This window comes from Natator depressus, chromosome 2 (assembly GCF_965152275.1).
Source record: "Natator depressus isolate rNatDep1 chromosome 2, rNatDep2.hap1, whole genome shotgun sequence".
NCBI lineage: Eukaryota > Metazoa > Chordata > Testudines > Cheloniidae > Natator > Natator depressus.
Genome location: NC_134235.1, coordinates 174,887,466 through 175,127,638, shown reverse-complemented (window position 1 = coordinate 175,127,638; position 240,173 = coordinate 174,887,466). Strand labels below are relative to the sequence as shown.

Below are 240,173 nucleotides of genomic sequence, written 5' to 3'. Positions count from 1 at the left end.
AACAATCGTGCATCTGAGTTGAGAGTGCTGTCCAGAGCAGCCCAATGGAGCACTCTGATTGGGCTAAAACATTGTCGCGGGTGGTTCTGGGTACATATTGTCCGGCCCCCGTTCCCTCCCTCCCTCCGTGAAGGCAAGGGCAGACAATCGTTTCGCGCCTTTTTTCCTGAGTTACCTGTGCGGACGCCATGCCACCGCAAGCATGGAGCCCGCTCAGGTAACCATCACCGTATGTCTCCTGGGTGCTGGCAGACGCGGTACGGCATTGCTACACAGTAGCAGCAACCCATTGCCTTCTGGCAGCAGACGGTGCAGTATGACTGATAGCCGTCCTCGTCATGTCCGAGGTGCTCCTGGCCACGTCGGCTGGGAGCGCCTGGGCAGACATGGGCGCAGGGACTAAATTTTTGGTGACTTGACCAGGTCATTCTCTTTAGTCCTGCAGTCAGTCGTATTGAACCGTCTAATGGTGAGCAGGCAGGCAATACGGATTGCTAGCAGTCGTATTATACCATCTTCTGCCGGGCAGGCAAGAGATGACGATGGCTAGCAATCGTATTGTACCATCTTCTGCCGGGCAGGCAAGAGATGACGATGGCTAGCAATCGTACTGTGCCATCTTCTGCCGGGCAGGCAAGAGATGAGGATGGCTAGCAGTCGTACTGTACCATCTTCTGCCGAGCAGCCATGAGATGTGGATGGCTTGCAGTCCTTCTGCACCGTCTGCTGCCAGCCAAAGATGTAAAAGATAGATGGAGTGGATCAAAACAAGAAATAGACCAGATTTGTTTTGTACTCATTTGCCTCCTCCCCTGTCTAGGGGACTCATTCCTCTAGGTCACACTGCAGTCACTCACAGAGAAGGTGCTGCGAGGTAGATCTAGCCATGTATCAATCAGAGGCCAGGCTAACCTCCTTGTTCCAATAAGAACAATAACTTAGGTGCACCATTTCTTATTGGAACCCTCCGTGAAGTCCTGCCTGAACTACTCCTTGATGTAAAGCCACCCCCTTTGTGGATTTTAGCCTCCTGAAGCCAACCCTGTAAGCCGTGTCGTCAGTCGCCCCTCCCTCCGTCAGAGCAACGGCAGACAATCATTCCGTGCCTTTTTTCTGTGCGGATGCCATACCAAGGCAAGCATGGAGTCCGCTCAGCTCACTTTGGCAATTAGGAGCACATTAAACACCACACGCATTATCCAGCAGTATATGCAGCACCAGAACCTGGCAAAGCGCTACCGGGCGAGGAGGCGACGTCAGCGCGGTCACGTGAGTGATCAGGACATGGACACAGATTTCTCTGAAAGCATGGGCCCTGCCAATGCATGCATAATGGTGCTAATGGGGCAGGTTCATGCTGTGGAACGCCGATTCTGGGCTCGGGAAACAAGTACAGACTGGTGGGACCGCATAGTGTTGCAGGTCTGGGACAATTCCCAGTGGCTGCGAAACTTTCGCATGCGTAAGGGCACTTTCATGGAACTTTGTGACTTGCTTTCCCCTGCCCTGAAGCGCATGAATACCAAGATGAGAGCAGCCCTCACAGTTGAGAAGCGAGTGGCGATAGCCCTGTGGAAGCTTGCAACGCCAGACAGCTACCGGTCAGTTGGGAATCAATTTGGAGTGGGCAAATCTACTGTGGGGGCTGCTGTGATGCAAGTAGCCCACGCAATCAAAGATCTGCTGATATCAAGGGTAGTGACCCTGGGAAATGTGCAGGTCATAGTGGATGGCTTTGCTGCAATGGGATTCCCTAACTGTGGTGGGGCCATAGACGGAACCCATATCCCTATCTTGGCACCGGAGCACCAAGCCGGCGAGTACATAAACCGCAAGGGGTACTTTTCAATAGTGCTGCAAGCTCTGGTGGATCACAAGGGACGTTTCACCAACATCAACGTGGGATGGCCGGGAAAGGTACATGACGCTTGCATCTTCAGGAACTCTGGTCTGTTTCAAAAGCTTCAAGAAGGGACTTTATTCCCAGACCAGAAAATAACTGTTGGTGATGTTGAAATGCCTATATGTATCCTTGGGGACCCAGCCTACCCCTTAATGCCATGGCTCACGAAGCCGTACACAGGCAGCCTGGACAGCAGTCAGGAGCTGTTCAACTACAGGCTGAGCAAGTGCAGAATGGTGGTAGAATGTGCATTTGGATGTTTAAAGGTGCGCTGGCGCAGTTTACTGACTCGCTTAGACCTCAGCGAAACCAATATTCCCACTGTTATTACTGCTTGCTGTGTGCTCCACAATATCTGTGAGAGTAAGGGGGAGACGTTTATGGCGGGGTGGGAGGTTGAGGCAAAATCGCCTGGCTGCTGGTTATGCGCAGCCAGACACCAGGGCGGTTAGAAGAGCACAGGAGGGTGCGGTACGCATCAGAGAGGCTTTGAAAACCAGTTTCATGACTGGCCAGGCTACGGTGTGAAAGTTCTGTTTGTTTCTCCTTGATGAAACCCCCCGCCCCTTGGTTCACTCTACTTCCTTGTAAGCTAACCACCCTCCTCTCCTCCCTTTGATCACCTCTTGCAGAGGCAATAAAGTCATTGTTGCTTCACATTCATGCATTCTTTATTCATTCATCACACAAATAGGGGTATGACTACCAAGGTAGCCCAGGAGGGGTGGTGGAGGAGGGAAGGAAAATGCCACACAGCACTTTAAAAGTTTACAACTTTAAAATTTATTGAATGACAGCCTTCTTTTTTTTGGGCAATCCTCTGTGGTGGAGTGGCTGGTTGGCCGGTGGCCACCCCACAGCGTTCTTGGGCGTCTGGGTGTGGAGGCTATGGAATTTGGGGAGGAGGGCGGTTGGTTACACAGGGGCTGTAGTGGCAGTCTGTGCTCCAGCTGCCTTTGCTGCAGCTCAACCATACACTGGAGCATACTGGTTTGGTCCTCCAGCAGCCTCAGCATTGAATCCTGCCTCCTCTCATCACGCTGCCGCCACATTCGAGCTTCAGCCCTCTCTTCAGCCCTCCACTTACTCTCTTCAGCCCGCCACCTCTCCTCCTGGTCATTTTGTGCTTTCCTGCAGTCTGACATTATTTGCCTCCACGCATTCGTCTGTGCTCTGTCAGTGTGGGAGGACAGCATGAGCTCGGAGAACATTTCATCTCGAGTGCGTTTTTCTTTTCTTTCTAATCTTCACTAGCCTCTGGGAAGGAGAAGATCCTGTGATCATTGAAACACATGCAGCTGGTGGAGAAAAGAAAAGGGACAGCGGTATTTAAAAAGACACATTTTATAAAACACTGGCTACACTCTTTCAGGGTAAACCTTGCTGTTAACATTACATACATAGCACATGTGCTGTCGTTACAAGGTCGCATTTTGCCTCCCCCCACCGCGTGGCTACCCCCTCAACCCTCCCCCCTCCCTGTGGCTAACAGCGGGGAACATTTCTGTTCAGCCGCAGGCAAACAGCCCAGCAGGAATGGGCTCCTCTGAGTGTCCCCTGAAGAAAAGCACCCTATTTCAACCAGGTGACCATGGATTATATCACTCTCCTGAGGATAACACAGAGAGATAAAGAACGGATGTTGCTTGAACGCCAGCAAACATACACTGCAATGGTTTGTTGTACAATGATTCCCGAGTACGTGTTACTGGCCTGGAGTGGTAAAGTGTCCTACCATGAAGGACGCAATAAGTCTGCCCTCCCCAGAAACCTTTTGCAAAGGCTTTGGGAGTATATCCAGGAGAGCCGCGAATGCCAGGGCAAAGTAATCCTTTCACATGCTTGCTTTTAAACCATGTATAGTATTTTAAAAGGTACACTCACCGGAGGTCCCTTCTCTGCCTGCTGGGTCCAGGAGGCAGCCTTGGGTGGGTTCAGGGGGTACTGGCTCCAGGTCCAGGGTGAGAAACAGTTCCTGGCTGTCGGGAAAACCGGTTTCTCCGCTTGCTTGCTGTGAGCTATCTACAACCTCGTCGTCATCATCATCTTCTTCGTCCCCAAAACCTGCTTCCGTATTGCCTCCATCTCCATTGAAGGAGTCAAACAACACGGCTGGGGTAGTGGTGGCTGAACCCCCTAAAATGGCATGCAGCTCATCATAGAAGCGGCATGTTTGGGGCTCTGACCCGGAGCGGCCGTTCGCCTCTCTGGTTTTCTGGTAGGCTTGCCTCAGCTCCTTCAGTTTCACGCGGCACAGCTTCGGGTCCCTGTTATGGCCTCTGTCCTTCATGCCCTGGGAGATCTTGACAAAGGTTTTGGCATTTCGAAAACTGGAACGGAGTTCTGATAGCACGGATTCCTCTCCCCATACAGCGATCAGATCCCGTACCTCCCGTTCGGTCCATGCTGGAGCTCTTTTGCGATTCTGAGACTCCATCATGGTCACCTGCAGCTTGCCACGCTGGCCAAACAGGAAATGAGATTCAAAAGTTCGCGGTTCTTTTCCTGTCTACCTGGCCAGTGCATCTGAGTTGAGAGTGCTGTCCAGAGCGGTCAAAATGGAGCACTCTGGGATAGCTCCCGGAGACCAATACCGTCAAATTGTGTCCACAGTACCCCAAATTTGACCCGGCAAGGCCGATTTAAGCGCTAATCCACTTGTCAGGGGTGGAGTAAGGAAATCGATTTTAAGAGCCCTTTAAGTCGAAATAAAGGGCTTCATCGTGTGGACGGGTGCAGGTTTACATCGATTTAATGCTGCTAAATTCGACCTAAAGTCCTAGTGTAGACCAGGGCTCAGACTGTGTAAACTATCCTGAAATAACTCATGATAATTCATTTGAGTAATCCTCTCTCACCTTTGTCAGCTAGTGTTTATGAAGCCTTATTAAAAGTAAGCCCCACAGAAGATTTCACAGAATGATACTTTCAATTGCTTTCAGCTCATTAAAGTCTAGAAATCCTCATTCTATTTTGCGTGTTGAGTGTCTGAAATTTCTGCTGCAGGAGTCATCCCTTCCCCCCCGCCACTCTTTTCTATTAAATGCTGTTGATTTCATACCATGATGAAAAAAGCTCTGGGTTTAGGAGGTAGAAAAATTCTTGCTCATGCATTCCTAAAGCCCTAGAGCCAGAGGCAGAGAAGTGCTTCCTCTTTATTTTTTTATTAAATAACTGATTGAATTTTGACTGCTTAGGTCCTGGTACCCTTTCACTTTAAGTGTAATATCTCTTTTTTTAATCTATGGTGTTTTTTTTTGAAAAATAAAATCAATGATCTGAAGTAGAACAGAGGAGATTTCACTTGTAGTCAGAAATCTCTAATCATCCCTGCTTTGGTGCTAGAGCTGACAAAGGGACAGAGAGCTTGTGCCTCCTCTATTCAGTATAGCTGCTGGGAAATCAACTTTGACTCCTGATGCAGGCTACAGTACCCCTATAGTTGCCCTCACTTGTATCCTGACTGCAATGGCACCCAGGAACCTTCTCAGCCTCTCCCACTCCAACTTCCACCATACAAATCCAGCCCTTTTTAGATTGCCCCTGTGCTCTGATCTCATTTGGGGGGTCTTCTTGCACTGGGGATATGCCCTATGAGGGGGTGCTGATGGTCTCACTTAGCAGGCATAAAGGGATCCCAGGACAGAAGATTTCCTTTCTTAATGCCTTGATAGAGGATTGTGTCACCATCATTCTTAGCATCCATCTTGCCTTTGCTTAATGATGTGGCCTCCCCAATATATATGAAGCATCAATGCTATTCTCATGCAATGCGAGATTCCTTTATTCAAGATTCCTACACCAGCTTGCACCAGACATGAACACCTGAGACAGGCAGTGGCACCATTTCCCTCCTTTCTTACTAATATTCAATAACCTATATAAATTGTGAGCTCACATCAAGTCCCTACAATGAGGGAATGAAAGCTGGTGCAGCAGAGCTCCACTGAATCCAATGGAGCTTGAATTCAATAGAGCTATGCCAGTTTCCACAAGCTGAGGACCTGGCCCCTGCATTTTAAGTGTCTGTGGAGCTTGGGTCTGTCTGTGCAAAAACTGGCAGGGCTCCTATATGATTCTTCTGATCAGCCAGGGCAGTTAGTATCTGGATTTTGTCTCTAGCCTTGAGGCGCAGACAGTAGGCTTACTCTCCTCTTGTATTTACACTGATGTAAACTAGGAGTAACTCCACTCAGTCAATGAAGTTACATAGCTGTAAAACTCTGTGAGAAGAGAATCAGGGCCCATATCTTCCTGTGTATCCTTTTTTAAAAACAGTGCCAAGCAAACTGTAAGCACTCAAATAATAATGACTGATACTACATTTTTTAAAAAAGTGTGGCTAAATAAGAAATTATGATTACTGCTTTTTTCTTTATCATCCATCTTATCTTACACACAAGAATCTCTTAGGTGGGCTGTGATCAGATTGCTTCCAGGCTGTTTGCAAATTTATCACAAGAAGGGATACTAGATGAAGGATCATATCACTCCATGTATTACAAGAACTTGCTTTAACTAGATACAAACAAGGCCGCACCAAAATTGATGTAAGTTGTGCGCGCATACAGTGCCTAGCACAATGAGGCATGGCCTGCAAAGACCCTACAGCAATATAAGCATTAAATAATAATGGTTCCTGGCTGATTTTCAAAGCATAAGAACAGAAGTACTTTTATTTGTCACATCACTGAGGAAATGCTTAAGATTTAACCATTGGGTAAAAGTACTCTACAGAAAGTCAGTTCATTTACAGAGCTCCTTCCTTCCAAGGCAAATGTAATTGCTCACAACAGAATAAAAATAGTGGTCTAATGCACTTCCCATAAGCTTTCTGCAGAAACAACTTCTGCTGCTGATTCTGGTTTGCATTCTGCATTAGCATATCATGGCCACACCACTTTTGAATCTCCTTTGTATCACAATGTAAGTGGATCCTTGCTAATTCAAAGGTCTTACTTCTCTATATGTTAAGCACATTTAGATTTCATGTGGTAGGCCCAGGCCTGGGTGTTTCAAATCAATAACCAGAAGTTTAGTACTTTGCAGGATTGGGCCCTTAGAGAGCAGAGTCAGAAGACTGCAAGCAACTAACTTTTATATGTAAGGGAAAGCACATGCCATGCCTGTGGCTTGACAGATGTCAGCTTGCAGGACCCTGTTGGGGGAGGTTAGGATATATTGCTCATTCATGGTGGTTTATGCTGAAAGTCAGACCATGGGGGGCAGAGCTTGCTATTAGCTCCAATCAAGGGTGTGAAAAAGGTTAGCATGCTGTTCTGAGGGGGAATGATGGAACTGCAAGCAAGTGAAGCAGAGATGACCTATGCCTGGCAATAATGGGTGGGAGAGGGCAACAGAGGGCAGCCAGCTTTAGCAGTAGCTAGAGTATGTTCAGTAAATGTGAGCATGCTCAGTACAAGCCAAGCAGCAAATCTTGGGCAGGGGGCACGTGACCCTGCATGCCCCTCTCCACATGGTTTTGAAAGTTTAGGCCATAATACTAACTGTTAATTTCCAAATAACTCCAGGGAGAGGAACAGCCAAGTTCTGTTGTACCAGAGTAATTGCTGCCATAGTCAATCCAAGAAACTCCGAATGCCTTGCTGTCAGCTTTATTCCACTCAGTCCCTGATGGTGGGGATTACTGGGAACCTGCTACAGAAAAACAATCCACATTATTCAGCTCACTTTGATTTCTTAAACCACCTTGCTGCAGTGCTAGCTCAGCATTCTTTGTTGTAGACATGGAAAAATTGCAGTTGTGTCCAAATACATACCATACCAGGGCACATCTAATCTCACGTTAGTTTAAAGGAAGGGAGAGAGATTTCTAAGGTCTTGTTTATATCTGAAATAAAATTTTATTCCCAAGGTGATTTAGGCAGATTGGTGAGATTCCCATAATTTGTCTGATCAGTGCTGTAAAAATATAATGCGACATAATATAATGGGCCTGAGCCTGTCCATTTAAATCAAGGAGAATTTTGTCATTGACACCACTCAGTGTCAAAGTGGTCCAATGTACTCAATATTTACAAGCCCAATGCAATGTTGAACATGTAGTCCTGGCCTCACGTTGGCCACCGCACTCTGTTCTTAGGACGGAGAGAGAAATACTGAAATCAACAGGATATTGTATCCATGGCAACTCGCAGTTCTGTTATTGGCTTTTCAACATAAAAAAAGCCGTGGCCTAATTTGTGAATTTTTAAAAATATATATTTTTTCATTTATGACAAATGAGTTGGTGAGGGTGATATAAGCAAAAACTGACTAATGAGGGAACATCTACCATTTGCAACCCCGCTGCATAACACTGGACCTTTGTTATACCTGCGCTGCTCTTGGAGGCTAACATGCAATGTTAACCAAAGAGGCATTTTTCCATTTCCAGCTGGCAAGAAGAATGAGACTTTCTATCATCCATGCTTTTGCATATACCTACACTATGGAGAGTATACTGGCCTAACTACATTGTTGCAGCTATGCTGGCATAACCCTGTACTGTAGTGCAGCTTATTTTGATGGAAGCGGCTTTTCTATCAGTCTAGAATGCCTCCATGTGTGACTGTAGTTATGTTGACAGAAGCATTCTTTCATTAACTTAGCTGGGTCTACACTTGGAGTTAGGTTGGCATAACTATGTTGGTCAGGGGTGTGGATTTTTCACACCCCTGACCGACAGCTATATAAACTTAACTTTTAAGAGTAGGCCAAGTCATAATCCGCTGAAGATTGGATTACAGGCCTGTACTCAACATGGGGCTGCATTACCTCAACTGCACTCAGCATGGGGCTGGTTGAAAAAATTGGAGGAGTTAGGGGAAGGTTCTGTTGAAAGTTTTGACAAATTTTTAAAAAGTCTGTCAAAATTTTCCAATAAATATTTAGATTTTTAGGCAGCAATTTGAAAAGCAAATATTTTGACTTGGAAATGCCACTATGGTGTCTCATAGGAGTTGTAGTTCAGGTGCCTCATATTCCCATTCTCTATATGCAGAGCTCTAGACACTGGACTACATCTCCCATGATGCACTATGGTCTCTCCTCTTGGAGAAGGAAGATGGCACAACCAGAGATATAGTCTGGGCAGGGAACTTGGTCCATCGAAGAGAAGGGGGACATGAGGCAACCAAACGTCAGCTCTCATGAGGCCCCATGGCAGCATTTCCAAATTGAAATATTTTGGTTTTCAAACATTTTGTTCTTCAATTAAAAAAATTCAGACACTTTGTGGAAAAAAATCCAATTTTCAGTTGAAAAACAGTTTTAACAGGTTTCAGAGTAGCAGCCATGTTTTAACAGAAATTCTTTAAAAGCCCTAGGCTGCATGGGCACTTCTTATCCGACCTATTGTATTTATACTGGTGGTAGGGGAGAACACAGTGAGGAGAGCATGTAACATCAGGACTTTTTGCACCAGCCACAAGTCTGGGTGGAGTTCAGAGTGTCAGTTTTAACAGATAAATTTTAAAAAGTCACCTCCCAAACCAGAAAAGACTGCATCTAATATGGAGCTATATTTCTCTCACCCAGGCAGAAGTGCTTATTTTCTAATCCTTTATCTTAGTACTATAACACCAAAGAATAGGTTAAATTAAAAAATGCTACCATATGTTGATCTGTTTATTATTTTATTAAATGTTGCTGCATCTGGCTAATTCAGGTAAGAATAAACATTCCTTTATCAAGAATGTCCCAGTTATTGTTAAGAGCAACATTATATCTGCTTCCCTGCACATCAGATTTCTTTATAAGGGAAAAAATAGCAGGCTCCTTGAAGCAAAAACAATGTTTTAGTTTCTAGTATAGATTATTAAGACAAATAAGTCATTAATAAATGTTGTGTAACATAAGCAAACCCCTTATTGCCACAGATGGTTAATGCTTAAGGAAACAGATGTACAAACAAGGTTAATGGGTACACTCAGCTAGAGACGTGAAGTGTTGCAACTGGGACTGTGCAATTCCATGTGTGTAACTTAGTGCAGTGCCGCCTCATTCTGTTTTGGCTGCACTACTGCCTTGTATCTATACACAGCCCTCTCTGCAAGTGCTGCACTGGCAGGGTACTGTGGACCTCAAGCCTCCAGTTCCTAGTGCAGCTAACCACAGCCTGTGTGTAGCTGGTCACGCGATAATTACTATCTTGTAATTGAAATAAAGCCAAAAGGAACCATTCTGATCATCTAGTCTGATCTTGTACAGAACATAGGCCAAAGCCTTCCCTGAATTCATTCCTGTTTGAACGCTGGCATATCTTTCAGAACAGTTTCTCATCCATTCAAACTTCTGATGGGATCTGAACCCAAGCACTTTACTCCTAGGCCGCAAGCCACTTTTAATAGTAAGTCTCACCCTTGGGATGTGTATTTACATAGAATCATAGGACTGGAAGGGACCTTGAGAGGTCATCTAGTCCAGTACCCTGCACTCATGGCAGGATTAAGTATTATTTAGGCCAGACCTGACAGGTGGTTCTCTAACCTGCTCTGAAAAAATCTCCAATTGATGGAGATTCCACAACCTCCCCGGGCAATTTATTCTAGTGCTTAACCACCCTGACAGTTAGGAAGTTTTTCCTAATGTCCAACCTAAACCTCCCTTGCTGCAATTTAAGTCCATTGCTTCTTGTCCTGTCCTCAGAAGTTGAGGACAATTTTTCTCCCTCCTCCTGGTAACAACTTTTTATGTACTTGAAATCTGTTATATTCCCCCTTAGTCTTCTCTTCTCCAGAAGAAACAAACCCAATCTTTTCAATCTTCCCTAGGTCATGTTTTCTAACCCTTTAATCATTTTTGTTGTTCTCTGGATTTTCTCCAGTTTGTCCACATCTTTCCTGAAATGTAGTGCCCAGAACTGAACACAATATTCCAGTCGAGGCCTTGTCAGCATGGAGCTGAAGAATTATTTCTTGTCTTGCTTACAACACTCTTGGTAGTGCAGCCACAAATGATGTTTGGTTTTTTGCAACAGTGTTACACTGTTGATTCATATTTAGCTTGTGATCCACTATGAAACCACAGATCTCTTTCTGCAGTACTCCTTCCTAGGCAGACATTCCATTTTGTACGTGTGCAACAGATTGTTCCTTCCTAAGTGGAGTACTTTGCATTTGTCCGTATTGAATTTCATCCTATTTACTTCAGGACATTTCTCCAGTTTGTCTTGATCAATTTGAGTTATAATCCTATCCTCCAAAGCACTTGCAATCCCTCCCAACTTGGTATCATCTGCAAACTTTATAAGTTTACTCTCTATGCCATTATCTAAATCATTGATGAAGATATTGAACAGAACCAGACCCAGGAACTGATCCCTGCAGGACCCCATTTGATATGCCCTTCTAGCTTCATTGTGAACCGCTGATAACTACTCTGGGAATGGTTTTCCAACCAGTTATGCACCCACCTTATAGTAGCTCCTTCTAGGTTGTATTTCCCTAGTTTTTTTATGAGAATTCCATGCAAGACAGTATCAAAAGCCTCACTAAAGTCAAGTTATACTACATCTACCACTCGCCCCTCATATGCGCAAGGCTTGTTACTCTGTCAGAGAAAGCTATTAGGTTGGTTTGACATGATTTTTCTTGACAAGTCCATGATGACTGTTAATTATCGCTTTAAGCAATCAATTTGCAAACACCTAGAAGATAATTATTCACTCCATTATCTTTCTGGGTACTGAAAGTAAGCTGACTGGTCTGTAATTCCCTTGGTTGTCCTTATTTCCCTTTTTATATACAGGCACTATATTTGCTCTTTTCTGGTCCTCTGGAATCTCTTCTGTCTTCCATGACTTTTCAAAGATAATTGCTAACAGCTCAGCTATGTCCTCAGTCAGCTCCTTGAATATTCTAGGATTTATTTTGTCACATCCTGGTGACATGAAGACATCTAATTTGTCTAAATAATTTTTAACTTGTTCTTTCCCTATTTTAGCCTCTGATCCCACCTCATTTTCACTGGCATTCACTATGTAAGATGTCCAATCACTCCTAACCTTTTTAGTGAAAACTGGGGAAAAAAAGAGTTATTTAGCACTTCTGCCATTTCCACATTTTCTGATATTGTTTCCTCCCCCCAAAGTAACAGGCCTACCCTGTCCTTGGTCTTCCTCTTGCTTCTAATATATTTGTAGAATGTTTTCTTGTTATTGTGACAGGGCTTCACTCACCACACTGGTGTTTCCTACTGGCCACCTGTAGATGGCAGCCATGTGCTGCATCCCCTCCAACTTCCCAGTACATTTCCCTGGGCCATTTCCCTGCAACCCCAGCACCTTCTTCACCTTTACCTCAGATGCCAGTCCTAGCAGCCAGCCAGGATCTCCCTCTTGCTCCCCAGCACTTCTCTGTCCATGGTGCTAACTTCCATCCATCCATCCATCCATCCATCCATCCATCCATCCATCCATCCATCCATCCATCCATCCATCCATCCATCCATCCATCCATCCATCCATCCATCCATCCATCCATCCATCTACAAAGCACCCAGTCCTCCCTCCTTGAACTCCAGGGAGTAATTGACCCTGCTCTGTACCATGGCTCTTTTTATATGGACCTGCTGGGCCCTGATTGGCTGCTCCTCACAGCCCCTCGCCTATTGGCTGCTTCCTGCATAGCCTCCCTAGGGCCCTATTAACCCCTTGCATGCCAGTGTGGGGCAGACTTCTCTCACCATTACTCTTTATGTCTATAGCTACTTTAATCTTGGTTTGTGCCTTGGCCTTTCTAATTTTGTTCTTACATACTCGTGTTATTTGTTTATATTCATCCTTTGTAAATTGACCAAGATGTGGAAGCTGTGCAATGAGTCAGAGGAGAGGAGGCAGCTGGCCCCTCTGCTACTGAGGACTTTTGTAAAAAATAACCAGTACAATGAACTTTACATGGATTACACAGCATAGCTAGAACAGGTTCAGAAGCCTAACCCACTCACGAGGAAGAGAACTGATTTCTCCATGTTTCTTGCAGTTGTGGAGAAGGGACAATATTAACTTGAAACTGAGATTAAATATTATTGTAGGATAAGTGATAACTGAAGTTGAATGACAGGGTGTGTTGTGGGGCGAGGGCCAAAAAGAACTTAGGGTGCTGCATGAACAGAGGCTTGGACTCCTGGCTGGACACTGCACCCAGGCTGCCTGTTTGTAACTTTGGGGGGGTTGAATTTGTAGGATCGCTAGCTGGCTCCTGGAGACAGGGAGCGGGATGACAGAGCAGGTCAGGGAGCTAGACTGACCATCAAGGGAAGCACTGCGAGGCTCCGATAAGACTAGCTTTTCCCCAGCTGAGTAAGAAGTAGAAGGGTTACTGAAAACTATTGTTATGGTTAACATATGAGTGGTTTTTCAAACACAGAAGTCAGAGGTGTAGTCAATCAGTGAGTTTTGAAGAGGCCCCTTGATACAGAGTTAGGAAAAGCAGCCAGGATCACCTGAGGCAAGTGTCCTGAGATGAAGCTTAGAGTGGTAAAAAGGCTGTACTAGGGACCCAGAGGCACCAGTGTTGAATAACATGCATGCCAAGGAATGGCAGGTCATGACAGCAACCTTTGCAGATAGCCAAGGTAAAGTGGGCTACAACTGTTCAGCCTAGAAGCAATACCAGAATGGATAAGGCGATGTCTTCTTCAGAGGGAAAAGGGCAGTCTTTTGGCCAGTCAAAGGAGAAAAGCGGCATTTCAAGTCACTGTTGGGATCGAGGACCAAAGACACACATCTGGTAGGAAACCACATCTGAAGACCAGTGTGGCAGACATCAACTGATGAGCTCTTAGACATTTTCCAGTTTCTCAAGATGATTCCCTCTGTCATTCAGCATCACCTAGGTGTTATCTAGACTGAGCTTTAGCCAGCTGAAGGATCATGTGACAACAAGACAATTGTCCAAATCAGGGTTTTGGAAAAGCATTCACATAGGCAAATGATACCATTTTGTAGTCATATAATCTAGTACACTATGCTGCTGGCCTGCTAGGTGAGCTTGGCCAAGCCACTTCCCTCCCTGTCCCTCAGTTTCCCCATCTGTAAAAAGGATGTAATGATAATGACTTTCCTTGTAAAGCACTTTGAGATTCGTAAGAGCTGGGTTATCATCATTATGCAGATATACTATTGTAACTAATCATAGCAGTTTCTATCTCTGGAAAGCTAAGAGTGAGTTGTCATGGAAGTGGTTCAGGATGAGGGGAAGCAAGTAGTGTATTAGCACAATGATCATCCTTAGGACCAATTTAATTCACTCTATGTTATGATTTAGAAGAATGAATATGCACTAAGATGATGAGTTTTTCTGACAAGATGAAAAGTGGAGCTGCCAGTCCACTGATAGTCAGATTTATGCAGATAGATTAGGAGTGTAGGCAGATAAGTGGTTTATGCACATCAGTTCAGAGGAAGGAATTATTAGGTAATGAGGCTAGGTGAAAAAAATAGAAAGAAGTATGCTCTCAGTGGCCACATGTTTAAGGGTACCAAACAGGGAAAGCACCAGATTGTATGATTCAGAATTTAAAGTGAAATTGTTTGGGTTTATCTGCTTATGCTAACACAAGAAAGACAGAATAAAATACATTCAAGGAAAATTTCCTAATATATTTTATTAAAATGGCCAAGTTGTCTTCATTGCCTTCATTTTCTGCATCCTGGTTCTGGTTTCAATATTGGCCGTGTTTTGAAATAGATTATGGACCTCAACCAGGAGCCAGCCTTTTGCTTAACAATTATCAAAGCTTGCTTAAAGAGATTAAGCTATTGCTCTGTCTGATCTCTGGGAAAAAGAAAAAACAACAACACTGGAGAGAGATGTCTGTGCTGGTACTTAGTTTCTGAGCCCTTTGAAATGCCAATCGCTTGTATTAACTCCTGTAGTCTCAAATCTCTCTCAGGTAATTTGGATTATCTGCAAATGCTTGGACATGTAGTATAAATGTACCTCTCTAATCCCTTAAATTGTTAAAGAACAGATTTATTGTCCATCTTTCAGGCTTGTCACCTCAGCCTTGCCTTTGGCCATATTTGAATACCTCAGCTAGCCAATACAGCTACTGAAGTTATGTAGAATCTGGTAAATGGACAGTGTTCATCCATTCAGGAAAGACAGTCACACAGGCATTTACAGAAAAGACGATATTAATATCCAGAGAGAAGGCTATCAGAACCTCTGCCTAGCCATAACTGGAATGATCTGAAACAGTGTATCACCCCTAAGCTAACTGAGCTCACTAGGGTCCTGGGGTTACTAAGACATTTCAATGTTTCAGCCACAAGTGCACCAGCACAGCTACTGCCTACAATGTAAGCTCTAGTGTAAAAATGGTGCATTCTTGATAGTGGTAAAAATGCCTGTGCCCATTCACTTGAGCTTACACCACTGGAAGTGCAACTGCACCAGTGCTGAAAAATAGGTAAGAATTTTCCAAATATAGACATACCCTGTGACATCAGCTCCCAACCCTCCCTCTTTTAACAGTCAGTTAAAGAATCAATATTCACTGTATACTTAGGACTTCCATTAACAGTTAGAGATGGGTCTGAATCAAAACCCTGAATCCAAGCACCACCAGATCCTAATCTACTGTAGATTCTTTGGTGCAATCCTGTTTATTTACAAAGAATGGACCCAAAATTGTGTTTCCCTGAACACAGTAGGAACAAACATGAGGCAGTTTCCTTGCTCACAATTTCCAAGCCTGCCTTTCCAGCCAGTACTCTGCCCCCAATAATAATTTATTACAGTAGTGACCAAGAATGGGGCCCCATTGTGTGTGGCACTGAACAGACTAGTAGCAAATGGTCCCTGCCCTGAAGAGTTTACAATCTAAACAGACAAGACAGACACAAAATGGGGGAAGAAGTATAACACATAAGCAGAATAAACAATGGAATGACAGAAAATATCATGCTAGTTGCATGATTTTGTTTTTTGTTTTCAGGGGAGTTTTATTAGGAAGGGGATTGGCTAGACCAGGGTGGCCAACCTAAGCCTGAGAAGGAGCCAGAATTTACCAATGTACATTGCCAAAGAGCCACAGTAATACGTCAGCAGCCCCCCATCAGCTCCCTCCCCCCTGCACTCCCAGAGCCTCCTGCCCACCAGCAGCCCTGCCTAACAGCGCCTTTCCCTGCCTCCCTGCACCTCCTGATCAGCTGTTTCATTGTGTGCAGGAGGTTCGGAGGGGTAGGGGGAGGAGCGAGGGCATAGCAGGCTCAGGGGAGGGTGCAGGAAGGGGTGGAGTGGGGGCAGGACCTGTGGCAGAGCCAGAGGTTGAGCAGTGACACCCCCCAGCACATTGGAAAGTTGGCGCCTGTAGCTCCAGCCCCGGAGTCGGTGCCTATACAAGGAGCCGCATATTAACTTTTGAAGGGCCGCATGTAGCTCCGGAGCCACAGGTTGGCCTCCCTTGGGCTAGACAGAAAGAAAAGGGAACGGGGGTGATGAAGGCAGTGCAGGGAGAAGAGGGTAAAAGAGGCAGGTCTGAAGTGAAGAGACTTGAGTTGTACTATAAATTTCTCCTCCCAACACAAATAACCCACCAAGGACCCAAATAAGCAGTTGGATCAAGGGAGAACACTATTAAAAAGGAGACAGCTTCTGTATATCTGCAAATATTGTGCTGAGGGGATTATTGTCATTCAGACTTGATCTCCTCACAGTATGGGGGAAATAATGTTCATTGGCCCTCTCCCCACAAAGACCCCTGAACCCACAGACAGCCTCCCTGGTAGTGGGGGAAAGGGAAGGGAAATCCTGCCATGGAAATGACTGAGCCCCCCTCCAGGTGACCAGGTGTGTGATCCAATGGCAGAGGCTTCCCTTTGTTTTTACTGAGGCAAGTTCCAACTGAATGTCTGCTCATTGTGTATTGCAAATTTCATATGGTGCAGTTCATAGTCATACGCAAAAAACTATGTTAAAAGAACATTATTAAGATTGAGTAGGTGACCTTAATCCTGGCATTCCCTAAATTTTGAGGGGTTAACTTTTGCAATCTTAATGTTTTTTCAGCATAAGTGTGTTGGGAGGAGGGGAAGGTGTGCATCTGTGCGCGCGCATGCGTGTGTGATTTCTTACGTTTTTAAAAAGCAAACTGATAAAACAAAAATGCCATAATATCAAATGGCATCACATGAACACCCACATGGTTCAACAACAGAGCTGAAACCTTTAGCTCCACTCCACACACCTCTGCCACTTGAGCTAATGGAGTAACTCCTGTATTTTCAGTGAGTTTTAGGGAACCCCTTTTTATTCTCCCCGAGTTAGTACATGCGCAGGCCTTCCCATGCAGCCCAGTGCCTTGTGCAGTGGCGTCTATCATTTCAGCTGTGGAATGCCACAAACAAGCTCAAGTGCTTCTTCCATTTAGCCTGAATGAGAAGTGACTGTCACCCATCATGCTCACCAGTCTTAACCAAGTCTATGATTGCCTATAGATCAAAGACTCATCTACTGGCAACATCAACACTCCCCAGCACAGCATTTAACTTCTTCCTCCCTCCAGCCTCAGGGTTAGTCTACACTTGAAATGTCACAGTGGCACACCTGCAGCACTGCAGCATTACCCCTGTAGTGATTCAATGTAGACTACCTATGCCAACAAGGGGGGGTTCTTCCATCAGCATAAGTAATCCACCTCCTTGAGAGCTGGTAGCTAGGGAGACACTGTCTATACCCAGGGTTAGATCGGTTTAACTATGTCACTCAGGAGTGTGGATTTTTCACACCCCTGAGCTATGTAGCTGGGTTAACTTAACTTTCAGTCTAGGAATGATAGCACAATCCAGCATCTGTAACATTAACATTCATAACCACGGAAGGGGAGGTAATGTCATAAGCATGGATTGGGATGTCAATGAGTGGCTCAGGCAGGATGTGCCTGCAAGGCAATATAGAGATGCTTTAGCAATACGATAATTTAAGGATGAGATAGGACTTTGGTGATAAAAACCCTTATATCCAGTGACCTTTTTTCAAGATATTACCTTTGGGATGAAAGGTAGAGTTTGTTCTCCATTTACATGTTTAAACTGCACCAATTGCTATGACCTTGGATACATGTCTAATATTGCATATATGCGGTGTGATCAGTATACTGCATTTACACAAAAAGGGCACGTCTGACTTTGGTTGGATTAGCATATCAAAATGTAAAGCTATTTACTTCTCATTCATGACATAAATGTTTTTCTTCTTTGAGTTCAGTATTTTTTTTCCTGCAGCTTTTTTACATTAAAAATATCAGCAATGAGTTCTAGCCCTGACAAAAGCTGGTTGAAAAAGGGAAAATATTTTAACAAACCTTTTTGCAAAAATAAAGTCTCCCTCCTCACCTCAATCAAAATATGTCAAAATTATTGAAGCAGCTCCAGTTCTAACTTCTTTGGAGCACTTTAGCAGTCTGCAGAGCTCAATCACAGCAAGCTGAAACCAAGAACTGCAGCTCTCCCAATACTAACTAAGAAGATAAGGGGTGCTGCCTTTTATGTAGAGGTAATATTTCTAGGTAGTCTAGCTATATCTAATGTAAAAAAAAAAACCTAAAAAGCTTGCTAAAAGTCCTTTGATGCCTTCTGAAGAATTCATAAAGCAGTAAAGGGCAAGCACACAATTTTTTGTTTGTTTTCTTCTTTAATTAAAAGCATCAAGTGGCTGAAGATAGAAGGAAAAAAGTGGACCAAGAACAGAGCCCTAGACAATATGTACTAGAAAAATTATCATGAAGAGAAGATAGATTAGAGACATAAGCCACACAGAACAGTCTATTTTTTGAGATAAGAATCACATGAGAGCATGAAGAGTGGTATTTTCAAGTGTTCACAGTAAAACTTCCCATTGACTAGTGGGAGTAAAGTTAGGTGAATGCCAAGCACTTTTGAAAATCCCACTTCAGTGTAGCCGAGACAATAGACGAGATAACAGTACTTTTTGTTCTAGTCTATTGAACCCTGATGACAGATCCAGTAAAATCAAGACAGATGATAGGCAACTAGGCAGTAGCCACAGCAAGTCCATTGTGAGCCATCCGTAGAGTGCTTTCTATCAGGTGACCTGTTCTGACCCCTAACTGACAATGAATAAAACGGGGGGGGGGGGGGGGGAACTCGGTTCAGGACAATGCACTCCAACAGTTTGCAGACGAAAGGAGACAAAGAGACAGAAAAATATTAATTATAAAAGGGTCAAAACTGATTTTTTTTAAAGAACAAGAATAGTTAATGAACATTTGAATTCTGGTGGGTGGGGGGAAAGAACTTGATACAACCAGTTTGGATGTGTTGAGCAACGGGGTGGCCTAACAGAGGAAGCCAGTGTCACAATATCCCTAGAAGAAACTGAAGAAAAGGAAGGAGAGAGGGAGGTGTTAAAATTCCTTCTCGTCTCATTAAAAGACAGAACAAAGTGTACGCCTCAGGCATAGACACTCTCTAATCTGAAGAACAAAATTCAGGAGATTTGGAAAAAGGAAGAACATAAGTAACACTACGTTGCCTTCTTAGCTGGTTTACAAAAGCCAGTTGTAAGTGGGCAAGTAAGTTGGTTTAACAGGCTCTCTCACCTAGCAGCACTAGCAAACTCTTGCTCAGCATCAACACCAACCCCCTCCGGTATCCTGCATAGCAACCCCCACAACTTCCCTCTAGCACAGTGGTTAAAATAGGGTGAAACAAGAGGGAAACTCTCAGCACACTATCTGGGTAGGAGCTCTCCTTATGGTTTTAGCAGCACAGGCCATCCAGGAAGGGAAACGGTACCTCTATTTCTAGCAGAACTGCACTCTTGTGTGATTTCCCATACTTTTAACCTTTGATGCAAAACCAACACACTCTTCAGCTACACCCATCATCACCATATCCCCTACCAACAATTACAGTTACAGCATTTAAACATCACATTCATTTTCATTATATTTTATGTATGGTGGGAAACTCTTCAGTATAGTGGCCTATTCTTTAAGCTGATGGCTTAAACTATACGACTTATCTTCTACCTCGTGCTTAATTTTCATCTTTGCTTGGCTCTGCGATAATTACTACGTTAGTGTTCTCCTATTAAAAGATACTACAGTAGTTGCCCCAAGCACAGAAGGATCACGAATAAAGGCTGCAGTGTTCCAGAAATGGCTTTGAGTATGCTTTCTAACCATCGTAAACAACTTGTGTGTTTTCCTTCCAAATCTAATGTTTTGGAGCATTTCAGCTTCCTTTTCCCTCTCTCCTCATCCTCTTTGCACCAGGTACCTTAAAAAGATAGCTCTTGGGTCTAGCACAAGCCAACTATATGGGATGAAGAACTCATTAGAGAGCAGGTTTCACAGGATTTCCAATCTGTGAAGAAGGAGAAAGGGGGTTCGAGGAGGAGATACCATAACAAACTGGAAATGAGACTCATTTTAGGAGGCAAAGAAGCTGGACACCCCCTTTTTCAACTTCCTAAGCCTTAATTAATTGTTATGTTTTTCATAGGCAAAGAGCAAAACATGAACATTTAACCTGGATGACTTTTACTTCAGATTAGATAAAGCAAAAGCCAATGCAGTGTGAGTGTGAGAGTCAGTGAGAAAACAGTGGCATGAAACTTACACTGTAAGAGCAGCCATCTTGAGTTCCCCGATTCCTACTCCTCTGAGCCAGCAGACGGGAAGTGAGACTTTAGATTTAAGTATGCGTGTAGTGTGGTGTGGGACTCTGTGGCTGACTCATCTGGCTAGCAGGGGTAGGAGCTCTAAAGGGGGATGCTGATTGATTCCCGCTGAGTCCCTAAGGCAGGCCTGATTATTACTGTTTATTGCTGGTGACACCCATAGTTGTGCTACTAGCCTTCCAAACAAAGACAGCTAACAGGCATGATTAGCTATCTCGGAAGTCACATAATCTAACGGCAGACAACCAAATAATTTGAAAACAGGTAAGGAGAAGCTCAACCACAACAATATGTCATATTCACAAATATATGTAAATAGGAAATGTAAATTATACCCTCTGTACTACTCCGGCATGACATTGGCAGGTAGCAAGTTTCCCATTGGGATCACAGTAGAGATGGGGCTTCTGGAGAGACCAAAATGCATGGAGAGTCAGGAAGGTTGTTCCATACATAAGGGTCAGCACAGAGATGTTTGTGTGAAAAGCAGGTGTTGTTCATTACTCCAAATGTGATAGATGGGAGGTGAGGGTGGCTCTTAAGGGACAGGGAATGAGGACACAAGAAATCCTGGAGGAAAACCCTTGAAACACCAGCAAACAGGAAGATTGTACTGAGGTTTCTGTTGTATTAAAATGTGTAACTAAAGCCAAACACCAGGAAGGGTGCATCTCAATCAGTGACCCAAGGTCTGAGGACAGGGAGCAACCGTGCCTACCTATGGAGTGGAACTCAGAGAAATAGGATTGTGACATCTACCCTGCACTCAGAGCTACATGCACCACAAATTTGAAATCTGACAGCATGTATTCATTGGAGCAGATTCTCAGCTAGTGTAAATTGTCACATGTCCATTTATTTGGCACTATGAAAATGTACATCTGCTAAAGATCTGCCCCACTGATCCCTAATTTCATGGACATTTTAGAGAATGACCTGAACTCAAACGCCAGCAGGGATGAACACCTTAGTGCTTGCTGGGCATTCAGAATTTGGAGATGGACCTAATTTCTGCAGCTGAGGTCCATATATAATCATAGCAAAGAACTGGAGGAGTTCAAGGACACAAGCTCTTGTATAGATCTCACAGGAAAGCCCACATGTTAACGCACGCATGTTTATAGTGTTGGGGAAAAGGTTTATTTTATAAGTTAATTCTTTTGCTCTGTTCCAAAAGCAAGCAAAGGAAAACAGCAGTGTAGTAATCCAGTCCCAACCCTTTCAAATATTCTAGGGTCAGTGCGGCCGAAGGCAACTGGCATAGTGCCTGCGGCAGGTGCACTGCAGTAACTGGCATATCCAGGTAGTATGAAAGAAATAGGTATAAAATATAAACAATGCTAGGAGGATGATCAAGCACAGTAAAAGTTTGAAATCGAGCTCCTGAGGTTTCCTGCGGTGGGTGAGAGAGAGAGAGAGAGAGAGAGGGATAAAAATCATTCAGGTAAAGCAACACAGGATCCTAGAAATAAAGGTCTACTAAATTATCTAGTCTCTTCCTTCACTCTTACCCCACCTGGCTAATGAAGGATTCTTTCTTCCTATTATTATTTGTATTACAGTAGATCCTCTTGCTGAGATCAGGGCTGTACTGTGCTGGGTGTTGTCCAACACATAAGAGACAGTCCTTGTCCGCAAAGAGTTTGTAATCAAAATATATGAGACAGCGCAAGTGGGAGGAAGTAAGTGGTATACACATTTTACAGATGGGGAACTGAGGCATAGAGAGATTATGTGACTTGTCCAATGTGACACAGGAAGCCAGGAGACTAGTGCATCTTTCTGGGAAGAAGAGGATGCTCGCCTTTGTGCAAGGGTGATTGCAAAGGGGAGTACTGCATTGGCAGTGGCAGCATCTTAGGAGAATCTTGAAAGAACCTACCCAGCCTTGGCAAGGAAAGCATGTACAGTAAACATTTTATCAATGGGTAAACTGAGGCATAGCACTGTTACGTGATTTTTGCAAGGTTACACAGCAAACCCAGTGGAAGAACTGGGACAAGAACTCAGGCATCCCAAGTCCCAACCCCTTATTATCTCGGCCCCTCACTGCTCTAATTTTAGATACAATTTTATTTTCCCGGCTGTATGTATTATCCCACATTGGCTCTCCAAAGAGGTTCCAGTGTCAGTCAGGATAGCCTCAACCCCACGGCTCTCAAACAAAAGCTAAACGGAACTGGATATAATCAAAACATTTCACCCACCTGAGCAAAGAGAGCCTTTTGCTTAGGCAGCTATTCACTAACTTCTCAAGCTGCAAAGGAAGAAAACAGAATAAGGGAAAGAGGAGGTGTAAATTGCTTTGAAATCATGTTTTCTCCTTTTAAGGAGAACAAATAAATAACTAAACACTGCAGAGTTATAAATCTCAGCCATCCTAGAGCAATTAGCAATTGGGCAAGTTTAAATGCAGTAATTCCAACACTGGAGGATTAAAATAATAAATAAATCAAATTATATTTATTATCATATAAATTTGTCTCTGTGCTTAAAGGTATTTGAGCAAGAAAATAAGCAAGTGAGTGCTAACAGGCAACACTCAAGCCCTAGTTTTATTGAACTCACTGGACTTATTTTTGTGCTGCATGATGAGCAAAGGGTGGGTGGGGCACTAAGTCACAAGAGTTAAAAAAAAGAGTCACATGAAAGAGTTTGCTTTGCATTTTCTCCAGGCTAGGGCACAGGAGCAGCAAGAGGGACATTAGCATAGTCCAGCCTTACCAAGTTTGCTTTGGCCACCTCATGCACCGGTGATTCCGAGTGGACCTCCTTCTGCTCCATTGGCTGGCTGTGAAAAACAAAGACACCAAAAGAGAATCCAGCTGACTCTTCTGCAGCTGCATCAGCTCAGATCAGCAGTGCTAATGGGAACAAAAACTATGCCTCAGTAAAGAAAGAAGCTATGACCCAATGATGCACAGGCACAAATATATAGATTGTGAAGGGGGTGTTTTTACACAATCACTTTTGAACGTATCTGTGCCATTTTAGGCAAAACAAGAAAGCGGAGAGGAGGTATGGGTGGCTGAGTCTGTCGTGAGCCTCCTTATTACAGGATTTCATATTGGATATGTAATTTTATTTTATTCCCCTCCAGGGGCATGCATAGGAATTTAAATTTGACTGGTTTTGGAGTGGCACGGTACAGCAGCGGGCGGAGGTTGTTTCAGCAGCTGGGCACTGGAACAGCAGCCGTGGGTGGGGCTGGGGCAGAAATACATATTTTTAAATGAATGTGTGCACACTCCTGTTCCCCTCCCCCTCAATTTCTCTCCCTCTGGAATCTCAAGATATTGTTTTTATATTTACAAGCATTTGGCTTAGCAGCAGGGTGGGGAAAGAATCATCCATTGACCCACAGGCCTAGACATGAGTAGGGAAACCCTTATGGAAGACACTCCACCTCTCAAAGAGCACCAAGCCCCAAGTTCAAGCCCATCCCTCAGCCATGTAGACTGTGGGGAAGCAGACAGGAGCTCCCAGGTTGAAGCTAGCTTCCAAAAGCAGCAGTGGAGCAAGGAGAGGCCCATATACTGCACCTTCATGAACACCAATGATGTCAGCAGACCACACTGTACAAGTAGAACTCTGGACATTCTTTTCTGTCTGCTGATTGGTTGTCTAATGTACACAAGGTCCCAAGGACATCCCTGAGTTCATTCCATGTGTTCTTTTCATCCCTCCAAGTGACCTTGTCCCCTGGTGCTGGGAATCGCTGGCTTTCATGTGCTGCCTACCCAATGGTGCTGCACATACTCTAAACTTCCACTCACTGAAGCATGACAGGGCAACAGTGAACCAGGAAAACACTGTTTTACTGGGGAAAAAACACTTGAGAAGGGACCCTTCAAGAGGGGCTAACGTTCACTGCAGATACATACACAAATGTGTAAATTTCTCTGTGCTTAAAGGTATTTGAGCAAGAAAAGAAGCAAGTGCTAACAGGCAACACGCAAGCCCTGGTTTTATTGAACTCACGGGACTTATTTTTGTGCTGCATGATGAGCAAAGGGTGGGTGGGGCGATAAGTCCAATGCTTAGAATCACATGGCTAAGACTGTGTATTTAGAACCAAAGATGGCCATGAAATGATCGCTTGATGTCTTAGACCTTGGAGATTTTGAACGTGTATGTGTGTGAAAAATTACAGTATGAACGCGAGAACTGGGAGGCAGCTTATATGAGACACTGGTGGCTAAAAGAGACACAGCCGTTTTATGGGTGCTGTAAAAGTGACACTACCTGTCTGACAGCTTTGCTGCTGCTTTTTCTATTTTTATCCATCCTTCTTCAAAGTACTAATATGAATTAGGTGCACAGTGTAAATGAAAGAGACTAGAAAACTGTATCCTGAGTCTGTCCCACAGATTTCTCTCCTCAGAAGGAGACAGTCCACACTTGGAGTCCAAATCTTTCCTGACCACCCACATACTGAGAAAGTGTAAATTGAAACTTCTGTTCTGTTAGTGTTTAAGCTTTTTTTGGTTAGGGACCAAGTTTGTCTATGCTTTATAAATGCCAGGTACCTGCATGATGCTATGTAAATGCATAGTAATAATAATTAAAAACAACGAATGGCAGCTAATTCAGGAATGAACTACCTGAAAGTATTTTGGATACTATTTTTTTTAAGTAATCATAGAATCATATAAAAGTAGGGCTGGAAGGGGCCTTGAGATGGCATCAAGTCCAGCCCCCTGTGCTGAGGCAAGGCCAAATAAACCTAGACCATCCCTGACAGGTATTTGTCCAACCTGCTCTTAAAAACTTCCACTAATGAGGATTCCATAACCTCCTTTGGAAGCCTATTCCAGAGCTTAACTATCCTTATAGTTAGAAAGTTTTTCCTAATATCTAACCTAAATCTCCCTTGCTGCAGATTAAGCCTGTTATGTTTTGTCCCACCTCCAGTGGACATAAAGAACAATTGATCACTGTCTTCTTTATAACAACTCTTCAGTGACTTGAAGACTGTTACCAGGTCCCTCTCAGTCTTCCTTTCTCAAGACTAAAGATGCCCAGTTTTTTTAATCTTTCTTCATGGGTCAGGTTTTCTAAACCTTTTGTCATTATTGTTGCTCTCTTCTGGACTCTCTCAAATTTCTCCACATCTTTCCTAAACTGTGGTGCCCAGAAATGGACACAGTACTCCAGCTGAGGCCTCACCGGTGCAGGGTAGAGCAGGACAATTACCTCCTGTGTCTTACATACAACACTCCTGTTAACACACCCTAAAATATTAGTCTTTTTTCAACTGCATCCCATTGCTGACTCATATTCAATTTGTGATCCACTATAACCCCCAGATCTTTTTCTGCATTATGACTGCCGCCACAGTTATTCCCCATTTTGTACTTGTGCATTTGATTTTCCCATCCTAAGTGAAGTACTTTGCACTTATCTCTATTGAATTTCACCTTGTTGAACTCAGACCAGTTCTCCAATTTGTCAAGGTTGTTTTGAATTCTAATCCTGTCCTCCAAAGTGCTTGCAACCTCTCTAAGTATGGTATCTTCAAATTTTATAAGCACACTCTCCACTCCATTATCCCAATCATTAATGAAAATATTGAATAGTACCTTCCCAGGACTAACCCCTGCAGGACCCCACTAGATACACTCTCCTAATTTAACAGCAAACTGTTGATAACTACTTTTTGAATACGGTCTTTTAACCAGTTGTGCACCCACCCTATAGTAATTTCATCTAGACCACATTTCCCTCATTTGCTTATGAGACTGCCATATGTGACTGTGTTAAAAGCATTACTAAAATACAGCTATATCACATCTACTGCTTCCCCCCATCCACTAGGCTAGTAACCTTGTCAAAGGAGGAAATTAGGTAGGTTTGGCACAATTTGTTCTTGAAAAATCCATGTTGGCTATTCCTTATAATCTTATTGTCCTCCAGGCACTTACACATTGATTGCTTAATAATGGATTGCCAATACTTACAATGCAATCAGTTCAGAATTTTTGAGCTCCTCTTGCAGGTGGTTTATTTGTATCTGAAGATCCTTAAGAGTTAAAAAGAAACCAAACACACACAATTGTGCCTTTTTCGCATTTGGAAATTCACCAGTCTAGTGCTCAAGACAAGTCAAGTCTCCGTTCATTAGCAAAACACTGACAACAATATGATCCTTGTAAATATTCATGTCTCAAACAGACTATGATAAACAAACTTCTAGGAACTCCCATCCTTGATCCCCTGTGCTCACCACATCACCATGCATTTCCGGGGCCGCACACTTTAAAGGTAAAGTTACTGCTTTCTGCGTGATGGTGATGCATAAAAGTGCTCTCTATTGTATGCCTTTGGGGCCCTACAGAGGTTATTGTGATGCAAATTCCCTTACAATAAAATTTGCATTACGTTTTACCCTGTTGCTTCATCGTTTGTCATTCTTGTTACTCATTTTGGGAAGGGCTGAGATGCTATAGGGATAAGGGTCTTATAACTACCTAGACAGACAGAGAGAGATCTTATATTTTGACTGATAGTAGGATTTTACACCTCTATAATTTTGCCCTGTTCTGCCACTGTTCCTCTTGTTTCAGATATTTGGTGCTTTTCCTGAAAATAAACAAAAACAAATACATGTTGCTGGAGGAAAAACCTCAGTTGCTTCTTTTGATCTTAAAACATTTATTATTCTTAATTATACATTTCTTAAAAGGAATGGCTATTAGCACAGCTCAAGTGTAGTAGTTTTCTACCTATAGTTCTTTAATAATTACAATTTACACTGAAATAGTAACTATCACTCAAGGATCTCAAAGTATTTAAAGATTAATTAATCCTCACACTCCCACTGTGAGTATTACTAAACCCATTTCTCAGTTGGGTAAATGGAGACAGGTTAAGGTCACTAAGTCCCCCAAGGACTCCCTTGTCCAAAGTCATCCTAGTCAGTGCAGACCAGACAATAGAATGTAAGGTCCTGGTTCCTAGGGCCTACACTCACAAACACATGCATTCAGTGGCAGACAATGAAGAAATTGCATAAATCAGTCAGTCTTGTTCCTCCTCACTTTCTTGAAACACACAAGTAGGTTTGGGACTCTGAGGGTATGTCTACTCTCTACACATTTTGGTGGCTCAGCTGTAGCATGGCAACTATGCCACTGTAGCACTGCAGGGTAGACATTTACTACAGTGCTGGAAGGGGGGTTTTCTATCACTGTAGTAAATCCACCCCCTTAAGAGGCAGTAGTTAGGTAAGTGGAAGAATTCTTCCATTGACCTAGCTGTGTCTACAGTGGGGGGTAGGCTGACCTAGTTATGTTGCAGAGGGTGTGAAATTTTTCACAGACCTGACAGAAGTAGCTAGATTGACTTAAATTTTAGGTGGATCCAGGCCCAGTTAGCATTAAATCCTTCCTACAGTACTACCCTGCAGACTTCTGAGCTTGGTTCTTGGTGACCAGAAGAATCAGTGTTGCCCTTTCTTAATGTGAAGAATTGAAACCACAGCCTGACGTACAACTTCACAACCTTGACAGAGACCTTGCTTTGGCAAGTACATAATTTTACTGTTTTGATAAAAATAAATAAATAAATAAATAAGCACGCTTCCTTACCAAAAACGAACATTAAAACCGACAAACTAGCCAAAGAGAGAATCTCCATCAGACCAAAATGCTCCATCTTAACATCGTGGTCAGGGGTGCTGGAACAATTTGCATGGTGGGGGTGCCGAGAAACATTGACGCAAACTGTAAACCCTGTATATGATGGAAACCACGTCACGCCAGGGGGTGCTGCAGCACCCCCAGCACAGCTAGTTCCAGCACCTATGATTGTGTTTATTTAAAGTAAATTATGAGGTAACTCGATGGGTTATAGAATACAGAGATTTTCACATTACGTGACTCATTCAAATCCTGTGTCTAGAAAGTCAAGCCCAGATTTTCAAGGAGACCTCATTCTTTGTAAGAGGTACTAATATTTGTGCCTGCGATGAAATATGAGAGCAAAAACTGTGAGCTCAGTTTTTGCAGGTTCAAAGTATGACTGCAAAATGGGTGGCCAGGCAGAAGCCTGGCTGAAAATATGTTGAGACTGTACAGTTCCCAATGTGAAACTGGTGGTCCTAGTCCATTTCCAAATGGACAAGAGCACACGTCATAACAGCAAATTAATCTAATGATCCCTTGCTGATAGTATCAGAAAAAAGAATAAGGAATCAGTGGGTCATGGAAACTGAACTCCCCTCTCATCCTAATGTCTTGTCGACACTAGCTTTGTCCTTATAATTTCCCACCACTGCAGCACGGTCAGTGCAGCTCCTCTAGTAGCAGCATTGGTGGGGGAGCGAGTTGCAGTCAGGTCAGTAATAACCACTGGTGTTGTGATCTCTGGGTTGTCTAGATCTGCTCTAAGCAGAGGTAAATAACATTGTGATTAAAACTGGTGGCTGGTGCACGCTAGTGCTCCCACCGTGGCTACCACTGGTGGAGCTTTTCAGTGCTAGAGCAACAGTGGGTAATTTTGAGAAAACTGCTTGGTTGGAGGTGGTCCCTCCAGGGCAGGGGTAAGGTACATTGGCTGAGCAACAAGGAAGTTTATTGTGCTGCTGCTGTATGTGTTCTGTGGATAGAGGACTTCAGTCGCTAAAGCAGAGAGGCTGCCACTTTTACAAGCACTAACCTCACAATATAAGACTATTTTTAAGAGTCTTACTGCAAGTTATCACACTCAGAGATTTCTGCTACAAGAATTAATTTCCTCCTTCATAAGTAAAGACATGTCTTGTTACCTTTATAATGTCCTCCTTCTTTTCTTCCATCTCCCTCTCGCACTGCTGCAAATACATCTAACAAAAAAAGGGGGGGGGCATGTGAGGTTGAGTAGGGTCAAGGACAGAGAGAAATCATTGGTTTATCGTAATGGCTCAGTTGGGAAAACACAATCCTATCCTCAATCTGTTCCTATAAACACATACTGAGGAAAACTCTCTCCACAGGAATTCTTCATTGTAAGTATATCCTGTATTTTATTATTTTTTAAAAAATTATTAATTCCTTTCCATGTTAGTTGCTTGCCAAAGTCTTTTGTTCTGGAAGAAGGGAGATGCTCTGTATGTTTATAGTTCACAATAGCTCCTTTCACATTACAAGTATAGGTAGGAAATATATGTGACAGTCAGTGGGGTAGAAAACAGGGCTCCTCCTTGCATTTACAGGTAGCAGCAACTAAAGTCTACATGCCTGCCACAAACAGTCTTCATATGTGTAAAAGATTGTTCTATGATCAATTGTCCTCCAATTCCACCGAGGGTAGCACAAGAAGTCATAGTTTGCAGCAAAGGAGATTTAGGCTGGATATTAGGAAAAGGTTGTTAACTCTAAGGATAGTTAAGTAGGTTACCAGGGAGGCTGAGGAATCCCCATCACTGGAGGTTTTTAAGAACAGGTTGGACAAACACCTGTCAGGGATGGTTTTGTTTTACTTGGTTCTGCCTCAGTGCATGGGGCTGGCCGAGATGACCTCTTGAGATCCCTTCCGGCCCTTCATTTCTTTGATTCTATGCTTAGACTGTAAGCTCTTTGAGGAAGAAACCACCTTTTCATTATAGATGTGCAGGGTGCCTACCACAACAAGCCCCAATCCCGATTAGAGCTTCTAGCTGCTATCATAATACAAATAAATAAAGATGAATAATTAATTAGTAATCCTTTATCAATAGCAAATGCGTCCTTTCAACTTCATGTGTGATTTTGCTCAGTGAAAACCCTTCACTGATGCCTCTTTATAGGTTAACTAGTCCTTATATTATGGAAATATCATGTCCTGGAAATGTCTATGCAGCAAGTCAGAATGTTATAGTTACTAATATATTGTGCATGAAGTGGGACTTTCCATGCCACCTGTAACAGTTTTGTTTTTTCACTGAGTTCTCTGTTCAAGGTGGGCCTGCACATTAATCCTGACCACACTTCTCTTTTTGTTGCAGTATTTTGCTGCCTAAACATCTAATCAGTTGATACAACCTACTTCACAAAGTGGATGAGACTATTCTTCCTATTGGGGGTTCTTCTCTTTTTAATTCATATAAACTGTCTGATTTCTCCTTCTCTTGAGTGATTCACTTTTGGTACCTTTCCAGATTTAGGAGTATTTTCTTATTTCTACTTTTGTTTTAAAGGATTGTTCTGACCAAGTCCCCAAGCAGCAAATCATTCTCAGAACTGGAGAAAGGTTTAAAAAGACACAATTCTAGAATGTCTTAATGCATTTCCAAAAGCAACCTTCGATCTGAGTAATGTTATTCTTTTCTCTTTTTGTGTTTTAATTTGCTGAGCCAAATGTTACAACATTCAGCCATAATACCATTAAAACATCCCACTGTATGGTTAACAACATATTTCAGCAACTCATTTCTTCCCAAAGGATTCCAGAAACTTACAAACTATATATACAAGAATCGCTTCACCCACCAGTAAGTGCAGTCTCATCTGGTGTGGAACCTTGCAGCTGTTTAACACCATACAACTACTTAGGGCAAGAAGCGAAGGACATGTTGTCCCATCAAAATTCTAGGGAGAATTTAGGTAAGCAGCATATATTTACCCAAATCTGGAATTCTGCCAAGACACAGCGGCTAAACTAACACTTTATTCTTACTTAAATGGAAGACTTTACCCAAAGTGGCCAGAGCCCTGGGTTCGGGGCCGTCCTTAGGCATATGCAGTACACGTGGCTGCGCAGGGCACCTGAAAATTTGGGGCACCCCTGGGTCTTAGTGTCCACCCATCCGCCTCTTCCTATCCCTCTTCTGACCCTTCCTGCAGTCTCCCACAGCTAGCTGCTGCAGCCTGGTGAGTCTTATTCAAGAGGGGATCTAGTAACTGAAAAGTGAAAAAGCCTTCCAGCCTGCCTGACCTATTAGCACAACACTGAAACTGTTAAAGAGTCATTCAAGTGGTAATGAAGCCATTAACAAATGAAGGCATTTGCGAACCCCCAGGTATATACTGTCAGTTTCTGAATTTACTGACAAAAACAGTTATGCATTACTGTAATATTTATTCAGAACACGTGAGTCCACAGGACCTTAGTTTAAAATTTGCTTTAAAAATATTTCATTAGTGTGTTACTGAAGATGATAAAATCACATCTCTAAAAAATCCTTGCATAGATTTTTAGATGCACAATCTGAGTATTCATCTTTAGCCTTAAATGCTTGGATCTTCAGTTTTTTAAATAAATCCTTCAAAAGACCACCCTTATCTAAAATACGCATTTTAATTTTAATTACTACAGCACATAAAACTTGCTTCCAGAGTGTTCCTGTCCTTTCTTTTCATCTCTTTCTCCCCTCACCCCCGCCCCTTGCCAGTTGAAGAGAGCCCTTAAAGGGACAACACCCCTTTCCGGCCAGATAGCTGGACAAACAAGTTTCCCTTTCTTTTCTTCCGACTGTTTGATGAACTAGTTTTAAGAGAACCATCTAGCAAAATCAGTACCTTAGTAAGATATAAAATCCTTTGTTATGCCTAAAGTCTTTTGAAACATATTTTTTAAAGGTGGTGAAATTTCATAAACATGTCTATTGTTATGGAGATCACACAAAGTAAACTAGTGTTCCCTTTTTCTAAAAGTTATGAACACATTAAACCTCTGTGACTGATTAATTTAAAATAATGTCTTTGTTTCAGTGAGTTAAATATGTAGTAATCTGGAATGATTACTTTATGAAGGCTTAAGAGTACATTTAAAATATAAAATCAGCTTAGAAATACTGATTAAGAAAATGTAAAACCGAGAAGAGCTGTATCGTGTATTCCATAATATTTAATGTTGTATTCAGCAGGACAGTTGACTTGCCCTTACTACAAAGTTTTTGGAAATAAATCTCTGACAAACTTCAGGGTATATCAAAAAACCCGTGACTGACATTTTTTATTCCAAAATTTAGTGCTTTTAATTAGGTACCTTCTACATGTCCAGTCTTCACCTTCTGGCATGCAGTGGAAAACATGCTCCATTTTCTTTAGAAAGAAATTGCAGAAGAGCGGTTTTTTTCAGATGTCATTTGCTTCATTTGGGTTCAGGGATTTGGCTGGAAGGGGGTGATTAGGGAGTGGGAGGGAAGAGAGGAGGGAGACAGTGTGGAGAGGGTGGGACCTGGGCAGAGTGGGGGCAGGGCCTGGGGCACAGCAGGGGTGGAGTATGGGTGGGGCCACAGGCAGAAGAGGTGGGCTTGGGAGCTAGCCTCCCCAAGCGGCAGCTTCACCCACTGCCCATGACGTCAAGTAAGAGTGGGTCGGCTCCCGCACACCCAATGCACGCTGCAGTCTCCTTGAGCAGGGGCCGTATTCACAAAGCCAAATGTGTCAGCGCAGCACATTCTGCGTGAGGGAGAGGGTACAGGGGTCTCTGCAGGGAACTGAGACTCTCCACCGGGCCAGCTGGCTCAGTATCCTTTGCTGCCTCGTCCCTAGTCCCCTCTGGGCTGCAAGCCGAGGCTGCCGTCGGGCATAGGAGCACCAGTTTAATAATACTGCATAGGGCCCCATAAGTCCTAAGGATGGCCCTGCCTGGGTTTATGTTTCATCTCAAAAAAGTGCACCGCTAGAAGCAGAGTGTTCCTCGTCACCATGCTGGGGTTCTTATTCAGCACTGACTCAGAAGCCACCCAATGAATATCCAGTACTACTTTCTACGGTACCTTGGTGTTGGTCTGGAAGTCCGCATGCAAATACTGACCAGGCCTAATGTGGCTTAGGAGGTGAAATGCAATGTGATCATATCCCACAGTGATATTGCTTCAGGCCCATCCATGTACTGCACTGATACATTAACAATATATATTATGTATCGTGTATTATTTTCCCACTTGCCTTTAAGCGATTTATCCTCTCTGTACTTAGAAATCCTCCATGCTTATGAACCTTACATTCATGGAATTCAGAAATCTGCAATTTAAAACCAAATATTACCTTAAAGAACAAATAAGAAGAACCCTATTCTGGCCAGCAGAAACTTCCTGAGCCTCCAGGTCTGTGGCTCAAAATAAGAGAGGTTCCACATGAGGCCTGGAGATCTGAATATGTGTACCATGGAAATGTAAAAATGCCTTCAAGACCTTTCTCTATGGGGACACCCAATTTAAATATGCTCCTCAGCAAGGACATAATCTGATGGTGGAAAGCAGGACTGAAGGAATCAGTTTTGTCATTCTAGAGCACTGGAAAGTTGAGCATTTCCAGGTTGTTATGAGGTAAGTCTTAAAACAGCTAAAATTATTTTGGTCAATTTGCTGGTTCGGTTTAATTGCTGTGAAGTTAAAAGAAATTGCTATTAAAATATATTAAAAACTGGGATTTTTTTCCTGTTATCAGAGCACTCCAACTTTGCATCAACAAATTGTCAACATGGCAACTTCCTTTCCGATTATTCTTTATTCTTCATTACATTTTAGTTCTGTGTAATTAGCCACAGTGATTAGAACTTCTTCTAGATTACATTGGAATTCTCTTTAATTAAGCTGTCCAACACCTACAGAAATACTGTCGGTAAATATTAGTAAAACCTTTTTTCCCATGGACAAACAATCAGAGAGTGAAATCCTGTCCCCATTAATGGGGAAAACTCCCACTGACTTCAATGCATCCAGGATTTAAAGAAGAGAATTTAAATTACTCTTCCCTAGTTACACAATGAATCAGTGGCAGAGACTGGAAAACAGCCCCTCTTCCTTGACACCAGATACAGATATTGATGTCAGTGGAATTACACTAGAGTTAAAACAGTGGAAGTGAGGGAAGACTCTGGACATAACTTTGCTTTTCCTTATGCTAACTTTTCTCACTACAGCATTGAGGGAGTAGCTACACGTCAGTGTTTCCCTTGCCCAATATAGTAACTCTATTCAGACTTCATTCTCCAACCTCTTCCACCTTCTGCCGCTCTAAATCTTGCAACTTCTTGACCTTGGTAAAGGTTGACTTCACCTCCTCAATCTCTCCCACCACTCTTTTCCTAGGCACTGGAGAGCTCTGAAAACTGCAAGACACAATGACACAGCTAAGAGTACGTGACCAACTGCAGTTGGGAGATTGTGTCCTTGTTTCAGGAAAAATGTTAGGGCAAGAGAAAGAGGATTTAAAAAAATGTTTGACTATGTAAGATCATATTTCACACTAGAGTTTCCTCTCCCCACTTCCAAAAGTCATTTATAAAGCTGGTTAGATAAAATTAATATAAATTAAAAACTGAAATAAGGACTTAACCTCCAAAAAGAAAATTTGAGAAACTGTGGTTAACTTTCGGAAAAAATTTTTTTTCATAGTTGCCCATTTCTGCACTTTTCTATATTCTGACTTGGACCAAGAATTAGGCATAGCATAATACGACATGACTAGCCTTTCCCCACATTACTTCTAGCCCAACCACAACCAGGAAGTATTAGTAATCTCAAGGTAGAAACTGCTGCATTATTTCCCAACTCAGGAGTTTGAAGTAGTTTGGGAAGCATCTAAACTTTTTAGGTGCAGTTCATTAACACCACTCATTCCTCACCCCACAAAGTTGTTATACATGATATCTTTGAGAGTGTTTACACTCGTCAGATTAAAACCAAGCCAATTCTCACAGGTGAATGCATGAAGTGGGAGCTACATTAGAAATAACAATGAGAAAACCTATCTACACTGCTTTTACCTTGTGATCTTTTCTCGGAAATGCCTGTTTTCACCCAAGAGCTTCTGGTTTTCTTCAACAAGTTTGGTAACCATTTTACTGAGGTACTTCTTCTCAGTTTTTAGCCTCTCAGTGGCTAGTATCAGGTCTGAAATCATTGTGCTCCTACAAAAACATTTGCATGTCACAATCTGCTGATCTAAACTAAACGCTAGGTCATGAGCTGTCTCCTAGAGAGTTGGAACGAGACATTTGGATGAAACATATAACGGCCATTTGAAAGCTCTTCATGCCCGACAGTCCTCACAATGGGCACTTTCTTTTGTGCCTAGGAGCAGCTCCTTCTTGACCTTGGGAAAACCACTCCACATATCAAGTTCTAGCAAAGATGTAGCACATTAAATGTCATGACAATGACAGTAACATGTTTGCACAAAGTCCTTTTGTTGTTTTCTTTTAAATTATCACAAATAATTTATTTTTACCTTTAGTACCATAATCTCTGAGGGACGTCTCACACATTAATGAATTGATTTAATCTTCCCTAATGAAGTATTATTATCCTCATTTTCCAGATGGGGCACTAAGGCACAGAAAGGTCTAAGTGACTTGATACAGTCACACAGGAAGTCCATGACAGAGCCAGAAACAGAACCTAGAACTCCTGAGTCCAAGTCCTCTGCCTAACCCAAGAATATCCATCTTTTCAGTGGTTTATGGCTATCTAGAAGGAGCTGTGGTACTTAAGTTATCACCTACTGTTCATAGAGGACCTTGCTCAACTGAGCCTCACTAGTACTTCTTGGGGTCTTTCTTGATTCTTCCCTTCTGCTCTGAACTTGGACAAGCTTTCCAGGACAAAAGAATCTGTATTCAGGGAGAACTTGGAGTGGTTTCCTAGGGACATTTTTAAAACCCGTATGAGCTACAAAAATGTGTGGTCTCAACCTCCAATATTCATTGCAAGTACTGTCAGATATGAACTGATGAAAAGGATGAGTAAGGTGACAGAAGGTGGCCAATCAACCTTCTGAACTCCACTTCTGCCTGACCAAGCTAACTATACCTAAAGGGTGGATATCTTGGGCTGGGCTGGTGGTTGGTTGATACTAGGTTACACAATTCAAATAAACAAAGGGAAAACATACCCACTCCTCTCTCCATAGAATTAATATTAAACTTACAGTTAATTATCAGGCTTTACTAATAATGAAATCTATTTTAAAAAGACATTAAGATCACTGCTTGTGACACAAATTTGAAATGGACAGTGATTTTCACTCAAAGTTACAAAATCAGATTTAAAAAATGTTACTCATTCCTTAAGCTCTTTTTTGTACCATACCTTACCATAGTGGGCTATAAAATTAAAAGCATGTGGACTCATGATATACTCAGAGTACAAAGAATGGCTGAGGGAAAAATCATATGAAGAAGGGAATTGTAAAGCTGCTCAGAGTCCGTGGTTATTGCTTGACATATGTATTAAGTGAAATAAGGCTGTGACTGCGTGTAACTTGAGGTCTCTGGTTATTCTGTAGCTCTGAGACAAAAACAGCTGTCAAATACAAGGCTAGCTGCATCTCTAGCCTCCCTCTGCGTGTAGCTTGAGGTCTGCAGTTATTCTATAGCGCTGAGACAAAAACAGCTGTCAAATAGCTGCATCTCTAGCCCCACTCTGCATGTATCTCTGAGTGCTCCCTCTCCAGGCCTGTAGCCTTCACCCCCCCTAGGGTGCAACCTCATTATTTTCCCACTCTCAGACCAAGGTACTAGGTTACAGTCCCCTGCGTACCAACCATGACTGCTCAGTAGCCCCCACTGGATTGGTCTGCACTGCAAGTCTTCCCTTTGGGAGCGGTGACCAGTCTGAACTGCAACATAAATTAGCTTTTTCCAAACAAAATATCATTTAATCTCAACAGAAGGAACACAGCATAACAAGAGCAAAGAGGTATTAATACAATAAACATGCATAAGGACATGCATAAGTGCCTCACCCAAAACTTAGTAGGCCCAGCTTATGTAGACACTTCTGGGTCTGTGAGAGACAGTCTGTACCCCTATAGCCTGTGCTTCCCTCTCTCACCCCTGCTCTTCAAGGGTTGCTCTTTTTAACCTCTTTAAAGTTCCTATATCTGCCCTTGTGTCTCCTGAACCTAGCCAAACCAGTTTTGGTACCCCACCATGGGGAGTTGGGAAAAGACTTCACAACAGTTATTCTCAGAATTGTCTCTTATGTATTGGTAAATGGGAGGCTATCAGATGTGTTTGTCTGCTTTCCTGTTTATGATCATATATCAATAAATAAATAATATGTGCATCCTCCACACCATCACGCCTCTAAGGATCATTCACAGACATGTGCTCCAGCCTCACCCTGGCACCAAGCAAAAGGGAAAACAGTAAGATAATAAGGGAGGAATCATTGTGGTAAGAGAAATTTACCAACAGCAGTGCACTCCCTCACACACACAAGAGCAAAAGTCACAAGATCCTTTCTACACAAGGCTATAGTTAGGTTACATCTACCACAGATGCCATTTCCTTAGCTCCTGGTGCACTGACCTTGTTTGTGAGGTGACATGAGATCATAATTTCTTAACTAAGATCAGTAAGCAGGGGATAGCTCATATTTTGCCTTAATCTTCCTACTTTAAGGTTCAGCCTTGCTCCCACTGAAGACAATACTTTCCTGCTAACTTCAGTGGGAAAAGAGCAGCGAAGACAAGCTTTAGCTTTTTTGGGCGATGCTCAAACAGTGCTCTCAACAGTAATCACAGACAGGTCCATCACCATTGCAGTCAGCAGCCCACTCTACAATCAATATATGGGGACAGAGCAATAACCAGATGCTGCTCCTCTGTAGTGAGGGTGTAAGCCTGCTTCTCAGGTGAATAGAGATCTGGGGTTCTTTTGGATCCAGTGCTGCAGACGGACTCAATGGTATCACCCTTCACTAACTAGGGCTGGCTAGGAAGGAGGATGCAACTATCCCTCTCTACTGTGGCTCTTGCATTGTTCATTCATAACCTTTGTTGTCTCCAGGCTAGATTACCTGCCTACTTAAGACATCCTCCCTTTGAGAATCCCAAAAGCTAAAGATAATGCAGAATGCAGCTAGCAGTTGCCTGAGAAGGGTGCATAACTGGGAACCCACAATATCTGCACTGATTTCCTGTTTCCTTTTGGTTGTAGATGTGAGTGATTATCTTTAACGCTTTTGAATAGTCTGGCAACCAGCTATCTGAGAGGCCAGTTCTCACATTATCCTTCTACAAGGAAGGTTGAAATAAGTGCAGAGGATCAGACTTGGTTCTTTCAGGCTTTGTTTACACTAGCACTTTTGTCAGTAAAACTTTTGTCGGTCCGGGGGGTGAAAAAAACACCCCCATGACCGACATAAGTTTCACCAACAAAAGCACCAGTGTGGACAGCGCTGTGTCGGTGGGAGACGCTCTCTTGCCAACATAGCTACCGCTGCTCATTGAGTGTGGTTTAATTAGCCTGCAGGACAGCTTTCTCCCACCGGCATAAAGTTGCTACGTGGGAGACCTTACAGCGGCGCAGCTGCAGTGGTACAGCTGTGCCGCTCTAAGGTCCATAGTGTAGACAAAGCCTCAGGTGCAGGAACTTGCCTCTGGTGGGTCACCAGAAGCTGAATCTACCAGGCTCCAGAGCAAGGTGTAAAGCTCATTTATTTTGTTTGGTTCTCTGTGTTTTATTTTCAATTTCATTTGAATCTTTCAGTCCTAACAGATGTGCTTGAAGGCAATAGTCATGGCTGCAGTAGTTTTAATTCTATTTCTGCTTATCAATGTGAATGACTGTGACAGACTTCCCCGGGGTGCAACCTGGAACTGGGGTACTGCTGAGCCCTCTATCTGACCACCATGGGCTCCCTTACTCACTGTGATGCTGTGACAAGCTGCAGACCTCTGCTGGTCCGGCACTCACACAAATATTTACACAGGCAGGGACACACCAGCTACAGTTACACGAATGCCTTTGCCAGTCACTCAACAATAGAGAGCCTTCAGCCCCCAGCCTACAACCCCAGAACTGTATTGGTCTTGCCCTGGTCAAAACTCTGACCAGTGTAAGTTTATTATCCAGTCCACCCCTCCCTCAATGTGGAGAGGACAATGCACTAGTTTTTGTTCTTGAGCAGATTCCCTAAGCACTTCAAGCTAAACACACTGTTTTAGGTAAAAAAATATAAAACAGATTTATTAACTACAAAAAGATAGATTTTAAGTAATTATAAGTGATAAGTGTGCAGATCAAAGTACATTACCTAAGAAACAAAACAAAATGCCATCTAAATTCTATAAACTTGGATTTAAGTCAAGCAGTGTCTCACCCTGTTAGATATTACACACAGTTCACTAATCTTCCATACACAGGCTAGGATTCCTTCTTTCCTGCCTGGGACCACCTTCCCCAGTTCAGTCTTTGTTCTTAAGGTGTTTCCATGTATTGTGTTGTAGGGGGAGTGAGGCCCAGTGGTGATATCACTTCCACCTTTTATAGCTTCTTCCATGTGGAGGGAACTTCTTTGTTCCAAGCAAAGTCCCCAGCACAGTTTGTGGAAAAGTACAGGCAGAAGATGGAGTCCAGTATCACATGATCTAGTCACATGCCCTTGCATGCTTTGATGAGTCATAGCAGTCATTACTCATATACTGACTGAAGCATCCACAGAAAAGCCCATCAGGTGAGGATAAGCTTTTCCCATGGCCCATTGTGATCGCTGATGGGCCATTACCTTGAATAGTCCCTTCACAATGTGCTGGCTAGACTGGATGTAAATTAACTTGTGGGAGTTACCCAGAAGCAAGCACACATTTGAAATACAGATGCACAGTCAGTATTCATAACTCCAGATACAAAAATGATACATGCATACAAATAGGATAATCATATTCAGCAAACAATAACTTTTCCATTGACACCTCACATGACATATTTTGTACAAGATGCATCATAATCATATCACTATGGTGAATATGAGGTGCGGAGTGTCACTTTGGGGCACAGAGTGTCACAATGATGTATGGAATTTATCTGTATTTCAGTTTTTTTGTTAGCAAAGCATCTAAGTTTTGCAAAAGAAATTAATTTCATGAGATGGATGGGGCTGTTGCACTTCCAGGTCCCAGGTCAGCAAAGCATGTAAGCACGTGAATAATCACATTGACCTGTCTGGGATTTTTTGCTTAAATGCTTTCCTGGATTGGGGATTTATTTGAAAGCAAATCAGAAATCTACAAAATTACAAGCTCCAATAACGAATACATGCTACTATTTTATTTTATTGTGACTTTATTATTTGTGCTTATCTAACAGATGAAGTTTAGAGCCCTGGAAAATCCATAAAAGTCCAAAGGCCAGTGCAGCAAAGAGCAAAATTGTGTTGGCTCACCATGTACTACCTCCTTGTTACGTGACCATCCCTTTCGCTAAATTAAGCCAACACTGAATGGATAAATAACACATTTAGCAAAACCCAAAATTCTACAAAGCAGAGAAGCTTTTACTGATGCAGGGACAGTTAAAAATGTGTAGCTTGGGAAAGAAGAACATTTTTTTTATCCCAAAGTAGTTTTAAGATGTCTATAATGCATCAAAATAGAACCAACCACTAGAACTACATCTGGGTGGCAAACAGTGGAAGTGGCGGCAAACCCTGTTGCTATCAGACAGCCTGTCTAAGCCTCCAGCGAGAGAGAGGGGTGGGAATAGGAAGAACATAGCACATACATATGGGTGTTGTCTCACTTCCCAGCCTAGACTGTTACCCAGGGGCATTAAAAAAAATCAGGCTTGCTATTTAGCAGAAGGCATTTTACATTACAGCCATTTTACTGTGTATCTCTAGTTGGCAAAGATAAACACCCCTACCACGTTGAACAAATAGACCCAAAGATCTAATAGCCCAATTCTAAGAGAAAGAACTGTGACTTGGGAACTGTAAAATGGTTAAACACAAAAAAGGCCTTTGTCGTGAAGCGTAGACTTACCTATTGCTGTGGCTGAGATGCCTATCTTGGCAAACCTCTCTATCATGACTTTTTTGCCACACTAACGGAGGTGCAGAGCAGTGGAGTTGTCTAGGGGCAGTTTCTGAGGAGATGCAGATACTGCAGGTAGATGTGGTGTTGCACGTTGAGGTGTGGGGCAGATTTGGCTGAACCAGGTTGTTGCTGGAGTCTGTGACTGAACAGCTGGAGCTGACATTATTTCCACTGGTCCATGAATGCACTTATATATGCCTCGGGTTTATTTTAAACAGAAGAGTGTACACTTTTTTGAACTATCATGTAGTCTACCTTTGTGATTCGTTTCCTCTACATTTTTAGGGGTTCTGCTCCTTGCCAGACTCTGGTAACTCTGGGAGTAAGGTACCATGGTTTCCTCTTGAAGACACAAAACCTGATAGTAACAAGAGAACTAGGCAACTTATGCCTAAAATAATTAGCACATCTTTTATATATGTAAAGAAAAAGAATCTGTTCTTATAAAATCTAGGCTTTAATGACACTCCAAAACACTAGAGAATCTAAATGAAGATCCATTTAAAGAGTATATATCTCTATATAGAGATATATACTGATACTGAGGGGGAACATAATATCTACACAAGACTAAATGTTTCTGGCTCTGCACTCACTTCCATGGAGCTCCAAAGGTAGAGGAGAGGCCATGACAGTCCTGATCCCACACAAAAGGGATATTAGACACCGAAGTCTCCTGGACGCAGGAGCCATGCCTGGAGTATAAAGGGGCAGGAGAAGCTACAGTGACATATGTGGCAATTTCCTGCAACATCCCTGTGTGACGCTCTGTACCTCGGGGGAACACCCCTATGTTTAGATTAATAGATTCATAGACACTAAGATCAGAAGGGACCATTATGATCATCTAGTCTGACCTCCTGCACACCACAAGCCACAGAATCTCACCCACCCACTCCTGCGATAAACCTCTCAACATGTTAATCTTTGTAAAATGATTGTGTGGTATCCAGTGCAAAGTTTGTCATGTTGGGTGTCTTCGGAAGGCTCATGATGCACTGAGCATTATTGTTATAGTGATGTTATAGTAATTGTTGTTACAGTAATGTTATAGTAATGTTATAGGTTATAATTTCACGTATATAGCTATGAGGCTGAAAATGTGTCTTCATGACTTAAAATAAGCCCAGACAAAAACTCTCCAAGAGCAGAGAGGCAGTTCACACCTCATCAGGGAGTGTATGGGACAAACCCAGCCCAGCCTCACAGGAACAAAGGACGCTGGCCTAGGCAGCAACAAAAGGATCTGTTGGACTCTCGAGTGAGTCACCCCGCTTCCTTTGGTCAGTTTGGGACTGCGATGAGGTAATGCTTACCTGACTCTGAGGGGGGGGGGAAAGCCAAGAGGGAAGAAAGAACATGATAAAAGGGAGAGACGTTTGCCATGCTCTTCCTCTCTCTTCCACCTACATCTACAGACACCACACCAAGTGACTGAAGCGCTGATTAAAGGGGAGAGCCTGGCTGAAGAGCAACCAGTTAGCCTGTGGTGAGACGCGTCTAAATTTGTAAGGACATTGAAAGAGTTAAGATCAGCTTGGAATGCGTTTTGCCTTTATTCCACTTGACCAAATCCAACTTGTTACGCTTTGACTTATAATAACTTAAAATCTATCTTTATAGTGAATAAATTTGTTTATTTTACCTGAAGCAGTGCATTTGGTTTGAAGAGTGTCAGAGACTCCCCTTGGGATAACAAGCCTGGTACATATCAATTTCCTTGTTAAATTGACAAACTCATATAAGCTACTACTTAGCAAGTTAGAGAACTTCATTCGGGTGTCCAGCTTTGAAATGAACTTGAGGAGGCAGAATTAATGTGATATATTTAACCTAAACTTTCAATTTCCTGATTTTTTGAGTGCTTAACTCTGCTACCTCAGTGTTGCACTGACATACACCCTATGCCTTTAAATTATGCTTAACTTGTCTAATTCTTGTTCAGCTTATCCCCTTCCTCTCCTTGCTACACACATAAACCTTTTTCTACCATCTTTCTTTGGGATATCAGATATAGTCTATAGCTCTTCACAATGTATTGGACTCCTTGCAATGAAAGAAAATTGACTGAGTGCATACATTTTTTTTTGCACACCTGCAGTATGCTTATAGAACAAAAAGAAAAGGAGTACTTGTGGCACCTTAGAGACTAACAAATTTATTTGAGCATAAGCTTTCGTGAACTACAGCTCACTTCATCGGATGCATGCAGTGGAAAATACAGTGGGGAGATTTTATATACACAGAGAAGATGAAACAATGGATGTTACCATACACACTGTAACGAGAGTGATCGGGTAAGGTGAGCTATTACCAGCAGAAGAGAAAAAAAACCTTTTGTAGTGATAATCAAGGTGGGCCATTTCCAGCAGTTGACAAGAACTTGTGAGGAACAGTAGAGGGGGGGAAATAAACATGGGGAATAGAACAGTTATTCCTTCTCACATTGCCCTCAACCTGCTGGTAGAGCTGGTGGAGTTGATATACTCCATGGCCTGGGTGGGTCATCTAAACAATGTATGGAGTAGTGTTTGAGTGTTATATGGTACACCTGTCATGTGAACATAGCATTAGAATAGCTAAAATGTATGATCTCTTCAGGTTACCAAAAGAGTTTGTGCTGCTTATGAGAAGCAGCTCACCGATTTCAGCACTGCTCTGTGCCTTTCATTAATTTGGAGGAGATTTTGAACTTGCAGTTTGATTGTTTATCAGACTGGTTTATAGTTTATCAGACTATAACATTACTTAAGTTTTCTATTTCTGTTACTTGCTCATACAGCTCGCCAATGCCTGGATCTTGTTTTTAGTAGATATTGTTTATTTAAAAAGTTCTATTCTGTTGTCCCGCTCATTATTTGAATTAATTTATTATTCCTTGTTTTAAGCTAAACTCAGCAACCATGACAAGCACTTGCCTGAATCTGAGCAGTCTGAATAAGGATATTTTTATGTCAGCCTTGGATAAATCTTTTCATCTGAGCCCTAAAACCTGAGGATATTGACTGTTTGCTTAGGGCTAACAGGTGCTGAGGGAGAAGTCAACTTCTGCTAACTGCTGAGCAACTTACAGGGGAACGAACCAACAAAGTTGGTTCAACTGTGGAAAACTTTTGAATCAAGCAAACTTGAATCAGTTATGTTTCCAGCTTACCTTACAAAAGTAAGCCACCCAAAGTTAGAGCTGAAGAGTTACTAAAATAGTCTAATCCTCTGATGCTCACAGTTGACTCTAAGCTGCCCCACCTTCCCACACTGACCAACAATATCAGCATGGTTCACCAATGAACAACGTCAGAAGAACCACTCAGGCAGAAAATAGAATGTAGGTGGTACAACATCTGCTCAAATCTAGCCTCCAGCATGAAGATTTCTTGTAGGACACTGCCAATGCGGCTACAAAACCACACCACAAAGTCAACTAGCTGCATTATTCAAACATCAGACCCAAGCATCAGCTGCTGCGAGGAACTCTCATTATATTCTGCAGAAAAGATCAAATAGCTGCACGAGAAACTCAGTGAGGCAGAATACTCAGAACCAGACTGGGTGCCCGTAACTGCTCTCTGCTCCACCACTGCAATGGTGTTTAGCACACTCATGCACAGTGGAGACTTGAGAAACATTTGTTCCTTCAGGTTTCAGAGTAGTAGCTGTGTTAGTCTGTATCCGCAAAAAGAAAAGGAGTACTTGTGGCACCTTAGAGACTAACAAATGTATTTGAGCACAAGCTTTCGTGAGCTACAGCTCATTTCCTCGGATGGATGCAGTAGAAAATTCAGTGTTCCTTCTGGCTGGTGTAGGCTAGCAAAGAGCAACTGTGTCGTCTGCTAATGGAAATTATCAACAACGTCCTCAGAAAAGTAAACCTGCAGCCTTTTCAAAAAACAACACCACCACTTGCCCCCAATTATCTGGTTTGATGTGTAAACATTTGATGCATAAACATTCTCTAAATTATCACCCTGTCTCTCATCTGCCATTCCTAGCAGAATTCCTGGAGTAGTCTGAAATCAATACAGTGAAATTCAATAAAGACAACTGCAAGTATTGTCCTTCAGAAGGAAAAATCACAGAAATCACACAGGTTTCAGAGTAGCAACCGTGTTAGTCTGTATTCGCAAAAAGAAAAGGAGTACTTGTGGCACCTTAGAGACTAACCAATTTTGTGAGCTTATGCTCAAATAAATTGGTTAGTCTCTAAGGTGCCACAAGTACTCCTTTTCTTTTTAGAAATCACACAAATACACAGTGGGGAATAATTGTCTAGGCAGCAGTATTGGAGAAAGGGATCTGGGGGTTATAGCAAATCACAAACTGAATATGAGTCAACAGTGTGATACTGCTAGGGAAAAGGCAGATGTCATTCTGATGTAGCAATGGGAGTGTCATATGTAAGACACAGGAGATAGTTCTGCTCTACTCAGCAATGAGGGGGCCTCAGCTGGAGTCCTATATCCAGTTTTAGGCCCCGCACTTTAAGAAAGATGTGAACAAATTGGAGAGAGTCCAGAGGAGAACATCAAAAATGATATAATGTTTAGAAAACGTGACCTATGAGGAAAGGCTGAAAGAACTGGGCATATTTAGTCTAGAGAAAAGACTAAAGCGGTACATGATAACAGTTTTTAAATAGGTAAAAGGTTATAGGTTATAAAGAGGAGGGTGATCAATTGTTTGCCATATCCACTGAAAGCAGGATAAGAAGTCATGGACTTAATCTGCAGCAAGGGAGACCTAGGCTAGATATTAGGAAAAACTTTCTCACTATACAGATAGTTAAGTACTGAAATAGGCTTCCAACAGAGGTTGTGGAATCTCCATCATTGGAGGTTTTTAAGAACAGGTTAGACAAACACCTGTCAGGGATGGTCTAGGCATGCTCAAAGCTGCCTTAGCACAGGGGGCTGGACTAGATAACCTCCCTTCTAGCCCTACATTTCTATGATTCTTTTAAAACAACTGGAAAATGTTTTTTAGTGAAAACTAAGCTTTAACAACATGGGATATGTACCAACTTACTGAACGTCTCAGACCAGGACACAGCACAGAGACACAGCCCTACTAGCACTAACAAATGACCTCCCCATGGCAACAGAGGCCATATCTTAATGCATATACTACTCAACATCTCTGTTGCCTTTGAGGAGTTGGACCACAGAGTGCTGTTGACCCACCTGCACAGCATACCTGGAATGGTACAGTACTGCAGAGGCTCCAACTTCTCCTCTAACAGAACACAGTGACAGTGGACAATTTCTGCTCACCTCAGGGAGCCCCCAATAATGGAATCTCTTGAAGAATTATGACATTCCTCCTTTCTCTTCAATATACATCAAACTATTTCGAGTTTGTGGGGAGATGCCATGAACTCTGCTGCCAACAACATGCCAAGGACATTCATTTGTGTATCCTTTTCAACAGATGCAGTCATGGCCACCACAAGGATGTCACAATGCCTACAGGAGAGCAGCACCTAGAGGAAAACCAGCTGGCTCAAACTCAACCCATGCAAGACCAAAGTGATGCTGGTTGGAAGGGCTGCTTTGAAAAACTAGCAAGACGCCAACCTCCCTTTCCATTGAAGAACTCTGCCCCATTTTAACAAAGGGTTGAGAAACCTCTAGGTTCTGTTCAACTTAGCACTAAGCACAGGTTATCAAGTAGTATGGATAGCAAAAAAGCCACCTTCTGCTGTCAGGGAGATAGGAAACTTCACTCTTTTTTTTCTTGGATGATCTACCCAAAGTGATTCATGCATTCACCTCCTCAACTGGATTACTGTAACTAGCTATTACTAAAGATGAAAGCAATGCAGAAGCTCCTACTTGTGCAGAATGAGGGTTCCTGTAGCCTCAATAGGACAGACTACTATGAACACAATGCCACAGTTCTCAGATTCCTCCATTGATCCCTACCGCTGGTTCGAGGCCTCAGTAGTGAGCATCAAAGCCACCAACAATTCAGGACCTAGCTACATCTGCAATTGAATCTCCATCTGCAATCCACAAAGACTGCTGTGCTTCTACAGGACAGTGCAACCAACAAACACCAAGGTGAAACACTTGAGAACAAGAGAGAAAGTGTTCTCAGTCAAAGTGGCTGAATTTTATTTTTAATAAGTATCTTTGCCAACTGAATCAATATACCTACGGAATGATAGGTGTGAGTTAAAAGCTACACTCAAATTTATAAACCGGAAAAACAGGATAGCGTTTAGGATAGAAACATAGGATAGAGTTTATCTCAAATGAGCAAGTTAAAAAATCTCTCTTACCCATATTTACTTAAGAGACTAGCGTGTGTTCCATACAGACAGATCCACAAGTAAAAATCTGGATGGTGCACTGTATAGGAACAACAATCCCTTTCTAAGCAGTTGGTGTCTGGGAGAGATGCCACTAATGTTTCAGCGTCCTGTGATGGTATGTTTTTGGTCCTCCAAAGGTTGCCAGGGTTTTGGAGTCAAAAAAGAAAGCATCAGATTCTATTTCTAATTTTAAAAAAACAATAGAAGTGTAACTCTTCTGCTAGGTAGAGTCAGCAGCAACAAAGGCCGGGTTCAATATCTATTTTAGGGGTTCCTCTTAACAACAGAAAACAGAATCGTCTTGAGCCACCAATCAGTAATCTGAGAAAACTAAACACCACCGCTGGGAGCCTCTATGGGCTTGTCTCTCACTACCACGTTTTGTTGACAAAACTTACGTCAACACCCAAAAGTTGACAAAACAAACATCGCCAAGGGTTGTTCACACTTGCTCTCTCTGTCGAGAGATCATGTCCACATTGGGGACACCATCATCGACAGGGTGAGCAATGCACATCATCGACAGGGTGAGCAATGCACCACGGGTATGTATCCCACAGTGCAGTGTTGTGGGAAGGAAGAGCTGATCGCTGTGCATCTTGGGATTCTCTCCGAGTTCTCCCACAGCCCCCTCAGCTGCTGAGAGCAGCATTATGAGTAGCTCTGTGAGCTCTCCGTGCGGAGGAATGGCAAAGCAGCACAGCAGTTTGGCCTCCTCCCCCTGCAGCAGCTGCTGTGTTCCTAGTGCTGGGCAGAACAGGAGCATGCCAATGATTTGCTCTTTGTTTGTTCCCCAAATGGAGCAGCACACAGATACTTCCTGCTTTGAAAGGGGAGGGACGCATGCCTGCAGGGCAGCAGAGATCAAAACACTCAGCAGAGCAATCAGGGCAGGTCATTGTGGGATACTGGTGGAGGACAGTTCAGTTGACAAAACAATCAACAGTGTCTACATTGGCTCTTTGTCGACAATAAAGAGAGGGGAAAAGACAAAAGTCTCTCTTGGGGTGGAAGTTTTTTGTTGCCAAAACTGGGCATTTTTCGCGACAAAAGTCCCATTGTAGGGTGTACGCTCTTGCTGGTTTGTCGCCAAAAGGCAGTTTTTGGTGACAAAACTTGGTAGTGTAGACAAGGCCTAAGAAGCAATACTTCCCCTCTCGCAAGCACTGAGTCTGTGTACAACAAAATAAGAGGAACAACGTGGGTGAGATAATCTCTTTTGTTGGGCCAACTTTTGTTGGGGAGAGAGACAAGCTTGCAAGCTACCCAGAGCTCTTCCTCAGGCCTGGGACAGGTCCTCAGCGTTTCACTGCTAACTACAAGGCGGAACAGATAGTTCAGCCTAAGTAGTCAGCACGTATTCTAAAGGGACACGTATTCCAGGCACGACCCGTAAACACTCCCATGGTCAAAAAGGGAGGTTAGTGGGTTAAAGATTGTTGTTGCCAACTAACCCTCTTTTTGTCTTCAGACTACAGGGGCGTTAACACCTTTCACTCATACAATAAGGATAACAACATTTCATTACCCCTGCATTGACATACTGGAGTGATTTGTAATTCAAACCAGCCAACATTGATCATTTTGGCAAAGCAGCTCCATCATGCTGATCACTCAGGCAAAGTAGACATATCTAAGCAAACACAATCTGCTTCAGTAGTCTTTTCCCCTCCATGCATTCCTAGATGTCAGGGGAGAGCTCATTCAGACCCTGCTTACAGTAGAAAAAAACTTTTCTTTTTTAAAAAAAATAAGGAAACTAAAACTTTTGCACACACACTTATCAGTTCATCTTCATTGTCCTGCTCTCCTGTAGTTTCACACAGACAGGACAGGAAATACAGAACAAGAACGAGACAGCTGAAGGGTATACTGGTAAACAATTCTGTTTTAAAGATAGCTTTTGATACAAATGTTGTGGTTGGGGCTGTGCTCTTTAAATAGTTTTGTGGCTCTTAACTTTAACTGATGATACACAGGTTGCAATCTATTAGAACATGTGACCTTTTAACCAGTGTGCAGATACTTCTGCTTCTAGTGAGAGCAAACATTCAGAATTTGCCATAAAAGTAATGTAGAACATTCCTGACATCACAGTCAAGAATATTGCAAACAGTTCCAAGTCAGAGAAGTCTGATTCCAAGGCTCCTCTCTCTCAGCTCTCCTTCCTTTACTTCTCCAAGCAGCCAAAGTTTTTAATACTCAATATAAATTCAGAGACAGTTTATGTATTTTCAACTTTAAGTAAATATTTAGTGAGGTCATTAGCTTTCACAAGTTCAGATGAGAAGTTTAATATTGTGACTGGTTATGGCACAAGAATGGGAATCAGGCGACCAGAGTTCTAATCCTGGCTTTTTTTCCACATTTGCTATGTAACGCTGAACAAATCCTCTAAATGTACTGTGTCTGAGTTTCCTTATCTGTAAAATGGGGATAATAGTACATCACAGAGTTATTAAGAGGAATTCATCTGTGCTTTCAAAGAACTTTAGCTCCTCAGATGGATATCAGGGGATGTAAGCAAAATAATAAAGTATTATTGTTATCGTTTGGAAAGTATGATTGTGCCATTTGAGGATTAAAGTGATTGTAAGTTTTAAATCCAGGATGATTACAATTTTATAGAAAAGGTTTCAGAACCAAAACCTACCAGTAATTGGAGGAATAATTTTCTTATTAAATTTAAAAAAAAAACCAAAACTGTCTAGTCATCATAGGAGCATTCATAATTTTTGTCATTATTGCTCTTTATCTTGTATGATCTTTACTCTGGACTAGAACAAAGAGTTAAGTGACCTTTCTGGTTTCTCTAGTTTTAAAAAATATATATCCTCATAATTTTGTGGAAAATGAATATTCTTGTTTTGCATATGCCTTTGAAAATATCATCACCTTTTATTATTCATATTACTTACTACTTTTGGGTATAGATAGCACTTATCTGCAGCTCTAAAAGTACTTTACAACAGATAGGTATTTTACCTATTTTACATATGTGTAAAATAAGGGAAAAGCTAAGTGATCATCCCATAGTGACACAGTCTTTTGTGGTATAGTAGGGAACAGAACAAGTCATCTGAAACCATTCTATGGCATTCACTCTTAATGCTACTCCTTCTCTCTCTTCCTTGTAAACTGGTTAAAGAAAATGTGAAGGATTCAACTTCTTCAGCCTGGTCTAATATTATAAAATAAACTGCCATAAGATACCATAGAAACAGGGATAATTCAAGTGTTGCCCTTTTGCTCTGTTTAGTAACTGGATAATGAGCTGTAATAAGAACATGTCTGTCTGTATATTAAATTAAACACTATACTAAAGAATATAATGTGGATAATATAGTCCGAAGAGTTAAAATATTTAAGAATAATCACATGGTTGCATCTGCTGAACTGACCTATGGGGCAGTTAACATACGTGAAATAATGATAGCCATAATGTAAAATTATATATTTCAAATGTTACCATGTGCAGTGCAGCAACATACTTTAAACAAGCAGAGGAAGTGGAGTAATATTTCTATATTTCTTGCCAGATTACAATAGCTAACCCTAAACTATACAAAAAGGCTGTTAGACTAACATGTGCTCACCATAAGAACTGGACAAACTTGACTGTGTTCATGCCCTTCCTGTGGGCACTTCCTGTGGCTATTCTAGCAAATGGGTTTACTGGCAGGAGGATTCACAGAAAAAGCACATTTTATACAAATATTGGAGAGTTCTTGGAGAAGGAATTATAACAACTCTCTAGCTCACCCCAGAAATCCCCATCATGACAGGGGCTCCTTTAGCACTCTGCAATACACAGGGATTTGAAGGCATTCTGTTGCGTCTCTATACAACAATAAGAATAAGAGGAAACTGCATGGACATAGATGGGTTCCAAATAACTGTGTTTATTAACTATATCTAAACATACAAGGCCTAGCTACATTTATATACTGGCACTCAGGGTTCTGGTGGATTCTCCAGTAGAAGAGAGGGAGGCACACATGAGGACTCAAAGAGAGAGAGGCACTCACCAGAGAAGAGGCACTGCAGGCTTTAAGTTTTGCAAAAGACCTTGCACAGGTCAGTTAGATCCCCGAGTGACTTGTATACACCATGCTTATTGGTAACCGCACAACCTCTGGGATGTGTGGACTCTAATCCTAATTACAAAAATGTTTTCTTTCTATATAATCTTATGTATATGAGACTATGTGTGGCAATTGAAAATATTTTACAAAAGGATTCCTTTGATAAGTTTTATTTGTACAAGCCTGAAGCAACAGAATGAGCCAAATCCCCAAATTCTCCTTACCATACTCATATGAGTAATAACACAGAATTTAAATTCCACAGACTTGAAATCCCCCTTAATTTACTTATGGTAGCAGTCCCATTCAAATCAGACACAGATGATAAAAAAAAGCAAATTCAACTTTACACCGCTTTACGCATATTGACTCTGACAAAAACCAAAGACCAACAGGAGTCCCGATGAGCTGTTTAACCAGGACCACAGAATGAAGAACAGCCACAAGAGATACACTAAGCTCAGATCTCACTCAAGCACTGAATCAAATTTTGAATGCTGGCTTGCACCCCAAGCTACAGATCAGAACTTGTTCACTCTCTCACATGCATACTTTCACACACAATTTTTTCCCCTTTCAATTACTTTGAATTCCTTTTTATGCAGGTGCAACTGTTTTCAAACAGTTGTCTTTTATAATAATTGGAAATATTTAATGTATGTTAAAATATAATAAGACACTTAGAAATTTTACATCAGGTCACTGGATCAGGCACAGAGTGAGTTTGTCAGACATCCGTTTGTGGTTTAGTGGTTGTTCGTGACGTTTCAGGAACCATAAACATTTGGTCTCAGTTCTTCAGTAGTAGCTGTTTGTACAGTGCTGAATTCCCAATAAACTCTGTGATTATCCTGATAAATATCTGCATTCTTCTTCATAATGAATGTGAGGTAAGCACTTTTAATTGTATTTAACAGTGATACTGAAGTTAGGATCTCGTTCTCAGGAACAAGAACACAGAGCAACTGAGCTGACCTCTTAGACTCAAAAGAGAACACTTCAGCTTTGAACTGAATTTACTAGATCCTGCCAGGAGATAAAACTTTAAAAAAAAAAGCTATCAGGAAAATCTTTAGGATAAAGCTTAGAAAGAGTCACATTTTTACTTAGGCTGCAGTAACTGAGGTGAAAATTGTGCTCTGTAAAGTTTATGTAAGATAAGTACAATAATGTTAAAAATGTTTACTTAGTGGTCAGGGATGCATGTACAGGAATGCTGACCTGCTTGTATCATAGCGTCTACTGTGACCCAAAGGGCGCTGGAACAATGTATATGGTGGGGGTGCTCAGAGCCATTGAACCAAACTGTAAACCCTGTATATGATGGAAACCGCTTCACGCCACAGGCTGCTGCTGCACTCCCAGCACTCCTGGTTCCAGCACCTGTGCTGTGACCACCAAAACCTCTTAATGCCAATTGGCAAGGTGGTTACAGGAATATCCTGATTCTGATGTATACATTCCGGTTCACCAAAGAATATCATGCAAGGTCTTAAATTAAAAGCTGGTGTCACACTAGTCATCCATACCATTGTGAAATGTATGTACAGACACTATGTAAGGATCTATGTATATGTATGGAAAACATGTCCTTAGAGTCTGTATCAAGGTATTAGTCACCAGCAAAGGTAAAAAACAGGTTTTCTCTTAGACAAAAAATGTTTTTCTCTCTGTCAGGATGTAAATTAAGCATTGTAAGCTAACACAATGGATGTTTATTTACATATGAAGTCAAATGTTAATGAAGAGATGTGAAATCAACATGAAAAGAACACACAGGAAAAAGCAAGCCATGGGGGGTTATCCTGTTTATGAGTAAAGACAATGGGCGCTTTGGGGTTATTTCTAGAAGGCAAGGAAGACACCCAGGCGCCCTTCGCCAAGGAAGAAAACAAGGGCTTTTGCATTCATGAAGGTGGGGGTCTCATTCTGTCTTGGCTGAAAATGCTGAAGAGAACTTTAGGTGACAGAAAACTTCTTTAGACATGAGGTTAACATTAGTTTAGTCTCTAGAATGTGTGTTCTTATTTTGTTTTACATGTAGCCATTTGTTTCCAATATTCTTTTTCACGGTTCCTTGAATCTCTGATCATAAATATGTTCTTGTTTTCACCATAAATATATCTGAGTGCTGTAGAGTTAAGCAAAGTGCTAGTCCTAAATTGAATCTTGCAATCTGGTATGTGCTGTTCCCTTGGGAATAGCAGACCTGGTAATTCTGGGAGTGTTCAGTAGATAGGGGGCTGGATTTGCACGGAAGGCTCAGAGTATTCAGGGGTTGATGTGTGCCTTTCGCTACCTACATAGAATGTGTGAGGCCTGCAGAGGCCTGGGAGACAGTGCTTGTATTGCCAGACGCTGTTGGTTTCAGGGAGCTGACTCACAGCAAGCACAGATAATACTCCTTCATGCTAAGGGCAGATAGTGGTGAGATGACTCACAACCCTAGGTACCTCTGGGGAGCATCACATCTACACCTGAGAAATCCTTTCTAGCATTTAATACACATTTCTGGAAAGAGAATGCAAAACAGAAACATTAACATTATGAGTGGAGCTGGTGACTGGTCTCATCCTAACGATGGATGAAGAGCAAATATCCAACTACCCAAAACCTGAGTGCCACTGCCACCCCATATGCCACATCATACTGTCACTTAGTTTAGGGGAACTCTCAAACATGGGGCCAGGGGCAAACTGCCTATATTGCCCCCACTATTCCCCCGCCACTGACTGTAGTCATGTCTTTGCTGATAATTACTTATGTTTCTGCAACTAAGGAGTCTAGCTAGATTCTCAAATATTATTGTATGATTGTCTTTCAACAGTAGCCAAGCTGGCTTGTTTTCATTTCATTTCAAGGTAGAAGGTTGTAGCTTTCTTTCTGTTATGAACCTCACCAGTATAATTCAGGCCTTTGTCACCTCGAAACTAGACTTTTGTATTTAGGACTACCCCTTAAAGCTAGTGAAGAATATGTCAGTCTCCTTGCTAAGAGACGATTCTTGCCACAAGCATATTTAAGCAGTGCTCAATGTTCTGTACTGGCTGCCAGTAGTTTGTGGATAGTTTAAAGGTGTTGGTTCTGACATTTAAAGCCCCAAATGGCTCAACACCTTTCCACCTGAGAGACTGTTTCTTTCCCTGGGATATTTTGCCACAATTAAGATCTGCAGAGGCACTTGAGCCAGAGCGCCCTCATAAAAAGCCAGGGAACAAAGAGGATATTCTCAATGAGGGCTCCTTTCCTTTGAAATATACAGCTGCCCCTTGGTCCAAAATAGCCCGGATCTGCTGATGTTCAGGGCATGCTCCAAGGCACATCTTTTTAAGAGGGCTGCTGAAGATGCACATGTTGTTCACAATTAACGTGTAGGGAAGTGGGAACATGTAGGGAAGTGGCTGTTTATTTTGCTTTGTCTTGCTGCACGGTTATTATGATCATGTGCTGCAGTGGGGCTGTTTATTTTGCTATACTGACGTGATGCTTTCTTGGAGTACCTAGTACTGTGAGTCACCTTGTTACCCCCTGCCTACCAGCATGAAGGGGACTTTCTTGTGGTTGCTGTGAGGCAGCATCCTACAACAATCAGCCTCACTGCGGCTCAAGCATTCTCCACAGAACTCTGCCAGCCCTTCCTTTGCCTGGAAGGGAGCACAAGGTATACCCCATCCCAAAGTCCCTCTGGCAGTGTCCCTTGCAGGGTCCAGCCCCCGTCACTGGACACACAGAAATAACCAGGTTCACTGTCCCCAAAGGGAACAGTATACACATCAGCTTATTTGGTTCAACTGAGGATTCATACTTGGCTCAATACCATAGCATTGAGATGCATTTATAATAAAAACAAGGATAAGTTTATTAACAAAGAACAGAGATTCAAAGATTCAGATAAGTATTGAGTAAACATATTGGAAACAGAATGGTTACACACAAAACAAAACCTAAACCACAATCCTAGGTCCACACTTATTAATGGCTACCTTTCCTATTTAATAAAGCAGATTTTCTCCCAAGGATTCAGTCTTTGCCAGAGCTGCTGGTTTCCAGTCAGACCAGGATCCAAGTTTTCGTGAATACCCTATGCCCTTCAAGGGTGTTTCCTCAGTAAATGGATATCAAAATGGACTTTTGTTCCTCTTTATATTTCCCCAAACTCATTGCTTTGACCCCAGTGACAGCATGACGTCCTGTGTTTCCCTTCCTGGTGTGCTCTTCCAAGATGTCTTCATATCCACATGTTGACTTGAAATGAAAATGTAGCTCCAGTTGTGTCTGGCTTAAAATATTTAATCTACATATGAACCTAGGCAGATGTATGAATATACAATCCTTTGTCTGTCAAAACCAGATTTTCACCTCTGCTGGGGAATAACACCTTGATACAAACTATAAGGACATATTTTCAGCATATAGACATAACTTTTAAAATATAATCAGTACATACATTTCATAACAGTGTAAATGACCATCATAATCCTGGCTTTCATTTAAGATCTCACATGAAATTCTTTATACATAAATACTATCACAGCAATGTGTTACGTGTAGTGAATTTGTCAGGTCTGGTAGAAGTTGCTGTTACTGAACAGGCCTTTTGCCAGCTGGCATTGAGGCATTCTTAGGGTCACAACTGAATTACTATATTTTAAAATAAATTGTCAGAGACTCTCATAAAAGTGCCTCTTGTCAGAAAGAAAAATATAAACAGATGAAATACTTGGAATTCTAAAGTGACATCGGTTACTCAGTCTGGGAAACTTCTTGTTCTTTCATTTGCCATCAATAAGGTCATATAAAATAAAAGAAAATATTAATTAAGAATGAGGATCTTGCTGGAAACAAGTCTTCCTTGGGGAAAACAAAAAAAAAAATCAATCCATTGTTGGATTTTAGCTCAGCAGCTAAGACTATTTTGGGGCTGTACGAGGGGTGTCAGTGTTGCAATCGTCATTCTTCATAAGGAATATCTGAGACAGGGAATTAATTGGGAGGGAATGAAGAGATTGACATTGTCAAGAGATGGTTTCTTGAGCATGGATCTGAAAAATCACTTCTTTAAGAAAAGCTGGCATTATGCCCTTCTGTAGCGAAGTATTGTATTCTCTCTGCTAGCCATCAACTGCCATGAACAGCAGGGATTTAACTCATGCGGCAGCATGAACATCTCTTTCTGTCAGTGCTACTAGCTGAAGATGAAGCAGAGAAGATGTTCCAGTGCTCCACCCCTAGCCTCAGACCAGGGCCGGCTCTACCATTTTTACTGCCCCAGGCAGACAGAAGCTGCTGCCGAATTGCTGCTGTGGCAGCCTGCAGAGTAAAATTGCTGCTGAATTGCCACCGCGGCAGCCTGAGGAAACAAGCTGCCGCCGAATTGCTGCTGCCACGGAAAGACGAGACACCGCCCTGATGGCACACGGACTGCCGCCCCTTTCACAGTGCCGCCCCAAGCACCTGCTTGGAATGCTGGTGCCTGGAGCCGGCCCTGCCTCAGACACAGCTTTGCCACGACAGATGCAGACAGCTAAGTCTGAACCAGAGCAATCTTACCTACAAAATAATGTGAAAGTTCCTGAAAGGGTGTAACAGTTGACACTGTCATCGGATGCAAATAACATGATTTCATCAAGTTGTTTAACACCCAGTAGAGCTCCCACAGTTCAAACATGAATTCAAGATGGAAATGATTTCCCATCATGTTAAGTGCTGGATAAGGAACGATGTAGGCAGGGCCGGTGCAACGATATTTTACGACCTAGACGAAACTTTTACCTTGCGCCCCCCGCACATTGTTTTATTGTTGGGCAAATTTTAATGAGCCTTTATAGACTCCAGGGGTCAGCCCTTCCCAGAGCTGCTTCCCAGACCAGGTTTCCCCCTTCCCGCCCCCTGAGTTTAATATAGACAATGAAATCTCTCCCCCCCCCGCCGCACCGAATCAAATTAAGAAAAAAAATGTGGGTTTGAGCTAAACTCGCCGGCTCCCTCAGGGGCTGGGGCCACAGGACCAGGGAGCATGTGCTTCTGGGCTGGGCTGGGGCTAGTCCCAGCTTGGGGAGACTCACAGCATTAGTGTCTCCTCAGAGCTCACAGACACCTCAGAAGGGGAGGTGCAGGCAATGCCCCTACCTCCAGCTGAGCAGAGACCAGGGAACCTGCTCCCAGTGCTTTCCCTAGCGAGCCCCCACCCTGTGCCCAGCCTGGGGCTGCCACGCTCTCCCAATCCCACCAGAGTACCTGCAGGGGAGGGGCTCTGTCCCAGGGCCGGTGCAAGGATATTTTACGACCTAGACTAAACTTTTACCTTGCGCCCCCCGCACACTGTTTTATTGTGGGGCAAATTTTAACGAGCCTTTATAGACTCCAGGGGTCAGCCATGCCCAGGGCTGCTTTCCAGACCAGGTTTCCCCCTTCCCGCCCCCTGAGTTTTTCTGGAGGGTGCACAGCCCACCTGCGAGCCCTTTCCACCCCACCCAACCCCGGTGGCCCCTCACCCCGAGTTTACTTACTGGCTTTGCCTGGCTTGGGCCGCTGCAGCAGCTTTTGCACCGTGCCGACGTTTTTTGCCTTTACCGCCAGCATTAGCTTTTGGTTTTTGCCCATGGCGAGCGGCCAGGTGTGGCGGAAGCGGGCTGCCCTTAGAGACCAAACATTTCCCAGCCACGGCGCGAGGCCCCGAGCCTGCTTCGGAAGGGGCAGCGGTGGCGGCTTACACGCCCAGGAGCCGCAGAGCCCGAGTGAGGCGAGGGAAGAGCTGGGGGGCGCACAGGGGCCAGGGCCCACGATGTATTTGCTGCAGGAGCCCCTGGGGGTGGGGGGCGGGCGCGCCGGACCACATCCCAGGCAGGAGGGGCGGGGGGCGCGCCTTCTTTTTGCTAGCAGCACCGCCACCTTTGCAGGGCTGCTGCCCCTCTGCACCGCGCCGGCTTTTTTATGGCTGGGGCTTGCCCCCGCCGCAAGCACGAGGCTTCGGTTTTTTGGTGCCTTTGGAAGCCAGCTTTTTTTTGCTGAGCCAGGCAGCGGGGCTGGCCGCCTGGGAAGCCCCAGTGCAGCCGGGGCCACTTGGCACCCCGGACAGGGGCAAGGAGGCCGGGACCAGCCCCCTGGGCAGGGCACCGATTTTTGGTGCCCCCAAATTTTGGTGCCCTAGGCACCCGCCTAGTTTGCCTAGTGGTTGCACCGGCCCTGCTTTGTCCTTCTCCCGCTGCGCCACTCCACTGGCATATTCGGTCCCTATCCCTGGCAGCCAGGCCCAGGAGGGGAGTGGGAGTGAGACACATCTCACCTCGGCTGAAGGTGGCTGCTCTGGGTCACTGTCTCTGTGCAGCGCAGCAGCTTCTTGAGAGAGAGCCCAGCCAGGGTGGCAGCAGTGGCCCACCCCTTCTGCTCTCCGCCCAGGCTGGCTGCCAGGGACAGGGGCCAAGCAAGCCGGAAACGTCCTGGGGGTGAGAGGGAGCTCTGGCTTGCTCGGCCTCTGTCCCTGGCAGCCAGGCCTGAGTGGAGGGGGCGGGCTGCCGCCTCCTTCCCAGCCAGGTTCTCGCAGGCAGCTGCAGCACTGCACGGAGCAACGACCTGGAGTGGCTGGCATGAGTCGGGGCTGGTCCCACCCCCTCCACTCCCTGCCAGGGACAGGGGCCAAGCATGCTGGCGGGCAGGCGCAGCAGGCGAAGGACAGAGTCCCTCTTCCTCTCCCAGCAGGCCAAGCAGATATCTGGAGGTGTACTTGAGCCCACATGCCCTCCCTAGCTGTCACCTATAAGCAACAACCCTTAGCAACTAGGTGCTCAGACAGGAACATAAAGCTTTATGCCCGATGATATCAAATCAGCAGTCTGCTGCTGGTCACCTGACCCTGCTGAGTTGCCGCAGTAGTCTCCGGTGGTGGGATGTTAGCTGCAGTACCCAGAACTGAGGTAGCACAGTGGTGCAGAGGGTGAGGCTCTCATTTAGCAACCCCCTAAGCCGGGTTTCATGATTGTAGTGCCTGCTACTAAGGTCTTAAATGTAGTGCTTCTCATATCAGACACAGTATGCTGCCAATCCGGCTTCAGCGTGAGGAGGCTGGGGAATTAACACCCTCCTGGACTGGTCCACTTGTAAGCTCCCCAGGGTGAAGGTTGAAAAAAAAGGAAGGACATGTAGAGAATCCAGGCTTCGGTTCCTAAAATGTTCCTGCTGCCGCAAAAATGCACACGGATTTCTAAGAAAGGCTGGTAATGAGATTATTGTTAAAGCAATTAGTTTCACAGTTTTGCAAATGCTCACATTAAGGCGTTTAATGTAACATGCACACACAGATACTTACCATTAGCCTGGAATAGAAATCTCAGAGTTTATCATTTTCCTGCAACACACACCATGTCAGGCCAAACAATTTGTCTGTAATGGAGCAGTCAGATACTTACAGTGCCTTGTTTAATTATGCATTCTTTAGCTTCTCTAATTAGGAAAGGCTACTGCACACCACTGTACTTTTAAAATACAACACAGAGCTATTCCTGTGCTGTAACTCCCCTGAAAGAGGTACAAGGAGGAAACCTTTCATCCATGCCCCTGTTTATCCCAAATGCTTTCCCTACTGTAGTGATATAATAATGTATTTAATATTTATTAATGTTGAAGTAGGAAAGAATCTTCCGTATCTATTCTGTTTACCAATGGTATTTCTACAAGGCTATTCCCATGGTATTTTTAATACTGATACTTGAGTGTAATGGAGATAGATCAGGGGGATTGATACAGCAGACTTTATTATATTATGCTTCATATATATTATGTTTTTGCAGCATGAAAGAGATGTTTACTACTAAAATTAAAATTTGCTGCCCATCTTATAGCCATTGTATTCACCTCTCTAAACAGACAGCAAAGGAAAAAAATGTGGGAATAAGAGCATGAGAGCAGTGGTTTCAATAAGAGTTTTGATAGACAATAGTGTGAGACCTGCTATTTTGACAGAACTTTTTCTTCTTTTGAAAGAAACTTCTTCAAAATATGATACCTGCTGTGGCATGCAGGTAATGATGAACCCACATGTATTTGAAACAAATGTTAGGGTGGATACCATCTTTCTGAAAACACAAGTGCTTTACTTTCTTGAAATGGCTTGTAAGATAGAAGTGAGTCTATTCTCTGCAATCTAATCTCACCTTTAAGATGGGAGCAAGTGTCTTTCCCTGTCAATCACTCTTCCCTCAAGGATTTTTATCATGCTGCTGTGAACAAGTTCTGATAACAAGTGAATGGCTGTACTGGATTTTTGATGAAAAGCACGTCTATTGAAAATCTAGTGGTATGTGACAGATGTGAACCAGCAAAAACCTGCAGGAAGAGATAAAATTAAGCAGGTGATATATTGCTGGAAGTGCGCCGTTATTAAAAATAAATAACAGCCTTTCTGAAAATATCAGCGTCTAGATTGGTGTTTGAGTTGGCATTTTGTGTAAATTGTTCTGGATGCTTCAAATGCTCTCAGTAATAAGTGACTGAGGGCAAAGCAGAATGTCAGTTGAGAATGTCAATAGAGACAGGAAACATTAGGGTGGTTGTTAGAGTCAGAGCTGTTATTTTTATAGATTTGTGAATTTAAAAAATTTCATTGTTCATTGGAAAGGAGAAGCACAATGGATTGTGATGTGTTTTAGTGGGTAACCATCTACAGTATTGCCCTTATGAAAGTTCTGGTATAGGGAACAGCTACCATGAAACTTTATGTGGGTGTTTTTGGTACTTTTATTCTTTAACAAAAAATTGTGAGTGACTTTCGTGCTTGTGTAAGTGAGGCATTACCAACACTGGTTTGGCCCAGACATATCGCTGCTGGCTACCATATAAACTTTCTCCAAATAATCCTGCCTATTCTCCTCACTCTTGATCTGCAATACCCTAGGCATTTCTGTCGTGGGCCTCCTGAACAGAGACAGCCAATCATGATGAATTGTCTCGTGGTTTTGTGAAGTAGGAAAAGGGAACTAGCATGAGACCACCAAATTTAGTTCATATGTGACATCAGCCAGAATTTGAACACTTGCTATGATAAGATGTATGCTGGTGTAAAGCCATGGTAGAGGAGAGCAGAATCATGATCATGGGTTATTATTGTGGGTTTGTCTACATGGTGAATTACACTGCAGTAAACCTGGGTGCTACAATACACAATGAAAGTGCCATAAAAGCACTGTATCACTGCGGATGGTTGTGCAGTAGTTCACTGTGTAGACAAGCCCTGTGTCTAACATGAAATGAGAGGCCAGTCTGAAATGGATTAGCCACTGGGCCGACAGGGCCCATACCCTGGGCTCCAGCCAACTGGAGGGCTCTGGAAAAAATCCACAGCTGGAGCCCTGGCTGCTGGGTGGGGTGGGTCGCGGGAAGCCCCCGCACCCCGACTCCACTCTGCAGCAGCAGCGCAGGGCGGGCAGGGTGGGGGAACCCTTCCCTGGCACCCTCTGACCCTGACCCTGGCAGAAGTCGCAGGACGGAGGAAGCCCCCTCCAGCGGCCCCCGACCCCTTCCCCGACCCCTTCCCCATCACAAGCTCCTAGGCAGGGGTAACCTCAGCACCCCCTACCTGTCCCCGGAAGAAGCCGCAGGCAGCGGGGGAAGCCCCCGCACCCGACCCCACTCTCTGGCAGAAGCGCTGGGCACACAGGGCAGGAGACGCCCCAGTGCCCTGACCCTGGTCTCCCGCAAAAGCGCGAGGGGTGGTGGGGGAAGCTCCAGCACCCGGACCCCTGCTGCGGCCGTTGGACTGGAGGAGCTCTCACTCCCCTGGGTGCCATGGCACGGGGACAGAGATTCTCCTGTCTTGGGGCCACAGAGAGGAGGGGGGAGCAGAAAGGAGCAAAAGGGGTCGTGGGGCTGAAGTGGGAGAATCTGATGGGGGGGACCCTAGGTGGTTTGGATTCTGTAGTTCTACATCGGAGTGTTGCTCTTTTAAGACTTCTGAAAGCATGCTCCACACCTCATCCCTCTTCGATTTTGGAACACACTTCAGATTCTTAAACCCTGGGTCAAATACTGTATCTATCTTTAAAAATCTCACATTTGTGTTTTGTCAAATCTACAGAGAAAGTGTTCTTAAAATGATTAACATGTCTGAGTCATCAGCTGAGACTGCTATAACATGAAATATATGGCAGAATGCGGGTAAAACAGAGCAGGAGACATATAATTCTCCCCCAGGGAGTTCAGTCACAAATGTAATTAATGTATTATTTTTTTAATGGGTGCCATCAGCATAGAAGCATGTTCTCTGGAATGGTGGCTGAAGCGTGAAGGGGAATACAAATGTTTAGCATATCTGGCACATAAATCCCTTTCAGTGCCAGCTACAAAAGTGCCATGCCGATGCCTGTTCTCACTTTCAGGTGGCAATGTAAATAAGAAGCGGACAACATTATGTCAACAAACTTGTTTGAGCAATTGGCTGAACAAGAAATAGGACTGAGTGGACTTGTAGGGTCTAAAGTTTTACATCGTTTTGTTTTTGAGTGCAGTTATATAACAAAAAAATGTACATAGGTAACCTGCTATAGATGATAGAGATCGCACTACAGTATTTGTATGATTGACTGCAGACTATATAGTAAAACTTGAGTTCTGCTTTGCTATACCTTAACCAATCATTTTCCTGAAATTTAACTAACCAATCCTAACATATTGTAACATGATTATTTAACCAATTATATCCCACCACCTTAATTAGTTTACACCCAGCAAAATTAATTATACAGCAGACAGAAACAATCACAGAACCAGACAGAGATTATACAGACAAACAATGGGGAAATGGGGACTACAGTGATAGAACAAACATAGAAATGAGGATTTCACATCCCAGCTATTGATAAGTGAGTTCTTGCCAGACAGGATGCTATCAAACTAAGTTTCCTTTTACATCCTCTAGGCACTTCCTTTTCTCTGGAGGCGATAGGCACCATCAGGACAGGATTGTATTCCTAACAGCCCAATAGCACCTTATTTCAATGTGACTAGTTTGGAATGTGAGGATGTGACCGGTCGCTTCCCAGCTTATGGCTGCCTCTGCTGTTTAGCCAAAGGCCTTAGCCTAAGAACAGGGCCTCAGACTGTCACAGTAAGAGAAGGACCTTACACCGGAAGACAGTGATTTTTATTCTTTCTTTTATACCTCTAACTAGCCAAGTGATAAGAATACACCTAAATTCTTAGAGTGTAGGCCTTTACAGACAGGCCTGAATATCTATATCCTAACAGTGAGCACTGTGCATTTTGTATTCTGTGTTGTAATTGAAATCGATATATTTGAAAATATAGAAAAACATCCAAAAGTTTCAATTGGTATTCTATTGTTTAACAGAAACAATGAACATGCAATTAAAACGGCGATGAATCGCGATTAATTTTTGTGAGTTAATCACGTGAGTTAATTGCGATTAATTGACAGCCCTAATTAGAAGTGTTGCCGGCACCCAGTGCCGAGAGGCTAAACAACAGCTGGAGTTGGTTCGCTACCCGGTGTGCTACACCCAATAATCACAACGGGGTGGAGAAGCAGAAAAGTTTATTTGCAGCTGCAAAAAGGTACAGGGAGAATAAAATCTCAAATCCTGCACACAGAGCAGGAAGTTACACAGGCTTTTATACATCCTTTTTCCCAGCATACTTATCCAATAGCAAGCTGCCCTAAGTATCCATATAGCCAGCCAATCCAGTTCCCAGCTAGTGCCCTTGTTCTCTGTATCATTTCTTAAACCATATATAAAGCTGCTTTATTCAGCATTGTTCTTCCATATCTGCCCTGTTTGGCCTTGCTTGGTTTCAGGCAGTCTGACTCTGCAGCATATTGTTGCAGATTCTCAGCATAACTGCTGTGTGTGCCTCCAGGCCGAGGGGGGCCAAGGACACTTGGGCCTAGTACGCAGAGCTGCTGCGAGTGCCTCCAGGCGGGAGGAGGGGCCAAGGACACTTGGGCCTAGTGCGAGGGGGCTTCATTGACACTCGTGGTCTTCCATCCCCTCGAGTTACCCAGTGGCCATACCCAGTGTCCCCAACAACTCCCTCCTTTGAGAACACTCAACATCCTTGGCTCTGAGTTTTCTCACTTGGGCTACTTATTTCTTTACAATAGGACTTTGCATAAGTACTTTGTGATAGCCCTGAAGAGAATGACTTACTAACTTTTGCAAAAGGGCCCTAACACATGATACTGCACAGCATAATACCAGTCATACAAGCAATACAGGAAAGAGAAGTTTCAATAGCAGGCTAAATAAACCACCAAGCCAAAACGACAAACCCCAGCCTGAAAACAAGGTTTGCAATCAATCGCTCTCTGGGGCAGTATAGGCAACCTGTGCTCGGCTCGGGCATGGGTTGTTATACCAATAAATTAAAAACCAGCAGGATCTTATTAAAGGGAAAAAGGCAAAATACCACATTTATTGTGAATACAGAAAGAATCATAGTAAGCAGTTAGTTATAGCTATAACATTCCATTCAATCTCATATTTATTCACACATTCACACACACACACACACAGAGGTTCTGCAAGGTTGTTATCATAGTAAGCAGTTAGTTATAGCTATAACATTCCATTCAATCTCATATTTCTTCACACATTCATTCATATACACACACACACACACACACACACAGGTTCTGCAAGGTTGTTATCATAGTTACCAGCCTTAGAGTTGCTCATGCCAAGCCACTGGCCAGGTGGCCTGGACATGAGGAGGGAGCAGGGCCTTGTCAGATGCTCATCTGATGCTCCTGGAAGTTGGTTTGCAGAATCAGACCCCAAAGTTCTCACTTTTTAAGAGTCTATTTTTATAGGAATTTCTTCCTATGCCAGTCTATGGGAATTGCTTCATCATGCTGTTGCTGAATCAATCAGCAGATAGCACATTCCTGACGGCTCCAAGAAGTTATCTTGTTCTTTGGTTCTCCCATTCTTGAGGCTGTTGGGTGGATTCCAGTCTGCCCTCCGGGGGTCCTCTGGTTATTTCCACTTGACGCCTTCTTCAGCCGATGGACACTGGATTCTTAGGCTGGCACCTCCCTGATCATTCAGTTGTTATCCACACCAAGCATCCGTCCACATACATCCTCTATCTCTATTTTAATCACAATTGTTAATACAACAAAAGGGCGGGGAGTCTCTGGGTGCTGTTTCTGTTGTTAGAGTATTGCTTTGAGTCTCTGTGAATTGCTTTGAGAACAGATTCTGTCTTAGAATGTACTAACACAATTAGCAGCTTGCAAGTTTCACACATAGAGGGAGAGAAACAGTACCAAAACCCAAGAGACCTCTTAATTAGTAATACCCTGGAATTTAAACTATGGGGAATCAAACTCATTTGTGATTTTAATACAGAACTTCTTTAATATGATCCAACATAATCCCCCTTTTGACACTAAGATTTATAATCGTCAGTGTCACTTTCTATGTAGCCTATTCAAGAGAAGGTACTGTGAGGCAATTTGAGTTTGTGATTCCAATTCATGCCACATACACGATCCTAGTGATGTATCTTTACTACAAGGTTCTGGGGCAACAGGCAAGGTGAGGCACACCCACTTTTGAGGAGTCCATTCGGTACAACCTCTAGTGTCCAATAGCTTCCCTCCCTCCCCAGCCCACTGGCTCAAGGTCCAGGGTAGCCAGAAGGATCCCATGTGTAATATGGGGAGTGGGTTAACCTTCAATACCTTTGCCTCCAGGGACTGTTGGTGTGCAATTTTGACAACAATTTCTCCCATTAACAAGTCTGGTTTCACAATACTGGAAACATATTGCATCCATTCATGTTGATAAGTGTCAAACAATGATCTCTTTCTTTGTTTTAACAAATGCATCAAACCCTTAATATTTCCCAATATGACGCAGAACATTTTGTGTTCCAAAGTAGCTCGTGCAAGTATCTGCATTTCAGTGCATCCCAGAGCTATGGCTGTGTAGTTTCCTATTTCTAATATTTTTTTTTAATGGATAAGTCATGTGGTAGTATTAAGCCATTACTAAAGATTCCATCGGCCTTTTAGGTTACCCAGACCAATTTGGACCAAGTCTACGTTGGCATGTACTTGTTTTTGTATCAGGCTGTCCTGTAGCTGGGACAGAGAGCTTAATTTATTTTTAAGTTCCTGCAGGTCTTCAGTATCTTTTTTTTTTTTTTTTTTTTTTTTAACACACAACAGTGCTAGCAACAAGACAAAACACAAGACAAAACATAGAACACAAAACACAATTTCTATTGTGACAGTAGATTCATGGTATTGGGTTACTTTTCAGCTGGCATCAGCTTTTCCTGATTTTCTGAAAGACAAAAAGAACATGTTTCTACCCCTTTTTGGGGTGGCAGATTATTGCTTAAAATATTTCTTTTACAAATACCCTTGCTGATTGCAGGCAAAACAGAGGAATTGCCCCCGTATTTTCCTGTTTTTGTTCTATAGGCAGGCCAGGTTTCAATGGCTTTTATCTTTTAAGGGTTATGGGGAAATTATCCCACTGTTTAGTCATTAAATCCCTGAGTTTTCCTTCTTATACAGAAGACCAAGTTTATAATGTTTTTCCTGCTGTGTTAAGCTTTAAGTTTTATTTACAGGTAATAACTGAGAAGCATCATTACCATACGACCTTAAAGGGTTTTTCCAAAAATCATACACACTATACGTTGTTACAGGGATACTTATTATCATTAAATTTATTAAAATTATCTTGTTATCCCATGTCTTTTATTTAGACAATTTGTTTGCTGACCAGGTGTGTCCTTTATCTGCAGCTCCTTTGTGCTGCTAGTTCTTTCCTTCCTTTATCATTTAGGTAATTTGCATTTTCACAGACACTTCCTGCTTTTGGATTTAAAGCCATCAGCAGCTCAGAGACTCTATCTTAAAAGGGACACAATCAACTTTCACCAGAGTTTTGATTACTTTTAACTTCTGCTTCCAAAACACACAGCAATCTGAAAAAGAAAACCCAACCTATTGTGGCTCCCTTTGGAGCCCTAATAGCATTTTAATTAAGTAGCATGGTACGTTTGCATTTCTTTTGCCCCTTCTACAATATACCCTGCACATGTTCTGGGGCAAATGCACATTCCTTCCAGAGTTTAACTTCTATAACATTATCCAGATCCATTTTTACATAAGGTGTCACTATTCCTTTTTTTGCTTGCAGAGGTTTCATGTACCTTTATCAAAGTGACAGTCTGATTACTCAGAGCCATTTTAAGACTCAGTGTTTCTCACATTGCTTCTTTTTGTTTTGTGCACCTCACCCCTGCTGTTGCTTCAGAGGGCCACTGTCTTTTTTAAATTTCGTATTTATTTATTTTTTTTTACTACAGCTCTCATCTGCTATTTTGTTACAAAATCAAACAAACAAACAAAAACCAACCAGCCAAACAAAAATAATCCAATTTTTTTTCTATTCTCCAGATTTTGACTGCCCTGCTGCAGCCACAACTTAAAAACATTTTAAATTTTGTAAAGCATTGAGTTACCTTTTAAGGGTTAAATGCCAAATCCCAAAGCCAAACAGCACTAATTACCTGTGTCTAGCAAAAAGGTCTGTCAGTTTTGCAACTTTGAATTAAAGAGTCAAATGGATTTTTAGTGGCATTATTTAAAACAAAAACAAAACCAACTGGTCCTTAGAACTTTACATATTTACACACACACAGATAGATACATACACATTTTCTTTTCTTTAACATCCCTTCCACGTTGCTCTGTTTTTTTTTTACATCTTACATTCCCTTTATACATTTGAGGCAGTTAAGTTCCAATAGAACCCCCTTATGTTCTTTTAGCAAATTTGACTAAATTGTCCAGTCAAATGATTTTAATCAGTTTCTTTTGCCTGGCTAATTTACAGACATTCCTTTGGAAAAGGGCCCATTTTTCCCTCAGAATGGCTGCAAAGAAACCAAGAATGCTCTTTCTCTAACACTTTTTTTTTCTTTTTAACATTTTCACAAAGTTTAGCTGCTTAATTCCCTCCAGCCTCTGCAGAGTTAACTTTTTTTTTTTTTTTACTCTTTCTCTTTGTAATTATGCCTGGGGGTGCCATACATAGGACCTTCTCCCCCTTTACCTGCCTCCCTCCAGCCTCTGCAGAGTTAACTTTTTCACTCTTTTTGTATTCCTGGAGTGCCTCTTTCACTATTTTCAGCTGGCTTTGGGTATTTGTAGCCAGCACCTTCCAATTGTCTGCTCCCTTTTCCGTTTGTGCCTTTTCCTCTTTACATGAAGACAAGCGGAGGGAAGAATCCTTACATGCCTCCCACAACAACCAAATTGCTGCTGCATCTCTTTTGGCAGCACTAGAAGGTTTGTATATGAGGATATACTGAGCCAATCTATCCTCTAGGTCCGAAATAGTGCAGAGATCAGCTAGGGCTTGTTTAGTCCAAGGACTGTGCCCAAATTTTTGAAGGTTTTGTTTAAAAGGTGTAATTTCTTTAACAAAAGGTGAGGTTGGAGTTCCTTCTGACTCCATTCCTCCCTCTGGTACTGGCTTACCCTGTTTTCTTTTAAACATCTTAACATGGATATTTCAATCTCTTTGTCACTGCTGGTATTACTTAGCAAGTGACACAGCCTAGATTCTGAAATCATAGCTTAATCTATGCGTTTTTCCCCTGCTACCTTCCCGGAGGCCAGCAGGTCCCCTGCTACCTTCCCGGAGGCCAGCAGGTCTGGTTAACCTATTTCTCCCTGCTACCTTCTCGGAGGCCAGCCGGTCCGGTTAACCTGTTCTTCCCTGCTACCTTCTCGGAGGCCAGCAGGTCCCCTGCTACCTTCTCGGAGGCCAGCAGGTCTGGTTTAATCTGTTTTCCCTGCTACCTTCTCGGAGGCCAGCAGGTCTAGTTTAATCTGTTCTTCCCTGCTACCTTCTCGGAGGCCAGCAGGTCCCCTGCTACCTTCTCGGAGGCCAGCAGGTCTGGTTTAATCTGTTTTTCCTGCTACCTTCTCGGAGGCCAGCAGGTCCCCTGCTACCTTCTCGGAGGCCAGCAGGTCTGGTTTAATCTGTTTTTCCTGCTACCTTCTCGGAGGCCAGCAGGTCCCCTGCTACCTTCTCGGAGGCCAGCAGGTCTGGTTTAATCTGTTTTTCCTGCTACCTTCTCGGAGGCCAGCAGGTCCCCTGCTACCTTCTCGGAGGCCAGCAGGTCTGGTTAACCTAATAGAAATGCCTAGCTCACTAGAGCTGGCGGTGTGCACACCAATATTTACAATAACTGAGGTTTTTTACCAATATTCCCCCTTTCGCAATTCTCCACCAAAATGTTATACCAATAAATTAAAAACCAGCAGGATCTTATTAAAGGGAAAAAGGCAAAATACCACATTTATTGTGAATACAGAAAGAATCATAGTAAGCAGTTAGTTATAGCTGTAACATTCCATTCAATCTCATCTTTATTCACTCATTCATTCATACAAACACACACACACACACACACACACACACACACACACACACACACAGGTTCTGCAAGGTTGTTATCATAGTAAGCAGTTAGTTATAGCTATAACATTCCATTCAATCTCATATTTATTCACACACACACACACACACACACACACACACACAGAGGTTCTGCAAGGTTGTCATCATAGTTACCAGCCTTAGAGTTGCTCATGCCAAGCCACTGGCCAGGTGGCCTGGACATGAGGAGGGAGCAGGGCCTTGTCAGATGCTCATCTGATGCTCCTGGAAGTTGGTTTGCAGAATCAGACCCCAAAGTTCTCACTTTTTAAGAGTCTATTTTTATAGGAATTTCTTCCTATGCCAGTCTATGGGAATTGCTTCATCATGCTGTTGCTGAATCAATCAGCAGATAGCACATTCCTGACGGCTCCAAGAAGTTATCTTGTTCTTTGGTTCTCCCATTCTTGAGGCTGTTGGGTGGATTCCAGTCTGCCCTCCGGGGGTCCTCTGGTTATTTCCACTTGACGCCTTCTTCAGCCGATGGACACTGGATTCTTAGGCTGGCACCTCCCTGATCATTCAGTTGTTATCCACACCAAGCATCCGTCCACATACATCCTCTATCTCTATTTTAATCACAATTGTTAATACAACAAAAGGGCGGGGAGTCTCTGGGTGCTGTTTCTGTTGTTAGAGTATTGCTTTGAGTCTCTGTGAATTGCTTTGAGAACAGATTCTGTCTTAGAATGTACTAACACAATTAGCAGCTTGCAAGTTTCACACATAGAGGGAGAGAAACAGTACCAAAACCCAAGAGACCTCTTAATTAGTAATACCCTGGAATTTAAACTATGGGGAATCAAACTCATTTGTGATTTTAATACAGAACTTCTTTAATATGATCCAACAGGGTCTCAGCCTGTACCACCTTTTCATAGATTTCATAATTGCTATCATTTACATATACACAACATCGGGGCCCGACGAGGGCACAAACCCCTCCTTGGGATGCCAAGAGATAGTCCAAAGCCAGCCTGTTTTGGAGGGAAAACATCCTGAGCTGCTGTACCTCTTTATTTAATGTTTTTACTGCTGATCCTAAATCACTAACCGAGTCCTCTAACTCTAAGGCAACTTTCTCAAGTACCATTTGCAGCCTTACAGTATAGCGGCCTATGCATGCCATGGCTGGCCCGGTAAACAGTGGCGCTATTCCCAGTACAGAGCACCCTACAAGCTTCTCGGTTGTGAGGGAATTCTTCATATTGCCTTCCAATGCTGTAGTCAGTCGCCCCAGGGTCTTTTCTCGTGACTCAACAGAAGTGTCTCGGGCATTTCTAATCTTTTCTTTGGGCAGTGTGGCAGTTATGGAAAGATGAGGAACTCCACGAGCTATATAACAGCTACCTGTCCAGTTGGCTGGCAGCACCTTGTAAGCCTTTCGGCCACATACAAAATAGTGACCCTGTAGGGCCCAGTAAGGACTGTTTCTTAAGGGGATTCCTGGGATATTTAAGGCTGTTTTGGCTGCTTTTCCAAACAGTTCATATGCCCCTAAGGGGGCATCCCATCCTCCTGATTGGGTACAAGTGGGGGCGTTTCTAAGTGTGCCATTCAAATTACACTCGCCATAGGGACTACTACAAACCCACCATTGGCTTGCTAAATTGGAGATATTAACTGGACAGCAAGTTATATTTCCAAACCCCTCTTTTGTGGTAAGAGTATTTGTAAGAGTTTCCCTAAAAGTGGAGGAACCATTACACCCACACTGTTGGTCTCCCCTTTCGGTCTTTATCCAATACCCATCAGCCCACTGTGTAATAACACAGGAGCTTTTTCCCACAGGACACCCATAGTGATCAGATTGGTTTCAGGTAAAACATAACATTCCCTCAGTGAGTATTGCAACTGAATATTCCTGGTCCTGATAGGTGGCTTGCTGTAAAGAGGTCTTATTCCAGAACGGCGAGTCCGTTCTTTCCTGCTCTTTGGTGGCGGCTAATTCTGCTAGGGTCAAGGGCAGCATGTCAAGGGGCATTCCCGTTTTGGGGGACAGTGGAGTTGGAGCACATACCCAGCAATCAGTCTGGTTTGTTAAAATAGCAGCATGGTGCGCAAGCGAAACAAAGGAGTTATGCTCCCGATATGCACAGTTTGGAAATACTAATACAGAGAATAACAATGTTACCCAATTAATTATCACCAGAGTCTTTTTAACCCAGGGTCTCTAGTACCTGGGTGGGCCCATTTTGGCGTTAAGGTGCCCCCTATTTGTGTCTTTTAAACAGTAGCTTTAGCCCGAGATCGTCACTAGATGAGGAGTCAGCAGGTTGGACGGTCCACTGTTCTGTTGACGAGGGGGTGGGTACTGCCTTCAGACGAGAGTGATGGATCCAGTTCTTGTGTCCCTCGATCTTTGCCGTTGTATGGGAGATCAGCAGGACGGTATAGGATCCTTTCCACTTTTCCTGGAGAGGCTCGTCTTTCCAGGTACGAACAAGCACGGAGTCACTGGGCTGTAAGGAGTGGACGGGAGAGTCCAAGGGGAGAGGCTGGGAATCCTTGGTATACCTGTGAAGAGACAAAAGAACAGCAGACAGGGAACACATATACTGTGACAAAAAAACATTACCCAACTCCCATTCCCTTGACAGAACCGGGGTGCCATTCATAGGCCATGCCCTTCCAAACATAATTTCAAAGGGACTAAGCCCTAATCTACACTTAGGGAGAACGCGGATACGGAGTAGGATGAGGGGCAAAGCATCAGGTCATCGCAGTGAGGCTTCTTGGAACACTTTTGAGAGATGCCGTTTAAGGGTCTGATCGGTACGCTCCACTACACCACTGGCTTGCGGTCTCCAGGGCGTATGGAGATTCCAGGGGATCTGTAAGTCATGTGAGATGCTTTGAATGATTTTTGACGTGAAATGTGTCCCGTTGTCAGATTCCATCCACAGGGGGAGTCCAAAGCAAGGAATGATCTCCTTAACAAACTTGAGGGCCACTGTTCTGGCAGTGCAATTACGGCATGGGAAGGCTTCTGGCCATCCGCTGAACCGATCCACTATGACAAGGAGATATTTGAACCTTTGGGTACAGGGAAACTCAGCAAAGTCTATTTGCCACACTTGTCCGGGGCCCGGAGTGGGTTCTAGGGCAGCTGGTGGCACAGGATGTCCCGGTCGGGGGTTATTCTTTCGGCAGACTAAGCAGTCCGCTTGTACCTGGGCAGCCAGGGGTCGGAGTCCGGAAGTGATAAAGTATTTTCCCATTAGCTGGATAAGTGCTTCCCTGCCAGCATGAGTGGTTCGATGTAGTTTCTGCAGCACTGGCCGGATCAGGCCCTTTGGTAAGAGGACCTTCCCTTCTGGGGAATGGAGCCATCCCTCCTTTTCCCGGAGACCGAGTTTGTCAGTTAGCTGTCTCTCCTCCCCAGAGTACTGAGGGGTTGGAAGCTCCCCTACTGATGGGATAAGGGCATGCATATGGGCGTTCTCAGTCTGAGGGGATGGCAGGGTGGCAGCATGCTTAGCCTCTCTATCTGCCTGGGCGTTACCTCTGGCCACATCTTGATCCTCCCTTTGATGGGCTTTACAGTGTACCACCGCCACTTCCGAGGGAAGTTGTACGGCTTCTAGGAGCCAGAGGATTTGGGTTCCGTACTTGACTGGGGAGCCTTGGGCTGTCAGCATTCCCCTTTGCTTCCATAGGCCAGCATGAGCATGTAGCACACCAAAAGCATACTTTGAATCAGTAAAAACGTTGACCTGCTTTCCTTTTGACAGTTCAAGTGCACGGGTCAGGGCTATTAGTTCGGCAAGCTGGGCAGAGGTCCCAGCAGGCAAACCTTCAGCTTCCACAGTGTCATGGAGGGTCACAACAGCATAACCCGCCCTCCTTTGCCCATCTATTACAGTACTGCTACCATCAGTGTACCACTCATAATCTGCATTTGGGAGGGGTACATCCTTTAAATCCGGACGGCTGGAGTACTGGACATCTATGATCTCTAAACAGTCATGTTTTTGTTCCTCTGTTTCTGGCAAGAGGGTGGCTGGGTTAAGGGAGGGGCAAGGCTGTAAGGTGACTTCAGAGTTCTCTAACAGCTTAGCCTGGTACCGAGCAATCCGAGCCTGGGTGAGCCAAAGCCCTCCCTTTGCATCCAATAAGGCTCGGACCATATGGGGAGTATAGATTTGCATAACCCCTCCCAGTGTTAGCTTCTCGGCTTCCTCAAGCACTAGGGCAGTAGCTGCGACCGCCCGTAAACATGCTGGCCAACCCTTTGCAACCTGATCCAGTTGCTTAGAAAAATAAGCCACGGGACGTCTCCATGCTCCTAACAGCTGTGTGAGCACTCCTAGGGCCACCCCCCTTCGTTCATGTACATACAACTGAAACGGCTTAGAGAGATCCGGCAGGCCCAGTGGGCCGGGGCTTCCATCAGTTTTCTTTTCAGGATTTTAAATGCCCTGTCAGCCTCTGGGGTCCAATAGAAGGGGTCATGATCTGCTCCTTTTACACAGTCATACAGGGGTTTAGCCCACAGTCCAAACTCTGGGATCCATATCCTGCAAAAGCCTGCCATACCCAGAAATGCCCTGAGCTGCTTACGATTGCTTGGGGTAGGAACTTGACAGATAGCTTCCTTTCCTTTTTTTTTTTTTTTCGCTTGAACGCTGACGCTCCTCTTGCCTTAGCTGTAACCTGATTCCTTTATCTCAGACAACAGAGTTATTAGGACGATATTACAGTCGTCTCAATCCGGCTTGTGACTACTGAGGCATCCCTCAAAGACTGATATAAACCTGCTTGGGTTCGTTGAGAATTCCCCAGCCTGTGTTTTAAAAGCTGCTAAGTTTATTGGATTGAATGGCACATGGGTGTAAACTTGCATAGTGGTAGCCTGACGTCCCTCTGCCCCTGGGCAAGCCACAACAGTCTCGGTAAGCAAAGGATAGAGTCCCACCGAGGGGGCAATCTCTGTAACCCGAGGCATCCTACCCTTATAAGGTGGGGGTGTGGGGGCCGAAGGGGACACCGGCTCTGCCATTACAGTGGGGGTGGGGGTCTGGGGACTAACATTAGCTACTACCGAATCAGTCGGAGTCAGATTACAGTGCTGTAAAATATCTGGTCGAGTACATAAAGTCAGAAACAAATGCGCATACATATGTTCATTCCATTTCCTTGTTCTCTGACAGAACAGGAGTAACTGAAGGATCGTGTTGTAATTAATTGACCCTCCTGGTGGCAACCACTCCTGGTCCTCTAGTTGATATTGAGACCAGTCAACTGTACAGAATAGTTTTAATTGGCTCTTAGTCATCGGATCCGCACCAAATACCTTCCAGTTTGCTAGAATGCATTCTAGGGGCGTACACCGTGCCCTAACCCCCGAGCTCTGTCCCTGTCCCATACCTACAGGGTAACTCTGGGCGTCCCCAGGTTCCAACAGAGCATACAATCCGGATTTCAAAAGGTTCCTACCTTATCCAAGGGACCGGTTCTTCACTGTGGCCTGCAGCTGCTCCTCCCCTATGTCCAAGGGACCGGTTCTTCACCGTCGTCCACCACAACTGCTTCTCCACTATATGAGTGCGTTGCACCGTTGTGCCCTCCGGGGTCGATCAAATCGCATCTCCTCCGAGGCCCCAGTGAACTCACCGGTGCGCACTGGGCGTCGGTTCTCGCCGCAATCCTCGACCTCCAGGAGGGGTCTGGGCAAGGCTCAACTGCAGCCTCGTCAGCCCACCCAGCGACGCCAAAAGCTGTTGCCGGCACCCAGTGCCGAGAGGCTAAACAACAGCTGGAGTTGGTTCGCTACCCGGTGTGCTACACCCAATAATCATAATGGGGTGGAGAAGCAGAAAAGTTTATTTGTAGCTGCAAAAAGGTACAGGGAGAATAAAATCTCAAATCCTGCACACAGAGCAGGAAGTTACACAGGCTTTTATACATCCTTTTTCCCAGCGTACTTATCCAATAGCAAGCTGCCCCAAGTATCCATATAGCCAGCCAATCCAGTTCCCAGCTAGTGCCCTTGTTCTCTGTATCATTTCTTAAACCATACATAAAGCTGCTTTATTCAGCATTGTTCTTCCATATCTGCCCTGTTTGGCTTTGCTTGGTTTCAGGCAGTCTGACTCTGCAGCATATTGTTGCAGATTCTCAGCATAACTGCTGTGAGTGCCTCCAGGCGGGGAGGGGGGGGGCCAAGGACACTTGGGCCTAGTACGCAGAGCTGCTGCGAGTGCCTCCAGGCGGGAGGGGGGGCCAAGGACACTTGGGCCTAGTGCGAGGGGGCTTCATCGACACTCGTGGTCTTCCATCCCCTCGAGTTACCCAGTGGCCATGCCCCAGTGTCCCCAACAGAAGTAATCACTAACAATACAGCATGTATTATGCTTGAACATAAAGGGCCTGCTTCTCATTTTACACCATTCAAACAGTGGAAAGGGGCCTTACTGCAACAGAGAAGTCAGGCCATGAAGATTTAGTAATCTGGGTCAGATCCTCAACTGGTGTAAATTAGTGTAGTCTATTGGAGTCAATGAAGTAATACTGATTTATACCAACTGAGTATCTGACCCAGATGCCCAAAGAACAGAAATAGTGATTCTGTAACCTACTACCTATTTGCATTTGGTTTTTTTGGCATTTTATTAAGGCACTTCCCTGTTAGTCACAAGTTTAAAATAATGTAACTTTCTAACACCTGCATTATAACACAGCTGGAGTTGTGTAGTATAGCTTTGCTAAAATAATCACATTCTGTTTGCTGCTCCGTATGTTGCTGATGGAAATGTAAACTTTCCGTCCAATAAACTATTCTCTGCAAGGTGGTATGTAACACTTTGGGGTTTTTTTAATGTCCAAAGAAAAATATAGATATATACTGTAGCAAAATCTTGGCCATTAGTTGAGTGAGCATGACTGAATTTCAGCGAGGTGTACCCAAATCTTCTGTACCTATCTAGGGCTTGAAACTAGACACCAGTTAGGGCTCGTAAAAATCAGATTTTCTGTACCAAATTCCAGGGTATCAACATATGTTTTAATCCAAAATCTGAATGAAAAGTTAAATATCAAAATTTTTAGCAGAACGGAAATTTCTGAAGAATTTCAGTGTAGAAATTTTGAAACACAGTAATGTAATCCAGCCAGGGAGCGCAGCCCATAAGGAATGATGGGGGCATGATGCAACCAGTTCCCATGAGGCACTTTAGCCAGATGCTGTTCAGTGTCTAACTGGTTTGAAACAAAATGTTTCGTTTCAGTTCAACAAACCAAAATGTTTTAATTCACGTTGCTTGAGACCAACAGCAAACATTTTGTTTTTATTTTTGTACATGGAAAATCAATTTTTTTTAGCAAAATTGCAAAATTCCCATGGAAAATTTTGATTGTGCAGAAGTTGCATTTTCTATTGAAAATCAGAGAAAATTTCCACCAGCTCTAATACCAACCAAAGCAATATTATATAGGCTTGTTAAGGGCTGGGCTGAGTGTGGCTCTGCATCTCTGTTCTCACAGAATCCTAGAGATAAGTGACCAGTAGCTCATCTAGTCTGTCCTCCTGTATATCACAGGCCATCAACTGCAACCTCCAACAACCAAAATTAAACTATTTCTCCTGTGCCCTCACCATTTTCTGTAGAATTTATGCACTCGCTTAAAACAAAGTTTACTCCCCATAACCTTGTGGATATAGCATTATCTGAGTCTGCAGATATTCAAAGGTATGGACTGCTCCCATTAAGCATAGTGGCACATTAACCCTGAAGCCTAATGAAAACAATTGAAAATGTCAACGTTGTTGCATAATTTTCATAAAAAACAGTCAGCTATGTGGGTTTATGTGCTGATCTTGAGAATACCATGACTATTTCCCCCATCCGTACTCTGATCCCTGGATACACAAACATTCTAGAACCACCCAATGCAGAAGACAAGGCAGAGTGGCCTAGCCGCATAGAGCACTCAACTGGGACTGAAGAGACTTGGGTTCTATTTGCATCTCTACGATTGGCCTGCTGGGTGACCTTGGGCAAATCACTTCTCATCCCTGTGCCTCAGTTTCTCCATCTCTAAAATGGAGATAATGATACTAACCTCCTATGTAAAGTGCTTTGAGATCTACTGCTGAAAAAGAGCTAGGGATTTTTTTTTATTACTATTATCTGATACCTGAACATCTCTATAGTCATTACCCATTACCGAAATTACTAGGACTATGTAATCCAAAAAACCTTTAATGCCACTGTTTAGTGTCTCATTGTGTAATACCACAGAACTACATTTCATCCTGTGTGCTAACTTACTGTGAAACAACGGATGTAATAATGTAAGATGGTATCTAAATGGTGAAAGCTTTGCACGCTTGCTTTCAGATTCAGTATTCTATATTCTAACAAACAACAACTGCATTAGAAACCTGCAAAAGGCTCCTTACGGGCAAAACCCACTCATAACAAACCCATATAAGTAAGGATATCCAAAGCTGAGCCACACCTCTTAACACACATGCATTATTACACTTTCTATTGTCACTGACAGGCTCTGAACCTCCACCCTCCAGCGAGAGGGTGCACATAACACACTGACATAGCCCAGGCTCTATTGCAAAACCTCATATTTCTGTACACACACTGGATATGACACATTTACTATGCTCCACGTAATAGTGGCATGGGGCAGGGGAGGATGCCTTGCTTTTCTGTTGGCCTCCCTTGCTTTTTGATAGTATTGTTGTAGTTCCTTCCCCGTGGCCTGACATTGCTGCTTGTTCCTGTTGCACCCCAGCTTCGGCAGCTCCTTTGAAACATCTGCAAAAATGTTTTTATTTCTGTGGAATTCCACGCTGGGCTGCTCCTTCTCACCAAGCCAAGGAAAGCCAAGACTAGGCAGCAGCACAAGGCTTCCTTGCAGCTTTATAAGACGCCATATCCTGTGTCCTCACAAAGGGGGTGTAGCAGGAGGAGAGGCATGTCCAGAACATCCTGGGCATTTTAAAGGAGGTGGGGGGTAGGTTTACGGTCAATGTGACCTCTATGCAGCAGAGTTCAACATTGTGACCAGAGCAGTCCCTGTCATGGGGCATTGGGGAACTGTTGCTGGTGCACAGTTTTACTGGTACTGGTGATACACAGGTACTGTACCTGTGGAATGGTACAGCTAGAGGGATTAAATCATTCAGGAGGTGGTTTAACTTGACTGACAGAAAGTCAGGGTTTTACTGACAGGACTCAAAACTGAGTGTGGACTCACACAAGGATGTGCAGAAATAAGGCAAGTTTTACTGGTAAAACTTTTTAGCATAGACCAGGCCTGAGTCACTGCACGTATAACTGCACACAACATGGGCTAATCACAGTGAGGTCATGTTACAGGTCTTTGTGTTGTAGTGTGAGCTACCTTCACTCTTTTCAACGGATCAAGCAGCAGAGACAGAACAGGAAGAAGGGAAGAGTGTCAACTCCCACAGAGCAGAACTGAGAGCTTCATCCCTGAGGTGGCCTCTGTTTGACAAAAACCTTCATCGTTACCAGAGAGGCAGAGGGGGTGGAGAAGCTACATACACGGGACATACATGTGGGAGTGAGACACCCAACGCAAGAGAAATTGGAGGGATGGCTTTAATAATGATGGATGTGGAGGTAGAGGAGAAGGATGTGTGGGGGATAAATGAGGGTCAATGCAGCGAGGCAGCACAAAAGATGGAGCTCATCAAAGCCTTCTCAAAGCCCTTCCTACAAATGTTCTCCCAGATCCCAAGAAATAATTTCTCAGGCAGTCTCAGTTTGGAAAGCCAGGTGTGGCTCTTCAGAGTGTCAGCCCGTGATCCATCGAGAGGGCACCAACTATAACTGTTTGGGTAGCAGTAGATCTTAGAGCTCTGATCTTTACTGCTCATCTCCTCTCTCTAACCCCAGCAAAGTCCTTTGTCTGGAGGAGGATGAAGAGTGGGGAGCTGCTAATTAAGAAGCTAAGAGGACTGTAGCTCCAAGGTCCACTACTGTCCAAGCAGCCTCAACCAGCCACATATCCATGGATTGCTGGTTGAGATTCTCACTTCTCACTGTAGCTTCCCCAGCCAGTGAAGCATGGTTAAGGCTAAGATTTTGTCACAGGTATTTTTAGTAAAAGTCATGGACAAGTCACAGGCAATAAACAAAAATTCACGGCCTGTGACCTGTCCATGAATTTTACTATATAAATACCCCTGACTAAAACTTAGCAGCACCTGGGGCCGCTGGCACTGCTGCTACGACACCAGGCAGTGGGGGCCAGAGGGCCAACAGCTAGCCCCTGCACTGGCCGCAGGGGCTGACTGCCCCCAGCCATCCCTGCTCCGAGGCACCGGGGACTGCTGCTTAAGTGCTCCCTGGGGCTGCCCCGGGACTGCTGCTCAGGTGCTCAGGCAGCTGGCCCCAAGGCAGCCCCTGGGACGGCTGGTCGGCACTCCTCAGGGCTGCCCCTGGGACCGCTATCCCGGGGCCAGCTGCTCTGGGACTGCTGCTTGGGTGTTTCCCCTGGGCCAGCTGCCCAAGCAGCAACCAAGTGGCTGGCCCCAGGCCAGCCCCTGGGACCACTGCTCAGGTGCTCCCTGAGGCCAGTCACCCTGGGACTACCTAAGCAGCGGCTGGCCCCGGGGCCACTCCAGCAGCGCTTGGTGTGGCTGGCTGCAGGGTGCCCGAGAAGCTGGCCCTAGGAATCAGACGCACTGGCCATTGCAGCTGCGAAAGTCACGGAGGTCACAGAAAGTCATGGAATCTGTGACATCCGCAACTTCTGTGACAGAATCACAGCCGTAATCGTGGTTTGCTGGCTTCTCTCACTGCTCTATCTCACACACACACACACACACACACACACACACACCTCAATCGCTTCAGCATTGGGGAATGTATAATTTACGGAATTTTCTGTAACAATGTATAAATGATACTTTTATATTTTTGATGATTGTAACTAAATCAAAATTATATGGATTGAGAGCTCCAACATGCAAACCGCTACTCACATGGGTAGACCTCATTCACATGAGAAACCCTGTTGACTTCAGAGTAAATATGTCCTTTTGGCATAATGTGCATAATGGCTTTAAAGCAAAACATTATTTTGTACAGCGTTTTTTCCTCTGAAACAGCACAAAGGAGTCTGAGATATAGAACACAAAGGATTCTGGGATATGGATCACAAAGGATTCTGGGACATAAAGATCACAGGATAAAAGACCAGGTGTCTTGGGAGACACAGAAGGAAAAAAAGCATCGTTCAGATTTTAAATCTGAGAGTCCATTGTGGCATACAAAGGGCATATGACAGAAAACATTACGCTGACTGAATACCAGTTGCTAAGGAAACCCATAGCATGCCGATTTTAAAAGTTTTCCAGAGGAAAAAGAAAAGCCAGTTGGGTAGTAAGGTTGGATCCTTTGCTTAGAGTGGAAATGAAATCCAAGGGTCATCTGAGGAATGGATAGAAGGGGTTAGTACTGTAGTTAGCTTAGAGGCTCCCTGGGAGTGAAGACTAATAGGTCAAACTTCAGAAGTCTGACTGATGAATGGGGGAAGGGGAAGCATCTCTAAAATTTCTAGACTGAGACTGAGTGACAAAGAATCTTATTATAAGATTTTATTATGGTTCTTCTTGCAATTTTTTCTTGCTGTTTTCAAGCCTCGTTTGATTTCTCCTTCAGTTTTCTAGCATAATTTAAAGGAACTTGTGGTTTACTCTAAATTGTGCTGAATGCCGTTACACCAAAGGGCAGGGCCGGATTAACTTTTTGTGGGCCCGGCACCAAACATATTTGTGGGCCCCCCTGGGGAATGAAAGGGTCAGGGGCAAGAGCGCAGGGGGCAGGGTGGATTTGATTTAAATCATGAGTTAAATCACGAGTCAGGAAGACTCGATTTAATCATGGTTTTCTACATAAAAGTGAGTTCTTGTTGGTTGTTATAACCTTAATACATATTCTTCAAAACTCAGAGATAGATGTAGGTTTCATTTTTAGAAGGTACACACTATACTTTTTTAAACAGTGATTTATTTTGAAAACTTTTCAGATGAGTTTTACAGCTATATCAGAAAATTAATGATTGTTTGGTTATTTCATTTACCAAAGATAATTGAAGCAGATATTTATGAAGTCATTGGGAGGTGAACTATCTCCAGTTGAACAGGTTAATCATTAATATTAGGAGAGCATCACCAGACAGACATTTAAATTGTTTTATTTAACTAAAACAACAACGTTAAGTATTCTGGATTTTTTTCTTCAACAGCAAACATAATATTTTAACAAAAAAGCATATGTCCCTCGCTTCTCACATTTATCTCCAGACTTCTTCTCCTTGTCCAGATCTGCCCCCAACAATCTTCTATTCATTGAAACTTTTTGAAACTTTTCACTTTAAAGAGAGGTAAAGGATTGACTCTGTGAACACAAATTTGCAAAGGGACAATAGAGTTGAGGTCTGTTATTTCTCACCTCTATATATTATTTATTTATTTATTTAAAAACATTTTTGCTGTTAACAAGCATGTTACCACTAGAGACACAAATCCACAGTCTGAGAACTGCAAAATTAAGCATCTCTGATGGTGTCTTCTAGACTGAGCACTGAGTCCCATTGGGTAGATAGAAAGATTAACCTAAATAATCTATACAGAAGCCCGTGGAACCCCATAAAATTGGGTCTCTAATCCATGAACTATTAGAACTCATTTACAACACTTTTCTTAAACATTACATCAATATATTGTCTCATACTATAGAATTAGAATTTATAATCCCTATTCCATGATAAGATATAATGTATCTTAATTAAAACTATCTTTAGATGGTTTTTCCCCCTCACAAATCCAATTTAAATTTAAAAAATCCGATTTTTTAATTTTTTTTAAAAAATCATTGATTTTTATCCACCCTGACAGCAGGGTATGGGGGGATGTGACGAAGCGGGACTGTTTTTCATGTTTCCTCTGAATAGTGTGGGGGTGCCTCAGTTTCCCCTAGGCAGTTGTTAAGTATGTAGGGGGTGGGATAAGGGTGTATGATCATTGCAGAGCCCTAGATGGCAGGTGTGTGCAGTGGTCTGGACACACAGAATGGCTGACACCCTGTTTCCTGGCAACTGATGGCCTGGCCCTTCTCCCCTGCAAGGTGAGAGCGAAAGGGTTGGAGAACAAAGGAATCAGGTGACCTCCTGGCCCGGGGAAAGGGACAAAGCCCAGAGGAGGAGGGGCTGGAGGGAGTTTCAGTTTGGGGCTGGCTGGGATATGGAGTGAAGTGCAGAAGTGGTTGTCTGGCTCACTGCCCCCCAAAATGGACCCAGCTGAGGGGTCCCGTTCTCTGCACCTGCAAGCTCTGTTTTAGACCATGTTCCTGTCGTCTAATAAACCTCTGTTTTACTGGCTGGCTGAGAGTCACGTCTGACTGCGAAGTTGCTTTGCAGGACCCTCAGGCTTCCCCAGGAGCCCCGCCTGAGCGGACTCGCTGTGGGAAGCGCACGGAGGGGCAGAGGATGCTGAATGCTCCGAGGTCAGACCCAGGAAGGTGGAAGCTGTGTGAGCTGTGTGTCCTGAAGACAGGCTGCTCACAGAAAGGAGACTTCCCCAGAGTCCTGACTTTCTTCATAGGGAGCAGTTCCAGAGCATCGCCCAGGGACTCTGTGACAGAGGGGGCGAAGTATTGGTCCCCAGCTGGAGCGAGGCAGGGGCCAGGGGCAAGATAAGCACAGTAGGGAATGGGGGGAGGATTAGTCCCTGTTGACTGGAGCAAGGCAGGGGCCTGGGGCAAAAGCACGGTGGGGCGGGAGCTAGGGTTGGTCCCTGGAGCAAGGGAGGGGCTGGGGGTAAACTGCAAGCGCAGCAGGGCTGGGGAGGGGGTAAACAGGATCCCCCCCCCGCCCCTGCCCACATAGAGCAGTTACCTACCTTCTCCCTGGTTTTAGCCCATTCTCTTCATCTCTCTGCACTGAGCTGAGGGTGGGAGTGCACTGAGCATAGGGCTGTGGGTGCAGGGTCTGGGAGGGAGTTAGGGTGCAGGAGCAGGTTGGGGTGCAGGGTCTGGCCAGGAGTTAGGGTGAGGGAGGGGGCTCAGGGTTGGGGCAGGAGGTTGGGGTGTGGAGTGCTTACCTGGGGCAGCTCCCATTTGGTGCGAGAGGTGCAGGTGGGAATTGTGGGGGGGGTGCAGGAGCTCTCGTTTGGTGGTGGGGGTGGAGATGTGGGGGGTGCAGGAGTAAGGGCATCGGGTGTGGGGGGACTGGGTATGTGTGGGGGATGCAGGAGTCAGGGCTGGGTTCATGGGAGGGCTGGGTATGTGTGGCGGGTGCAGGAGTAAGGGCTGGCATTGTGGGGGTGTGGGCTGGGGTTGTGGGCTGGGGTCATGGGGGTGCTCCGAGCCTCCTGCCCTGAGCCGCTCACGGCAGGGGGCTGGAGGGGGCATGCCCCGATTCCACCCCCTTCCCCAAAGCCTCGCCCCTGCCTCATTTCCGCCTCCTCCCCTGAGTGGCGAGCACACTGCAGCTCCACTCCTCCCCCTCCCTTGCGCTGGCAAACAGCTATTTGCTGGCTGGGAGAGGGAGGGGTGGGAACGTGGCACACTGGGGGAAGAGGCGTGAGAAGAGCTTGGCTGCCGGTGGAGCCTGCCCTGCTGCAGCAGGAGCCCCAGGAGCTGGGAGCACCAAGCTTCTGCCCCCGCAGGAGAGAGCAGGGGATGGAGAAGAGCAGGCCAGGCTGGGGCCCCTTTGGACCGTGGGCCTGGTGCCAGTCGTGCCATGGTAAATCTAGTACTGCCAAAGGGTCATTGGGGTAGAGATTACTAAGGTATCAGGGCATGCCAGTGTCCTTTCCCCTGGCCATATCCTCTGAACTGACTCCAGGGAGGCAGAAAAGATATAAAAGCTGTCACTGAGGCTCTAAACCACTTCAGCATCCCCTTATGCAAGGGAAACCCAGGGACTAAGTAAAAAAGCTTTAGGCACAAAGCTGCCCTAATGCAGCTAAGTCAGGGTCACCGTTTTCGACAGGGTCCAAAGGAGAAAGTAACATAATGACATTTTTTTTTAATTGACAACCATTTATTTAGGCTCAGATCCTCAAAGGTATTCAGGTACTTAAGTTTCATTGATTTCAATGAGAGCTAAGCACTTAAATACCTTTGAGAATCTGGATCTTTATTATTTTAGATTGCACAAAATGAAGATACAAATCAATGAGCTTCAAAGTGGGGAGGACAAACCCTGATTAGGAACAAGGTGTATGTATCTGGAAAAGCAGAATCTGTTCTGTGATTCAATTTGTAACTGGTTTGAAAGCAAAGTTTGTAACTAAAAAAATGCACCCAACTGGCTTTTTCTTTCTTATTTTAAATAAATCTAAGAGCTTTTCTGTACAGCCATTTTTCATAACTGTTACTTATTTATGCTGTTCTGGTATGGGAAGAAACATTTCTTCATTGCTTTTTTTTGTGGTATTATTTTCCTAACACATACTCTTTTGGGTTTCCGGTATACGGAGGTCACTTTTCCTCCCCTTCCTCCTCCCTCTTTTGTGCATAAATTTTGGGTTTGTTCTCTCTTTTTTCTCTGATGCTGCATCTGGTAAGTCAGATGACATGCCCATGGCAGCTAGGAGGGTAAAGAAGATTGTAAGGAAAGTTCTATTGTGTAACTCCCCCCCATTTTTATTTATTTATTTTCAAAAAACCAGAACTAAGAATACAGCATTTTTGGAAGTCTCCTTTGTTTTCCATCATTCCAGTGACAAGTTATATGTCCTTTGTCTACATCTACTTCGATAGACTGGATTTCTACTGCAAAGTTTCAGTTAGATGGCGGCACACACAGAGGGACCACCGGCTCACATCCAATAAATGAACTACAGAAAAAGTGACAGAGATCTCTAAAAATTGTTTGGAAAAATCATAGGTATGTACAGTAAGTGTGTACTCTCCTATCTGATATATTTAATGACTTCAGTTTTCTCTAAGCAGACATTTATTTTACAAGTTTCATAGGGGTCTGTTTGTTTGTTGGAGTGTGGATATTGCAGTCACTGTCAATCATGAATCTACACCATGAAGAATCATAGAAACAGGGCTAGATTTCCTAATATCTAAACTAAACCTCCCTTGCTGTAGGTTAAACCCATTACTTCTTGTCCTATGTTCAGTTGACATGGAGGACCATTGATCACCATCCTCTTTATAACAGCCCTTAACATGGTTGAAGACTGTTATCAGGTCCCCCTCAGTCTTCTTTTCTCAAGGTTATTTTTACCTTTCCTCAGCAGTCAGGTTTTCTAAATTTTTTATCATTTTTGTAGGTTCTTCCCTCCTCTTTTCCACAACTGTCTTAATGTCTGGTGCGCAGAATTAGACACAGTCCTCTAGCTGAGGCCTCACCAGTCTTAAGTAGAGCAGGACAATTACCTCCTGTGTCTTACATATGACACTGCTGTTAGTACACTCCAGAATGATATTAGTCTTTCTCACCCCTGCATCACATTGTTGACTTGTATTCAATTTGTGATCTGCTATAACCTTCGGATCCTTTTCAGCAGTGCCATCACCTAGCCAGTTATTTCCCCATTTAAGAGTTGTGCATTTAATTTTTCCTCCCTAGGTGAAGTACTTTGCACTTGTCTTTATTTAATTTCATTTTGTTAATTTCAGACCAATTCTCCAATTTGTCAAGGTCGTTTTGAATTCTAATCCTGTCTCCCATGTTTTTGCAACCCCTCCCAGCGTGGTGTCATCTGCAAATTTTATAAGCATACTCAATTAGAATTAGTCAAAAATAATTAGAATGAGTCAAAAACTGTCATACTTTTTAAACATAAAATAGCTTTTTGACTAAATGAAAATGTTTGTGAAAAAATTTATTTTTAAAATTTTCCAGGTTTTTGTAAAAAAAAATGAAAATTTTTGGTTTTTGGTTGTCGATAATTTGTAAAATTTTTGTTTAGGGTTTTCAGCTGTTATGAAAACCAAAACAATTTCCACTAAAAACTTCAACACAAAAGGAAAATTTTCATTCTCATTGAAATTTTGAGAGGGGAAAACAGGTCCCAGTCAGCTGTACAAAGAATATAAATGCCTCTTCTACGGAGTCCAAATTTTGGATTACATGAAAATCTACATGATTATGGAGGGCAATTCTGACAGTCCTGATACAGATCTTTATCACAGGGTAAATTTTCCAATGACACTTGCAAGAGAGAGAGAGAAAGAGAGAGACGGCTTAATTCATTTGTCAGCACAGATTATAATACGTTTTAGAGATTTTGTCAAACTTGATTTTTTAAAAATGAGATTACAAATTTGCTTGATAAAGGTAATAGTATTGATGTAATAAATTTAGACTTCTGTTAGACACTTGGCTTGGTACCACATGACATTTTTATTAAGAAACTAGAACAATACATAATCAGCATGGCATATATTATATGGATTAAAAACTGGCTGATACATCTCAAAATGTAATTGTACACGGGGAATCATCATTAATCATCATGTGTTTCTAGGGGGGTCCCACTGGGATTCGTTCTTGGTCCTAAGCTGTTTAATATTTTTATCAATGAGCTGGGAGAATATATAAAATTATTAATAATAAAGTTTACAGATGGCACAAAGATATGGAAAAGGACTAGTCACTGATACAGAGTGTTCTGGATCTGGGCACAAGCACACAATGTGTGTATTACTATGTGTATGGTAAGATATAAAGTCATACATCTAGCGAAAAAGAATCCAAAAAATACATATGGGATGGGGGACTCTATCCTGGGAAACAGTGACTCTGAAACGGACTTAGGCGTCATGGTAAATAATAGCTGAACATAAACTCCCATTGCAGTCATATGACCAAAAGGGTTAATGTGCTCCTTGGATGTATAAACAAAGGAATAGCAAGTTGGAATAGGGAAGTTATATTTAGGGCTGTCAAGCAATTAAAAAAATTAATCATGATTATTCAAGCTGTTAAACAATAATACAATACCATTTATTTAAATATTTGGGATATTTTCTACATTGTCAAATATTCTGATTTCAATTATAACACAGAATACAAAGTGTACAGTACTCTGTATAAAAGAAATAGTATTTTTCAGTTCACCTAATACAAGTACTGTAGTGCAATCTCTTTGTCACAAAAGTTGAACTTACAAATGTAGAATTATGTACGAAAAAACTTGCATTCAAAAATAAAACAATGTAAAACTTTAGAGCCTACAAGTCCCTCAGTCCTACTTCTTGTTCAGCCAGTCGCTCAGACAAACAAGTTTACATTTGCAGGAGATAATGCTGCCCACTTCTTTTTTACAATGTCACCTGAAAGTGAGAGCAGATGTTCTCATGGCACTGTTGTAGCTGGCGTTGCAAGATATTTACATGCCAGATGCACTAAAGATTCATATGCCCCTTCAGGCTTCAAACACCATTCCAGAGGACATGCTTCCATGCTGATGACAGGTTCTGCTCCATAACTATCTAAAGCAGAGTGGACTGATGCATGTTCATTTTCATCATCTGAGTCAGATGTTCCAGCAGAAGGTTCATTTTCTTTTTTGGGGTTCGGGTTCTGTGGTTTCCGCATCAGAGTGTTGCTCTTTTAAGACTTCTGAAAGCATGTTCCACACCTCATCCCTCTCAGATTTTGGAAGGCACTTCAGATTTTTAAACCTTGGGTCAAGTGCTGTAGCTATTGTGACAAAGTTCCCCTTCTACCTTGGTGGGTGTTGCGCTTATTGGTGGATTTGCTTGCCTCGGAGATTCACGGCAGCCCTCAGTTTGGCCATTTTCGTGAATCCACAGTCCAGGTCAACTCCTCTGGTATCAAGTAGGGAGTTGGGGGGGATGGCGGGATAGGGGGAACCTGGGCCCGCCCTCTACTCCGGGTTCCAGCCCAGGGCCCTGTGGATTGCAGCTGTCTACAGTGGCTCCTGTAACAGTTGCGTGACAGCTACAACTCCCTGGGCTGCTTCCCCATGGTCTCCTCCCAACACCTTCTTTATTCTCACCACAAAACCTTCCACCTGATGACTAATAATGCTTGTAATTCTCAGTCTTCCAGTAGTATGCCTTTTCACTCTCAGGTTTTGTGCCTTTTGCTCCCAGCTCCTCGCACACACACCACAAACTGAAGTGAGCTCCTTTTCAAACCTAGGTGCCCTGATTAACCTGCCTGTCTTAATTGATTCTGGCAGCTTCTTGATTGGCTGCAGGTGTTCTAATCAGCCCATCTGCCTTCATTGTTTCCAGAAAGTTCCTGATTGTTCTGGAACCTTCCCTGTTACCTTACCCAGGGAAAAGGGACTTACTTAACCTGGGGCTAATATATCTGCCTTCTATCACTCTCCTGTAGCCATCTGGCCTGACCCTGTCACACTGTATTTAGAAATCTCACATTGGTACCTTCTTTACGTTTTGTCAGATTTGCAGTGAAAGTGTTCTTAAATCGAACAACATGTGCTAGGTCATCATCCGAGACTGCTATAACATGAAATATATTGCAGAATGCTGGTAAAACACAGAGCAGGAGACATACAATTCTCCTACAGGGAGTTCAATCTCAAATTTAAGTTATATTGCTTCTGTATTTGGTGCTGGTGCAACCGGTTCTAAAATATTATGTCCAGTTCTGGTGGTCATATTTCAGGAAGGATGTTGATAAATTGGAGAATGTTCAGAGAGCCATGAGAATGATTAAAGAGTTGGAAAACATGCCATATAGTGATATGCTAAAAAAGATTGAGTCTAACAAGGAGAAGGTTAAGGGGCAACTTGATCACAGTCTATAAGTACCTACATGAGGAATAGAAATTTGATAATAATGGGCTCTTCAGTCTAGTAGACAAAGATATAATAAGATCCTGTGGCTGGAAATTGAAGTTAGACAAACTCAGACTCGAAATAAGGTGCTAATTTTTTAACAGTGAGGATAATTAACCATTGGAACCGTTTACCAAGGGTTGTACAGTAACTCCTCACTTAACGTTGTAGTTATGTTCCTGAAAAATGTGACTTTAAGCAAAACGATGTTAAATGAATCCAATTTTCCCATAAGAATTAATGTAAATAGGAGGGGTTAGGTTTCAGGGAATTTTTTTTTTCACCATATATATATTATAGTCTTTTGTCTGTCGAAAAAAATATATATATACACACACACACAGAGTATAAATTTTAAAGAAACAATTTAATGCTGTACACAGCAATGATGATTGTGAAGCTTGGTTGAGGTGGTGGAATCAGAGGGTGGGATATTTCCCAGGGAATGACTTACTGCTAAATGATTAACTAGCTATCAGCTGAGCCGTCAAAGGTTAACCCATTGTTGTTAATGTAGCCTCACACTCTACAAGGCAGCACGGAGGGAGGGGAGACAGCATGGCAGACAGAGACAGAGACATACACCATGTGTGTGTGTGAGAGAGAGATGCTCATTGCCCCTTTAAGTATGCGGACCCTACTCTAAGTACACTGCCTTTTTAAGTAGATCAGCAAGTTGAGACAGAAGCTGCTGCCAGGAAGCTCCCTCTGTCCTGAGCCCTGTCATGTCCCCACCCTGCTCTAAGGAGAACGGGTAAGCGGGGTGCAGGAGCAGGGGGACACCCTGACATTAGCCCTCCCCTCCCCCGGCACAGCAAGCAGGAAGCTCCCGGGAGCAGCTCCAAGGCAGAGGGCAGGAGCAGCACACGGCAGTGGGGAAAGGGACAGCTGAACTGCTGGGCAATTGATAGCCTGCTGGGCGGCTGCTGCACAGGAAACTTAGGGGAATGGGGAGCTGATGGTGGGCTGCCGGTCCACCCTGGTTCCAAGCCCCCACCACTGGCTCCACCGGGCTGCTCTTCCTGCAAGCAGTGGACAGAGCAGGCGGCTGCCAAACGATGTTATAAGGGAGCATTGTGCAACTTTAAACAAGCTTGTTCTCTAATTGATCAGCAATGTAACAATGAAACAACATTAACCAGGACGACTTTAAGCGAGGAGTTACTGTATTGGATTCTCCGTCATTGGAAATTCTAAATCAAGATTGGATGTTTTTCTAAAACATATGTTGTAGTTCAAACAGGAATGACTTCAGGGAAGTCCTATGGCCTGTGCCATATTAATAATACATAATAATAATTAATAATGTAATCTATGAATTTATGGAACATCAATACTCAAATTTATCACAAAAATCTTCTTGTCAATCACTATTATGAAAGACTCTAGTTTTTGGACTCCTGCCCAGCACAATCTGCTACCTCCTCTGCTGAAACAACTTACTGCAGTTTTGATGATTTCCTGAAGGTCCCCAACATCAATAGATGCTTCTTTGGCTTCTATATGATCCAAATGAGGTGGTTGTGTGCCCTTGTGCTACTGTTCTTCAAAGCCCCTGTCTCCCAAAAGTTTAGCCAAATGACAAGACATTTAGCGTAGAGAAGGATTTGAGATTTGCTTCTGATCTCACATAATACCACTGACTATGATGTAGCCTGGCTGGGAGGGAATCAGGAAAGGAAGGAAACACAAGCCCCTCCCTGAAGAGCCCTGAACATATATATTACAGAGTCAATCCAATCCCCCTCCATCTTCATGGGCGTAGCAAGCTAATGTAATTCTGCAACACAGAGGTGAAGGCCAGAATGAGGGAACCCTGTGCAGCAACAAAACACAATCCTGCAGCGAATCCATAGTGTGGAGGAGTCTTTTGGAGGTGGGACTGAGCCAGCAGATCTGCAACTACATAATCTGAGTGGGGAAACTACATGGGAGTCATCTCTCTCAGAAGCTAATGCAACCCTGAGGCAGCACTAGTGGCCACAGAGTGGTTTCCTCTGTGGTTCTCAGCCTGTGGCAGTTATTTGTCTGCCCTTTGACCCTCATATAGAGTCTATTTCTTGGGCTGCATGCAGGTTCCAAGATCATGGTCTAAGTAATAAAGCATTTACCTTTCAATACGTAAGACTTCATGTTCTCATTCCATGTGTCTCCTGCTAAAAGTTATGTCTGTAAGACCTGGCACTTGCCATTCTGGTCAATGTTTTCTGGGTTTCAGGTGTCTGCACAGTAGGAAACTGCATCTTATGAAAAGGTAGCAATTTTCTCTGTGAAGCATATTATGCTGTGTCGTGCTATGTTATGTATTCTCAAGATAAATAAGTTTCAACTGGATGGCTGTAACAGTGGTGGCCAGATAAGCTGATTTTCTGTGCTTTAACATCACTGTTGGTGAATGCTTTGTACACACAATGAAGATGAGCCTTCCTGCAGAATTATTGCAAGGATGGTGTGTAGATTCTCCATAATGCTGTAGGAACTTGCATTACAATGCATTGGCATGCACTGAGGGACATAGGTAAGTTTTTCACTGTCTCAATAGCAGAGGTGTGTGAAAAATTCAAAATGTGGTGTTTCTACTTGGTTTCTTCTATGTGAATTCTGAAAAGGTTTCATTGTTTGAACTTGAGAAGCAACCACATGGGGTCATCCAACTCCAACCACAGAACTACTGTTAATGATGCAGATAATCATATGTCTGTCATAGCAATCCAGATTTGCAGCAGTTGCCTTTAGTATAGTAGTACTTTAAAACTGTAAATACACATTCTAATTTGAGACTGTCTGATAATGCAACATTATAGTGACATGTTTTCTAATTACAGTTTGACAACTTAAAAAATTGACATACAAACAGCTATTGCTAATCCCTTCTGGTATGAACATTTTAAAGCTAAAATGCAATGTTATAGAAGAGGCAACAGTTAGAATAGGAAGGAACTTGTACTCTTTCCTTTCCAGTACCATAGTCGAAATATGCTGTAAATTGTAGTTCCTTACAGAAAAAAATCTCTTTTGCAACACATTTTACTTGCTCATAATTTACTGGAAAAATAATGAGAGAACTTCATTTTGAGCTACAAATATAATTTTAACCTCTAAAATACAGAGTCAACCATTAGGGAGTTAATATTTACCAGTAATTCCTCTACAATATCTAAGGTCCCCTGGTTATTGCTGATACTAGATATAGTGAAATAATTGGTGTTTTGGATATGTTGAGGTAACAGTTAAAGTAAGTGTTGACTTTTCAAATAGTGGCCAGCCTATAAAGAGAGCTCAGATACTACAATGATAGGCATGCTAAAAACATGTTAACAGCTAAAATCTTTACCAAAAAATGAAGTCACTGAGAAATATCACATTGTTAATGTCCCATTGCAACTGAAACCTGCTGTTAGAAATATCAAAGACATTTCCTCTTTTCCACAAATGAGGAAACTGTTAAATAGTCTTTTGACTATCAAAATGTGTATTATTTAAAATGGAAATCACCTAAAAGATCAGTGATACAGTAGATAGAGGAACTACTTATCATACTGCAAAGCTAACACTGCTTTGGTGTTAAAAGAAAACCAGGTCAGGTTTTACATTGTAAGATCCATGAGTCAAATTCAAATAAAAGTGCTTCGCTCACACGGACGCAGGAGGAGGCTGGCAGGGGTGAACCCAGACCGACACACAATTCAGGGCACACATACCATATCCAGCTACTGTCGGGTATATGAAGGAACACTGGATCCAATCTACCTGCTTGCTCCAACCGTATGTGGTCATGCGGTCCTGTGGCCTGCCCATCCCACATCACCTTCCAACATGTCAAGATCTCGTCTTTCCAGTGAGCTGTAGAGACCTGCCATGGCTCTCTCTTCTGCTGCATGTCTTAACAGTCCTCCAGGACTGCAAAGATGTCCCCATCTACACAGCAGAACTACAATTTTCACTTTGCTTTTGGTCCTTTCAAGGGCACATAAATACTTCTGAATTTGGCCCTATGTGAAAATACAACATAACATATATGTGGTAAATGTGAGCCTTTTAGAGCATCAGAATGATACTTACCCTCTCTTTTAGCACCTGGGAAGAAATATTATTTATATTAAATATTTAATATCTATAACACATTTTATATAATTCATTATATACAGATCCCTGAGCAAAACTCTGCTCTCAGTCACATTTAATATTTGTGACTTCGATGGAGCAGCATGTGATTAACTGTAGAATCTGGTTCTTAAATAGAATATTTATATCATAAATAAATTAAAAATCCTTAACTCTAATGAATAAATAGCAGGATTCTAATGACTTGTGTCTTCTTTTTGATCACCAAGTAGATCCTCTATAATAAAGATCTGAGCTGTTAACACAAAGGACTGATAAAAATCATAGAATCATAGGACTGGAAGGGACCTCGAGAGGTCATCTAGTCCAGTCCCCTGCACTCATGGCAGGACTAAGTATTATCTAGACCATCCCTGACATATGTTTGTCTAACCTGCTCTTAAAAATCTCCGATGATGGAGATTCCACAACCTCCCTAGGCAATTTATTCCAGTGCTTAACCACCCTGACAGGAAGTTTTTCTGAATGTCCAATTTAAAGCTCCCTTGCTGCAATTTAAGCCCATTGCTTCTCGTCCTATCCTCAGAGGTTAAGAAGAACAATTTTTCTCCCTCCTCCTTATAACCACCTTTTATATACTTGAAAACTGTTATCATGTCCCCTCTCAGTCTTCTCTTTTCCAGACTAAACAAACCCAGTTTTTTCAATTTTCCCTCACAGGTCATGTTTTCTAGACCTTTAATAATTTTTATTGCTCTTCTTTGGACTTTCTCCAATTTGTCCACATCTTTCCTGAAATGTGGCACCCAGAACTGGACACAGTACTCCAGTTGAGGCCTAATCAGCATGCAGTAGAGTGGAAGAATTACTTTTCGTGTCTTGCTTACAACACTTCTGCTAATACGTCCCAGAATGATGCTCGCTCTTTTTGCAACAGTGTGACACTGTTGACTCATATTTAGCTTGTGGTCCACTATGACCCCCTCCCCCCCGATCTCTTTCTGCAATACTCCTTCCTCGACAGTCATTCCCCATAAGGATCATACTCAATTTGGCCAGGCAGCAGATCTTTTTTGCCTACCTTTGTTTTGAAATATTTATTAATAACTGTTTTTAAGTACATGGCTGGTAACATTTTCATAACTTAATCAGCTTCTCCCTCTAACCTATGTATCTGCTTGGGTTTTTTCCATCTTTAAATTCAACTTTTGCAGCCATTCTTTCCTAACTAGTAGGAACTCTGAACTGCCTTTCCTAACAGAGGACATTTCAGTAGTGGGGAAAATCATTTACAGTAACTGATATCAGAAATGAAGTAATCCAAGCATTTCTAGGATTATATATATATATATGCTCCCTGGAGCCAGAACCGGGCTGAAGACTCAGTTTGCTTTTCAGATGGTAGCTCTCAGTTTTAAATCTCACTTTAATCTTTAATGACATTAATGTCTTCTTTTATAGAGTCCAAAAGAGAGATTTACAGGACCATGCCTGGAGAGACTACAACCTTGCTGAATGCATCTGTGAGTACACCTCAGGCCGGTACCATTCATTCTGACATTGCACGTTACATATTGATTACTATATATACAGTAGCATTTATTGGAGGTACAATTGGAGCCATCGCAATGTCATTTTTGCTGGTTAAAATGAACACTCTGTCAGTGACCACGGCGGTGATCGTCAACCTCGTGGTGTTGCACTGCCTGGTTCTCCTGACTGTGCCGTTTCGGCTTTATTATTATATCAGTCAGAAGTGGATTTTTGGGCTGGCCTTTTGTAAAGCAGTGAGTGCTATGATGCACATCCACATGTACCTCACTCTTCTATTCTACATAATCACGCTCGTTATCCGGTGGCTCATTTTCTTTCAATGGAAGGACAAGGTGGAGTTCTACAGGAAGCTGCACGCTGTGGCTGCTAGTGCTACAGTGTGGATAGTGGCCCTTGTGATTGTGCTGCCCTTGTTCAGTGCTCGGTATGGGAGGTCTGGGGATTATGGAAATAACACATGTTTTACGTTCCAACAAGAACTCAAGATGGAGAGTGTGAAAGCACTGAACTATGTCATAATTGCCACCGTAGCTGCCATCACAGGTGTCCTCTTGGGCTTGCAAGTCTTCATCATTCTGAAGGTGGTGAAAAAGCTTCCAGGCTCTGTCTGGTCACATCAAGAATTCTGGGCCCAGATTAAAAGCCTGATGTTCATATCTGTGATAATTATTTGTTTCCTTCCATATCACCTCTTTAGGCTCTATTACATACAGCACATGAAAGAAAAACAACTAGCAATTTACAATGATATCTGTCTGAGTATAACTGCCATCAGCACTCTTGATTTGCTGTCATTTGTTATAAGCGGAAGCCGTTTCTTTAAGCAAAAGATTATTATGCTTCGAGACAAACTTGCATGCTGTTAGGTTTGTTCATTTTTAGAGACCATCTTCCACACTAAAGTGTTTAGGTGGGAGGAAAACATATGGCTTTGTCTGTATTTTTTTAAAATAATAATTTATGGAGACAAGTCAAAAAGCATTATAAATTATGTGTATCTATTTATTTTATATGCCTTAAACACAGTACCAGCAAAATAACATAGATTCTTTGAGTGGGTGAAATACTTACCAGTGTTCACAGGGCCAACCTAGCAGACTAGTGGAAACTGTGCTGTGTCACAATGGAGACAAAGGTTCCAATCCCATGCCCCAGAGGGAAAAGAAGCAATAGCCCAAGATGATTTGTAAAGAATGTGGAGAGAAAAAAATAAAACACAAAGTCAATGAATAGTGGCTTATATAATAAAATATATAGACTTTTGAAGTTCCTAGATCTGTATATGTTATGTATACTGTTTATATGTTATTTATTAACAACAATCTGTGATAGAATGTGGTGGTTCTGCAGGTCTTCATTGAGGAATTTTGGGCCTACGCTGCAATGTGGCTTTCTAGTTCAATGCTCAACTGACAACTCCTAAAAAGCAAGCAGTAAATGTATTTCTTAAATTTTTTCCCCTGAACTCACTCTTTTGAAAATAGCTTTATTGTGGGAGGGAAAGGTCTGATTTATCTCTTTCCTGTGCTGTAAAAAATGTCTCCATAAATAATTACATACCACTGGGCACTATATTCAGCATTGGCAGTTCAAATCAAAAGCCAATGTTTTTTCTCTTTCTTTACAGACTTGTCCAATTTTTTCAAGAGCTCATTTAGTTAACGCTACAGATAATTTAACTTAGAATATTATTCAGACAGCAGTTGTGTTGTTTCTCCAGGTCATTTATTTTAGTCTCCAAGGTAACAATAATGTCCTTTTCTATGATACTTTTGCCCAGTTTTGAAGGCCATAGTTTGGCCTCTCAGAATGTTCCTGGGTTAAAATTAGTCCAACAGAATTTTGTGATCTGGGCAAGTGAAAAAGATAGAAACTCTGGCTGGGATGGGATGAGATTAGCTTATGTGGTGTGATTGAGCAGCCAGTTATATTTCACAGTTATAGATGCATGGTGAGCAGTGGGGATTTTTTAAAAACTAGAATTACCCATTATCAGGCTCATAAAAAAAATCACTTTGTGGAAGATACTTAAGCCTACACAGATCTACTATCTTGTACATGTCCCAATATATAACACATATGATTGATATCTGTAGCTCAAAACAGTGGATGGTTAATTCCTATTTCCATTTCTTTTTGCCTTCTGCATCAAGTTCAAACTTTCCATATAGAGTCAGTTGAATAATAAGTGAATCATTTGGCAAATTGGTAGTATTAGCTGGATAAATTATCTGATTAATTCTTTTTCATGGCTCTGCCCACATTTTCACCTCAAGACTGCACAACCTCACCCTTTCATATATCTCACCTTTCATTTCCTTTTGCTTCACTGTCTATTGTCTATACACAAAGTGTACTGCTGCTCTCCTTAATATCCCTTGTGTTGATGTCTACCATTCGCCTCTCTGAACCTTCTTCCCTCATGCTTAGAACTCCCTCCTTATTGCTCAGTAGTATCCTGAACTGAGAGAAACCGAGTAATTCTCATGTGCAACAACAAGAGATTGGAACTGTCAACAAAGGCTATAACACCAGGGAGAGAAGGTGAAAATAAATTTGTGTTTGTATTTTTTTCCTATGTCATCTTTGGTGTGCAGAATATACTTTGTATAGGGTCTATAGAACAACTTATACCTTTACAACACTATATAAATGTTTTATAATAATAATAAATTTGTTGGTTTGGCTCACAAGCACATATTTTCATTCAAGTCTTTCCTACAAATACACAAATTAAATAAAAATTGCTTTATATTAAAATTTTGTAAAATTTTATTCTCAGAACAGATAGAGTTACATACAGTAAACACATTAAATAAAATGTTGACACGAAGTAAATATACTGTTCATACACTGTGAAAAATCATATGTAGTTTAAGTAATTCTTCTAAGAATACACCCACACCATACACCGTGTAGTTACTGGTTTCTCTCCTTCCGTTGCAGTTCCTTAGCTTCACCCAAAGAGGTGCAGTTGAGTCAAAATCTCTTCATTTCCAGGGTATGTTATTTGTTGGCATTCAGTATCACAAAATAAAAAACAGTTATGACAATTATTGGAAATAACTTGAAAAGGAATTCTGACTTGTTAGAAGAAATGTACCTGTGTTGTAAGCAAGCCTTGTTACCAGGCCAAATTTGAACAGTATGTTTTGTATTTTTTTAAGATCATTTGGCCTGGCAGCCAAGACCAAATTTCAAAATAGGTGTGTTTTTAAAGAGTTTATGTATAAAAAACCTAAGTAATTAATCAAGATGATAATTATGAAAATTTAGTCTATGGAGAACAATTGACCCTAATTTAGTGAAAAACAACAATATTTTAATTTAGCAGAGGGGAGGTATTCCTGCTTTAAATGGAAATTGGAACACAACCTCAGCTAAAGTCACGACCAGAGCTGCCATCATAATAATTATATTCTAAAGTATAATATATAATGATATTGTTCATATTATCCTGAAATAACCAGGAGATCCGAACAAGAAATAATTTGCTTTTGTATATCTGATTTTTTACTCCAACTAATACATTTCAATAGAGTGGGATTAATTAATGTAACCCAAATGTTTGTAATAGTCTGTATAATTCCACGATGTATGCTCACAATATGCAATCTTTTACTAAATAAAAATTGCATAAATGCTGTAGCACCATTCTGACATCCAGCAATAGTTCTCTTCAGGGTGGCTGACCGGATATTACACCACGTCATGCATTTTAATTTGACTGAACAATAAGTGATGTGGAAACTCACACAATCACAAAAAGAATCTTGCCCATATGCTCAGGGTTTAGCTGATCGCCATATTTGGGGTTGGGAAGGAATTTTCCTCCAGGGCAAATTGGAAGGCCCTGGAGGTTTTTCGCCTTCCTCTGTAGCATGGGGCACGGGTCACTTGCTGGAGGATTCTCTGCTCCTTGAAGTCTTTAAACTACAATTTGAGGACTTCAATAGCACAGATATAGGTGTGAGGTTTTTTTGTAGGAGTGGTGGTGAAATTCTGTGGCCTGCGTTGTGCAGGAGGTCAGACTTGATGATCATAATGGTCCCTTCTGACCTAAATATCTATGAAAAGAGGTAAGGAAAAATGATGGTACATTGCTACCTGAGAGTGGAATTCTCAGCCTGTTCACTGCTGTCACAGGATTGCTAAACATTACGCTCCCCAACACAACACCTCTTTTGGTGAAGGGCACTAATGGTCAGTTAAGCCATCTGAATGGCTGAAGATTTGTATGTGCTTTCTGGGAGGTCACTGTTTGTAACACAATAGCATTGGTGGGGAGGGAGAATTACACACGATGAGGCTAGAAAGTTACATGAGCAAAATTTTAATTCTATGGAATTGATATATGTGAGGCAGCAGCAATTATAACAGCAAATGAAAAATCTGAGAGGTGAAATTCGGAAGTGAACTCTGTAAGAGAGATCACAAGCAAAACCAAGCTGTGAAATACACATCTTTGTGTGTGAAAAAGTAAATGTGTGAGAAAATGTGAAATGTGTAATCACCACATTCCAAATCTAATCAGGATAGCAGCGGTCACATTTAAATACATGATGGGTGTGTTGATAAAAGTGGCAACTGGGAGGTGAATGGAAATACACTGTATGCAAAATGCATCACCATAACCACCACTTACAAAGATATGTAGGAGCAAAGTAGTATGTGAAACCAATGCAGTTAGTGATTAAGTGCAACTCAAACAAAAATCTTTATCAGGACCAATAAGTTTCATTTCTTTTAATGTCAAAGGGTATTTTTGCTATTCCTGGAAAACCCCTGAGCTGACAAAAGTAGCAAGCACCACAGGTTTGTGTAGCAGATTTCAAAGTATATCAAGAACAGGGAATTTTGTCAATTAATACTTGCGTAACTAAATGTTCCAGATACTATATTTGCAAGTAACTATATATATAAGCACCAAGCTAGATGCAATGAAGTAAAGATCTAGCCATCGTAGGAGAGATTTATATCAGTGGAGGGCTGGCACTGTTACCATTGCTTTTTTCCCCCGCAAATGTTCTGCTGGAAGGAAAGAGATTTTCAATTCCACTGGAAAACTGTAGGCAGATCCCTCCTCACAGAGGCAGAGAATCTCCCACAGTCCAAGCATGTTAATTTTCAGACAGCATCACCCACTTTGGTGGGTCACAGTGAACCCCTCTCCCCCCACTCCCATAAACATACAACCGTCTGAAAATGGACTATAGCCACTTTGCATTGCCATAACTCACTCCCCCTGGGAAGAAGTTTTACCACCAGAGACCTTACGATGGTGTAAACCACTACTGAAATTGATCCTGTGTTTCTCCAAAGATTTTAAGTGGTTCCAATAAAGTGAAGAAGATAAAAGATCGATCATCAAGGGGAAAGGAGGGAAAACTAAAAAAAAAAATTATGGACCGTACAAAAAGCCATTCCAGCAACAAGTGATGAGAAATTCTCCTTTAGTCATGGAGCAACAAACTCTGTACATTGAAGCATTACATCCTCAGGAGACCCCTTGGGACTTCTGGTGTCCATTTCTAAACAAGAGGTGGAAGAATTTGGAGAAATATTAAATATTAGTCTAACAACCAGAAGCAGGGCCATATTGCCCCCAAGATGGGAGTTGTACTGCAAAGCAGATTACTTTATTACTTGTTGTGGCAGCTTTTGTACTTCATCCACCCCTTTTATCTGCAGGGGGGGAGGGGTAACCCCACCCTTCTGCACCTACATCTGTCCTACTACCCCTCCCGTAGTCCGTGCGGTGTGTCTCAATGGTCAGAGTCCCCCTAAACTCTTTCCCCCTAGTGGGAGAGCGCAGCCCAGCAGCCGGAGTCCATATAGTATGCTCCTAGAGCGGTATGCCCCAATGGCCAGAGTCTCTCTAAATCCTCTGAGGCAAGCAAGGGGTCAGAGAATTATGTCATCTCAAGAAAAAAAGGGGAGGGGTAGTGACCCCCAGTAGGGGAGCCCAGGCCCACCCACCTTCACCAGGCTCTGATCCCGGGCCCTGTCAGGGGCAGAGAGATCCACTACTGGGTCAGCGGGGAATCCGACCAAAACACGCTGACCTCATAGTGGTGGGAGGTACCACTCCCTTCCTTACCTTCCCTGGGTCTCTTCCTACCAGTCGCCATAGTCCCTGTGGCATCAGGGTCTCCAGGGCTCTCAGCACCAGATGCTTCCTGGGGTTCCGATAGCTGTGGGCCTCTGGTCCAGGTTCCTGGCTCTTCAGCTCTCTCCAGTAAGGGCTGTAACGGCTCCTGGGCTGGAGCCTCTGCTGAGCATCCTTCCTCCTCAGCTGCCAGCCCTGACTGAACAGCTCTGCAGGCTTTTATACCTGACTTCCAGGCGGAGCATGCCCAGCAGAGCCTCAGGGGCATGGCTTCCTCTGCTAGGAGGGAAGGGTTAACCCTCTCAGTCCCAGTGCGGGGCCGGTCCACCCCGTCACACTGGTAATAATGGTCCTGCAGGGCTAAATTAAGTTATGCCTTCAACAATTACATCCACACAACACTGTCTTCAGATTATGTCCCCAGTCACCTATGTAACATGAGTGTCTTCAACTAGCTTTGGAATTTTACAAACAATATGGCATCTGATGCAAAAAGAAGAACAGAATTCAGTTCTGTCACTCTTAGGTGTGTTGACTCTGCAGGGATAGCAGGACTAAAAATCCAATTCTTAAACTTAAGTCCACAGTGAAGTGTCTAAATACACTATTGAGAAAGAAGTTGCTATTTTTAAACATAGTCACCTCATTACAGTGTCTGACGGTGGGCGAGGTGGTTTACAGAAACATAGAAAGACAAGAACCATACATCATAGTTAAGGCTGCGATTCTTTCACTGAGGTCGAGGAAGTCACAGATTCCATGACTTTCCATGACTTCTGCAGCAGCTGGTGTGGCTGATTTCAGGGCTGCCTGAGCAGCTGGCCCCAGGGTCAGCTGCTCGGGCACCCCACGGCCAGCCGCAGCGGCCACTGCTGAAGCAACCCTGGGAAGCAGGCTCCAGGGACTGCCCAAGCAGTGGCCGGTGTGGCTGGTCCCGCGGACTGCCCGAACAGCGGTCCTGGGGGCAGCCCCGGGAAGTGCCAGAGCAGCAATCGTGGGGACCGCCCCAGAGCCAGCCATACCAGCTGCTTATCAGGTGGCTCTTGGACGTTACCTTGGAGACTGTGTGAGCAGCAGCCATGGCAGCTAGTCCTGGGGGCTGCCTAAGCAGTGGTCCTGGGAGCAGCTCTGGGGAGTGTCTGAGCAGTGGTCCTGGGGGTGCCCTGGGGACCGTCCAAGCAGCAGCGGTCTGAGGGCGACTGGAGCAGTGGCCCCAGGGGCTCCCAGAGGCCGTCCAGAGAGCGGTCCCTGGGAGCAGCGGCTGTGGGGGGGGGGACACTCAACCCCCAACACTGGAGCAGCTCCCCCCCATCAGGGGCCTCCCCAGAGGAGTGGATTCCCAGAAGTAGAGATTTAGTCATGGGTATTTTTGATAAAAGTCATGGACAGGTCACGGGCCATGAATTTTTATTTATTGCCCGTGACCTATTCCATGACTTTTACCAAAAATACCCATGACTAAATCTTAGCCTTAATCATGGTGACTGGACAGATGGCAAGTAGGGATTATACCTTTTGATTTAATTAATTATATTTTATATGTAACCCTTCTGCCCATCAGAGTTGGCAGCAACAAGGGCCGGGTTCAATATCTAGGGGATCCATTCCAATAACACAATGCAAACCGGCTCGAGCCCCCACCCAGTGACCTGGGACAAATATATACCACCCCCGCTGGGCGCCTCCAAGAGGCAATACTTCCCCTCTCGCAAGCACATAGTCTGAGTGTAGCAAAAAAGCCTTTTAATAACAGAGAGAAACAATGTGGCATTATGTTGGGGAAACACCACCAACAGGATTCATAACACAACCCATGAGCAAAAAAAAACCACCCCAAGCAAATTGGGGCATGCCCCTTTCCCTCGGGTTCTTGAGTCCCAGCACCCAAACGTCTCTTGAGTCCAGCAATCCACAAATCACCCAAAGTCCAAAAAGTCCAGCCCCAGAGTTCAAAAGTTCATCTGCATAGTGTTACTCCCCAGTCTGGCTAAAATGTGCCTGTGTGGGGGGAAAGGGGTAAGGGGCACCTTACGTGTCCTGAAGCTGACTGCCCCACAGGGCTCTGCTCCACCACGACCGGCTCCGCTCTGCACCGCTCGCCGTCTCACGAACAGCTCTGCTCAGCTCGCTGTCTCACGAACACACCGCTGTCTCACGAACGGCTCCACTCCACCACGACCGGCTCTGCTCTGCACCGCTCGCTGTCTCAAGAACAGCTCTGCTCAGCTCGCTGTCTCATGAATGGCTCCGCTCTGCACAGCTCACCGTCTCACGAACAGCTCTGCTCAGCTCGCTGTCTCACGAACACACCGCTGTCTCACAGACGGCTCCGCTCCACCACGACCGGCTCCACTCCGCACAGCTCGCCGTCTCACAAACACACCGCTGCACTCTAGATCTTCTGGCTCCCCACTACTTGACACAGTGCTCAGTGATTTCAGCTCGCAGTGATTTCAGCTCATAGTAGTGGGGGCCTTAGTGCTGGTGCACCTTAAGGCCAAAGTGAATGCAGCACAGTACCTGTAGCAAGACTCTTAATAGACCCAAAATTAGCTCTGACATTCCACAGTGGAGAGAGACAGAGGTGCAATTGGTGCTTCAGGCCCTCACAAAGGGGCCCACACCACCAGGTACTAATACCTGTCTCAAGTCTCTCTCAATTCACACAGTTTTGGAACCCATGACCCTTGCCTAGCGAGTGCTACTTAGTTGATGGTGAGTCCCTCCATCATAGCAAAAGGCCAAGTACAGTTCCCATAATCAGGGTAATAACAATTTATTCTTCCTGCCCCAATAACAGAGACACTGGGGATCCCACAGCAGCCGAAGTGACCATTTGGGCAGCTATGGCCTCAGTCTAGGCGGGGTGGGTGTGCCTATGCAAATGAGATCAGCCCCTAAAGTTTTTTTTTCCACAACTTGCCACACCTCACCACCAGATGTCAGGGTGGAGCTCACCCTGACACTGCTTACATCCTCCCCCCAGCCGAGAATTTGTCGTCCCGACAAATCACACGCCCTTTATACCAACTCATGGGTTTCCTCCAAAGGGCCTCAGGAAGCCCACTTTAGCTTCCACAAGCCTGTGTGCTAAATGTATTGGCTCCTCACTAGTCACCCCAGGTGCATCATAAGTTAACCGTTTCACTGGTCTTATCACCCTGTCTCGTCTATTGAGACTCTCTGTTGCCGAGGTAGGGGGAACATTCTCTTGAGTGACGGATGGAGAGGCTTCCCTGGAGGGTCCCTCGGCTACTGGCGTAGGCCCCTGCACTCCTAGTTCTAACGCTGGAGGGTCCAAGGTGCCCAGGGCATCCTCTACCTGTGTGTCTCCATTGTCCAATAACCTGTGTGTGTCATCACAGTGGGGTCTCATCAGCGGCACCGGGGTGTCAGAAAGGGGCCTAAATAATTCCGCCATGGGGTTTAGGGCGGAAGAGGGAAAACTCTCGTTTGGTTCAGCTGATTGAGTCTGAAATCTTGTCTCCATCCCAGGATACACCAGGGTTGTGTCTTCCTCCTCAGACTCACTCTCAGATGTGCAGAATAGGGGTAAGTTAGCTGCAGGGGGCCCGCTGTCTGTGTTGGATGGCGGCTTTGGTCTAGCACCTCTGTTCTGCCCGGCTGCCCTGTTGTGGCCCGTCTCATAAGGGATGCTTACCAATTCCCCCACAGGGAGCAAAAGGTTTCTATGCACCGTCTTTATTTGCCCTGGGCCGTCTTCAGGTTTGATCTTGTAGACCGGCAGATCTCCCAGCTTTTCCATCACCAGGTAAGGCATTGCCTTCCATCTGTCAGCTATCTTGTGTTTGCCAGCAATACCCAAATTTCGCAGCAGGACTCTGTCCCCCGGCTGGAGCTCCTGCGAACGCACTCTAGCATCATATCGATGTTTGTTGCGGTCTGCGTTCTTCCGAGCCGCAGCGGTAGCTAAGCGATAAGCATCCCGCAGCTTTTCCCTTAGTCGGGATACATATTGCTGGTGAGTTTCATAGCTATCTCCATCCTCTGATACACCAAAGCACAAGTCTATGGGTAATCTTGGTTCTCGCCCAAACATCAAGAGATATGGGGTGACTCCCGTAGCATCGTTCTTTGTGGCATTGTAGGCATGCACCAGAAATGCGACATGCTGGCTCCAGGTTGCCTTCTGCTCTGGTCGCAAAGTTCCCAACATATCTAATAGGGTTCGGTTGAACCTCTCTGGCTGAGGATCACCTTGGGGGTGATAAGGCGTTGTCCTAGACTTTTTGATTCCTGCTATCTTCAGCACCTCCTTCAGAAGGTGACTCTCAAAATCCCGCCCCTGATCAGAGTGTATCCGAGCCGGGAATCCATAGACTGAGAAATATTTGTCCCACAATACTCGAGCGACGGTGGTGGCCCTCTGATCACGTGTGGGATATGCCTGTGCATACCGTGTAAAATGGTCAGTCACTACTAGAATGTTCCCAACCTTCCTCTTGTCTACCTCTACAGACAAGAAATCAATGCATACCAATTCCAAAGGTTTGTTGCTGGTGATGTTCTTGAGATATGCAGCCCTCGTGGGCAGAGTTTTCCTTTGAACACATCGAGCACAAGTCTCACATTTCCTGCGAACATCTTCAGCCATTCGGGGCCAATAGAACCTACTACGAATAAGTTCCAGGGTCCTCTCCATCCCTAAATGCCCAAAGTCATCATGCAGAGCCCTCATGGCCAGGGCTCTGTACTTTTTTGGCAGCACTAGTTGTGCTCGTTGTTTTTGTAAAGGGTCAGTGGTCATTCGGTGTAGCACTCCCTGAATCAGTTTTAGTTTGGTCCATTCTCTCAATAGTAGTTTACCCTCCGGGTTAGGTGGGACAACCGCAGCTGGGCTTCGCCCCTCCCTTTTGGCAAGTAGTGTATCACGAATGTCAATATCTTGCCGCTGGGCTTCTTGCCAGTCAGCTGCATTGAGCATGGGCAAAGGAGATTGGTCCAATGCAATATAGTTCACTGAAGCAGAAGGCATGCATTCAGGGGGCAGGCCCAAAGCTTCTGCAACACATACCTGAAGGCTCTCACGGGCCTCTGGCTCTCGGCGACTCACACTGCAAATAGCTCTCACACCATCTGTGGGTATCACAGCAACTTCTGGAGCCTGTGGACGCCTGGACAATGCATCTGCATCTACATTGCTTCTCCCTGATCGGTACTGAATGCTGAACTCATAGCTAGCCAAGGCGGCCACCCATCTCTGCCCTGTAGCATCCAGCTTAGCACTTGTTAACACATAAGTCAGTGGATTGTTGTCTGTCCACACCTGGAACTGAGCACCATACAAGTAGTCTCGAAATTTCTCAGTGATGGCCCATTTCAGGGCCAAAAATTCCAGCTTGTGGGTGGGATAGCGAGTTTCACTATCAGACAATCCTCGGCTGGCAAAGGCTACAGGTTTACGTTTGCCTTCCACTTCCTGGTACAGGACTGCTCCCAGACCCTCCAAACTGGCATCAGTATGCAGGATAAAGGGTTTGCTTGGGTCAGCAAAAACTAGGACTGGAGCATGAGTTAGGCAAGTAATGATTTCTCGAAAAGCCCTTTCACATCTCTCATCCCACCGTGGCCCAAATGGTTCAAATGGGCCATAGTGTCTCTGCACAGGGGGCTTTGGAGACCTCCCCTTATTCTTGGACTTAGATTTGTTCTTGCTGGACTGATGTCCCCTGGTGAGATCGTTCAGAGGCTTTACAATCGTAGCATAGTTTTTCACAAATCTGCGGTAGTAGCCACTAAATCCGAGAAAGGTCTTGAGTTCTCTGTAGTTACTTGGACGTGGCCATGTAGTGAGTGCTTCTATTTTATCAGGATCAGTACTCACACCCTCTTGGGACACGATGTGACCCACATACTTCACTGAGGTTCTGCAGAACTGGCATTTGTCAATTGAAAGCTTCAGACCATAATCCTCCAACCTATCAAGCACTTTAAGAAGTCTTTCTTCATGCTCCTCTAAGGTTCTTCCAAACACAATCAGGTCATCCAAATAAACTAACACTTGCAGTAAATTCATGTCTCCCACAACTTTCTCCATGAGACGTTGAAAGGTGGCAGGTGCTCCAGAAATCCCTTGGGGCATGCGTTCGAACTGATAAAACCCTAATGGGCAGATGAAGGCTGTCTTCTCCTTATCTTCTTCTCCCAGAGGGATCTGGTAGTATCCACTTCGAAGATCCAACACAGAGAACCACTGGCTTCCCAACAAACAGTCTAAGGCATCTTGCACTCGAGGCATAGTGTACTGGTCGACCACAGTACGGCTGTTTAGGGTGCGGTAGTCAATACACATCCGAATTTTCCCATTCTTTTTATGGACTACCACAATGGGTGAGGCGTATGGGCTGCGGGACTCTGTAATGATGCCATTCGCAGCCAGCTCCTGAAGATGATGTCGCACATCTTCCATCTCAGAGAGAGCAATCTTCCTAGATCTCTCCCTGAAAGGTCGAGAGTCATGGAGTCTGATATTGTGCTCTACTCCTTTTGCACATCCCACATCCCACTCATGCAGTGAGAACACCTTGGATCTTTCACAAAGTTTCTTCCTCAGGCGATCTTTCCAGTCCTCGGACACTGGTGAATCTCCAAAGTCAAACTTTGCTGGGTCTATTGTGGGAACTTGAGTTTCACACTGGGGTTTTACAATCGACTCAGGCTCAAAGAGGTCTGCTATCTTTTGTCCTTGCTTCACAACAACATCACGACTCGTTTCATTAGCAATCAGTATAGTCACCCTTTCCTGGGCTTCAAGGGGTAGAGTTATGACTCCACTGGGGACCAGCACTCCTTCAGGGAGCTCTCCTCCCATCGGCTGCTCTATCATTGCTAACGTCCGTTTACTGCCTTTCAGACAGGTACTCATGACAAGCACTTCTTGCTCCGTCCTTGCAGGCACTACTAAGGGGGTCGTGCCCGCGTACTTCAGTGCCCCAAGCGGTAGCTCAGATGTCTCCCTTTTAGCGCTCTCAATTTTCCTATAGGCTTCAGCACAAAGCGTATGGATCATCAGGGTATTCAGGTACTGGTCCCCAGCCCGCCTTCTGCAGTAATCCGCGAGTACCTTGAAGAGACTGGAGTTGGTCCCTATCAGCACAGACATATCAGAGGTCCCTTTAGGGTCAGGGCATATTAAGGCAGCTGTGTCTACCTCTTCTCTTACCCCAGCAACCTCCTCTGGGAATTCCAGGTGCACTATGACATACCCTTGGTAGGGGTATTCATCCATGCTGAGGCCACACAGGCCAAGGCCAGTCAGTGGCTGTATAGGCAGGTGCCTAAGCATCTGCTGGTAGAATGACTGAAATATAATAGTCACTTGAGATCCAGTGTCAAGCACTGCTTTACACTCCACCCCTTCAATCCTCACCGTGACCTCTGCTCGAGGCCCTATCAGTCCTGCGGGGATCCCAGCTGGACAGTCTTTTCTGGGGGAATCTTCAAATACTGCAGACCTGGGGGGTCCCCGTCCCCAGACCCTCTGGCAGCTACCAGATCTCTCCCAACTGATCCTCAGCTTTCCATACACTAAGGAGGGGTTTTCTTCATTACGGCACTTGGCAGCACTGTGTCCATCCTGACCACATCGGTAGCATAAGAATTGACATTTCCCCCTTCGCCTGGGTTGGATGGTGGCTCTAAGTGCAGGCTTCTCAATTGCCACCGTTTGAGGCTTCTTATTCCTGGAAGTCTTAACTTGGTCAATGGTACTTTGCAGCTCAGCTATCCGTTCCGTCAGGACTTGCATTTGTTGGGCAAGTTCCTCTCTGGTGCTCACCATCAGTACACTGGCCGCTTGCAGTGGTGTTGTGCTGGCTGGATCCGATGTTTGGGCTTCCCAAAATTCACTGGCAGCCTGCCTTTCTTCCTCCTCTCTGACCTCTTTTATCAGCTGGGAGTAACTTGGGGGATGTTCCCGTCGTTCTCTAAGCTGGAGATGAAGTAGAATCGGGTCCTGATACTGAGTTCCTCTTACAATTTGAGCCAGTCTGGTCTGATCCATCTGCTCAGCAGTCACTGCTCCCCTCATGACAGCTCTCTGAAGCAGTCTCTCCAGTCTCTGTATGTAGGCTGAAGCCTTCTCGCCCTTTTGTTGTCGGGAATTAAGGAACTTACAGTAGCTGTCTTCAGGGTCCTCTACGCTCCCAAAGTTGTGTTCAAGGGCCTCTAGGTAGTCCTTCACACTGACCCCAGGGTCAGTGAGCTTCAGGGTGCGAATCACATCTAATGCTGGGCCGCCAAGGCTCTCTATGAGGCATCTTCGCTTTTCTGCATCTGGTACGGCCCACTCTTGCAGCATTTCAGTGGTATGCTCTAACCAGGGTTCAAACTCCTCCTCCCCAGCAAATAATCTTAACTTACGACAAGAGTTTGACACAGCATGGGACAGCACAACCTTTTCCAATGTTTGCCCCAGAGCTTTTGTCCAATCATCAGCCAAGGCTGCAGCCTCTGAGCTAGAAGCTGCTGAGCCAGGGCCCAACAATCCTGACAAATTAGCCATTATACAACAGTAATTTCCTCAAAATATAAGCACAAACAAAAAAAATATAAATTGTTTTCCAATGTAGTGGATCACTCAACAGGTGCTTGCAAGGGGTACTGACCCAGGCATCCCGGACGAGCCCCCAAAAATGTAACCCTTCTGCCCATCAGAGTTGGCAGCAACAAGGGCCGGGTTCAATATCTAGGGGATCCATTCCAATAACACAATGCAAACCGGCTCGAGCCCCCACCCAGTGACCTGGGACAAATATATACCACCCCCGCTGGGCGCCTCCAAGAGGCAATACTTCCCCTCTCGCAAGCACATAGTCTGAGTGTAGCAAAAAAGCCTTTTAATAACAGAGAGAAACAATGTGGCATTATGTTGGGGAAACACCACCAACAGGATTCATAACACAACCCATGAGCAAAAAAAAACCACCCCAAGCAAATTGGGGCATGCCCCTTTCCCTCGGGTTCTTGAGTCCCAGCACCCAAACGTCTCTTGAGTCCAGCAATCCACAAATCACCCAAAGTCCAAAAAGTCCAGCCCCAGAGTTCAAAAGTTCATCTGCATAGTGTTACTCCCCAGTCTGGCTAAAATGTGCCTGTGTGGGGGGAAAGGGGTAAGGGGCACCTTACGTGTCCTGAAGCTGACTGCCCCACAGGGCTCTGCTCCACCACGACCGGCTCCGCTCTGCACCGCTCGCCGTCTCACGAACAGCTCTGCTCAGCTCGCCGTCTCACGAACACACCGCTGTCTCACAGACGGCTCCGCTCCACCACGACCGGCTCCACTCCGCACAGCTCGCCGTCTCACAAACACACCGCTGCACTCTAGATCTTCTGGCTCCCCACTACTTGACACAGTGCTCAGTGATTTCAGCTCGCAGTGATTTCAGCTCATAGTAGTGGGGGCCTTAGTGCTGGTGCACCTTAAGGCCAAAGTGAATGCAGCACAGTACCTGTAGCAAGACTCTTAATAGACCCAAAATTAGCTCTGACATTCCACAGTGGAGAGAGACAGAGGTGCAATTGGTGCTTCAGGCCCTCACAAAGGGGCCCACACCACCAGGTACTAATACCTGTCTCAAGTCTCTCTCAATTCACACAGTTTTGGAACCCATGACCCTTGCCTAGCGAGTGCTACTTAGTTGATGGTGAGTCCCTCCATCATAGCAAAAGGCCAAGTACAGTTCCCATAATCAGGGTAATAACAATTTATTCTTCCTGCCCCAATAACAGAGACACTGGGGATCCCACAGCAGCCGAAGTGACCATTTGGGCAGCTATGGCCTCAGTCTAGGCGGGGTGGGTGTGCCTATGCAAATGAGATCAGCCCCTAAAGTTTTTTTTTCCACAACTTGCCACACCTCACCACCAGATGTCAGGGTGGAGCTCACCCTGACACTGCTTACATATACATTTAAAAAAAAATAACTGACTCCATATCGTTTAACTGTATGTATAGTTGGTGGTCAATCTAACCACGTGTTTAGATCAAAGTTACCCTCACCCTCCCTTCCCCTATTCCTTCCAATTCTTCATTACACCACTTGTTGTGCTACCTTAAATTAGACGGTAAATTCTTCAGGAAAAAGACTGTCTCTTACTTAAATATCCGCAGAGCACCTAGCACACTAGCACCCCGATCCTGACCGGAGCCTCCAGCCACTACTCTAACACAAATAATAAGTAATCCAAAGATCTTGCAATGTAATTTGAAACATGATGAAATGTGAGGGTGACCAACAACGATGGGGAGGGAGGACAACAGCATAATAGGAAATATGAACTGTGGTTTTTCTTCTAAATTGTCATTCCATGAGCTGTCAGGAAACAACAGCATTTGGGTATTTCAGATTGCATCATGAGGATGCTCAATTAAATAAAACAAAGTGAGGAGAGTCCACTCTGATCCCATTTGCCTCAATGAATTTCTAAATGTTCATAGGTGAAAAGCTTTTTCAATGTTTTCCGAAGGTTTGAATTTCACATTTAAAATCCTGTCTAGTAAAACAGGAAGAAAACCAGAAGAGGATTACCTTTCTTCGCCCTCTTTTAAAACTAATATATGAAGGATGGAAGCCCTGAATTTAATTTCCAGTGTTTACAACCTCTGATCAGTAGCGTAGCCGGGGGGGAGCGGAGGGAGTGGCTGCTCCCCCTCTGAGCACAAGTGGCGCCGTTTTAATTTATAGGTGCCTTTTTTAATTTTTACTCACCTGGTGGCACTCCAGGTCTTCAGCGGCGGGGTCCTTCACACGCTCCGGCTCCTCGGCGGCACTTCGGGGGTGGGGGCCTTCAGTGCCGCCGAGGACCCGGCGCGCCGCCCGATGAGTACAAGCGGGTGGCACCTTTTTTTGTGTCCACTGCTCCTGTTCGCTCCACCTATCTACGCCACTGCCCCTGATGCATAGCCTGATTATTTTGAATTGCTGTATTGAATAGGGTCCTAGAGCTCTGTAGATCAATTTTAATACGTATGATCCTAGTCTCTAAAGGGACTTGTTCCCTGTAAATCTGATTCTTTCAATTTATTTTACTGATTCTTGTACTTTTTCAATTTGTGGTAAAATGGCATCAAGTATTTGACTTATAATTTAGTGCAAGTTAGCCATTATATTTAAAATTACTCCTTTCCCATAGGTACTAAATAAATTAAGTCTCACGGAAAGCCTAGATTTGTATGCAGGTAAGAAAAAGACCTTGGAAAGAAAATCTGCTTCTCCAGAACTCTCCATAAACTCTGCATATTGGAGTAAAAAATTGGTCTAAGAAATTTATTTAAAATGGCATCTGAGCAACTTCAAGCCCTTTCAAATATTTCAGTATTTTTGGAGCAAAACTAGAACTTTCCCATCAGGAAAACTCATATTCAGAAATAAAATAATGCAGTAAAAAATGTTCTTGTATTTGTAAAGTGGCGTGTACCCCGCTACTGAGGCGCATGGGGCTTGGAACAAACAGCTAAACTGTAACACCACAAAACAGACTACATAAAAACAAATAAAGATCTTAACAAGGGAGGTGACAAACTAGCTTCACGAAAAACTTGAACTAATTGAATCTTTCTGCATGTTATGTAACACTTTTCCAGACCCCCACCTCATTATCACCAGAAGATGTTATTTCGTTTTCTTCTTCCCAGTTTCTGTGGCTCGGTAGACAAAGGTGACACATACATTTTTCAATTGACATGAATTTTTTCCCCCCTAGTGTTTCAATATGAAAGTTTACAGCTAATTGAACATGGAACTATAGACAGGTCAATACTACAGTTTAAACAATGTGGGTATCATTCTCTTGTCTTGCATTTGGTGCAGTCATTTACATCTATGCAAGAGTGTAAGGCTGAAAAGCTCTACCAAATCAGGATGAAATCCACTTTGTACTCAATTTACTCAGGTACCTCTGATAAAACAAGGGGTAAGGCAGTGGAGAATCCGATTCTTCTATCTCCTAGAAAGATACAGGATGCTTTTGGGCCCCACACTACAAGAAGGATGTGGAAAAAGTAGAAAGAGTCAGTGGAGAGCAACAAAAATGATTAGGGGACTGGAGCACATGACTTATGAGGACAGGCTGAGGGAACTGGGATTATTTAGTCTGCAGAAGAGAAGAATGAGGGGGGATTTGATAGCTGCTTTCAACTACCTGAAAGGGGATTCCAAAGAGGTTGGATCTAAACTGTTCTCAGTGGTAGCAGATGACAGAACAAGGAGTAATGATCTCAAGTTGCAGTGGGGGAGGTTTAGGTTGGATATTAGGAAAAACTGTTTCACTAGGAGGGTAGTGAAGCACTGGAATGCGTTACCTAGGGAGATGGTGGAATCTCCTTCCTTTGAGGTTTTTAAGGTCAGTCTTGACAAAGCCCTGGCTGGGATGATTTAGTTGGGGATTGGACCTGCTTTGAGCAGGGGGTTGGACTAGATGACCTCCTGAGGTCCCTTCCAACCCTGATATTCTATAATTGTATGATTTTTCCCCATGTTGCCTCCTCACACTTGGGAGGAGCTCACAATAAACACCCACAGAGCTACCTCATTATCCTCCTTCAAAGCCCACTTTAAAATTCCTGTTTGCCGTGATGTCTACAAAAACTTGACAACAGTTAGGCTGCTGGTGTGCTGAGACCTTTGCCTGTTATGCTGACCAACATTAGCTCATTGTTTCCTTGCACTCCCCCATCTGTCTCTTTGTCTGTATCCTTTCTGTTGTCTGTTGTCTTATACTTAGTTTGTAAGCTCTTCGGGGCAGGCACTTTTTGTTCTGTGTTTGTACAGTGCCCTGTACAATGGGGTGCTAGTCCATGATTCAGGCCCCCAGGTGCTACAATAATACAAATAATGATAATAATACTTCCCTATAGTAATTACTAATTAAAAGTATTTTGTACTCATTTGAATGTTTGGTAGTTTAAAAAGTGACTTGCAATTTAGTACAAGATTTTAAAGTAACATGTTGTCACTTCTTTGCTTCTATGGCATTGTGACAGGGTGTACAACCCTGCACTGGTAAGGCAAAGGTTAAAGAGCTGCTTTGGGCCCCAGAGGCCACACCCCCTCACCCTTGCTGGGCATGCTCCCAGTGGAGGAATCATTTAAAAGGGAATTGTGATGTTGCACCTGTGAAAGTAGAGTGAATTATATTGAAATTATAATTCATTAAAGAAATGCTGCTTGAAGGGTTTGTTGAAATATAGTTGTCAGGAAGAGAAACATTAAGGAGTGTGAGACAATGGGTCCTCAAACTAATTAACTTAGAGCTCCTGCTGAGCTAGGAGATTGGTAAACGTTAGTATGAAAATAAGATATGTATGTATATTTGTCAGTTTCTGCGTCCTTTTGTCTCTTATGTTAAATTGGCTTTCCCTTATCTGTTTAAATAAGTTAGCTTGAGCTTTTGCAGGAGGCTCACATATCTGGGTGCACTGGCAAAGCGCTTTGCTAATAAACAGAGTGGTCTGACAAATTCAGTGAGTCTTGAATCTGACTTTGACACACCCCATAATGCTTTATGGAAATATGATTATGAATGTAAATATGACATAACTAGAATCTGTTTTATGCTACATGTAACATATCTCTTCAAAGGTTATAATCTACTGAATATATTCATCCTATTTGTATCCATGTATCATTTTTTATATTAGAAGTTATGAATAATGGCTGTGTACTTGTTTGAGTTTAAGTAGCCTTAGTAAAGCATTTGGTCAGCTTCTTGAGAAAGGAATGTGCAAATTAAGTGCCCAATCAAGAAACACTTAACTGACAATGGATCTTGGAAGAGTCCAATCCACATAAGAAGTCTTCTTGGAGACATTCAGGATAGCATGTGGGCAATGACTGCTGACTGGACCCCATTGGGAGCTGGGCACCTGAGTGTTAGAGACAGGAACACTTCTGAAGTTGTTTTCAGTGAAGCCTGCAGCTGTTGGGAGACGTGGTTCAGACCTGGGTCTGGGTTTGTAACAGGCTAGCGTGTCTGACTCAAACTGGCAAGGTTCTGGAGTCCCAAGCTGACAGTGAAAAGGGTTAGAAGTAGTCTCAGCACATCAGCCGGCAGTTCCCAAGGGGGTTTCTGTGATCCAACCCATCACAGGAGTGACTCAGCTCCATCTGGGATGACTGAGGAGGAGAGTGGTCGCATGCAGCAGCCTCCTGTGGAGAAGCCAGTGGGACTCCAAACACCCAGGACCAGACCTCTTAGCCAAGCCCCTGGGAACCCTCCAACCAAGGGCGGTGGCTCGCTACCACCAGTGGAAGTGGCTCCAGAGACAGACCAAAGGACAACCCAGGGGGATCCCCAGGCCAGACTGCAGCAACAACAGTGGGACTGGAACAAGGGTCAGAAGTGACCCAGGGAGCATGCACGAGGGCACCAGACTCTCAATCACAGATGGGGATTTTGTTTTAAAGGGCTCTGGGTCAGAACCTGGTGGAGTAGGATGGGCCAGGGTCCCCCAACCCCACCCCAACCCCTGAGCTATAGGTGCTAGGCAAGGCGGCTTTAGCTCTTACCACTGGGCGATGCTTTCTGTACTGTTGCCACTAGGTAAGGTGGCCTGGAACTCTTACCATTGGTTGATTGTAGAATGTAATATGTAGAATGTATATTTTAGGTGTTGGGACATGTGAAAAGATGCCTACTTGTCTGGCAAGGAAAGAGAACAGCCAGATAAAAAGATGAACCAGCAATCCAATCAGGTAAACAATTGAGTTAGCAAATTAATCTTAGTGCTAATCAGAAAAAGTGTTTATACAATATAGAGCGAATGACTTTGTAACGGCATATTTAATGCAAGCACCTGAACATGGAGGGTGTGCTTGCATTTAACCCTATGCTGTGCCCCAAGTGCACTGAAGCAGCAAATAAACAACATACTTCTTCAGCTCAAGAGTCTGTCTGTGAACCGGTGCATTCTGGGTGGCGGGAAAGAACTGCTCAATAGCAACACTTCCTGAACTGTGGAGCTTTTACCAGTGGGAAACATTCCCCTGAATTATAACCACCAGGTGTGACGGATCCGAGACTACCATCCGTAGGCAGTACTGCCAGCTGTGGCCAGAACACACGTACTTACCTCCTGACTGGCATTAACATCTGCCTAGCTCATCCTTCACTTGCAAGCCGTGATGGTGGTGGAACGGAAAGTGATTTAGTTAATCACTTCATGTTAAATGCTTTTTTATCCTCCCTAAGTCTCTTTTAATAAATTTATTTTTGTTACAAGGGAAAGACAAGTCCTAGGACTTTGCTGAATGGTTCATTTAGAGCCTGTCACATATTTCCTTTTTCAGCAGGTGGCTTAAACTGTTTTAATTAGCTGGAAGGCCCAGCTATGCTCTCGGGGAGGAATGTTCTCACAATTACAGTAATTGCTCAGTTACTTGTACTCAAGAAGGAAAAAGAGAGTGAGAGAAGTTTGAATCTGCTGATGCAGAGTTCTATTCTATTTCGATTCCCATATGGCGCTCATCCCCATAGTACGTGAGCACCTCCGTTGGTTGCATTCTCTGTCTTTACCCTCTGTGACAGGGTCGGGCCAGATGGCTACAGGAGAGTGATAGAAGGCAGATATATTAGCCCCAGGTTAAGTAGGTCCCTTTTCCCTGGGTAAGGTAACAGGGAAGGTTCCAGAACAATCAGGAACCTTCTGGAGACAATTAAGACAGACAGGCTGATTAGAACACCTGCAGCCAATCAAGAAGCTGCTAGAATCAATTAAGGCAGGCTAATCAGGGCACCTGGGTTTAAAAAGGAGCTCACTTCAGTTTGTGGTGTGCGTGCGAGGAGCTGGGAGCAAGAGGCACTAGGAGCGGAGAGTGAGAATGCAGACTGTTGGAGGACTGAGGAGTACAAGCATTATCAGACACCAGGAGGAAGGTCCTATAATGAGAATAAAGAAGGTGTTGGGAGGAGGCCATGGGGAAGTAGCCCAGGGAGTTGTAGCTGTCGCACAGCTGGTCCAGGAGGCACTCTAGACAGCTGCATTCCACAGGGCCCTGGGCTGGAACCCGGAGTAGAGGGTGGGCCTGGGTTCCCCCCAAACCTCCCAACTCCTGGTCAGACACAGGGGGAGTCGACCTGGACTGTGGGTTCAGAAAAACGGCTAAGCTAAGGGCTGCCGTGAAGCTCCAAGGTGAGAAAATCCGCCAATAAGCGCAAGAACCACCAAGGTAGGAGGACGAACTTTGTCACATCTCATAAAGAGGACATGGGGTAGAGGCAGACAGATCCCATGTGTACCACCACATACATCATAATAAAGTAAGAATGACACTCTTTATTTATTGGGGACAGTATTTCTAGTGACATAATGATGGTGGGTTTTTTGTTTGTCTTTCATCCAGGTGACAAAAGTGGAGCTGTTAGATAATAATTTTATAAACACAGTACGTGACCTGGTCAGTGAGGGAAAGTTAGTCTATATTGGGTTACACATCTTTCCTGTTTTAATGTATTGACCTTACTTATAATGAAGAACACTGGAGCTGTGGGAAGTGAAACAAATGGCTTTCCAGATAAGAACATTGAAGTTTCTATTAAAAGGTCAAACTGTTAGCTTCTGGTATCATAGAATCATAGAATATTAGGGTTGGAAGAGACCTCAGGAGGTCATCTAGTCCAACCCCCTGCTTAAAGCAGGACCAACACCAACTAAATCATCCCAGCCAAGGCTTTGTCAAGCCAGGCCTTAAAAACCTCTAAGGATGGAGTTTCCACCACCTCCCTAGGTAACCCATTCCAGTGCTTCACTACCCTCCTAGTGAAATAGTGTTTCCTAATATCCAACCTAGACCTCCCGCACTGCAACTTGAGACCATTACTCCTTGTTCTGTCATCTGGTACCACTGAGAACAGCCTAGCTCCATCCTCTTTGGAACCCCCCTTCAGGTAATTGAACCAGGCTGCTATCAAATCCCCCCTCACTCTTCTCTTCTGCAGACTAACTAACCCCAGTTATATCCTGTCTCCAACCAGTTACAAACGTTGTCTGGCTAGGCTGGTAAGCTGGAGATCAAAAGACTAGAGCTAAAAAGCCTTTGAGGAGAAGACGGGGGAACACTTATCAGAAGCCACCTGCGGAGACACACTGACACACAGAGACTCTGGGAAGGAAGCGTGATGGAACTGGGCCTTCCCAGATCCAGGGAATGGCAAATCTTAGGGGAAAACTAAATATGCACACAATCTGTTTAATAGCTTGCAAGATGTTTTCTCTTAAATGTTTTTTACTCCAAATAAAGGATACTTTACTTTAAGGAAGCTCTTTGGTCACTACGTACCGCTGTCATTGTCCTGGAGGAAACAGAACTGCTGGGTCTGAGTCCACATTACACTTGCTGAGGTAATCACAGTTGATATAGCCCAGGGCTTGGTCTGAGAGTGGGAAAATCATGTGATTCCATCACAAAAGAGGTGATGATCCAAGGCCTGAGAGCTAGAGGCCATGCACTCAGCGGGTATGTGTACACTGAATGTAAGCCCAGGCTCAGATTGAGGCTTGAGCCCAAACCCCAATTCTGTCTACACACAAATCTGCATCGTGGTTGTGGGAGCATAGCCAGATTTTGGTTAACCTCTGGTGCAAGGCCAGCAAGAGTGGATTTTAGTAAGAGCACCAGGAATGGCCACATACCAGCAAATAGCGAAGAAGCTGACACTGTTGAAAATTTACCAGACCAGTGGCCAGGGTATGGAGTGGTTTAAGTGGCTCCAGACCAAGTACCAGAAAACCAGCACCAGACCTGCACCTCAGGTAACTCACCAACGTCATGACCATTTTATGTTGAGTTTGACCAGGTGCTGGGTACTGCGCTGAGCACACAGCTAACAGTGGTGCACGTTGAGCTGGTCTGCTGGGATGGCGATTTGCTCTTCCCAGAATCCAGCATGGGAACTGGTGGGAGCCAGCAGCAGGTGCCGAATGAAGCCAGTGACATGATTCTGCTGCTGACACCGGTCCCAGAGGAGGCTTGCCACAGGAGCAGCTGTAGCACATCATGGGACCATACTCAGAGGAGCTTTGTGGTATCCCTGGGAGGAACGGCCTGCTGCAGTACTGGCAGCAGAACATAAGAACGGGCATACTGGGTCAGACCAAAGGTCCATCTAGCCCAGTATCCTGTCTTCCGACAGTGGCCAATACCAGGTGCCCCAGAGGGAATGAACAGAACAGGTAATCATCAAGTGATCCATCCCCTGTTGCCCATTCCCAGTTTCTGGCAAACAGAGGCTGGTGACAACAGAAGTGGCAGAAGCCACCCTGAAGCCTGGTAAGTTTCTGGCTCCACTTTATCATTTATTAATATAGGAATAAGAGAGATTTCCATTCTGTGAGCCAGTGCAAAAGTTATTACAAGCCCCGGGTGGATAGCAGCATATATCCGCTAATAGCAGATTTTAAAGAAAGCTTTGAAAAGTGAATTTTTACTGGAAAAGGTGCACATTTTGCTAGGACATTCCTGTTAAAAATAATAACACTGCTCTGTAACCACTCAGTGTAACAAGCTGCCTGAAAACAGTGAACTGAGGGGTTGGGGGAGGGGAAGTGTGTGAAAAAAGTTCCATTTACAAATCTAGTCCATTTCAGTTACATGCCGTCCATAGGTGGCAAAATCACTTGTCCAAAATACGACTGGGGGGTTGAATTTTGCCCAGAAATGGGCCGGGGGTGGTGGTGGTAAGGGGGATAGCGGTGGAGTTCTAGGTGTTTACATGTAGTCATAACAGACACACTAACATGTAGACACTACCATAGCATTCTGTTGATCCCCTCATGAATTCTGACCCAAACCTAGATGCTGATAGCTGCAAGCTTTTCTCATAGCAGGAACTTCAAATAGTCACATATTGGGGAAGGGCATATATTCCAGGGTCACCTCGGTAGCTGACCAGGCCACTCCACTCATAAATGTGCTGTTCAGTCACTATAAGTTTGAATACTCCAGTGGCATATACTACTGGTTTATCATTGGCAGCTTGGAATTACACTTCTCTTTGCCAATCGGGCACCACACGTACCTTTATGGCCTCCAAAATGTGGAATGCCTGAAATGAAAGAGAAACCTTTTGTAGCGCAGCCACTGATCACACCCGAAAGCCCAAGTTGTTCTACTGACCCCCTCCCCTGTGGATGCCTCCATCCCCCTGCTCCGGTGCCAAGACCATGACAAACATGGAAGGAAGGGAAAGGAAAGTGAGGGGGCCAGGGGACATGCAACAGTAGGGGGCTTCTGTCTTGTACATAGTTTCACTGTTTGCACTTGTTCATGCACTTTGTTGGGAGTGGAGTTATTGGTGTTTCGGCGTGGTAATGGCTGCTGACCTGCCTAGCAATGGGTGAATGTTGTACTTTTCTAATAAATGCTGTGACGGGGCAAAGCCAGATGGCTATAGGAAAGTAGTGAAAAACAGGTATGTTAGCATGAGGCTAAACAAATCCCTGTTATCATGGTAACCAAACGGCAATTGCTCCAGGTTAATCAAGACACCTGGGGCCCATTAAAGATCCTTCTAGAAAGCAGTGGAGACAGCTAGGTTGATTGGGACACATGAAGCCAATCAAGGGCTGACTGGAACTAGTTAAAAGCTTCCCAGTTAGTCAGTTATGTGTGCGTGTCAGGAGCTGTAGGAGGAAGCCACACTGCTGGAGAAACGGGGCAGTACAAACTCTATCAGGCACAAGGAAGGAGGCCCTGAGGTAAGAGTGAAGTAGATGTTGTGGAAGTGGGGGGCTGCTGTGGGGAAGTGGCCCAGGGAATTGTACTTGTCCTGTTTCAAAAAGTCAGCTACCAATAGCTGCTATTATTAGGATCCCTGGGCTGGAGCCTAGAGTAGAGGGTGGGCCTGGGCTGCCCCCCGTTTCTCCCCCACTCTCCACGATTAATCACAGAGACTGAGACAACAGAGACCGTGCAAGGGAGGGTTGCTTCTTCACGCCTCCCTTGCTAGCTTATGATGAAAATAGCTCAGTAGGCTTTGACCCTTGCCTCGAGAGAGAAGGGATACATGGAGGGTCACAGTGACCCTCCGAGGCTAGGGTAATCTGCCTAGAAACTAGGATCCACTGAGACAAGGTCGGAGTTTTGTCACAATGCTTAAAAATAAAGTTTATTTTATTAAGAAATTTTATTGCTATCACTGCACCACATCATACAATGTGTTTCTAATAATAAAGGTAAACACATGATCAGGGACAACTGGGAATTTGTATGCAAACAATATTTCTCAATACAGTTATCTGCATCAATCACTTTCTTACATCAATCCATACTGTGAATCAACCCCCTACTCCATTTGATAAGCAGTCAGATCATTCAGAAGTCAACCTCACCACTACCCTAAGCACTGAAACCTCCCACAAACATCAATACCCCTGCCCCAAGCACATTCATAGAGATACTATTCTCCCTCTTCCACTGACCCATGCAAGTCCATAATGTAGGCGCACAGAGCCTCCCTGACTCCTGTTGCCTCAGCGTAATACCCTCCATAGATACACATTCAGCTAAGGCAAGCAGTTTCCAAGCAAACGTTGTTGATGCAAATACAGATAAATTATAGAACTTGTATCCTATAAGACAAATGGCCTATTTTTACATGATAAAGAACAAAGTATAAAATCTCTCTCACAAAACTGTAACCACAGAACACTGGTTTATTAACCCCAAACTGGTTGAATTATTTTCCTGGACTTGAATGTGCCCATTGTGAACCTTGTTGACTGTTTGCTGATTGAAATCATTCATCTTCTCACAATGTATGAGACACGGGAGTATGTAATTTGAAGGGATTATCCTAAACGATCATAGACCATGAAGCATCACTTGCTTATTTTACAGCATATGTGACTTGATTAGCGGAATAAGTCTGTGAAAGAACATTGAGAATCACAAATAGAGAAGCAGGTCAATACACAGAAACAGATACTTAGCGTATTGCTGGCTTTACCTTGGCTACATGCAATTTGGTTTTCAGAAGTGACATAATGAAATATGCAAATAAGTAGGATTTCATTTTAAATTAATAATACAATTATCATTAACTATAACCCTAGATTGAGGCAGTTAATTGACAAGCTAGCAGTAGTGCACAATGTCTTAGCTATGTCATACATAATGGGCTCTGTTACTACCTAAAAAAGAGCAGCATGAGATTGTACATTAAAATAAAAAAAAGCAAACAGAATTCTATGTTATCATTAAACCAAGCATTTCAATATGCAACTGCACTGATGGGGCCATGAAAGACCTATAGAAATGAAATGAAATAAAGGACCAAGAGTTCTACTCTGCAACTAATTAATGAGAAAGGCTTGAAGTTGTCAAAATTTCAAGCCAGGTTTATGCTGATGCAACAGCTATCTAAAAGGACCTCTCTATAAATCTCTCTATGTATCTCTTAGTGGCTCCACACAGCCTGCACCTGTCTTTGCATCTCTAACTATGCTCTGCCCCCTCTTAGAATCATAGAATATCAGGGTTGGAACAGACCTCAGGAGGTCATCTAGTCCAACCCCCTGCTCAAAGCAGGACCAATCTTCCTTTAGCTCCTGCCCCAACCTGCTCTTCTCTCTCAAACCCTACTTCTTCCTCTTTTTTCTGCAATAACATGTTAACTTTATTCCCCTTTCTCATCATTAACTCTGCCTCTTCTTATCCTTCCTCTTTCTTTTTTCCACTTTCACTAATCTTCCCCTCATCAGCATGTTTCCCACCTTTTCCTGCTAGCAACTGAAGGCAGTTGTGTTTTTGACCTCTACTGCATGCCTATGGTCTCCTCCTTCACCTTTCGTCCTCAATACCCTGCCAGCTTTCCACTGAGAAGGTCAAGAGCAGCTGATGTTCTGAAAACTGGAACAGAAGATCTTACGGTTCACTGAAACCAATCTAAATAGGTTAAGGAGACTCATTTCTTTTGCACAGAGTAGGAACTCTGACCTAAAATTTGAAGGCAAAAGATTACAGTTTTAAATGACACTTTAACCAACTGTGTCAAGATGAGAGATTAACAGATTTTGAATAATTCCAAGATGCAATTTTCAAGAAAAACTCACATCATAACAAACCAACTGAAAAAGAGCCATTCTTAATTTCAACTTACAGTTCCCAGCACTTTTGATATCAGCTACTGATAATGTTTACAAGGTGGCAAATAGATTTTCTCCCCAACATATCCTTACTTTTGGAATCACAAGTATCCAAAGTGCACAGAAACTGGACATAGATAAGAAAGATAAGAGATAGAGTATTAGCCCTTGGTGTAAACCTATCTTGGCTCTGCCTCTGGGTATCAACTAGTGGTCACCCTAGGAGCCCTGCAATGGCATCTCCCTTCTGTACTGCTATTTGGTGCTCTATGTCCCCTGTGTGCAGCTTCAGATCCTGTGGCTGAGTACAAGACCCCAGGTACCTGCACAGCATAACTAGTTAATGTTAGGGGGCTTATTCCTTCACCCTCTTACTTCCCTGGTCCTTCTCACATGAACAGAGAGCAACAATACCCAAAGTCCAAAGGTGCAAACAATTCAATGTTTATTGGAGTGAACTTCCAGCAAGCATGATTCCAGTTTCCTTCCTTAGTGTCCCCCTTCCCAGCTCTGACACCACAGAGCCTTACCTGTGTCCCTGTTCCCTTCCCCCCCTTAGCAAAACATGATTCCAATTTCCCCACCCCCATTCCCTGTTCCCATTCCCCCCTTACTTCCTGATTGACTGCAGACTATATAGTAAAACTTGAGTTCTGCTTAGCTATACCTTAACCTATCATTTTACTGAAATTTAACTAATCAATCCTAAAGTATTGTAACATGATTATTTAACCAATTATATCCCACCACCTTAGTTAGTTTACACCCAGCAAAATTAATTATACAGCAGACAGAAACAATCACAGAACCAGACAGAGACCAGACAAATAAACAATAGCAAAGTGGGAACTATAATGACAAAGCAATACAGAAGTGCGGATTTCACAACTACATCTATAAAGACATAAGGGTTTCCCAGCTACGTCTATAGATAAGTGAGTTCTTACCGAACAGAAAACTAACTAAACTAAACTTCCTTTTACATCCTCTAGGCTCTTCCCCTTCTCTGGAAGTGATAGATCGAATCACCTTTCCAACAGCCCCAGATTGCCTTATTTCAATATGACTAGTTTGGAATGTGAGGATGTGACTATACGCTTCCCAGCTTATGGCTGCCTCTGCTGCTTAGCCAAAGAGCTTAGCCTAAGACCAGGGCTTCAGACTGTCACAGTGAGAAAAGGCCTTATACAGTCAGAGAGTGATTTTGATTCTTTCTTTTACACCTCTATAACTAGCTAAGTGATAAGAATACACCTAAATTCTTAGAGTATAGGCCTTTACAGACAGGCCTGAATATCTATATCCTAACAGTTAAAACTTCTCCCATAACCTTGTCCCCTGCTCTTGTTCAGCTGCTGTTGGCTCAGCTCCCCAGGCCACTGGTCCTGGCACCTTTTCCTCTGCAGTGTTTGCTCTGCTGGGTCTTTGACAATTATGGGTCTCTTGTAGCCCCATCCTGTGACTATATGCAGCCTCTCTGCTGGGCTACTCTCCCATTCTCAGCCCTAGTCTAAAACTGCTGCTTCCTCAAACCTTTCAGGGACTGCTTCTTGGACTACCGCCCTGAGATCAGCTCCCAGGCTGCTGCCTGCCATACAAAACAGCCATCTTCTTCTTTTTCTGATTCTGACGTCCTTGTTTCTTTTCCTGGTCACAGTGTAACACAGTGTCCTCTGTTATTATTAGCTATTTAATTCCAGTAGCTCCCACAGTATGATAGGATCTTTCCAAATAGAAATGAAGGCATGTGTGTTATTCAGCGAGTGACAGAGAGTCTAGGCAGGGCGCTATGAAGCTCTTGGTATGCACATCCAGTTAGACTAAAGCAGACCTCTGGCAAACACCTTAAGCACTGTGCAATCTCTGAACACCACAGCATGGAGTCATGGCCCCTGCCCCAAGAAGCTGATTGGCTAGATGCTGACTGGAGTCCTTTTCCCTCTCCAAGAGACCTGTGGTCCAATTCTTTCCAAGGCATTATAGGGAAGGAAGACCGTCTAGTAGTGAGTCATTGGGTTTATGACATTATTAATAATTGTTTATTATAGTACCTACAGTCTGCTGGGCAATTTACAGGCAGATATTAATATAAAAGGTCCTTGCTCTGAAGAAATGATGTTCTAATTGGACATCACACGAAAGGAGAGGGAGGGAACACCAAAATCAAGATATTAGTTCCACAGTTTTTCCACAAATATTTTTATTCTACCTCTTATAACAGTTTATAAGCCTCCTTGACAAAGTGGATTTAAAGGAGGAGAATGAAAGAGAGAACAACTCCATAACAAGGTTTTCAGAGGCATTTTTGACCACCAGACAAATTTCCTTTAATTCTAACATCACACAAAATTTGAAGTGTCAGTAGCACTCAAAAGTCACAACGTATGTGCGAGTGTAAATGTACCCTGTTTTTGTGCATGCCAAGTGTCTGTTTCATACAGAACTGAATGCAATGCCAGTGCTCTGTCTAAGGTTTGGAACTCTTTTGAAAGCTTAGGACACAGCTTGGGTGAGCAGGATATGGCCGCAGTGGAGTTTGGAGCTGCTGAAATACTCTTCAGCAGTGGGCTTTTGTAAAGTGTATGTTGATTTGATTTTAGCAAGAATGTGAATAAAATGCTCCCACTTGAAACAGCACCATTGTCTGGGAGTGTAACAAGAGCACATTTACTACATTGTAAAGGTCAAGTTCTTCTCTTGGATGAGTACATCAGAGCTATTGTAATTTATATATGGACCGCATGCACTTGTGTTTTTCAGAATTTGATCCTAAACTTAAAAAGCACCACAAACTTTATTCAACTGCCAGTGTAACTTCTCCTCCTTGACTTTTTGCTCTTCTTGGAAGCATTATTTAATAGGAAGGGTGATTGTCTCACAGGAGGGAGAGAAGTTGTCTTCTCATCTCAAAGAATGAAATGATTGCACAATAGGCGGAGGGATGCAAGTGTTGCTGTCATATCTGTTGCTTATTGTTACATTTTTGCACACCAAACTTTTAATATTATTCCCTCCCCTTTAATTAGTACATTCCTCTGAACTTTGGCAACCCTGACTGTGACATACAACCCGGAATTTTTCCATCAGAAAAATTAAAAGTTACACTGGGGTAGAAGTTAATAAGGAATTGCCTTTCCCAGGCAAATGCTGAAGCCTCTAGAAGAGGCCTGGCTCAATACCTTACCATTTACAGTAAGATACATAATGGAAACTCTGTGCTATGGGTCAGTGTTTGGGCTTGTGGCCCAGATTCATCCTTCATCCACACTGGCATTCTGTCAGTTTTGTTTTACAGTAGAACTTTTGTAATTCACTCTTCACTAATGTAGATACCTTATTTCACACTAAACAATGCCATTCTCTTCCCATATCTCAAAGATGTAATAGAGGGCTCTAGTCTGGTCTCTATTTACTTCTGCCAAAGACCTCATTATTTTTACAGAACATAATACAGATAATTTGCTGACCTAACAAGCAACACTGTAATAAGTTACAGAACAGAAAAAAGAGTACATTTGTGATCCAGAATCCTCTGCTTTATTATTACATTTTGTTCACTAACTTGCTAAATAACAAAATCTAGTAACTCACAGTAGGTTATACAATTAGTCAAACAACTTAACAAGTTTCTATCCTCCTGTAATCATGCTGGCCTGTCTTACCAACCCCAGAAGGACTGACATCACACCCCAAGTCTTTCAAGCCCTTCCTGCAGGGCCCAGATTTATTAATTCAAACTAGGGCTGTCAAACGGTTTAAAAAATTAATCATGATTAATCGCAAGATTAAAAAAATAATCGTGATTGATCATAGTTTTAATTGCACTGTTAAACAATAATACAATACCATTTATTTAAATATTTTGGGTGTTTTCTACATTTTCCAATATATTAATTTAAACTACAACACAGAATACAAAGTATACAGTGCTCACTTTACATTATTATTTTTTATTACAAATATTTGCACTGTAAAAGAAGATAAACAAAAGAAATAGCATTTTTCAGTTCAGCTCATACAAGTACTGTAGTGCAATTTCTTTATCGTGAAAGTGCAACTTACAAACGTAAATTTTTTTGTTACATAACTGCACTCAAAAACAAAACAGTGTAAAACTTTAGAGCCTAAATGTCCACTCAGTCCTACTTCTTAGTCAGCCAATCACTAAGACAAGCAAGTTTGTTTACATTTACAGGAGATAATACTGCCTACTTCTTATTTACAATGTCACCTCAAAGTGAGAATAGGCATTTGCATGGCCCTGTTGTAGCCAGCATTTATGTGCCAGATATGCTAAACATTTGTGTGAACCTTCATGCTTCCCCCCGACCCCCCCCCCCCACTGCAGAGGACATGCTTCCATGCTGATGACAGGTTCTGCTCGATAATGATCCAAAGCAGTGCGGACTGACACATGTTCATTTTCATCATCTGAGTCAGATGCCACCAACAGAAGGTTGATTTTCCTTTTTGGTGGTTTGGGTTCTGTCATTTCCAAATCAGAGTGTTATTCTTTTAAGACTTCTGACACATCTCGTACCTCTCAGATTTTGAAAGGCACTTCAGATTCTTAAACCTTTGGTGGAGTGCTGTAATTATCTTTAGAAATCTCATATTGGTACTGTGACGGACTCAGACCAGAAGGATATAAGAGAGTGGTGGAAGGCAGGTATACCAGTCTCAGGATGTGCAGGTCCCTGTTTCCCTGGATAGCCAAACAAAGGCTACCCCAGGCCAATTAAGACACCTGACACCAATTAATCAGTTAAGACCATCAGGCTAATGGAGATACTGGAAGCAATCAAGGTCCCACTCATACTGCTTAAAAACTCTCCTTCCAGTTGCCTCGACAGAACCCCAGGTGAAAGGAGCTGGAGGAGAGGAAGCGTGGCTGAAGCCTGAGGTAAAGGTGAAGCTAGAAAAAGGGGACCACTGGGAAGTGGCCCAGGGAATCAAAGCAGCTCCAGTGGTGAAGGGGAAGCCGCCAACAGCTGCTACCATTAGGGTCCCTGGGCTGGAACCCAGAGTAGAGGGTGGGCCCGGGTTCCCCCTCCCGCTCTACAGAGACCCCATTGAGAGGGGAAGCACGACTCGGTCCAGACAGGAGGCTGGACTGCGCCTACGAAGCTCAAAGGAGCAACAGAGACTGTGGGGTATTCCCCCTCCCCACTTCCCATACTGGCCTGTGATGAAAGTAGCTTGGTAGGCTGACCCTTGCCTCTACCCTGAGAAAAGGGAAGTCACATTGAGGACCTTAGCGAGCTCCTGAGGCCACTGAATCCGCCCAAAAGCACAGGACCCACCAATACAAGCTCAGAGCTTTGTCACAGTACCTTCTTTGCATTTTGTCAAATTTGCAATGAAAGTGTTCTTAAATCAAACAACATATGCTGGGTCATCATCGAAGACTGCTATAACATGAAATAGAACACAGGTAAAGCCAGGAGCAGGAGACATGCAATTCTCCAGGGAGTTCAGTCACAAATTTAATTAACACATTATTTTAACGAGTGTCATCAGCATGGAAGCATGTCCTCTGGAATGGTGGACGAAGCATGAAGGGACATAAGAATGTTTACAATATCTGGCACATAAATACCTTGCAACGTTGGCTACAGAAGTGCCATGTGAACACCTGTTTTCACTTCCAGGTGACGTTGTAAATAAGTGGGCAGCATTATCTCCCATAAATGTAAACAAACTTGTTTGTCTTAGCGATTGGCTGAACAAAAAGTAGGACTGAGTGGACTTGTAAGCTCTAAAGTTTTACATTGTTTTGTTTTTGAGTGAGGTTATATAACAAAAAATCTACATTTGTAAGTTGCACTTTCACGATAAAGAGATTGCACTACAGTACTTGTATGAGGTGAATTGAAAAATACAAATTCTTTTATCTTTTATACAGTGCAAATATTTGTAATAAAAATAATAATATAAAGTGAACACTGTACACTTTGTATTCTGTGTTGTAATTGAAATCAATATATTTGAAAAAGTAGAAAAACATCCAAAATGTTTATAATACATTTAAATTGGTATTCTAGTGTTGTTTAACAGAACAATTAAAATGGTGATTAATCGCAATTAACTTTTTAAATCAAGTTAACCTGTTTTGAATTAATTGTTTGAGTTAACTGATTAATTTTCAGCCCTAATTCAAACAAAACCCCACAAAGTACCACAAAGCAAACGAGATTGTCAGGACTGAGAGGCCTTTCCGACTCTGCACCTCTCTCTGCTCCAGGGTGACCTTCAAGAGTCAAACTCCTTCCCACAGTCCCCAAGCAACTGAGCCTTCACAGACCTTTTACAGGCAACATCTCTCTTTCTCTCTCTCTCTCTCTCACAACACACACACACAACTTCTCAGCTGAGTCTGATAATCAAAGAGGGCTGGCTGGTGCCACATCCCCTAGTCTTTAAAGGGACAGACTACCCTGCTACACCATCTAACTTGAAAAAGACTAGCCAACTCCTGGGCAACTCAAACCTGCTCAGAACTGTACCTCCCACAAGTTCACACAAAATGCTACTCTGTGGCATTTGGAAACTTTTAGTCCTTAGTGTGTGGTTAGGAAAATAACACTAGTAGCTCCTTCCTGTAGGTGGGTAGACAAAGCAAGAGTATGCCTACAGGAAGGCTGCTAATACATGTTGCTTTCTCTTTACAGTGAGATTGAACGCAATGTACCATGCGATGTATGAAACGGAGAAGGAAGAAAAGAAATCAGGATAATAACACATTAAGAGGTAACATTTCTTCTTTGTATTTCAGTTACAAATTACAATAGATAGTGACAATATTATTCCTGAGTAATGCAATGAAACTATAGGCATGCAATGCTATACGTATCCTGTTTGTAACAACAAAAATGCATACCTGTACAAAGCTTCTATTGAAATATTAATAATATATACTGGAACATTAATTTAAGTTGAGAGTGAAAAGGCAGAGTTATTAATGCTTATTAAACATTCTTAGTCTTTTTAGTGTACTGTATATCAAAGTTGTCAGTTCTGCAAATTTGACTTGAAATTCTGTCAGTTGTACATTTTTTACTATTTTAAATTTTTTTAAATGTATATTTAAAAGGAATGAAAGGAAAGTCTTTTTCTGATTCTGGACTGTAACTTATTCAATATAATATTAGAGTTTATCTGTCTATTACTTTCTGCATTCCAGGAATGCTTTAACTAGTTTTTAGTAAAAGTTTGGAGTTTATCTGAAAGCATTTTAGGGGTCCGCAAATGAAAAAGTTTGAAACCACTGACATAGAATATTTTATATATGAGCAGGAATATGTTTAAGAACCGCTAGTTAAACTAAATTATTGAAACCAAGTTCCTGAACAATAGGAATCTGAGCCCAATCTACTATTCTAATCTGTAAACCATTGTTATAAAGTTTATTTTACTTTAAGGCTCATATTTTTAAGAGGTGGGATTTCATGCAATACATGCATGCACACAATTTATATGCAGTTTCTGTATTGATGTGTGCAAACTGAGTAACTGCTTGAGAACAGGAAGTTGGGCATCCATCTACCTAGTTGTGTGCATAACTGCAATAACTATAAATACATCACATGTATACATTTATATTTAGCATGTGCAAGTGGACCTATACCTTTTAGAAATTTGGTCCTAAAATAGTTCACAGCTCTTTCCCACCCCCAAAAATAGAGGGGTGTAGGTAAAATTCTGTAGATAGAAGATTGAAAGGATAAGGTGATGGGATATGGAGCCATTTACTTCTAGCATGCTGGCTCTAATTCAGCCTAGGAATCTAGTGACTGAAAGCTGTTACCATCTTCTGGTTCTTCAGTAGCCTAAGTTAAATTAAAATGGTGGTCCACATCATGCACACAAACATGTTTACATATTCCAACAACAGTTTTCATCTTCAAACTTAACTTACAAAATAACAGGGTTTTTGTTGTTGCTTTTTAAAATGATGAACAGATGCTATCTTGGCTATTCCAACTATTCACATATCCAGAGGGAAATAAGAAAAGAAAAAATAGATCCAAGTTCATGGACAAAAAGTTTGTAAATATGCAGCCAGTATAAAAATAACACATGTAATCTAATGAGTGCTATATATCAGGACCGTGTATTTTTATATTCATAAGAATATATAGTTATGTAGAGTACACCATTTTCACACACAATCCAGGAAATGTTATTTCATGAATTTGTGCCATTCCATAATTTAAAAAAACAAGAGTAGCACAGTACAGAGAAAGCACAGATTAAATACAGATTTTAAAATGCAACTTCCATTGTTGTATTTTTAGGTAACCTTGAAAAGAAAAGAAAACTTTTGAGATGTTTAACACAAGCTCAGCACAACAGGATTTTCCCTCCAATGGAACACTGCCACAAAACTTGGAGAGACTGCATTTGATTTTGATAGCACTATATAGTGTCAATCTGGCAGGGGGCATTGCTGGAGTCATTGTGATGGCCCTTCAATTGTTTCAAAGGAATATACAATCTGTGATGACCATCATTATCATCAATCTCATGGTGGTACATTCCATTCTCTTGCTCAGTCTTCCTTTCCGCCTTACCTATTACATTTCATCTGAATGGAAATTTGGGTGGTTCACCTGCAAAATGTTTAGTGCCATGATCTATGCCCACATGTACATCACCTTCATTTTCTATGTCGCTATTATTATAATACGCCTCTTGAGACTGGAATTTCGGAGGTGGTACACTAAAACCTGGATTGCTGCTGTCTGGTTTGTGGGAACTGTGATTATCTTCCCTATTTTTTTGTCATATTATGGCACCTCTAAAAACTATAACCATTCTAAATGCTTTCAGTTCCACAGAGATATTCAGGAGCAGGGTATGATGACAGCAAACTACTGCATGATTGGTATTATGGTGGCAACAGTCTCTGCACTCTTCATAATCCAATTAGTTGTAATCTTTCAGTTAGCAATGAAGTATTGGCCTGACATGAACTCACGTGTGGAATTCAGGGCTCAGATGAAGAGCTTTTTTTTCATCCTGGTAATACTAGTCTGCTTTATACCTCATCATGTATTCAGAATATACTACATCCAGAATTTTCCCCTGGAGGATGACCATGATCTATTCCTATACAATGAAATTTTCTTAGCTTTCACAGCACTGTGCTGCTTGGATATGTTATGCTTCATAGCAGGAATAGCCCATTAAACTATGAACTACTGGTACAGCAAACCTTGATTTTCTCTTCTTGGAAATAAGAAAACTTACTCAAGAGTTTACTGAGTTACAAGGACTACTGACTTTTCCCTATGAGGACAACGTTATTTGGATTTCTATAATTTTCATTCTTTTGTAGCCCACTAGGAGACAGAAGTTGTTGGTTCTCATTTTCTATCCTGAGGGTTGATATGTCATGATGCATAAGTATTCCTCTAATCTTTGAAGTTGCCTGAGTATATTGGCTTTGCAGCAACAGCAAATTTCACCAAGAATTCTCTTTGCTCATCTCTAGTGATTCTATGTAGTCAGCCCTTCTCATTTACTCAAGAGTTTCTCAGTGAAAATAGCTCACTTTACACAATAAATCTGCTCTCACAATTAGCTCATATTGAGGATGGTATATAAACATAGAACAACCTCTAACTGGCCAAAGGTTAGGACGAATTTTCCTCCTGGAGTACATTATTGCAGAATTGTCCATTCTGAGGTTTTTATACCTTCCCCTGCAGCACTTGATACTAGAGACCAAAACATTTTATACCTTCCCCTTATGCGCTTTGCAATAGTGTTTTTGAATTAACAAGAAAATGAACTGTGTCCAAAGAGTGGAAAAATGAGCTATGTTGAAAGAGTGGGAAAAGAGAATTGGGAGCAGGGCTTAAATTAAATAGGTGGGTCCAATCCCCCTTTTCTTGTCCTCAACACATCTATACCAGCTTTTTATTTCTTGTGCCATCTTCCCCTAACTCTCTTACTCTCCTCATTTAAATATGCTAATTGGTAATTTAAATACAGACACAAAAGGTCAAGCTTTTCAGACATTTGCCCAGTGTCACTTCTACGGCAGAACAGCAACTACTGCTGATACTTCTGGGGTTCTGGCCATATGGACTGGAGCTGTAATGCAGTCTCAAGTGGTCTGGTTCTTCAAGAGAACAATAGCCCTGTCACAAGGGAAGTATTTTATCAGCCTCCAAAAAACAGAAGTAAATCATCTCTCTGATGACTATTTTTGCTTAATGTTCCTAAATTGTATTGTTGATTTCCAGAGCTGGATGCTGTGTTTCTCAGGTTCCTGATGTAACTGAAAGTGATACTAGAATAATTTAAGTAAATGAAAATTGTTTCAATCAGCTCTATGAGCATGTGCATGTGTGGGGGTGTATGTACAACCATTTGTTGCTACATAGGCTTCCTTCCTCCTCTCCCCTTACACTCGTATCATGTTCCTTGTCAGCCTCTTGTGACCCCGGGGATAGGACATCAGTGGTTAATAGCCGTCAGTGGTTAATAATAGCACCTTCTCCCGGGGAATTCTGTCTTCTCTTTTCCCTCCCAGGGGTGCTGTAAAAATTTGTATAGTGAGGGTGCCAAGAGCCATTGAACCAAACTGTAAACCCTGTATATAATGGAAACCACTTCAAGCCAGGGGGTGCAGCAGCACCCCCATCACCCCTAGTTCCAGCACCTATGCCCCTTCCTCTCCCTCACTTATATATTTAAAATCAATAACACAATGACAAAGCATATAGTTGGGGCCTGCCTCTGATGCTGCCCCCTTGAGGTATGGCCTTTCATTTCAGGCCCCACTCTGTCATTTTCTCCACTGAATCCTTCAGCTCTAGACCAGACTGTTCCCTACCCAGTCCTCTCCCAAGAGTGCCACAGCACATGCAGCAAGTCCTAGTCTTTTGCATTTTGGTTCTGCAGTTTGTTTGGTCGTCTTTGTCATCAGAGTGCAATGGGGTCTATATTTGAAGGAGCCAGTGTGTGGCTGTGAGATGAGTGGGTTAAGCTTCAACTACTGAGTTCTTTTTTCCTCTGAATAGCAGCACCTGTTTGGACACAGGAAGAGGCTCTGTCTGCTTTTGAGAATCCCAAAGAAGTGACCTTGCCCTTAACCACCACCCCTGCCACACATCCAAAACATTCCCACCCACTTACTCCCTATTTTCGAAAGTCACATGTACATCCAGAGATCCCAACGCTCCTTTTTAACTGTCTATACCGGGGTGGGCAAACTTTTTGACCCGAGGGCCACATCTGGGAATAGAAATGGCGGGCTATGAATACTCACAAAATTGGGGTTGGGGGGAGTGGGGGAAGGCTCTGGCTGGGGGTGCAGGATCTGGGGTGGGGCCAGAAATGAGGAGTTCAGGGTGCAGGAGGAGGCTCCGTGTTGGGACAGGGGAGTGCAGGGAGGGGGGTTCAGGGCTCCAGCTGGGGATGCAGGCTCTGGAGTGGGGCTGGGAATGAGGAGTTTGGGATGTAGAAGGGTGCTCCAGGATGGGTCACCCCTGCCCACCCCTCGTCTATACGCTTCTATTTGTTTTTTAAAACAGACTGTGTTAAGGAATAGTAATTGCAAGGTCCATTCTTCTTTCAGTACCTTTCCACTTGTCCATGGTCTTTAAAGACAATTGTCAGAGATACAGTAGGTTTATTAAGAGTCAGATTTTGCCATACTTACATTGAGTAGTCCCTAGTCCACAAGTAGTCCCATGTCAATAGGACTGCTCATGAAGTTAAGGGACTATCCAGTGTTTGTCAAGGTATCAGAATCTGGCCTTGAATAATCCTGTTGATTTCAGTGGGACTATTTCATGAGTAAACTATTACTCAATGTGAGTAAGGGGGACAGAATTTGGCCCTAAATAATTCCTTTAATCCCCTAGGTTGCACATCATGCAGACAGGCTGATTTGTAGGTGTGTATTTACATATTTTAAAGAATACTGAATGCACTTGTAATATTTTTGTGACTATTATGTGACCCTCTGTGTGTTTGATGATTATTGTGTGGCTTGCTAAAGAATAAGTCAGTTTTAGGTTGTCTGGCACATTTGCAGTCATCTAATCAATGGTTTTTGATAGTTTGATCACCACTGCTTAACTGATAATACAGGTGTCAAGGCCTTTGACCTTTTGTCTCTGTCCAAGTTGGGCACAGCACCTCCAGCTTCCGCGACAGGCCCTTCAGGCAGGAAACCTTAAACAAAGAACTTTAGAACTGTTTAAAGGGCAACCATGTGAAGACGGGGGAGGGGCAGGGTCAGTAGAGAAGGGGGCTAGGGAAGGTCCATGGGCTAGGTCAGGCCTATTTAAGTCTTGATGGAAATGCTAAACTTTAGGTAAGGTAACATACTTGCATACTTTTTGTTGTTTAAAATCTTTTCTCTCTTTGTTCTTCCTCCTCTTTCTTGCTAATTCCCTATTTGGATTTAGAGACTTTTATAGCCTTCTTCCAAAACTCATGAGCACATACCAAACTATCATGCAGATTGTGATCCGTTGATACCTGGTCCATATACTGAGACTTTGATCTCCACCTTGGTTGTCTTCCATCCACAATCATTTCAAGAGCCGTCCCACCAATATAACTCTCCAGTCTCCAGTGAATATGCCCGTGCCAACATAGTCTTCCTCAACTTATCTTCAGTCACAGCAACCCGCATTAGGCCCCTTACAACCTTGTTTCATTTTGTAACATGGTGTGTCAAACTATTTGACCATCTCATCATCTCTACCACATCACATTAGAACCTATACAGAGTATCATCAAATAACTTCAACCTATACTCAATGTGGACCCTATTCTGAAAAAAATCTTTCCTGAACCCTGTCTCATGGCCTTCAATCAATCTCTGAACCTCTTCAAGCTCATCATCAGAAGCAAGCTCCCCACAGACAAGGACACACCAACTCAAAGCAAAACCAGACCTTCCTAGAACAACAGATGCAAAACCTGCAGACATATCTCCACTGCTACAATGATAAACACCCCCCACAATACACATTTCAAGATCTTTGGGTCCTACACATGCCTATCACATGTGGTGCACCTCAACCAGTGCACTAAATGCCCCAGTAGCAACTATGTGAGTGAAACCAGACAATCACTCTGCTCTTGAATGAACTTACAAAGGAAAATAATAACAGACCAAAACACCACACCAGCTGTGGGTGAACACTTTCACAAAGCAATCACTCTATATCTGGCATATCAGACCTCCTCATCAAAGGAAACATGTACAACACTTTCAAAAGACGAGCCTGAGAGTTTACATTCATAACTTTGCTAAACATTAAAAATGATAGACCGAACAGAGACACTGAATTTATGGCTTATCACAACAATTTATAACCCTTTAAGACCCCCATCCCAGGTGCTCCTCCATTCCCCTCTCCCCCTCATCTTTTCCTCCCTAATGACTGGAGAGGTATTAACAGGCCACTTTACATTGAATGGTCCCTTGAAATGTGTGTTAACTACTTATGCTAAACAATTTGTTCCACCTTGTACTTAGCCATGACACTGAGGGCATGTCTACATGTAGAGCACTGCTGCAGCACTGCTATACGGATGCAGCTGTGCGGCTGCAGCACATCTAGTGAAAACACTCTATGGGGACGCTCTCCCAGTAACATAGCGCTGTGCACATGAGTGCGTATGTTGGTGTAACTTACGTTGCTCAGGCGGTAGAATATTCATGCCCCTGAGCAACATAAATTATGCCGACATAGGCTGTAGTAAGAAAAGGAGTACTTGTGGCACCTTAGAGACTAACCAATTTATTTGAGCATAAGCTTTCGTGAGCTACAGCTCACTTCATCGGATGCATACTGTGGAAAGTACAGAAGATCTTTTTATACACACAAACCATGAAAAAATGGGTGTTTACCACTACAAAAGGTTTTCTCTCCCCCCACCCCACTCTCCTGCTGGTAACAGCTTATCTAAAGTGATCACTCTCCTTACAATGTGTATGATAATCAAGTTGGGCCATTTCCAGGACAAATCCAGGTTTTCTCCCCACCCCCCACCACAAACCCACTCTCCTGCTGGTAATAGCTTATCTAAAGCGTAGACATAGCGTGAGTTAGTTTTCCAGACATGAAGAAGAGCTCTGTGTAAGCTCGAAAGCTTGTCTCTCACCAAAAGAATTTGGTCCAATAAAAGATATTACCTCACCCACCTTGTCCTTCTCATCATCTACATTTATAAGGGGGAGTGCATACTGATTTTCTTTCTTGTGGCTGGCCAAGTCTCTGTTCTGTACATTAAGGTAAAGCGTATGCAACTGTAATTTGACCTTAATTTAATGGCATTTTTTTGCCACAGAAACCTGGGGTCAGCTCCCATCATTTATATTATGCAGCTTTAGTACAATGCCAGGCATCACTCAGGCAGACACCATCAGCAGCAACCACTCATCGTAGGTATTTAAATTATTTCACTCTTCTAAGCTCTCTGCTTGTGATATCCTACATAGTAAGTCCTGTTCCCTCAGTTATGAAGGATAGATAATGCAAAATGGCACTTAATATAAACTGCTAACATAGGTTACTGTTAGGTAGAATTAATTATAATTAGCTTTGCTGTTTCTAGGCAAAGTTGTTTTATAAGGCTCAAAGGGGTTGCTTTTCTATCAGTTAAAACCATAAAGTAGGTTAAGCAAAATGAAACCGTTATAACAGGAAGACTTGCAACCACTGAAAGAAGTTGTATCTGAGACAATGAAACACTGACTGACACACACAAGTGCAGCAGGCATTTAGGTGTAGGTTATAAAACGGGGATTTGCAAAAAAAGGTTTAGCTTAGAAGGCCCATTGGACAGTCAAGACCACAGGACACCTGGATAATATGGTGGTTCCTCCTTCTGGCTTTGCAGTAAGCAACAGGCCATTGCTTATAGTATTAAGGAAGCATGATTGCAGTAGGGATTTGTAGTTACATTAAATTCAGCATATGGGCTGTATTTCCTTTAATAAAAAGCCAAGCAGCCTTTGGGCAATAAAGGTACTTTCACTAAATTGTCAACTCATAGCCTTATTATGAAGAACTAGTCCAACAGATATGGCAAGCCAGGCCGGAGGATAAGGCAGAGGGTACTCTTTAGGAATATATTTTGGTTGGGCAGATTATTTGAATCACGACCAAATATCTTCCGACCACCCCTTGGTTTAGGACAAGGGTACTAATAATTCTTGGCACTTGGGTAGAAAACTATGTTGCAGGCCACAGAGGAGGACTATTGCAGGCTACGGAAATATGTGGAATGGGAGATTCCTGGTTAGTGGAAATCCAAGTCCTGGATTAACAAGAAAAGAAAAAACTAAGGCAGCTGTAATAAAAGGATTGTATTTAAAGGGGACATCCTTGAAGGATAAAGTGTCATCCCTAAAAGCTGAATGTAAGAAACAAAAATCAAGTAAAGGACCCATCTATTTTGTGTCAGAAACAGGTGGCAGAGATGAGAACAGAACCAGAACAATTAAGATCACAATTGGTCCTAGCCTCCAAGTTGGTTAAAATCCTCTCAGAACAAAATATTTGAAACTGAAGTATTATAATAAGGATGAAATATATACTGAATTACAGAGAGTGTGTTGTGAAATGAAAAGTGCATTTGTACAAATGTTTAAAATGATAAAAAATTTGGATGGATTAAAAATGATACTAAACAGGCAGTAAATGTATGAGTGACAAATGTGGTGGAAAATGTAGAACAAGGAGTAGAAACGTGGTCTGATCCAAATATAAAGACTTGGCAGTATCCACAGCCACCCTTTCCTGTGGAGCCTTGTAGCGGGGTGGCTACCCCGCTCCTAAAATAGAATGGGTTAAAAGCAGCCCTGGAGAGGGCTGTGGCTGGCTGATTGGGGAAGCAGCCGCAGCTGGGCCGTGCCCCAGTCAGGCCCCAGCTGGCCTGTATAAAAAGGCTGTGAGCCAGAGGCCTAAGGAGTCTCTCTCCAGGCTTGGAGAGAGCAGGGCTAGCCAGCCAGACAACTGAGGGTATGTCTACACTACGGAATAAGGTCGAATTTATAGAAGTCGGTTTTTTAGAAATCGGTTTTATATATTCGAGTGTGTGTGTCCCCACAGAAGTGCATTAAGTGCATTAACTCGGCGGAGTGCTTCCACAGTACCGAGGCTAGAGTCGACTTCCAGAGCGTTGCACTGTGGGTAGCTATCCCACAGTTCCCGCAGTCTCCGCTGCCCATTGGAATTCTGGGTTGAGATCCCAATGCCTGATGGGGCTGAAACATTGTCGCGGGTGGTTCTGGGTACATATCGTCAGTCCCCCCGTCCCTCCTTTCCTCCCTCCCTCCATGAAAGCAAGGGCAGACAATCGTTTCGCGCCTTTTTTCCTGAGTTACCTGTGCGGATGCCATACCACCGCAAGCATGGAGCCCGCTCAGGTAACCGTCACCGTATGTCTCCTGGGTGCTGGCAGACGCGGTACTGCATTGCTACACAGTAGCAGCAACCCATTGCCTTCTGGCAGCAGATGGTACAGTACGACTGGTAGCCGTCCTCGTCATGTCCGAGGTGTTCCTGGTCGCCTGTGTGAGGTCGATCAGGAGCGCCTGGGCAGACATGGGCGCAGGGACTAAATTTTTAGTGACTTGACCAGGTCATTCTCTTTAGTCCGGCAGTCAGTCCTATTGAACCGTCTTATGGTGAGCAGGCAGGCAATATGGATTGCTAGCAGTCCTATTGCACCGTCTTCTGCCGAGCAGCCATGAGATGTGGATGGCTTGCAGTCCTTCTGCACCATCTGCTGCCAGCCAAAGATGTAAAAGATAGATGGAGTGGATCAAAACAAGAAATAGACCAGATTTGTTTTGTACTCATTTGCCTCCTCCCCTGTCTAGGGGACTCATTCCTCTAGGTCACACTGCAGTCACTCACAGAGAAGGTGCAGCGAGGTAAATCTAGCCATGTATCAATCAGAGGCCAGGCTAACCTCCTTGTTCCAATAAGAACAATAACTTAGGTGCACCATTTCTTATTGGAACCCTCCGTGAAGTCCTGCCTGAACTACTCCTTGATGTAAAGCCACCCCTTTTGTGGATTTTAGCCCCCTGAAGCCAACCCTGTAAGCCGTGTCGTCAGTCGCCCCTCCCTCCGTCAGAGCAACGGCAGACAATCATTCCGCACCTTTTTTCTGTGCGGACGCCATACCAAGCCAAGCATGGAGTCCGCTCAGCTCACTTTGGCAATTAGGAGCACATTAAACACCACAAGCATTATCCAGCAGTATATGCAGCACCAGAACCTGGCAAAGCGCTACCGGGCGAGGAGGCGACGTCAGCGCGGTCACGTGAGTGATCAGGACATGGACACAGATTTCTCTGAAAGCATGGGCCCTGCCAATGCATGCATCATGGTGCTAATGGGGCAGGTTCATGCTGTGGAACGCCGATTCTGGGCTCGGGAAACAAGCACAGACTGGTGGGACCGCATAGTGTTGCAGGTCTGGGACGATTCCCAGTGGCTGTGAAACTTTCGCATGCGTAAGGGCACTTTCATGGAACTTTGTGACTTGCTTTCCCCTGCCCTGAAGCGCATGAATACCAAGATGAGAGCAGCCCTCACAGTTGAGAAGCGAGTGGCGATAGCCCTGTGGAAGCTTGCAACGCCAGACAGCTACCGGTCAGTTGGGAATCAATTTGGAGTGGGCAAATCTACTGTGGGGGCTGCTGTGATGCAAGTAGCCCACGCAATCAAAGATCTGCTGATATCAAGGGTAGTGACCCTGGGAAATGTGCAGGTCATAGTGGATGGCTTTGCTGCAATGGGATTCCCTAACTGTGGTGGGGCCATAGATGGAACCCATATCCCTATCTTGGCACCGGAGCACCAAGCCGGCGAGTACATAAACCGCAAGGGGTACTTTTCAATAGTGCTGCAAGCTCTGGTGGATCACAAGGGACGTTTCACCAACATCAACGTGGGATGGCCGGGAAAGGTACATGACGCTCGCATCTTCAGGAACTCTGGTCTGTTTCAAAAGCTTCAAGAAGGGACTTTATTCCCAGACCAGAAAATAACTGTTGGTGATGTTGAAATGCCTATATGTATCCTTGGGGACCCAGCCTACCCCTTAATGCCATGGCTCATGAAGCCGTACACAGGCAGCCTGGACAGTAGTCAGGAGCTGTTCAACTACAGGCTGAGCAAGTGCAGAATGGTGGTAGAATGTGCATTTGGACGTTTAAAGGCGCGCTGGCGCAGTTTACTGACTCGCTTAGACCTCAGCGAAACCAATATTCCCACTGTTATTACTGCTTGCTGTGTGCTCCACAATATCTGTGAGAGTAAGGGGGAGACGTTTATGGCGGGGTGGGAGGTTGAGGCAAATCGCCTGGCTGCTGGTTACACGCAGCCAGACACCAGGGCGGTTAGAAGAGCACAGGAGGGCGCGGTACGCATCAGAGAGGCTTTGAAAACCAGTTTCATGACTGGCCAGGCTATGGTGTGAAAGTTCTGTTTGTTTCTCCTTGATGAAACCCCCCGCCCCTTGGTTCACTCTACTTCCCTGTAAGCTAACCACCCTCCCCTCCTCCCTTTGATCACCGCTTGCAGAGGCAATAAAGTCATTGTTGCTTCACATTCATGCATTCTTTATTCATTCATCACACAAATAGGGGGATGACTACCAAGGTAGCCCAGGAGGGGTGGTGGAGGAGGGAAGGAAAATGCCACACAGCACTTTAAAAGTTTACAACTTTAAAATTTATTGAATGACAGCCTTCTTTTTTTTGGGCAATCCTCTGTGGTGGAGTGGCTGGTTGGCCGGTGGCCCCCCCACCGTGTTCTTGGGCGTCTGGGTGTGGAGGCTATGGAACTTGGGGAGGAGGGCGGTTGGTTACACAGGGGCTGTAGTGGCAGTCTGTGCTCCAGCTGCCTTTGCTGCAGCTCAACCATACACTGGAGCATACTGGTTTGGTCCTCCAGCAGCCTCAGCATTGAATCCTGCCTCCTCTCATCACGCTGCCGCCACATTCGAGCTTCAGCCCTCTCTTCAGCCCGCCACTTACTCTCTTCAGCCCGCCACTTACTCTCTTCAGCCCGCCACCTCTCCTCCTGCTCATTTTGTGCTTTCCTGCAGTCTGACATTATTTGCCTCCACGCATTCGTCTGTGCTCTGTCAGTGTGGGAGGACAGCATGAGCTCGGAGAACATTTCATCTCGAGTGCGTTTTTTTTTCTTTCTAATCTTCACTAGCCACTGGGAAGGAGAAGATCCTGTGATCATTGAAACACATGCAGCTGGTGGAGAAAAAAAAAGGGACAGCGGTATTTAAAAAGACACATTTTATAAAACACTGGCTACACTCTTTCAGGGTAAACCTTGCTGTTAACATTACATACATAGCACATGTACTTTCGTTACAAGGTCGCATTTTGCCTCCCCCCACTGCGTGGCTACCCCCTCAACCCTCCCTCCTCCCTGTGGCTAACAGCGGGGAACATTTCTGTTCAGCCGCAGGCAAACAGCCCAGCAGGAATGGGCTCCTCTGAGTGTCCCCTGAAGAAAAGCACCCTATTTCAACCAGGTGACCATGGATTATATCTCACTCTCCTGAGGATAACACAGAGAGATAAAGAACGGATGTTGCTTGAACGCCAGCAAACATACACTGCAATGCTTTGTTGTACAATGATTCCCGAGTACGTGTTACTGGCCTGGAGTGGTAAAGTGTCCTACCATGAAGGACGCAATAAGTCTGCCCTCCCCAGAAACCTTTTGCAAAGGCTTTGGGAGTATATCCAGGAGAGCCGCGAATGCCAGGGCAAAGTAATCCTTTCACATGCTTGCTTTTAAACCATGTATAGTATTTTAAAAGGTACACTCACCGGAGGTCCCTTCTCCGCCTGCTGGGTCCAGGAGGCAGCCTTGGGTGGGTTCAGGGGGTACTGGCTCCAGGTCCAAGGTGAGAAACAGTTCCTGGCTGTCGGGAAAACCGGTTTCTCCGCTTACTTGCTGTGAGCTATCTACAACCTCGTCGTCATCATCATCTTCTTCGTCCCCAAAACCTGCTTCCGTATTGCCTCCATCTCCATTGAAGGAGTCAAACAACACGGCTGGGGTAGTGGTGGCTGAACCCCCTAAAATGGCATGCAGCTCATCATAGAAGCGGCATGTTTGGGGCTCTGACCCGGAGCGGCCGTTCGCCTCTCTGGTTTTCTGGTAGGCTTGCCTCAGCTCCTTCAGTTTCACGTGGCACTGCTTCGGGTCCCTGTTATGGCCTCTGTCCTTCATGCCCTGGGAGATTTTGACAAAGGTTTTGGCATTTCGAAAACTGGAACGGAGTTCTGATAGCACGGATTCCTCTCCCCATACAGCGATCAGATCCCGTACCTCCCGTTCGGTCCATGCTGGAGCTCTTTTGCGATTCTGAGACTCCATCATGGTCACCTCTGCTGATGAGCTCTGCATGGTCACCTGCAGCTTGCCACGCTGGCCAAACAGGAAATGAGATTCAAAAGTTCGCGGTTCTTTTCCTGTCTACCTGGCCAGTGCATCTGAGTTGAGAGTGCTGTCCAGAGCGGTCAAAATGGAGCACTCTGGGATAGCTCCCGGAGGCCAATACCGTCGAATTGTGTCCACAGTACCCCAAATTCGACCCGGCAAGGCCGATTTAAGCGCTAATCCACTTGTCAGGGGTGGAGTAAGGAAATCGATTTTAAGAGCCCTTTAAGTCGAAATAAAGGGCTTCATCGTGTGGACGGGTGCAGGTTTACATCGATTTAACGCTGCTAAATTCGACCTAAAGTCCTAGTGTAGACCAGGGCTGAGGGTGGTGCAGTGCTGGGGAAGGAGCAGGCTGAGCGGGGGCGCTCCAGGCTGGCAACTCCCCAGGCTGTAGGGCCTAGTCCAAGGCCCATAGAGGTATTGGGAGGCAGAGGAAGGCAACAGGTCTGAACCCCCTTGCCTATGGTGGGTGGCCTTTACACTGCAGTCTGCCCCAGGGAGCAGGGGCGTGGTGATGACTGGCAGTAGCCCCGACTGAGGCAAGGTGGGGATAGTGGGTTGGGGGTTCCCCAGGAAGGGGAGACCCAGAGGCAGAGTGTGGGGGTACTGCCAGGGGGCAGAACCAGTGATGAGCTGCCAAAATCTTAACAACCGGTTCCCTCCTCACCCCACGAGGGGGTCGTGGCCCACCCCTGCCCCCTGGGACTCCTGCTCCATCCAACCCCCTGTGTTCCTTGACACGCCCCGTCCCCCCCGCCGGGACCCTTGCCCATCTAACTCTTGTCCCCTGACTGCCCCCAGAACCGGGCAGAAGGGTCTCGTGGGCCACTGTAGGGGCAGGGTGGGCACCCACTAAGAGCCAGAGGGACCTGCCAGGGGGCGAGGTGGGGAGTCCCGGACGTGCTTACCTGGGGTAGCTCCCAGGAAGCATCCAGCAGGTCCCTCTCCCTCCTAGGGGAGGGGTAGTGTAGATGGGGGGGAGCGGCTGCTCCCCCACTGATCACATCAAAAGTGGTGCCTTAGGCGCCGACCCCGTGGGTGCTCCGGGGCTGGAGCACCCACAGAGAAAATTTGGTGGGTGCAGAGCACCCACCAGCAGCTCCCCACCCTGTGCCTGGGCCCAGCTCACCTCCACTCCACCTCCGCCTCCTCCCCTGAACGCGCCGCCCCGCTCTGCTTCTCCACCCCCCCCCCCGGCTTCCCGTGAAACATCTGTTCACGCGGGAAGCCTGGGAAGGCTGAGAAGCAGGTGGCGGCTTCGCTTTCAGGCCCAGGGAGGTGGAGGTGAGCTGGGACGGGAAGCGGTTCCCCCTGCACGCACACAGCCCCCCCCCCGGTTACCTGCTGCAGCATGGGCGGCCCTCCTCACCCCCCCCCCCCGCCCCAGCTCCCCTCTGCTGATTCGCGGGAAACCAAGGTGGGGGGCGGGGGGGAGGTGGAGAAGCGGGGCAGCGCATTCAGGGGAGGAGGCAGAGGCAGGGCAGAGGTGAGCTGGGGCTGGGGGCGGGGAGCTGCCAGTGGGTGCTCTGCACCCACCAAATTTTCCCTGTGGGTGCTCCAGCCCTGGTTGTCCTGCTTCTAAATTTAACAACCAGTTCCAGTGAACCGGTTCCAGCTCACCACTGGGCAGAACCCCAGAGAAAGAGGCACCAGGGTCTGTGAGGGACACGGGGGCCAGAGCTGGAAAAGAGCGAATTCCCAACGACCAGGAGGCACTACAGGGGTGAGTCCGAACCTTTACAAGCCTATAGTGACTATAACTATACAGACACCTGATCCAAATAATCAACAAACCAGAGTCACTACAAACACTTCTTTGAGTCCCACCTGAAGGGTATGCTTTTGTTCATTTTAAACAAAATGTGATTTAGAAGGTATTTATGTATAAAGAAGCATGCTGTGACTCACCACACTAGGAACATTCTAGAAAAGGCCAAGGGGAGCGGGGCGAGCTCAACATGTGGAGTGGAGAAGTACAAGCATGTGATGACCAAATCCATATATAGAAAGGTTAAATATGATTGGTTAGAGGTTTGTGTTATGTAACTTGTTATGTAACTGCCATGTGCTATAAAATAGCAATGGGAGGGGCTGCTTGCTAGAGGGACTCTGGCTCAGTTTTGTACCAGGGGCACACTGTACACATTGAATAAAGTCTTGTTGAATGGAATTGAATTGAATCGAAGACCCTTGATTCTGCCAGGCATCTGACTCATGTGGTTATTATTGGGAACCACAAAATCCCAACAGTTTCTTGGCGCAGCAAGCAGGGTGAGAAATATCCTTTAGGATCACAACCTACAATCAAATTAGAGGGTGAGTTTGTTCATTTTTTATTTGGTTGTGTGTCTCTGACCTGACTGGTGACTCTCATACCTTTTGTAGCGAGCAAGTCTTGGTGTTGGGGAATTCAAGGGGTTTGTTGCAGTTTTGAAACATTTAGGTTTCAGTCTTAAGACACTGTACTTAGTGTGGGAGCTGGTTAAGCTGGAAGTTCCTCTGACTAAGTGTTGTTGAAGTGGGAAATCAAAGAGGCCATAAGGACCAACAGTTAGTGTAGGGGCGGGTATAGCCATAAGTACCTCTAGTTAATTGTTGGCTGGCCCAGATCTCCTAATTGGAAATTGTAATTGTGCAGATCAAATAAATTGGAAAAAGGATTAATCTGCTGATTGGGCATTTCAGTATGGGGTGTTTGATTTGAATAAATTGTTGTTAGTCTGTAAATAGAATTGTATTTAAAAATTTGGAGATTGGAGGATATTTAGGTTAAAAAAGGGAAAGATGAAGGGATACAGTGATCCACAATATGAAGAGTGTATAATTAGTGCTTTTATAACTATTGCAGCATAAGTTTATTAGTTTTGTTGTGGAGATATTTTGGCTGTATGACTGAAATAAAAAAGGATGACCACCCCCCATTGCAGATGGACAAAACTGAGTTTGTGCACAACCCACAATATTTATCAGAGGAAGATGATATCCTCAGTGTAGATGTAAGGTTGCTGGCTGTAAAATGTGCCCTGTCTCAGTATGACAAGGCATTGAAACAAGGATATCCAACACATGATGATTACCCAACTAAATATCCATATTATGTTGCCTGTTGGTGTATGGGGTTAAAAAACAGCAAAGAGAAGGACAAAATGGCTGGTATGTGTTTAATTGATTATGAACAGCTGGTTAGAAAGTGTGATTGCTAAAAGGAAGGGTGGGAGAGTTAGAAGCAGAGGTAGAAAAACTGGAAGCAGAAGCAAAAAAGTATAAAGAAGCAGACTTGCAGGGAAAGAGATCTTGTCCCTCAGCACCTTTAGACCCTGCATGTGGAACACAGGGATATCAGTCTAGTTTCATGGCTCCGGTGAGAGTGCACGCTGTCCCTAATCCTAATCAAGGGGAAGGGAACCCTGCTACTGTTAGTCGCCTAGAGCAGTGGTCTCCAAAGTGGGGTGTGTGCACCCCAGGGGGTGTGCAAGGTGATCCATTGTGCGGCGCAGCAGGAGGAGTGCTGTGGGAGGGGAAAAAAAAAGGGCTGCTGGAGGAGCGCCACCCTAAGATTGGCCGGAATGCTGCCCTTTACAGTGTGCCGCCCCAGGCACGTGCTTCCTATGCTGGTGCCTGGAGCTGGCTCTGCGAGGTATTCTGAGGGAAGAGTGGGAGTTCCACAATGCGGAGGGGTTGACAGTGGCGCCCTGACTCGTTCGTTCGCTTCCAGCGTATTGTGACGTATTGCAGTTTACATGTGCCCAGTTAAGTGGATTTACGGATTATATTATCTAGTTTTAACTAAACTAACCCTCACAAAATGGACAAGTGGCTTAACAAGATTCCTGCAAAGAAACCGTGGATTGAAGATAATACTAATAATGTGAGCACAAGCGAACAACAAGAAAATGGCAGAGCTGACAGTTCTCCTACTCCTATTATGAGCTCTTCGTCAGCCTCATTACAAGGTAAAAACAATGACGATCTAATCAGATCTGACAAGAAGTCAGCCAAAAAAATTCGAAATTATCAAGAGGACTATTTGAAATATGGATTTACATCCACTATCGTTAACGATGAACCTCACCCTAAGTATATATTATGCCTTGAGATATTAGCTAATGATAGTATGAAGTCATCACAATTAGCAAAACATTTAAAAACTAAGTATCCAGAACATGAAGACAAACCTCTACAATTTTTTCAGCGAAGTTTAAAGTCATGCAATACTCAATCCAGTACTTTAGTGAAAATTTGTAAACTTAACGATAAATGTTTAGAAGCCTCTTTTGAGGTTTCTTACTTAATAGCGAAAGACAAAAAGCCACATACCATTGGGGAAATACTTGTTCTTCCTGCCGCGGTAAAAGTGGATGAAATAATACATGGCAAACAATATGGCGACAAACTAAAATGCATTCCTTTGTCAGCAAATACTGTTGGAAGACGCATAGAAAACATTGCTGAAGATTTGAAGAAACAAGTATTAGAACAAATTATGCAGTGTGGGAAGTTTGCTATACAGTTGGATGAAAGTACAGATGTTTCTAATATGTCTCAGCTTATGGTATGTGCTAGATTCTGTTTCAATAATGAAATACACGAACTACTTTTTTGTGAGCCAATAAAGGAAAGATATACTGGAGAAGATATATTCTCAACAGTAAATGACTTCTTTAATAAAAACAATGTTTTAGGGGAAAACTGTGTAAGTGTAACCGCTGATGGAGCAGCTGCTTTGACCAGAATAAAAGGATTCCAGGGTAAGGTTACAGAGATAGCACTACATGTGAAATTTATTTGCTATATCATTCATAGGCAAGCTATTGCAGCAAAGAAGTTGGAGCCAGAAGTGCACAAAGTGCTACAGGATGTCATCAATGTGGTTAATTTTATAAAAACAAGACCTTTTAAATAGTATCTTTACAATACTTTGTAATGAGATGGGGAGTGACCATGAAAAACTTTTGTACCACAAAGAGGTTCGCTGGTTATCTCGTGGCAAAGTGCTTAAGAGAGTTGTTGAACTTAAAGATGAGTTATGCATTTTTCTTTTACAAAAAAACAAGTGTTCCAAATTTGCTGACCTTTTCTGTGATGACAAGTGGCTGTCAGCAGTATGCAACCTAGCAGATATTTTTGAAAAAATAAACACACTTAATCAGTCCCTTCAAGGTAAAGGTGACGTTTTAACAATGAGTGAGAAAGTAACTGCTTTTCGAAAGAAACCCATGCTATGGAGAGAGCATTTTGAAAATGGATGTTTGGAAATGTTTCCATCGTTATGTGATTTTGTTGCCGAAAACGATGTAAGTGTGTCACCTATAAAAACTCTCATATCTGCACACTTAGAAAATTCTGTTTCCACGTTTTTTAACCTGTTTAAAAATCTTCCAAACAGAGTTTCAGTGGGTTTTGAACCCATTTGTTAAAAATATAAAAATGCAACACCTTCCGATTAGTTTGCAAGAACTGACTGACGTCAGGGAAGATAAAAATTTACTAGCCCAATTTCAACAAAAACCTTTGCATAATTGGTGGATGGGATTGAAATATGAGTATCATGATTTAGTAAGCACAGCCAACGACGCACTTCTTCCATTTGATCTATGTATCTTTGTGGGGCATCTTTTTCAGCTAGACAGCCATTAAAACCAAGGTGAGAAATAAACTGAACTTAGAACCAAACCTTCGAATAGCTGTATCACAAAGTGTTAAACCAAGATTTTCAAAAATAATGAAGCATATTCAATCACATTGGTCTCACTAAAAAAAATTAATTTTTTTAGTGAGAGCAAAAAGGTTTTTTTGTACCATTAATAAATAAAATAATATTTTTAAAATATCTTTTTATTTTATTTCTTTCTCATCCTTTTTTAATTTCAATTTTTTGTGTATGTTTATAATGTACATGATATATTAGTACAGTAGTACATGCATATAATTTATACATAAATATACCTATATTGGGGGTGCATGCTCAAAAAATTTTTACTGATAAGGGTGCGCGATCAAAAAAGTTTGGAGACCACTGACTTAGGACAGGGGCTAGGGTGTCCCCATTCCGGGGTGCTCTCTGCGCTCTGGACACTTCCCTGACCCACTGATCATTACATACAGTTCAAAGCAAATATAATTTATTAAACAGCAATCAATTTTTTTTAAAAAGGAAAAAATGGGAAAGGTTAAAAGAACACACATCACCCCGCTCTGTGGCCCGAGGACATCACAACCAGCGTCTCTGGAATGTGAGGGAAGTTTAATCTGTTCCTCACAAGTCCCAGACCTTCTTTTCAGGCCCTGGCTGTGCTGCAGGGATGCTGCGGGTTGGACACTTGCTCTGGCGGAGGCCACAGGCTCTAGGTGGCAGGACCATTCTTCCCAGTGTCGCCCCCACCCCGTCATGGTTATGATCCCCCTCCAAGTCTGGCCTGCAAATCCTCTTGGCTGGGGGCATCTCCCTGCACTGGGCCTGCTGCCCTGGGTCCCCCCGCCCAGGCTCCCCACCTTGCTCTCCCCAGCTGCTCACCACACCCGTCTCCGGACTGCTCCAGCTCCACTCTTCCTCAGCACTGTTGCTGCTTCTCTGGCCCCTGTGGCTCTGGTTGTTGAAGTTTTCCTCCCAGGACAGGTCTGTTCTGTGGGCTGCTTCTGTAACTCTGCTCACAGCACTGACCTGCTCCCTGGGCTGCTTTTCTGGCCCCTCTGGCTGGCATGGCTCTGCTCCCCAGCCCAGCTTGGGCCCCTGCTCTCTCCTTAGCTCGAGCCCACTCTGTCTGACCCAGGCAATTCCAGCTCACTCAGAGGACAGGACCCTCCCGGCCTTGATTAGTGTGCCCACCCTGTCAATCAGGCTGACCTGGAGCATTGGCCTCTTCCCCATTGTTCCTGGGGACTGTCAGTCTCAGGGTACTGATTTTCCATCGACCCTTCCCCTTACTTTTGGTACTGGGAGCTAGCCAACCAAAACATCCCCACTGAGTTTTAGTAAGGGTACAATAGTCCCCTTACATAGGGCTTTAAGTATCTGAGATGCCCATTACCTGCAGCAGGGCCCCCCAATTCCCATGAACCCTTCAGTTAGCACAGTCATGCAGAAAGTGCAGCCTGGATGATTTCGGAGGCTGGAGCGCCAGGAGGTTCCCCATCCCTGAGCAGCAGCTCTGTAACAAGCTCACACTGCCCCCCTCCAGAGTGGGACTGGGAACCTATGAAGACAGTGGAGTTACCCCAGTATATAACCAGTTCCACCCAAAGCCTGTTGAAATCAGTAGGAGTCTTTTCACTGTATTTTATAGACTGTGTATAAAGTCTAGATGAGGTCCTTTGCTTGTAGGAGCACAGTGCATTCTAAAACTATGCTTCACTGGTTTACTATTGTAAATAGGAGGGTCTCACATTACCTCCTGCAATATGTAACTTTTCCTGAGAAGTCTCCCATCCCATCACTAAATGTAAACCTGCTTAGCTTACAAGGTCTGAAAGTATTAGGTGGTATGGTTACAAAAGCATGGCACATCTGAATTCAGTAGGAATTTTGGATGTGCACAGAGCACAGGTCTGGTTCCTGCATGGCTACAGAACTGCAGTAAAGTGGAACAATTTTCAGTTTGTGATTGGAGGATATCTGGATCCACACTGTAAGACTATCCCACAAAATGAGGAAAAGTTAAGGGGCCTTTGCTGTTCTTTTGTTGCGCTCTTAGTTTCTGTGGAGAACTTGCCAATGCAATATTACTGTCATCTTTTTATGTTTTTATGGGAAACAAAACTAAAAAAAGGGTAATGGTTGTTGAAAATAGCCATTCTAGTCCTAGTTAGCATTGGGAAGATGCCAGCATGTGTTGCTTAATTTTATTCTAAGTTTTCTACAGAAAATTACAGTGGATCAGTATTTGACTTGGGAGAAATGAAGTAACAGAGAGGGGCCCAAATTGAACTTGAGCACTCCTGAACTTTGAGGGTGTAAATCTGGAAGGAGGTACTAGATTCCCTTTCTGAATGTTAGATAAATCTGGAAAGGAAAAACCAATTTCTGCTTCCATGGCTCAGAAGTGGGAACTGAGTCACATTCTCCTGTGTGCTTGGTATCTAAAGCTGCCCAGGTCCTCTAGTAAAGCCTTCCCTTCCTTACTTATCATTTTAACTTCTCCTGGTGGGGTCCACGTACCTCTGACCCTTGCTAGGCTTCAGATAGAGGCACATTGTCCATTCATTCCATGCAATTCCTTCTTTGGGGGCTGCCAGCTGAGGCCACTAGCATCCCTAATCCAATCTGGGGAAGTCTTTTACTTCTTGCAGGGCTGTCCCTAGCCATTTTGGTGCCCTACCCATGGGAGGGGGAGGGGCTGTCCCCAGGCCTCTGCGGATGGGGGGGGGGAGAGCTGGCCCCAGGACTCTGCAGGGGGAGGGGGCAGAAGCAGGCTTGGGGGGCAAGGGGGAAACCGCCCCCCAGCATGAGCCGCCAGAGTGGAGCGGGTTGGGGCCGGTTCGTGCCACTTCCTGCTGCCCGGTAAGCGCACTCATGGGGCGGCAGGAAGTGGAGTGACCTGGCCCCAGCCTGCTCCGCTCTGCTCCCCTGGCTACCAGCCTCGGGGCTTGGGGGGCAGGGGGAACCGCTCCGCAGCACTCACCAGCGGTGCAGCTGGGAGCCAGCGGCATGGCGCAGAGCGGGCTGAGGCCGGGTCACTCCACTTACCGCCTCCTGGTAAGTGCAGGGCACCTGACCCCTGCTGCAGTCCTCAGGGGAAGGGGGGGAGCGGGGGAAGGGGTGGGGCAGAGCAGGGGTGGGAAGAGGTGGGGCAGGGGCTTTGGGGCTGGGGCGGAGCAGGGGCAGGGGGCCATAGGGAAGAAGTGGAGCAGGGGCTAGACCAGCACGCAGCTGTGTACTTTGTGTATGGGTAGGGACAGCCCTGACTCCTAGTGCTTGCATGTTCCCCATTCACAGCACCACCCCCTTCCAGCAGCCAGCTCCCCATTCACAGCAAGCTCTGTGCATAGGGTCTCATCAGCCCTGGCAGCTTCCCCTCCCTTTATGGTTGATAGCAACCAAGGGAATGCTGGGAGATGTAGTTCCTTTCCTGCTCCAGGGCCAGCTTTCCAGGCAGGGAGCTGGCCAAGGAACTACAGCCCCCGGTGTACCTTGGGTTCTCAGCTCCCAGGCTGGATCCCTGCAGGCAGAGAGTGAGAGCTGGTCTGAAACATTGTTGCCTGTCTCTGGTCTGGCAGGGGGGAATACAATGTATCAGGAGGGGGAGGGCTGGTGGTCTGCTCGTCCCAGAGGCTGGCCTGGTGTGTGGAGGGATAAGGTGTTCTCTGGGGCTGGAGGCTGGTTGTCACAGTAAGTAGTGTGCTGCTCCATGCACTGAGAGGGGAGGAAGCAAGCGTTATGGGCCCCTTCTGAGTGTGGGCCTAGTGCTACGGAGCCACCGGCACCATGGTAAACCCGGTACTGGAAAGAGACCAGGGGCCTCACTTTGAAGGCTAGGTAATGAAGGAAGCACACATAATGCTGGGAATTGGTAAGAAGTTTTACATTCTGTACCACTTATAAACATAGATAAAGTGGAACAAGTAAATCGCACCTTAAACAGTATGTTAAGCAAACTGGTATGTGAAACTAGAGGTAGATGGGATGCCTGCTTGCTGGAAATTTTAACTTTAATTCAAGAAACTATTAGTAAAACTACTTGGGTTAGTCCATATATAGCCATGACAGGGAGAGAAATGAGTCTTCCAGAATAGCTCATGGTGATAGTAAAAGGACCTTTGGACGATGGGCTATAAGCAGAAAAATGGATAATGGAGCTGCGCGACATGTTGAAGGAAAAGTATGTAACAATGACTCAAGAACAGGATAAGACCGTTCAGGCATGATACACGTGGTATAAAGCCCAAAATGTGGATTTGGCAAGCAGGAGATCAAGTAATGATACAAACCTCCACGGAAAAGGTAGCATTCCTTCAAGCAGACCCAACACAAAGACTGACAAAGCTAGTCCCACAGCGTATCTTGTTTTAATTGACAAGGGAACATGATAAAGAAAGGCCTGGTATCATGCCACTCAATTAAAATTGTTTAAGGGATCTTTTCAAGAGCCACAATAATTCTTCTGTTTTTCAGGTGGGATGCAGTGAGCTCTAAGTGGGGAAGGCTAAAATTCAAAATGGAAGGCTTTAAATATGACTGAAAGGTGGAAGGCCATGAGTTCAGGGTGAAAGGCTTTGAAGTTGAGTGACAGATGGAGAATCATGAGTATAAATGTAACAAGGAGAACAAAGCAAGAAGGTTGGGTCTGGAATTTTGCTGATGTCACCTTTGTAGCCAAACTTCCATGATTCACACGATCCAAATGTAACCACTATCAAGGTACAGATAGGCACATCAATAAAACTATGATGGTACCTCAGTTAGGACAATGTCATGGTTGCAGTTTTGGTTCTATAAATGGTGGAGTGATAAATGTGTGTGTGACATGAAAGTGTAAATCTGTATTATGGACAACAAGTAACAGATTCGGATAGGGAACCAGAAATGAGGAAAGAAAGACAGACATGGTCTTATTGGGTGGAAGTAGTGTCCACTAATTTCCCATATGCTTATCACCAACATGAGGGCAATTATTCTTGTGTCACATGGAAGGATTGGGTAAGCCACAGAGAGTCCAAATTCTAACTGAGGAGAGCCTTGGGGAAGAGAAAAGTAACCAATCTTAGTGTCCAGAAAAAGAGCCTGGGTGTGATAATGGATTACTGCTAAGATCCCTAAAAGAAGTTTTGTACAATGATATGCAGTTTATGCATGTACCTGGGTTACTTAACCTGTCAGCCATCTAACTCCAGAACAGTTATTTTCCCCCAAGTTCCCAGAATCAAAAAAGCTATGGTTTGGGACTATGGGTAAGACTTTGTTGGCAAGAACATTGTGGAGGACTGGAAACCAGCCCATGTGCATCGGAAAACCAGACAAAAAAGAAATTTGTTCCGGGACACTAGTGCTGGAGTTGAGCTTTTTGGAATGTCAATTTGAAACTGCACTGACCTTTAGAGCTTACGGGAACATGAATAAGGGTTCCAAGAATGGTTGTCATCAATTTTACAAAACATGTATTCTTAGTCTAAAGGAACACTTGCAGAGGAATTATTAATTGCGTATAGTATGAAAGCTATTGTTAATGCATTTCACAAAATATAAAACAGTGTACATTTAATAATTAATCAAACAAATGATGATGATGTTGGTGGGGAAAAAAGCAAGTCATTAAATTTTGTCACCTATAGAAGCTATATGTTAGACAAAATTAAGGGTGTGTTTTTGAATACAGAAGAGGGAAGAATACCATCATTTATTATCATCGACAAACTAAGGAACGGTATCACAAAGAGGCGTTAGATTGGTGTCAAGTATGTAAATTTACCAAGGTTACATATCATGAGATGGCATGTAATATATCAACGGAATTGCTCTTGCTTATGCTGTGCACAGAACAAAAGTTTACCACATGAGTTAAAGTTTTACCAGTAGGAGTATTGGAACCCACCTATCAGCGTATAATTTGAAAGGAGTTTGTGTCACCACCTCAGATACTGTTAGTCACCGAGAGAGGAACTTGGAAAGCCTCAGACCATTCATGTTGTACTCACGAAGGGGAAGTCTATATGTGCTGATGTGATGTCTTGCAATCTGAAATACCAGCATGTGGCTTTACCCTTAAAGATACATCTCCTAACTGCACAGTACAGTTGAAGCAATGGGGACCAAACAGCCTTAAAACAGCCTATCCGGTAATAAGTATTCAGTACAGAGCAATTATCTTTGGGTTTAATTGGCTGTTGTTTTTTATAACTCCTGAAGTGCCAGTAGTAATAAATGTGAAAATAATGTATCCAGTTTCTGTGTTTCATAATGACACCAAAAACCAGGCACAGTTAGATTTGCAGGAGGCGGCTATTAAGTATATACCTAATTTTGGACATCCTAACAGATGACCACATGCATGCTGTACTTTGGATGAGTGTCTCACACTTTGAGCCAAACTTCAGCAAACTGGTTGTTGAGAAACAACCTCAGATGCCTCACTAACTCAGAAAGTGCACTCTTTATTTGCGATTAAGGAGAGGATTATGTGTTTTTTACTGGTTTTTTCCCCGCTTTCCATAATTCTGATATATGTTTATGCACTGATTTCTTTGTTTTTAAGTAGACAATACCATACATAGAAACAACCTATCAAAATCCATACAAAACAAATAGAACTTAAAATATAAATCAATACAGGTGACTTTAAATCTTATTAAAATATGTAGAATCTGTTTGGCCCACACAAGATTGTGGTTAGGTTTATGTGGCCCTCTTGTGTAATAAGGTTGGGTACCACTGGTTTAAACTGAGAGGCATAAAATTTAAATGTTTCCACTTACTTTTACTGATTTCAGTAAAGATTAATTAAATTTAAAAATCCCTGTTTTAAAATGGCTGATTGCACCATAAATGCATACCTGTACAAAAGGAAGGAGTAGGAGGGACTTCCAAAGGCATATGGCCAATGCATTGGACGAAAAGGGGGGCGGGACTAATACAGGCACAATGGCACAATGATGCAGTGAGGGCATGGAAACCTGTCAAAATATGATAAGGAAAAGTATAGTTATTGCTATATGAGTGGTAGGGGTGTTACATTTCTGGGGTTAACTGCACCTCTGCTAGGGTGACCAGACAGCAAGTGTGAAAAATCAGGACAGGGGGTGGGGGGGTAATAGGAGCCTATCTAAGAAAAAGACCCAAAAATCAGGACTGTACCTATAAAACTGGGACATCTGGTCACCCTAACCTCTGCCCCCTCTATGATCTGTTCAAGGGCACCCCTTTTGGTCTCAGGCCTCTAGCCATCATCTCTTTCTATGAGCTGGAATCAATGTTCCTTGCCCTTCAGACCAGAGTTCTAGGCTTGTAGTACCCCTGCAACTCACTGTGCTTATCCCAGGATGTCTGACCTTAGTCCAGAGTCTGCAGTTCTGTTATCCCCCCGGGGATAGGACAGCGTTTACCAATGACCAGCCAGCTTTCACAATGTACAGTACATTTATTTAGGATAAAATATAACAGAGAAAACAGCGTACATGCATGCTAGCTTTCCTGGTGCCACCCATCTTCCCCATGGAGACCCTGGTAGGTTTCTAGTCCTTCAAACCCATCCAGCAGGGTTTTGCCCTTTTGATTACAGCTTTATGTCAGTTTGAGGCTCAAAAGAGGGTTGTTATGGCAGTTCAGGCTAATCCTTTGTACCAAAAGCTCACTCTTTGTCTGCTGGGCTGCTTGAACACAGTCTGAACCACTATCTGCAATTCCCCCTAGGGGTGGTACTTCTCTGGCGTTGTTTACTTGTCTGGAGATTTGCAATAATTACATCCCTCTCCCACAATTGATTTTAGCTCCTGGAGGAAGCTCGGTAACCCTCTCCTCCTCATAGATCTAGAATACAATCCCGAGCTCATAAAGATACATATCACATATTTGTAGATTAGGGCTGTCAGTTAATCGCAGTTAACGCATGCTATTCATGCAAATCAAATTAACTAGGTTAAATAAAGAGTCGTGATTAATCACAGTTTTAATCACACTGTTAAACAACAACAGAATAGTTTCACACAAAACACTTGCTTTCACACCATTGTGGTAAGATCTGAGCAAACAATTGCTGTCTAAACATTGAGCTGGAATTTGGTCAGTTTGTTCAGTAGATTAGAGAGTAGATTCTTATTTGCAAGATAATAGTTTAGTAGTAGCCGCACTGTACTGTTGCACAGTACATAAAATGGATTGATATGTGGTGTTTGAAAAGCATAATTGCTCTATCTTGAACTGCCTACTGTTGCCTTTTATTGTTACCTCTCTCTACCTCTACCTCTTACCCTGTAGTAGATAGACTTCCAAGACTACAAGAATGGAAAATACTGCATATATCTTTGATGTGGTTATAAACAAATAATTATTCTGGGGGACTGTTACGGGGTGTACAGGTAGGGAAAGGTTAAAGAGCAGCTATGGGCCCAGAAAGCCACAGTCAGCTGCTCTTGCTGGGCATGCTCACAATGGAGGCTGACCTCAAAAGGGAGCGGAGCAGCTCAGCTCAGCTCAGTCTAGGCAAACCGAACAAGAGAGCAGTTGTATGGTGCAGAAACACCCTCTAGACCGTGACCAGAAAGGACTCCGGGGGGACTCAGAAGCAAACCAATGGTACCTGCAGAGGAACCAGAGCTGGGGTAGAAAGTGGCCTGGGGAGCAGGTGCACAAGCCCCTACTCCCCATATTTTGAATTATATCACTGGGCCTTGGGCTAGAATCTGGTGGAGCTGGGAGGGCCTAGGATCTCCTACCTCCCTGGTCATTGATTCTCGCCGCTGGGTGACACAGCTATTGACTCTTGCTACTTGGCAACACAGCCCAGAGTATTGCCACTAGGTGGTACTGCTGGACACGGGCACCAAACCTTTTCACTATCCTTACCCGACCCTTACCCCATGTGCAACAGAGACCTAGGGCTAGATCCACAAAGTGACTTAGGCATGTCAATGCACAGGCTTTTCCCTGGCGAGCAGCCACATGTCAGTTATGCAACTAAGTTGCTGGGCTCAGAGTCAACACCTAGGCACCTACCTCTGCTTACAATCAACAGCTTCCAAGATATGGTCGGAGGTAGGCAACTACAGGGGAGGTGCAAGGCACCTACAGAGCCCTGTGCAAGGACTGGGTATTTAGCACTTCATAGCACACATATTTGTGGTCACAAGAAAGTACCACCTTTAAACAACATATAAAAGCCTTGGCATGGATGCCGTTCAGCTGGGCCCAGCGCGATGGCAGATACCAGGTCCAGGAGTGAGGGATCAGCAGGAGGGCGGCATATGCAGATGTGAAACTATTGACATCTTCATGTGCAACTATGCCGACGAAATGATGGGCACCCGTATGTCTGAACTGACCCGGCTGAAAGAGACAGATTGTGAGGGGAGCTCAGGGACGGGGTTAATGCCTTGGGAGGATATGGGAGCAATATAGAGGACACATAGAAGTGGAGGCTGGTGAAGGAGGAGGCAAAGATAGACTTGCAGAGAATCACCAAGAGGGATGGGGGGGGGTGCAACTTAGTTATCCCACTTCCCAGTACACCGCGACAGAATAGCTAGATACCACAAAAACAGGACTGAAGAGTCAGGTCAGCCACACAGTCAATTAGCTTTCAATTTCATAGTAGGAAATTCACCCATTTCCACACAGTGTTTCTCACTGCCACTTTGAAATTTGAGGTGAGGGGAAAAAGACAAAAACAAAACCTCGACACCAATGATGCTCCAAAGATTCCTGAACCTCATTTTAGCTATTCATAAATATTGCCATCAATATCTGATCTCAGTTCCAGGACTTAATGGGTTAGTTTTTCACAGGTTCATTTGATATTTTTTCTTTTCTTTTGGGACTAATTGTAGCAAGAGGACTGTACAGGCCAGTTACTCCACATATGCAGTGCCAGAATGTTGATAAAGAGATTATAAATAATCTGAGTCTGTAGGTCACTAGAAGGAAACCACAGACAGAGCTGACCTATTAACGGGGACAGTTGATAGTAAAGTAGATAGAAAGATTTAATCTTGTATCACACTAGCTACTAATTTCAAGCTGTTTACCATGAAGACTTCCACAGTGTCAAAGAGGCTTAGTGTGGTTGTAGTTGAGCATATCACAATCTGTTTAAAAAAAATCCCTCAAAGGAAATTAGTCTCACAGATATGTTAAGCAACTGAGCTCTTTCAAATTTTATTTCCACTTCATGAACTTATTTTTCCTTCCACAATGAAGAAGAACTAATTAGCTAGAAAAGTACACAGTAATTTCTCATGCATATATCAACACTTTCTGCCCTCCCATCCAGAAAGGGAGTCTTCAGATATGATTTTTAATCTACCATCAGTACTGCATTTAGAGTAATAATTTGTACTGTATTCTATCTGCTCCTTCCCATACCTTTGCTTTCAGATGGGCCCAACTACTGAGTTGATCATGCATAAAGTACAAACATAAACATCAACTAACCTGACTTTCCTCCTCCAGTTTTCAGTTTTGCTACAGTAGATTGCACTTAAACCCATTACTGCTGTTTTTTATCTTCAGTTTCAGTCTGTCAAAACCCTGAGAATCAAGTCAACTGTATTGTGATACTTTCACTTTACATTTATCACTTTTAGCTGGTCAGTTTGTGGAAGATTTAATAAACTGCTTATGGAAAACTTAGCTACTAAAAAGAGAAATATTTCACTGAGACTGATGAACAGCCCAGTGAACATCATATCATAAGTCTAAATGATGGACTACAGGTTCTCTCTTTTTTTAGATATTTCAATTAAAAAAAAACCTCATTTCAGTTGTGACCTACTCTGATTTAAAGCTACGTCTCAGGACACAAAAGCAGGGATGAATTAACTCAACTTGCTTGATTTCGAATCAAATGAAAGACTGTGGCTTCCAGAGTTAGAAAGAGGAGCAGAAATAGACAAAAATCCAATGAAAAGGTAGGTGAGAGGAAAAAACGGGAGTGAGAAAAATAAAATCTAACATACAGAATAAAAACAAAGCAGAGAAGGGAAACACAAATTCCTTTTGCAACCCTCTTAAAAAAACCTCCAGGTGGCCACACAGGTTTTTATTTTATTTTATTTTTAGTTGATCTTTGAACCTATTAAGTTCTCACTAGAAAGGTTCAGATTAAGACTCCAGAGTATTCAGAGCAAAAGCAGATGCCTCAGGGTTACATATTCTCCTTGATTCATGTTTCTAAATCCTATTAATACTAATAGAAATAATGTGTTCAGCCAGGAGAGTGAGAGTGATACCCCTTTGATCTGAGATGCCTTTATTTCTTTCAAAGGGTAAATTTCCTGGTTGCCACACATGGTAATAATATTCATGAATAGTGCAAAGAAATGTCACTACACTACTGAAATTATGAGTCTGAAGTGATTGTATACAGGATTCCATCCAAGTTTCTAAATTGCTGTCTATAGCATGTGCTCTTTGAAATTCTATTTCAATGCAAGTGATGCCATCTGCTGGTTTATTTTGTTCATTATAACATTTATATTACTGTTGGGGAATACCAAGGAAATCCTTAAAGGTTATATAAAAAATCATTTAGCTGTAGACACAATTAAGGCTGAGACAAAACCAAATAGCAAAGGAAATTAAAGCTTAAAACAAAACAAAATTTCCTTAGTTTGCATCTTAACTCTTGGTATTGCCACGTTCTGGGACCAGGGTGTTATTTAATGTACACCAAGTATTTTTGCAATAGCTAGGTAGGATGATGACCCAGCACCTCTCACCTTTCTTTCTTTTCATAAATAAACCTTTAGATTTTAGATATTAAAGAATTGGCAACAGCATGATTATTGGGTAAGATCTGAGTTATATACTGACTTTGGTATGTGGCTGGTCCTTTGGAATCAGAAAAACCCTTTGGTTGATGAAATTGGTTTTAAATAACCACTCATAATTAAGTCTAGTGTTTATGGTGGTGATACAGGAGTGGAATACCTAAGGAGACTGCTTTTCTGACCTCTTGTTAGCCAGTGTGGTGAAACAGAAGTTTACTTTTGTTGCTTGTCTAATATATCTTATGGAAGAATAACCACCAGCTTTGAGGTGTGTCTGTCCTATATCTCAGCAGTTTGTCCTGAATTTGGTATTCTCAGTTGTAACCCACTGAGGCACGGTGACATGGGCATCATAGGAAACTCCACAGCAGTCACTTTGACTCCCCCAGCCACTGCTATAGGAATGCCTTCATCTGGTCCTTGAGCAGAGCAGCCAAGATGATAGAGTAGGCGGTCTTCTGCACTCTGACAGGGTGAGCAGGCACTGGGGCAGAGTCATACCTCATCTCAGCTGATTGCAGGAGATGAGGGTGACAGCGTTGGCAGCGGTGAATTGGATGAGCAACAGATGAAGGTTGCTGATTGCAGGGGTGAGTTAGATCTGCAATGGTTGGAGGTTACCGGGACATGTGGTGCAGGTGAGCCCTGGCAACACAATGTGGCAACAGGTATCGATTGTAGGGGGCCCAATTTGTCCCTCTGAGGCTTTACATGGGGGAAATGAAGATGGATCTAAAGGGGGTAATAAATAGGCCAGGGTGAGGAACTGGAGTCCTAGAAGCTGTATCAAACTCGCCTAGTATGTATACCCCTTACACAGAGGCTAATGGTATTGCTCAGCGGCTATAAACTAACTTGCAGTTGTTGCAACAGCTGGCGGCATCCATGAGTGAAGGGTCTAGATGGGGTAGTAATGGATGCCCAGCATGGGCACAAGTTTGGGAGACAGCCGATAGGCAGGTGGTGCAGACCCCCTGCATGGGCATGGGAGCCCTCTGGGGGAGGGGAGTTCTAGGCACCTTTCAACTCTCCCATTGTCAAGGACTGTAACCTCATGGGATAGAGTTGTTCTCCCTGGGGTAGCTGGGGGGCAGCAGGGCACTGAGGATGCCCTAATGGTCAGTCCCAAGTACGGTTATGCTAGGGTGGCTGACCTAATGGGAGTTCACCTTCTCAATACTACTAGGGATAAAATCCTGAGGGAGAAATACATGTACATATTATCACTGTTGCACAGGGAGGTGTTGACAGATAGTAAGCCAGGACAGAGCAAGTGGAACAGAGAGATACCTATGTGGCCAAGGATACCTAGAATATGGGAAAATTGGGAGGCTGCCTTTCTTATCTATGCAGGTGCTGTAGCAGAGAAAAGCTCAGCCTTCTTTAAATATATGGATATAATTAGGTGAGCATTCAATACGTTCGGGGGCATGTCTTGGTTTAATTATGACGAGCAGTTTAGACTGAGGACAGCGACACAAACTGGTGAATCACATGTATAATATAACTCATAATTCTTTTGAGAACAAATGTTTTTGTAATATTACTTAACTGATTGGTTGTGATTTCAATTTCACACTACCTGAAATTGAGAGTGGAAAAATTGAGGATCAATATCAGATATATAAAAGGATCAACCCCATACCTTTAGATATAAGTTTAATTAAGAAATTAATTGATTATCCTGAATTGGAAAAACAATTACAAAAAGCTGAGAAGAATGCACAAAGGGTTACAATTACTGTTCACCACTCTACAAAGAATATTAAACAAGTAGTTGAGCGTATAAAAAGTAGTATTGAAAATAACTGGTGGGAAGTGCTTTTGGGATGGTCTCCCACAGCAACAGGATTTCTTAATATGATTTTACATCCTATTGTGATAATCTTAGCACTCCAAGTTTTGATGGCAATTATACTTATTGTTTTGGTGTGCTGGACTAAACGAAAATTCAGACAGCTAAAGTATATACTATCCATAAGCATTAAACAAAACTACTTAGGCACACAAGTGTGACCAAGGTGGGAATCAAGAGTAGTGAGGAATTGTGCCAGTACGAAGACATGTCTGTTCAGAGAATATGAGAGCCTTGAGCCAACATTGGACAAGACCACAGAGCCATGGAACTCACCCAATTATGAAGTGCTGAACTGATAAACAAGTTTACAACCCAGCAAGAAGAATTTTGCTTTTCAGCTGCTCTGAAAAACTCTCACAGCACCCTGGACAGAGATATGCTGACAGACAACGGCAGAGAGGGAAAGACACATCGTTAAAAACTTATCTCCCCAAAGTAGCATAACAATGGTTGTGACATTATTATAATGTTTTGGCTTGCATAAAACAGTAGTTAGTTTTAGATTTGAGGCTATAGATAAGTTATAATTAATACTAGTGCATAGCTAAAAATCCAAAATGGCGGCCACACTGATTTTACATTAGAAAACATCAAAGATGGAGGACACAGACTAAATTGGCCAATAGCAGATCAGAAACAGGGGTGAAATAAAGTTCAAACAGGAATGACTCAACTCACTCCAAAACACCTGAAGGGAAGGGTTAGGAGGAGGAAACATTCAAATGAGAGGCAGAGTTGATTGGTTGAACAGCTGCCACCCACGCAGGCTAATTACTGAGCTTAAAAGATCAACCAATCAGAGAAGGGCAGAAACAGAATATAAGGAGATGCTGACAGGCGGGTGTGGGTGGGGAAGATCAGAGACGGAACAGCAGAAGATCAGAGAAAAGCAGCAGCAGGAGAAGATTGCAGGCAATAGACAGAAGGACTGAGACAATCCAGAGGGATTGTAGAAGAAGTGTGATTTTATATCTATTTTGAAAGAATGACTGGGTATGCCTGAAAATAAAGCTGTCTGCTTCTGAGTGTGATCCACCCCACCACATTCTGTGATTGTTTAGCCACCGCTCACAGAATGGTAATATTAAATTGTAATGCCTTTTCAATACATAAACTTGTAATGCCTTCTTGTACAAGTGAAAAGAAGCTCTTCTTGTTATTTTGTAAGCAACTGTGATACTGTATAATAACACTGCATTAGAACTCTATGCAGGTGTATGAGAGATCTCTATATACCTTAAGTATCACATTATAACTGCTATATTCGTCTATGTATGCTACGATTCCTAGCCTTTGTTTGCCAGAAGCTGGGAATGAATGACAGGGAATGGCTCACTTTATGATTACCTGTTCTGTTCATTCCCTCTGGGGCACCTGGCATTGGCCACTGTCAGAAGACAGGATACTCGGCTAGATGGAACTTTGGTCTGACCCAGCATGGCCGTTCTTATGATATCTGTGTCTTTTATTTTTTATTATTCCATTTTAAATGTTATTTTTTAGAATATAATGTACTCTTTCTGGCTTTATTAAATATACTGTAACTGCTTATTTCCTTTAAAAAAAGATGATACTTTATTTTCAAAAACTTACTTCTTGTATGTCAATCCGTGTCCTTCCAAGAGTTAGCAGGATCAGCCTGCTCTGGGGAGTCCTCTGCGGGTCGGAGATAAGCCCCCTAGTAAAACCCTGGCAATTCTTATAGGGCGGGTCACCACCTTATTACCCATTTGGACAAAATAGATCAATCAATTTATGGTTATAGGCAAGCCAGTATTGGAGTGCCTTTGGTCCAAATCATGGGGTAACACCATAACTGTTGTTCTTAAGAACATAAGAACGGCCATACTGGGTCAGACCAAAGGTCCATCTAGCCCAGTACCCTGTATTCTGACAGTGGCCAATGCCAGGTGTCCCAGAGGGAATGAACAACACCAGTGATCCATCCCCTGTTGCCCATTCCCAGCTTCTGGCAAGCAGAGGCTAGGGACACCATCCCTGCCCATCCTAGTCAATAGCCAGTGGTGGACCTATCCTCGATGAATTTTTCTAGTTCTTTTTTTGAACCCTGTTATAGTCTCGGCCTTCACAACATCCTCTGGCAGAATTCCACTGTAGGACTTTATTTTAGGTTTCTGTAATGTTCTGTAAGTTTCTGTATTATGTCATGTTAATGTACTGTTTATATATGGTTTATCTGATGCTTATGTACACAACAGTCATTTTGTTGGCTTTGTCATTTTCAATATGGCTAAACAGTTGTTGGACTCCATAATGTAAGCTCTTCTATATTGAACTTTGATGCCCCTTTTCCCTAATGGTGGGAAAGAAAGGGAAGATGCCAGAAGGGTCTCTCACGTTAGGATTTTTGTGCACTAAAGTCTATATAAGGCCGTCGCGCCCAGCGTGAACGCTGTCCGCCACAGAGGCAGCCTGTAAACCAGTTATATGCACACATTCCGAGAGTCAACATCTGTCGTCAATACTCACCTGCAGATCATCAAGGAGTGTCCTGAGCTGTTCCACCTGCTCCATCAGGTTCTGTGTTCCTCCTGCTAGACACCACCTTCAGCAGCAGAAGGTCCGGAACCTAACGGCTGCTGCAATAACCTGGGTCGAGACCAGCTGTCTGCTGTCCAATCATGAGCTATTTACATCAACCTGCAAGTATAAAAACGGACTTTATTATAGATACTCATAGCTTGTTAAGGGTCGTACACGAGCTGAGGCTGAGCCGGGCTTCAAGCCCAACTGGTTCAAAACCACTGAGTTATTTTACTGCTCTCTCTCTGTTTATCCCCTTGGTTCCCAGTTGTGTTTGTTTCCCTAAATAAAATCATTTTGATTTGCACCTTCAATCTGGGTTCAGTTTTCACTCACCTGGGAAGGTGGGTGGGTAATGAGGATTTTTAACAGGTGATAGATACTGCATCTGGGTGTGAACACCAATCTCTGATTTATTAGTTTTCAACTGCTGTTACAACATTAAGAGGACAATAGATTTGGTGACCAATGCGGCAGGACCCAGCTTTAAAATCCTGTTATTAGCTGCCACATTAATCGCAATACGAACTGCCACTTTAGTCACCTTGGAACCCTTTTAAATTGCCCACTTCTTACCTTATTATTTACCCAGATTGGTTTGAACATAAAGGTCCCTAGGCCTTGGGAAGGAAAGGGATAGCGACTGAGCTGTCTTCTCTTCAACTGGAAAGACCAAGCTTACAGTAGCGGGCACCATTTAGGTGTGCTGCTTCACCCTGGCCGAAAGGCCCGATGAGCATAGAGTCTGGCTTTCAGATCCACGGACCTGGTCAGTCCTGATCGTGGACGCTTGGTGGTCGTGGCTCACTCAGTGAAACTCGGGTGAGAACCGTTTTGTACTCCGACCCACTGAGGTCCAGTGAATGTGGGCTGCATCCCGGCCTTCTCGCTTAATTGTCAGGTGGGCCCAGAAGGTGTGGATAAAGCCCCAGCTGGAAGCCAGTCCGGTTGGCACAGGCAGACTCGGACTCCAGGTACTGTAGGGCACCAGCTACTGCTAAGGGTAAGATGGCAGAGAAGATCTTCATCATCACAGGCTGGACAAGGCAGACAAATAAAAACTCCCTCGAGTATTGTGTAAATTTATTTGGGAAAAGCAGAACCTGTGGGCAGGGGACTATTTTCGGGGGAGGATGCCTTAGGCAAATTATGTAAGACCTGGGAAAGATTCATGGTTTCCAAACTCTCTCCCAAGAAAAAGGCAAAGAAAAGAGCCTTGATTTATGGATTAGTCATGGTGGCAAAAGAATTAGGCAAACAGTTAAAAGTCCATCAGGAAGCAGCTTCCCAAACTCAAAGCCACCTTACTGCTAAGGAACCTGAAATAGAGCAGATTACAGCAAAACATAACACAGCATTAGCACAGGTTCTCAATCAGACACTGCAGCTTAATCAGCCTGAGCAGCAGTTAAAATAACTGAATAGCAGCTTATTAAAGAAAGAAAAGGAAAATTATGTTCTAAAAAGCTTGAAGATTCCCAGACTGCAGTGAGAAAACTAGTAAAGAAAGTTAAGAAAGAAAAAGAAGGAACTGGGAATCATGTAAGCTGTAATCAGAAAATCCAAAATTTAAAAGATCAGCTGCAGAAAAAACAAAGGGTCATTGGTGCAATACACACAGATCCTTTGAGGGGCTATGAGTCTGGTGAATCGGGAGGGGGTAGGTTTGAAAACTGTACAGCACCCCATGAGTACGCTGACAGTTACACTCCACCAACTGCCATTGAAGAAGGGTTAGAACCACAGACATATGAGGAGGGGAGAAGATTCCCTCCAGTGGCACCCATTGTTGGATGAAAACATATGTGTTGTGTGCTCTATGATGTTTTAGTACTGTTTTTATGAATAGTTATGACAATTGTTCAATGTTGGGGTAAAGTTATGTCCTCTTGGACATTTTCGTGCACTTTGCGCTAAGGTCGGAAAAAGCTGATAGACTCTCGTATGAAATCCAGTTCCAGCAGGAGTCACTGTGGAACTTTGGCACCCTGGTGCTTTTAAAAAGGATTCCATGACTGTTAGCTGTCACTGTCCATCTGAGAGGCAGTCGAATGCAGCTCCTTTGGAGGGAGACGGACCAAGAGACCAGTGTTGTCAAGGAGGGCATATACCATCTAATTGAACTTATCTGTCTGGTATCTTGCATATCCAGAGTCATCAACTTACCTGGTTCTGGATCCAGTCCGATCCTGTGTTCCTCTCGCCTCGATCCAAAATTGGTCGTCAGGCGATTTGAGGTCCAGGGCCCTCCGAACACAAGCTACGAAAGAAACAACATTTCTGTGACCCGGGGAGATTGAAGTGTTCTCTGACTGGTTTTTGAATGTTATAATTCTTGACGTCTGATTTGTGTCCATTTATTCTTTTATGTAGAGACTGTCCGGTTTGGTCACTCGATTATAGACCTAAAAGATGCAATACTACAACAAAAAAACTTCAAAAACAGACTGCAATGAGAAACTGCTGAATTTGAATTAATTTGCAAACTGGACACCATTAAATTAGGCTTGAATAAAGACTGGGAGTGGATGGGTACAAAGTAAAAACTATTTCCCCATGCTTATTTTTCCCCCTACTGTTACTCACACCCTCTTGTCAACTGTTGGAAATGGGCCATCCTGATTATCACTACAAAAGGTTTTTTTTCTCCTGCTGATAATAGCTCACTTTCACTGATCACTCTCGTTACAGTGGATATGGCAACACCCATTTTTTCATGTTCTCTGTGTATATATATATCTTCCTACTGTATTTTCCACTGCATGCATCCGATGAAGTGGGTTTTAGCCCATGAAAGCTTATGCTCAAATAAATTTGTTAGTCTCTAAGGTACCACAAGTATTCCTCATTCTTTTTGCTGATACAGACTAACACGGCTACCACTCTGAAATCTCTCATCCCTGCTATGCCATCACTACGACTGCGGTGCTCAATAGGCCACCAGAGACCCGTGTTATGAGATCCGAGCCTTAGGGCCGGAACAGGCCAGGGCGATGGGCAAACAAATGGCCCCATTAAATAAAGAAAGTGCCTGCGATTGGTTAGCTAAGCTAAGTAGTACAGCTGGCCTAAGCAAAGAGCACACCATAGCATTAATTCAGGAGTGTGTGAACAATGATGAGTTTGGGGCCTTACCCAATGAAGTCCAAATGGCTAGTGTTGATGAGGTAGTAGAAATATACTTGGCTGTGATAAAACTGTATCACCCTTATGAGAATGTGTTGGGTAAAATGTATTCAGAAAAGCAAAAGTCTTCTGAACGTCCTGAAAAGTTCCTTGCATGGAAACGTCTACTAAATTGATTAACGGTTATGTCACCTATTATCAACGGCGTTGCCACTTGTGACACCCTTGATTTCAGGGAAATGTTCATGCAGGGTCTACTTCTAGCTACCATGGGACCTGCCAACCCTCGAATTGTCGGCCTAAAAGAGCTGGAAAGCCGAGCTAGGGAGGCATATGAACTGCAACGGGAAGCCTATCCCAGCTCAGGCTGCAAGGAAAAGGTTTCTCCCATTCAGGGTGTTGATTATAAAAAGGGCAATGATTTTAAAGATAAGAATGGTAACAACAACTATGTTAAAGCTCGGGACTCAAATTACAATCAGGACACTGCTAATGAGTCGTGGGGTTTCAGGTTGGTTCTCTGGAAAAGACTATTCAATTATTAAACCAGGGACCAGATTGATTGTCTGCCAACAGACGAGTTATTCAGAAGGCTGTCCAGGTATGAAGGGGACCAGCCAGCAGCCAAAGCAGCAGCTCCCACTAAATTGGGAGCGCTGCAGTGCTCATTTTGAGGATGCCAAGCTCTCCCACTCCCTTCATGTGTGGCCACCATTAACAACAATAGGTGGGGGAGGAGGCCAGTCACTGACATCTGGCTGGCTGGGGAGTTTGGACGCATTCAGCAAACAATGCTCCTGGATACTGGGGCCACTATGTCAATCATTTGCACAAAAGCTGCCCCCTTAACTAAACAACTACCAATCCAAGAGCTTAAAGTGCTTGAAAGCTATAACGGGAAAGAAAGCAAGGTGCCATTCTCGCAGCCCATTCAGTGCATAGTTGGGATATTGATAGTGGAGGCCTCCCTCAGAATACAAAAACTAGATGGGCATGGCATCCTGGGGATGGATATTTTAAAAAGGTTAAATGTCATAGTAGACCTCCCAAATCAAATGCTTGCCCAAAGTCAGAATGGGGAAGGAGGTGTCATAGTGCCTGTTTCACACAGGGTGAGTGTGCTGAAAGTCCCAACCAGTTTAGAAAAGCCTCTTTGGGAACTGGACATTGCTGAAATTACTGACAAGTACCCTAATATGTTTGCCAAAAATAAATTAGACTATGGCAAGATACAGGCAGAGGTTATGGTGGAGGGTCCAGACCCGAGGCCCCAAAGGCAATATAAATACTCACGAGAGGCCCAGGAAGGGATCCACAGCACCATAGACCCTTTAAAGGCACAGGGAGTCCTAATTGAAACTGCCAGCATCTGTTATGCCCTGTTCTGGAGGCTGACAGTTGATTATTGAGCCCTAAATCAAGTTACACGGAGATTAGCACCTGTAGTAGTGAAATTCCCTGAAATCATGGCAGCAATAGTGGCAGGAGCGCAGTGGTTCTGTTATTCATCTTACCAACGCTTTCTTTTCAATACCCTGGAATCACAGTAGTTGGTATAAATTTGCTTTCACCTTTGATAACCAACAAGTAACTTTTACAAGGGTACCCCAAGGCTACCATAATGCATCCCTGTTACGCTACTGCTTCATAACTAGGATGTGGAAATATCTTGCCCACAAGGATAAGGTGATTAGTTATGTGGATGACATCCTAGTTGCCACTAAGTCGCAAGAAGAAAACCTGATGGTTTTAGATGAGGTGCTGAGAGTCATCCAACAGACTGGGTTTTTAATAAGTCCATACATGGCACAGCTGGTAAAGCAGCCCGTAACATATTTAGGAGTGGAATTGGGAATTAATGGCCCTTGCCCGGATGCAAATCGAGTTGATCTCGTCTGTAAGCTACCAGCGCCCAGGGATGTTTCTTCTCTGAGATCCTTTTTAGGCCTGGCAGGATTCTCCAGAGACTTTATTGGCGGCTACACTGAAATCGCTCATCCCCTCTATGCCCTCCTAAGGAAAGGTCAGGATTGGCTATGGGGAGAACAGGAACAAGAGGCGGTATGCAAGATTAAGCAAGCTTTCGTGCAAGCTCTGGCGTTTGCATATCCTGACAAGCCTTTTCATCTACAGCTTGCCACTACAGAGCAAGGGTTAAGCGCTGTGCTGCTGCAACAAAGTGGAGCCAGTTTAAAACTGGTGGCTTATGGATCTAAGCATCTGTCCGAAGTGGAGAAGAGGTATTCAGTGTGTGAAAAAGAGGTCTTAGCCCTTATCTGGTCCCTGCAACATTGGGAATACATCATCGGTATGTCCCCAGTTGTGTTTCATACTACCCACACCAGTATGCTACATCTTATCTGGGAGGGCTAACGATGGCAGAGTCTCCAATCCTCACCTAGCAGGATGGATGCTGAGCCTTCTTAATAGGGAGGTTCAAATGGACAAAGTGACAACCTTGTCAACGGTCCCGTCTGCCCTTTTGATCCAGGGTGAGCAACACGAATGTCCACTGCTGACAGAAGAGATACCTACCATCATATCTCCATTCCATCTGAAGGCAAAAGAAGCAGCCAGAGATACATGGGTCATGGACGGTAGCAGATACCATCAACAAGGAAGTCCCCACACTGGATATGCTCCAAGTCAACACTGGAAAGGTGCTGCAAGGTACGGTTGTTCCACACTCTGCACAAGCTGCAGAGATCGTAGCTATTGCAGGCGCCTTAGATGCCACAGACCTGGACTTGGACATTATGATCTGTTCAGATTCAGACTGGGTCTTAAGGGCCATATGGACGGCAAGAGATATGAGGACTGCTCACAAGAAGTCTGTGGCACACGCCAGATACCTCGTGCATGCTTGGAGATTGGCAAAGAGCAGGAAAGGACGAACATTTCTATTTAAAGTCAGAGCCCACAGAAAAAACATGGCCAAAATTTCAGTTTTGAATAACAGAGTGGACAGCTTACCCAAACAAGCTGCACTCATGGGCCCTGAAACATTGTGGAACAAATCTAAAGATATTATTTGCCAGCTGCAGTCTACAGAAGTCTTAAGTCATCTGAATATTGTGCAGCTACAAAAGCGAGATGAGGAGATCAAGGACCTCCTAGAGAAACAACATTACAGGGGCTACAATATCTTCCAACGTCAAAGTGGCCTGGTCATGGCTAGAAGAATAGAGGTTAAAGATGAAATTCCAGTTCTGGTCATCCCTAGCTGTCTCAGCAAAGAATTAATCATGCTCGCCCATCAGCAAGGACATTTCTGTATGGAAAAGATGGTCAAAAGAATCTTAACAGTTGGATGGTGGCCAGAGGTTGCAAAAGATGCTGAAAACACATCTGGAATTGCCTCATCTATGCTGAGAACAATTTAGACTACCGAGTCAGGAAGGATCCAGTTTTACACCAGCTAGTCAGGGGTGCAAGGCACCGCCTCCAGATCAATTACACTGGCCCTTTACCACGCTCTGGGCAGGGGAACTACTATTGTCTAGTAGTGGTGGATCCATTCTCCAAATGGGTGGAGGCTTACCCAGCGAGAAACAACATCGCCGCCACCATAGCACGCTTACTATTAGAGCAGATTTTCTCCCGCTTTGGCCTCTCAGAGATCATAGACTTGGACCAGAGGCCTCATTTTGGCGGGGACCTACTTAAAAACATCTGCCTGGCTCTAAACATAAAGCAAAGGTTTAACATGGCAGGCCACCCGCAGAGCTCCAGGCTAGTTAAATGCACAAATAGAACCATCACTCCGAAAAATTATAGTGAGTTTCAGTAAAAAACTGGTCCAAAAAGCTGCCTTTTGTATTAATGGCAATTAGGTCCTCTGTAGGGTCACATGGGTACACGCCCCATGAAGTGTTAACAGGGAGGCCCATGAGAACCCTAGAACTATTGTGGCTGGGAGGAGGGGTCCCTCCAGATCTGTACCAACCTCTGGTGCAAATGGACCAATATATCGGCCAATTACTCAAAACCATCAGTAATGCGTAGAGGGAGGTAGCTGTCCAGCTACAATGTAACATATGTCAAATGGACAAGAAGCTTAATTCAAACTTAAGAGTTACTGAGTGGCACGTTGGGGACAAGGTCCTGTACCAGTTCTATTCTGAAAAACATCATCCATTGAGGCTTTGGTCAGTGGGTCCGGTAGTGATAACAAATAAAGCCAGTCCCACTACCTATCAGGTAGAGGTTAAGTCAGGCAAGAAAAGGCTCCTCAAATGGTTCCACTCTACACAACTTAAAGAGTGGAAGGGTAACCAATAACCTCAACACTGCATTAATTGTTTCTCTGTTCTCTGTTGCAGGGAGCCATCCAGGTGTGTAGAATCATGCTGTATATGGTTGCATGTTGCTTGTTAAAATTTGTAAACCCACTCATGGTACAGAAGAATGAATACTGGTACTGTAAGATAAATAACACCATAGCCTAGAAATGGAAAGACAGTTACTGAATATGATTATGACTTGCCAGATTCAGTGGAAAATGTACCAAAGATGGAGGATGAGTTACCAGGATCAGTTTTAAAAGGTATAATATCAGTGTATGCATTTGTTGAAAATGGTTTTTGCTACCTGGTATGGAGCAAAGAGAAGGACTCCAATCCTTGCACCCCCCTCCCGGCAGCCAGAGCCCCCAAACCTCTCTGTGGCTGGAGCCACAAGCCCCCTGCCTGGAGAAGCCCTGAGCACCCCTCCTCCTCGGCCAGAGGAGCTGCAGGCCGGCCAAAGCCACGAGAGCTCCCACCTGCCTGGAGGAGCCCCGGCATCCACCTGCCTGGAAAAGCCCCAGGCCAGCCGCAGTCGGACCTCCCCTCCCCAGACCCAAGCCGGCCCAGGGGAAAAGCATCTCTTCAAAGACGCTTTTGCTATGCCCCGGGCAGGTTCCGGGGCAGCTGAGGATGTGGTACTCAGCTTCTTGGGTTCCTCAGTAATTTCCCTGGAGTCCAGGCAGATTACTGAGGAATCCAGGAAGCTGAATAGCACATAGTACCTCCTCAGCCGGCCCGGAACCTGTATGGGGCATAATAAAGCAAAAACTTCTCCACCAAACCTAGCAACCGAAGATTCGGCTGCTGTGGCAGTGCCACCTATTATAGCCGCCACCCATGGACAGTCGGGGTTGGGTGAGGAGGGGAGGGGCAAGGCAAGTGGCAGGCGGGGGGAGCCCCAGGTACACATCTCCGGTGCCGACTGTGAGCTCCAGCGGGTGCTGGCCCTGGGCACCAACCCTCGGCCCCTGTCGCAGGAAAGCAGGCTCCAGTAGGTGCTGGCACTGGACACCAACCCCTGGCCCCAGTAATGCGGCAGCAGGCACAAATACACAGCATTGGCCCCAGGTGCTGACCCCCAGCCACATGGCAGTGGGCATCAACCGTGGAATCCTGCAGGTGCTGACCCAGGGCGCCGCCCATCAGCCCCGGCCATGTGGTGGTGGTGCCTCCTCCATCCATCGGCCCCAGCCCCTCATTTCCCACCCCTCCATCCAGGTCTCAATTTCCCAGGATTTGCTGTGAAAAGTGGTATTTAAAAAGATACAAATATCACTTTCCACAGCACAGTTAGCACCTCAATGCCACCCTGCCTTCAGAGCTGGGTGCCTGCCAGCAGCCACCCAGCTTGAGCCCTGACACTTCTTTCATTATAAATTAAGCACTGCCTCCATTGCCCCTAGTTCCCGCTGCCTCCCAGGCACCCCACCCACCACCCCATCACCCATGGGCCCTGCTGCCTCCCCCACATTGTCCCAAGCTCCCTTCCACAGCCTCGCACCCCAGGCCTGCCCCACTCCTTGCCTCTTGTCCCTGGTGCTCCCCTCACCATGGCACCATGGGCGGTTGTTCACATCGCCCACCCATAAGGCCCAGTTCAGTCCTGGTTAAATCCACACATCCCTGCTCCCCCAAATACAGAAGTTAAAATACTCCTATGCACCAGACCAAAGCACCCCAACAATCGCTGAGATATAAATTTTAAAGTTGCCTTGTAAACACCATAAATTATAATGCAGACTCATTCCCTTCTAAATATTGCTACAGTGCAGGCAGAGCTGAATTACGTAGATGTGCTTTCCTTTCAAATAAAAAAACATATTCACACTGTGTTTTTACATCTCTCACTACTGTAGCTCCGTAAGCAGCTACTGGTCAACTTCATCATCGGCAAAACCACTGGGTGGTGTTTGAACAGGCTGTGACTGTTTGTGGCAGAAGGCAAAAGAGTTAAAGACACAAATGAATATCAGAAAGTATTTCAAATAATCAGTGCCAGATAGTGCCCATGGCTATGACACAGAGATGATCCCACAGGAGCCACCTCTAAGAAAAGCAGAACATGGAAGGAAGAACATTTCAAGACGAGTGGGAAATGCAGTTTCTTGTGTTTCTGAAGCCGTCTGATTCCGCTTCTGAGCAAGTTGCAGTGTGCGCTGTTTGTAAGAGAAAAATTCATCAAATCAAAATTTATGCAATGCAACATCACTATAGCACTCATGCAGGGGTCAACAGAATTACCACAATGAGTTTCGGAGGCGCAAACTGTTACATGATGCAAAAACCAAGTTTGAAAGACAACAGTGGCGGCTCAAAGATTTTTTCAGTACAGAGGATCAGATTCAAGTGGCTACTTTTAAAGTTGCACTATTTTTGAGGCAAGCAAGGAAACCATTCAGTGATGGAGAACTGAGAAAAATTGTTCTGGCTGTAGAACCAGAAAGTAAGCTTTTCAGAGAGATACCATTGAGCAATGACACATTACAGAGGAGCATAAGAGATCTGGCAAATTTTCTACAAAATGAAATAGCTGGAAAAGTCACAGCAAGTCCTTTCTACAGCCTGTGCTTGGATGAGAGCCTTGATGTCATGATGAATCCCAAAGTAATCATATGTGTTTGCTTTTTGGACTGTGATCGCCATTGTTTTTCTGAAGGTGTTTTATGTCAGGTGAGCCTCAGAGATAGGCCTACTGGCAAATACATTTTTAAATGTGTTCAGGCGAGAATGCAGGAGTGCCGTGTTAGCTTTGACAATCTCTGCGGTTTGACAGCTCATGGGGCAGCAGCTATGCAAAGTGCACGAGTAGGAGTGCTGAACTGCTTCCAAGAAGGGTGCACTCAGAAACTTCTTTTGTTTCACTGTTTTGCCCACTAAGAAGTACTTGCCAACAAAGCTTCAATGGAAAGTATGGATGAGGTTGAACCCATAGTGAAAAAATGCCGCAGTGCTGTCAAAACCAGCAGTGTCAATAAAGGGAGATTTGCAACTCTGTGTGAAATGGCCTGTAAGACACAAAGGTGCTGCTGAATTACAACCCAGGCTGCTGGCTTAGTTTTAATTACAGTGTACAGAGGCTGTTTGAGCTCTGGGAAGAGCTTGTTGAGGTTGTAAATAAAGTTTCACCAGAATTGTCCCAAAAACCACAAGATCCAGAAATACAAGGTTGCCTCCTCTTTTTGAAAGAGTTTTTACCAAAGCTTCCTTCCTTGAATCTGGAGCTTCAGAAACCTCAGCTAACAATATTTGATAGCACTGAAATAATGAATACATTTAGAATGGCAATCACTGACATAGTCCAGCACCTACAAGAGGAACAGGACTTTTCAGTTTTTTACAAGCTTAGTCAGTTTTTCAGCTGTCAGGATGAGACTGTGCAGCAAAAAGTTGGCTCAGCTGTAACCGAATACCTGAGTATCCTCTCGGAGGATCTTGAAAATCGTTTCAGTGAGGGAAACTTTGTGACTGACCCATTCAACAATTCTGGTTCAGCTTTGTTGGCTGCAAACAAACATTAAAAAAAGTATGTTAGATGGACACTGAGCTAGAGGACACGAGTTTCAAGTGTTTGGTCGAACTACTTTGTAGATTGACTCATGGCAAGCATACAACAAGGAGCAATACAGTTAGCAAAGGGTCCGAAGTCACAACACGCATCACAAGCGTCCATATGGAAGGGAACTCGGAGGAGGAGACAATCGGAACAGGAAGCAGCAAGACTACAGGTGACACAAATGCACTGACCGACTGACGAGCTAACAGGTCACACCATGGACGAGCTATTGGAGAATCTGGATCCAGAAGCAGTAGAGGCATCTCAGACCGCCACGGACAATCCAAGTTACGAGACAAGCCTGACGGAGGTAAAGACCTCGGACCTGTTACAAAGGATCCATGATCGTCTAGCAAATCTCCCAACCAAAGATAATAGCTCACTTGAAAGAGCTATAAAGGATCTTCAGAATGATATGATGGCAATCAAAGCAACAGTGGCCAATCTCTCTGAGCAATTACGAGTTGTTAACACTACAACTTTTGAGCTGATAGGATTATTGCAGAGAAAGGTTCCTCCTGCTGTTCCAGTAAGCTTGCCATCCATTGCAACAGACATATACTCTCTAAACCCTCCAATGCCCGCATCAACAGTTCCATCAGCACCCATGATTCAGCCCTCACCTTGGCAACCAGCTATACCCCAGCCCTTCTCCTCTTCTCTAAACACTTCTGTAGGCATTGGTCCTGCAATGGGATCTTTCCCACTTGGGCAAAATCCTTTCATTTAAACTCCTTTAATAAATAGATTTTTAAAAAAAGACAGATTAGCTTCCTCTGACGCTCTGGATTTAAGGAATCTCAAGTTACTCATGCTGAAAATGTGCAGTGATTCAAGAACGAACACATACTTCTGCCAGCCTGCTGTTACAGTACAGGACTTCTGGAATAATGTGTACCTGTTTGAGGACACCTACAAGCACCTAGCTAAAGTTGCTTTGCTTTTCTTGTCCCTGTTTTCTACTACTGTGCTGTATGAGAGGGCATTCAGTGCACTTCATTTTCTGAAAAACAAGGACCAAAACCACCTCACTGATGCCAACCTCAAAGCTTCTCTTCTAATTTCACAGGAGACCTGAGATCCTGCAGACTTTCCTTTCAAAGAGCTGCTGAGATTTTGTAAGTAATCTGATCCGCACAATGGATGTGGTAAAACCCAGAACTTTTATTATCACACTGTATTTCTAACATACAAAATAATAGGATTATGTTTGTTGTTAATATTATAATTACTGGATTGGATTGATTTTTTTTGTCTGTTTCTGAAATAAAAAAATTGAAACAATTTGCAGAAATGTTTTTTCATTATTATTTGGACTTCTATTATGTCAAAGCATTTTTAAATTTACTTTAGAATTGTTGTACAGACAACCACTTTTACCAAAAAACAAAAAGAAACAATCATAAAAAAGACAAGAATGTGCAAAGCACTTTATTTGTGCTTCTATTTTGTTAGGTCATAACAACATAAGAATGGCCATACTGGGTCAGACCAAAAGTCCATCTAGCCCAGTATCCTGTATTCTGACAGTGGCCAATGCCAGGTGCCCCAGAGGGAATGAACAGAACAGCTAATTGTCAGGTGAACCGTCCCTTGTCGTCCATTCCCAGCTTCTGGCAAACAGAGGCTAGGGACACCATCCCTACCCATCTGGCTAATAGCCATTGATGGACCTAGCCTCTTTGAATTTATCTAGTTCTTTTTGAACCCTGTTATAGTCTTGGCCTTCACAACATCCCCTGGCAAGGAGTTCCACAGGCTGACTGTGCGTTGTGTGAAAAAATATTTCCTTTTGTTTGTTTTAAACCTGCTGCCTATTAATTTCATTTGGTGACCCCTAGTTCTTGTATTATGAGAAAGAGTAAATAACACTTTCTCATTTACTTTCTCCACACCAGTCATAATTTTATGGATCTCGATCATAACCCCCTGCCCTCGTCTTTTTTCCAAGCTGAAAAGCCCCAGTCTTATTAATCTCTTCTCATATAGCAGCCATTCCATATCCCTAATAATTTTTGTTGCCCTTTTCTGAACCTTTTCCAAGTCCAATATATCTTTTTTGAGATGGGGGGACCACATCTACACCCAGGTCCGATAAAGAAGAGAGGTAACTGTACATTACTTTTATTATTGAGTCTGCAAAAAAACCTAAAAACCTTTCATAAATAAATTACAATGATTTGGATGTATATATGTGCATATTACTTTAAAAAAAGAAAAGGAGGACTTGTGGCACCTTAGAGACTAACCAATTTATTTGAGCATGAGCTTTCGTGAGCTACAGCTCACTTCATCGGATGCATACTGTGGAAATTGCAGAAGACATTATATACACAGACACCATGAAACAATACCTCCTCCCACCCCACTCTCCTGCTGGTAATAGCTTATCTAAAGTGATCATCAAGTTGGGCCATTTCCAGCACAAATCCAGGTTTTCTCACCCTCCGCCCCCCCACAGACAAACTCACTCTCTTGCTGGTAATAGCCCATCCAAAGTGACCACTGTCTTCACAATGTGTATGATAATCAAGGTGGGCCATTTCCTGCAGAAATCCAGGTTCTCTCACCCCCTCACCCCCCTCCAAAAACCACACACACAAACTCACTCTCCTGCTGGTAATAGCCTATCCAAAGTGACCACTCTCCTTACAACCTGCATGAAAATCAAAGTGGGCCATTTCCAGCACAAATCCAGGTTTTCTCACTCCCCCACCCCCATACACACACAAACTCACTCTCCTGCTGGTAATAGCTCATCCGAAGTGACCACTCCCCCTACAATGTGCATGATAATCAAGGTGGGCCATTTCCAGCACAAATCCAGGTTTTCTCACCCCCCCCCCACACACACAAACTCACTCTCCTGCTGGCAATAGCTCATCCAAACTGACCACTCTCCCCACACTGTGCATGACAATCAAGGTGGGCCACTTCCAGCATAAATCCAAGTTTAACCAGAACGTCGGGGGGGGGGGGTGGAGGAAAAAACAAGGGGAAATAGGCTACCTTGCATAATGACTTAGCCATTCCCAGTCTCTATTTAAGCCTAAATTAATAGTATCCAATTTGCAAATGAATTCCAATTCAGCAGTTTCTCGCTGGACTCTGGATTTGAAGTTTTTTTGTTGTAAGATAGCGACCTTCATGTCTCTGATTGCGTGACCAGAGAGATTGAAGTGTTCTCCGACTGGTTTATGAATGTTATAATTCTTGACATCTGATTTGTGTCCATTTATTCTTTTACGTAGAGACTGTCCAGTTTGACCAATGTACATGGCAGAGGGGCATTGCTGGCACATGATGGCATATATCACATTGGTGGATGTGCAGGTGAACGAGCCTTTGATAGTGTGGCTGATGTTATTAGGCCCTGTGATGGTGTCCCCTGAATAGATATGTGGGCACAGTTGGCAACGGGCTTTGTTGCAAGGATAGGTGCCTGGGTTAGTGGTTCTGTTGTGTGGTATGTGGTTGTTGGTGAGTATTCGCTTCAGGTTGGGGGGTTGTCTGTAGGCAAGGACTGGCCTGTCTCCCAAGATTTGTGAGAGTGTTGGGTCATCCTTCAGGATAGGTTGTAGATCCTTAATAATGCGTTGGAGGGGTTTTAGTTGGGGGCTGAAGGTGACAGCGTTCTGTTATTTTCTTTGTTAGGCCTGTCCTGTAGTAGGTGACTTCTGGGAATTCTTCTGGCTCTATCAATCTGTTTCTTCACTTCCGCAGGTGGGTATTGTAGTTGTAAGAATGCTTGACAGAGATCTTGTAGGTGTTTGTCTCTGTCTGAGGGATTGGAGCAAATGCGGTTGTATCGCAGAGCTTGGCTGTAGACGATGGATCGTGTGGTGTGGTCAGGGTGAAAGCTGGAGTCATGTAGGTAGGAATAGCGGTCAGTAGGTTTCCGGTATAGGGTGGTGTTTATGTGACCATTGTTTATTAGCACTGTAGTGTCCAGGAAGTGGATCTCTTGTGTGGACTGGACCAGGCTGAGGTTGATGGTGGGATGGAAATTGTTGAAATCATGGTGGAATTCCTCAAGGGCTTCTTTTCCATGGGTCCAGATGATGAAGATGTCATCAATATAGCACAAGTAGAGTAGGGGCGTTAGGGGACGAGAGCTGAGGAAGCGTTGTTCTAAATCAGCCATAAAAATGTTGGCATACTGTGGGGCCATGCAGGTACCCATAGCAGTGCCGCTGATCTGAAGGTATACATTGTCCCCAAATGTAAAATAGTTATGGGTAAGGACAAAGTCACAAAGTTCAGCCACCAGGTTAGCCGTGACATTATCGGGGATAGTGTTCTTGACGGCTTGTAGTCCATCTTTGTGTGGAATGTTGGTGTAGAGGGCTTCTACATCCATTGTGGCCAGGATGGTGTTATCGACCCAACACTCTCACAAATCTTGGGAGACAGGCCAGTCCTTGCCTACAGACAACCCCCCAACCTGAAGCGAATACTCACCAACAACCACATACCACACAACAGAACCACTAACCCAGGAACCTATCCTTGCAACAAAGCCCGTTGCCAACTGTGCCCACATATCTATTCAGGGGACACCATCACAGGGCCTAATAACATCAGCCACACTATCAAAGGCTCGTTCACCTGCACATCCACCAATGTGATATATGCCATCATGTGCCAGCAATGCCCCTCTGCCATGTACATTGGTCAAACTGGACAGTCTCTACGTAAAAGAATAAATGGACACAAATCAGATGTCAAGAATTATAACATTCATAAACCAGTCGGAGAACACTTCAATCTCTCTGGTCACGCAATCAGAGACATGAAGGTCGCTATCTTATAACAAAAAAACTTCAAATCCAGAGTCCAGCGAGAAACTGCTGAATTGGAATTCATTTGCAAATTGGATACTATTAATTTAGGCTTAAATAGAGACTGGGAGTGGCTAAGTCATTATGCAAGGTAGCCTATTTCCCCTTGTTTTTTTCCTCCCCCCCCCCCAGACGTTCTGGTTAAACTTGGATTTATGCTGGAAGTGGCCCACCTTGATTGTCATGCACAGTGTGGGGAGAGTGGTCAGTTTGGATGAGCTATTGCCAGCAGGAGAGTGAGTTTGTGTGTGTGGGGGGGTGAGAAAACCTGGATTTGTGCTGGAAATGGCCCACCTTGATTATCATGCACATTGTAGGGGGAGTGGTCACTTCGGATGAGCTATTACCAGCAGGAGAGTGAGTTTGTGTGTGTATGGGGGTGGGGGAGTGAGAAAACCTGGATTTGTGCTGGAAATGGCCCACTTTGATTTTCATGCAGGTTGTAAGGAGAGTGGTCACTTTGGATAGGCTATTACCAGCAGGAGAGTGAGTTTGTGTGTGTGGTTTTTGGAGGGGGGTGAGGGGGTGAGAGAACCTGGATTTCTGCAGGAAATGGCCCACCTTGATTATCATACACATTGTGAAGACAGTGGTCACTTTGGATGGGCTATTACCAGCAAGAGAGTGAGTTTGTCTGTGAGGGGGCGGAGGGTGAGAAAACCTGGATTTGTGCTGGAAATGGCCCAACTTGATGATCACTTTAGATAAGCTATTACCAGCAGAAGAGTGGGGTGGGAGGAGGTATTGTTTCATGGTGTCTGTGTATATAATGTCTTCTGCAATTTCCACAGTATGCATCCGATGAAGTGAGCTGTAGCGCACGAAAGCTCATGCTCAAATAAATTGGTTAGTCTCTAAGGTGCCACAAGTCCTCCTTTTCTTTTTGCGAATACAGACTAACACGGCTGTTACTCTGAAACCTGTCATATTACTTTATTAACTTCAGGAAAAATAAATAATTTTAGGAAAAAGTGTCAGTACCGCCAACAGCAAGAGTTGGTGGCTGCACTCTGAGGCCACCAAAAAATTTGTTGTGACAACCCCGATGGAGAACCTAGACAGAGCTACTATAAGGTGGGTGCATAACTGGTTGGAATACCATTCCCAGAGAGTAGTTATCAGTGGTTCAGTCAAACTGGAACAGCATATTGAGTGGGGTCATGTAGGGATCAGTTCTGGTGTAAGGATAAGGCCTTTTCCTGTAGCCATATTGTAAGGCCTAAGGCTTTTTTCTGCAGCCATATTAGGAGAGCAGCAGTTATTAGCCAAGAAACAGGTAGTCACATCCTCACATTCCATCTAAATTACACTAAAACAATGCAATATTGGGCTGATAAGAAGGAGAGCCTGTCCTAATAGCATTCACTATCACCAGATAAAGAAAAAGATCTTAAAATGGTTAAAGAAAACTTAGTCTGAATAGCATTCTGTCTGGCAAGAAACCACTTATCAATAGTTGTGGTTGTGAAATCCTCATTTCTTTATTTTTTTATCTTTATGGTCCCCACTTCTCTATTGTTTGTCTGTATGATCTTGGTCTGGTTCTTGGCCTGTATCTGTCTGTTACATAATTAATTTTGCTAAGTGTAAATTAAGGTGGTGGAGTATGACTAGAGAATTTTGTTACAATATGTAAGGATTGGTTAGTAAAATTTTAGCAAAATGATTGGTTAAGTCATAGCTATGCAGGACTCAAGTTTCACTATATAAACTGGGGTCCAAGGAGACCAGCGGAAAAGATCTGAAGAATAAGAAGGAAAGACCTGAAGGAAGAAGATCTCACCTCTAAGACACAGCCTAAGATCAAAGCTGCTAAGAATCCTCTGCATGACCATGTCGTGCAGTAACCAGAATCTAAACGAGACTGACCTTGCCTGGCCAACAGGGAAAGTCCGCCTGCCTGATCAGGATTGGTGAACATAGCATTGTATGCTTAGCATGTGTATTCTGCTTGGTAACGGTTAATAAATAGAGGATAAAGATATTACTGTGTAAGGCTTTTTCACTGGTTAAAGATCCTACAAACCCACAGAAGGTTACACCCTGAGCCCTAGGAATTTGTGTCTAAATTAAGAGGGTTACACCCTTAGCCCTAGGAACTGGATAAAGGTGGGTGACCCTAGAGTGTGCAAGTAACAGAGAATTTTGTGCGGGTAACACTGGGTTCAGTTCTGTTCAATAAATTCATCAATGATTTTGAAAATGATATAGAGAGTACACTTAAAGTTTGTGGATGACACCAAGCTGGGAGGAGTTGCAAGTGCTTTGGAGGATAGGATTAAAATTCAAAATGATCGGGACCACTGGAGAAATGGTCTGAGGTAAACAGGATGAAATTCAATAAGAACAAATGTAAAATACTCCACTTAGGAAGGAACAAATCAGTTGTACACATGCAAAATGGGAAATGACTGCTGAGGAAGGAGTACTACAGAAAGGGATCAGGAGGTCATAGTGGACCACAAGCTAAATATGAGTCAACGGTGTAACACCGTTGCAAAAAAAGCAAGCATCATTCTGGGATGTATTAGTAGCAGTGTTGTAAGCAAGACAAGAAATAATTCTTCCGCTCTACTCCATGCTGATTAGGCCTCAACTTGAGCATTGTGTGCAGTTCTGGGCGCCACATTTCAGGAAAGACGTGAACAAATTAGGGAAACTCCAGAGAAGAGCAACAAAAATGATTAAAAGTCTAGAAAACAGGACCTATGAAGGAAGATTGAAACAAGTGGGTTTGTTTAGTCTGGAGAAGCAAAGACTGAGAGAGGCATGATAACAGTTTTCAAGAACATAAAAGGTTGTTATGAGGAAGAGGGTGGTAAATTGTTCTCCTTAACCTCTGAGGAAAGGACAAGAAGCAATGGACTTAAATTGCAACAAGGGCAGTTAAGGTCAGAAATTAGGAAAAACTTTCTGTCAGGTTAGTTAAGCACTGGAATAAATTGCCTAAAGAGACTGTGGAATCTCCATCATTGGAGATTTTTAAGAGCAGGTTAGACAGACATCAGTTAGGGATGGTCTAGATAATATTTAATGCTGCTATGATTGCAGGGGACTGGACTAGATGACTCAAGGTCCCTTCCAGGCAGATACTAGTTTTCAAATCATTAGATTTGTGATATAGTTATCCCTTTGTTTTAAACTAGTTTTACCTTACATGGTTGTGTGTTCTGTAAGACTGATTTCTAGTATATCAATTCTTGTCTCTTTTCCAGAACAAAATTAGAGTCACTCTTAAACATAAAAGCTTCCAGCTTTACTGAAAGAGGAATAAGTTCTGCTTTCTTTGTTTTGATATACTATGCAAACAACTTTCCTCCAACGTAAGTCAAAGTATCTTATGGATCAGGATCAGCCTATGATCTAGACCATCTATTTCCTGTACATCACACACACAATTACAATGCGATTAGTACGTGTAAAAAAAAAAAAAAAACACTCTTCACGTATTTAGTGGTCACTCAGCTCTGGACCTATATATGCTTTTCATAGTTGCATCACTTACTACCCCTTCCCACAAGAAGTATTTTACTTGGCACAGCAGATATAAGAATGGTGGCTTTCCTCATTAAACCTCAGATATCACAGAAAAGGATAAAGAGCAAGGTGAATTAAACACCTAAAGATTTTTCCAAGTTGCTAGATAACATTGGGCTCCCCGTTAATTCCATGGGTTGCATAAGGAAAACTAAAACTCTAACATCTCTGCACAGCCTAGGACCAGATAACTAATCTAAAGCCGCAGGTTTTCCAACATCCTGGGAGGTGTCCAATGAGTGGGCTGCTTTCCCCCTCCCATGAGCAAAAGCCATTTTCTATAAGCCCTAAACAAGGACCTTAATCTATGCCTTTAAGTAACGCAACTGAATTTTGAGAGCTGCCCATTTTCCTGTTTCATAGCTAAAAGCTGTGGAGGATAGCATGACCGGATGTCCCCATTTTATAAAGACACTCCCGAAATTTGGGAGTTTTTCTTATATAGTCACCTATTACCTCCCACTCCCTGTCCTGATTTTTCACACTTGCTATCTGGTCACCCTAGTCAAGGGCCATGCATGCCCACAGGGCTAGAGGAACAAAGCAGCCTGCAGTCTGCACATTCCACTCAGGGGAATGAGCGCTTCCTTCCACAAGGACAGGCACAGGCCATATGTCTGCTAAACCCCAGACAATGCAAAGGTGGAGGTAGGACGGCGGCGACTGATGTCAGACCACGCTTAGCCAGAGCTAACACTGCCCACGGAAAGAAGTCCGTCCCCCCCGCACCTCGGAAAAGCATTAGGGGAAGGACTAATCTGAGGGAAACGTCCTACTGCCTCAAACCTCTCCTTCCTTCCAAAATCCTTGTACCGCCGACCTTCGCCATTCCCAGACCGCAATGCGGCACCAGCTAGACTCTACACGCTCAGCAAGGAGAAGGGGGACGAATTCGGACTAGTTGCCCGCTCCCCCATCACTAGCCAGAGAGAGAAGGGAAGCAGGGAGGCCACGGCGCGCGGCGGCATTCCAGCTCACCACCACCCGCCTCGCCTCGCCTCGCCTCCCCTCCCTGAGAGCGCGCACCAGCCTAATGCATCAGCGTCGCGCATGCGCGTTGCTCTCCGAGGGCGGGTGGAGAAGTGGGCGGAGAGTGGTGCTGAGGGAAGGGGCGGGGGGAGGCGGAGCAGTGACGAGGGGGCGGGACCAACGGTTTTGGAACGGCCTCTCTGCCTCTGGTTGGGCCCGTTGGGTGGGAGCGCTCGGGGAAGGCGGCGAGTGGGGGAGAGGCCGTTATCCGCCGCTCGCCCCGTGGGTAGGCTGAGCCATGCGCGGAGCGTGTGCCGGAGCGCTCAGGGTGTGTGCACCAGTGCGTGTGAGTGTTGGGCGTGTGTGTCAGTGGCTTGAGTGTCTGTCGCTTGTCTGTGTGCGTCAGTGCTGGACGTGTGTGTCTGTTGCGTGCAAGCGTGTGCCAGCCTCACACGTGTGCATGCAAGCGTCACACGTGTGCGTGCCAGTGTCACACGTGCGTGCAAGCGTGGGCCAGTGTCGTGTGTGTGCAAGCATCGCACGTGTGCGTGCAAGCGTGTGCCACTGTTACACATGTGTCAAGGTGTCAGTTTCGTGTTTCTGTCTGTGTGTACAGGTGTGTGCCAGTGTCATGTGTGTGCACATGTGCATCATAGCACTAGTTGTGTGCACAGGCTGTCTGTTGTGCACACACAGGTAATGCTACACTATTGGGGCTGTAAGGAGGAATATTTTGGACCCCCCCCCTTACCCTTTAGCCACTCTCTAAAACACTAATTGCAATATTATCCTCAGGGCTTTGGAGCTGGCCCACAGGATTGCCACCTCCGTGCCCACACCACTCCCAAAAGCAGCTGGCACCAGGTCCCAGCAGCTCCTGGGGGAGGGGCGGGGCAAAGGGCTTCATGCGCTGCCCTTGCCTGTGGATACCTCCCTCGAAGCTCCCATTGGCCAGGAACGGGGAGCCGAAGCCAATGGGAGCTTCGGGGGAGGTACCCACAGGTAAGGGCAGAGTGCAGAGCCCTCTGCGCGCCCCTCTCCTCCCCGAGGACGTGGTGCTGGCCGCTTCTGGGAGCGGCGTGGGGCCAGGGCAGGCTCCCTGTCTGCCTGTCCTGGCCCCACGCCGCTGCCACCCTGGAGCCGCTCCAGGTAAGCGGTGCTGGGCTGGAGCCCGCACCCTGCACCTCTCCTGCACCCTGCACCTCAACTCCCTGCCCCGATCCCCCTCCTGCACCCCAACTCCCTGCTGCACCCCACACCCCTCCTGCACCCCAACTCCCTGCCCTGAGCCCCCTTCCACACTGTGCACCTCCTCCTGCACCCCAACCCCCTTCCCTGAGCCCCCTCATACACCTGGCACCCCTCCTCTGCCCCAACCCCTTGCCCTGAGCCCCTTCCTGCACACCGCACCCCCTCCCACACCCCACACTCCCTTCCACACCCCAACCCCCTTCCCCAGCCTTACATTCATGGCCCTGCGTGCAATTTCCCCACTCAGATGTGGCCCTCGGGCCAAAAAGTTTGCCCACCCCTGGTTTAGATCTTGGGCTTCTTTGAATTTTTGTTTATTGCCAGTGACCTGTCCGTAACTTTTACTCAAAATAACCGTGACAAAAATCTTAAGCTTATAATGAGTTATGTGCAGGTCATTAGGCTAAATATATCTCAAATAATGAATGACAGAAAGTTTGATTTGATGCCCTTTGAGTTGAAGCTCTTACTTCAATACTTTGTGGAAATATGTTCACATCACAGCAACTTCCATTCCGCCCATTCGCTGTGTAGGCGGTCTCATCAGAGGAATGGGAGATACAGCGACATGGGGACTGAAATGTCCAGAAAACCCCAATATGCTGAAAATGTGAACTTTGTCATGTGGTTTCCTGTGCTATATCTAATTCTGTAAATAAATGGTGAATTTCAGGATAAGATCCTTAGCTAGTGCCAATCAGTTTAGCTCCAGTGAAGTCGGCTATATTTAGGGATAGATCCTCTGCTAATGTAAATGGACATAGCCACATTGACTTTAGTGGAGCTATGCTGATCTTAATGGCCCATAGAACACTACTGTGTGGAAAAGGCATTCTGTGTAAATCAGTTCCCATACCACAATTTACATGGAGCTAAACTTACGGAGCGTCGAGTATATTTTAGAAGTGTTATATGTTTTGCTGTTTTTCATGTAATCACAGGAAAATGGCAGGAAAGAAGAAAGAAGTTCAACTACAGGTATAACTCCTGTTTGTTATTTGAATAATTCTAGAGTTCAATAGAATTGTTGACATTTTTAGAGATATTAAATTCTGGGTTTGTTTTATCTCAGGCAGTACTAACCAGTCAAAGTCAATGGGATGAAATGTTGCTGACTAAAGGTGTAACAGGTACTATTATTTTTTCTATTAATCTCACATAATGAAACGTGCGTGCATTTTTATCAATCTTTTTATTTTTGTGATCCCTTCCTGCCCAGTTTCTTCTCACTGTGCATACACTTTGTCTTACTGCCACTTCCTGTGACTTGCCCCTCAAAGCAAAGAGTGCTAGAAACCTCCATAAAGCCTAAGTAAATATGCGTTGTGTAGCTATTTTACATGAAGACTCGAAGGATTTGAAATTCGCACTCCTAAACTGGGGGTAAAACACAGGGCTGCACTGAAGCCACTCCACATCTGCTTCACCAGCCTAAAGACTGGATGTATGGTCACTGGCACTCCATACCACCTATTGTATAAAAGAAGTTCCTGGCAAATTAATCCATGTGAACTCAGATCTCATGACTCCTCCATATAACACTCAACTGTGCCTCTCACATTGGCCATTTTGGAACCGTCACAATATTAATCCTATCACACGAAAGATACAAAGACCCAATGCGTTGTGTCTGCCTGCAATTCAAACACAAAAGGGTTCTGTAGTGATGAGTGCCTTTCACATACTCCTTTGCAAAGCAGTGAATTTAAACCATACTGGATATCATGCATGGGTGTTTAAAAAAAAAAAGTTTTGAAATGACTTCATGTCTGGGAAGGGGTAAGTGAAAGCCCTGATAGATCAATATTTTCAATTACCCTGTGAAATTGAACTAATCAGGAGAATGAGTTTTATGTTCCTATTCATGCACAATTGTATCTGGAATAAGACAAAAGCAATTGTGTTATAAATTGTGTGCTTTCAAGAGTGTACATAGTATGTATTTTCTCCACTCCCCTCAGTTTGTATTGTGGAAGTATAACATTGTATAAGTATAAGTTGTATAAGGGGACATGCTGGATACATTGTATATGAGAGGGCATGCCAAAACATGTTACAAAGTATCTGAGGGAGCACATGTAGGGACAGTTAGCTTTTGAATGGAGAAGCAATTAAGATAGAGCCAGCACGTCTAAGAAGCAGGCATCAGAATGGAAGGTGTGAAGGGCAATTAGTTAAGTTAACTGGAAGCTGTTAAAGGAGATTGTTAAGGATGGCAGGTAATTGAAGGTCTCAGAGATCTCGAAGGGTGGTGACTAAAATCTTTTTCTTCTTTTGTCTGTAACTTCTCTGTAACTTGTTCTCCAAAAAACTGTATAAATTAAGAGACACAAGCCCCACTCGGGGGGCTCACTTCTAAATGTATTAGCAGAGCAGCTTTGCTAATAAAACAGAGTGGTCTGATAAATTGTGAGTCTGAGTCAAACTTTGACAATTTGGAGGTCCCACTGAGATGGCAAGCGGCTTCACTGGGGCTGTGTGATCCCTGACTGCCTTGCAGGACGATCATGGCAGCCGGCGCCTGGACGCTTAGTCCAAGCGATCCTCCACAAGACAGAAAGGTACACAGCAGCAGCGCAGTCTACGCCATTGAACTTGTTGGTTCCCACTCTGTTTGGGTAGGGGTCTTTGGATCCAGCTTCTGGAATCAGACGTCTCAGGTAATTATTATTTTTGTGCTTTAACCGGTTTGAGGACTATCTTGTCTTTGTGTCTATCCGTCTTCCCCGTGGTGTGTGTGTGAATCTGGGAGCCATCTCTGTCCGGAGACTGGCTGACCAAGGGGTCCCCGTCCCCACGGTCTGAATAAGTGGAATCTGCACAGCTGCAGCCACACGACGCCTTGGGTATAACCCCTGGTGTGAAAGCAAGGGCAGTTGAGGCAGTAGCCTGTGGGCTCCTTTCTGTGTGTTGCACCGGGTACCGCTCTGCTGAGCCCGAATTTCCTTCTTGTGTGAGTGCTGTGTGAAGTCCTCCTGGATGGGTAATCAGAAGTCTAAGGTAGAACAGTTCCCTAAGGGAACTCCAGCTTATTGTATGTATTTTAGGAGGGGTCCGGACTCTTGTAGGTTTCTTGAAAAATGGTCCAAATTAGCTCTAGAGAACCCCAAATTACAGTGGCCACTGTTAGGTTCTTGGGACAAGGATCGAGTGGACGCTTTAAAAAGCAAACTCGTCCTCCCAAAAACCAAATTGGAGAGAGGAGAAGTAGACTGCTTCATGCAGTGGTGGGAAGAGGCAAATCGTAGATGGACTGAGTCAAAACTCACCTCTCTTAAAAATTCTATCAAAAAACTAACAGTTCAATTGGATGCAGTCTCTCCCACCACTAGTCCGAGCGCTCCCCTTTGCCCAGTCCTGTGCAATGATCCGGATCAAACCCGACCCCCACCATACTCCTGCGCAAATAAGAAATCAGAAAAGGAAAAATCTTCAGTGACTACAGATAATGAAAGTGAAGAAGATACCCTCATTGGCCTCGCAGCTCTGCAAAATATTATGAAGAAGAAATCCAAAGCAGACTGCAAAGATTCTCTTGACATGTCTTCTTGGAAAAGAGAACCTGATGGGAGGTTAATGAGAGACTCTGATCAAACTGTTGTGGCACCCTTACGAGTCCTTAAGATGGGAGAAAGTGAGTCCATATGGACTCGTACGGAACTTTTATCTATAGTTAAAAGTTTTCCCAAACCACAGGAAAACTCTGTCAAATTTGCTGAGGAGTTTCTGTTAATCTGTGAAACCTATGAGCCCTCTGAGACAGATCTCCTCCAACTGTGTAAATTGTTAGCTCATGCCAGTTATTATGAAAAATGGTTGGCTGCTGCAGACTGGCCAGCTGAGGCACGCCACTCAACCATAAAAAGTACTGGCCCAGATTCGGCATACAGAGACCAGTGTATGGCTCTTTGGAAGTGCCTGCATCAAGCCATTCCCAAAGTGTGGTCTCCTAAAATAAACGGGACAGCAATACGTTGCTGTAAGCAAGGGCAAGGAGAAAGCCCAGGCGACTATAGGTCCCGGCTAACTGATATTTTCCTACAACATTCAGGAATACAAGAGCCCGATGTAAATGGGCAGGGGGCCTTGGCACATGCATTTGTTGATGGTCTTCTCCCTGCCACAGGCAGCATGTTAAAACGAATAAGTGTGGGATGGGAGACTGAAACCATGGACAAATTGCTGGCAGTAGCAGAGCATTGCCACCGCACTTTAAAAGGAAAGGAGGAACAGTCCTCCCAAAAGTTAATGGCTCTGCAGATACAGCATTATTCAGGACTAAGCAGACCACACCGGGGACAGGGACGGGGTTGCGGAAGGGGGCGGGGGGCTGGATTAACTGGGGTTTGTAACTACTGTAAACAGCCTGGACACTGGAAAAAAGAGTGTCCAAGACGACCTAATAATTGTATGGGAAATCAAGTGAACCCCCCGCTGGTTCCTCCTATTTTTCACCCCAACAATGACGGGATGCTGGGGAACCTCACAAAGTTTTAGCTCCCTTATTACCTCTGTCCCCTACTGGAGAATGTGTCCTGACTGTAAATGATCTCTCTCTCCCTTTCCTTGTTGATACTGGAGCTTCTCTTTCTACAATCCGCACCACTGACTTGCCTGAGGTTCCCCGATCTGGAAAATCTGTGTCTGCTGTTGGCATTACAGAGATCCCTACCTCTTTTCCCCTCTCAAAACCTTTGTCTGTTCAGGTCGGTCCCCTCTCTGAGGAGCATGCATTCCTCCTCTCTGATTCCACCCCTGCAAACCTTCTGGGACGGGACTTGCTATGCAAACTTGGCTGTTCTATTTACTGCTCCCCAGATGGTGTCTATCTGCAAATCCCTCAGTCTTCCTTATGTGATTCTGTAGCCTCCCTGCTGTCTGAAACTTCCCTCTCCACTCCGGTCCCTTGCTGTCCCTTAACTCCGTCCCTAGAGCACCTAATCTCTCAGGTTCCTTCCTCCCTATGGCCATCTCACCCATCTGAAGTGGGCCAATTAAATACTGACCCAGTTCGGATTACTGTAGACAATTCCAAACCTCTGCCTCGCCTGTCTCAATATCCTTTGAATCCTGAGGCAGAGGCTGGGATTGCTCCAGTTATATCTGCATTATAAGAACAAGGAATTATTGTCCCTTGTTCCAGCCCCTGTAACACCCCTATCCTCCCAGTTCAAAAGGCTGATGGCAAATCGTGGCGATTTGTTCAAGACCTTCGAGCTATTAACCATATTGTCATACCTTCTTTTCCAGTGGTTCCTAACCCTGCTACAATACTAGCGTCTATTCCTCCAAATGCAACCCACTTTACTGTTGTAGATTTGTGCTCCGCTTTCTGATCTGTCCCAGTTCACTCTGAATCCCAGTATCTCTTTGCCTTCTCCTACAAGGGTCAGCAGTATACATGGACTACCCTTCCCCAGGGGTATACAGAGAGTCCATCCTATTTTTCTCAAGCCCTAGCCAGGGATCTCGCTGATCTGGTTTTCCCATCAGGATCCACAATGATCCAATATGTGGACGACTTACTCCTGTGCTCCGCCTCTCTGTCTGCCTCAGAAACTGATTCACTAACACTTCTCACAGCTTTAGCGAACAAGGGTCATAAGGCTTCTCGCACAAAATTGCAGCTCTGCCAAACCTCTGTCACATACCTAGGCTTCCTTCTCTCCCAGGGCTCCCGTACACTCTCTCCAGCCTGGGTACAAGCCATCCTTAGCTTTCCCCAGCCTTGCTCTCCACGCCAGGTCAGAAAATTCTTAGGCATGACAGGGTTCTGTAGGCAATGGATTCCCCAATATGCTTCTCTGGCTAAACCACTCCAAGAACTCACTCGATCCTCTGTACCTAATCCCATGCCATGGCCACTTGAAGCAAATGCTGCTTTCATCTCCCTTAAGCAGAATTTAGCCTCTGCCTCTGCCTTAGGGTTACATAACTATGACAAGCCTTTTACCCTTTTCTGTCACGAACAATCTGCTTGTGCCCTTGGGGTTCTTACTCAGGAGCACGGTGACAGAAATCGCCCGGTGGCTTATTTTTCTGCAACCTTGGACCCTGTAGCCCAGGGTTTACCCCCTTGCCTACGCGCTGTAGCTGCTGCAGCGCGCCTGGTCGAGATGTCTGAGTCCCTTGTCCTCCGCTCTCCTCTCACTCTCATGGTTCCCCATTCTGGGGAAACTCTCCTTCTGCAACGCAACACTACTCACCTCTCCTCTGCTCGCCTCACTAGGTATGAACTTTTGCTGCTTTCAGCCTCACATATCACTATTAAGCGCTGCTCCCGGTTAAACCCTGCTACCCTCCTTCCTTTACCTAGTGATGGTGAACCCCATGACTGCCTTGCAACTGTCTCTGCTATCACTGTCCCGCGCCCCGACCTTTCAGATGTACCTCTCCCTAACTCTGACCTGGTATTATTCACTGATGGGTCCTGTTATAGAAATGACCAAGGCCACCTTCTTGCAGGGTACGCTGTGGTCTCTCTCTCTGAGACCATGGAAGCTGCGCCCTTACCCTCTGTGACCTCTGCCCAGGTGGCTGAACTGATTGCTCTAACCCGTGCCTGCTTTCTAGCCGAGGGGCTCTCTGCCACTATTTTTACTGATTCTCAGTATGCCTTTGGGGTTGTGCATGACTTTGGCACCCTCTGGCAGGCTCAAGGTTTTCTTACCTCTGCTGGTACCCCTATCAAGAATGGCCCCTACATTGCCGCCCTCCTGTATGCAGTTTTACTACCGTCTGCCTTGGCAATTGTTAAGTGTACTGGCCACTCAGCGGCAGACACCGAGGTGGCAAAAGGTAATGCACTTGCTGATGCTGATGCAAAACATGCCGCCACTATAAAACCTTCACCAGAAGCATTTCTTGGTCCCCTCTCTGTCTCTGTAACGCCACCATCCCTGTCTCATCTCGCTCAGCTCCAGGATTCTGCCCCAGAAACAGAGAAAGACTCCTGGAGTGCTGTGGGTTGCTCTTTGCATTCTGATTCCCTTTGGCGATCGCCCACCGGTACCTTTGTAGCCCCCCTCACACTCTACCCGTCTCTAGCCGCCCTGCTACATGGTGTTTCGCATGTCGGCAAGGAGGGGATGGTCTCTGCTATGAGTAAGGCGGGGTGGTGGGCTCCCCATTTCAGCTCCTTTGCAACCCGCCACTATGCCGCTTGTGTTACTTGTCAAAGCCACAATGTAGGCAAATCTGTAAAAGTAACACAAGGGTTCCGGGGTTTGCCTCAAGCACCTTTCCTACACTGGCAACTTGATTTTGTACAAATGCCAAAGTGTCAGAAATATGAATTCATTTTAGTTATAATATGTCTGTTTTCGGGTTGGATTGAAGCCTTTCCCTTTCCTCAAGCTGATTCATTGTCCGTTGCAAAATGTCTGTTAAACCACATTATCCCTACCAAGGGAATTCCTGCCACTTTGTCTAGTGACCGGGGAACACATTTTACTGGAAAAATTGTTCAACATCTAAACCAGGTATTACATGTCACCCACCTGTTGCACTGCCCTTACCATCCACAGAGTGCAGGGGCAGTTGAAAGGCGAAATGGTGTGCTTAAAAATAAGCTGGCAAAAATCTGTAGTTCCACAGGGTTAAACTGGCCAGCTGCTTTACCACTGGCCCTTATGGAAATTCGGTCATCCCCATCCCAGAGACACAAATTGAGTCCATTTGAAATCATCATGGGATGCCCTATGCGAACAATGGCTACTATTACCCCAGCCCCAGACCTAAACCTAACTCACAGCACGCTCCTCCAGTACTGCAAAGGGTTAATGCAAGCTGTGAGCTCCTTCCATTCGCAGCTTGGCCGACGGAACCCACCTCTGCTGCCTGTCATACTCTTGAGCCTGGTGATTGGGTCTACCTGCGGCACCACCTTCGGAAGCACGCCTTGGAACCCCGTTGGAAGGGTCCATACCAGGTACTGCCCACCACCCAGACAGCAGTGAAATTATCCGGCATCGCTGCATGGATCCACGCCTCACAGTGTAAGCCAGCGCCACCTCAAGGGGACCAAGCACCTCTGCAAGACCACGCAGAACCAGCTTCAACCCCAGAAGACAAAGAGGAACAGCCTGCAATACCTTACAATCTGCGCTCTCGTAAGGGTTGCCAGAAGCAGAGGGTAAGCAGACAGCAGGACCCAACAAACAAGAAGCAGTAGTGAGCCTAGCGCCTGCTGCCTGGTGGACGTAAAACCGTGACTGCGGTTCCCTCGAAAGGGGTTGTCGGAACCAGAAAGGGTCCTGCTTCCAACATGTGTCCTTTGAGAAGCTTAATCCTCAGCTACTGTGTCCTGAGAGTCTGGGGAATCCAGAGTGACAATGACAATTCTTTCATCCAACAACAGGTGCAGGTAGCCCAAATCCTGAATATTTCTAATTGCTGGGTCTGCAGCCACATCCCAGCTCACTCACAAGCTAGTATCCCCACCATGGCAATCCCTTTGAATTCCTCAGAGCTTGCTGGAGAACCCTATCCACTTAAAAGGACATGGAAGGAAAATGACACTTGGGGGCTGGGAAAAACATATGTTCCTACACTTATAAGTGTGGTGAAAGGAAAGGGCCACTGGTGCTGGGTGTGTAATGGGACAGGGCTGAATCTAGGGAGGAGCAGCTGTCTCCAATACATCGTGTCCCATGGTGTATGGGACTATTCAAACAAGGTTGGAGAATGGCGAACCGGGTATGGAAAGATAAACTTCCTCTCAACCTGGGATCAAACCAAAGATTCAATCTCTTGCTCCCCCCTACAGCCTCCCTGAGAAAAACAGCACCATCTACAAATGTCATGTGAATGCTACCTCTTCTCCCAGGGAAAATCATCCTGTGCCCTTTGGGGGATACTATTCCTCCTTCGTAAATTCTTACATGTCAAAGGGTTGCAGTCAACCCTTCCCAGCTTTAATGGGACATCATTGGGTTTGTGGGGAAAATGCTTACACTGTGTTACCAGCAAATTGGTCAGGTATCTGTTATTCTGCTCAGCTTTTCCCACAATTCCGGGTGCTTCAGTCCCTCCCACAAAATCACCTCCGTAATTTCAGGCGAAAAAGGAGGGATTTGCCAGATGCTAAATGGTATGTGGATAACATAAGCCCCCTAACTTGGGAAGAAGCTGTTGGCATTTCTTTAGTCCCAGTAGGGGGGATAATCCACCATGCAAAAAGGCTTTTAAGGTTACAAGCGGTGGTTGAGATCATGGCCAATGAAACAGGAGAGAGCTTAAAAGCTCTAGCCAAAGAAGCAGGAGCGGTCCGACAAGTGGCCCTCCAAAACCGTTGGGCATTAGATATAATACTGGCAGCCAAAGGAGGGACCTGTGCTCTAATTGGAACAGAATGCTGTATATACATACCTGATAATACTAATGAGGTAATAAATCGTGCTAGCCATCTGGAGCAAATTGCATACCTTCCCCACGAAGAACCAAGTTCCTTGTGGAAATGGATAAGTAACTTATTCAATTTCTCTAGTCTGGGAAACTGGTTGTTTCAAGGAATCCTGACTGTCCTATTTGGAATTCTAATAATCTTTGTGTGTTTTCAGTTGATTTCTTGTTGTATCCAAAACTGCACAAGACCACCATCCATCAGGTTACCCCTAACCAGAGTGCTAATCTAATGTTGTTAAATGTCACCAGTGAAAGTAATGAAAAAGAACGATTGATGTATGGAATCCAGTAAGTCATTGGTCATGGGCGTAGCCTTGACCAAAAGGGGGGATTGTGGAAGTATAACATTGTATAAGTATAACATTGTATAAGGGGACATGCTGGATACATTGTATATGAGAGGGCATGCCAAAACATGTTACAAAGTATCTGAGGGAGCACACGTAGGGACAGTTAGCTTTTGAATGGAGAAGCAATTAAGATAGAGCCAGCACGTCTAAGAAGCAGGCATCAGAATGGAAGGTGTGAAGGGCAATTAGTTAACTGGAAGCTGTTAAAGGAGATTGTTAAGGATGGCAGGTAATTGAAGATACGTGACTGGTCTCAGGGATCTCGAAGGGTGGTGACTAAAATCTTTTTCTTCTTTTGTCTGTAACTTCTCTGTAACTTGTTCTCCAAAAAACTGTATAAATTAAGAGAGACAAACCCCACTCAGGGGGCTCACTTCTAAATGTATTAGCAGAGCAGCTTTGCTAATAAAACAGAGTGGTCTGATAAATTGTGAGTCTGAGTCAAACTTTGACAGTATGTAAGCTTGGCATCGGTATCTCTTAAATTTATTAGGAATGCTGTCTAAAGAGGGAGAACAGATCATGTGTGAAGTGAGCAGGGGCTCAAGAGAGAGAACCAATGGGTAGTGAGTAAGGTTGACAGAGAGATAGCATACATGATCTTAGGAAGGAGGGAAACAACACACAAAGGAGGGGCAGGACATGGAAAGAGACAACTGATAAAAGGGCCAAAGGAGGGAGAGACAACTAACAGTGGGCACAGGAAAGGAAGGGCCACCAAGACAAAGTGATAGGGGAAGGAGACATTCATATATCTGCATTCCCCATCACAGAAAATATAAATAAATAAATAAATACTCTGACAGACTAAGACATTTAAGTTAAAACCTAATTTGTTTAAGAGATAATACCAAAAATTAATGTTTTTCAGAAGAAAAAGAGACCACAAATAGGTTTAGAAATACATGTATGCTAGTTCCACTGCAGGACTTACCCTATACATTTACCAAAACATTTTATTTTATAAACTATATGAAGCAGATGAGTTTCATTCTAACTTTTTATACTTTCAGTAATAGACGTTTATCAGGCGTGGTGTGGGCCTTGCAAAGCTGTGGTAAATTTATTCAGAAAACTAAAAAATGATCATGGTGAAGATGACCTTTTGCATTTTGCTGTGGTAAGGATGTAAATTCTATTTAGAACTTCAGTGCCAAATGTGTTTCTTTATCTATCTATTTATAGGATACCTATCACCATAGTATCTGAGTACCAGTGGAGTGGGTGATGAATTTGGCTTGTCTCTTTTTCTGCATGTCTTCTTAAAAGAGGAAGATCAGAGTTTAAAATGAATAGGGAAGGATCTATAATAAGAGAAGAGATAAGCTAGAATCATACAAGTTAATTATGGAAAAGACATACTAGACAATAGTGTAATGAAGAACATTCTTATAATGCATACATACTATGAGATAGAGTTGAGATGACTGGGGGAACCTTATCTCTGAATATACTGACTTGCACGTTTAAAAATCCAAGTCTTAACGATGCATAACCATATAGCCTGACTTTCAAAAGTGCTCAGCACCCACAACTTCCATTGAAGACCATAGAAGTTGTGGGTGCTCATCACTTCTGAAAATCAGGTCAGTAACTTCTTTTTGTTTTTCCGTTGCTTTTCCGTATAATTTCCTATGTTATATATAAAAAGGAACGAAGAGGGGGAAGCTGAAAAAGAAACAGATTAAAAAAATAAAAATGTTTTTGAGAAAAAGTTCAACCAGAAGAGCAGGTTAAAATGGCAGCTACAATCTAATGCACTAAAGATGTGTTTCACAGGTTCATTCTGAGTTCCCATCCAGATATTAAACTATCAAGCTTATAATACTTGTTAGTATGGCTGCAGATTGTTTTTGTTGCATTCTCTGAAGCTCCAGAGAACAAGATGACAGAAGCAACTTGTCCTGCCTACTGCAATAGCCATTAAAAAGCATCATGCGCTAACCATTACCATAAGAGTTACCACTGACATCTTCAGCTGTAAACACAGAGCAAAACTGTCTAATAGATACCACTGCGTGGTGACTATTGGCAAATGCTCTTTTAATGGGGATCATTGTAGGTGTCCGACATACAAATGTGGATCACTACCATTAGGTCAACAGACAAGTCAGCAAGGTTTTTATCCTACAGATCTTTTGCACACAGATCTCCTCCTATTAAACTCAGATTCTAAAAATCCAACCCCATATGTATCAAATATTTAAAGCTTTTAAAATAGTCATACATACATAGGTATGTATATGTGTACATACAAAACATAGAGCAACAAGCCCAAACACCAAACAGTGGATTGAAATCTCATACCACTGAAGTCAATGAGGTTATACTAATGCAAAACCATTGTGAGATCAGAATCAGACCCCAGGTTTTCAGCCATATCTCTATGATCCAGGCTATTTGCAAACCTGTGTGGTTTTAAAATAAAAGAAGATTAAGCCTGTTCATTCCATCTGTTTTCATACATCTAGCTGCTGTCCTTTCATCTGCACTTACTTTGACATCCATAATTTATTCCCGCAAGCATATGTAAATGTTTAAATCTGCAATATTATTTGGGGTTGTTATACCGTATCATTAACACCATACCTTTCACCCAAGAGTGACAGTATTAATTCAGGTTAAACACCCATTTTTTCATGGTCTGTGTATATAAAAACATCTCCTGTATTTTCCACAGTATGCATCCGATGAAGTGAGCTGTAGCTCACGAAAGCTTATGCTCGAATAAATTGGTTAGTCTCTAAGGTACCACAAGTACTCCTTTTCTTTTTAGTATTAATTCAGGACTCTGGTGGCCCAGAAGTGTAAACAGTTCATTTCCATTCAGGTCTCCCTTTAATTAGTACCGCTGCTATCAATACATTGAACAACAATATTATATAGTGCTTGTGATCTAGTTATTTTTAAATAAATACTATGTTAAAACCTTGCCAAGTATAGTTTACCAGTGTTAGTTCAAACAGTTTTTGGATTTGTGTGTATTGTATATGTAAAATACATTCATAAAACAAGAAGTTACTGTTAATAAATGTTATTCATGGGATTCTCAAATCTTTATATAGCGTGGACCACATCTTAACAGAGAATTAATACAATAGACCACTTTCCCTCCCATTGAAATGTCATGGGACCTTCCTATGTGTGATCCTATGACATTCCAATGGCAATTACAACCATTACTTACCTCAAAAAGCAATATTAGGACAGAGTACCTTTAATGTGATTTAGCAGCTGTAAACAAGAAGGAAAGCCTGCCCCATGTGACCAACAAAGTTGATAACCTGCAAGTGTTTTAAGGACTACTATTGGTCCACAGAACCATGGTTTGAGAATCATTCTGTAAAAGTTCTCAAATAGCTAGCTAGCTATAATTCATAATCTGTTTGCCCTTATTTTAGGCAGAGGCTGACAGCATTGTGACCCTGCAGACATTTAGAGACAAATGTGAACCTGTTTTTCTCTTTTGTGTTGTAAGTTCAACAATCATCATCAGCTTTTATTTTCGTGCTGCCTATTTTTGTTGTTTTTTCAGTATATGAAAATAAACGTAAAGTTGTACAAATGTGAATTACATCTTTACAATTTTAGTGTATAGGATATTGTTGCATATTGTACATACCAGTCATTTTATCAGTGAATCATATTTTATATATTCTTGGCATGCAGAGAGGAAGGGGTATTAGCATAGTTCTTCTGCTAACAGGGAAAGAAAATTCTCCATCTACTATAGTACATTATGCCAGGCCTGGTTGCTAACTCTGTAGGCAAGTGGTTTTTTTTCTACTTGGAAGTTTTGAGATTTGGATTCCAGCAGCTAGGGACTAATAACCAGGGTGCATTAAGCAGACTCCACTCTATATGACTGCAGCCACATGAAATTAACAGCATCTCTGATCTCACCAAAAGCTGTCCAGTTCCACTGTGCTGCTCATGCATATACATGGTGGGGCAATGAGCAGAAGAGTGAAGCACAGAAGGAAGAGTAGTGAAGGAAGCTGTGGGGAAATGGAGGAACTAGAACTGAGATGAGGAGAGACAAACAGTGGAGGGAAGAAACCTGGGAACAAGGTGGATAGGAAGTGAAAGCAAGAAAGGTCTAATTCTGTACCAGTGAAGTAAATGGAAACTTTGTGATTAACTTTAGTGGGCTAAAGGTCAGATCCCAAATGAGGAAGAGAGTAACCAAAAAACAAGAGTAGTCAAAAATGGGGACGGGAAAATGGAAAGAGATGTAAACAAGGACAGAGAACAGCAAGAGAGAAGGAAAATTTAGGCCTGATTCTCATTAATACTAAGGTCCCTTTACACCATTTTATCAATGTAAATGGGCCTTATTGTGGATATAAATTATGTTTACACATGCCTTAATGCCTTTTTATATAGCTAGAACAGTGTAAAGGGATTTTAGTGTAAATAAGAATCAGGCTTTCTAAATTCTTTCCTTCAAATTTATTTTGAATTTTGAGCAAATTAATTCTAAGTGAATTTGTGCAAGGTGTCTGATTGCTAGCCCTGGACGTTTTGTTGCACTATTTACTGAGGACCAGATTTGGCAGTCCTTAATTGAGCAAAACTCTTATTGTCTCCAATAGGAATTTTGCTCAAATAAGGATAGCAAATTTTGGCCATTTCAGAACAAATGCAGCTTGGGCATCAATAGTAGTAGCATCCCTATCCTGCCACATACCCAATTTGGAGGAAGAACTTCTGATGGTGAAAACAGGGCTTAATTTGTAATGAAAAAGGTGCCGGAGCTCAAGCAGTTTTTTTATACTCATAACTGATGCAGCAAGCCCAGAGGTGCTGGTGCTATGAACCCAAGCCTAGAGGTGGAAAGGCTAAGTCCTGGCACAAATTAAGCACTGAATCAGAAGGAAGTTCATTCTGTATACCTGTGGTGCCCCAAATTTTCCTATAGCACCCCCCTCCTTACCTGTAACAGAATCTGTCTGCATTCCTGCTTCCCCTCCCCCCCCCCATTACTACACAGTTGGCTCTGCAGAGGAGAAGCTGGGGGCAGAACTGGGGATGGGGGAGGACCTGTAGCTAGAGACGGAGTTGTGGCTGGGGGCAGAGCGGAGCTGCAGCAGGGAGTGGAGTGGAGCTGCAACTGGGGGCAGAGCAGGGGGTGGAGTAGAGCTGTGGCTGCGGGCTAGCCTGGGTTCAGCTTCATGCCCCCCTGAACATTCCTCTGCACCCCACAGTTTGGGGATCACTGCTCTACACCCTTTCAACTGCTGGCCTTTCAGCGGAGCTGCCAACACAGGTAACAGTCCAGTCATTGCCAATTGTGACCGTGGTCTGTGCTAAGTAGACAACTGCTCAATAGGAACTTGACTGAGACCACCTACTCATTTCATGTAGGACACTGTTGAGCAGTTGGATAATAATTTTAGGTTGTCACCCAACTAGGCTATATTTGATGTGTTGAAGATGAAATGCTCTGTATCCCATTACATATCTCTTGAATTAGACATTGAACTCCGTCGCAGGTCAAGCCGTTTCAATAAGAAAATGCCAGATTCTAAAATGTAAACCCTCTGAAACTTTTGAGATAAGAGCTATGTTAAACAATAACAGGATAACAAATAATAGGAATAACAGTTAGTTTTCTTTGATATCACTAATTTTAGCCCTGTGTTTTTGATTCATCACCTGTTTTGCAAATCAGTCTATCTGCAGTGATACATTGCTACAACTTTTAGTTTTAGAACACCGTATCATGGTAACTGTCTATTGCTGGTCAAAAATAGATTGTGTTAGAGATCAATTAAATGTGCAAAACTACATTAGTAGATCTTACTGAGAGTTTTATCATTTATTTTTTACAGGATGGCAAAATTATAGCACTAGTGCGAGGCACAAATGCACCACTTCTCAGTAAGACAGTAATAGAGCTAGTAGAAGAAGAGAGGAAAATTTTAGCCGGGGAAATAGAACGCCCTCAGGTACTCACTAGATAACTGTTTTCTTATCAAGTTTAAATATAAATGAATATTTTTATTACATTTGCATGGTCTCTTTCCGTGTGTGGTGCTGTTTTTATTTCTTTTACTGTTGATATTTCGTTTTCATTTTTGTGGATACCACTATCTTTACCATGAACTGGCATGTATCTCATCTTTTAGAAACTTCCATTAAGTGGTACTCATCCACATGATATTGGTAATTTTACAAACTGATCTGTATGCAGAGGAGGGATTCTTCACTAACAAAAATATAACCAGCATAAAAACTAATTTTGTATTTATCTCTTTATTTATTTTTATACTTTCAATGCTGGAGATTTTTCTTATCTATTTTACTAAGGGCTCGAGAGAATAAGGAAAAGGGGACAGTTCTTACCTAATTCCTCTTTCCAACTGAAATGCAGGTGAAAGATTTCCATTTATCTGTATAGATGCAAAAGATAAATTGTAATGGACTACAACTCAGTTAAGAAAAATCAGAACAAATTGTCTTAGTTCTGGATAAGATAGCATTATACCCCATCAAATATATTATTTAGCTTCTAGGGATAAAACTGCTGAAGAGATAACTGGTAGCTGAGCTTGGTGACTTAAATAAATTATTTTTCTTGTGTTATCAGCAGCAAGCCTGCCTGTTTCAAAACCCACTTGAACTTTGTGAATAATTGAGATTAAATAATTTAGTTGTGCTGCTAGAATTTTGGTGTTTACTTTATATTCTACATTTAGCAGAGAAATAGGTTGGACATTTCCACAATTATGTCCATCTTTATGTTTCTTTCTGGGCTGGCACAAGGTTTCACAAAATCTGCAAAAAATGTTTAGAAGCAGAAAAAGAAGCAGCTTAAATGTTGATGTTGGTATTATCTTGCACTAAGTTAACGCTGCAGGGAGTTTTTCAGAGAGGGGAAGCAGAGAAAGAACAAAGGAGTGACTTGCTCAACATCACTGGCAGAGTCAGGAATGGCACTTAGATCTCATGATTCCCAGTGAGCTATCCACTGGCCCATACTGCCTCAATATTAACTTCATACTGACAGTGTAATTTTATCAGAATAAGAACATGAAAACTGCAATTTTCTTAGGTACAAGAGCTTGTGTTTTTAGAAGAGAAAGCATCAGAAGATTATATTGAAGAAACCCAACTTGAAGGTAAAAGATATTTTAATTATTTTAAAATTATTAGTACAAAGAAAAAACTTAAACAAGTATCTTGTTAGGTATTTGGTATTAGGATTATGTGTGTCCAGTCATAACATTTTCCTTTGGTTCATTTGGTAACATGAGAGATTATTGTGGAAGGAGTCAAATATCACATGCAGATGCATATGAATGTTGTAAAATGATCAAACTAATAACAGATATACTTATTATTATTAATTATTTCTATAATGTCTGAGATCTGGATCCAGCTCTATGAAGATTTAACATGATGGAGCGCTCAATGTCTGTAGCAAAGGGTTTAATTTGAACTTTGAATTATCTTCTAACGTAATATAGCATCCATGACAGAAAAGTTATGGTAAAAAATGGTGACCAAGAATGACATGGCACCTAAAAGCTGTGCATCTTGTAAAGGCCTAAGAGTATGAATTTTGTTGGGGAACAAATCAGAGCCCCCTTTCGCATACAGTATCCTCCAGAGTCTCACAGAAAGGAGTCTAATTTTGTTAGTGGTACATATGAAGGACAAAATGTCAGCAAATATGCTGAGTGCAGCAATTACAAGATCTGTAGCAGCGTTGTTTTTTCTGAGATGTTCACGTGGCCTTGTCCATCTGGCCTACGACAAGAAGTGCAAGTCAGAATGACTGCTCATGCATTTTAGAGCACAGGCTTGTTCTAATGCCTGGTAGAACTAGTGACCCAATGAAGAAATTAAGAGATGAGTAAAACTACCAAATCCCTGGATTTACAAGACTTAAAAAAGGAAAGTCAAATTAGATACCATCTACAATCTAAGCAGTTGCAGGCCAACTGTCTGGGAGGTCTGTAGTATCAGCAAAAAGCAAAACAGGCCCAGGAGAAAAGGCAATTTGAAGGCTAACAACAGCGATACAGTATTTCCAGCCCTTTAGCACTTCTATCCAGCTCTTCTTCATTGAAACAACACTTTTGAAATGCGACTTCAGAGCAGGGCTGGCCTTACCATGAGGCGAACTGAGGCGGCCGCCTCAGGTGCCAGACTGGGGCGGGGCACCACTAGGACCCAGAATGTAGAAAATTGTGTCTGCTGCTGGTGCATATGTATTCTCTCTGCTCTAGATGCAGAGATGGTGGAGTGCTGTGCTGGAGGAAGGAGGGCACAAGAGACATAACTGGTAGGCAGGAGAAAAGGTGAGAGGGAATAACAGAAAGCAGCAGGAGCTGCAGGGAGAGAGAGGAGGAGGAGCCTCTTATGTACCTCTCTAGCACCCCTAGGAGCCTGGACTGATTAACACCAGCTTCTCAGGGAGCTTCCTGTTTCCTGCTGCTTCCCTGAAACCACTTGAGGAGAACAGGCAGTCAACTGAAGTAGTAGGAGCCAGTTAGGCCTTTAAGACGCTGATATCTTTCCTCACTCAGGCCCTGCTACCAGCCTGCTTATTTGTCCCCTTCAAATGAGTGTTGAGAGCCACTATAGCTGGCACAGAACAGCAGTCATGAGTGAAGGAAGAAAACACCCCTCTGGGGCAGCATTCAGTAAAAGAAAGAAAGCAAAGGAAGCTTTTCTATCTAAACAGGAAGGAGCTCTCCTAAGATACATAGACACAAATGTTCACAGTGAGCCTTCCGGCCCCAGTGAGGATGTGAGTGATGAGGAGATGCCTGATCTTCCAGTTAGAGTGCAGGTGACCTGGCAGCTACTGCAGCATCCATATCTCCATCTCAAATGGATGTAACCGTGCACATTCCTGAAGAAAAGTGTAGATCAGAGAAGAGTGTGGTGGAGGCGCAAGAAACAGTTGCTGCTGAGTTTAGTTCCTTAAGTCTAGATGATCCAGGACTGAGTGGACCCACTTGAGCAGTAGCCTGAGGGAATTTCTTGTACTGCATGGGCCATAGCAAGTGAAAAACTTCATGTTCCCCAAAGACAATGAAAATAGAAGTTTCCATCCAACACATTACTGGCGTGAAATCCCCAATGGTGACAAAGTGGAGAGGCCATGGCTTATGTACTCAAAAACCCAGAATGCTGCACACTGTTTTTGTTGCAAACTCCTCCAGTCTAATGTTCCAGACACATGGGGTTCTACAGGAACAAAGGACTGGAAAAATCTGGCTAGAAATCTGGCATGCCATGAGACAGCAGCAAATCACCAGAGAGCATTCCAGCGGTGGAAAGATATCTTTCTTCTTGAGATGAGACTAAGGTTAAAGGCCACCACATCAAGAGAAGACTGCATCAGAGTCTCTTTACTGGCAAAATGTTCTGAAAAGGCTCATTGCCATTGTGAGAATGCTTGCTACCCAAAACCTAACACTGCGTGGCACTTCAGATCAGCTGTATGTGCCAAACAATGGAAACTTCCTTAAAACTGTGGAGCTGATGGCTGAGTTTGATGCTGTACTCCAGGAGCATCTAAGAAGACTCACCACCCAAGAAACGTACACACCCCACTACCTTGGAAAAACAATTCAAAATGAGATCATACAGTTACTGGAAGAAAAGTCAAACAGAAGATTGTGGCAGATCTGAAGTCAGCAAGATATTACTCTGTTATTCTGGACTGCACACCTGACATCAGCCATACAGAACAAATGACTTTAATGGTGCGTTTTGTAACAACAACAGAACCTAGTGAAAATGTCCCTGCAATGGTGACTGTCAGAGAGCATTTTCTAGAATTTATTGACATTGATGATACTTCAGGAGCTGGTATGACAAATGTGCTCCTTAAAAAGCTGGAAGATACGGGAATTACGATAGCTGACATGAGAGGTCAGGGCTATGATAATGGTGCCAACATGAGAGGAAAGAACAGAGGAGTGCAGTCACGGATCCAAAAGTTAAACCCTCAAGCTTTTTTTGTCCCATGCAGTTCTCACTCATTGAACTTGGTGGTCAGTGATGCAGCATCAGCTTCTAGTGAAGCTGCTGAATTTTTTAATATAATTCAAACCATCTATGTATTTTTCTCTGCATCAACTCATAGATAGCAAATTTTGAAGCAACATCTGGGAACATCCTCTCTGACACTGAAACCACTGAGTGCCACATGATGGGAAAGTTGAGTGGAGGCGATAAAGCCTATCAAACACCAAATTGGGAAGATAGATGATGCCATAGTTGCCATTATGGAGGATAATGCTATGACAGGAACTGTTCGTGGGAGAACAGTGGTAGAGGGAAATGGAATCACCAGAAACATACATAACTTCAAATTTCTGTGTGGCTTAGTGTTGTGGAATGACATACTGTTTGAAATAAATGTTGCGAGCAAGAGACTCCAAGGTGTTGACCTTGATATATCTGGAGCAAAGGAACAACTGGACAAAGCAAAGTCATACCTACAGTCTTACCGGTCAGATGAGGGATTTCAAAACGTTCTGAAGAGTGCACAGAAGTTGGCTGAGGAATGTCACACTGAAGCAATTTTCCCACCCATTCAAGAATACAAGAGTCACCGAAGAAGAAGACATTTTGATTACGAGACGGGATAATTCCATAAGAGACGCCAAACAACAATTCAAAGTTGAATTCTTTAACCAGGTGCTAGATTGTGCAATACAGTCAAAGAACATTTCATGTAGCTCAAGAAACACAGCAGTATATTTGGGATGTTGTATGATATTCCAAAACTCCTCACGATACCTGAAGAAGACCCACACCAGCAATGCAGGGCACTAGAGACAGTGTTGACACATGATGACATGCGCGATATTGATGCAGGTGATTTAGGTGATGAACGGAAAGCCCTTTCAAGATGCATTTCAGCAGGATCAACTCCAAAGGCTGTTCTGGAATATATGTGCACAAATAAGATGACCACCTTCTTTCCAGATGCTTTTGTTGCTCTGCGCATACTTCTAACGCTTCCTGTAACAGTTGCCAGTGGAGAACGCAACTTCTCCAAGCTGAAGTTAATAATAATACATCTATGCTCCACAACGACACAGGAGAGGCTAGTCAGCCTTGTAACCATCTCAATAGAGCATGAGCTGGCCCAGACTGTGGGCCTTCGGGAAGCAGTTCAAATCTTTGCAACCAAGAAGGCACAGAAAGCACCACTTCGATTATTCAAACAGATAAAAATGCCAGTGTTTATTATGCAGACAAGAAAAGTTACATTTGCTGTTCAGGCGTTTGAAAGTTAAGTGTTACTTAAAATTTTTGAATGAGGCTTTTAAGTTGTTAGTTCTCCTTTATTGGGGTAGGTAGCAGAGCAGTACCACAAGAGGAGTAGAACAGGAAGAAGGCAGAATTGAGACCTTTCAAAGTTTTGGCCCAAGCGAGGGGGCATGGGGGCGCCATTTGAGCTCCCCGCCTCAGGTGCCAACATGTTGTGAGCTGGCCCTGCTTCAGAGCTTTCATGCAAGAATTAGGGCAGTTGTTTGTTTCAGGAAGGTGGTTCTTTTCAATCTCTGTTAAATTTGACTCTTCAGCCCTAGCTCCTAGGGCTTTAAATGCTTGTCATTCTCCCCAAAATAGGATTCTGCGAAGGCAAATCTCAAAGAAGAAAGAAGCTAAGTAAATCCATTTATTCGTATCTGAATATCAGTGACAACATAGCAGAATTTTTGGAAGCTTTCACGTTTCAACGCTAACTTCGAGCACTCAGCAGCTAACCTTTAGTGACCTACCGCACACCATCCTTGCATCTCTCCTTGCTAGTTATCCCTTACTACAAAGACCCTGCACCATTCCTTCCATAACAACTTTCTCAAGATTTTTTCCATCACTGTTCCTAATGTGACAAAGTACATAAATTTACATCTCTTGATTTCTGACATCAGGGTCTGCTTCTCTCCACTAACATTTCTAACATGGACAAAAGGCAAATGCCTAAGAGATCCACAAGAATCTTCACCAGCACCACACCTCAAAAGCTTCAGTTCTCTTCTTGTCAATGAAATTATCTTCCCACCATTCATATCCATAAACCACTATGGAAAAAAATAAACTTTTCACCAGTTGCATCTTTGAGAAAAACTGTGGCATCTTGAAATATACAAAGGAGGCCATAGCTGAGCAAGTCATCCCTAGTTTTTCTTCCAGTTTCTTTGGAACAGGCTCCTTGGTTGGATATATGTGATCCTAAATAATTAAATTTCATCTGCTGCCTCTACAACTCGTCTGTTAATTGTGGTGCCCTCTTGCACCCTGTTTTTATTAGCTGTGTTTAACGTTCATGCATTTTGTTTTCGTTGTAAGCAGGAATAATCTGTATTCCTCATTAGTTGTTTTTGCAGACCCTAACATTTGTTGCACTGCATTGGTGGTTGTAGCAAAGAGCATTGTGTCATCACAAGATCTGAGGTTGATTAGGAGAGGTCCACCAATGAAAATCCTAGCTCCTTCCACTTTGCCAAAACCTTCCAAATCTTGTCTCATAATAAATTCTGTGCATGTGTTAAAGAGGCTTGGGGACAAAATACACCTTGCCCAGTGGAAAACCCACTCACTGTTGCCTACTGCTGTTTGCACCGTGGTCTGTTGGTGTTAGAGACCTGCAGTTAGCTCAATAAGATGCTTTGGAATCCTCATGTCTGCTAATATCTTCCAAAAGATAGTCATGTCAGACCATATCAAATGCTTCTGAGTCGTCAGTGAAGCACATGATCTATGGGTGATCATACTGTGTGCATTTTTCAATGATGTGATGGATGTTCACGATGTGGTTACTTGTGCCTCTTTGAAACCAGCTTGTTGGGGTGATAGTTCTGCTTCTAGCCTTCCTTTCATGAGGTCCTAGATTATCTAGAGCAGAACTTTGCTTGTGTGCTATGTCAGGGAGATGATATGTTAGTTACTACACTCTGTTATGCCTCCTTTCTTTGGCAAGGACAGAAAGATTCCCTTCATTCAGTCCTCCAGCCAATTTCTAGTCATCCGTACATCATTATAAGTTTTCAACATAAGATCAGTACCACATTTGCCAATTGTTTTAACCGTTCTTCAGACACGTTATCTACCTCTGGTGCTTTTACAGTCTTATTTTCATAATAGTATGCACCACTTATTCTTGCAGGATTGATGGCTCTGGCTCCGGCTTTGTACTCTTTTCTGTCGTCCTGTATTATGAGTCTCTCTGCTGAGACTACATATTGACACCGTAATGTCTCCACCTATATTTAATGTCATCACCCTCAGTGAGGACTCTGCCATCATGATCTTTTATAATATTTGATCATGGGGAAAACCTTTTGGTAAGAAGTCTGACCACTCTGAACATACCATTCATGTTATTACTCTTTATAATTTTCTTGCTGTTTATACACATGGAAGTCACCTGAAAGCATGACACAGAACCATATTGACTACGTCATGATATAGCAATGCTGGAGATCAATTGTCCAATGGTCAGAGACTTTCCCAAGTGCCGACTGTGGGTCAGACCATCAGCTGTTAATCTCAAACATAAAATTAATACTTAAAAAAAGGAAGTCCACCTCTAAATGGTGTTATGCAAGTATCTTTCCTCTGCAGATTCTCACTTACCTGCCCTCTTTCCTGGCTTTTTTCGGGGTCTTTTCCATTACAGATAACAAAATGAAACCGAGCCCTTTATAACCTTGTTTTGAATGTTGAACTCCACAAGCAAGTGTGAGTGCTACCCCGAGCATTTATAGTTGTAAATTATTCCAGGATTTGCAATACTGAGGTATGTGAGTCTGCTGAGGCAGCTCTGTATGTACAGGGAGAACTCCACTTATAGATAAGTAGCTTTTCTTTCTCTTAATGGATCTACTTCATATATATACACTCACCCTCCCTTATCTCTGCTTTCAAAGTTGTAGTATTAAGGTGTGAGCAGTTGGGAAAAGGAATTGCATTTCAGTGTGTGATTCATGTACAGAGGTTTATAATCTACATTTGAACCTCTACTGCTATTGGTTCCCAGGACCCTATATCTTGGTGAGTAGAATCCAAAATTAAAAGGAAGCATATGGAGAGCTCAGGTTTTAAGTATAAAAGGTAAATTAGTCTGTGTATATATTTCAGTAAATATATTTATAAATATGCATATGTATTCTTCCTTTTCTTATAGAAGGAGTCATATACACTGTTGCAATTATAAAACCTGATGCCATTGCAGATAGAAGAGTAGAAGAAATTAAACAAAAGGTAAACGAAATTTTTTAAAAACCCAACCATCGTGTCTGGTTAAGTGCCAAGATAGTGAGATGGGAGTATAATTGGATATTAATTTAGGACAAAACTGTACAGCCAGATCTGCTAATATTTATCCTGTAAAACTGACAAACATAAAATGGTTGTGGCTGGGGCAATATGATTTTCGCACTGATGCTGTTTAACATATTTTATGGTACTGGAAGAGGTATGTACTGAAGTATACTATGCAGATCATTGATTGACACACAAGTATTCCAACTGAAGCGCGGTAAGTTGCTTACACAGCCTCCCAACAGTTCCTTATTTTTTTCTGCAGTTGATGGCAGGGGTGAGAGTTACCCATCAATTCTGGGATAGGGCAGATGAGTCACAGAAAATAATTTTACAAATGTGGAAAATATTTTCTTTGCCACAGCAGTATTTTTCAAAATTCTAGACCTACAAATAAACCAGCTCAAATTAGCCAGTTCTTTACATATGTGTGTGAATGTATGCAGACAGTGATGAGCTGTCAAAATCTTAACAACGGGTTCCCTCCTCACCCCATGAGGGGGTCGTTGCCCACCCCTGCCCCCCGGGACTCCTGCCCCATCCAACCCCCCCACGTTCCTTGACACCCCCCCGCAGGACCCTTGCCCCATCCATCCCCCTCCCCTGTCCCCTGACTGCCCCCAGAACCGGGCAGGAGGGTCTCATGGGCCACCGTAGTGGGTGCCCACCCCACCCCTAAGAGCCAGAGGCACCTGCCGGGGGGCGAGGTGGGGAGTCCCGGTGGTGCTTACTTGGGGCAGCTCCCAGGAAGCATCCGGCAGGTCCCTCTGGCTCCTAGGGGTGGGGGAGCGTAGCTGGGGGGGAGCAGGGGGAGCAGCCGCTGATCACATCAAAAGTGGCACCTTAGGCGCCGACTCCCTGGGTGCTCCAGGGCTGGAGCACCCACAGGGAAAATTGGTGGGTGCAGAGCATCCACTGGCAGCTCCCCAGCCCCAGCTCACCTCACCTCCACCCCTGAACGCGCCACCCCGCTCTGCTTCTCCGCACCCCCCTCCCCTGCTTCCCGCGAATCAGCTGTTCGGCGGGAAGCTGGGGAGGGGTGAGAAGCAGGCCGCGGCTTCCCGCTCAGGCCGAGCGTGGCAGAGGTGAGCTGGGGCGGGGAGCGGTTCCCCTGCACCCCCCCCCCCCCGCCCCGGGTTACCTGCTGCGGCGTGGGCAGCCCTCTTCGCGCTCCCCCCGCCCGAGCTCACCTCCTCTCTGCCTCCCTGGGCCCAAGCAGGAAGCCACCGCTTGCTTCTCAGTCCTCCCTGGCTTCCCGCCAAACAGCTGATTCGCGGGAAGCGGGGGGGGGGAGGGGCCGGACAAGCAGAGTGGGGCGGCACATTCAGGGGAGGAGGCGGAGGTGGAGCGGAGGTGAGCTGGGGCCGGGGGTGGGGCAGGGAGCTGCTGGTGGCTGCACCCACCAAATTTTCCCCGTGGGTGCTCCAGGGCTGGAGCACCCAGGGAGTCGCGCCTAAGGCGCCACTTTGGGCCAGTTAAATTTAGAAGCCCTTTTAGAACCGGTTGTCCCTTGCGGAACAACCGGTTCTAAAAGAGCTTCTAAATTTAACAACTGGTTCTAGCGAACCGGTGCGAACTGGCTCCAGCTCACCACTGTATGCAGACATACATAAGCTCATGCTTATAGGAAAGTAAAGTCACAGGATATACACTGGTAATGATTTAGATGCATAGGCAGACACAACATTTGGTTAAGGAGACATCATTTCTGCCTCCAGAACATAGTACTAGAGGAATGCTCATTTCAGTTCCAGAAATGCTGAATTGTGGACATGCACACATATAGTGGGTATATGCTGTGCAGGGAGTACACATGGTGATACAGATCATATCAATGCATGCCTACTCTACGTATACATATTTCTATCATGCCAGTGGGAATTTTAAAAAATAGATACTCATGTTATTTCTGCATACGAAAATCAAAAAGCAAATATACTATAATAAAAAGTTAATATATACTTTGTAATGGCGGTAGACCAATTTCTCCGAGGTATGTACAAATACTTTACAAGTACATGACTGACTGCTGCATAATAAAACTTTTACTGTCAGTCATTAGGAATGATTATGTGCTGCCTTCCCATAGGTTTGCTTTGTTTGCATTACTGGAATCAATAATGGTAAAACGTTTTACAAATAGTAGAGATTTTCAATAAAATCTGTATGTTGAGGTACATAATGTGTAACAAAAGGCTTCTTTATTTTAATGGGTGTCACACTTGAACACAGTCCAGTACTTTGAAAAGCTGGAAATTTAGTTGGGCTGAATGAAGAAGTTACTATATTTGTGATATTTCATATTACCTCATTTAAGATTCTACATAAAAATCAGTCAGTTTTTAGAATCATGGCAAAAATATGTAAACTAATATTTGCTGATTTGCTATATGTCTCCCTCAAATGCTTCTGAACCTGATGGCTGATCTGTAATTGAAGATTACAGAAGCGGGCTTTGGCATTGCGGCAGAAGAGGAGAAGACATTAACTGAAGAGCAAGTTAGAAATTTCTACAGTCGCAATATAGAACAGGTAAAAGGCCTACACAAATAGAGATGGCTATATTGATAATAATATCATCTATATGGCTTGTAAAACATTTATAAAATGTAATTGATTTCAGTTAATTAAAATTATTGATGACACAGAGAGAAAATAAATTAAAAGATTGTCTCATCTTCTTTGCTTCGGTTTTCCAGTCCAGCTCCTATACGATGCCTGTGGTTGTTGGTGTTCCAACATTGCATTTAAATAACAATGGAATAGCATACAATCCTTGGTACATACTGAAGCAATAGAGTTTATTTTCCCTAACACAACCAACTCATTAGCCAACAGTGGAATAGTCAGAATAACATAAGGTAAATACTCTAAACAACAAAAGCTATATATACTCTAAAAAACAATGATACATATATGTATCGTTGTTTTTTAGAGTATATTATATATAATTAGTTCAGAGGGAGCTGTGAACTGTGGGAAATCAGTTATTTCAAATTTGGTGACAATATATACCTCCTGACCAGTGGCACTGCTATGGGCACCCACATGGCCCCACAATATGCCAACATTTTTATGACTGACCTGGAACAACGCTTCCTCAGCTCTCGTCCACTCACGCCCCTTCTCTGCCTACGCTACAATGATGACATCTTCATCATTTGGACCCATGAGAAGGAAACCCGGGAAGAATTCCACCACGATTTCAACAGCTTCCACCCCACCTGGACCAATCTACACGGGAGGCCCACTTCCTAGCACCATGGTGCAAATAAGTGACAGTCATGTTAACACCACCCTGTACCGAAAACCCACCGACCACTATGCCTACCTTCATGCCTCCTGCTTCCATCCTGGACACACCAAATGATCCATTGTCTACAGCCAAGCACTGAGGTACAACCGCATTTGCTCCAACCCCTCAGAGAGAGACCAACACCTACAAGATCTTCACCAAGCATTCTCAAAACTACAATACCCACACGAGGAAATAAGGAAGCAGATCAACAGAGCCAGACATGTACCCAGAAGTCTCCTCCTGCGAGACAAGCCCAAGAAAGAAACCAACAGAACTCCACTGGCCCATCACATACGATCCTCAGCTAAACACATCATCCAACGCATCATCAGTGATCTACAACCCATCCTGGACAGCGATCCCTCACTTTCACAGGCCTTGGGAGGCAGGCCAGTCCTTCACCCACAGACAACCCGCCAACCTGAAGTATATTCTCACCAGCAACTACACACCACACCATAGTAACTCTAACTCAGGAACCAATTCATGCAACAAACCTCGATGCCAACTCTGCCCACATATCTACACAAGTGACACCATCACAGGACCTAACCAGATCAGCCACGCCATCACCGGTTCATTCACCTGCATGTCCACCAATGTAATATACGCCATCGTGTGCCAGCAATGCCCCTCTGCTATGTACATCGGCCAAACTGGACAGTCCCTACGTAAAAGGATAAATGGACACAAATCAGATATTAGGAATGGCAATATACAAAAACCTGTGGGAGAACGCTTCAATCTCCCTGGACAGACAATAGCAGATTTAAAGGTAGCCATCCTGCAGCAAAAAAACTTCAGGACCAGACTTCAAAGAGAAACTGCTGAGCTTCAGTTCATTTGCAAATCTGACACCATCAGCTCTGGATTAAACAAAGACTGTGAATGGCTAGCCAACTACAAAAGCAGTTTCTCCTCCCTTGGTGTTCACACCTCAACTGCTAGAAGAGGGCCTCATCCTCCCTGATTGAACTAACCTCGTTATCCCTAGCCTGATTCTTGCTTGCATATTTGTACCTGCCTCTGGAAATTTCCACTACATGCATCTGACGAAGTGGGTATTCACCCACAAAAGCTTATGCTCCAATACATCTGTTAGTCTACACATTGCCACAGGACTCTTTGCCGTAGTTATTTCCTTGTTAGTCTCAAAGTGTGATTCTACTCTACTCAGAAAATGAGTGTGTAAAAATAGTACTTGTTTACACTGTATGTACTTCAACTGTTTCAGAATGTAGAATACTGCCCTCATTTACAACTGTGCAATCCTGTTGAAAACGATGAGACTACGTAAGTGCAACTGAAGACAGAATTTGGAGACAATAGAGTTGCTGCGGTGTAGTTGAGAGCAAATTTTGGCCTGTAGAATCTTTATAATGGGGATTTTGAATGAATCAGAAAGAACACAACTTGACTTTTCAGATACCAGGTTGTGTTTGTAGGACTGGCAGTTTAGATAAAACTTCTTCTTATATGTTGATGGAGCAAATTTACTCTTGAAATCACTGAGATAGTAAACATTTTTTTGCAATCACTTTTCAGTGTAGAGACACACTTTATGTATTATATAGTACCAAATATATTTTTCTATTCACTTTCATTTAATTTATTTTTATATGTCTATCATGCAAACTATCATATTCCAAAATGCTTTACACCAAGAGAAAAATAACTGTAGAATTGAGTGTCCTTACAATATATCCATAAAATCTGAAAGGTAAAATAATACATAGAGATGAATCAGAATATGAAAAAAGAAAAACTACACATTAAAAACAATAAAATACAAATAAATATTCTTGCTTACTATCCTGTTAGTATGAAAGGAGAAATATATTATGTAAGTTAAGGGATGGGAGATGTTGGCAGGGGAAAGACTCAATCATATGTTAAAGCAAAGAGAAAGGGTTTAAAGAAAGATTGGCAATGAAGTAAATGGGGGGCTTAGAGGGAATGAAGAGAATTCCAGCACTGGTGGAAAAGTGACTCCAAGTTATGAAGAGACACAAGGAGGTTGCTTCCCATGAAAGTATTTCTCTGTGTGGATGAAGGCCAAGACTAAAGGGGAGAAAAGAACAGACAAGGAAGTAAGTGTCTAAGAATGTCCTGAAAATCAGGAATTTATAGAATTTATAGAACTTTAAAAATCATGTCAGGAAATGCAATATATTTTGTTGCTTTACATCATGTGCCTCAGTCCACTATACTATAAGCATCACATTTGATCTCATCTCTGAGTTATTGGTACATTAGATTGGGAGAACATGTGGCACACAAGTTGTATGCAATAGTATAATTTCAATTATCTCAAGATCTTATATTTACTGTAAAGGCTGAGGCATACTTTATAATACTGTTTTATCACTTGAACTAAAATGGACTTATCACAAAAATCTTATCAGATATTTCATATAGAATTGTATATGGTGATTGTAAATACAATAGTGAGATGGGAGCAAGTTATACAGCACATGTATAGTTTGATTTCTGGTGATAAGGTCAAACAGTTCTCTTTGTAGTATATAGTTTAGAAATTGTGTTTTTTAGCCTGATTTTGAAGATTTTGTGACAATCATGACTGGTGGACCATCCCATATTCTGATAGTTTCTAAACCAAAGGAGGTAACTGTTGCTGTTCCACAATGGAAAGAACTGGGTAAATCAGATGAGGATATATCTGCAGAGCCTCAGCCTGAAAAGCCAAACAGGTAACTGGAAAAATTCAAATGACACTTAAGTTTTATGCAGTTACATGAGAAATAATAAAAAAAATATTAAGAGCCATATTGTCACATGCCCTTATATGCACAGCTGTGCAGATGCAGGGAGTAAGCAAGAGTCTCCCTAACCATGTGTGGGATACACAACAGCCCATCACAACTGCAGTCCCCCCAAAGTGGCTTGCAGAATGGGCTAGGCACACTAAAGGATGGTACAGCCTGCACAGTGCTACCACAGTCTAATTATATGTACCTGCACTGACCCAATTCAGTCTAATTACATGACCCTGTACTGACATGAATGTAAAGATGTTAGAAAGAACCAGTCATTATTTTTTTGTCTTTCTGATTTACAGCTGCAGTAGCCTTCCCTGGATAAATTATAAATTTATTTTATAAAATAAATAATATTAGAGTGATCACATATAGGTGATCCTCACAATTATAAACATGTCACAATAAAAATTATTTCTTTTTCAAAGAATTTCTATAGTGCTGTGTTTTCAAAGATCATGCTTTAGGTGTATAAAGCATGATCCCCTTATCAATCCTTTTTTAGAAACTGTCATTGTCAGTGTTAATTTTCTCCAGTGAAATGCACAGAGGCTATTCAAAGGCAGACCAAGTAGAAACATTGCATGACTGAGATTTCGCTTTCAAAGTACTTATGGTATGACACAGCAAGTAACTAATACTCTGTTAAGAATGGACAATATCTTCATTCCTTAGAACTGCTGGTTTTTGTTGGTATGCAGAATCATAAAGTAACTGGCATTTTATTCTTATATGTTTTACTAAAGTATTAAAATATATTTTTTCAGCAAGTCAATTATTGATACATTTGTGTAAAACAATAAATGAATATAAAGGATACGTTAATTTAGATGTATTATTTGTCTCTTATTAGCTTGCAAGAAGTTTTGGAATCCGAGAATATGTTAAATTTATGTGATGTGGAAGACAGTGTAGAAGATGCTAGCAGGCAACTTGCCTTCTTTTTCCCAGATTTTGGTAAAAAGAAGACTGGCCAAAATCTTGAAAAAACATTGGCCTTAATTAGACCTTCTCTATTAAAGGAAAGAAAAAGTAAGTGATAATAACTACATTTTTCACCTGCAGTACACAAAGAAGGCCTTATATTTTGGATTTCAAAAATCCTGGTATCTTTTAATGAATAATATCTAGTTTTTACCTAGCGCTTTTCTCCAATAAATGTCAAAAGTGCTTTACAAAGTGGGTCAATATAATTATCCCCATTTGACAGATGGAGAAACTGAGAGAGATGAACTCATTTGTCCCAGGTCACCCAGCAAGCCAGTGGTAGAGCCAGGAAGAGAATCCAGGCCTCCAGTCCAGTGTTCTACACACTAGACCATGCTGTCTTCAAATTAGTTTCTGTGCTCAGCCTTAAGTTGACAGAACTATATATCAGAAAAATACAATTTATTCATTCTATTATGTTTTTACCTACTTTTGTGTGAATATCATTTTATTTCCTAGATCAGTTCTTCAAAAATTGCCTCTATAGATGCCCTTTCTGGGATATAATTATGGTTTCTAGAAAAATCAATGAGTCTAATTGCATCAATCAAAAATCAATGAGTCTAATTAAAACATATTTAAATGAGTTATGCTTTCTGCTAAAACAATTTAGCTAGTTTTCAGAGTAGCAACCGTGTTAGTCTGTATCTGCAAAAAGAAAAGGAGTACTTGTGGCACCACTGTCCTTGAGTGGTGCCACAAGCATTCTCTGCCAGGTCCAAAGCAGCATCTATGGCTAGCTTGAATAATGTCTGTTACATAGATTTGAAAGAGTACTACTTGGTGCACTCTTCTTACATTTACATGGCATTCCTTTCTTGATTTGACATCTAGTTCTCATGCAACTGGGAGAGCAGTTTTGCAGTCCATATATAGGGCCTGATTCTGCCACCTTTGCTCATGTAAAATAGTGTATACTTGCAAAAATAGCCACAGAATTCAGTCATAATTATGCCTTCTGTTAGAACTCCTGGACCCTCCTTTGTGGGGGCTGTAATGAGAATATAATATATTATTATATTTATATATAATAATATATAATATATAATATTATTTCAGAATGAGAATTTTTATTGACGTTTCTTCTCTGGAAAAAATAGTTACTTGACATTGAACTTTAGTTCCCCAAGTTTATTGACTTGGCAGATCCACAGTCCCAACCCAATTTTTTCCAATGTATTCTGAATATTTTTGTGATTTTTCTGATTGAGCGGAGGTCAGCTGGAATGATCAATGCTATAGTATTAACATATGTATTTCCATCAGCAAACTCATTGAAACTCCAAGTGACTAACGCTCATTTGACTGGATAAAGTTTCTATAGGTGATATTTGTAACTTACTTATGGACATATTATCAGCCAGTGGTATTTGAGAGCTAGAAGCCCAATATGAGTGTCTCTCCGATAAGGTGACTTTTAATACTGTAGCAGTGAACAATCATTCTGATCCAGGAGAGTGTTATCAGGTATACTTTGAGCTATGCTGTGCCCTACTAGCTCTGCCATTCACCAAAACAGCTGCAGGTAAAAAAAAGAGGTTCAGTGAAAAACAAACAACAAGTGAAAATCAGTTATAATTGAGAAATCCATGATTTCAGAATGTTGTTCTTTGCTTTAAAAAAAACCCAGCTAGTTAGCAGCAGCTGTCAAACTTGAATGTCTAAAGTTAGGTACCTAAATCCACATTCTTTAAGCTCATGACTCATGACCTCATAATGAATTGGGTCATGCTGCTTGTTGGTTAGGCTTTGCTCTTGAGAACAAATGTGTGTAGAAGGGTTTTTAAGAAAGTGTAATTGCATGCTACATATGCATAAGCAGTCTACCTTTCCTATATATTAGTCAGGCACATCTTCAGAACCTTCAAAGACAGAGAGCTAAATCAAATTAAATGTGACTTCTCTACATTTCTTCCTTCCTTAAAAAGGCAGAAAACTTCTTGCTGAGCATCCAAGCAATGATTATTGGACCCCTATAGTTTGTTACGAATTATAGTTTTCATATTCCAAAATGAACAAGTTAACTCTTTTGGAAAACTTTATAATGAAATGACTGGAAAAACTATAATATGGAAACATAACAAGTACAAAATGAACTAAATGATGACAATCCAGCACTATTTCAATGTTTTATATGTAGATTCTATTCTGAAAAGGATTAAGGATGATGGCTTTACAATAGCAATGCAAAGGGAAATAGTTCTGACAGAAGAACAAGCACATCAGTTTTACAAGGAACATGAAAATGAAGATTTTTTCCCAACCCTTCTAAAACACATGACAAGGTACATTAATTGAAAGGCAACAAGTTTGAACTTACAAATGGAAGCAATATTTTTCACAATGCATAATAAACATGTATAACTCATTGCCACAAGATACAGTTGTGTTCAGTGTGAGTGAAATGAGTTTTATGGATAATAAGAACATTCAGAGATACATCAGACATATTATCCAGAAGCTAGCTACCTCTTGATAGAATTCACTCAAGGAATGACCCCACCTCCTGTAGCTGACTAGTTCCAGACTTTAAGAATAGTTAGGTTTCTGAATTTCACTACAGAGCTGGGGAATAATTAGATCCCAAGAAAGTAAGTCATGGCAAAAACAGTATTTGAAAAATCAAAAGTGTTTTTATCAACAGTATATAAAAACAATAATAATGATTGTTCTAATTCAGCCCATTATAACCCTCCTCTACTCACTTTTATTTTCTCCCCAAACATCTGACAAATATCACTCATCCTCCTATGTTGTCAACAGAGTATGGTAAGTAGGTGTGGCTGTCACTGCAGTGAAAATGTTCCCTCAAGCAAAGTGACAACAGTCATTTCAGGCAGAAGCAATTACAATTTCCAAAGAGTTTGGCCAAGACTCTTCTCCCCAACATCTTCACAACATTCTCTATGGTCCTGGTCTGGTGATCTGGGGAAAAATCCTGGCTCCGTAGAAGTTAATGGGAAAAAAACTCCAATTGACTTCAGTGACGCCAGGATTTCACCCCTGATATATAAGTTGATGACATCCCCTGCATCTAATGGCACTGTTCAGTAGTATGTTCATTTAAATTACCTTCACCCAATGCCCCCCACCCCTGCCCAAAAATATAAAAAATTCACCGGAACTTCAGCTTTTTAACTGTATATTGGATTTTAAATCTCTCCAATGTCAAGGCACCTTTTCCCTGGCTACACTGAATTTAATCAGATTATTTTAAGAGATATTTTAGGGGTTTTTTTCCAATTGCTTTTTTAATACTAACCATCACATTTAACAGTGGTCCAACCCTTGCACTTGGTTTAATACGAGAAAATGCTGTACAACGCTGGAGAGATTTACTAGGCCCAAAGAGTCTTGAAGAGGCTAAGGAGAAAAGTCCAGCCAGGTAGTACTTGTAATAGCTATACATTATTCATAATCTGCAATATACATCCATAATCAATGTATACATTTAGACCCCAGTGTAACCAATGTAACTATAATGCTGTCATCTGAAAAGTGATATGTTTCTGAAAGTTTTTATGATTTTCTTGATTATATAGTGTAGCACATACAGCATCAACTGGGTTTATAAAAAACAACACATGGCTAGTAAACATAGCGGAAAGTTCAAATTAAAAAAGAACATTGTATGCAAGATTTTGAAGAGAAGAGAGGGATCTCTTGAGTCATAATGATTAGTTTGATTTATTTCTGTGATTTACACAGCTGTCAGCTAATTATTTTCTATTTTCTAACTGTTCATTGATTATATATTACTCTGGATGATATATCTGCTTGAAATTATTTTCTGTTTTACTTATTCTCCTCTTTGAAAAGTGTCCTATGTCTTAGCTAAATTAAATCTGGGTGCCTTTGTGTAAGTATAGTGTTCTATTTATGGCTCAATTTTCTTTTCTGATATACTAATTTCTTGTAAATATCGTATCAATAATTATGTTAGGTACTTCAGATAGTGTTTGTAACATTGTTTTCAGTAACTGTTGTGGTATTAAGACATTCACTCACAGTGTCTGTCATCTATAGCAGTGGTACTGTTTATCATTTAGTAAGACCGATTATTAGTGATCATAATGGGAATTAGTGACTAGTTTAAAAATTGCAGTAAGGATTATTTATAGCTAAATGTAGGTAAACTGCAATTAATCTTCCAAGTCCAGGGTCTTAGGTTACATCTGTGCTACAAGCTAGGGGTGTGATTCCTTGCTTGTGTTCACATATTCACACTAGGTCTCCTCAAGCTAGAACTAGTATACATAGCAGTGTAGCTGTAGTAGTGTGTGTAGCATCAGCAGAGGCACGGCTGAGCTGTGCCGAATACATACCCACCAGTTTCAGGAGGGTTTGTACTTGGCGTGGCTCAGCTGGGCCTCTGCTGTGCTACCCGTGCTATGCTGCTATTTGTACTCTGCTATCCTGCTATGTATATTTGTTAGCTTAATGAGAACTAGCCCAAGTATGTGTACATAAGCAGAGAATCACATCCTGAGTTCATAATATAGACATAGCATTAGTATCACATAAAGAAACAGGACACGGGAACGTTCTGAAGTAGTTGAGCATTCACTGGTGGCAGCAGACAGGAATGGAATTTTCAAAAGCACTTAACGACAGGTTTCAGAGTAACAGCCGTGTTAGTCTGTATTCGCAAAAAGAAAAGGAGTACTTGTGGCACCTTAGAGCAAAAGCTTTCCGATGAAGTGAGCTGTAGCTCACGAAAACTTATGCTCAAATAAATTGGTTAGTCTCTAAGGTGCCACAAGTACTCCTTTTCTAAAAGCACTTAAGTAACTTAAGCTCATAAATCCCATTGAAAGCCAAAATGATTAGTTTAGAATATATCTATTCATTTCAAAAGGTTTGTAAGTATCCTTTGTGCCTCCGGTGTCCACCATCTCACCCCTCAAAATTAACATTAATTTAGGAGATTCATAGGGATGCTTATGCATGAAAATGTCATGTCATTGAACAACCTTGTTTTAATAATTGTTAGTTTACGTTCAGAGTATGCAGTAGAGAGTGTACCTCTCAATCAGCTGCATGGCAGTGCATCACCTGGTGAAGCTAAGAAGGAACTAGAGTTCTTCTTCCCTGTGGAACACACTTTGGCAGTTATCAAACCCACGGCTGTTAAGGAACATAAAGGTAAACATTCTAGAACAAGCATACCAAGCCTGTGGATCTCATTCCAAAGTAACTGTGGACCTCATTCCTACAAAATATTAGCAATATAAAATTTGCAGTGAGTTATAGCAGATCAATTCTTTTTGTCTTTCCTAAATTCATTTGCTATATTTATAAACCTTCTTATAGGCATGAAGTAATTCTTGATGCTGCCCCATTACTGACATTTGATTAGCCCAGGGGTCGACAACCTTTCAGAAGTGGTGTGCCAAGTCTTCATTTAGTCGATGTAATTTAAGGTTTCACGTGCCAGTAATACATTTTAACGTTTTTAGAAGGTCTCTCTCTATAAGTTTATATTACATAACTAAACTATTGTTAGGTTTCAGAGTAGCAGCCGTGTTAGTCTGTATTCGCAAAAAGAAAAGGAGTACTTGTGGAGAGACTAACAAATTTATTTGAGCATAAGCTTTCGTGAGCTACAGCTCACTTCATCGGATGCATTCAGTGGAAAATACAGTGGGGAGATTTATATACATAGAGAACATGAAACAATGGGTGTTACCATACACACTGTAAGGAGAGTGATCACTTAAGATGAGCTATTATCAGCAGGAGAGCGGAGGAGGGGGGGAGAGAACCTTTTGTAGTGATAATCAAGGTGGGCCATTTCCAGCAGTTGACAAGAACATCTGAGGAACGGGTGGCGGGGGAGCGGGGGGAATAAACATGGGGAAATAGTTTTACTTTGTGTAATGACACATCCACTCCCAGTCTCTATTCAAGCCTAAGTTAATTGTATCCAGTTTGCAAATTAATTCCAATTCAGCAGTCTCTCGTTGGAGTCTGCTTTTGGAGTTTTTTTTGTTGAAGAATTGCCACTTTTAGATCTGTAATCGAGTGACCAGAGAGATTGAAGTGTTCTCCGACTGGTTTTTGAATGTTATAATTCTTGACGTCTGATTTGTGTCCATTTATTCTTTTACGTAGAGACTGTCCAGTTTGCCCAATGTACATGGCAGAGGGGCATTGCTGGCACATGATGGCATATATCACATTGGTAGATGTGCAGGTGAACGAGCCTCTGATAGTGTGGCTGAAGTGTTTAGGCCCTATGATGGTGTCCCCTGAATAGATATGTGGACACAGTTGGCAACGGGCTTTGTTGCAAGGATAGGTTCCTGGGTTAGTGCTTTTGTTGTGTGGTGTGTGGTTGCTGGTGAGTATTTGCTTCAGGTTGGGGGGCTGTCTGTAAGCAAGGACTGGCCTGTCTCCCAAGATCTGTGAGAGTGATGGGTCGTCCTTCAGGATAGGTTGTAGATCCTTGATGATGCGTTGGAGAGGTTTTAGTTGGGGGCTGAAGGTGATGGCTAGTGACGTTCTGTTATTTTCTTTGTTGGGCCTGTCCTGTAATAGGTAACTTCTGGGTACTCTTCTGGCTCTGTCAGTCTGTTTCTTCACTTCAGCAGGTGGGTATTGTAGTTGTAAGAATGCTTGATAGAGATCTTGTAGGTGTTTGTCTCTGTCTGAGGGGTTGGAGCAAATGCGGTTGTATCGTAGAGCTTGGCTGTAGACAATGGATCGTGTGGTGTGGTCTGGGTGAAAGCTGGAGGCATGTAGGTAGGAATAGCGGTCAGTAGGTTTCCGGTATAGGGTGGTGTTTATGTGACCATCGCTTATTAGCACCATAGTGTCCAGGAAGTGGATCTCGTGTGTGGATCAACCTCAGCCTGGAAACTATCCTTGCAACAAAGCCCGTCTTTAATAATAATAATAATAATAATAATAATAATAGCTCATCTTAAGTGATCACTCTCCTTACAGTGTGTATGGTAACACCCATTGTTTCATGTTCTCTATGTATATAAATCTCCCCATTGTATTTTCCACTGAATGCATCCGATGAAGTGAGCTGTAGCTCACGAAAGCTTATGCTCAAATAAATTTGTTAGTCTCTAAAGTGCCACAAGTACTCCTTTTCTTTAAACTATTGTTATATGTAAAGTAAATAAGGTTTTTAAAATGTTTAAGAAGCTTCATTTAAAATTAAATTAAAATGGAGATCTTATCAGTTTAGTGTGATCCTTGCCCTTGCTTTTCCTTGCTGAGTTTTCCAATGTCTGGCATGTATTTGGATACTTTAAGTTGCACACAGGCTTCTGAGTGATCAGTTGTTAACTGGCTCCTAGAGGGACAGAGGACAGATTTCATGTGTGAAAATACCAGTTCACACAGGTACGTGGATCCAAATGCTGAAAGCATTGCAAACGCAATTTTCTTCAAACAGTTAAATTTCATTGGCCGGGACATCCAGCAGGTCAGAATAGAGGTCCCATGATCTCTCTCAGTAGCTTCAAGTGCACTCCACAGATCTATAAACTTTGATGCCCACAATTCTGAGCTTTTTAACTGAATGAGCTGCATTTCAAAATCTTCAACACCCATCCACTGAAATACAGACAAATCCAAGTCGCTTTCGTTGAACTTTTCAGGTTTAATTAGAAAAGAAAGCATTGTGCCAAATCATTGGAAATCTTGAAATCTGTCAGAAAATTCTGATTCCAGTTCTTGTAGGTACATTCCAGTCTCACTGACACTGACAGTGCAACATGTCAATAGCTCTTTTATGTGTTGGAAGTAGCGGAAAGTCGAAGTTCGAATATCCCAAGAAAAAACTGCTAGTTTTGCAACAAATGCTTTCCAAGCTTCATAAGATCCAGAACCATTTGCCCTGCACCTCGGAGACAGAGGTTGAGTTCGTTTCGGTGAGCAGTGATGTCAGTTAGAAACATGAGCTTACATAGCCATTTGTCATCATCCAGTTTGGGGTAGTTTTGTCCTTTTTCCGACAGAAAGGCCTTGATTGCATCAAAACAGTTTACAAAGCACACCAAAACCTTGCCATGACTTAGCCACCAAATGTTGCTGTGAAATGGAATGTCGTTATAAGCACTGTCCATCTCTTCTAGCAGTTGTTGAAACTGTCTATGAGTCAAAGGAGATCGAGCAACAAGGAAATTCGCACCACTGTATTCATTACACTATTAAGCTCTGAATTAGAAATTTAAGCGCACAGGTTTTCTTGATGGATGATACAGTGAAATTTGACTGTCGGGCGGCCAATTTGATCTTCAAGTAACTTTACAGATTCCTTCAGTTTTCCGACCATGGCAGGTGCACCATCTGTTGTCATATAAAATATTTTTCTGATGTCAACTCCTCGTTCTTCAAAATGGTTTACAAAACTTTCCACTATATCTTCCCCCTTTGTTGTGCCATGGAGGGGTTTTAGGCAACAAAGTTCCTCTTGGATTTCATCGGAAGTACAATATCTTGCAATAACTGCCAAACGTGGAACGTCGTTTATATCCATGCTCTCATCAACTGCAACGCTAAACACTGCTGTGTCTTTTAATGCAGTCATCTGCCTTTCGTTAATGTTTTCTGCCATTTCGCTTATGTGTCTCTCAACTGTTCTGGCAGAGACAGGCAGTTCTTTTATTCTAGATATGATCGTATCTTTATTTGGCAAATCATTGAACAAAACCTCCGAACTGCTGAGAAACTTCTTTTATATATTCGCCATCTGTAAACAGCTTTCCAGTTTTTGCAATGCACTGTGCAATCTTGTAACTTCCTTCTGTGGCTTGATTTTTACTTACACTTAAGCTTTTAAAAACACTGCTTTGCTTCTCATATCCTTCTACTGCCTTTTTGTTCGATTCAGTCTTGTCTGCTTCATCAAGAAAGGTTTTCTCATGCTTCGTTTCAAAATGTCGTTGAACACTTGATGTGCGACAAACAACACTTTCACAACAGAAAGCACAAACAGCACGGTCCTTCTTTTGAATAATTCCAAATGTGTCTGTCCAAGAAGGCTGAAATGAACGGACATCTAACTTTGCTTTCTCAGCTGACATTTTGTCAAATGTATCCCTCAACTGACAGTGGGGAAAAAAATGGAGACAGAGGGCACACACAAGGTCAAACACAGTACGCTGTTCCATGTGGTCTGATATAAGCAGCAAACCTGGACTTAAACATATCCCAGTGGCCTGGAACAATTTTTAAGGTGGGGGTGCTGCGCTGTGCCCCCTCTTGTCCCTGTCTGCACCCCACACTGCCCCAGGCTGGGGCCAGTGGGCCACAGCTGGGGGAGCCTGCAGAGCACTGGGCCGAGGCCAGGAGCAGAGCCCCAGGCCTGCGGCCGGTACCCCAGGCAGGCAGTGGGCTGAGCGGGTCCGGCGGACGGAACCTCAGGCCGGCAGCAGAGTGCCACTGAAAATCAGCTCACATGCCGCAGGTTGCTGAGCCCTGCATTAGCCAAAATTGCCTATGGTTCCTTCCTCTCACAGGCCACGGAGGTGGAGATGAATTCATGTTTTACTATGAGTGTCATAAATATAAAGGGAAGGGTAAACTCCTTTAAATCCCTCCTGGCCAGAGGAAAAAACCCTTTCACCTGTAAAGGGTTAAGAAGCTAAGATAAGCTCGCTGGCACCTGGCCAAAATGACCAATGAGGAGACAAGATACTTTCAAAGCTGGAGGGGGGGGAACAAAGGGTTCTCTCTGTGTGTTGCTTTTGCCGGGACCAGAGCAGGAATGCAGGTCAGAACTCCTGTAAAGAGTTAATAAGCAATCTAGCTAGATATGCGTTAGATTCTGTTTTGTTTAAATGGCTGATAAAATAAGTTGTGCTGAATGGAAGGTATATTCCTGTTTTTGTGTCTTTTTGTAACTTAAGGTTTTGCCTAGAGGGATTCTCTGTGTTTTGAATCTGATTACCCTGTAAGGTATTTACCATCCTGATTTTACAGAGGTGATTCTTTTACTTTTTCTTCAATTAAAATCCTTCTTTTAAAAACCTGATTGCTTTTTCATTGTTCTTAAGATCCAAGGGTTTGGGTCTGTGTTCACCTATGCAAATTGGTGAGGATTTTTATCAAGCCTTCCCCAGGAAAGGGGGTGTAGGGCTTGGGGGAATTTTGGGGGGAAAGACGTTTCCAAGTGGGCTCTTTCCCTGTTATTTTTGTTAGATGCTTGGTGGTGGCAGCAATAAGGTCCAGGGACAAAAGGTAAAATAGTTTGTACCTTGGGGAAGTTGTAACCTAAGCTGGTAAAAATAAGCTTAGGGGGTTTTTCATGCAGGTCCCCACATCTGTACCCTAGAGTTCAGAGTGGGGAAGGAACCTTGACAATGAGATATATAAAAAGAAAGAGGAAGCCGTATCAAAGGAAAGATAAAATCTCCTTTAGTCATAGAAAGAAAAAATGGAGTCAAGTCTTCCTAAACTAGCTACTGCCATTGTTTTTACCTCTTCATCTGGACCCACCACTATTAGAAACAGTCTCTGTTTTATAGTAACAGCTCTAGTGGTTATTTTGATTTTTATATGTCCCCATTCATTTTTGTGAATCTCACTTTCCCCTTCTTGGAACTATGCAGTTTGATCTTACCAGGCCAGCTGGTGTGTGTCACATTTTCAACTGTCCAATGAGAGATAATGGGATGAATTTTTTTGTTAATAGTAATTCTTTTTGTGCCATCTTTATGGAAATGTATTAGTAAATGACTGATGAGAATGACTTGTTGCAGGTTTTTAAGGAATCTTGATCTATTCAGGATCTCACTCCTGATTGTTCTGTATTATAAATAGCATGTTTATAACCATGATTATATGAATTTGCCAGAAAACAAATCTAGCAGTTTCTGGAATTTTTCAAGGTTATCATTTCTACATGTGTTTAAAATAATGTTAAAAATTAAGACCAATGTATTTTTTTCTCCTAGATGACATTTTGCAGAAGGTTACAAATGCTGGCTTTATTGTATCACAGATGAAAGAAATAAATTTCACCCATGAAATGGCAACACAGTTTTATAAGACTCATGAAGGAAAACCCTTTTTTGACCAGTTAGTGAATTACATGTCTGAGTAAGTGTCTGATTTTACAATATTGTGCTATGTAAATGTAGCAGTTATAACTTTGAATTTATAGAGCAGGCAAAACGTTTTTGTTGAACATAAGAAGACTCTTGGAATTCTGCACTTCTTTGTCATTTTCTGTGTCAAATGTAGGGAATTTTTAGAATGTTTATAAAAAGAACTTAAACATTTATTACCTTTTTAGAATACAGTGTCTTTCCTTTATTAGGCAGTGGGTTTCACTTAGAGAACCTGTGAATTGCACTGAACTGAATTATGACCACCTTTTTGGATTTGTTCCTCAAAAAAAGAGAATCCTGGGCAACTACTTATGTCTCCCCACCTTTTTTTTTTTTTTTTTTTGCAAAGGACAAAGAATGGGAAAATAGGCTAACCATCTAACCGCTGAAGTTGTTAGGGAATGAATTGTTTAAGGCCATTGTTTTTCACTTGGATAAACAGTAAATAAGACTTTTTCTGTTCAAAGGGTCTTAAGAATCCAAATTTCATTTTAAATATGTGCCTCTTCCAATAGAAAACCACTTCCCCATCGTCACTCTTTCTGCATCCCCAATCTTTCACCATACGTTTCTCCAGGTGGTCTTTCAAATGCAGACCCAGGGGGGTATATGAGGGAAATGTGACTGTCTTGTTAAACGTATCACATTATACTTTGGAGACTTTTGACAGTATCTATCACCTCACCCTCAGAACTAATTTTCACCCATCTCTAAAGCCAGACATACTCTCTTCGTGCAGTGAATAAGGAACAGTTTTTCCCCAGGAGTTAAATTTTGCTAACTATTCAGTAAAGGGTTCGGTGTTATTCTATGTTCTATAGTTGCAAAGCTCTCGTGGTACATATGATATTTGTATATCTTGATTTCACAGGGGTCCATCAATGATAATGATCCTAACTAAAGAAAATGCTGTGGAGGAGTGGAGGCAATTAATGGGTCCAACAGATCCAGACAAGGCAAAAGAGTCTTCTCCTGATTCACTTAGAGCTCAATTTGCACAAGATATTTTGCGTAATGCAGTTCACGGCTCATCTAATAAGGAGCATGCACTGAAGAGCATTGAATATGTATTTGGAGAGATTGATCTGAATAGTCTAAGCCACAACTAAAATCTATCTGTAACAGTTAAAACGTAAGTCGCTAAATGGTTATACATCTATCTGTCCACCTGTGTTTTATTTTATATATAAAAAGCAGTGATAAAATAAACTCTTTCTCCCTAATGAAATATTTTGTTACCTGTAACAATTAGTAACACTCCTGTAGAATGTACCAATTAATTTACTAACGTGTACTAGATCATTCATGCTGGTAATGACCACGATAGTTATGTTCACAAAATAGTCTTCATTATAGCTCACCCCTTAATTAACTCATATAGGGCTGGAAGGGACCTTGAGAAGTCATCAAGTCCAGCCCCCTATGCTGAAGCAGGACAAAGTAAACCTAGACCATCCCTGACAGATGTTTGTCAAACCTGTTCTTAAAAACCTGCAAAAATTCACCTCCCTTGGAAACCTGTTCCAGAACTTAACTACTTTTTATAGTCAGAAAGTTTTTCCTAATAGCTAACCTAAATCTCCCTTTCTGCAGATTAAGCCCATTACTTCTTGTCCTACTGTAATGGGGTCACTTACCTCTTGAATACCTGCTAGTGACTGGCTGTGGTACTGCAGTCCTTTTCTTGCCCCAAGCGCCCACGACAGGCTGCCTGTCAACCTTGGTGGGTCTTCAGTGGCTTGGTATTATAGAGTCCAGTAATTAACATTCTATTTGCCCTTGCTAGGGTCTTCAGCCTCAGCTCTGGGTCCTTTCAATTTGGCTCTTTGTTTGGGCTCCAAAATAAGGTCTGGTCCCATCTTGCATTTTACACCAGTTTACCTGTGGCTGGTAGGGGAACCTGGGCCCATTATAAACAACAGCTATGCACTGCTTGATTTCCCTTCAGGGGAGGGTGTTGATCATCAACCAGCTGGTCCCGTCCATGCTCTGGCACCAGTTCAACACATTGACCTCACCCCCAGGAATCTGGCCAGCCTCCAGAAGAAGATCCTGGAGTTTTTTCTTGCTGGGACTGCACTGGGTCTTTGCAGGTGTACTAATCCTTCCCATGGGGGAGGGTGGACAAGGCCTGATCTGCATCTGCAGCCAGGTCCACACCTTCCACCTTCACACCCTGCAGAAATTCCTTTACACTGCATGTAGTCCAGCATGGAGCATGCTGGCATTCACCTTCCTCCACTGCCTCTAAGGGCTCTGATATAACAGGCAGCTCTTTTTTCTCCATGCGAGAGGTCTCTCCTGAGACCTCTCTGAGCTGCCGATCTTTACCAGGACCTCCTCAGGAACCTGGAAGCTCATTTCAGCAACCAGGTCTGTAGTAGCCTCTGAGGGGGAGAACCTCCTCAAGAACCCTGGCTACACAACCCCCATCTTCTTGTGAAGGTAGTGAGTCCCCCTTGGTGCACTCAAGGATGACCCTGGCTGTTGGCACCAGACTCAGATACCTCTTGGACCCCACAGGGCTTGGTCAGTTCATGGCGCTCCACCATCTGCATCCCCTGTCGTGTGCTCCTTGCCTTCTGCTTCTCTCACTTTCCTTGTACAGGTCCTGCAGGAGGGTGCTCACTTCCCACTTCTCATCTCTGGCCCTCTGGAACTCAACATCAGGCTTCTGCCCTGTGAGCCTCCCTGGCCACCCTCCCACATGCCACCTGAGCTGGCTGAACGACATCCAGTTGGGGTGCCTCCACACCACACCCTGAAAACATCTGTACATGCTCATGCTGCATACAATCCGATTTTCATGCTTTTGTCCCATCCCAACACCAAGTGGTGGAACTTGTTCCAACCTGCAGAGGCTGAGGTTGGGCCAATCTGTACTCAATTCTGATTCCACAGCCTGCTGGGGTTATTAGTTGACAGCTCCTCCTTGGAGCCATGAGCAAGGGCATGTAGCTGGTGTGGTTCATTAACTCCCTGAAAACTGTACCTTTTGCAGCAAGAGAGAAACCCTGGTGCACATCTACAGGAAGTGCATCAAGCTGCAGCCTCTCTTCTGGCTCCTCCAGAAATTTTTACTGAGGTTCTCCAAAACTCCTAACTCTTGCTCGTCCTATGTGTGGCCCCACAAAGTCCTGGGTCCTCCTTGTCCACCTGCTCCTGGCCATCCCTCACTCCAGGAGGAGGAAGCTGGATGGATAGGGGAGGTACTCTGCAACTGTGAGGCCTATTTCCATTCCCTTGTTCAATCAGATTTCCGGGCAGAGTTCCTCTGGGCAGTGTCCACTGAGTCCTTAAGACACCATTGAGGAGTGGTGGGTGCAGTCCAGGTTTCTCTGCTCAGTGTCCCCTTCTGGTTTCCTGGTTTTCAACCTTTGACCTCATTCCTTTCCTGTTTTTTCCCTTGTTGTCCCTAGTACTTAACTGCAGCCTGGGCTTAGTGGTTGAGGGGGCAGGCCGTTAGTCTTGGGTGAGCCTAGACCCGTCTGTCCCAGTTCTGCAAATAGTATGCATGGCTCAATTTCAGTTTGTTGCTCCTTCTTCCCTGGGCCTCTTCCTACCTGACTCCTTTTAACTTCACCCTAGTTAAGGGTTAAGGCTCTTAGATCCTCTCTCCCTGCAAACCCAGCTTAAGCAAATGCAGACAGAAAAATAAACTCTGGCTACCCCTCAAGCCCCTGTCGCCGGAGAGGACCACCGTTCCTTGCCCTTGGTCCCAGCCAGGAATTGACCTGCTATGGCCCTGCAGCTTCTTTTATCTGAGCCTGCTGGGCTCTGATGGGTTGGTTCCATGAGATCTCTCTAGGCAAGTCAGAAGGACACACTTTCACTGCTCCTTTCCGATTACTTCACTGTTTCCTGGGGCAGGATATAGTAGGATTATGGGGCCTCCTGTAGGGAGATGCTGAGGACAAGTACATGCCTGATACCTGCCTTCAGTGGACATGGACAACAGCTGATCACAGTCAACATGCTTGTAACTTTCTTAAATGTACACATTTGAGTCTAGAAATTTTCAGTTTGATCTTTACCAAAGGTGATTTCACTCACTGAATGCATGTTTTGTGTCCATTAATAGAGAAGTTATCCTGCGATTGTGATCTGTCATTTGAGCTTGATGAATGACAAACAATTTTTCTAGTGTAGTTTAGTGTAAGTCTCCTTTTCGTGAGCCTCATTTGATCTCTCTGAGAAAAGGCCATTAGTCTAGTGCAGAGGTGGGCAAACTGCGGGCCACATCCGGCCCACGGGACCATCCTGCCCGGCCCTTGAGCTCCTGGCCAGGGAGGCGAGCCCCCGGCCCCTCCCCTACTGTGCCCCCTCCACCGCAGCCTCAGCCCTCTGCGCAGCCAGTGCTCTGGCCCGCCACTCCTGCCAGGCAGCGCAGCTCCCGCTCCTCTGAGCGACATGGTAAAGGGGCGGGGAGTGGGGGGGTTGGATAAGGAGCAGAGGGTCCTGGTGGGTAGTCAGGGAGCAGAGGGCAGTTGGATAGGTGTGGGAGTCCCAGGGGGCCTGTCAGAGGGCGGGGGTGTGGATAGGGGTCCAGGCAGTCAGGGAGTGGGGGAGGTTGGATAAGGGGTGGGTTCCTAGGGGGCGGTTAGGGGTCAGGGGTCCCAGGAGTGGACAGTCAGGGGACAAGGAGCAGAGGGGGTTGGATGGGTCAGGGATTCTGGCCAGGGCAGTCAGGGGACAGGGAATAGGGGGGTTGGATAGGTGTGGGAGTCCCAGGGGGCCTGTCGGGGGGTGGGAGGTGTATAAGGGTCGGGGCAGTCAGGGGACAGGGAGCAGAGGGGGTTGGATAGTGGGTGGAGTTTCGGGGGGTCCCAGGAGGGGGTGATCAGGGGACAAGGAGCAGGGGGGTTGGATGGGTCAGGAGTTCTGAGGGGGGCAGTCAGGGGGCGGGAAGTGGGAAGGGGCGGATAGGGGGCAGGGACCAGGCTGTTTGGGGAGGCACAGCCTTCCCTACCTGGTCCTCCATACAGTTTCGCAACCCCGATGTGGCTCTCAGGCCAAAAAGTTTACCCACTCCTGGTCTAGTGGCTAATATCTGTAGTCAGATCTTGCATTCAACAGCAGTATAAGAAAAAAAATAAAACAAATGTCTCCATTAGAAGATTTTATTAAGAAGTTTAGTAGTATAGGACATCTTGCAAATAAATTTATAAAAAATGCTTTAAGGCTTTGTCAGACCTGGAGGAGGTAAGACATGTATGAGAAGCTGAATTTCGTATCTCATTGCTAAGGATGTGAGTTTGTCACAGAAGTCACGGATTCTGTGACTTTCCATGCCTCTGTGACTTCTGCAGCAGCCAGTGTGCCTGGCTCAGGGGCAGCTCAGGCAGCCCCTGTGCCAGGTGTACCAGCCACTGCTGGGGCAGTCTTGCATCCTCATGCACCTCCCAGCAACAGAGGTTGGGTTTGGGAGGGTGCTGGGGGTTGGGGCACGGGACAGGGTGAGGTGGACTCTGGGCGGCACTTACCTGGGGGGCTCCCCAGAAGTGGCAACATGCCCCTCACTCAGGTGCTAGGCGGAGGTGTGGCCAGGCAGCTCTACACACTGCGTCCGCCCAGAGCACTGGCTTCGCAGATCCCATTGGCCGAGAACCTTGGAAGACCACTTGGAAGCTTTAGTTAGTGCATATTTAAATGTCATCCTGCATAGTAAATTGGGTACCTAAGAGCACAATACAGAGCTGTTGTATGTTCTCTGGGTTTTCTTTTGCTTTTGGATGCAATTCAAATTATGTTCTTTAAAACCACACATTATCTGAGACCTGTGGAGGTGGATGGATGCAGAGCATATTACATCATACTAAGGTGGAAGGAAGACAATTCTGAGAAAGCGCCATGATCAGGGCAGCGAGGGATGCATCGATGGAGTGCAATTGTTTAAGGCCTTTTCTAGAGCCCTGATCACATGTCACAGGTGTTCTACAGCAGTGCTTCTCAAGCTATCTGATGTGGAGGACCGGCAATTTTTTTTTCCAATGTGCGCGCAGACCGGCAGTGGATGGCTCGCAGACCGGCACCGGTCCGCGGACCACCACTTTGAGTAGCACTGCTCTACAGAACGCTGAGAGAATGTGTTGATACAAACATTGTCTGCCCTCTCCTTTTGGATTGCAGGGAGTGCAATTTGCGCACAGACACTTCACCACCACCGTGGGTGAATGGAGCTCATTATGTTTTTCAACAAATGGGGTTTGCCTTGATTACACTGTAATAAAATATGAAGTGGTTATGACTTCAGACAGCATTATTTTATGACAATGCAAAATTTTTTGATGCTGTGAACTAGATACATGTCTTATCAAGTATGTATGAGAAAATAGCTATTGGAAGACTGCCAACAAACTAATGACTGTTTGATAGGTACCACACAAAGGCTTTGAATGCTGTAGTATATTTATTGCACCTGTTTCAGCTCTAGCTGTATTATAGATCTGCCTGGTTAAGTGTGATGTAATTTTATTTACTGTGCTATTATTTGCTTAACCTTGGTTTTTTTTTATAGATCATTACTTCACCCCAGGCCTCATAATTCAGATATAGCCAATCTGCTCTGAACAAAAATATGGTTACTCTTGTATGTTAGGAGATTTTGAACTTTATCCGTAGATGGATTGCACTTTTTTATTAATGTCCCTTATCTCTTTTGAGCAGCATCATGTGAGCTTCATTAAAATGATCAGTTTTAGGTTTTGATGCTGAAATATTATAGTTAGATCTGTGACACTTATTTGTGTATATTGCCCATATATCATGCAAGTAAAATGTGAGAATGTGTGATCTATTACTGCTTAATTACCCTTTTTAATTATCTTCTTGAACTTACCTTCTTTTCACAGTTAAGACTTCAAAAGTCTGAAGGAGATTTGGTGAAAAGGTGTGTTCAAAGCCATAAAAAATACTCTTTATCCTGCTGGCAGAGTGTTTTTCATACATGGAGATTGGGTGTCTTTTGTAGGTACTAACCTACATGAGAACATCAAAATACATTCTAAGGGTTACAACCCAAACACTGTCAACATTTTAGCACTCATATTGTTGTGTCCTTTTCAGAGCACAGTTAAACATTCAGGTGTGATGTACATTTATGATGCACATCTGGAATAATAGAGTTATAGGTTAGAAGGCAAGGGTCATCTAGTCTAGGATTTGTTGTGTCTAAACCATCCAAGACAGTTGGCTATCCAGCCTTCTTTTGAAAGCCTCCAGCGAAGGAGCTTCCACAACTCCCTAGACAGTTTGTTCCATTGTCCTACTGTTCTTACAGTTAAGAAGTTTTTTCTGAGATTTAATCTAAATCTGCTATGCTGCAGTTTGAACCCATTGCCTCTTGTCCTGCCCTCTGTGTCAAGAGAGAACAACTTTGTACATCTTATTTATGACAGCCTTTCAAGTATTTAAGGCAGCTATCGTGTCCCCCCCCTCAATCTTTTCTTTTCCAAATTAAACATACCCAGTTCCTTCAGCCTTTGCTCGTATGGCTTGCATTCCATTTCTCTTTGTCATCTTCTTTCTCATTCGCCTCTGGATCTTTTCCGATTTCTCCACATCCTTTCTATACATTGGTGACCAAAATTGGACACAGTACTCCAGCTGAGGCCTAATCAGCACCAAGGAGAGCAGTACTATCACCTCCCGTGACTTCTATGCTATGCCTCTGTTAATGTGACCTAAAATTGCATTTGCTTTTTTTGCAACAACCTCAAATTGCTGATTCTACATTGTATCCTGCACTTTTTTTATGTTTGTTTGTTTGTTTGTTTTGGGGGTGTTTTTATGGAAATCCTAGGCTGTGGATCCTTGTGCGATACAGATTTTAAGGTCAATGGAAAGGCAATTTCTGTTCTGTGTTGAGTTAGATTTGATTCTAGCTAGCAAACAGGAGGGAGCTAGCGAACAGGAGTGGCTAACGGGAGATTTGTGCGGGACTTCTCCAGGTGAGGGAGGAGCGATTACGTGACCCATGAGGTAAGTTTGTTGTCTGTTGTCTGTGTGTTTGTGTTTGTTGTGGTGTGCTTGCTGCTGGACTGAAATATACCATGTGGTCTGTTTATTTGGGGGACCGTGTGCTGACCTTGTGGGTGCTGAGCCTAGCAGTCTGCTAGGCAAGGCTGAGAGCTTCTTAACGAGGCTTTCATCCGTAAGCCCTTTAGCACCCATCAACCCTTAACCAGGGGGTGGGGCTACTCAGGAAGACCAGGGCTTTAAAAAGTTCACTCCTAAGCGACCAGAGGAGCTAGCAAACAGGAGCGGCTAATGCGAGGGTTTTTACAGGGGAAGTGGGAAAGTGGGGGGCTAAATACACATAACATTCCTTAAATGTCTTTAAACTTAAGCCAAAAACACCCCCTGATAAAAACAGAACCTCAACAAAGGAACTAACTTCAGGAGTAAAAAGAGAATGCAGGCAGAAGTTCAGCAATAGAGTGGGGACTATCCAGTTTATTGCACCCAATGCAGCATGTATGATTAGCTGCCCTATGGGCAGGTGGTGTATGTGTGCATTCGGTGCAAAGAGCTCCTGGCCCTCAGACCATGTACAGGCTTTGGAGACAAGAGTGGCTGACCTGGAGGAGCTAAGGGAGACAGAGAGGTACATAGATGAGACTTTCCAGGACATAGTAGAACAGTCCCATGCCCAGTCTGACAGCCTCTGTGCTGTTGAGGAGGATGAAAGTCTCAGGGAAGGAGAACATCCAACTGGAGCAGAGGAAAATGAACCCATAATTGGGAGCCTCCTTCCAGATGATGTTGTGGTATCCTCTCGCACTGAGGATACCTCTCTGGGGGAGGGAATCCCGGTTATTAGGAAGAGACAGGTATTAGTAATGGGCAATTCGATTATAAGAAACATATATAGTTGGGTTTGCAGTGACCAGGAGAACTGCATGGTGACTTACCAGCCTAGTACGAAAGTTGCGGATCTCTCAAGCATCTAGATAGACTTATGTGTAGTGCTGGGGAGGAGCTGGTGGTCTTGGAGCCATTGTGGATAGTTCTCTGCAAACATTCACTCAATGTGCAGTGGCAGTCAAAAAAGCAAACAGAATGTGGGAATCATTAAGAAAGGGATAGAAAATAATTCAAAGAAAATATCATATGGCCCACATCTTGAATATTGCGTGCAGATGAGGTTGCCCCATCTCTAAAATTGGAATTGGAAAAGGTTCAGAAAAGGGCAACAAAAATTATTAGGGGTATGGAGCATCTGCCATATGATGAGACATTAGTAAAACTGGGACTTTTCAGCTTGGAAAAAAGACGACTCTGGGGAATATGATAGAGGTCTATAAAATCATTAGTGTGGAGAAAGTAAATAAGGAAGTGTTATTTACTCCTCATAACACAAGAACTAGGGGTCACCAAATGAAATTAATAGGCAGCAGTTTTAAAGCAAACAAAAGGAAGTATTTTTTCACACAATGCATAGTCAACCTGTGGAACTCCTTGCCAGAGGATGTTGTGAAGCCCAAAACTACAACAGGGTTCAAAAAAGAACTAGATACATTCATGGAGGATAGGTTCCCCCAATGGCTATTAGTCAGGGTGGGCAGAGATGTTGTCCCTAGCCTCTTTTTGCCAGAAGCTGGGAATGGGTGACGGGGATGGATCACTTGATGATTATCTGTTCTGCTCATTCCCTCTGGGGCAGCTGGCATTGGCCCCTGTTGGAAGACAGGATACTGAGCTAGATGGACCTTTGGTCTGACCCAGTATGGCCATTCTTATGTTCCTATTCATATTTAGCCATGAAAATTAACTGAAGATGAGACAACTTTCCTGAAAATCTGGTAGAGGAAACATTTTAGGATTTATTTGCGATTACAGTCAACTGCTAAGCACAACCATAGGAGATTTAGTGTCATTTATGTGTACTTAAAGTAAATATTTTTTCAGGTCTCATTATCTGAATTCGGGTTAGAATGTTGGGTGAAATAATTTAAAAGCAATTTTGGGTTATTTTAGATTTATAATTTTATTTTTGTTTGTTCAGTGAATGCTTTTTAGTTAAATGCAATGATTTGATCAGCATAACAAAAATAAGCAAATGAAGTAACAACAAAGAACTGAGTTAATACAGTGACTGGGGCATTTAGTTTATTTTATAGGGGACTTCATTGAAATATTTTATGTGCTTAATAAGAAAGTTGTGATCCATAAGTTTTTATCTCTTAGTAAACTGGATACATGCTTGTGTGGTGACAAAAGAGTCGGAGCTAAAGCATCTAGGATCTGGGCACATTAACTACATTAGTGATGCAGCCAAATGCTCTCCTCTCAATTTGTGAATGTTACATGTTAAAAAAGGATTATACCCAACTGATACCCATTTTA

At 43.6% G+C, this 240,173-nt stretch overlaps 4 protein-coding genes across 4 annotated transcripts; 3 read left to right on the top strand and 1 right to left on the bottom strand.

The window, feature by feature from the left end:
* Positions 1-52,496: 52,496 nt before the first annotated feature.
* Positions 52,497-132,980, top strand: LOC141981619 (putative G-protein coupled receptor 141). Its single transcript, XM_074943252.1, has 4 exons — positions 52,497-52,573; positions 95,485-95,546; positions 130,460-130,538; positions 132,086-132,980. The coding sequence occupies exon 4, from the start codon at positions 132,117-132,119 to the stop codon at positions 132,978-132,980; it is 864 nt and encodes a 287-aa protein (XP_074799353.1). The 5' UTR covers positions 52,497-52,573; positions 95,485-95,546; positions 130,460-130,538; positions 132,086-132,116.
* On the top strand, positions 95,469-96,443 carry LOC141981895 (putative G-protein coupled receptor 141). Its single transcript, XM_074943522.1, has one exon. The coding sequence runs from the start codon at positions 95,469-95,471 to the stop codon at positions 96,441-96,443; it is 975 nt and encodes a 324-aa protein (XP_074799623.1).
* Positions 132,981-142,510: 9,530 nt separating the features above from the next.
* On the bottom strand, positions 142,511-166,104 carry LOC141981894 (uncharacterized). Its single transcript, XM_074943521.1, has 3 exons — positions 166,020-166,104; positions 143,641-144,049; positions 142,511-143,052 (listed from the first exon to the last, which is right to left on the bottom strand). Exons 1-3 carry the CDS (start codon positions 166,062-166,064, stop codon positions 142,511-142,513), a joined length of 996 nt encoding a protein of 331 aa, XP_074799622.1. The 5' UTR covers positions 166,065-166,104.
* Positions 166,105-186,707: 20,603 nt separating this feature from the next.
* Positions 186,708-230,935, top strand: NME8 (NME/NM23 family member 8). The gene is made up of 16 exons (XM_074943251.1): positions 186,708-186,731; positions 188,578-188,614; positions 188,709-188,766; positions 198,405-198,511; positions 200,793-200,864; positions 203,226-203,342; positions 204,449-204,515; positions 211,556-211,632; positions 214,132-214,224; positions 217,541-217,701; positions 218,621-218,799; positions 220,895-221,039; positions 222,032-222,139; positions 223,748-223,899; positions 229,671-229,815; positions 230,698-230,935. Exons 2-16 carry the CDS (start codon positions 188,582-188,584, stop codon positions 230,933-230,935), a joined length of 1,752 nt encoding a protein of 583 aa, XP_074799352.1. The 5' UTR covers positions 186,708-186,731; positions 188,578-188,581.
* Positions 230,936-240,173: the final 9,238 nt, after the last annotated feature.

Excerpts from the sequence above, each read along its gene's own strand:
- LOC141981895 (XM_074943522.1), top strand. The coding sequence starts at position 95,469 with ATGTCTTCTTTTATAGAGTCCAAAAGAGAGATTTACAGGACCATGCCT.
- LOC141981619 (XM_074943252.1), top strand. The coding sequence starts at position 132,117 with ATGTTTAACACAAGCTCAGCACAACAGGATTTTCCCTCCAATGGAACA.
- LOC141981894 (XM_074943521.1), bottom strand. The coding sequence starts at position 166,064 with ATGGAGCAGGTGGAACAGCTCAGGACACTCCTTGATGATCTGCAG. Across the intron at positions 144,050-166,019 it reads CACTCCTTGATGATCTGCAG|GGCATGAAGGACAGAGGCCA; the intron begins GTGAGTATTGAC and ends AAAATCTCCCAG. Across the intron at positions 143,053-143,640 it reads AGGCGGAGAAGGGACCTCCG|CTGCATGTGTTTCAATGATC; the intron begins GTGAGTGTACCT and ends TTTCTCCACCAG.
- NME8 (XM_074943251.1), top strand. The coding sequence starts at position 188,582 with ATGGCAGGAAAGAAGAAAGAAGTTCAACTACAG. Across the intron at positions 204,516-211,555 it reads TGAAGAAACCCAACTTGAAG|AAGGAGTCATATACACTGTT; the intron begins GTAAAAGATATT and ends CTTTTCTTATAG. Across the intron at positions 214,225-217,540 it reads ACAGTCGCAATATAGAACAG|CCTGATTTTGAAGATTTTGT; the intron begins GTAAAAGGCCTA and ends TGTGTTTTTTAG.